This window comes from Microtus oregoni, unplaced genomic scaffold (assembly GCF_018167655.1).
Source record: "Microtus oregoni isolate MIOR12 unplaced genomic scaffold, Mior012 000004F_ref0000308, whole genome shotgun sequence".
Lineage (NCBI taxonomy): Eukaryota > Metazoa > Chordata > Mammalia > Rodentia > Cricetidae > Microtus > Microtus oregoni.
In genome coordinates, this window is record NW_024543063.1 from 25,830,189 (window position 1) to 26,118,546 (window position 288,358).

General features: G+C 46.0%; 2 protein-coding genes across 4 annotated transcripts; both read right to left on the reverse strand.

The window, feature by feature from the left end:
- Positions 1-29,031: 29,031 nt before the first annotated feature.
- On the reverse strand, positions 29,032-29,847 carry LOC121447249 (60S ribosomal protein L7a-like). The gene has a single exon (XM_041650401.1). The coding sequence runs from the start codon at positions 29,830-29,832 to the stop codon at positions 29,032-29,034; it is 801 nt and encodes a 266-aa protein (XP_041506335.1). The 5' UTR covers positions 29,833-29,847.
- A 6,443-nt stretch (positions 29,848-36,290) lies between these two features.
- Positions 36,291-173,701, reverse strand: Nrp1 (neuropilin 1). 3 transcript variants are annotated; one of them, XM_041649912.1, is made up of 18 exons: positions 173,274-173,690; positions 172,386-172,915; positions 168,677-168,851; positions 118,403-118,584; positions 114,424-114,651; positions 108,301-108,456; positions 106,007-106,173; positions 81,623-81,778; positions 80,013-80,157; positions 71,754-72,085; positions 64,547-64,691; positions 60,536-60,619; positions 53,769-53,828; positions 48,278-48,415; positions 43,816-44,087; positions 43,304-43,400; positions 41,008-41,058; positions 36,291-39,063 (listed from the first exon to the last, which is right to left on the reverse strand). In XM_041649912.1, the coding sequence occupies exons 2-18, from the start codon at positions 172,456-172,458 to the stop codon at positions 38,774-38,776; spliced, it is 2,751 nt and encodes a 916-aa protein (XP_041505846.1). In that variant the 5' UTR covers positions 172,459-172,915; positions 173,274-173,690; the 3' UTR covers positions 36,291-38,773. The 3 variants fall into 3 exon arrangements, with proteins under 3 accessions (XP_041505846.1, XP_041505845.1, XP_041505847.1); XM_041649911.1 differs by having other exon boundaries at positions 60,515-60,619; positions 173,274-173,687; XM_041649913.1 differs by lacking the exon at positions 41,008-41,058 and having other exon boundaries at positions 60,515-60,619; positions 173,274-173,701.
- Positions 173,702-288,358: the final 114,657 nt, after the last annotated feature.

A 288,358-nucleotide genomic window follows, 5' to 3' on the forward strand; every position in this document is an offset into this window, starting at 1 on the left:
AGAAGTGGGGAGGGGGGCGTTTCAGCTGAAAAAAAAAATGCCTCCATGAGCTCCAGCTGTAGGCAAGCCTGTAAGGTGTTTTCTTAATTTGTGTTTGTTGGAGAAGGGTCCAACCCATTGTGGGTGGTGCCACCCCTGGGGTGGGGGTTCTGGATTCTGTAAGAAAGCAGGCTGAGCAAGCTATGATGAGCAAGCCAATGAGCAACACTCCTTCATGGACTCTACACCAGCTCCTGTCTGTCTGAGATCCTGTCCCGATTTCCTTCAATGATAAACAGTGATGTGGGTGTAAGCCAAATAAACCCTTTCCTCCCCAGGTTACTTTGGGTCATGGTGCTTCATCATGGCAGGGATAATCCTAAGACTGTTACCAGTTTCTGGTTATGTGTTCTACATACTATGTGCAACCTTCCTAGTACCCTGGGATGGTGACTGTTAGCGTTGTCCTTTAGCACAGCCTGGGAGGCATTAAAGGTGTTCAGTGCAGGGTCCAAGGTCCACATGTAGCCCAGAATAACTAGGAATTATGAATGCAGACTGGCATGAAATTGAGAACTTACTCCAAACATGATACATTTTTTTAATAATCCAATTGTGCATTTCTTGAGTGTGATCTTTGTAGATGCCATTGTCACATCTCAATGCCAAAAGGGTCCGACCCTGTGAGAGCTACATCTTTCCTGTGATCAGCTGATATCCACACACCTTACATCATCCTGCGCTAGTTTCTGCGCCTACATCTGAGTTTATAAGGATTGCAACGCTGAGCTTGGAAGCACTGAAGAGAGACTGGCCAGGGGTTGGTAGGAGTTACTTTGGAGAGACAGAAGAAAGTCCTCTGGTGAGCCTTAACCTGGGAGACCCAGTCCTTCTGAGACTGCTGTGTGGGGCAGTCAGCCCTGTAGAAGCCACAGGTTCTGGGCCCCTGTGTCAGACTTCTTAGACAAGTTCATCCTCAATCGCCTTAGTGCGGTTCCTGAAGCCCCCAAGGAGATCCTGAAGATATGTAGTTCAGTTGGTGCAGTGCTTGCCCCAAATGGACAAATTCAGTCAATCCCCACGGCCATATAAACCTGGTGTGGTGGTTCAAACTTGTCGTCAAAGCCCTCAGAAGGCAAAGGCAGGAAGATTAGGAGTTCAAGGACATCTTTAGCTACACAGTGAGTTTGAAGGCAGCCTATTAAGATTATGTCTCAAAAACAAAACAAACAAACAAAGCAAACCACCAGAACCAATAGCAAAAACTCCAGAGAACTTCCAATGGAAGAAAATACGGTGTGTGTGGGTGGGTGGGTGGGGGGGGGAGAATAAAAGCTCTAGAATCCCGAACTGCAAGGGCCATCTGTAGGGTGACTGCCGAGGCTCAGAAACCCACACCAACGTCACCTGTGCATTGCTGCTTACCCAGAGGACAGGAAGCAGCTGAGCCCCTTGGTGTTGTCATCCCCGGCTTGTCCCTGATTGACGGGAAGTGTTTTCCTCCAAGTGTACACTTAGTGCGACTGAGAATCAATGGGGAGAGGGGCTCAGAAGTGCCCAGGCACTCATAAATATTTCATGCAGTTGAATCAAATGGAAAAGGCAAGGCTGTTGCTTTTTCAAATGGAAGTGGCAGAGACTTCATCCCATCTGAGATTAATAGGCACTCTGCCCAGCGATCAGAGCCTGGAGACAAAGGAAGGGAGCAGCCAAGACTGTGTAGCCCAGAAATGGAAGCTTCCAGACTGGAGGGGATGCTCAGTGTGAATGCCACAGGCCAAGGCACTGGCCAGGCTGCAAGTGGGTCTCCCTTTAGGCCTTTCCGGAAGGTAGCTAGCCTGAGGCATTATTCTGAAAGCCCCAGAAGAGTTGAGGTAGCACCTATGCTGAGAGGAGAAGTCAGGTGGGGGTGGCCTTGTTCTTCCTCCGTCAGGGGCCATCACTCTCTGGATCATTCCGCATGGCTGAGTAGATAGGCTGTTGGTAAGGCCTGACAGGGACAGATGTGCACCTTCTTGCTTTGGGAATTTCTTCCCATGTTTCTCAGCCTCTGAAGGCAAACACGAGGTGATTTTCCAAGCCATTTCCCTTGCTTGACCTACTTCCAAGAATGATGTCCCTCTCTCTCTCCTACCTGCCTATTCCAGGGATGTGAGACTATGGCCATATTTCTCTTTGAGATCGGAGCGTTATGAGAGAGTCAACTCAAAATTTATTGTCAGGGCGAGAGGTGGACTGGCCAGGCACTTTACCAAATGAACCAATTCCCCAGCCCCTTGCTCCTCAAGCCTCCTCCCTGGCCCTCAGGCAAGTGAAATATCTGGCTTTCTACCTCTCTTCATTCTGACCTTTGAGGAGGTCCTTTGCTGCCTTGGAACTCACTTCTTATTGGGTTGAAGAAGTAAGTTGGACAACAGTTTAAGAAGAGGCAATCAGAGAGAGATCTAGTTGAAATGATGACCCAGGCCTGGGACCCTCTCTAGATACTCTGTCAGCTCACAAAAAGGTGGCTCCTAGGGACTCCAAGGACCCACGCCATCAACCTCTGGTGATGTAAGTCATTCATCTATAATAGGATAGACTCCCCATCCATTCTCAAGGGATGTGTTATAGACTCCAGTGGGCACATAAGACATATCAGACCCCATGTTATCTGATTTTCTATTTATAGGCATGCCACTATGGTAAAGGTTTGATTCTGTATCATATTATATTTTCATGAACTTTCTTTTTCACCCAAGGAAGCACTCTATGGCTTGTTTTTTAGCAGGTGGAATTAGCAGCATCCTTGCCCTTTTCCTAAGGGTCACTGTTAAATAAAATCAGTGTTACAGGACACAAGAATTGCAGTAGCCTGACAGTTGACGTCATGACCAAAAAGAGCTACACAGTATGGAGACGCTGGGAGAGAGATGATTCTCATCACAGACAGGAAAGAATAGGTCCGTGTTGGTTTTCGTGATGCCCCCGAGAATGGTACACATCTTAAAACAAATGATTGTGGGCTAGTGATCAATGGCTCATGGGTAAAGGTGCTTGGTGCTGGGCCCGATGGCCCGAGTTTGATCCCTGGAACCCTTATGGAAGAAGGAGAGAATCAGCTCTATACCGATGCCATGGCAAGCTCCCCCTACCCCTACATAAATGAATAAGTGTAAAACAAACATACTGTCTAGAACGTTCCTGTTGATATTTTTATACTGCTTTTGTTTGGATCACTGTGTATGCGGATGGCGCCATATTTCTGTTTCTCCTGCCCATATCTCCTGTCACATAGCATACCATCCCAGAGGACATCTCAGACAATGCAGAGTGTGACCTCTGCCAGCTCCTGAGCCACACGGAAGCTGTGAAGAGGCTGTGGTGGTCCACAAAGGCCTGTCTGCTGAGGTCTGAGAGACCTTTGGATTTCTAGGGCATTTTGTTCCTTTCTAAAGCTAGAACAAGAATTTCCCTCTCTAAGCAAAAAGTTATTCAAGGGTATTGGGATTGAGTTTGCCATCCTTGGAAGGGACAAAATACAGTGTTTTCAATTACAATGTTTTCAATTATTTGTCAGCATTTCCCCCCTCGGTCTCTACATAGATCTTGAAATGGTCCTCTAATTTACTGTATGCATGTGTGCGTGCGTGTGTGTGTGCATGTGTGTATGTATGTATGTATGTGTGTGTACATGTGTGTATGTACGTATGTGTGTGTATGTATGTGTGTATGCATGTGTGTATGTGTATATGCGTGTGTCTGTGTGTGTCTGTCTGTATGTGTGTATGTATGTATGTATTGTGTATGTATGTGTATATGTATGTGTGTATGTATGTATGTATTGTGTATGTATGTGTATATGTATGTGTGTATGTATGTATTGTGTATATGTATGTGTGTGTATGTATGTGTGTGTGACTCATGCATGGATGGAGACCAGAGGTTGACATCAGACGCCTGCCTTAGTCATTCTCTACCTTATTTTAGGACATGGTCTCTCACTGGCCTAGAACTCACTGATTTGGCTAAAGCGATTGGCCAGTGATCTCTGGGGATCTATCTGTCTCCAGAGTGCTTGTTCTTTTATGTGGATGTCTCTGAGCTCGCATAGCAGACAGTTTACTGACCGACCCATCTCCCAGTTCTTCTCTAATACATTTTAAAAATATCTTCTAGGTCCACGACCCCTTCTTCCGGGAACCATTACAGTCTCGTCGCTTGACGGCACCAGTAATCCATCAGCTCTGAGCGCCCACGAGCTTCAGAGAGACTGACTCATCCCAGCCCCAGTGGACAGAACTGGAGGCTGCAGCCTGGTTCCAGGAGGAGCATCCTGAGGCTGGGTAAGTTTTTCAAAGCAGGCCTGGGATAAAGGCACGGCTTTTGTGATTAATCTCCATATGTGAAGCAAGCGATGGACCCAGCGTCTCCACAAGTCGCCACAACCAGAGATTCTTAGTTCTAAAGAGAATCTGAGATGCAAATCCCGTCAGGAGCATTTGCTGTCAGAAGTGTGACCTCATCCTCTTGGCCTCCTTCTATTGTCTTTAAGTCTGGAATCCCTGACAATGAGGCAGATTTCAGACACTGACATACAAAGCATCCAGAAGGCTTTAGACCATGGCATGTGTGTCTAGTGGAAGGATTAGAATGCTGTTCCTCTAGGGAGCAATAGGAGACTCACAGTCCCAAGCCTCTTCTGTAGGCTGGAACACTAAGAACTCCCAGGACTAGGGCCTCAGATAAAGCAGGTGCATTGAACCCTATGAAACTGGCAATAGCTAACTATGTCACTTACAAAAGAGGATGCTTTGTGTGGTTTGTCTAATGCGCCTTTTCATTATCTTTTCTCTTCCTCCCCCTCCTCTTTCTTTGTGAGAGTCTTGAGCTCCTAATCCTTCTACCTCTACCTCCTGAGTGATAGAATAACAGCTGTGCACACCACACCTGGATTATATGGTCCTGGAAATCAAAGACGGGGGTCTGTGCTTGTGAGACAAGCACTTTCCGTATTGAACTCCTGCCCCAGCCCTTGATCACAGGGACAAGGGACCCCACATGGGGTTTAGAATCAAGTCCTACTCATCATCCCAGGTATAGCTGATTAGTAACATTTATTTCTGTCACCGTCAGCAACATCTCAGACAGAAGCAATGTAAGAGAGGGAGGGTTTGTCTGGTGGAAGTCACAGAGAGATTTCAGTCTATCGTGGTGGGGTAGCCTGGCTCTGTCCTGATGGTAGAGTATGTTCTCATAGAACAGATCAGGAAGCAGAGAGAGAAGCCTGTAACCAGAGACTAGGGCAAACCTTCAAAGGCCACCGCTTGGTGATATAATCCTGTCCTCCCTCTACAGCTTTCAAAATAGCATCCCACGGTGGAGAGCGAGTGTTCCAAAGGTGAGCCTGGGAGGACGTGTCGGGAAGACGTGCCTGGGAGGACGTGTCTGATTCAACCATAAGCCAGTTTTAAGCCCTCGTGGTTTCTCCAGTCACAGTCAATCTGTTGTCTCCTGGAGTTTAGATGACAGTTTCTTAATGATATTTAATTATTACTGTTTCTGTTCACAAAGGGCCTGAAAGAGCTGAGCTCTCTGGAGATGGCCCCTGCCTCCACTTGTGCACGCCCCAGCTGCCCGCCCAGGGCTAGGACGCTCCTCGCTTGTTGTTCGGCTGTCTAATCTTGACGTGTTTACCGATGAAACAATAGCAGCAGCCACCACACCCGTTTCAGAATTTATGATGGAACTTTTATTTTTTGCTTAACGAGACTTTACAAAATAGCTCAGAAGTTGATCTTGTATATAGTATTAAAAATACTGACTGTCTTTTCAATCTTCTGAACTACTTAGCATTTACATGATAACCTGCTTTTTGTGTTGGTGTGAATTCAAGTGTCTCGTGTTCGTGCGTGCTTGTATGTGTGTGTGTGTATGTGTGTGTGTGTGCACACACACATGTGTAGAGGTCAGAGGTCAACGTCCATTGCAGTTCTTCCGTCACTGTCCACCTTAGTTTTTGAGACAGGCAGGTCTCAGACTGTCCTGGACTCACCAGCTAGGCTGGCTGGTCAGCAAGCCCCAGAGATCTGCCTGTCTCTGTCTCCCAGTGCTGGAACAACTAGCATGTACAGCATGCCTGGCCTCTGTGACATGAGTCCTGGATATTAAATCCAGGTTATTGCCAGCAAGGTGAGCACGGTACCGCGGACTGAGGTCCTCAGCCCCGAAGGGATCTTCAGAGCAGACGACTGGTCCTCCTCTTCTCACACTGAAGTTATCTAAAGTTTATCCTGCTGTGACCCCAGGGATGTGTGACAATGAGGAGCACCACATGGGGCACAGAGAGCGTCTGTGACCTAAACACATGCCGCTCAGTGGTACCAGTGTCTGCTGTACTTGGTAGGAAACGGAGGAACCAGGAAGCTTCAAGTGCACATGTGGAGGAGCACAGCCTCACCATTCTCTTTACTGTGTGCCTAGCTACAGCTGGCGCCTCTGAGGCTCCTCCAGCTGAGTGGAGACCAAGCCTACCCATCCCTCAGTTGCCCATTTCGTTTCCACCTCCACGTGGATTTCAAGCCTTCCATGTCTTCTTTGCTTGTTCCACCAAAGCTGCAGGGACTGCACTCCTGATTGCATGGTTGCCCTGCCGAAAACCCTCGCGTAAGACGTGCGAACCCTTGCCGCTCATGCTCTAGAACCCTGGCTCACTGTTTCTGCGCCTCTGCAGCCTGTCCTTTTGGCTCCTCTTGCTCTGTTTGTCCTGTTCCTTCTGAGTGGTAATGTTGGTTTAGCTCTGTCCTTCACTCAGCTGGGCTGGGTCACACGGCCCTGCCTGGTTCTCAGGGCGCACGATGTAGCAGAGGATAGGGCAAGACTTCCCTAGCAGTTGTTTCTTTCAGTTTCGGACCAAGTGTGTGTTCCTGGAGCAGTCTCTCTCTCTCTCTCTCTCTCTCTCTCTCTCTCTCTCTCTCTCTCTCTCTCTGTGTGTGTGTGTGTGTGTGTGTGAACTTGCACTTGTGTGCATGTGGGGGTCACAGGTTAACTTCAGGTGTTCCTCAGATGATATCTATCTTATTATTTTTTAAATTTTTTTCTCATCAGGTTGTGGTGGTGCACGCCTTTAATACCAGCACTCAGAAGGCAGAGGAAGGCAGATATCTGAGTTTGAGGGTTTGAGGCCAGCCTGGTCTACAAGCAAGTTCCAGGACAGCCAGATTTAAACAGTGAAAAACCCTGTCTTGAAAAACCAAAAAAATTCACGGGAGAGGGGAGGAAAGGAGGGGAACAGAGAAAAATGCATAGCTCAATAAAAACAATAACAAAAGAACCCCCCCCCCAATTTTTTCTTTTTCCGTGTGTGTGTGTGTATGTGTGTGCTCTATGTATGTGTGTTTTGATTTGCATATAAGGACATGCATTTTGTGGGCGTGGGTATGCATATGTGTGCATATGGACGTCCAAATGCGATGTCCAGGAAATTATTTCAATTACTCATTATTCACTGGGTCTTTAAATCAAACCTAGATCATGCCCATGGGGTAGCTTGCTTTACAGGTAGGCCACCACACTCACCTGGCGTTTACACGGGTTCTAGGGACCTGAACTCTGGTCTTCATGCAAGCCCTTTAACCACTATACCATCTTCCCAAACCTCACTTAAGTTTTTGAGACAGGGTCTCTTATTGTCCTGTAGTTCACCAGGCCAGGCTGGGCAGTGCCTCCTAGGGAATCCTCCTGTCTCTGCATCCATGACACTGGAACAACAGCTATGTGGCATCACGAGTGCCTTTTTCATGTGTGTTTTGAGGAATCAAACTCAGGTCCTTGTGCTTGTGTGTTAAAGTGCTTTACTGATGAAATTATCTCTCCAGCCCCAAGTCCAAGTTCTTGATATTCCAATTGTGCATTTTGACTATTTCCATCCATGATCATGAATTTATGGTGACGGAGGCCGGCACTGATCACTCTGGTATCACTGTCTGCTCCCCGCCGCGAAAATATACAAAGAAGAGAGGATGCCGTGCTGGCCACAGAGACCAGACCAGTCACAGCAAGTCTCAAAGGAAAACTCCAGGGACCAGATAGGAAAGGGATAAACTGTGAGGTGGACTTGCCCAGTGCGCCCCGGATGTGAACAAAGGCATAGGCTCACATCTTTGGGTGAGCGTCGCTCTCTAGGCTCAGTTTGGTTGGCTTCTTCCTGAGGGAGGCAGAGGGGCTTTGAAGCTTAGAGTTGCATTTGAGTGAAGTTTGACCCTTGGGTAAGATATCAAAAACCTAAGCCTGGGGCCTGGAGGTTGGAAGGAGTTATGAGTCAACCTACTCTTGGGAACTTAGTCATTTCAAGACCCCGAGGTGCCAGCTCGGCACCCAGTAAGAGTTTCCAGTCATTGAGCTCTAACAAACAGGAGGTGACAGTCATCTCTAGACGCTGCCTGGAGCCCCCTGCTTGGAGAGGCTGGAGATGCCTGTCCCTTTTACTTCTAACACTCCTGCCAGCTCACAGCACCCCAGGCTCAACGGTCCCCGTCCATTGAACTGCCCATGGGGATTTTTCTAAGGTGTATACACTTCAGAGCTTACAAACCGACACCAGACTAAAGCAGCCTGCTTGGAAGTCGCAGAACCTGGCTCTACTTGGTGGGGCTAACATCAGAGGAACCAGGTGAGTGATCAGTTAGGGAACTCTCAGGAGTGCTTGAGATTAGAGGAAGCTTATAGCAGAGCTGACTAGGCTCAGCCCAGCCCCGCAAGCTGTTTCATCACAATCAGGCAACCTCCTCTGCCTCCCGCTGACAGGGATGCAAGCATTATCATTGGAATTTTGGAATAAGAATGTTTCCCAAGCTAGGGAGACAGCTCAGTCTGTGATGTGTTTGCTGCACAAACATGAAGACTCGAATTTATATCCCCAGTAGAAATGCCCAGTGTGGTATTGTTCGCTTAAAATCCCAGTGCTGGGGAGTTGAAGACAGGGGAAACCCCAAGGCCAGCGAGCAGAGACTAATCACTGCAATGCGAGACGCTGTCTCAAAAGTCAAGGAAGATAGTCCCCGAGGAAGGAAACACCCATGAGCTCACATGTATGTACATGAATATACCCACATGTATGTATGAACACCCATGTATTCACTTGTATGAACGTTTATGTATGCACACATACATATATGTACATGAATATACCCACATGTATGTATGAACACCCATGTATTCACTTGTATGAACGTTTATGTATGCACACATACATACTCAGAGAGGGGAGGAGGAACAGCAGGAGGGGAAGGAGGAAGGGAAGAGGTTCAATTATCAGCCAGTGCTCTAGAACAGTTGAATCTGGGAGACGGTGGCAGCCAGGCAGCCTCTGAGCCTGGCTCAGAATGTGGCACAGCCGTTGTGGAAAAGCTCATGCTAGAGATTCAGTCACTGTTGCTGGGGTGTGGCAGCAAGGCAGGGCAAGGGAGGTCTGGCTCATTGATTCAGTCTAAACTCAAGTCTAGCCTTCCTTGGCAGACACAACTGTTCCCATTAAGACAGACTGAAACGAACCAACGCTGTTTCAGTGGAAGTGCCCAGCTGCGGAGTGCATTGTGTGCATGGACGGAGTTGGCAGAAGGTCTGGGAAGACGCGCTGTACAAGAGGGGGTCATGTGTAGCAAGATGGAGGCTTCAGACACGCTGTACAAGAGGGGTCATGTGTAGAGAGATGGAGGTTTCGGAGAAAGTCCACCAACATGAAGCAAAGCACTGACGCAACATGACAACCGACAGGTGTGTGGGCGGGGCCTGCTGTCTCCATGGAGACCGGAGGACACAGCAGGCTGACAACACAATGTGCAGCTTACTGAGAGAGTCAACCCAGGTGGATGTAGCCTCCCCTGCCTTCTACTAGCAATAAGTCAGAATTCAGGAATATGAATATATGAGTGTGTCTTAATCTTCTTTTTAGTTGGACAACACAAGATTTTAGCAAAGTGGCGAGAAAGACAGGAAAACGCTGGCTCAGCTTTCAACTATTGAGAGAGACACACCTATGTGTTCATTTAGTGTGTGGTGATGGTGGTGGTGGTGTGGGTGTGGGTGTGGGTGTGCGTGTGTGTTTAGGTGTACATGTGTAATATGTGTGGCGGCTGAAGTTGATGCCCAGGGGTTTTCTGTATTGTTCAATACCTGCACCTGTTTTTTGAGGCAGGGGAGCCTCTCTATGAAAGCTGGAAAGGTTTCTTTCACCAAACCTGGAACCTCCCCTTATTAGGTGAGAGTATCTCACCAGCATGCCCCAGGATCTCCCTGTCTCTGCCTCCCTAGTGCTGGGGTTACAGGAGCACGTTGCTGGATCTGGCCTTCTGACATGGATTCTGGGGGTGCAGAAGAGCAAACCCATCTGTTTCTGGAGGTTGGACAATAGGCAGTGTTCCCAGATGAAGACTGAAATTTTGATATTAACATTTATACACACACACACACACAGAGAGAGAGAGAAAGAGAGAGAGAGAGAGAGAGAGAGAGAGACAGACAGACAGACAGAGACAGACAGACACAGAGATAGATAGATAGATAGATGATAGATAGATAGATAGATAGATAGATAGATAGATAGAAAGAAGACTCCAGGGGAACTCTCATTTCCTGGGGTCCATTGTCTCCGTAGACTGTTAAATGATGGAAGGGACACACATATCTCTCTTTAGGACATCTTGCTCCTGCCATGATGATCAGAGTCTTTTAGCAGGGCGCTTCAAGGACAAGGCAGGTGCAAAGAGCTTTCCTACATCTGAAACCCCAAGCTGTTGGCGACTGGAAAAAGAAGAGGAGGGTGAAAAGGAGAAAGTGGCTTTTGGCACCTCTGAGTGTCCTCAGCAGGGCTCTGTCACTGGCACCAAAAAAGCCTCTAAGTCTCTAAGGTCAGCCTGAGAGACAGAGTCCACAGGGAGGAAGCTGCAGTAGAAGAGAATGGGAGGGTGGTGGAAAGGGAGGAAGAGCGGTGGTGGACAATGACAAGGAGGAGGAAGAGGAGGACAAAGAGGAGGAATAGCAGAGGAGGCAGCTTCTGGCAAAACCCAGGCCAGGTTTCTCCTGGAAAACAAATTTGGAAACACTATCTGACAAGATCTCCGTAGAAGGCATTAAGCCCAGAGGTTCCCACTGAGGAGAGGAGGCCAGGGCCAGGATGCCAGAGGCTCAGCAGGGGAAATCAAAATAGCACTCGCCAAAAGGCTCCTAAAGAGATAAGGGATCAGACTTGCCGGAAAGCCTGGGAAGATAGGGAGTCTCTAACATTTTTGAGTTCCACATGGAAAGAGGCCTTGTGCAGTCTCTTAAGAGCAAGCTGGGAAAACCTGAGTTCTACACCAGGGTCTCAAAGGAGGCGTTAAAAAAAACCCAAGAAATACAAATTCCCCCAAGGCCAGTTGAGGAAAATGGTTTGTGATCCAGTTCCAGGGCTGGCCACTCAGAACAAAGCCTGCAGAATCCTCTGGACCTCCTTAGTGGCTGCAGAGCAGGAAATTGTGAGGGGTGGGACCCCTGGAAGAGGAGACTGCTGGGCAGACACATTCTTAATGAAATTCAAAATCAAATGCAGGTGATTGCATTGCGGGTTTCTTCTTGGTGGTAGAGAGCTTGTATCTTAGATTGGATTTCAAATGTTCCACGGGAAGCTGCCATTTAGTTTTTTTAAAAAAATATAATAGCCTTTGTGTGTTCTGTATGTGCAATTAGGTAGAAGTTTCTAGGCAGCCCAGAGTGTTAGCAATGAGGGTACCAGCTAACCCGAAAGCTGCTGTGGCTGAGGGCAGTTTCTTGGTGCAAGTCATACTTCCAAAGCTAAGGTGGACTGCACCCTTGAAGTCTGGGTCAAAATTAACCCTTTCTTCCCTAAGTTTGTTTGTCAAGTGTTTTTGCCATAACAACAAGAATAACCAGGCCTTGCAGCCTGATGTGTGCTTGTCAGCAGTTTGGGGTGACGTAGGCTCTTTGGCACTGGTAAGATTGGGGCACCATTGTCTATACCATCCTCAGGAAGGGAGCACTCGGCTTTCCTCCGCTCTGCCTGTCACTGAAGTGCGAGCTAATGGGGGATGGATCTGGTCCCTCCAAATTGTGTATAAAATGGTCTTGCTCAAGCTTCATTGCTCTAGGCTGCCGGTGCAACAGGAATAGGTAGGGTCAGAGCCAGGGCCCTGGCAGCCCTTCCAAGCCAGGCTCACCCACTAGTCTTCAGTAAATCAATTGAGGACAAAATCACCAATGAAAAAGAAGAAATGGAGGTTATTAAGTGTAGCCTGATGAAGAAGAGAAATGGAGATTTAATGGTCCCCTGAGTCCACCTTCCAGGTCCTGCTGTGAGGTTTAGGTTTAAACACAGGGTCAGAGGTGTATAGAGCTAAGCAGTCCTGGTCAGCGTGGTCCTGTCAATCACTGACACACCCTTGTCTTAGCTCCAAGCTCTTTTGCAAGAGACAAGTTTTCCTGACAAGTTGTCCTAATTGCCTGAAATATCTTCCTGGAGACTAGCTCCTCTCTGTTTAGCACAAGGCTTCATTCTTTATCCTTTCTCTAGCCTGAGGTTCCTGAGGAAATTCCAGTTTCTGAGAGCCCATTGTTTGAACAGTCTGGAAGCTGAGGGGAACTGGCATAGTGTCTCTAGAATCGTTTCATTCCTGCCAAGACTTTACACGGGGACACCATGTCTGCTCGCTGATACTAGGGTCTTCACTGAAGCTATTGTCTTTCATTCCCCTTTGTCTTTGGCTAATGCTGCCTTGTCCCTGGGGTGCTAGGGAGAAGTGGCAGGCAAGGGTGGACTCTGATCCTCCCCTTGTCCAGGAGAAGCCATGTGTGAAGGGTTTCTCTTCTGAGCAGGAAGTGTGCCTGCCCACTGTAGGTGAGGACAGTAGACCAGGAAGCCACAGCTGGTACAGAGCAGACAGAACAGAACACTGGGAAGACTTGGGTCAAATCAGAAAAATCACTTTATTAGGCAGGGTCATGTTAGGTGCTAAGGAGAGTGGAGATGTTAATGGCCACTGTCTTCACATGGCAGAACTGTGCCTCCAACCCTGAAACTGTTTGATGTGGGTACCTTGGAGTGTGGTGATGTGCCACAGCATCGCCATCTTGTTCTTGTCCGCTTCTATTTTGTAGTGTCCGCAGGGCCTGGGGCAGGAGAGTATATGGAGAAGGGAGTTCCAGACTTTGAATACCTTAGGCTGGAATGGACACAGATTATTTTCAGTCACATGAATGTCCTGGTCAGTGTTGGTGATTAGAAAATCAACCCAAGGGTCTGGTATGCAGCCCAGTTGGTAGAGGGCTTGCCTAGCATACACAAATTGCTGGGTTCCATCCCCAGAACCTTATAAAGTTGAATATAGTGGTGCTTGTCTGCAATCCCACAGCTTAGGAGGTAGAGGCAAGTGAACCAGGAGTTAAGTTTAAGGTTGCCCTGGACTGTATATTGAGTTAGAGGTAATTCCAAGATGTATGAGATACAGTCTTAAAAAGAAAATACATAGCCTCCAATGTGGCTCTATAATAATATCAAAATTATTTCATCAGGAAATTTTCTATTCAAGGAAGGCTCAGGGTGCTAGCCTGCTTCTGCTCCAATGTGGTGTCTCTCATGTTGATCTTTAGGCTGGGGGCTAAATTTCGGGGGATGTGTTCCACATATCAGATGCTAATGTCTGCTAGTACATACCTGGTAGCTATAGCAGAAACACCCACCCTGGATTGACTGTGTCACAGGATGAATCCCATCCTGGGCCTGTGTTCCCAGGGAAGTGTCCCCAGAACACCGGGCAGGGGCTATGTCATCTTTCATGATGTGGTGTGGTAAATCCATGAACCATAGATTCACAGGGAGAGCACCCAAGCCCATTAGATGGTCCTAATCAGCATCATTGGTAAGAACTAGTCACTGGGATGCCACCTTGATGCAGAATACGCCATAAAATACAGCCCAAGCAAGGCAGTCATCACACGGTGACAGTGACAGTAAGAGAGCCTGTGACCTCTGCCACATGAGCTAGGGAGCACTTCGATCTAATAAACGGGCCAAGCAGAGATATCTGCACAGGCATTTGGTAAGGTACTGGCAGGAGAGCAAGCACCATGGTGACTTCATACTCCGGCTTTGTCTCACGTCAACAGGAATGCAGCAAGGTGCAAGTTCAGCCTGAGCGCTCCCTGCCCTAATTCATCCACGCTTCCTTCGGGCCCCTCAGACACAGACTTCTGATCTCGCAGGAAGACCCTGAGGAGATGAAAATAAGTGCCCAAGTACCCGCTGGTTCATTTACTGACCAAGCTGAGCAACCGTTTCCCATACACAGGCGTTGGACTGAGGGCTGGCGATGGCAGGAAGCAGGCAGCCAAAGGGGAGGAGGGTAGCTGTGCAGCTCGCTCTGCAGTCTGTGAGCATGCCGCCGCCCAGCAGAGACAAGTTTGGTGGGTGACAGGGAGTGACGCCTAGTCACAAGTGACTCCCAGAGTACTCGGTGACTGTGTCCATTAACCTAACTAAACCACCTAATTGGTTAGCCACATGCTTCCTGGGATGTGTCAATCAAAGACGAGGGTGTAGTGGTGGGCTCTTCTAGCAATATGCTCCCGGAGGTGGGTGGGGGTGGGTGTCGTTCTAGCAGCCTGGAGCGGCGCGTGTGTCTTGGAGTAGGAAGGCCAGTGAAAGGATTACGTGTGTGTCCTCTTGCCGCTAAATTGCATTTAATTGTACTCGGCATCCATTTAGGGTCCTGGCAGCTGAGCCGCGCGGTGTGTCAGCCAGACACTCCAGCAGCCCATGAAGTTACCCCAGGAGGGTTTCAGAGGGACACGCTCTGCATTTGTAACAAGTGGCATTTTGGCATCCAGGAAGCATCTTTCTTCAGAAGAGAGACAGACCATGAAAGAGATGTCAGGATCAGGAACGGAGAAAATCACTGGGTGCTTGCGGAAAAGCCTCTCCCCACCTACCCTTGAAAAGCAAAATTCTAGACTTTTTATCCTCCTTTCAGCTGTGGTGGTGGCACGAAGGCATGTTTTTCTAAATTGGCAGGGAGTGAGCGGTATTTGAACAAAGAGCACATCAAATACGGGACAACTTCATAGGAAGTGCTTCACAGACAGAACAAAGAACACAGACGTCCAGACTCTGGCTGGCTGGATCACTGGCAAGGGGAGAGGCCTTCCCTGGTCATCTGTGGATAATCTTTGCTCTTTTAGTGTTTTTAAGAAGTTGGAAGTCACTTTATATGGCATGTCTCATTTATGGTACACAAGGTGTAGCCACAGAATAAAAGACTTCAGCGACTTGGGAGGTGGTTGTTTGTGAAATGCTTGATATGAGAGCATGAGAACATGAGTTTGGGTTCCCAGAACACATGTAAAAAGCCAGGTCTTATGGGTTCCCTTGTAATGCTAATACTGGGGAAAATGACCCTCTCTATGGTGAGCTCTAGGCTCAGAGCAAATCCTGTCTCAAAACTAGGTGTAGAAAGAGAGGAATATGGTCCCCTTTAACATCTGGTTTCCACACACATATCTACACATGTGTATACATATATAAATTCCTATCCCCACTCTCCACACACAAGAGACTTAGAAAGTGTTCAAGGTCAGGGTTCTCATACAAAACTGTACAGTTCCTTTGGGAGTCCTCACTGTGGATAGCTTGAGGCATAAGCTGCCAAATCATTACTCAAAAAGTGCTTAGGGTTCCTCTAAATAGACTGAGGGATGAATGTGTATGTGTGTGATGTATGTAGTGTGTAAGTCTAGATAGGTGCAGTGTGTATGTGTGTGTGTGTGTTTGTGTGAGAGCAGGGAGAATGTCTTTGCGTGACTTTTAGTTTGGCTTGGAAGGAATTTCTTGAAGAGCATCCCCGATTTGTTTAAGCAATACCAAACTGAAAGAAGATGTCTGTGAACTAATGCTCCTTTTGCTTATTTGGTCATGAGAGTCTTCCCTTGCAGGGCTTTATTAATGGCACTGTAAATCATATTCATTAAAATGAGATCTCCAAAAGATGCTAAACTGTAGCAACATAGGAAATGCCAAGGAAGACAGGGAGCACTCCTGCTGGGAGCACTGAGGAGAACAGGGAGGGCAGGGAGGACAGGGAGGACAGGGAGAACTTCTGGAAACACTGAGGAGGATGGGGAGGACTTCTTCTGGGAGCATTGAGGAAGATGGGGAGCACTTCTGCTGGGAGCATTGAGGAAGATGGGGAGCACTTCTGCTGGGAGCACTGAGGAGGACAGGGAGCATTTCTCCTAGGGTTGAGTACACTGACCTTATGTCTCTCTTTCCCACTCAATGTGCAAGCAAAGGAGTAGAAAGGAACTAACCCCTCCGTGCCAGCGGAGGAAAACAGCAGACAAATGATTTCAAGAAGTTCCTGGGAAATGAAAGCCCCCCGCCAGGAAATGATTTAGGAAAGGGGAGGGAGCTGAACTAAGATTCCTGAAAAGGGATTTTTGTAGAGAGGATTATTGCCCATCAGAAGTTGGGCACAAGACATGGCTTCAAATTAATTGTATGGACATACATCAACGTGCACAGCAGTGACATTCACACGCAAAGGTAGAAACAAACCAAATTTCCACTGATAGAATTGGTAATACAGGGTGGTAGACACACCTGTGTGCCCTTAGAAACGATGCAAATGACTATGCATGCTGTAAACTGAATAAACCTTGCAAACAACAACTTCAAGTCAGTCAGATCCAAAGGAGAGCTGCATGGGTCCATTGACGTGAGATTCACAGAGGAGAGAGGTGTATGGACAGATTGCAGAGTGCTGGCTTAGGGAGGGGTGAGGGAGAAATGGGCATGTGCTCAATGGTACAGATTCCATTCACAGTGAAGAAAGGGGTTGGGGACAGCTGGTAATGAGGGTTGGGCAGCATTGTGAATGTATTTGGTGCTATTTCATAGCACACTTAAAAATGGTCCAGGAGGGCTGGAGAGGTGGCTCTACGGTTAAGAGCATTATGGTCTGTTCTTCCAAAGGTCCTGAGTTCAATTCCCAGCAACCACATGGTGGCTCACAACCATCTGTAATGAGGTCTGGTGCCCTCTTCTGGCCTGTAGGCATATACATAGACAGAATATTGTACACATAATAAATAAATAAATATTTTAAAAAAGAAAAAGTCTGTGTCACTTAAAAAAAAATGGTCCTGGGGACAAACAGCCTAAGAGTGTTACCATAATTTTAAAAAAAAGAAGAAGGGGGCTGTAGAGAAGGCTCGGTGGTTAAGAGCACTGGGGTTCTTCCAGAAGACCTGAGTTCAATTCCTAGCTCCCGTACAGCAGTTGGCAGCTGTCTGTAACTCCAGTTCTAGAAGATCTAACACCCTCTTCTGGCCTCCAGCAGCAATCAATACATGTACACGGTATACAGACAAACACCTAGGCTGAATGTCCATACACATGAAAGAAAAATAGAGATATCTTTAAAAAGAAAAGCAACTAACAAGAAAACAAGAAAACAATCACACAGACCAAAATAAGAATGTTTCTCCAACAACCTTTTAAACTTAAATTTTCTTTATTATTATTCGTATGTGTAGGGCGTGTATGTGCAGGGTGTCTATGTTCTGCGGCAGTATGTATGTGCAGGTCAGAGGACAGCTGGTACTCTCCTTCCACCGTGGGGGTTTCTGGGGTTTGGATTCATTCTATCAGACTTCAGAGACAAACACTGTCACCTATTGGGCTGTCTTGCCAGCCCTCTTCCCGTGTTTCATTAGCAACGTCAGGGGAGAAGTTGAAAGGATAGGTCATCAGAAGTATTTAAAAGCCTGGGCATGGTGGACACATCTATGAGTCTTGTGTGGCTGAAGGCTGAAGCAGAACAGTCAAGTTCAAGGCCAGCCTGGGCTTCACAGTGAGGCTTTATCTCAAGAAAGCCAAACAAGCAAAGGAATGCACAAGGCGTCCAGGGAGAAATGGGGAATGAGAAATAACAAAGAATGAGAGAGCCATAATGAAGGGACACGAGCCCACTCAACCATGTGGCAGGTCTTGCCCTTCTCCCCTCATCCCTCTGCCTTGCTAAACACCCTTGGATAGATTCCTGAAGCTAGCCACCGAGGTCTATTCCCTTATTTGGCTGCTTTCTCTTCCTAAGGCTGACTATCAAAGTCCAGCAAGCAGAAGTCCCCTTTGGTTCACCTAATTAAATTACCCAATTAAAACGAAACACCTCATGCTAACACAGCTTTCTTCTCCCTTTGCCTCTGTAAACAGCCATTTGTCTCTGTGCCACGTCTGTTTCCCCTTCTATGCGGAGGCAGTCCTTCGTCCTTCTGGGACAGATACCCCTTTCCACCTTTCCCTTGTCCCTTAGTGTCGTAGCTCATTCTAACACAGACCCCCACACACTCCTCCTTTTAAAAATTACAGCTGTGGGGTCATTTGCTGCTGTTTTTCACCCTGGGTCAGAAAGCAGTAACTTTAACTTCTCTTCCCCACTTAATAAAGAATCTCTCTGTGAAAACAGGTGTTGTTTGTGCCTGATCCGGGGTCTAGAAGGAGCCCCCACTGTTATGGGGGGGTGTCCTTCACCTCAGTGGGTGATCTGACTACCGGGAGGCCCAGAATCAGAAAGAGAAAGAAATAGAAGACAGAGTGTTCAGAATTACCAAAGGATCAATACAAGAAAAAAAAATTACGAGCCAAAGGGCACAGTCCTAAATTGAAAGGGCCCATAACATGCTCAGAACAACACACTGAAGACTAAAAAATGGTCAACACAGGAATAGTATTGTGGGCCCTGTGATATGAACAGCCCTGACAGGTTACCTAAGTCAGGTCACACAAAAGATGAAGAGAGAATAACACAGGATTTCTCAGTTGCAAGGCTGCAAGCCAGAAGACAAGGGGCAGGGCCTTCAATACGCCAAGGGAAGATGAGTCCCCACAGAAAAATCTTACCTTCAAGATTGTCAAGCCAGACAACACTAAGAACACACGCTTGGTCATCTTGTCTGCAATGATTTCCCTTGGGCTTCCTGGCTCCCTAAGGCCCCGTTGTTGGCCAGTCAGAATGAGGAAGAGTCTTCGCAACCAAACTCCTTTCTAAAAGTGCTTCTGATCATCAGAACTGGGTGAGGTTCCTACTGGCAGAGAGCAAATGGAATCTGGGGGACTTAGCTTTTTTTTTCTATGTCCCTACCAGGAGCCCCCCACATTATAGATTGGATCACTTCCTGTTTGCTAATTTCGTCTCATTTGACAAGATCATATTCTCTGTGAGGAAGTGGAAAAATCTGAATGTTTGCAAATGGCTTCATTTTATTCTTAATTTTGGAGGTAACTAATGAGAGAGAGAGAGAGAGAGAGAGAGAGAGAGAGAGAGAGAGAGACACCCAGGGCCATCAGTTACCCTCTGTTGTCTTCTATCAGTTAGTTGCTCCCTGAGGAATTTCTGTGGCCTGATTCCATTGTCCTGTGCAGGTGAGTTCCCTCTTAGTAAGGGAGCATGGTGGAAATCTACAAGCATTGAGACAAGGTTCTCAACCTGTGGGTCAATACCCCTTTCACAGAGGGTAAGACCATCAGAAAACACAGATATATACATTATGATTCTTAACAGTGGCAGAATTACAGTTATGAAGTAGCAACAAAAATAATTTTATGTTTGGTGGGGGGCGGGTTCACCACCACACGAGGAACTGTATTCAAGGGTCTCAGCATTAGCAAGGTTGAGAACCATTGTCCTAGGGCATTAGGTGAGATGGGCCAGAGGCTAACGGATATATTCCCCTGATTGCGAAAAGTCTTATTGACTGATTGGAAAAGGAGATGAAGCAACGGCAGGAGAACTGGCACCAGACCCGGCTCTGCTCTGTCAGCAGGACTAGGTGATGGAGGGTGGCTAGGAGAAGGGACAAGGAAGATGGGGCTCTACAATTAGGTCTGTTTTCTCTCTGCTCCCAAGAGACCACACCCAGGGAACGAACCTCTGTAAACAACTCAGTTTGTAAACATTAGCTGTTCCTACTGTTGCTCAGGAAGCAGATGACGTGAGTTTTTTCTCTTGCTGTTTTTGTTTTTCTGGTTTAAATATAGTTAAAATCTCTCCACTGGGTGTGGCGGCTCACACCCATCATCCTAGCACGAGTGAGGGAGAAGCAGAAGGATGGCGGTGAGGTGGAGACTGGTTTCTACTCAGTGAATCGCTGAGTAGCACGGGCTACCTGCAGAGTCTCAGGAACAGAACAAAACAGCCCAGGTAGGAGACCAGGAGAGATAGCCTGAGCAGAGGAGATGCTGGAAGCTGTGGCACCCCGAGTCCTTTCCTTGGGTTACCTCTCAGCCTGACACCCAGTAAATGTTAGTGGCATGAACAAGCGAAGGAAGGTTGAGTATCAATGCAGTCTGTGGATTTGTTTGGTTCTAGGACTGGGCAGAAAACAGTAACAACTATGAAAACCCAAACCAAAAGACAAAGCTAGTTCTTCAACAGGAACTGTTTTCAAACCTTGGCATGCACTTAGAGAAACTGCTTGTTCCATTTCCGGGACCAGTTTCCAAATAAGCTTATCAGGGTGGACAAGGAGTTTCACATTTCTCAAAGAGATTATATATATATGTGTGTGTGTGTGTGTGTGTGTGTGTGTGTGTTTGTGTTTTGCCTACATCTATGTGTGCTGTGTGCCTGCAGTGCCTTCAGTGAACAGAAGAGGGCACTAGAGCCCCAGAACTGCAGTTCGGGGCTCCATTGTAAGATGCCCTGTAGGTGTTGGGAACAGGAACTCTGGTTCTGTGCAAGATCTGGAGGTCTGGAGGGCTGAGCCATCCCTTCAGTCCCAGAATTTCAATTTTTTTCAAGTGAACATCCCATGTGATTGTAAGGCTGTGTACCTCCTTAGTAGCCGGGTTGCCTGCAAGGCTATGTTTTTATGTTTACTTGCGGTAAAGGTCACACCTAGGGCTTGCAACCATGGAGACCTTTTGTTTTCTTCCTAGCCCTAGTATGCTAGAAAAGATCCTTTTGTCTTCCTTTAAGATTTAGTTTGTAGTTAGGCAGTGGTGGAGCAAACGTACCTTTAATCCCAGCACCTGGGAAGCAGAGGCAGGCGTATCTCTGCGAGCTCAAGGCCAGCTTATAGAAGAATAGAATAAAAAAAGACACTCCCAAGAATGTGAGGAGGTTAGTGAGTTGAGAAAGGTGTGGGGTCCAAAGCTCTGGGCCAAGACGCTCATAACCTCTGTAGGCTATATATACATCACCTGCCTCTTCTGTATTGGAACACAGGCTTTCCTCAAACATTCTACATTTGATACATGAAGTCCAGGTGGGAAGGGTTTCCAGCCTTTCCCTGAAAACTGCCTTCTTTTATACACGAATCTTGTTTTGAGTTTTAATTCTATTTTTTAATGTGTGTGTGTGTGTGTGTGTGTGTGTGTGTGTGTGTATGCAAGTGAGTGCATGGAGGCCAGGAGAAGGCTTAGGCCCTCTGGAGTCAGAGCTACAGTTAGGATGAAGTATGTGACTTGAGTGACTGCCTCTTCCCCGCTGAGCCATCTTTCCAGCCCTGCAGCGTTAGTCTCCGCCTAGCTTTCTCCAGCTCTATTTTCTGGCCACGCCAGGCTCTGTGCAGGGTTCAGAGACATGGAAGGTTTAACCTCTCACTGGGCGCTGGAATCAGTTTTGGCAAAGTGCTTTCTGAACAACCATGCATTGCACCTGCCTTTGATCCAAAACCCATTTAAGAAACCCCGACATGGTGGTTCCATGCAATGCACACATACGATCTCAGCGCTAGGGAGGAGGAGGCATGTGGGTCTCTGGGGCTGCCTGGATAGCCACCCCAGCCTAGGGGCTCTATATCAGAACAACAGGGGGCTGGCGCCCGCAGAATGATACCTGAGGTTAACCTCCGGCCTGCACATGCACCCCCCACCCCTGCCACTGATAGGGATCACCTGGATAGGCATGTACCCTGTCCCATGGAGTAAGGGTTGTGGTAAGCAGTGAAAACTGGCTCTTGTGATTCTAGAACAGATAGCCTTTGTGTGTTGACATCAGTGAAACTCTCAGAGAAGATGCTTCCTCAGACCCAACACCATGAAACACTGGGACCGTTGGATTTGCTTGGGTAGGAATGAATGTCTCGTGTTTGCCTGAGGACCCGAGCCTCCTGGGTCACTTTGACATGGGGAAGTGGTTTTGGCTTCCAAAACCGGGGACGAGGGATCTGCGCAAGGCTTTTCACAGCTGACTTCACTTTGCCGTTTCCAAGGAAACGGAACTCTGAGTCCCTCCTTAGACCTACCTGCTGGCAATCAGGCTGTGACGTTCCTGGAAAACAGAAGCTTCTGATGGAACATGGCCAAAGCCTGTAAACATTCTGCCTCCCGGTGTCACCCCAAAATGATGGCTACCTCTGTCCTTCAGTGGCTACCGCCTTCTTTCCTCATGGCTACTTCTTTCCCAATGGCTCCCTGCGGCCCACTTTATTCTGCTTCCGCTCAATGGAACCGTTGCCCTGAACCAGTTTCCAAGCTGCCTCTGCTCTGTGTCAATGGCCAACATAGACGGTTCTCCTTCCTAGGTTCTGTGTGTGTGAGTACGTGTGTGTGTGAGTGTCTGTATGTGTGAGAGCGTGTGTATGTGTGTGTATATATATGTGTATGTCTGTGAGTGTGTGTATGTGTGTGTGAGTGTGTGTGATTCTGTGTATGTGTGTGAGTGTGAGTATGTGTGTATGTGTGTGTGAGTATGTGTGAGTGTGTGTGTGTGTGTGTGTGTGTGTATGAAAATGTGGAATTCACTTACTAGGTTAAGTTGGCTGGCTGCAGATCCTCAGAGATGCCCCTGTCTCTCCCTCCCCAGCTCTAGTATTCCAGGTAAGTGTTAACCACACTCAGTTTTTCACACAGGCTCAGGGATCTAACTCGAACCCTCTTGTTTGCAGGGCAAGTACTTTACAGACTGAACATTCTCCCGAGTTCCCTGGTTTCTCTTAAAAAGCCCTTTTCTCACTCCCAAGCTGGGTCACTGCTCGTCTGACTCTTGGGATGCCCTGCAGTGCCTGTGACTTCCAACATCATTTATGTAAACAAGTTGATAAATCTAATGTTTTGGATCAAAGATTTGTCAAATACAAGTTCTTCCCATTTGGTGGTTATCCTGGCATGTTTTACCAGTTACAAGTTGGCTCTGTAAAGCATTTACAGTGAAAGTCTCTGATTTCTGGGAGTCTCAATGTCTGTGTAGTAGAAACTCCGTCTTGGTTGGCTCAAGTCCTGAGGATGACTTCACGTAGTCAAACTCTTGGAAGAGACCCACCATCAGCTTCCAGAGTCAGGACAAGTTGGCCCTAGTGCATTCTTTCCCCCAACTCATCCACCCTTGAAAAACATCTTTTTGCTCCTTGGGTTTTCCTGAATTGTCTTTTTCTCACGGTGTACAGTTTCCCCTCCTTGAATCTGTGCAGAAATCGGGTACCTCACTGATGTAGAAGCCAGCTGTGTGGGATGTGCTGACCACAACAGAGACCTTCAGGCTTCAAGCAGTAACTGGCAAACAGCAAAGAGCTTAGCGCTTCAGAGACCAACCAATGAAGAAAGTGCCTGTCACCAGCTTCCTGGCTTTGCCTGGGGCATAGGCTGCCTGGTTTTAGCAGAGAAGAGAAATGCCTCCTCTTGGCTATCAGCCCTAGCTCATCTTGCCTTGGCCTGGACTTAATCTTACAAAGCTCTCAGCAACCTGACTTTGCTAGTTTCCAAAGCAAATTACCATTGTAGAATACCTATGAAGTAATTATAGATAATGGGCCACGGGCTGGCAGCTTCAAGTTCAGCCTTTTGACTGAGAAATGAATTCCCTATCTGCGACTACAAGACCTCATTATGTGCTGGACTGGCGAATTGATAATGAAAGACTTGAAATGTGTTTGATAGCAGAGAAACCTCTTTCTTAGCCTGCTTAGCCTCCAGAGTAGGGCGGAGGGGGGAGAAAAGAGGGGGCTGGAGACAGACATCTGAAGTTAATGCAAATTTCAAAGGAGATTACACTGGCTTCTTGTCATCCCCCAGGAACTCTGGGAATGCAGAAACCAAAGAAACAAAGATACAAACACGTAGTTGAGGCGGGAGGGATTTCAACTGATGGAGGAGAAAGAAAATGCCTTACCGTAGCTGGGGGAGGTTGGTCTTGTTTTTCTTTGAAAGCATAAGCTCTTTTGGCTAATGATATGGAGAAAATGGATCTCACACCACCAATATATTGCTCAACAAATGTACGTAGGCCATTGGAGATGCTGGAGGTGGCAGAACAGAAGACAGTTGTTTGCTTCTTTGTTCTTAGACCCAATCTGACCTAAACCTTTCTGCTAAGCTGTATTTTCTAGGTTCCCTAAACGACTTGCCCCAATCTATGCTAAACGCATGGAGAATATGGCTGGAGATTAGAGCATTCTAATGGGCATTGGGAAGAGGCCAGAATAGTCTCTATCTCTCACTGCTTGCTTTGGTTGGTGGCCCAGGGGTCCTGGTTTCAGTAGACCAGCTGTGGCATTTGGGGTTCCTCTAACAGGTTGAGCCAGATGTTTCTTCCAGCCTTGTGACCAGAGCAGCTTCCTGGTGTATCTCAAATTTGAGCCACCTCATTGCTGTTCTTTGACTCGTTAACTCTCAGTCCTTTGAGAGTGCCTAGTGTTTAGCACCACAGCTAGTACTAGTTACTAAGTTCCTCCCAACAACCAGACAAGCCTTCTGTGGTTGCCTAGATGTTGATACATTTAGAAAACAGGGAGTTCTAAAGTGACATGGTGCATCTTTGAGAGGTCTGTAAAAGTCTTGTGCAGGCATGGGTGGCAACCCTCCCTCACCTGCAGACACAGGTGGTAGCCCTCCCTCACCTGCAGACACAGGTGGCAACCCTCCCTCACCTGCAGACACAGGTGGTAGCCCTCCCTCACCTGCAGACACAGGTGACAACCCTCCCTCACCTGCAGACACAGGTGGTAGCCCTCCCTCACCTGCAGACACAGGTGGTAGCCCTCCCTCACCTGCAGACACAGGTGGTAGCCCTCCCTCACCTGCAGACACAGGTGGTAGCCCTCCCTCACCTGCAGACACAGGTGGTAGCCCTCCCTCACCTGCAGACACAGATGGTAGCCCTCCCTCACCTGCAGACACAGGTGGTAGTCTTCCCTCATCTGCAGATGCAAACTACTCTGTATTTTACTCACAGAGAGAAAAAAACGAATTGTCTACTGATTCTGGACACTTTATTCTCTGTGGGGATGACTACTCTTGTCAGAAACGCTTGAGGCAACTCCCCAGACAGATACAAAAATTTCTGAATTCTGTGGCATTTCTCTCACAGAGGACATTCAGGAAGTCCTGTTGAGGAAGAGACCTGCCCAAGGTGGGTGATACCTTCAGGACTTTCTCTTGTCAACAGCAGCCTTCTGACCCCAAGGGAAATGCCCTTGTGACCCCTACTGGCAGTGCTGCGTAAGCACCATAGAGTTCTTCAGAACAGACAGTAGCACACCCAGTACTGCCCTGATAGAACGGAAGCTTAAACAGGGACCATCGGCTCACCCTATCAAACAGGCTAGAAAAGCAAAAGCAAATAATCACCACGTATGTTCCATTGGCAGAACAACAAAGCATACACGGAGGGAGAAGACTGTTATCAATATTTAACTAGAAGATTAATGTACAGAGATGCACTACTGAGGACATGGAGGTGACCAGAGAGCCAGAAACGACTCCACAGTGACGCCCTGTCACAGCAGGGAGGAGGACAGGGCTGGCTGCATGTGGGGACTTAGGTTATGGGTGCCCAAGGTGATCAAGGTGATGAAGGAGAGGATGATGAGCAGTAATGACAGTCACTGCCTAGAGATTGTTGGAAGGGATCAGGACAAGCTGCAGGGTGGAGTCAAGGGGCTTGCCTAAGCTTCCTGAGCGTACAAGTCCCCTGTACTGCTGCCACATGAAGGCTGAGTGGGACTGCTCATGCCTAAACTGAAGTAGACGGCGTTCTGACGGCAGTGCTAGGGGAGACAGCTCCCCATCCCGTTGACCCCCCACCCCCAGTCTGTCTCTCTGTCTTTCTCTCTCTGTCTCTGTCTCTCTGTGGGAGCCCATGAGACAGCTACTACTAAATTTCTCTTCCTCTCCTTCTCCATCCCTCCACTTCCTTTTCCTTCCCCGTTTCCCTCCCTCTTTTGCTGAGGTCTTAGGAAGCTTCAGTGTGGATGAAGCAGAGGATGACCTTGAACTCCTGGTGCGACAGCCTCCTAAGAGCTGGGGTCATAGGCACGTGCTCCCACGCATGGCCCAAATTAATCTTTGATGTCAACCTTTGTGCTTCTGAAGGGTTTGGAGACCTGAAACTCGGCAGTCGATAGGTGCTTCTGCTGGGCATACCATCAGGATCCAGAGCAAGGGCATAATGACACCTCTGGGCACTCAGAGCCACTTCCTGGTGATTCCACAAGAATTCTTTGTATTAGCGTTTTTGATCCGTGACTCTATATATGATACACACACTCCATCTTCCAGCCTCGGGACAGGGAGTGGCTCCCAAGGTTAGTAGACTCATTGCTTGACTCTAAGCTGGAGTGGCTCCATGGATCACTATTGGTTGACTTCTGTGGGAACTTAGAGCATGATGAAAAAATTGGACCCATAATACGGTAACATTTCCTTTTATGACATCCCCTTCTCAGCTGCTGGTCTGAAAAACTGTCATGTGAGGGTCTTTCTAGAGCGAATTATAAACTGGTATGACTTTGTAGAGTACCGGTGACAGGTGAAGGAACAATGGCATTTTCAAGGTGACCTTTAAAGCCCCAAATCTGAAAACACAGTGGAGTCCAGGGAGTAAGATTGAGGCATGTTGTCCTTCACCTTGGGGCGAGCCCTCAGGGTCACTAGCCGCATGAGCCCCGAGGGAGACAGGGTGCTGGGTTTCTGTACCATCCACAAACACAGAGTGGCCCCCATGGACACATAGAGATTAAGCTGCTTCTAAATCTGAAGCTGTTGAGCTGTGGGGGTGATTTAGTAAGGGGTTGCTGCCTTCCTGCTATGAATATGGGTTAGTGCCTTTGCTCTGCTAAATATGAACATCTAGACACCACCTCACCTGGTCGTGGACTGAAAGGATTTCCCTGTTCTCCACATCCTCAGCGCTCAGGACTCATTCCTAGCACTAAGGTTTTTCAGGCTCTGATGCTAGTTTGAAAAACTGCATTGACAGTAACTAGTCTGAAAAAAACCTCTCTCTCTTTCTCTCTCTCTCTCTCTCTCTCTCTCCTCCCTCCCCTCCCTCCTTCCTTCCCTCCCTTCTTTCTTTTCTTTTTATTTTTTTCTCTCTGGTTTTCCAGACAGGGTTTCTTTGCGTAGCAGTGACTGTTCTGGAGTAGGAACTACTTCAGAAGTGAGTGTAGTGACTTCCTCTTCGGGAATTCTTTCTTTTCTAGATGCTTTCTCCAGGCATCTGAATTTTCTTCCTCCAACATCCTCCTGGCATGCTCCCTCTCTGAGTACTGTACTGGACCACCCCTGCCAATGCTCCGGTCAGCTAATGAGTTAATGTCCTGGTAACACAGCTGTTTCCAGGAAAAACAGAATCACAGAATCTAAACTTACAAAAATATCTTTGAATGTTTTAAGAAGGAAACTCATCTTACTTACTTAGGAATAAATATTCACTGAAATTTTGTTTTATAATTCTTCAATTTTTCTACCCTCTGGGCATAAGAAACCCTGGCCAATAGTTTCCCCTTCCCCCTTTTAAGTTCCTGCCTTGTGGTCTGTTCAAAATGGGGTCTGACTGATGGAATCTTCATTTTCATCATTCTTTGCCCTACAAGCCTCTCTCCTTTTCTCACGCGCTATGAGATAGTTAACATTGATTTTTTTCAGTGGATTTATGCTTTTATGGAGTTAACTTCAGCTCCTGTCATCTCACAAATGCCGGAGGCAAGGAATTACAAAACTGGCTGGCTGCTTAAAATGAGGGGAAAAGGGAAAATCGAGAGTCAAATAGGCAAAACTGCTGGATCAATAGTCTTGGGACATTTGCTTTCCCATCAGCCAGGGAGCAGCTTCTGTTCTGTTTTACTGTGAATGTTTTAAAGAACAGGAAAATAAGCTGAAAGGGCTCCTCAATATCCCCACTATTCTAATGGTAAAGGTGTAACTACAGGCTGACTAGCGGAAAGATAGATGGTTAATTTATTTTTACAGAATCGGGATTGTAGATGCAATTTTAATGAAAGCTATTAAGTTTAATTCCACTTAAAGATAATAAGAAAAAAACTGAAATAAAACAAAGGAAACAGTAAGCCTTCAAAACTGATTTTTTTCATGATTTTTATTTGCGTGTATTAATTGTACATAATAATTGCCTTCATTATGTACATTTCATTCTGTACATATGCCATGAATCTTAATTGTAATTTCTGCCCATTTCCTTGTCTCCCCTACCCCACCAACTTCAGATTTCTTTCCTCTTCCCAACCATCCTCTCCTATTTTCATGTCTTCATTCTTAATTTTATTTGCCAACTGAATGGGTTTCGCTAGGATTCCTTAAAAGAACATGAGGGAAAAGTTATTTACAGGAACAAGGTAAACCTGCGAGGGTCTACACTACCAAAGAAAATGTCTCTCCCTCCCCCAGCACCTAACTGCCTGTAGAGCCTCAGGGAGTGGTGGGGCCTTGTGAGCCCCTCTCTCCTCCATGACAGAACATTAAGTGTCTTTTCTTGCAGGTCATCTGAGTTGCCCAGAGTTCAAGAGTTCAATGGCACAGCAGTAGATTTTCCCCTAGACCCAAGAGCTATCTAGTCTCAGGTTTTTGACCACGTTAGTCAAGAAAACTAAATTTTCACTTGCAAGAGGTTATCAATTGGAGTTGGCATCAGGGTTAGGGATAGCGACATGTGCCATCTCTTGGATTAATTTTGGTTTGAAATCTACTTTTTCTGATATTAAAATAGCGATACTTGCTTATTTCTAGTTTCTATTTTCTTTTTTTTTTTTTTGGAAGTTTTATATTTATGTACAGAAAACTCAGCAGTACATTTAACCCAGTTTAGTGGCGAGTTCTTTGGCCTTTGCCTTTTCCAGCTTGGCAATTCGAGCCACAGATTTAGGACCCAGGACGTTGCCTCCCCAGTGGCGGCGGATCTCATCATATCTGTCGTTGTAATTGGTCCTAATAGCTTCCACCAGCTTGGCCAGAGCACCCTTGTCTTCCGAGTTAACCTGTGTGAAGGCAACAGTGGTGCATGTCTTCCTATGGACCAGCCGCCCCAGCCTGGCCTTTCCCTTGATGATGCAGTAGGGGACCCCCATCTTGCGACACAGAGCAGGCAGGAAGACCACCAGCTCAATGGGGTCTACGTCGTGGGCAATCACCACCAGCTGAGCCTTCTTGTTCTCTACCAAAGTGGTGACTGTATTGACGCCCGCTCGAAGGACAGGTGGTCTCTTAGTCGGGACATCCCCTTTGCCGGCAGCTTTCTTCTCAGCACGGGCCAGCAGCCTCTGCTTCTTTTCCTGCTTGGTCTCTGGCCTGTACTTGTGGGCATGCTTAAGCAACTGGGTAGCTGTTTGCCGGTCCAGGGCTTGGGTGAACTGGTTAATGGCTGGAGGAACTTTGAGCCGCTTATAGAGGATGGCCCTCTGCCGCTGCAGCCTAATGTAGCGGGGCCATTTGACGAAGCGCGTGAGATCTCTCTTGGGCTGGATGTCCTGCCCAATGCCGAAGTTCTTAGGCCTCTTCTCAAACAAAGGATTCACCACCTTCTTCGCCTCCTGCTTCTTCACGACGGCGGGGGCCGGGGCCACCTTCTTCCCCTTGGCCTTCTTTCCCTTGGGCATCTTGCCGGGCTGGAGGAGAGAGACTTCTATTTTCTTGAAATACCATTTTCCACCCTTTTACACTGAGGTGATATGATGTGGGAGTGTCATATATCAATCTGTTGATTTCATTGGTTAAGTAATAAACAAACTGCTTGGGCTCATAGCTTAGAACATAGGTGGGTGGAGTGAATAGAACAGAATGCTGGGAGGAAGAGGAAGTGAGCTCAGACTTGACAGCTCTCCTCTCAGGAGCAGACGCCTCAGCAGAGACGCCATCCTCTCCTCTCCTGGGCAGACAGAGGCAATTCAGCTCCGACCCCGGATGGACGTAGGCTAGAATCTTTCCCGGTAAGACCAGTGCTACAGTTTATTAGAGATGGGTTGATCAGAATGTCAGAATTAGCCAGTAAGGGCTAAAGCTAATGGGCCAAGCAGTGTTTAAATGAATACAGTTTGTGTGTTGTTATTTTGGGGCATAAGCTAGCCAGGCAGCCGGGGTGCCAGGGATGCAGCCCCGCCGCTCTTATTTCTACAGTGATACCTATCTTTGATGGTAAGGTGTTTCTCTTGGATGCAGCAGAAGGATGGGTCCTGCTTTCTAATCCAATCAGTTGATTTTTGTCTTTTCTTGTAGTAATAAGGGCGGCGGGGCTGCATCCCCAGCACCCCGGCTGCCTGGCTAGCTTATGCCCGAAATAACAACACACAAACTGTATTCATTTAATCACTGTGTGGCCCATTTCTATCTAGCCTCTTCTAGGCTAATTCTCACATATCAATTTAGCCCATTTTTAATCATCTGTGTAGCGCCCCTAGGTACGCTTACCGGGAAGATTCTAGCCTATGTCTACCTGGGCCGGAGCTTCATCGCGTGCCTGGGAGCTGGGAGCATGGCATCTCTCTGAGGCGTCTGCTCCTGAGAGGAGAGCTGTGGAGTCTGAGCTCACTTCCTCTTCCTCCCAGCATTCTGTTCTGTTTACTCCTCCCACCTATCTTCTAACCAATGAGGGCCAAGCAGTTTCTTTTTATTTAACCAATGACCTTCCTCCATCATTTTCTATTCAGGGATTCAGATCATTAATATTGAGAATTATAAATGAGCAGTGTTCATTGATCCCTGTACTTTGTTGTTAGGGTGTGCCCTGCCCCCACATGGATCTACAATTCTTGGATTTATCTTTTGTGTCTTCTTGGGAGGAGTTTTCAGAGAGAATTTTTCTTCCAGTGCCTTCTGTAGAGCTGGATTGATAGGTAGAAACTGTTTAAATTTAGCTTTATTTTGAGATGCTTTTTTTCCTCTATAGATTGAGCGTCATGATTTTGCTAGGTGTAGTAGTCAGTCTGGAATGGCCTCTGTGGTCCCTCAGAGTTTGTAGAACATCATTCCAGGCCCTTTTTCCTTTTATTTTTCCGCTGAAAATTTAGGTGAGCCTGCCTTTATAGGTGGCTTGACCTTTTTCCCTTGCAGGCTTTAATATCCATTTTTTTGTTTGTACACTAGTGTTTGGGCTATTATGTGTCATAGAGAATTTCTTTTCTAGTTCTGTCTATTTGGTATTCTGTATGCCTCTTGTACCTGGTCGGTTCCTCCATCTTTAGATTGGGGGAAAGTTTCTTCTATGATACTGCTGAAATATTCTCCATGCCTTTGCCTGGGTTTCTTCTCCTTTCTCTGTACTTACTATTTATAGGTTTGGTCTTTTCATAGCTTCCCAGATTTCCTGGAAGTTCTGTGCCGGGATCTTTTTAGGTTCATCATCATCATTGTTATTATTTTGATGGACCTATCTATTTTTTCTACATTGTCTTCAAGATCTGAAGTTCCTTCTTTCATCTTATAATCTGTTGGTAAGGTTTATCTCTGAGATTTTTGTTTGCCATCTTCCATGTTTTCATTTCTAGTTTTAGTTTTATTTGGGGCTTCTTTAGTGATGCTATTTTTATGTTCATATCTTGAAATGTTTTCATTATTTTGTTCAACTGTTTGTGTTTTCACAGACCTCCTTAAAGGATTTATTCACATCTTCTTTAAAGTCCATGAACATACTCGTAATTGCTATTTTGACATTCTTGTCTGGTGCTTCGCCTAAATTGCATTTCTCACAGCCTATTGCAAGAGGGTTGCTGGCTTCTGGGGGAGGCATATTATCTTGGCTGTCCATGTCTGTGCTTTTGTAATAGAATCTAGGTATCAAGAGTTATAATATTTGAGATGTTTCTTGGTATAGATATCTGCTCTTGTCTTTGTTGGGTAAGTGTTGCCATTCCTTGGTAGCTGTTGTCCACTCTGTGTCCTAGGCAAGTGTGACGGCTGTGGAGTCCCTGGTGGACAGTGCTTTTGCAGGTCAGTGTGTGACACAAAAGAATGGAAGGCTGAGAGGGCCAGTGAGTAAGGGCTAGGGGGAGCTGGGGTCCACCTCAGGAAAGGGGGTGGGTGGGAGGAGGGGCGTCTATAGGCAGCCTCCTGTATGACTAAGAGTAATTCAGGAAAGACCAGGGGACAGGAAGGACAGTAAAAGCTGCCTACTTGAGTCCCAGTTCAGTGTGGCCGCTAGGGCTCCCTCGTAGAAAGTGTTTCTGTGGATTGAAGTATGAAGCACTCTAAAGGAAGCTGGCGTGGAGTCTGGTTTCCTAGAGTTGCCTCTGGGATGGGAGCAGCATTCACTGGGGAGAGTTCTGAAGTTCAGCTGTGCTCATCCGGAGGCTCCATGGAGGAAGGAATGGCGATGGGCTAGAAGGGAAGGCTAGTAAGAAGGTGGGGGTGAGAAAGAGCTAGAAGGACCCTGGGTGTTCCCAGAGAGTGGGGGTGGGCTGGGAGAAAGGAATCCGGTAGTTAGGCTACAGTGAAAGTTAAGTCCAGGGAGACAGGAATGAAAGAACTAGGGTCCTCATCAAAGACCTAATCTAATTTTTGTTTTTGAGACAAGGCCTTGTGTATCTCATGCTGGCCTTGAACTTGGTATGTAACTGAAGACAGCTTTGAATTCTTGATCTTCCTGCACTCACTTCCCAGGTGCTAGGATCATAGGCATCGCTCACGTGGCTCAGTTTATGCAGTTCTGGGCAATCACACCCCAGAGCTCTTTCAACAGAGCTCAGGCCCCAGTCCTGCTTTTCTTTTTAACCTGTGGTTATCATAATTATCTCTTACCATCCCCTTTTATCAACAGTTCTATTTTCAGCACAATAGCAAAAATAGCTTGTTCCTAAGTTATTTGTTAAACCTGCAATACTGCTGGTCTGTCTCTTGAATTTATCTCAAGCCTATTTTTGTCACTTCCTCTTATTTTGTTGTCTAATTTTAAGTTTTTGCTTATCATGTGTGTCTTGATTTATGTGTTCTTTTAAAAAAGATTAATTAATTAATTTTTTATGTATGAGTGTTTTGCCTACACGTACTCATGTGCTCTATGTACATGCCCGGTGTTGGAGGAGTTCAGGAAAGGGAACTGGGCCTGGGGAACTGGAGTTGGAGTTAGTGGTGGCTGAGTCGACTATGATCCTCTGGAAGAGCTGTTTCTTTGCCAGTGTTTATCGCTGTGAAGAGACACTATGACCAAGGCAACTCTTATAAAAGAAAGGATTTAACTGGGACTCTCAGTTATCATCAAGGGGAGAGCGTGGCCGTGCACAAGCAGACAGGGTGCTGGAGAAGTGGCTGAGAGTTACATCCTGACCTGTAAGCTGAGAGAGACACTGGCCCTGGTGTGGAAAGGCCATGACAGGGGACTCGCCCCCATGACATACTTCCACCAGCAAGGCCACACCTCCTACTCCTCTGCTCCTTTTCAAATAGTGCCCCTCCTTGATGACTAAGCATCCAAACATAGGAGCCCATGGGGGCCGTTCTTATTCAAACCCCCACAAGCAGCAAGTATTCTAAACCACAGAGCCAGGTCTCCAACCCTAGCCTCCTTTTTCTTGACCACCCTGTTTTCTTACTTTCTCTGTTTGCTGACGCTTCCTGCCTAACATACAGGGGCTTTCTTGCCACTCTCTTCTTACTCATCTCCCTTGAAGTGTGAGGGAATGAGAAAGGTAAGGGGGGCAGCATCTTCAATGATGGGAAGGAAGCCTTTATTAGACTGCCTGGGCTCTGATCTTTCTTCTAAGATTCTGTAGGAAGCCTTTCACTTGGCAGCCATTCCGGTATCAGATGAGATTTTGAGCCGGGCCCTGAGACCTGGCAGTGATTTCGATGGCACAGAAGCTTACCTTTGTTTCTGTCTGATTGTTTGAACATGAGCCCTATGGGTTGGTGGCCCCTTTCTGGGGGCAGCTCCAGCCCCTGGCTGCCCTATAGTGTTGGTGTTCCTGTGCTCTTATCTAGGACTTATGGCTTTCTCAGCACTATTGCTATGCTCAGCTCTGCCTGCAGAACCAGTCAGCACAGTGCTTGCCTAGCATGCATGCAGTCCTGTGTGCCATCTTTAGCACTGTATCAATTTGGCATACACCTCTCATAACCCCAGAGGTAGAGGCAGGAGGGTCGGAAGTTCAAAGCTACATAATAAGTGTGAGGCTAGCCTGGGCTACATGAGCCCCCAGCTCAAAAACAAAGCAGAACAACGTAGAATAAATATAATTTATTTAGATTAATTCTGATAAACAGCTTGCTGGCATGCCCCATGTTTTCTGTGACTGCCCCTGAACATCAGTAGGATTTAACCTTAGTAAAAAGAGTATAGTTTTATCTCCTTTCTAGGTAAAGACCTGAAAACACACACAGCAGGGGACTTTCTGTATTCTTGGTTAAGTTCTGGGGGATGGTTTCAAGATCCAGGAAAGCAGGAAGTGGAGAAAGTTGACTCACTGCCCAGAGCAGCAGGGGTAGCAGCAGGGGTAGCAGCAGGGCAGCGAGATCCCGTGTCCGTTTCTGCCATTGGAGGTGGACAGAGAAGTAACCCCCTGCCTGCAGAGTGGGGGCTGGGTTCTAGCAGTTCTGTTTTGACAAGCTTTTTGTTTTGTTTTAATTTATTTTTATTGAGCTCTACATTTTTCTCTGCTCCCCTCCCTGCCTCTCCCCTCCTCTTCAGCCCTCTCCCAAGGTTCCCATGCTCCAAAACTCAGGAGATTTTGTCTTTTTCTACTCCCCATGTAGATTAGATCTATGCAAGTCTCTCTTAGTGTCCTCATTGTTGTCTAGGTTCTCTGGGATTGTGATTTGTAGGCTGGTTTTCTTTGCTTTATGTTTAAAAACCACTTATGGGTGAGTACATGTGATAATTGTCTTTCTGGGTCTGGGTTACCTCACTCAAAATGATGTTTTCTAGTTCCACCCATTTACCTTCAAAATTCAAGATGTCGTTTTTTTTTTCCTGCTGTGTAGAACTACATTGTGTAAATATACAACATTTTCCTTATCCATTCTTCAGTCAAGGAGCATTTAGGTTGTTTCCAGGTTCTGGATATGACAAACAATGATGCTATGAACATAGGTGAGCACATGTCCTTGTGGCATGGTTGAGCATCCTTTGGATATATACCCAAAAGTGGTATTGCTGGGTCTTGAGGAAGGTTGTTTCCTAATTTTCTGAGAAATCGCCACACTGACGTTCAAAGGGGCTGTACCAGCTTGCATTCCCACCAGCAATGCAGAAGTGTTCCCTTTTCCCCACAACCTCTCCAGCATAAGTTGTCATCAGTGTTTTTGATTTTGGTCATTCTTACAGGTATAAGATGGAATCTCAGAGTTGTTTTGATTTGCATTTCTCTGATGACTAAGGATGTTGAGCATTTCCTTAAGTGTGACAAGCTTTTTTTTTTAAATATTTATTTATTATGTATACAATATTCTGTCTGTGTATATGCCTGTAGGCCAGAAGAGGGCGCCAGACTCCATTACAAATGGTTGTGAGCTACCATGTGGTTGCTGGGAATTGAACTCAGGACCTTTGGAAGAGCAGTCCATGCTCTTAACCTCTGAGCCATCTCTCCAGCCCGTGACAAGCTTTTTAAAAGATTTATTTAACATGTTTTGGCTCAACATATTTTTTTGGTCGTGTGTGTGTGTGTGTGTGTGTGTGTGTGTGATTGGTCATTATTTTTTTCTATAGTTTTGGTCTCCAAAGGAATGGGCATTCCCCCAAGACTTACCAAACAGACAGTTGTAACATTATGCTCAGTTTCTCCTTTTCCTAAATGTAGTATATAATCAGTATATAAATTTACCTGCTTCCTACAGAATGAAGACTTGCCAATAGTAATCTGTCAGTATCACAAAGCCAACTTTACCACATGGATATCCAAGCCAATATAATTTGGGCGGGGGAAAAATGTCCACTTGGAGGCCAGTTCTGCCTCGCTCACCCCCAGAAAACCTGGTTTCGGATTCCCACTCTGGGAAGAGTCTCCTTGTTCTCTGTCCACTTTGAGCTTATTTTGAAGCTATAACTTAAACCTTGGCAGGTACCAGAAGGTAGACTGACCCCAACATCTTTAGCAAGAACAGAGCTAGTGGAATAACAGCCATCAGGTTTGGGATTTCTATGAAAATGTTTAATTCAACGGCTTCTTTGGAATGTGTAGTTTGGAGCTTAAGTTACAGTTCATTCTAAGTGGTTTTTTTTTTTTTTATGCTACTCAGAGAATACAAATGTCATTTCAAGTTAAGGCTTCGCTGTTCATTTTGAAAGAACAATTTACAAGTGTCATACATATCATCATAGAAAATAAAAATTTCTGTAAAAAAAATTTGCACAAAATTTTATGAGGGTACAAAACATGAAGCAATAATATACCAGAAAATGAGACATCTTACTACAGAAAGTCTTATAGATTTCAATAAAGAAAAAATATGTTATTTTACACCTTTAAAAATTACGAAACAATCTAAAACAATATAAACTGAACATTTTGTAACACTGCCTTTACAAATTAATAACTTTATAAACATATAACTTTTAAATATATTTATCAGTGCAAGGTACTTTAAAATTTAAAGTTGCAGTATCATTTTTCCTTGGCTGAGGACGAGGGTCAAGTCTGTTGCCTTAGTAACAAAGTCTCACTTAATGCTTTTTCCTCCCAGGATGATTGTAACAAGTGAATAGATGCCCCTGGGGATAGAAACATAGTGATCAATACTTTCCTGGAAAAAAGACATTCTCAATCTCACTAAACCAAAGTGAACAGACCATTCGTCCAGGAAGCAAACGTGATCTCCAAGAAACACAACTGAGACCTACAGCCACACAGGGAAGGAAGAATTCCGAGTTCTTACATTCAGCTCAGCAAGACACCAGCCAGAAGCTGCTTTGGGTTAAGATAGCTACCTCTTTGTGCTGTTGAGGGTTATGCCTTGCCAGCCTTTGCTTTATGAGCCATTGGAAGTTTCTAGAAGCATTCATTAAAATTTATTTTTTTCAGGGTTTCTGCTGAATGGCTTACTCTAAACATTGGTTTTGATTTTATGTACCCCTTCTGCCTGGTCTTAAATAGCCTTGCCTCAGGCATCAGGTTTATTGTTTATTTCTTAAATGAACGGTTCTTTCCATTCCCCTCCTCTAACTCAATAACAAAACAGGAAGGTTCTCAGGGGTCATTTCATATATCTGGATGTAAAATGTTTCATGTCCTTTAGACTTGGGGGTTATATTCACTGTTCCCTGTGGATCTCATCTGAAAGCCTGCTGGTATTCCTTTCTCTTTCAACTTACAACTTCCGCTAGACAAAAACATTCATATCAAACATCAGTCTAATCAGAATGGATGGGCACATGGCTTAAGGAAAAAAGATACTGTCACTTAAACCAGTTAACAAGAGATCCAAAGTTAGACTTTGGAGGACAAAGTTAGGAATTCCCCTTACTTAATTATCTTAAAACATAAAGTCTAGTAAAATGGTTCGCCATTGCCAGCTGGTTAAAGCTGCAAGGTTCATTCTGGTCAGTGGCAAATGCTTCGATTCTAAGAGAGAAAAAAGGAGGGAGGGAGAGAGAAAGAGCCAAGAGTTTACATCTGAAAATACATTCCGTAGGAAAGAACAACGAGAGAGAACATTGCAGCTTTATACAAAGGGTCAAGAGACACGACATTGAACTTCAGAAAAAAGCAGAACGATTAAGCCACGTTGCCAGGTCTTCGGAGCCCTTGCCTTCCCCGGGTCGGCGTAGCACACTAAAATATACTTTCTTCTTAGTCAGTGGGCCACCAGGTCTGATTGAAAAAGAAGGGTTTTCACCAGAAACAGAGTGGGTCATCCACGGGACACAAGGAACCAGTACAAACAAAAAGGCACTTGAGAGGACGAAGACTAGCCAGTGCCGAAGACTTTTGTGGTGGTCATCAGCGGGACACCCGGATGCCAGCAGTTTGGTGGCTGCATGTTATGGTATTCTGAATGGAGGTCACAAACACGAGATTCGGTACAACACTGTAAAACATCAAGAAAATCTGTCGGTATTGCTTGGTAAACAGAGCTGACACGCTATATGGGTACTGAGGCCACAGTACTTTGCGGACAAAATAGTCTAATTCTTTTCTCGCCCCTGCGCTCGCTACGGGTAGCGACGCAAAGGTGGATGTCGGCGTCCCCTGAAACGTAGTTATGCTAATATGCTCTGGGCACTGGGGTACAGGTCGCATGTCCATCCAAAGGGCCCACTGAACAATGCCTGGTGCCAGCATCTTGGATTTTGCAGTTTCCGAGAAGAATCCATCACAGGGTAAGAAGAGAGGAAAAAGCGGGGAAAGAGGATGAACCATGAAATCAGTCACACTTGGTCTCAACTGGCTTCTGATTATCCCAGTGAAACCAAGAGAAGAAAGCCGGCTGTATGTGATTCCGGTTGTTACCAGTCACCTGCTTGCGTCTGTAGGTGACGCTCATTGAAGCTCCTGAGAAAAGCCTGGCTTGGCGTCGTGGACGCCCTTCCCAGTGAAAGCAGAGCCGCAGAGTCCCCGCACCTCCGCCGTCCTCCCACCTCAGTCCTCCCACGCTCCCTCCAGCTCCGAGCCTTCATGCCTCTGAGTAATTACTCTGTGGGTTCAGTTTGTCCTTTTTCAACTTCACACCATCCACAAGTTCAAAGTTATAGTTCTCCAGGGCGGACAGGTTTCTTTCTGACATGCCGTTGTGCCAACAGGCGCAATACAGAACAACTCCACAGACTGCACCCAGGAGTACCCCCAGGGCACTCATGGCTATGATGGTGATGAGGATGGGGTCCAGGGTCTTTAGCACGTTGCCTGGCTTCCTGGAGATGTTCTTGTCACCTTCCCCTTCCCCTTCATATCCTGGGGTGCTCCCTAAGGAAGGAGACAAGATTAACTTGTGAACACTGAGTGGCCACATGTGAGTAGACAGAAAACCAGGAAAGAAAGGAAGGATCTAGGAGCTGTTGCATGTGGCAATGCATGAGGAGGGAGGAGAGGGTGCTGGAATTTGGAGGTTAGACACTGAGGTCACAACCTAGTTTAAATCACTGTAGAGTGACAGATATGTTTATACTTCTCATTCCAGAAAGTTAATTATGATAAGTCAGGGTTTCAAAAGCCCAGATTGGACCTGGATGACCTTGCATTGCCAATCCTCCTGCCTCCTTTCCCTTGATGTTGGGATTGTTGGTATGCACTGCTGCATCTAATACATATAAAGCTATAGATTAAACCCAAAGCTTTGTGCATTGTGGGTAAGCATTCTGGCAGCTGAGCTACAACCCTAGCCTCAGATGTGCAGGCATGAAGTTTTGTCAAATATTGGCCACACGGTTCTCTACTGCATTTGGCAGGTGGATCTAAACCTTCTTCTGTCTTCTGCCTGACCTTGCAGGCAGGCCCAGTACCATGCCCTATAGGATGTTGTTCTTAGTGTCCCCGTGGGTTTTCACACAGAAAGCCAGGAACACCCTTAAGCCCCAGACTATCTAGCAATACTGAGAGAGACACGTTTTTTCTTGAATAAACAAATCCCTACTGCTATCATGCAGAAAGGGCTGTGGCCCCGACTAAGAAACAGTGTCTGTGCTGTGCCAAATAGGGGCCATTTAATAAGCCGCGACTTCGCCACCCTGATGGCGTTGCTGGAGACAGTCACGCCGCTCTGCAAAGGAGTCACCAGGGATGTGTTTGCTTTAGAGTGGAACATGAGAAGTTATTAGCATGGGAGCTTTGAGCCTAATTACCTGGAGCTAGGAGCAGGACTGAAATGCTAATGGGCAGCTTGTGCGGTGTTTACTTAATGGTGCCCTGATCAACTGAGACTCCAATCAGTGAAAACTAAAAATATGAGATGCGAGTCCCTAAACACGGGAAAACAAGCCTTAGGGCATATTAATACTCTCTCCCTCGATGGAAGATTGTTTTGAAACAACTTCTAATAAACTTTACAGCTGTGTGGACCTGGTAATGTGTTAATATCTCCAGCAGCACAGAGCCGTGTTCACTGTTTCTGTCAGTCCGTGCTGTCTGTACAAATAGCCGGACGACATTTCCAATGACAATAGATGGCAATGGTGCTTTGCTGTCCCTGCTAGCAGTGAGCAGTGCTGGTCAGGCAGTTTGGAGACTGCTGGGACCTCGCTCTGATACTGTGTCTTACGTCTGAGCACAGAGGAGGTGCTAACTCAAACCGCACATTTTACTGCTAACCTAACACTCAAGGCTACCCCTAATTGGCTATGTTTCTCATGTATCAGTCCTGTTGTCTGTCAAACGGGAGGAAGCTTGCCCCGTGGGACCGCTTGGAGGGTCTAAAATCACGGGTCTCTACTGCTTGGCGGGTAAAGCAGTCCCTTAGTAAAGTCCATCATCAATGTCACCCCCAGACTGTAGTGCCAGGGGAATGAAACAGGACAAGATGCTCAGAGAAGCTGGGCTCTCAGCTTTCCTCAAGATCCTACCTGGGAGCCAAGAAACACAAGGATTTGTTGGCTTCAAATGACTACATGAATAGTTTGTACAACTTTCTTTTTTGTGGTTGTGTCTCAGTGAAAAAGCTCCGGCAGGGAGGGACTGGGTAGACTTCCTCCTGGGAGTGCAGCCTCACAGTGTCACCCCCAAGTCCCCAAGGCAGCTAAGGACATAGAGCACTCTGTGACAACGATCCCATCCTCACCCACTCACTCAGACACAGGGACTCATTTTGTCTACACTGCCTGGAAACACTGGTGTGTGAGGATTTCAGAGATGTTTATTTACAAACAACAAAAAACACAGGGAATTAAAACAGGCTGGTCAGTAAGATCAATTTACCTGCTTCACCAATTTTCATTTCTGTATTCTTTTTATCTAGGTCTGTTGGTTCTGACAAGGCAAAGAAAATGGAAAGAGAGGTTTAAATGGCCAATGAGATAAAACAGGTATGATACACACAAGCTGCACAGAAACCCTCCAACCCCTGTGCTGGGCTTCTGTAGGATTCAGATAGCACAGTGTCCCTTTCTATGACTCAGAAATGCTGGTAAGACCCAGCGAAGGGCAGAGGGACAGGTTTGGCATGCGAACTGTGGGAGATAGATGAAAACGAGAAACGCAGATGGGAACAGACCCCTCACTACGAGGCTGCGGTGTGCTGGTAGCTGCCTCCTGCTATTGGTGTGTACTAAAATGTCTTTTGAAATAGCACAATGACTCTCTGAGACAGGAAACGTCTTCCTGTACTTTATCGGAAATAGATAAAATAGCCAGGCGATGGTGATGCATGCTTTTAATCCCAGCACTTGGGAGGCAGAGGCAGGTGGATCTCTGTGAGTTCAAGGCCAGCCTGGTCTACAAGATCTAGTTCCAGGACAGCTAGGACTGTTACACAGGGAAACCCTGTCTCAAAAAACCAAAAAGAAATAAAATAAAAATCTATGAAAAAAATGGAGCCTTGGGATTTGGTACAGTCCTGAGTTCCCTCCTGTGTTCCTAAGTTTAAAATCTTATCTAAGATATCATAGGCAATTTAGTAAATTTGTGCAAATGAATGGCTCATATGTAGCTAATACTCACAGCCTCCATAACAAGATTGCTCAATAATATATATTTGTAAGTAATTGCATAATTATACACATATTCATGTGAAGACCAGAAGTTGGCATCAAGTGTCATTTCTCAATTTCTTTCGACTAATTTTTTGAGACATGCTCTTTCACTGAACCTGGAGTTCACTGATTCAGGTAGACTGGCTGGCCTATGTGCTCCAGGAATCTACCGGTCTCTGCCTATCCAATGCTGAGATTGCAGATGTGTTAGTACACATCTGTGCCTGGCTACTAGGGATCCCAGCTCAGGGGTTCCACTTGCTGTCTCAACCAGCCCTTTTGGAACCCTCTTTATTGGTCTATCTAAGTAGGCAAAAGCCATTAAAAGAAGAAACTTGCAAGACCAGCGTCCATCTAACTCACTGTACCACTTGGCACATTGCTTTGTATATAGTACAATGCCAGTTAGAACTATTGGCCTGAACTGAGTTTATTCCTTTGTTTTCATTCATGGCATTTGTTCTTCTATCCCTGGGACATCTCCTTCTCCATCTCGACTTGGGAGGGGAGTACAATATTACACACACTGTAATGGAACTATGCAAAATGCACATTTGAATTGCCAGATAGCCACAGAAAAGAATAATTTGAAAAGACAATGCCAGTTGAACTATTATTAAACTGTATCACTTTGTGATCCCGTTGGTTAGGGTGGCATCGAAGAGGCTTCCTTCTGTAGAATGAAGCCCTATCCACTGCTTTCCTTTGTATCAGTTTCTTCAATTAAGGGTATCAAATTATTGCCCCTTTAAGGATTACATATAGTCAATGTTTTATAGAATAAAAGACTTGTAAGTTTTTGACATGACCAGAAACCCATTGCAGCCAATAGACTTCCTTTGTTTTCAATTTGCCCAGCAGGCTTATTTCATTCTGTTATAATTAACAGCCTATTATGTAATGATATATAACAAAAGTTTCAGTGTAGCAAATGGAGCTTAAGACTAATCACTGTGCCATTACATCGTCATTAGTGATGCCATTTGTAATTACGGATCAAGAACTGGGGAATATGAATTGGCTTTCTCCGTCCGACTTTCGTCTGTGGATCAACCCTGTTAGGTAGATCTCTGCATCACCGATACCTGCCAAGTCACACCAGCCAGTGGCAGAGCCGGAAGCATCTGCTAATCTGTAATCCAGCCGCGAATGGTAGTGTCTGTGACACACTGACAAAGCAATCTTAATTAAATTCTCTGTTATCAACATGTTCGAAGGCCCACTGCTTTGTTTCCACACTCAGATATGGGAATGGTCCAGATGTCTGTGTGTTCTATTCTCCGTCAAAGCATTTCCATATGCCAGGCATGACTTCTGAGTTACAGTCTGTGGATCCTCGAGATGTCAATCAGGCATTCTAAGTGACTAGGCTACAGGAGGAAGTGAGTGAAGATAAACTGACCAGCTTTATGCCCTGCCTGCATTTGATTTCTGCTCAAAATGACAAGACAAACTCTGTCACCCGCTAAGAATCCTGCCAGGGCAAAGGCTTCGTCCATCCCTGCCCCACAACCCATCCTTACTTGTACAGTCCTCCTGAGAAATGTGGTTGTTGATACTGATGTCATCCACAGCGATCCCACCAAGGTTTCCTTTCCCGATCTCACCTTCAAAAATCACCTGAAAAAAAAAGTGAGGTGGTTTTCACAATATTTTAAAGCTCTGTCTTCAATGTCAACATTTACAAACTCCCTCTCCCAGTTGATGGTTCGGCATGAGCTCATGAGACTTCGTGTAAGTTAAACTCGTAAGATTGAGTATAGACACAGAACCGTTTTTTTCCTCCCTATCAGTGGCAGAGATAATTCAAACCCCTTCTCTCATTCATTTTTTCATAAAGGAAGGAAAGATTTAAATGACAGGGATGGTATCTGTGACATCTCAGAAATGAATCATAATGAAGATTTGTTTCCCTTTTCCCTGCTGTCATCTAAGAGACAGTGAGATGTGTCACCAAGACAAACATCACAGAGGCAACAGCGCAGGGTGGGGAAGTGTTCCCCACATCCCAGTGACCTAAAGCCCCAGTCCATACCTGATACAGTTTGAGAGACTTGTGCAGCAAGACACGCCCTTCCTTCCAGTGGTCTCCTTGGTGCCCGACCACCATCCAGACCTGCTGATCGTACTCCTCTGGCTTCTGGTAACGCAGCTTGACCCTCAGTGTACCCACGTGAGAGCCAGACATGTGATACCAGAAGGTCATACAGTGAGCAGAGCTCTGCGAATACACCACGGGGCTCACCAGCCGGGCTACTTTGCCCTTCTGATTTTCGTCAGCTTGGGAATAGATGAAGTTGCCATCTCCTGTTGAGACAAAACTCTGTGTCAGGGAGACCAGACAGGCCTACAGCTCTTTTCTCTCTTTCCTGTCAAGTCCTACCTACCAAGACATTTTCCTGGGCCGGGCACCAAGGAATGAGGCAACCAGGGGAAGGCATAAATGCAGTTCTTGGGAACCCCCAGGGCACTGGTGGCCTTGCTCTAAGAGGCATTGAGTAGACTTGTTTGGGTACTTCTTACCTGGACCTCGGTATCACAGGGAACCAGGCTATAGCTTACATCTGTCTTCTTACTATCAAAAGATAGACTCTAAGCACAGTCTGTCTCCAGACTTTGGAGGAAGTGACTTGGGAATGTTTCAGCACACCCACCTCAGACATGGAGAAGCCAGGGGACTACCTTGGGTTTTTGTCTTCAGGTGCTAACCAGACAGGCTGTCAACAGCGTACATCCCTACAAATAGGAGAGTTTGGGTGGCCTGCTTCATGCATGCCCACACCTTTTTTTTTTTTTTAAACATGGATTCTGGGGATTGAATTCATCCCCTCTGTTTATATGAGCCATTGCACCAATCCCTGAACATCTTTAAAAATATTCTTGTTTTCACTTTCGCTTTCGTTAATGGGCTATGGGTTTCTCAGGTGCACTCACGAGCTTGATTGTCACCTGAGACCCTGCTCCTGTCTGCTGTGCTTCTGGCCCGAGGAGAAGCAAGCGTGCATTTCTGACACTCATTTTGAACATGCCATTCGGCAATGGCAATGCTTGTGGCGCCATGAGCACTGGCTGCTGGCTTTGCTTTAATCACCCCCAGTGGGAGTGCTTGCTCTTGCTTCCACCTGGTCTGAACACACAACTCTTGGACGACCTTTCTGCTCTATGAATAGGAATCACAAACTCCCTCACCTCACCTGATGTAACTGGGGCTGTAAGGTGATGCTCAGGCCTCAGAGGGCAGTGGGGTGTTCCCTTCGCTGGCTCACAGGCTTGTAGACCTGCGAGGTACCTTTTCACTGTGCATGTGTGGGCATGTCCTCAGGCCTGGTTTCGGTGTAAGTGTCCCAGTAGGCAGTTCCCTTCTCTTACTGGGCAATCAGCCTGAGTTGCATGGATGCTCTTATTAAGCCAGTGAGTGGATCCACAAGGAATAGTGGATGTAGGTCACTGCTCCAGACATGGGTGACACACTAAGGGCATTGCTCGCTGCCTTTGTGGGGCGTGGCCTCTGAGTGCCTACTGACGCTGGTACTCCTGGGTTTCAATCACCTGCTGAGCTGTCGAGACCTGGGTGTCTCTTTGTGACAATGGCATTGCCTCTGTGAGCAGCAGTGAGAAGCTCAGGGAAAAGCACACATGGTCTGTGCCTGCCTCAGGATCCTTTGGGAAAAGACCACAGTGGGCAATGCCAAAGGGGAGGAAACAAAGATGATGGGACCCACGCTTCTGCCACCAGTCCAACTACTGCACATGAAGCCTTGGTCCCAACTACCCATGGGTATCATCTCTCAGAGAAAGTCCTCTGACCTCCTGAGTTGTGATTATGGTGAGTCTCTGTGTGGGCATGGGTACTTGTGTGTGTACGTGTGTGTGGAGGCCAGAAATGGATGCTGGGCATCCCCCCAAACCACTTCACCTTGTTTTAAGATGGTCTCTCAGTGAACCTTGCATCCCTGACTAGGTTAGACAGGCTGACCATCAGCCCCAAAGACCCTCTAGTCTCTACTTCTAACAGTGGAGTTAGGTGCACAAGGCCATGCCTGGGTACTAGAGATCTGAACTCAGGTCCTTATGTTTTCATGACAACCACTTTGCCAACTGACCCACCCCTCCAGGCCTCACTGGGTTCTCTTTTACCCTTACTGCCTGCCTTTGCCTTTCTACCCAAAACCAGCCACCAGACCCTCTTCCTTAGCATCCTGTGTACAAGGGAAAGAAGCTAGAATCGTTTATAAAGAGCTACACAGATCCATTCCTATAATCAGGAACACAAAGCCCAGTGGGGTTCCTTTATATTCAAAATTGGGCATTTTATCAAAGCAGCAATCATTTAGAAATACCTCAACATCCAATTTGCAAAGTTCCAAATATCATGATTATTGTTTTTGAGAAGGGGTTTCACTATGGCCTGGCCTTGAACTCTTGGTCCTCCTGCTGAGGACTGGGATTCCATTGAACATGAGTGTGTCTAGCTTCCTAATAATATTATTAAAAACTGTAGGGCTGGAGGGGGGGGGGAGGTAGCACGGTTCATACAATGTTTGTCCAGCACTCATGAAGCCCTGGGTTCATTCCCCAGCACCATATAAATCTGGGTGTGGTGGCTCTTGCCTATAACCCTAGCACTCCAAGGTAGAGGCAGGAGGATTAGAAGTTCAAGGTCATCATCAGTCACACAGAACTTAAGGCTAGCTTTGGCATGAGTGAGTTCCTGTCTCAAACAAGGAAAAGAAGAAAAAAAAAAGTGAGTATCTGTGAGTGCCTGAGAATGTGAGAGTTAGCAAGCAGGGGTGTTCTCATCTAGATTGTTCCTCGTTAACAAGTTCCTATGGCCTTTCCTACACCAGGCAAGCCCGCAGCGGGAGGCTCTTTCTAGTTAAGGCAGAGCCAGAGCCGGCTGCCAGTCAGTCTCAGCGGCTGGGAGAACAAAGGAGCCCCAGAGTCGGGAGGAGCCAGTCACTTGCAGACAGAGGAGCTGTGAACCCCAGAAATGTGCTCCTCTTCTGGGTTTCCAGTGCACCAAGTGGCGGTGCTTCCCTCTGAGACTCTTTATCAGACCCAGGTCGGGAACTGGGTCTTCATCTTCTCAATTAGCCCTCTCCTCCTCGGAGCCTTTTAGCTTTTGTCTCTGGCGAAGGCAGCTTTTCACCCGCTTTGGATGTCAGGTCCTACTGAGCCATTTTGCACCACTCTGCATCCATCTTTCCACGATTACTGCCTTCGTCTCGGCTAATTGCATTTAGTTAATCTGATGCCATTGTGTGTACAGTGCCATTTACAGTCAAAGTATTTTACGTTTTCTAAAGCCGCTTGTCTTAAGACTCAATGGCACGTGTCTCAGAATTGAGGGAGTCCAATTTTATCCAATTCCCCTGTCACTCTCATTAGGAAAGGAGGGAGCCGCGGCAGAAAGGGGCCTCTTCAGCTCACTCCGTGCCTCTATTCACCGTGGAAGAGTGAACAGCAGAATGGGAGAGGGGTGGGGTACCTTCTACCCAACTGGCAGTCCACAAGCCGACCTGGCACGTGAGAATTTAGGGGTTCTTCAGCACCCCAATTATTCAACTTAGGAATCTTTTGGTGGGTCGCTACTAAATACATTTCAGGAGTGGTGTGTGTGTGTGTGTGTGTGTGTGTGTGTGTAGGGAGTATGTCTGTGGAAGTGTGTGCCAGGATGCTGCTAGTTCTTTGTAAGAACCTCATGTACGGTGAAGATTAAAAACAACAACAATAACAACAATAAAACCAGGACAGTGTTAAGAAGGAACATACTGAATCATTCCTCTCCCAGCAATTCCTCATAAGAGGAAGATGAGGTGGAGAGGCAGAACATGAGGTGTAGAGGAAATGAGCTTGGTTGAGCGAAGTCTCCTGAATTGTTCGCCTTTTTATTCCGGGGAACAGAGGGGAAGCACCAGGATGGTGTTCAGTGCCTGGCCATGCGTTAGCACAGAATCTGGTATGCAGAGATGGCCGATGAGGTGTGCTTGTGCACAGAGTGCCCACCGGACAGTATTACTTCTTTTCTGGGCAGGGTCTCACATAGTTCATGCTGGCCTGGAACCCAGTATGTAGCCAAAACGACTTTGAATTTCTGATCCTCCTGTTTGTCCCTCATGAGTGCTAGGATTGCAGGCACATATTAAGCCACGCCTCCCCCACTCCTGAAAATGTCCTTCGTAACAGCAGAAAAAGTGTAATGAGCTTGAGTTCACCGAATGTGGCTGAAGTTGACCTTGGAAAAGTAAGTGTGGCTCTCCCACCCTTGCTCACTTTGTTGCCTTTTAGGGAAGCCAACCATTGGCCAGACTCGATCAGAATTCCTATTCTCACCCCCAGCTTCTCTCCACTAAGGAAAGAAACCTTGAGAGTTCCGGAAAACAGAAGTACGACTGGATGCTTCTAGCGTGTCTTACCGCCCATCCAGCTACAGGTGTCAGAAACCTTCCCTGGTAACCAAAGATGTGCCAAGCATGGGGCCATGGTGTCACCCTTACCTGTATGGTCCTGAATGGGCCCTGTCTTGCTGGTCAGCACACTCCACTTGAGCTGCGCGTGGCTGTCGTGTTCCCAGTGGCAGAATGTCTTGTGAGAGCCCCAGCCGAACTCGCAGTTAAATCCATAGGTTGGGAACTCTTCAGTGGGGAAGGACAGAGAGACACATGGGGAGAATTAACCACCAGGTTCAGGAAAGCCATTTATACTCTTGCAGGAAACATTTTTTTTAAATAATTTTATAACTATTCTAAATCTCTGAGTAACCCAAAAAATCCAGGATTGCCAAGAAACTAAGAGATACCTGAATGAACATGTCTGCAAAGTTGTATTTAGCATTGCCATTCTATTTGTGTCTGTGTGTCCATCTTGAGTAAGAATATGCATTTCCCAGTGAATCGGGTTTATGTAAGATTTCCAGGAAGGCTACTTTCCAAGGAATGTGCGTAGGGGACATCAGGGACATTTCCCCTGCTTTTGCAATAGTCAGTAGGAAAGGTAATCTGTTATCGAGGACAAACCATACAAGCTGGTCTCATCAATGAAAGCAATCTTGTAGACATTCCGAGCCTCCAAAGCTGGAATGTGACTTGAGAGGCTGCCTGGCCCTAAGACTTCCTTCTCATCACCCCAGCTGACGGCCCAATCCTGTGTCAGGGGGGAACAGCTGAAGCGGTTTTCTGTGATTATTTTCTTTCTTATGTGCTTTCTAGCAGGTCAGTTAATTTCAGAATAAATCTTTGGCTTTTTCAGTGAACTTCTAAATTTGCATATAAATGGTTCACTCCACTTAAAACCTCAACTCGAGGTCACATAAAGCCCAAACTCATTTAAACATTGACCCTTCAGAAATACTTTTTTAAACCTTCCAAATGCTTCCTTTGGAAGCTGAAGGCATTAAATGGGTTTGTAGGAAGGTGGCTGACCTCAGCGCTTCAGAACCCCGAAGTCTTTTATTTACTCAACCAGGTTCTCTGAAAGTGTCTTGAGTTTGGAAACACTGAAAGAAAAAATCGGTGATAGTACGGTTTTGTTTGGGGGAGAAATCAGCGGAGGCTACGAACAAGTCCAAAGATGAGATAATTGTGTGTGCCCTGTCCCCAGGCAGAGCAAGCCTGAGACCAGCGATCCACAAGATGGCAGTATTGAGTTGGACAGCGGCACATTGGGGCGTCTGCCCAACTGGAGTCTCAAACACTTGCCTACAATAAAGGAAAGCCTGCTATTATGGGCTGCCTTAGGTCAGGCGGAGACCTCATCTCCTCTTGAGCATTTCTTTAACTGGCCCAAGTGTTTAACACAAAGTCCTTCGGTAGCTCTTCCAGTGCCCCTCCCCCCACGGAACAATGGAGGGAGGGATTTTAATGGAAAGATTTATTAAATAGATAAGGATGATTTAATATGCCTGTTTTGGTTTCCAAGGAATTCTTTTCAAGTGCTAATGTCCGATTTTGGAAGGCACTCGCTATAAGAATAATCAGAAGTGGGCTGCAATTCCTTATAATAAGGAAGTAATGTGACCTCCCAAAAGGGGGGCAGAGCTGGTTCCAAAGGAAAAGTTGGCCACGTGATGTGTTTATTGTGTGTGTGCCCAGCTAGTGCAGAAGGGCAGCTTGCATGTCAAAGGAGAGGGGTTTCTCATGTGCAAGCTACTGAAGCATGCAGTGGGGCTTCCTAAGGCCCAAAAACCTCCCTCCTGAAGTTACTGCCCTTGGGCAGCAAAACCAACTTTGGCAGATGGCATGGTCAACGTCCTTGCCCTGGAATGTACTGTTGTGACATCTCATGGTGGACGAGCTCGGATGTTGATGAGGAAGTGTGAGGTTTGACTTTTCTACTTTACTCTGCTTCGGAAGATACAGAAAAAGGCAGAAAGCCTTCCTAGCACACATGGCTTTGGTTTCATCCACTTTGCTAACACATAAAATTTGCTCTCTGGTCCAGAAATCCACTGTGCATTATGCTAGCGAACATTCTGAAGACATCATAAAGCATATGAACTTGGCATTTTCACAAGGAGAAAGTTGTTCTTCATGCTAACCTTCTGCTCAGTAGATAATGGTCTACCTTTACTATCCGGTGGCCTGTCCTGTCCTAGAATTTAACTAGGGAAGCTATTTTTACATTGCATCGGACCCCGCTCCTGTCTCCTGGTCTCGTTTTGATGCCTTATGGTTATCTTGTTTATTTAAAAAGAATCAGTACATTTCAGGGGAACAGGGGATTGTGAAGTGTGTAGCTTGGTGCTGACAACTCAAGCCCAAATGAAAGGGTGGGTTCACATTAGAAGCAACAACAGACATGTGTAGAAGATAAAAGAAAGCTGCAGAGGACTAGAAAAGAAGGAGAAAAGGGGGAGGAAGGAAGATGAGCAAGTCAAGGGGAGGAAAGATGCAAAGACACAGGCACACTGACAGCTGAGCTTTTAAATTATTACCCATGCCCTGTAGTTGTGCACAATTCTCATTAAATTCAATAGCAACAATTGGACTAAATTCCTTCTTAAAAGTAGCAGGAAACAATATTCTGAACTTAAAACAAATTTATGGCCTCTGTGAGCCAGTGCCAGCTGCGCTGCCGAAACGATCTTGCCCGCAGTGGCGTCATTAGCACAGGATGCCAGCAAGGATTCATTTTCAAGTCAAGGCTTCTGTCTAGCGTGAGTGTTGCTTAGTCATCTCCTGGTCCGAAAGTCCACGCAAGTGAGGGACTGAAGCCCACACAATCCTAAGTCCCCAACTCACTGTGAGCTGCTGTGGGGATGTGGGAAGACCCTCAGAGGGAACAGCATTAAACAGGGGGGTCTTGACACTTTCTGTTCAAGTGTCAACGGGCTTTTATACGTCTGATGACAACCTAGGCAGTATATGAGTATTGCATTCCTGCTGAGTTTATTACTTGATAAAAATCCTCAAGATGAAGCCACCCCCCCCTCCGTGTGTGTGTAAATGTGCTCATGCATGTGTGTATGTTTGTGTGTTAGAGGTCAATCTCAAATGCCATTCCTCAGGTACCAATCACCTTGTTTCTTTTTCTTTCTTTCTTTTTTTTTTTTGTGCTAGGCTTCTAGTGGGGTGTGGAACTTGCCAGTAGGGCCTAGGCCTGCCAGCCAGCAGGTCACTAAGATGGTCCTGCCGCCATTTCCATGCATGCATGATATATATATATATATATATATATATATATATATATATATATATATATACACACACACACACACGCACCCTGTTTTCTATTGAATTTGCTTTACTCACTGAGATATCCCCTCAGCCCTTTCTCAGGCTGTCACTGCTCAGGAAAATTGAATTTTGATGAAGACTTGGGGGTCTGTCTGCTGCCACCGCCTGTGAAGCGTGGGAGGCTGGTAACGCATCCAGGTTTAGGCCTGGTCAACCTAACCTCGTTGGAAGCACATTCAGTCCCCATAAGACTATGCAGTGACCTAACCAGAAGGTTATAATGAACAGATATCTTCCAAATGTCACATAGTTCATGACCTTCCACTGAGGAGGTAGAGACCAGATTCGTAATCCAGGCAATGGAATAAATAGGCAGTCATATGTCCACTGTCCACCTCTACGATCAGATGGTGGTAACAAGTCCTACTGATTCACGCTCTGCACACCTGGCCTCTGACGTTGGCAGACCCTGAGAGAGGGCTGATGGGTCCCTGTTTGTAAGGCCGTCACAAGAATGACCCAGAGGTCCCATAGGAAGCAAACATGTTATCAAAACCACTCGTGGTCTGGCAACCATGACCTTTGTTTTCATTCTTTCCAAAGACACATATAGCTCTTCTGAGAGGCAGGAAGAGAGAAGAACGGAGCAAGTGAGCTCGCGACTGCCAGGCAATTCTAATCACTTCTAGCAAGAGAAGAAACCAGAAGAGCCGTTAAGACACGCATGGCATCATCAGAACTCTGCTCCCTCACTTTGTCCTCTTCCAAAGATAGCACATTGAGAGCCACAGCCCCACAGTCCCACTTCAGAGAAGCCCTCCTCAGGACATGCAGACCAGGGCTCCTGGTAAGAGTGAAATATTTGCAAAGAGACACTAGCACCCTTCCCTTTGCCATCAGACTATGGAAACAATGTTGGAATTTCCCCGTGCATCTTATGCTGGGAGGAGGAAGGCTCATGCCTGGGCCAGCCGAGGGGGAACCTTCTCTCTGGGAAGACTTCACACAGAGTTTCTGGCAGACCTCTTGCCCTCTATTCAAATATAAATTTCACATCAGAATCTCTAAGATGGAGTAGAGGGGCCACTGGACCTCTTTGCTCTTCCTCCTACTGTGTCTTTTTCTTCTTGTTGCTATCATCTGTTTGACTGACCTATTGAGGGCAGGTGGACACACCTAGCATCTGAGGACAGCTAGGGCCCAGGTTCAGAGCCTAGCGACATCCTAGGCTACAGCCCCCAAAGTCAAATTATAACCTGGAAAACAGCATTCAGGGGATTTAGCCTTTGGGATTCCTCTGCCTCATGCTGAGTGGTTTTAGGCTAGGTGGGAGCAGGTCAGCCTGAGCACCGGAAAACTGGGGGAAAGTTCCACAGAAGAAGTTTGCCTTGCAGTTTAATCAGGTCAGCGGTGACAGTGGCCTTTAAGGAAGCATGCTAATTAGGGCGATTTTTTTCTTGTCCTCTCTCAGGCGGTCAGTGCGGAGGAAACATGGCTACACACCACACGGTCCATTAATAAATGACCGCAGAGACCAAGGCTGAGTGAAGTTCAATAAAGGAAATGGAAGAATCTGGAAAGTTGACCCCTCTCACCTTCCTCCAATGATTAACTCTAAAGCATTTTAGAAAAAAAACAACTCCGGTTGCTTATACAAGTGCTTCCCTTCATGGGAGTCTGTGGGGAAGAAGGTCACGGAATACTAACAGAAAACAAAAGAGGGCAGCCTTTGATAACCTGCACCGCTGGGCGTGCAGAGTCCTTGGGTTTTCCTCTGAGCCAAGGATGAGGGGGCTGCTCCCAGAGTATTTCTCTGCCCAGGCACGGTGCAAACTTTGGCTTCCCGGGCACAGGAAACCGAGGTTTACCATGCCCGTCTCGTGGCACACCCTCTGTAAGCACCGTTGTAAAACTGCCAACTCTGTGGCAGGCGTAACAGACAAACTTTGCGCCTCTTGATTTTTCAGAACGGTGATGAAAATAAATAGTTAGGCTGTGGCTTGCGAGATTTCCTTCTTCTAGTTTGCAAACACAGGCCACATTAGAGCTGCGCGGCAATTAAACAAAGTATGTTGCTCAGTTTTCCGGGGGGTAGCTGGGACTTGTCACTCAGCAGTGACTGATGAAGGGAACCTCGTTCACTTGAGCCTACTGAGGACCAAAGGCATGTGGCTTTTATAGCTTTCCTTGGGACCGGAAGTCTGGGCATCTCTCCTAGACCATTAGAGCAACCGAAACCAGAAAGCTCAATGATGCTGTTTGGGACTGGGGTTGGAAGGGGTGCATGGAATGTAGACATCTTAGACTTTGGTACCTGATTGGATGGTGCTGTCTATAATGGTTGGCTTCTCTGTGGCCAGGACAGTGGTGCCTCCTGAAAAACAAGAGCAGTAGCCAAAATAAGAAAACAGAGGTGGCGTGGGTAATGTTACAACCTCACTTATTTGCACGTTCCCCACAGAAACTTCTCACTTTGCTTCCTGCCAGGATCAATCATATTTGACTGATACTCGGTCTACCACAATGTCTGATTCAAACAACATGACCACAAGATTGTTTCACTTTAATTTTCATGCACGTGTTGTGTATATTTATATGTGTGTGCAGATTCAGATTCACACGGGTAAGTGTGCAGGGGCCTGTGCACGTGGATGCCAGAGGACAACCCAAGGGGTCATGCTCAGAAATGTCACCTACCTCTTTGGAAACAGGATCACCCAAGTAGGCTGGGCTGCTTGCTTAGTAAGCCCCAGGGATTCACTCCCTTAACACTAGACTGTAAGCTTATTGCTACCATGTTCAGATTTTGGGGGGTCGGGGTGCTTTAAGGGCTGGTTTCAGGTCCTCAGGCTTGTAGTGAAGCCACTTACCAACTGAGCCATTGCCTTAGCTCTAATAGCATTACTTAAAAAAAAACCCTCACACATTTGTTTTTTAAACTTTTTAAAATCAATGGATAAGCATTGCCTCTTATCTATGGTGCATAATAGCGAATGCTCGTTTATACACACACACATACACACATATATACACTACAAGGAATAACTAAATTGGGCTAATTAACAAATGCATTGCTCTCTCTCTTCTCTCTCTCTCCTCTCTCTCTGCTTTCTCTCTCTCCTCTCTCTCTCTCCCCCCTCCCTCTCCCCTCCCTCATTTGTGGTGGTAGTGCAAACTCTCTTGTAGCAATTTTCAAGTGTGTCATAGATCCTGGCAGATTTCTTCATAAAGTATCCAGAAGTCACGGGGAGTCGGAGACTTTGTTCTAAGGCTGAATGTGACATTCAGCTTCAACCCCAAAAGGCCAGGGTCGCTAACCGCTAACCGTCCTTACTGACTGAAGTATTAAACTTGACGGACACCTTGAAGCTTCAGAGAGTTTCCAGCATTTGGGAAGTGTGTGCTCAGGGAAGTCACAAGGTCAGTCCCCGCCAGGTATTTTCAAAACCGAAGGCTTAAGGTGATGGCTGTGGTTCCCCCCTCTGTAATTCTTTCCTCTGTCATAGCTGCTCGTGTTTCCCCCAAGAATAAATATTCTGCGTAGAATACGGTTCGGAGAAGTGGTGGAAAGGTATGTGAAGGCAAAGGGGAAAAACATTTCTTCACAGTCCTGAGGGACCCGGGAACTGGACCACGATTACGCAAACACCATCAGCTTTGGTTCAGCCTGGGACTTTCTTGGAAACCTCTGTCAGGGGGATGGCTGTGTAACCTTTTGCAGACTTTTTTCTGTGTGTGTGCCTGTGTGGGTGGGGGTGCTTGCCTATCGGGATACACGCATATGTACACTTGTGTGTGCTGGTGCCCATGAACGTGTGTGCTCCAGTGTATAGAACCCAGAGGCTAATGTCAGATGTCCTTCCTGCCTTGGGTTATTGAGGTGGGCTCTGTCACTGAGATCCGGGACTTGCTGGTTAGGTTAGACTGGCTAGCCATCAAGTCCTAGGCATCCCCCTGTCTCTGCTTCCCCAATGCTGGGATCACAAGCACATACCACCGCTCATTCTTGTGTAGCAAGCACCTCACTAAGTCCTCCCAGCCCCCCTGCACAGTGTTCTCAGACTTGCCCCACCACGAGAATAACCCTGATCACTCATTACAGTTTCCTCTCTACTTAGCCCCTCTGGGACCTGGTGGGAACAGAATATCTGGGAGAAAAGGCCTTGAAATGAATCATTTCCCAGAGTTCTCAGATGAGTCTTTGACTCGCTGGGCCTGGGAAACAAGGGGTGTGCTGCTTTTGACTCAGAGTTTCAGAGCGCCATTCTCCGCTACCGTATTGCCACACAGGCTCTGGTTGCGGGAATGGACCTTCTGTGTTAGTGTGTACACACGTGTGTGTGTGTGTGTGTGTGTGTGTGTGTGTGCGTGCGTGATATAGTGTGGAAGCCAGAAGTCAACAGTGTGTGTCTTCTTCAATTGTTCTCCACTCTATTTTAAATTATGTGTATTTTAAACGCTGTGTGTCTGCGCGAGTGTGGTGTGATGCGTGTGTGCTTGTGGAGGCCAGAGGGCTTTGGATCCCCTAGAGCTGGCTTTAAAGACAGCTGTAAGCTGCCTGACATGGGTGCTGGGACCCAAACTTGTATTTTATACAAGTTCTTAACCACTGGGACCTCTTCAGACCTCTCCATCCTATTTCTGAGACAGAGCTTCTCGCTGGTCCTAGGGCTCACTGATTTGGCTGAGCTGACGGGCCAATGAGTCCAAGGGCTCCTGTCTCTGCCTGCCTTGCACAGGGATTGCTGGTCCACACTGCTACAGCTACACCTGACTTTTTACATGGATCTGAGAATCCAAGCTCAGGTCCTCAGGACTGTGTAAGCGCCTTGTCTAGCCCCTCAGGGCTAGAATTGACCTTTGTGCCAGGGTGTAAGCACTGGTCTACTCAGGGGAGAGGCATGGTGGGGTGGACAGAGACTTATTGCAGGGCGTTCTGCATGCAGTTCTAAGGGACTGCAGCTGTGCAGCTGTGCTCTGCTCAGCGGCCTCAGTTCACACAGACAGAGGCTTGTCCTTTCCTGCAGTTGCACAGACCAGAACTCACATTAGCTGCTGGTGTGCATTAGAAAACTGAAACATTTTATTTTTGGAACACGGAGCCCTTTCTGAACTAACCCTTTGCACTACCCTGTCGCACGCCCTGCGTGGAAATACTAAAGGAGGGTCACATGCGCATGGCCTCCATAGGCAGGTACTGGAACGGAGGGATGATGCACACCGAGAGGTAAGAGGGTGCATCTCTGATGGCAGGATTGAAGGGAGGCCAGAATGCATTAGGATACCGTCCCCGGTAGTCAGAGAGGACAGGGATTCAAGGTGAACACGCACTTTCATATCTGATACGCCTGATCAGTTTTGTTACAGGCTGGCAGCTGAATTCCACTGTGGGGGCCACACGGCTCAAGGTGAAATTCCACCTCCCGCTGCCTTTCAGAAGGGTTTGCAGTTCAGCGACTTCAGGGGTGAATCTTAACTCTGGTCAGAAAGCATAGATGCAGGTCTCTGATTCCTACTACAGGGCACAGCTTACCTGAATGTCAGCGTTATGTGGGTGATAGCGTTTGGCTGGAATATCTGTTTTTCTCAAAATCTAAACCTGTTACTCCAGGAGAAGGATGAAAACAGGTTCTGATTGTGCAGAGGAATAGGCACTGTTCAAGAGGGAATCAACCCTGTTTCCATATGCCTTGCTCTTGGAGTTCAAGTGAGAACCCCCACCCCTCCACCGGGGTTTACTATACCAGACACCCAAGGTTTATAGTTGTGGCCATAAATCCTGTCACAATTAGCCAAAGGGTAATGCAGCTAAATGCTGACTCTAGAGGGTTGGTGGTACTTGGGTCAGGTGAGCTCAGAATGTATGCATGCATGTGTGTGTGTATATATGCATGTGTGTGTTATACATGCAGAGAGTTACTTAGGTCTGGTGTGATCACAGGAGGCATGCATTTTGTATGTAGAAAGTTTCTTGGAGCAGGTGTGAGCTCAGAGGGCCAGTGTTTTACAGATGAGAGGTACTAGGGCTAGGTGTGGGCCGTTGGTCTCATGAATGTGATGTTATGTGAGCTCTGGCTTTTCCAAGAAAACAGTGACACACGCCTTCATGCACGCGCGCACACACATACGCATGCACATACACATACAAGCACTTTTAATTTCTACCAATTTAATATATTCAATATAACCAATGAAAATGAAATATGAGGATGAATATGATCATGTATTCTTGGTGGGCTGTGGGCCAGGCATGACCATGCCCTGAGGTCCTGCTAATGGGCATAGATTTTTAGAATTGTTGAGACATACTAGCCTAAGAAGATAACTGTTTTCTTTCATGCTGTGGTAACTTTAAAAAAAAAAATTAAGAAAGATTTTTTTTCCCCTCTACTAAAGAAGCCATTTCACCATTGTAGGTGAAACAAAACCTTGTCCTCTCAAGCTCTCAAGGGTTGTCACTGTTTCCATTCTGAATGACACATTTTCTGGGGTGCACGGCTTGTCTCAGACGCACTTTGCTCCAGGCAAACAGGCTGGCCCTATTCATTCAGAGGATCCAGTTTCAGTGGGCTCAGTCATGAACTAAATGTAAAAATGAGAAGGCTGTTTGTTCGGCTATGGGGAGTAAATCTGAACCTTTGTCTCTAATCGATATTAACTGGCTACCCTAGGGCCTGTCAGGATAAGAGCCCTCCACAGAGGGCAATTGAAAAGGGGGGGAGGGCTGTGATACTGGACCTCCTTTTCATGAGGGACTTCGCTGAAGTTCTGTTGGGGCCCATGGAACCCTGAGGCTTGGGGTGGCCTGCTTACAGGCAGCTCTGGGAAGGTTGAACTCTGTTTTCTATATTGGCCACAAAACTTTATGTTGCCTGACATTGATTGGACAAACTTTTTGTGGCTTATGGCTGCTTACGTATAAGACTTGCACTGACAGTCCACAGCCATGAGATAAGCGATTGTCTTTGAGATTTGGAGGGTGACCGTTTCAAGGAGGGCAGGGTAGGACTTAGATATAAAATTCTGGTTAGCTACATTTCTAAGCTGATTTTTTTCTTCTTCCTTTTAACCTTCATTTTACCCAGGAGCCTGGAGCTCTTCCCCTCTTACAGAGGAGAGATTTTTGAAGTAATTGGAAATGAACCAAGGGACATTCCCTAAATTTTTGCTCTAATGTGTTCAGCCCCATCAGCCTTGCAGTATTAGGAAATTACATGGTAACACCTTCAATTTTCCTCATGGAAGTTCATGATGGGGGCTCTGGGCCAGGCGCTTGGGAAGACAGTTAAGCAAAGTACTTGCTGCATAAGCCCGAGGACCCGGCTTTGATCCCCAGGACCCACCCACATAAGAAGTTAGGTCCATGAAGCCCCAAAGGAGAAGCAGAAGTGAAAGCGGGTGGGGGGGGGGCACAGATCCCACCCACCGGCCACCGACTAGCAGGCAGCCAGGCCCACAAGCATTTCTCCTTTGCCATAGCAACCTGTGCAAAAGACAACAGTCTGACCCTGCTGTTCTTGCTTTGGCCCCTACAGTTGAGCATGTTGCTTATTGATGGACCAGACCCCTTCCTGTGTCAGTACCCGCTTTTCTCTCTTTGGCCCAGAGGGGTTCCCACCATCTGTGTTCCTGAGAAGCAGTGAACAATGTAAGTTGGCCAGAGCAAAGCTGAATCCAGCCTCGCCTGTCATTCTATGGCCACTACACCCAAGCACAACTGTGTCAAAGTGTGTGTTCTGAGATGGATATCAGGTCTAGCCTGCCTTCTCAGTCCCCAAGCCAAAGGCAGCCACCAGAGCAGACCAGGTATCAACTGGCTGCCTGTCTTGCACACGACCTGCACACAACGCTATAGGAGCTCTCCGGACCTGGTGCTCCCGACCTGGTGCTCTCCAGACTGATCTGGTGCTCTCCCGACCTGGCGCCTCCCAGCATTTGTCATTATCGGCAACATTTCCAAGCGGGATTGTGCACGAAGGTGCAGCATGATGCTGCAGACCCCCAAACAAATGTGCCCAGGCTCCACCCACATGTGCTAAACCACATTTGTCTAGGAGGAAAGGGTTTGTGTCTTTATGGCCTGTGAATGTGCTTGTCTGTTTAAATTCAGTGCAAGTTGGTTTTTATATGGGATGCAATAAAAAAGAAAACAAAGCCAGGCTTTTTAAACACAAACTTAGGAGCGGAAGTACACATCTGTAACCCTAGTGTGGGGGAGACAGAGACAGGTAACTTCCTGGAACTCAGTGGTCAGCCGGTCTAGCCAAACAGGCTGGGGAGGGTCTCCTGATTTGGCGAGAAACTCTTGTCTCCAAAAATCAAAAGGAACAAATTGAAGAGGACATTTACTGTCAGTCTCTGGCATTCACAAGCACACACACGTGCACGCACAGACAAGTACATGCATATAGAACATAAAACAAACGTCATATTTTTCTGTCCCAGTTGGTCGTAAGGTCCTGAAACCTTTTGCAAAAATAGGGTGTGGATTTTAGCGTGCTGGCCAATTTTCAAGTGGGCAACCCCACTTCCCTGCTTGCTTAGTTTCCTCTGCCACTCTGAGCGGAAAGAAAGGGTTTCTTTATAGCTTGTGTGGTTTTGCATGGTGCAAGAGTAACACCAGATAGACCCTGAGGCACTGGCATATCCCATCTGATCATACATCAGCCAGGGCTGATGTGAAGCCACAGGTAATCCCACCTTAGTAAATTTCAATACAAAACAATTTTCAAATTCATAACTTAAAAGCTGCATTGAAATTAGAAGTCTAGTTTGGTCAATTTGTTGGATAAAGTCTCCACTTAAACAATTTTGTCCTCATTAGGAAAGGAAAGTGAACGCTTGGGAGAGTGCGGTTGGGCAGGGCTGGCACGACCGTAACAGTGGGGGGAGCGTGGCACAAGGAAACGAAGCCATGCGTGGGGTGGCAAGGGTTCATTCTTCGTTGGCCTGCCAGTACCCTGCCACCAACCACTATGAGCGACAAGCACACACACACACACAGAGGACCAGGACACAGACGGACAAGGCACGAGGATGGGATGAGGGTGGGCTCTGCACCTGTGAGCTGGAAGTCATCACCTGTGCCACTGTGGCAGTTGGCCTGGTCATCGTCACACTCGTCCACGGGGTTCCCGTTCGGTGTGGTTGGCCCAGCTGTCGGTGCTGAAACGAGACCCAAGGATTACTGCTCGCACTTCTGAGAAGCATTCTCGAGGCTTCAGCTATGCTAATGCTTGCGCAGTGAACTCCAGGGCATAGTTTGGAGTCTAGGGACATGGTCTGCCTCTCTCTTGAGAAGCCAAATACTCCTGGCTTTCACAGAACAGATGAGAGGCTGCTGGGCCTGCTGGGTAGATGTGGCTACGGGGGCAGTCAACACATAGTTATCTATATAATCATTTCTTTCCTGCAAACCTCTCGAGTCTCCCAGATATCTGTTCATGACCCTGGAGTCAAGAACCCCCATGGTAGAGATTAGACCATGTTTCTTTTTCTCCTAAGGCACTAAGAAGCCACGCCCACGGATTCTATCATGGTCTCGGGATTGACTGGCTTGCCGTTTATATCATTTTTTTTTCCCCTTCTGCACAAAGGAGCGTTAGCTCGCACTTGGCATGGCGGTGCTCTCTGTTCCCAGGCTACTCTGTTTCTCTTTCCGCAGTGCTCCACCTGGGGCCCTCTGTCCCAGCCAGATGTATCAGCTGGGCTGTCTCCTGCGGCCTGAGGTCAGCTACCTGGTCTGGTCTCCAGTGACACTGCATTCCATGCTTTCTGGGCCCCCTGATCTTTGAGTTTGTAGTTGAAGAGTAGCCAACATTAATCAAAGACTGTTTTTGAAGTCCTTTACATTTGGTTCAGTCCATTTTTTTTTCCAGCCTGTTACTCATTTTTGCAATCTGTTCAATATTTTACAGTTTGGGGGATTGTATTTCACATTACAGCACGAGAGATAAGGGTCAAGTCCCTTAATGTGGAAGAACCATACGAGATGCTGGGAGGAGTGGGGAGCGTAGGGGCTCCTCTCCAGCCCTGGCCAGGAGGGATGCGCCCTTTACAGTTGCTCTATTGGGAGGAACTCGACACTGTTACTGTGCCTAAGGAGTGGGGAGAGTTAAGAGACACGGAGAGACAGAGCTGGCTTCCCACTGGCCCAGAGCCCTGAACCTGACTAGCCAGAGATCACCATGCACAGATGAGATGTGCTGGGCATCCCCTGGACTTTGGGAAACTAGCAGGTTAGTGAGTTACTGGGATCTGCCCGTCTTTGCCTTCCCAAATATTTACCACTATGCCCAGCTTTCTTTTGCATGGATTCTGGAAGTTGAATCCCCAGGGCTTTATTCTTGAAAGGTGCCATTGACCCAGCCCTTATTACATTTTTTTCTTAGTAGCTAGTGTTTTTACACACACACACACACACACACACACACACACACACACACACACACTCGCCTGAACACACATTCATGCACACTCCCACTCACCTGACGTGCACATGCCCGTGGCTCTACTCACTGCCATCCCTGGGTAGGCAGAACTCCTGGCTATCGTATGGCTATTGTCCCTCAGAGAGAACAGTCCTTGATGACCCACTACTGTTAAGACTTCTATACTCTGCTCATTCTGCTGACTTTTCCTCATTTTAGTGATGCTTTCAAGGAGAGGCTTCATATTGGAAGTGGTCCATGATGGTGCCTAGCTTCCATTACAAAAAGTATGAAGTGATTCATTTTGATGCCTCAGTTTCCCTATTTGAAGTCTTCTGGGGATCTCTAACTGTTGTTCAAAAGAAGCTGGAGTACAAAATAGGATCAAGTCCTTCAGGTTGGACCAGACCTTGGCATCTCCCCAACAGCCCCTCAGATGCCACCAAGAAGCTTGGCTCTGGTGCTCATTTGGTTTAGCCTGAGAATGGGCCCCAGGTATAGAAAGGCTCCCTCTTGTCGTGGGCATTAAGAAGCAGTGGCGCTACTTTTCCCAGATGATTGCTCTTTACCCTGGTCCAGGGCAGTGCTTGTAGGTCCCCTATCTTACTTCCTCCGCAGAGGAAGCTGGCAAACTGCACAAGGCTCAATGTTTGCAACCCTGCATTCATCCCACCCTCGGAATCACAGTTCCTTCCAGGATCAGGGTGAGATCCTGCCTCCAGGTACCACCCTCTTCAGCACCCTGAATGAGCCCGTTTTACACTTGGTCGAGACTGCTAGCTGCTCCTTTGTTGTTTGCTTGGTTCATGACATGTGGTCTCTATTGTTCTGCGTCGATAGTGTAGGAAGACTAAGACCGCAGATATGGCAGCCATGACCAGGGGAAGGGTGGGAGACATGGCCTGATTTTGAATCTACATCGAAAAGTAGTTGTGAATTACTCTGCAGTGTGTTGATTGATAGCCTATAGCGCACACAGAAAATTCTATGGCATTTCATGTGCTCAGGAATGTAATTATGTTTGGGTAGCTCAGCACACACGTAATTTTGAAACCTGAGGAGGGTGATATTAAAAAGCCGTCTTCACAACAACTTTGAGCATGTGCTCAGTTGATTAACATCTGGGTACCAACAACAGCCACCCTAGGCAACCCAGAGGAGGACTCTATGGAGGTCGAGAAGCTGGTGTAAGGTTACTCATTTATACCCAGATCTAAGGCAGATGGGAATTCCATCACATCAAGCAACAAATGGTACAAGAACCAGCTCAAATCACTCAGCACCTCGTCCCTAGTAAGATCTTGGTTCTGAATTTGTCCTTCACGTGACCGTTATATAATAATCTGAGAAATGAGGGAATGTCCTTCAGCAGACCATAGTAGCATATACTTTATATGATACTTTATATATACATCATATATCATATGTATATGATCAAAGTATCATATACTCCCTCACAGGTCAAGCCTTCTTTCTTCCCAGGATGTCTTTACATCCTCTGTCAAATAGAGCAGGACACTAGACAATAGCACAGAGAGAAATTTATATGGGAAAGACTTCTAGACATACTTATTTTTATTTTAGTAATTTTTACTTTATTTGTTATTCGTGTGTGTGCGTGCACTCGTGAGACGCATGTATGTGCAGGTGACTGTATGAGCAACTGTGTGCATGTGGAGATCAGAGGTTGACTTCCATGTGCCAGTTCTCTCCTCTAGAGACGTTTCCAGGGATTGAATTTAGGTGTCAGTCTTGCATACCCAAAATGATTTTCCCTCTGCACCATCTTGGTGACCCCTCTACCCACACCTTCGAAAGCCAAAGGCTTTGGCCAGGGGTTTTGAGAAGTGGGCAGAGGGCGAGGCAGCATGGTAGGTAGAGGGCTTTACTCTACTGCAACAGAATTATTTCAGAACCTGGGAGAGACGGTGGAGGCAAGAAAACTGTGGGTGCAGTCAAAGACACTGCGTTATTTATTTTAACATGGCGGCATGTATCATAATCTCAGCTACTTGGGATGCTGAGACAGGAGGATCACAAACCTGAGGCCAATTTAGGCTATCGTGAGACCTGGATCTCAAAAATAAATAAGCAAAATGAATTTTTTCTTATGTATGCTTCACCTTAGTATTTTTGTGTGTGGATGCTCCTGTGTGCACAGGCACGCATGTGCACACATACATGTGGAAGGCAGAGGTCAACCTTGGCTTCTGTTCCTTAGATGCTCTCCACCTGGATTCTTGAGACGGGGTCTCTCACTGGCCTGGAAGGGATCTGCCTGTCTGCCTCTCCAGTGCTGGGAATACAGATGATGTGCCCCGCCATTCCCAGCTCCTTCTCTTAATGTGGATTCTGGGGATTGAACTCAGGCCTTCATGCTTTGTGTGACAAGCATTTTACCAAACAATTGAGCCATCACACACACACACACACACACACACACACACTTATTCAAGAGAGACAATCTCCAAAGAAAGAAAGCAGTGCAGGCTACTAAGGCAAGAGCTGAATGTTCTGTGGCCCAGGCAGTTCAGATCCAGATCTTGCTGCCTGCCAGGTATGGGGATACCGTTCACTCAGGGGAGAGGTGGCAGAGACATAAACACTCGAGAATGTCAATAGAAAGGGAGAAGGAAGAAGGGGCCCTGGGAACGGTAACTACCTTCCACTTCACAGCCCAGAAGCTCCATCCTCAGCCCGAGCCCACTGTGTGTGGCTCTCTCAGGGTAGATCCTGATGAACCGCGTGAAGAGAGGCGAAAACGTCCGGAGCTCGGGAGTGTCATAGTTGTTGTTGCCTTCGAATGACTGGGAAGCAAAAAGAAGACTGGTTATTAAAAGAAAACGTAATAAGGACAGGGTAGGTGGTTCAGGGGGTCAGATCCTTGTTGTTCAAGGGTAAGACGCTGGGTTCAATCCCCAGAATCCATATAAAAGAAAGCTGGGCATGGCGGTGTGCATTTATGACCCCACCAATGGGGAGGAAGAGACAGGAGATTCCTAGAACTCGCCGACCAGCCAGCCTTGTCTAATTGGCTAGGTCAGTGAGACTTGTCTCAAAACACAGGGTGGAAAGTGTCTGAGGAAGGACACCTGAGGTTGTCCTATGGCATCCACATTCATCCTTGTACACACAAACACACATATACCTACAAATGAACCATGTGAGTACACACACACACACACACACACACACACACACACTGAGTGTGCACTAAATGAAGGAGGAAGGTTAGCAGAAGGAAAGACTATGCACTAAGAATGTCCTCAGAGCCTCACAAGGAAAACACCTTCCTGAGCACCAGGGAGCTCCAGAACTGCCTATCTCTCTGTCTAGAAAAGGAGGACTTTAAGCACTTTAGGGGACAGAGAATGATTTATGAGTCCCGAGAAGTTAACACTTGTGCCATTACGTCTAGGTGGGGTCTGACCCCAGCCTGTGACATGACCTCCATCCTTTCCTGTTTGGTGCCATGCCTGGGACAGTACTCAGAGTGTCTGTTAGCTGGTGAGGGAAGTTCAGAGAGAACGTGTCTACATTTTCTGGGTCCTGTATGTCCTAAATTCCAAGGGGGCACATTTGGGAGTGGTATTTTCTGAACCTCTTAACTTGATTTAGGTCTCTCTCCCTCCCTCCCTCTCTGTTACACATGTATGTGTGATATACATGTGTTACATGTATGTGTCCAAGCACGTGGAGGTCAGAAGTCAGTGTTGGATGTCTTCCTTAATGGCTTCCCACATCAGTATCTGAGAGAGTCTCAATGAATCTGGATCTCACCAACTGGCTAGGCTGGCTCTCCAGCGATCCAGGGGATCTGAGAGAGTCTCTCACTGAATCTGGATCTCACCGATTGGCTAGGCTGGCTCTCCAGCGAGCCAGGGGATGCACTTGACTCCATTCTCCAGCTGCCATGAGGACCGAGGACATGGACTGGGGGATGTAACTTGGGACTTGCTTGCACAGTGAGCCCTTTACAAACTCAACCATCTCCCAAGCCCCCTGCATCAGGACTCTTAAAAGTGTCCTCACAGAGAAATGAGGACTGGACCCATCCCTTTAGAAATGGCCGGTATTTCTTTCATAAGCGAGAACAGGAAAAACAAATATAGTCTAAGAACTCATCAGCGTCATTTCTTGTTTTCTTCTCAGGGACCTTAAAGCACATGCTGCTGCTATAAGCAGCCAGGGATTTAATGGGAGGCTTTGAGACGATACATCCATCTGCCTTGCAGATGTGGCCCCGTATCACTTATTTGAGGTGCAGGAAGATAACGTACGAAGAGAACTAGCCGCCTCTTGGAGTTTATAATAGATACTGCGTTTCAGTAAACACTCCAGCTACCGGCTCTTAAATGAGAGGCTCCTGTTTTTGCTCAAACTTGGTCCTCTCGAAGATAATGAACTAAATCCCTGAAGAAGGGAGAATGAATTTCCTTCTGTGATGGTTGGGTTGGAAACAAGGCCTCCTGCGTGCTGGGGGAGGGCTCTGCCCCTAATCTGTAGTCTCAGCTCAGAGCTAGTTTAATGGAGCCCAAACACCATATTTCAAGACACTGGCTTAAACGGAAGAGTGAAAATCCTTTGCTTAAGGAGTACTACCAGCAGAACTCACTTACAGATCCAAGGTCATCTTACCTCAAGGGTCAATAGCAATTCCAGTTACTGGGGACATTGTGGTGGTTGTTTGAACTAGTGTGTATTGGTACCCATGCCCCCCTCTCTGTATCTGTGTGTGTTTACAGAGGCCAGAGGACGACTTCAGGTATTATTCCTTCAGGCATATTCTACTTCTTGCTTTGTTTTTGAACAACATCTGTGAGGGTACACAGATTAGCATCCTAATAGCACCTCTGTCTGCCCAGAGACCCTAGGGATCCCTTTGCCTCTGCCTCCCCAGCTGCTAGAACTACAGGCATACACTACCACAACAGAGTTTTCCATGCGGGTTGATCAAATTCAGGTCCTCACATTTGCAAGGTAAACACTTTGCCTCCTGGGTCATCTCTATAGCCTCAAAATCTGTTACATATGAGGAAACTGAGCCACAGAGCAGTCAAGGAACCTGCCCATGGCAGAGGCAGGATGCAAACCTTGACAGTCTCATGAGCACTCTCAGCCACGCCACTACGACGCTCCGGAAATCAAGTAACACAGTCTTCTCATTTTGTTTTTGCTTTTGAGGAAAGAGGGTCTTCCTGTGGTACCCAGGACTGACTACAGCTCCTGAACGGACATGATTCTCCTGCCTTGGCCTCCTGTGTAGCTAAGATGTCTTCCACACTCAGCTTCTATCCTCTTCACTAGGAGGAAAGAACACCAAGCTGCAGGAGATGTCTGTACCTCGGAAACACATCTGTATTCACTGATGTGCCTTTAACGTGAGGCAAACTGGTAACCAGACAGAGTGGCCAGACCGGCCGTTCCAGGCAGAGTGGGAGCTCAATGAATGGGCTCAGGATCCTAACACGGCAGAAGATGTGCGCATCCCATGGAGAACATGGCATGACTTAGCGAACATGTAGGAAGGGACAGACAGACAACTGAGAGTTCTGGGTTCTTGGAGTGAATTAATTGGCCTTTATGACTCAGAGAATCCAGTAGACATCTAACACGCTCACACCAGAGCTTAATTAATTAATCTCCTTTTTTAAGGAATGCATTTGCTATCTAGGTCCTGACTTTTGATAGATCTCCAAGCACTGTGAGTAATTGAGAATCTGACACACAGCATTGTTAGGCCCAATTAAGCTGTTGTCAGAGAGACGCTAATTGTAATGAAAACACTATTACTACACACACAAGTCCTGTCTATGTGATGAGGCTGGGGAGAGCATCAGAGGAAGCAGCCATGTCGCTGCAATCATGGAGCCCTTTCTTCATTTCAGCTTGAACAAAGAATGCGAATACTTCAAAAAGAGTTGTCGGGAGTGAGCTGGCAAAACACCGGTGGAAGCCACATGAACTGGGGTGAACTCAGATGCCAGAGTTAGCACCGGGGGCCCCAAACCACGAGGCCTTTGGCTCCTGCTAGTCCTGAGAAGTCTAGTTAATCTAGACCCTGACATGTAACCATCCTGGCAAGAAGGGAGTTAAAAGAGAGATGATCGTGCCCTTGCCTTGACTTTTGGACTATGGAGAAACGATGAACCCCCAGGAATTAGAATTTCCCTAGTAGGAAAAGGCTGGTGCTAGACACAGTGAAAGCTTGTCTCCCCAGGAGATTTTGCACAGTGCGGAGAACTTGCCAGACCCCTTGCAGCAGAGATGGGAGCTGAGACAAGAATAGGTCAGCGATGGGTGAGCCCAGCACCTGACCAGCACTGCTTAGTTATGCACACCGCTAGCCCTCTATGTAAACCTAAACCTCATGCCCAGGACCTGGAAGATAAACCTGGGGCCACTGGTAACTTCTTGTTCATCTTCCCAATGAAGCCACATGGGATAACTCTCCTTTCTCTGCCTTCCTCTGTCGTGTTTGATGGCCAAGACTAGCCTGCTGGGCTGCAAGGTCCAGGCTCTGATAGAACAGCTCTGGTGGAAGACAGACCTTGTCAATTGCATGGGTTTTTGGGTGGGAGTGAGGGAAGGACACAGGGGAGATTAATCCACCAAAGCATTGTTTTATCTTACAAATACCCTCATTTCACTTTTACATGAATGACGACTGACATCCTGAGCAGGCAGTCAGCATTTGGACCATGAAGTGGAATACGTTTCAAATACCTTTATATAATTTGAAAACATAGGCTGTCCGAAAGGGGTGATTTTTTACCAACTTCCATCTCTCCCTTAGTGATGTTATTTTAGAGGAAAGGCATGCTAAGAATCATAGACTAGGCTCAGTTTAAACAGTTTAGAAGCCTCCACGGTCTCAGGGGTCATAGGAAGATGACGGTGATGAGTATTTCAGGACTAAAGCCCAACGTGTTCCATCAGTCTCCGGTAGGAGACTGTTAAAGCCGAAACCCAGGCATTAGCTTCCTATGCAACTCTATGCTGGGTTTGCTGTGGCAGCTGACAGCTTCAGGCTCCATTGCCTTGAGGGCTAGATGACAGGAAGCATATGATGCTTCCTATCACACACATATGGCGACTTGTTTGCTCTCTCAGCACCTAGTGTGAAGAACGTGTCACAACAACACACCCTGCCTCGGCAGCAGCAGGAACGGGGCTGACTGGCTGCCTACTTGGGTTCTGGAATGAAGTCACACTTCATGCCACTCTTTGAAGTCACTGTAGAGGGGCTTCCAGTTTCTGGTGTGTTTCCCCCTTTTCCTTTCCCCAAATCCAGAAAGCAGGGACATAAAAAGGACAAGGGGACTGAGGACAACTGGGGTTGGTGTCACACACCTGCAATCCTCGTGCTGGGGAGACAAGGATGAGAGGATTCCTGGGGCTCCTTGGAGAGTAAGCCTAGCCTAATCGGTGAGTCCCAGGCTTGAGAGAGACCCTGCCCCAAAACAGAAGGTGGAGTGTGTCTGAGGAATGATGGATAAAGTGCTTTCCAGCTTCCACATGCTGGTGCACATAAGTGCATAGCACACTCGAGAACAGTCACACATATAAACATGCACACACACACACACACACACACACACACACAAACATAAATGAGAAAAGTAAAAGGGACATGAGAAAGAAGGAAGGTTATGAGCTGGGGCTGTTGGTCAACTCGTTGGTTGAGTGCTCGCCCAACATGCACTGGAACTAGGGTTTCACTCTTCAGTACTGCACACACCCAGCGTAATAGTGCACGCCCGTGATCCCAGCAAGAGGCCACCATCAGGTAGCTATCTAGTGAACTGGGGAGGCAGCCACAGTTGGAACCTCCATGAGACCCTGCCTCAGAAAAGAAAAATGAAGCCACACATAATGCTGAAATGCTTTAAAAATCACGAGTCGCCGGGCGGTGTTGGCGCACGCCTTTAATCCCAGCACTCGGGAGGCAGAGGCAGGCAGATCTCTGTGAGTTCGAGACCAGCCTGGTCTACAGAGCTAGTTCCAGGACAAGCTCCAAAGCCACAAAGAAACCCTGTCTCGAAAAAACCAAAAATAAATAAATAAATAAAAATAAAAAATAAAAAGCACGAGTCAATTCAGGGAGGGATGAGAGACACTCTTACGCTTTTCTTAGCAAGAACATTGGTTTAGTCAGTGGCCGGCAGTTCCGTCACTGATTTGCAGCCTTTTGGGGACAGGGTGTTAGCCTCAAAGCCACATATCTGAAGGGCCAGGATAGCTTTCTTTCTGAAAGACCTTGCCACACTGCTTGGAGAGGGAGAGGAAGATAGCCAATGGGCTGGAGTCTTCACCCGTGGGGCAACAGCTTTGGGTGGGTAGAGTTGGAAAAATCCAGGCCAAAGGCCAAATGTGTTGGTGTGAGAAGTGTCACCAGGGTATGTGAAAACCTGGGGGCGGGTCCTCATTTTCATCCCAAATCCACTTAGAGGACCACCCAAGTACACGCCTGGGACCCTTTCCAACTTGGTGTGGTCTGCTCAGAAAGTGTAAATAAACATAGCCAGAGCCCTGAGTGAAACCCAGTGACTAAAGCATATTTTTTAGGTTTACAAACTTCGAACCCATTCTGTGAATGCTGGGATATTTTAATATTGAGATTGCCTCCTTGTTTCATTAGATTAGCAAGAGGTGACTGAGTTTTAAGAGGTTCCAAATGCACAAGACTGTATCTAAGCATTATCCACGATAGCTGAAAGGCGGAGGCAGGCCAAGGAGCCATCAGTAGTAGCAAACGTCTAAATTAACGTGGTTATTCACATGGCAGAACACGATTCTACTCTCAAAAGAAAGGAAATTGGGACCCACGCTACTTCAGTGTTACACTAAGTGAAACAAACTAGCCGTGAAGCGACAGATACTCTACTATGGCTGTTAGAGGAGGCTCCCGAGTATCCAGACCCAGGGGCAGGGAGTAGGATCCTGATGCACCAGGGACTGATCAAGGGGAAGTGGAGAGCGATTTCTGCTAGGACATGAGGAGGGGCCTGGAGGATAGCTCAGTTGGCAAAGCACTTGTCATGCACGCATAAGGACCCAACTTTGGTCCTCAGAAGCCATGTAAGACGCTGAGTATAGTGGTGCACCCTTGTAGTCCTGGGCTTGGGAGGTGGAGATATGAGGATTGCTGGGGGTTATGGCCAAGTAGCTTAGACCCTGCCTCAAAAAACACAAAGTGGTTAGCTCCTGAGGAGCCACATTCAAGGTTGACCTCTGATCTCCACTTTCATGTGTGTGGTGCTTTAGGCATGCATGAACATGTGTGTGTGTATGACCATGCACGGGCACATACACACACACACACACACACACACACAGACAGACACACAGACACACACACAGACAGACAGACAGACACACACACACAGACACTCACACAGACACACAGACACACAGACACACACACAGACACAGACACACACACACAGAGACACACAGAGACACACAGAACACACACACACACAGACAGACACACACAGACACACACACAGACACTCACACAGACACACATACACACAGACACACACACACACACAGACACACAGACACACACAGACACACACACAGACACACACACACAGACACATAGAAACACACACAGACACACACACAGACACACAGACACACACACAGACACACACAGACACACACACAGACACACACAGGCACACACACAGACACACACACAGACACAGACACACACACATACACAGACACACACCCCAAAAACCCCGGGACACAATGAACGACTCTGCACTTCTATCATGGGCTGGAGAACTGACTTCCTGGTGAGCTGGTGGGCAGGCAGTGTCCCCAGACAGCGGCTGCTCCCCACCCCCGGGCCTCACCTTAGCCTTGCGCTTGCTGTCGTCCATGATTGTTTTCCAGTCAGAGCCATTGTTACTATAGGCGATCTTGAACTTCTTCATGAACACCTTGTTTTCTCGGTGCTTGCCACCCTGAATGATGACGCCCCTCACTATCTTCTCATCCCCTAAGTCCACCTGGAGCCACTCGTTCATGTACGGATGGGGGGAAGGCGGCAGTGCCCAGCCAGAGCGACTGGTCACCAGGCGGATGTTCTCTGGCATCCAGTTTCTGTCTCCTTGGTTGGACGCTGTGATCTGGGAGTCTGAGATCAGGCCAGATACCATGCCCAGCATTCCAGAGCAAGGGTAATCTAGAGGTGGAGGGAAACAGATGAGGTGAGACACCATGCTTAGAACACGCAACCTTGTATCCGTTTCTATGAAATCCTCAGACTTGAGGGAGCGGGGCCTTCTCTCCTGCAAACTCCCCTCTGTGTGCAGCCTTTGCCTACACTCCCATCCCCGCAAGGGAGCTCCTCATCCAAAGCAGCACATCCACCTCTGCCCCGCTATCTTCTCACTTCTCCTAAATTTAATGTAGAGCTAAGGCTGCACTTTCTTTTGTGCCTAGAAGTTGCTCTACTTTCAAGCTCATGGTGGGTTGGAGATACTTAAAGAAATAAACCCCCCAAATAAGAAATCACTGAAGCAACGTGAAGATGGTCAGGATGCAACAAAGGAAGACCCTGGCCTAGCATGAAGAAGACATGAGGTCCAGGGAGCTGAGTGTCCAATGGCAAGGATGGTACCATTTTATCCTTACCATCGACTGTCTTCAAGATCTCTACTTTTTTTTTTAAGATAGGTTCTAATTGACGTCATCTTGAAAAGAGTAGCTGAGGCTAAGGGTGACTTTGAACTTCCCCACTTAAGTGCTGGGATTACAGGTATGTGCCAGTATGTGCAGTGGACGTGCTCTTGTGGATTGAAGCCAGACTGTATTAACTGAGCTACGCTATCGGCCCTCCCCACCTTTTCTTGAGACAGAGTCTCACTGGGTAACTCTGGAGGGCCTGGCACCCTGTGTGTGCGACACATATGAATCTCACTTTGGTTTCCTATCAGCTACCTAATATATCCAGTTATTGACAATATATTCTAGTTAGCCAGTTCTTCCTCACACCCCATAGACTTCCCATTGCTGCATTTGGTCAAGACAGATAGTCTCCTCTCTCCTGACCTCAGAGGCATGGCCTATGCAAATGCCACGATGCAGCTAAGCGGCAGGGAAACTTTAACCTACTTGGGAGGACTCCCCTCCCGGGCATGTGATGGCCCAGGCAGGAAGTGGCTCTGAGCTGGGGCAGAGCTATGTTGTGTATAGAATTATGAGTCCTGTGATCACACACAGACTGTAAGATTCCCTAAGAGCAATGAAGTACATATAGACCTCGTTACATCTTCTGTAGTAGTCTGAGCTACAACAGGGGAGTATCCATCATTGATTGACTGATTGGCTGATTAATAAATAACTGACATCAGTTATCCTCCTTGCAAAAATCATACAGCTCAGTTAGGGATACACAGGAGTGGCAATCTCTTTTCCTTTGAAACAACTCCATTCTATGTGATGTGAAAAATTGTGATCTACAAGTGTAACCATCCTAAGTGATTCCAGTGAACTCCCGCTGACCTTGAGCGTGGGTCAGTCAGCTGTACACTTCCGACCACGCTCTGCTGTCATTCACACACCAGGGCTTGCAAGCTGGGCCTTGGACATCACACATCCCAGCTCCCCACTTGCACAGTCACTGAGACTAGCAAGGAGCAGCACTTCCTCCCCAGATGGAGGCCCAGCTTCCTCCCGCTCATTCTCTCTGCTAGATCCTTCCATCATCTTGCTCTGCCCACCATTCAAGCTGTGGAAAATATTGACTCATTTTCAAATATTATTTAACTAAGTCAATCTTTAATTGGACACATTTTTTTCTGGGATGCCTAATGATACTTGATCTGTATTTTTCTTGTATCGACAATCTTATTCACTCTTGGATAACTGCTTTTTCCTAGGTCAAGTTTTACACCTCCCTTCCTTCCTTTCTTCTTCCCTCCCTCTTTCCCTCTTTCCCTTTTTCCCTTTCTCCCTCTTTCCCTTCCTTCCTTTCAACTTTCTTTCTTTTTTTTTTTTTTTTGGACAAGATCTCTTGTTCCAGGCTGACCCTGAATTCACTGTGTAGCTGAGAATGACCTTGAACTCCTGACTCTTCAGTCCCTGCCTTCTAAGTACTAAGGTTTCCTGTGAGCACAGCTATGTGGCCTCGGCAGTGCTGGGTTCATAGCTCAGGGATTCCTACGTGCAGGGCAAACATACGAACGACCGAGTCACACACCAAGCCGGGTCTTAATTTTATTGAGGCTATGAAACAAGTCATATTTTTCTGTTTTCTGAGACTTGCTGAGCCTGTTTTTGTACACTGTCATTCTCAACAAATATTTGCTGAATGAATCAACGTATCTAACAGTCAGAAGCAGCTGTTGTTTCTCAGGATGACTTCCGGTAACTCAGCCTGGCTATCTGCTCTGGGCGGGATCGAGAAGTCAAGAACAAACTCAATGGGGATTTTTTTAAAAAAAAGATTTACAAAGCCCGTTTTTATCGAAGGAGTACGAAACTCACACCGAAGACAGAAGCCGCATTTCACGTCTGCAGCGCTCACAGCTGCCTGACTTTCGGCCAGCGTCTTTAACAAGGTGATGCTCAGCTGGCAGAGGCAGCCAGATGCCTCCATTTTAGAAAAACAAAATAAACTTGGATGCTGTAACCAGAGCAGAGCCCCTGCCAGAGGAATGCCCTTTCTTTTACACAGAGCTTCTGGGCAGTTTCTTTCCCCCAAACCTGGTGACACCCAGCCCACACTCAGCCAGCACTCAGAGTGTCCAGTCAGTCCCCGTCATGTCTCTGTGAATAGCTTCTCTGAAACACAGCACAGGGAACCTTGATTTGACCTTGACTGGAAACCTTAAGACTCATACTACGGTGTATGTGTGAGCACATGTCTGAGGGACATAGGACATTATCCTGTACTTTCCATGAGTTTTTTTGAGACAGGGCCTCTCACTGGCCTGGGGGTAGCTATAGTTAGGCTAGCCTGGCTGGTGAGAAAGCCCCTGGGAACCTCCTCTCCCCGCCATTCTGGCTCTGGATTACAATGCTACAGTCATGGCTTTTTGTGCGGGTTCTGGGGTTTGAGCTCAGGTCTACAGGTTTGCAAGGCAAACACTTTACTGGTTGTGTCATTTCCTCAGACTAGCCCATAACTCACTTTTAACGATGATGAGGAAACATTTATATTAGCAATTAACTCAAGGTTTGAAAGGGATGTTGGTGTCCAGCAGGGTTTCCTTGGCAGGAAGGCTCAGATGCACTTCTGCTGATATTGTTAGATTTAAGAAGCAAATAACAGAACAGGAACTAGGACATCCAACTGGACTGGCATTTCAGACAACAATGACTAATTCTTAGTGTATCCAAACTGCAATGGAAAAGATGGACACTGACAATTATCAGTTTTCAGCCACATCAAGATTAACTGGGGATTTGGTATTTTGCTTGGCCGCAGTTTTCTGAAAACCTTAAAATCAATCTTGGATAAAAGAGACAAGTGGATGATGTTATGAGGAGCGGTTTGATGCGGCAACCATTAGCAATATTAATTTGCTGTAAGATCGCTGTGCTTGACCTTAAAAGAGAAACAGAGCACATCCAGGCAATAAATAAGCTTTCAAAGAATAAGAGAGCAACAGTTAGGTGTGACAGTAGCTCTCCGTGGGCACCATCCAGGCTTCCCCTCATAGCCTGCGAAGTTTTCTAACGGGCTTGTGGTGTTTGGAAAGGTCACCTTCATCCGTGATTGACAGGAGCATATGATTATGGGGAACAGAACACCACTGAGCAGAGCCGAGGCTGGCATCTCACAACCCTGCCGAAGTCCCCCAATGCTATCTGCGCAATCTCTTCCTTTGCCAAAATGATACGGCCCTCTTTAGAGAAGCAAGGAAAATATTCCTCCTCGATCACCTGTAAGACAGAAGATACCACCCTAGTGTGTCTCTTTCTGGGGAACACACCACTGTATTCTCTGGAGCTCTGGGATAGCTGTATTTCTAAAGAATTCCTGAATGTGAATCCCAGGTTCAAACTTCGGACTCTGGAGGCTTTGGAAGTCAAGGAAGTGATGCATTATGTCCTAAATTTATTATTATTATTTTAAATTATTTTTTAATAATGATCTTTTCTCATTTTACATACCTACCCCAGTTTCTACTTCCTGCTCTACTCCCGCTTCTCCCACCTTCCTCCCCACTCCCTATCCAGTCTTCAGCAAGGGTAAAGCTTCCTGTGGGGAGTCAACAAAGTCTGTCATATATCACTTTGAGGCAGGACCAAGGCTCTCCCTATATTTAGGCTGAGCAAGGTATCCCTCCAAAGAGAATGGGCTCCAAAAAGCCAGTTCAAACACTAGGGATAAATCTTGGTCTTAGTGGTCCCGCAGACTGCCCAAGTCACATAACTGTCACCCACATTCAGAGGGCCTAGCTTGGTCCTATGCAGGTTCCTCTGCTATCAGTTCAGAGTCAGTGAGCTCTCCATAGCTCAGGTCAGCTGTTTCAGTGGATTTCCCCATCACGGTCTTGACCCCTTTGCTCGTATTATTGCTCCTCCCTCTCTTGGACTGGTCTCCGGAAGATTGGCCCAGTGCTTAGCTGTGAATCTCTGCATCTGCATCTGGATGAAGGTTCTATGATGACAATTAAGGTAGTCATCAATCTGATTATAGGGCAAGGCCAGTCCAGGCAACCTCTCCACTATTGCTTCGGGGCTTAGTTTGGGTCATCCTTGTGGATTCCTGAGAATTTCCCTGGTGCCAGGTTTCACACCAGCCTCACAGTGGCTCCCTCAGTCAAGATATCTCTTCCCTTGCTCTCTCTCTCTGTCCTTCCTCCATCTCGACCATCCTGTTCCTCATGTTCTCCTCCTCCCTCCCTGTGTCCTAAATTTTTAAATTTTGCTAGTTTCTTTAAACAATCAGATTAGGTTTAAACTTGTCTACTCATAAAGAGGGATGGAAATTCAAGATTGCTTGTTTGTCAGAAGGCATGGGAAGTGGAACGCCTTCATCCAGAAAACACCGCGGAACACTTGTGGTGCTCCAGGCCTACAGGGTGGAGGGAATTAGAGTGAGCAGGCTCTGCTCTTCTGCATCGTCTAGTCCAACAGGACACGGCTGACCTACTCTTTCATCTTCAGAGGACCAGGCTTAAAAAGAAGGAAGTGCACGTGATTGACTGGGGGCACTTTAAGCCAAAAACATTATAATTATCCTTTCATTTAATCCTCATCACAGATCATTAAGGTATCTTACAGACCAGGATGTGTACATCTGAGATGCAAAACGTCTCATTTGCAGTCAGGCATTCACTGAGTGGACAGTTCTGAGCCAGGCATGGCCTTTCTGGCTGTGTGACCATCATGGTCACATGCCTACCTCCTCCACAAACCAGCCAAGGTCAGTTTCTGGGAAATGACAGTCATTTCACCAGAGAAAAAACAAAAAACAAAACCCAACTGTATTCTTAAAATAGCAAAATAGACTGCGTTTAAAAATATTAGAAAAGCTACTCTATATTGTTTAAATAAACAGGTCATTGAACTATTTTTTTTAAACCAATAAATTATTTTCTTTTTTGTTCACATTCCTGGAACTACCTCTTGGGATGTCCTTATGAAAATAAAAAGGATAATTTGAGTTCAAATAAATATTTTATTTAACCAAAAGGACATAACATAAATCTTAAGAGACTGGACAGTCAGAGTTCAGAGTTCAGACTAATTTGGAGTCTTTATGAAGCTTGCTTCTATATAAAATTCTGGTGCAGTGACATGAAATAAGGCTGCAGAAATGGAGCAGAAATTCCCACCCAGACCTCATGTGGCCTTGTTCCTCTGAATTTATGGGTAGACTCCTAAATTGATAATGCTCTAAAGTCCCCTAGAACTTTCTGTTCTTTAACTAAAACCAAAAATAAAAGCAAGGTTACTGTGAGTGTCCAGCGTCCGTCCCTCTCCCTAATGCCCTCCACCCAATTCCCGCCTCCAAGGCCTTGAACTTTCTAAGTCTTGAATCTTCACATGAAAAACAAGTCTGTGTTCACCGTGGAAACAAATAAATCTGGGTCTGATGTCAGGCCTGCCTCGGTTTTACATTTCCTAATGGACTTTTCCGTGGATCTTCTCATGAGCTAGCTTCTCGACACAGCCCCTGCACTGACGGGAAAGTCCTAGGGGAGGACTCTCCTTCAAAAGTCAGTTTTCCTTCCTTCTTTAGAAACAGTCAAACTCAGCAGACAAAGCATAAAAGAATCGAGAAATGAGATGTTCTAACTGCGAACACCGACGGAACACAGTGGTTAATCAGAGACTGGAAGTTTGTTCCTTAGGGATTCAGTCACCGACTCTGTGTTTCAATCTTTGAAGAAAGGCTTACTTTTATTTTATGAGTGTTTGTCCTCATGTATGTATCACACCATAGGAATGCCTGGTGTCCACAGAGGCCAGAGGAAGACATGGGATCCCCTGGAACTGGGGTTACAGACAGTTGTGAGCAGTCATGTGAGTGCTGGGAACTGAACCTGGGTTCTCTGGAAGAGCAGTAGGTGCTATTAATCACTGGGCCATTTCTCCAATTCCCATGTTTTTCAATTTTTAAGATATGAAGATTACATGTGTGCTGATGTTGCTTTTAAATGAAAGCTCTTTAACATATCTACTTACACGGGAAAGAGTTGGAACATGGCTGCTGTTACGTCAAAACACAGGATCACCCAATACTACAAACCATTACAGAAGCCTTGGGCCCAGCGACTCACGGCCAGGCACACCTTGACTTCCGGTCACCTAGCCCGACCCTCTCCCAGACATTTAGCAAGAGCAAGTGTATCTCATCGTTTTCATCCTTCTTGTTTCAATTTAACAGACTTCTCAAGTCCTGTTTGAAGAACAAACTAAACACCCAGAGATGTTCACAGCTTGATGGCTACTTTTCAAATACCCGGTTAGGAATTGGTAATGCAGTTACTGGGGTAGAGTGCTTGCCTACCATGTGTGAGGACAGATCCGATCTCCCATACCACCAGGGGAGAGCACACATGCAGGCGATGAACAGAGGCAGCATCCATGGAGGAGCTGCCTGGGTGTTTAGAGAGCGAAAGCCGCCCTTGTCAGAAGTCAGACTCCTTCAGCACAGCTGGGGAAGCCATCTCCCTGTCTCAGAGAGCAAGCCCGTCTGGAGCCTTCCAGGGCACAGCTACTTACTAGGACCCAGTAGTAACAGTCCAGCTGCCCACCCAACAAGCCGAGGGCAAGGCGCAAGAGCTGCCTTCTCAGAGCGTGCACTTGGGGGAAAGCAGGGTCACTTGGCACACTTGGCTACATGCTCACGTCCATCTCCCGACCTGCCGTGAGGAGTAGCCCGTGCGCACTCAGAACTGTGGCTGCTCCCTACGGAGAAAAAACCAGGCCTGGAAACTCCAAGTAAATCACCCCCAGATGACAAATGTGTTAGGGTGTAACCCGGATTCAGACGTGAGCACATCCAATGTCCAGGCTCTTGTGGTTTGAAGGTGAAATATCCCCTACAGGCTCATGTCTTTGAACATTCATCTATAGTTTTTGGAACTTTTGGGGAAAGTTGTGATATTTTTAGGAGGTAGTACCTCACCGGATGAAGTGAGCGACTGGGGGTGTTTTTTTTTGTTGTTGTTGTTTTTTGTTTGTTTGTTTGTTTTCCTGAGGCTTTGTGCAACAGCCCTGGATGTCCTGGAACTCACTCTGTAGAACAGGCTGGCTTTGAACTCACAGAGATCTTCCTGCCTCAGCCTCCCGAGTGCTGGGATTGACACCACCACCTGGCTGACCTTGAGGTTTTATTTCTCATCCCAGTTCTTGTTTCTTCTCTGCTTCCTAACTTGGTTGTAACATAATCAGCTGCCTCCCACCCCAGCCACCACACCTTCCTGCCGTGGACTGTGTCCACTTGAACTGCAAGCCAACAACCCCTTCTTTCCTTAAGCTTCTCCTTGTTGGGTATTTTGTCATGCTAACGAGAAGAGTAACTAATACAGACCCTAACTACAAAATAAATACAGACAGATTGCCTTCATAGATGCACATGTGAACACATTCTCCTTGAATGGAAAACTGCATTCATTCAGAGGGACAACTTCCATGCAGGCACTCACCGGTTAGCTTGCAGCCATAGACTTCAAATCTCATCGATATACCAGTTTCCCAGGATGCAGGTTTGATCCGGACAAATCGAGTTATCAGTGGTTTGGGGAAAACTCCTAAGACGACATCTGTGGGGTTAGTGTTTCCTTGAAAGATCTAGATGGGGGAGAGAGGGTGTTGACAAACGAACTGTGAGGGAAACAAATCCCAGAAACTTTCCGCAAATGCCTGGGGGCCCCGTTCAAGGTTGGTGTGCCCCAAGCAACCTGACGTGTTGTTTTCCCAAACGACTGTAATGGAAAAGAACCCTGCCCAATGTAGAAAGCCGCCCCCATCACAAGGATGGCAGTCATCTTTAAAGGTGAGAAGAGGTTAGCATCACCGGAGGTGAGCTGAGAACATGTGAACCAAACTAGCCTCCTTGCATTGTGTGTGTGTGTGCATGTGTGTAGAACAGGGAACAACCTCAGACGTCGTTTCTCAGAAAGTGCCAACACATCTTTTTGTTGTTGTTGTTGTTGTTTTTGTTTGTTTTTATGAGGAAGGCTCTCTCTCTAGCCTATCAATGAGTCTTAGGAATCCTCCTGTTTCCACTGCCCAGGGCTGGGGTGGCAAGCACATCCCACACCACTCCCTGCCTTAAAACAAAACCACACAATTATTTATATACTATGTGTAGGTACATGCCATGGCACATGTGTGGAACTTGTAAAAGCTGGTTTTCTACTTCTACCGTGTACATTGTAGGAATGAAGTTTGGGTTGTCAGGCTTACTGTGAGCACATTTATTCACCCTCTGAGCCTCTCTCTGGCATGTGTATGCACGCATGCTTATATATTTAGAACCTGGGTTCTGGGGATGGAACTCAGGCTCTTGTGCTTGTGTGTAAGCATTTGCAGACCATCTCCCCAGCCCCTCAGGCTTTTGATTTTGCGTAACATCAAATATAAATTCCCAAAAACCATTTGATTAATAAATCAGAGCAAGTACGACTTCGAAGAAGTAGGCTGACCGAGGAAAAGATCTCAGCTCCTAAATGACAGAGCGCAGGACCGATGCTCTGACGCTGGACTCGGCTAGCCCACAGGGCGAAGCTGCCAGTGAGGGGGTAGTCTGCTCCCTGAGTGATCTGAAGGAACACGTGGAAAAACCCACGGTTCTCCTGCTCTTACAAGCCACAGCCAATGCATTGTAAACGAGCTTGAGAGAACCACGGACAGATGAAAAGGGCACTAGATGAAGACACACGAGGGAAAACCCAAATAAACGAAGCCAGCCAACCACCAGGAACTCCTAAGGTGGGCAGTGTTAGGCTGTGCACTGTCTTTCCCCAGGGGGCCGAAGGTGATTCTCAAGTCTGTCCTTTAATTTGGCTGGTGCTGTCTGCTGTCTTTTTTAGTAACATCTGTGTGATTTCCTCTTGGCCTTTGGATCTGGGAACACGAGACCCTTTGGTCAGATTTAAACCCCTAATTGCGCTTTTCATTTTAAATCAATTCAAAAAATAAACCAGGCCTGACAGAAAAATCCCCGCACAAACAAATAAAAATTGATCAGGCATGGGAAAGGCTTCGGTGGGGGACGAGGGAGGGAGGAGGGAGGGGCAGGAGCCGAACTCACAATGGCCTTATTTCCCTCTTTCAGGGTGATCCAGTCCTCCCCGTTGGAGCTGATGTCTACTCTGTAAGTCTTGACGTAATATTTCTTCTTGGTTTCCTTGGAGATGGCACCCTGTGTGCCCACAGCCGTGACGAATTGCAGGAAGCCCAAGTCCACCTGCAAGAAAATGATGCATGGGGTCAGTCAGCTTCCCCAACACGCATGGCTGTGACCTAAGCAGCTTATCCTGCAAGCTCTGCACAGGGTTTTCATCCATCCGATATGATGTCAGTGACTCTTATCTTCTCACCCACCCATAGAGCAGCGATTCTCAACTTTCCTGATGCTGCAACCCTTAAATACAGATCCTCACACTGTGGTGACCCCCAATCATAAAATTATTTTCGTTAATACTTCACAACTGTGATTTTGCTACTGACACGAATCATAAGTCACATAAATGCTTTTGGAGATAAAGGTTTGTCAAAGGGGTCGCAACCTACAGGTTGAGAACCAGTGCCCTAAAGGAAGGTAAAGGATATCAGACTGTCATTTGGAGACTTATGCCTGTTGCATAGGCCAGCGTGGCTGTCAGCTTGCGTCAGAGAAACGTCTTCCTGCAGTAGGTTCCTAAGGCACACAGAACGGGTAAAAGGGCTGAGAATAAAGGAGTGCTCAGCTCTGAACAGGGTATCTGCAGCACCGGTGACGTCACAGACTGTGTGGAAAGACTGTGAGAGCCGAAGGAAGGGGTGGAGCATTGTGCCATGCTGTCTTCCAGGTGTGACACGCCTGTTGTGCTCACAAACGTATAATCACTGGGTTTACCTGCATAAGACATCATAGGATTGGGCCTGTCCATATTCCTCACCCCCGACTGGAGAACCTATCAGTGAGTGAGGTGATGTAACCATTGGCAAACTGCCCATGCTCCTGTAAGCAACCTTCCTTCAATAAAATCCATTGGTACACACACAAACACACACACTCACATGCACACACACGTGGGGCGGGGAGGCAAAGGCAGTAAGGGGACTAGAATATGAGAAAGGAGAATTCTCACTGTTGCAGCCAAGATCACCTGATTTCTGGTGCAAAGAAGGAACCTGGGTTCATGTCAATATATCTTTCAAGACATTTAACACACTTCCCAAAGTATATCGTATATGATGCTTTACAGAGATTCAAGACAGACAAGACAGATGTGCACACTGGCTACTGGAGAGTCCTGAACTAGGGCTTTCATCTGACCCAGATGATCCCTTGTCCCAACTCTGCAGCATCCCATGCCCTGCTATTGAGATGCAGCCAGGATGGGCACTGAAGTGTGTGCCCTAGTGGTGCTGTGGTTCTAGGAACGGATGCAGAGAGAGAGAGTCTGGAGTGGTCCAGCGAGGAGAAGAGCAGGGAGGTCTTGGCTTCACACAAAGCTCTTCCTGTTGCTTGCTCACGGATGGCCTTGCTGTAAGCAGCTAGGTTGGGAGGGAGATGAGACTCAGGGCATCATGGGAAGGAAAAACACAAAGCAGGGCTTACGGGCTCTTCTTTGTCAGTCTCCAGTGTCCCAACAAGAGAGTCTCACTTTGTGTCTTGCTTGCTGATCTCATGCCCTAGAGGGTGGTGGGGGACTTCTGGGTAGTGACAAATTTTGCTTTGTCATGTGTTCCCACCTTGATTGGTTAGCTGTCAATAGTCCCCAAAGCAATAGGACATTTGGTCATGAACTGGAATCCCTAAACGCCTCCGCCTCGTGTGTGTGTGTGTGTGTGTGTGTGTGTGTGTGCGTGTTCATGTAAATTCAGGTACACATGTATGTGCACGCATGTGGAGGTCAGAAGTCGAGCCTTAGGAGCTATGAATCCTTGTTTTGGAGATGGGGTCTCTTCCTGGGAGCTAGGCTCACTGATTTGGGCAGGCTGGCCAGTCAGGGAGTTCCGGGGCATCCTCCGTGCCTGCCTCTGCAACTCTGGAATCATAAGTCAGTGCTAGCACACACAGCTTTTTCACACGGGATCTGGGGGTTGAGTCCAGGTCCTCCAGTTTGCATGAGAAGCCCTTTCTTGACTGAGTCACGCTCCCCGCTCAGGAAGACCTTTCTTGCTTCTGACTTCCTGCCTTTTCATATTCCCCACAGATATTTTCAGTATAATCAAGTCCGCTTTCCTTGAGCTCTTTTCATTGTCATCATTAATAATTACATATAATTTAAAAATAAAGCTCAGGATTAGTCTGTACACGTTGAGTATGTTCAGCGCCCTTTCGTTAATGTGTTTGACTTTCCCTGGAAAGCTGATTCTCTTTGTTGTGTGGCCTGGATGTTACAGAAAGAAATATCCATAAAGAAAGGATACACAGACAAAGCATTTTTTTTTAAATAGGACTCAGAGAGGAATTACCTAGTACACCTGGTTTGCATTGACCAGGTATTTCAGCAGTACACGAGGAGCTAATGGAACACCATTTTCCTCAAAACAGAGAAAAACAACAAAGCAGAGCAAAACCCCACCCCTCCCTCGGCTTCTGAATGCAGCGACTTGACAGCCCAATTTCCAGAAAACACCATTTCAATTAGCCCTGCAGTACCTGTGAGCCCAGGGCTCCTGTGGAATGTGGGTGGGAGGGCCTTCCTCCAAAGGCTGCCTCCTCCCTCTCCCAGAAAAACCTTTCCTCTGATGCCCTGGGAGGAGTTAAAACATGGAGGTATAGGAAAAGGAGCAGGCTGGGAGGACACTGAAGTTCCATAGCCCAGTAGCTTTCCCTGCAAGGGCCCAGAAAGACGACCGCATTTCCCTGGTGTAACCTTGATGCTCCGTATTGACGTTGTCACCAAATTTGAGAGAAAGAGAGGGAAAAAAAAAGAATCAAAAACATAATCTTTTTCTTTTTGTGGGGTGGGGTGGGTATTATAAGATGGTTATAAGCCTGGAGCTTGCTTTGTAGACCAGGATGTCTAGAATTTCAACTCACAGAGATCTGCCTGCTTCTGCTTCCTGGGTACTGAGATTAAAGGCATTTTTTTTTTTTTGATACAGGGTCTCATAAAACTCAGCTTGACTGGAACTTGCTATTTAGTCAACTGTAACACCCGATTTTGTGTTACACCCTCAGTATAGTTCGCACGCCACTGTACCTAACAAGAGTCGAGCAAGGGCCTGGAGATTGAAAAGAACACACGGAGAGACCAGGGTCATTCGAAAGGAGATCAGCCGAATGCCCTGCCCGTTTATTCAGCGTTGGGGGAGTCCTTATCTACCTAACTGCAGCACAAGGATCTCCGCCCAGGCAGGTGGGAAATTACCATATTAACAATGGAGTAAATGCCCTGCAGCTAACCACCAGGCGGGGCAGGGATAGCACAGAAACACACAGGAAGCTTAGTTAGCTGATCATAAACTGTCCCCTCGAATGCACCCCAGGAATAAGGGAGACCAGGGCCCTACAGTCAACTATGACCTTGAACTTCTAAAGTCTCTCACAATCTGCTTCCACCTCCCTAGTGCTGGGCTTACAGGCGTGTGGTACCACACCCGACTCTTTGTTATTGGAAGGAATCCAGGCCTTGGTGCACGCTAGGCACACATCCTACCAGCAGAGCTGTGTCCCAACCCCAGAGCAAAATTTCAATAGAAATTAATAGTGTAGATGAACAATGGCGGTCACTTCAGTTTTTCACTCAACAGTACCTATTTTGATGGCTGTCATCAGGAATCCTTCTCAGAAAAGAAGCAGGGAGCGTCTAGCAAAAACTCCACTTTTCTTGTCCCCTGTGAACACAGGTCTACAAAAGCAGAGACTGCTCATGCTTCTAATATTTGGCAAGTAAAATAAAAAATGGCAAATTAAACTGAATTTCAGGTGAAAAGAAAAAACACTACACTAATTCAAAAACTTAAAAAGAAGAAAAACAATTTCCTGCAAAATCTGGGCTTTCAGAAAATGCACACCTGCAAGCTAATGGGCTCTAGACGCCGGAGAAAGGTTTCAAGGGTTTCAAAGGCTCTCAGAACACTAAAGGCTTTACTGGCCATCCACTGAGTTATGCGAGAATCACGCACGTCCACTTGTAAGCAGAAAGGTCCTTAAAACCTGGACGTCCAAGCAAGCACAGCACAGCACTGTTGAAACAAACTCTTCCTGTCACAGGGACAAGAGGCTCTTCAGTCTGGGAATGATTAAACTCTCAAGGGTCCAACTGAGGCTTGAGTTGATTTGACATCACTTTAGAACTCCATGCCCTGGATGTACTTTCAGACAGACAGACAGACGCAGCATCTCCTGTAGCCTGGTTTCCTTCGAACTCACTGTGAAGCCAAGACTGATCTGAAACTTTTGATTCTCCTGCCCCCACCTCCCCAGTACTGGGATCATAAGCACGCCACCATACCTGAGTTAAGGGACGCTGGGGATGGTACCCAGGGCTTTGTGATACTAGGCCACCTCTCTACCAGCTCAGACATGTCCCAGCAACAGGTTTATAAAGCACTGACAGAGAGCCAGTTACTAGGCAGGGAAGCCATGGTCACCTAGAACCTTCCCAGGTGCAGGGGATCAGTGACTTTCAGGAAGGAGCCTGGGGCAAAGACAAGCAATTCCTCTGTAAGGAAAATGCCCCTAGAACACAAGTCTCAGTCACCCCGTAAAAGAAGTGGCATTCTCTTCCTCCATAGCAAGGAAACGCAGCAGCAACTGCCTGGATAACTGCATTAAATTTCCCGCTGGGTTTAAATTCTGTGGCTCCTCTTATTGGCCACACTGGGATATTTGAAATTCTGCGTCATTTTTCTTCCTAACATGACAGCCGCTGGGCTGACTAAAAATGGATGGACTCTAGACTAGGTCTAAAGCAGATGCTACCTAGATCCCTGATGAGCTCTGCCTCCCTCCCTTGAGCTGTGGACTCAGGGTTAGCAACTGGGGTGTGGGTGGTCTCTGTCCACTAACTCATTCTCTCTAAGAGCTTAGGGGGGATTCTGTGTAACTGGAAAGTGCCATGGAAAGTCTGGGAGGAGAGGGACAGTTGGCCTCATCAACACCTTGTTTGGACCACGGCATCTGTGTCAGGCTTAACGCCCTGGGGACTTATCAGTGTAGGCCACCCCAGAATGGGCCACTTAGCATAAATGTCATTTTGAGATGAAGGCAACTGAGAATCAGCAACAGAATCAAGAAAAAGTCTCTGTGGGACCTCTCCCGCCTAAGAGTAGGTCGAGTAGGTCATGTATCTGTCTGGTGTGGCAAGGGTGTGAAAGTCTTCCTTGCTCTGTGCCACCAGTAATCGACACTGGGGTGAGCGCTTGCGCAAACCTGCCCAGAAAAACCCGATTTTCCACCGATTGCCCTGCATGGGTGCTCTGGTTGCTAGTGACTAGTCACAGGCTATCGGCCCTAGAAGCCAAAATACCCTTATATATGTATGTATGTATGCATGCATGCATGTATGTATTAGAGATAGGGTTTCTCTGTTTAACAGTCTTTGCTGGAACTCACTTTGTAGTGAACTAGAATGAATAGCAACTGTGTGGCAACTTCGAACATGACCTCAGGAAGAGCAAGCTGGCAAATAGAGTAAGAAGCAGGCAAGGGAAGATGCAACAATGTTATCAGAGAACTGGAAGGGGAGGGGGAGGGGAGACATTTCACAGCTTGTGATGTGTAGCAAAGACTCAGTAGGAATCTGCAATTACATAGGAGGAGAAAGAATGGTGGTTTTTTGGGGGGAGTGGGGGCAGAAAGAGCAGAATTGACCATGAAGAACTGAAAGGATAAAATAGCAGGCACCAAGCAGCCAGCTATGCTTCTCCCACTACGGCAGACACGCGTATCTGAGATGCATGGACTCTACGGAACACTCAGTTTTCCCAACCGGAAGGCAGTAGTCAGCAGCCGTGGAGACGACCTGGAACCTCCAGATCTATCACTACTCAAGTCTATGCTGTGCTTTCACCAACCTTGAGACCCAGGCACAGGAATGGTGCCCGTAAGACAAATGGCAGGAAGGGTGGGGAAGCCAGGACTGATCAGGGCAGTGCTCCACAGGGAGCACTCTGTGCTCTGGAGGACTCCTTTCCTGAGCTTTACTCTCTTTCCCCATAAAGATCCAGGCTCCCTGTACTCAAGCAGCTTTGCCTCACGCACTGTCTTCTGAGTTTTAGATGACCGTCCTTACTTCCCAGCGGTCTGAGTTTTGATTGGAGGAGGTATGAGTTTTCACTTCTGAGTTTGGGGACTTCTGGGATGAAGGGTGAGTGGCGGGGAGGGATGCAGAGTGGGGGTTGGCACATGTGTGCGAGCGCACATCAAATGCATTCTCTCAGCTCATTGAGTGAGTCCCACTGGGGGTGTGACACACATCCACATCTGGAAAGCATCCAATGGTATGTATGCTCTCTTCAGAAGTCCCTGGGACTCCTTTGGAGTTCTTTCTAGTGGCTGCTTCCCGAGCCGGTTTGCACAGCTCGGTGAACATCAGTGACTCCACAAGGCACCCTGTTTCCAGCACTGGTATAAGGCATTAGATTGTCTATCCGTGTCATATTTTCACACACAGAAAAGAAAACCTCTAGCTTGTCATTTTAGGCATGGGGTAGGGAGCATGGTGGGTCCTACCTCCAGGGGACTCCAGCAGGCGCTGGGTCCCCTGACCTCTTCCTTGTTCTTTCTTTTCAGGGATCTACCAGAATAAACCCTTTAAGGCCAAAGGCATTGTCTTGGCAATAACAGGAAACACATTCCCCAGATAAAGAGAAGCAAGGAAAAGCCCACATTTGACTGAGAATCACCGGAGGACGAAGCAGCGTGTCTCAGCATTGTATAGTAAATCACACAGCTCGCAGCCTCCGAGCCGTGAAATGCAGGCCCCTGCCTGCCATGATTGTGCACAACCGGCCATCGGTAATGGAATGTGGAAAACCTCGTTTCCAAAATGAAAATCTGCCTTGCTCAATAAAATACTGCCCCGTGAGTGAGCATTGGCAAGGGAGCATTTATCAGCTTTTAGTGCTCCCCTGGCAGGGGAGCACAACAAACAGCCTGAGAAAATAACGGACAAAGAGCTGGGGTCTGATTAAAAACCGGAAAGTCTGCTTGCAAGGGGAAGACCATGGCGGCTTTCCTTCAGAACATCTCTGATGACTCAGGGCTGTTTAATTCATCAGTTGATACTAGAGCTAAAGAAAATATTTTAAAGTAATTGTCTCATTTCCTTAGATAAAACACATGTTTTCTGACCTAGCCAGGCATGTAGACCTCAGCTATTCTAGGCTGAGTGGGGCTAATTCACAGCATCTGACCATTGTCTGCCTGAAACTCAGGGTCTCTGACTTCTTAGAGATGTTAATCAGAACACAACCACCCAAGGTTAATAATATAATCCTCTAATGGTTAATAACATAATTCTCTACCTATATTATTTTGTCATGATTATTGTGCTACATAGAAAGAAATGCTGGAAAGTAAAATTGTTCTTTTTAATAGAAAATCTGCATGGCAGCCTTTGTATTTATAGGGTATTTCATTTAAGGATTAAATTTAAATGCAATACCTCCTTCGAAACTCCAGTCAAACCAGAAAAGTTTTATGGTCAAATAACGTGGGAAGCAAAGTGACATGTCCCCTTGTCCAGAGTCACTCTGTGTGGCTCGTGACACCCCATGCTGCTCCCCAAGTTCTGAGGCAGCAAAAATATGATCCAACAGTTCTTCTTTGAAATTAATCATTCTGCGCAGTTATAGGAAATATGAGACCATCTGTGGCCAGCTTGCTGGTTATTTTATACTGTCCTCCAGGGCTACTGGAAGAGTTTACTTTGAATATTATTATATGGTGGAAAAAAAAAGTTGATGGTGATGAATTATTTTTTTCAAGCGCAAGACAGGAAGAACCCAGGCTCCCTGGTTGTCTAGTTGTTGGGTCTTCTGACCATAGGTACATTAAGAGAAAACCAACTTCTGGTTTCAGCTGCACCTGATTCCCGGAAAGTTCTCCACTCTCAGGTTAACCTCTTTTGTGCAAACCAGAAGCAACTAATTTAAAAAGACATTTTAAATTCTGGGGTAGTGGCCCCACTGGGTTCAGTGAGGACAATGACGTCTCCGGTCATCCTTAAAACTGCCTAGAAACAAGGAAACGCTCTGTGAGCCTTGCTGAGGGAGCCAGAGCTAAGCTGCAGAAGCTCAGCCGCGGGCTCCACAGTCTCAGCGATGCTCAGATGCCGAGGTGACAACGAACCACGGGACCAAAGGACGCCTCGTGTACAGATAAGGCCCTTCCAAACACTTGTATGACTCTCAGAAGCGCAGAAGCAAATACAGAAGCATGGCCTGTCACACAGGACGGGGGCAGAGTGAAGTCAAAGCGGACACTGAGAGCAGTGGGGCGTCACAGAGTTCAGAGAAGGGGACAGCACTGTGGATGGAATAGAAAGGGCTTTATTGCAAAGGTCAAGCGATGCATTCAACTGGGCCTCCCAGGATGGGAGAGACTCTGGCTGAGGAAGTGGCCAGGGCTGAGGAAAGAGACAAAAGGAACAGCAAAGTCTCATCCAGTGGCCTACAGGATTCTGTTTCATACCTCTTGGCAGAATTTACTCAGAGAACAAGAGTGACTTTTCTCTATTGACCCCCCCCCCACACTACACACACACACACACACACACACACACACACACTGCACAAAGACACCACATACATGCATACACACACTGCACAAAGACACCACATACATGCACATATATGCACCTTGGTAACACACATGTCATAAACACAGACACACACACATCACATGCACTCTCCCATCAACAAAGACATATAACATAATCACACCCATCACTCAAGAGAGACACACTAGATATATACCACACACACGTACACACATGCATCATACACTACTACACTATACACCAAGATACACACCGGACATAACCACATCACACCACATTATACTACATACCATGCACATGCTACACACACACACACACACACACACACACAAACACTATATACATACACAGACCACAGAGACACACATATACTACATACCATGCACATGCTACACACACTCACACACACACACACACACAGAGAAACACTATATACATACACAGACCACAGAGACACACATATACTACATATACACACATCCTCCTTTGTGAGTCTTTGTGCAATGCAAGAATCAAGGTCATGAAGCATCTGGTAGTGACAGAGGCAGGGGCAACCTCATTATGACTTAACTCCAAGTTCAGCACCATACACTGTACTGTTGAGTCCCTTTCCCCACCTCTGGGACACCAGCATTCCCAGGAAGGAGAGAAGTACTCCCTGTGTGAGTCGCTGGCTTCTCTTGGGCCAGCAATACTCTCCTCCATCCTGCATGAAGGTTTATGCCTGCTCTAGAAACTAAACACTTGTGAGTCCACAGCACACTGGTGTGGCAACTTTCCCAGGGTTCCCCCTGCTGTCTAGATCCCACCCTGACTCCTCAAACACCAAGGGCAGTTCTCTGAGTGTCCACAGCAGCTTGAACCTCTACTAGGCATGCTGTTTTGCAGGGAAGTCAGGGGCTGGCAATTATTCATTAACAATGCAAGAAGTGTTTGCTCTGTCTAAGTGTTTGGTGTGTGGGTTAAAAGGAAGGGAAGGTTACAAGATTTTGTTCTGCATTAAGAAGGGAAAACACCAAGTAAACAATAAATCTCCATACAAAGTGTATAGGCTGCTCTGAGCTGCTCAGCAGATTGTGGGCTTAGGAAAACTAAGGGGTTCTGGCTGGCATGAGGTGGCCGAAGCAGAGATCCAGGAAGTGTCTGTGTAGCTTTGACATAGAAGAACAGCCTGGCTAAGCAAGTCAGTTTGCTGATTCCATTCAAGCTTTAGCTTCTCTCTCTCTCTCTCTCTCCCTCTCTCTCTCCAACAGAAAACACTTAGTTTTTTTTTCCCTCACAGCTATTATGAGGTTTAGATAATGCACACTCATAAACACATAAAAAAATGTGAGGATATTTTTCCTTAGTCATTTTGTAAGTGTGTGTGTGTGTGTGTGTGTGTGTGTGTGAGAGAGAGAGAGAGAGAGAGAGAGAGAGAGAGAGAGAGAGAGAGCGCCTTCTTCAGTTTTAATTCACTACTCCCATATATTCCTAATCCTTAGGAGATGGGGCACCAATGTTCCTTGTGTTTAAATTCACTGCTGTTTTAAGTCCAGCGTGGTTGGCAAGATCTGAAACTCCTTTCTTCCAAACAAAAGCCAACCGCGTGATATTAAAGTCAACATGAAAGTGGCTGAGCCACTAACCGCCCTCTGTGAGGAGGAATGCTACCACTCGTATCCTCTTATTTCACACTGTGAATATTGTAACTCGTCATAAACTTTCCAGTCCTTCTGAAAGACCGTCACTTAAAGCTGCAGTGCCAGTGAGTCTTGTTGGTTGGGTCCAGCCTGTATGAAGTGGTCCTTGTTACCTACTTCTCAAATGATCTCTCATGAACTCAGCCTTTCTTCTTCTGGAAGTTGCCTCAAAGGCGGCAAGAATAAATAACACTTCTGCTATATCTTACACAATCTTAAAGACATCACCCTGCCTGCCCCAACTTCTGTTCAGAAGTGAAGACAAGTGTGACAGCCTATGGTGTTTAAGTATGAACTGACTACCTGTCTGAGACCTGGGGATCCCTCAGGTCTTTCCTGTAGTTTGGTAAAAGTAACATTAAATTCTCTGCACCATTGCAAGTTGTAATGTTTGCTAATTTGCAAACTGTATGGAGTTATCATTGGGGGAGGGGGCTAGAAAAAAACAGGCAAACTTCAGGCAGAAACATAGCTAAGCTGGATTAAAGGTGCACTGAAGGACAGACAGACAGACAGACAGACACACACACACACCTTTCTAGTTTCTTGGCAGTTTAAAAAGATTTCAAACTAAAAGAATCAAGAAAATATTAAATACAGGGAAGGAATATTTCTATTTAAAATGTTGTTCTGGAGTTAGGAGGGGATGGCTTAGTCAAGTAGAGTGTGTGCTGTGCAAACATGAGGACCCAAGCTCAACTGCCAAAGCCCACAGAAAAAGCTGGTGCAACGGCACACACACTGATCATCTCAGCACAGGGAAGGCAGAGACAGAGGATCCTGCAGTTCGCTCGTCAGCCGGTCTAACCTCTCCCGTGAGTTCTAGGTCTGTGAGACACCCTGTTGTGGAATATTATTTTAAGATGTGTTACATTCATTTGTTGCTGTGGGATATTTGTTTAATGATGCAAAGATGTGTTGCATTCTTTCACGCTGCATTTGTTTAACTCTGTGAAGCTGGGTTACTTTGCTTGCCTACAACACCCGATTGGTCTAATAAAGAGCTGAACGGCCAATTGCAGGGCAGGAGAAAGGATAGGCAGGGCTGATGGGCAGAGAGACTAAATAGAAGGAGAAATCTGGGAAGATCAAGGAGAAGAAAAGAAGGAGAAAAGAAGAAGAAGAGAAGACACGAGAGGGTCAGCCACCCAGGTACACGGCCAGCCACGGAGTAAGAGGTAAAGAAACGTACGTATAGAATAGAGAAAGATAAAAGTCCGGAGGCAAAAGATAGACAGGATAATGTAAGAAAAGCTGCCTAGAAATAAACCAAGCTAACGTTGGGCATTTGTAAGTAACAGTAACACATCTCCTTGTGATTTATTTGTGAGCTGGGTGACGGGCCCTCCAAAGAGAAAAAGAGCCGAAAGAGTAAGCACACAACTACAACAACCTGTCTCACATATAAGACGAGCAGCTCCTGAGGGGTGACACCCAAGGTTGTCCTCTGGTCTCTACATGTGTGCACAGTCAGGTACACATCTGTCTGAACACATATGTACTGCCCCTCTGCCAACACAAGCGGTTGCTCGATTCTGCGCATGCGCGTCTTTTGGCTGCAGGGGGGTGATTCTTATGGGGTTCCACAGCCAATCATGCCTTTAATTTCTCCTTTGCCTAAAATGTTGGTTTCCAAAACAAATTGGGGGTGTGGTGTTGGTGGTACGGAAACTAAAGGCTTGCAGATGGGAGTGGTGGCCTCCATCAGTCACTGGCCCTATATAGCCTGACAGCTTCCTTTCACATAGTGTTTCGGGCATTTCTCAGTGATGTACGCTGGCCTCTCCCGATAACGAGAGTTTCATGTGCTGATGGAGAGGTTGTGAGTTCAGGTGTCGGGAAAACTCTTCCGTTTGACATAAAACATCCCGCCAGGAGCTGACAGGATTGCTGAACCTGAGGTTATAATGAATGTAGCCCAGAGACAAGACTGAGGGAAAGATCAGGCTGCTTGGTGCCAACTGTCACAAATTCTGCGCTGTCTCTGGAGGGAAGGCCCTCATTCTGGTTTTTGTTTGTTTGGTTGCCTGGGGCGGGGTTTGTCTACATAGCTCTGTCTGTCTTCATAGTTGAGGCTTCTGCCTCGAGAGTCCAGCACTAATGGCGTGGTCACTACTCTCGGCCCCATTGTTTTGAAGACACATAAAGGAGACTGTTACTACATTTCCCTGTTGGGGAAAGCTTACCAGTCCGTTGGTATACTGATTCTTTCCCTCGGAGTCATTTCTGAAGGGGATGGTTTTCCAAATCACACTTTCAAAGAATGACTAAGGCTTGTGATTAGAACTCGTAGTGGCTGAGCTGAACAACACACAGACTGTGGCAGGAGAAAGAGAGCCCACTGGGACCTCACCCAGAAGAAAGAGACAGCGATGGCAACAGAAAGCACTCTGAGGAGCACAAGCCTCCTTCACAATCCAGAAGCAACAGCTCACACAACAGTAAATTATTTCCATGTTTTGAGAATAACCCAGATGCTAATTTCTAGTGTTTGAGCCTGGGTCATACAATGAGGAAAATATGTCTGGCTGACAACTTGCAAAACCGCAGGACACAAGCACAGACGTCATAGAGCAGTTTGTGCTCTTTGCCCCTCTCCTACCTCCGCTGGGAATCCTCTAACATGCCAGAAACCGTGGCTGGCATTCATCCATGGGAGCCATTCTGGTGTGTGCGCACACATGCATGCACACTCGTGTCTGTGTGTGTAGGTTTGAAGTTAACCATCAGGTGTCTCTTCCAGTCTCTTCACCTTGTTTTTGAGACACTGTCTTTTCCCTGATCTGTTTCCCTCAGCTATTTGACTCAGCTGGCAGGTCAATTAGACCCAGAAACCTTCCTGTCTCCTCCCCATCACAGAGATCCTACTAGGTCCACACTGTCGCTCTGACTTTTTCTGTGGGCCTTAGGAATCAAACTCTGTTCCTCCTGCTTGTGTGGAAAACTGTCTACTGGCTGAGTTACGCATAGTTGGACACATCTGCTTTAGTTTTGGCAAAGGGTAAGAGTTACCTGTCGGATGCAGGTGGCCGGGCCGCAATGGGTGTAAACACATGAGGGGTGGAGGAAGTCCTTCTTGGCAGACACAGAGCTAAAATGCTTGGGAATGCTTCAGAGAGCTTCCCCCTTCCCATAGGACTTTGCAGGCTTTCTGATCGGGGAGAATTCAATTACATGGTGGTTATACTCTGAGATGCAAAGTTAAGGGATTACAGCACACCACTTCACATGGTTTTAATTAAAACGCTAGGCATTAAAAAGAAATGGAAAGATGATTCTTAATCTGTATGAATTATGTTTGATAAAAGACCTTAACTGAGATGAATCTAAAATGAGAAACACAAATATCCTAAATCTAGACATTTCATAGGAAGTGATGTAGAAAGAAGACTTTTATGTAAACCATTCTAGAAAGCGAGCGAAGTTTCTGTGCTGTGGAGGCTGGGAAGTACAGCTGAGTTTCCAGGTGGAAGTACGCATTAGCGCCTCACACTCCCTCCCAGATACAGAACATCCAGGCAGAAGTCTTGAAAAATGATCGTCATGGTTATTGCACTAAATGAGATTCGTCTACTTAGCAGCCAGCTGATATTAGAGAAAACATACTAAGCACACGGAAAAGTACCGGCTGCTTTCCTCCTCTTTTGTCTGTGTCATATGTACATGTGTATGTGTGTTTTGTATGTGTGAGTGTCATAATTTTTAACATTTGATAACTGCTAAATAAATTATTTCATGTAGTGTGGATGCCTTCTAAACAAATAATGACACCATTATATCATTGGAAATATGATAAACTGTAGAAAAATATGATATTTACACTATGAAAATGTTGTTGATTGAGATTAGTAGCAATGACTAATCTGGATTTTTAAAAAATGCTTGAAAAAATTAAGCTAAAAGGTGATGGTTAATACTGTCAACTTGACAGAATCTAGAATCACCTAGGAGAGAGAGATCTGAGAATGTCTGTGAGGGAGTGTCTAGACCAGCTAGACTCAGGGAGGAAGGCCGCAATGAGGGGGTCTCCAACAAGCCCAAGCACTGCAAATGCAAGCAGACTTTTCCCTCCTTCTCCCTTGCTAAACTGTTAGATCACCTTCCCAAAGCAAGCCCCCAGGGTCTATTCCCTTATTTGACCACTGCCTCACTCCCTAGACAACACAACAAGGTCCAGCAATCAAGAATCTTTAGCAGGCTGCTGCCTAACCCGTCCAGTCAGGACCTACCAACTGATCCTAACATAGACTCTCCCCTTTTCGTCTCCTTAAAGACTCACTCCTGCAGAAACATCTGCTGTCTGTCCTGGCCCAAGCCAGAGGCTGCCCCTCCCCCTTCTGAGCCTCAGAGAGGAGGGTGATGTTCAGAGAGTGAGCTGCCTCCTCTCTGCTTCCTGACTGTGGATCCGACAGGACAACCAGATGCCTCCTGTTCCCGTTGTCATCCCATTCCCGTCATGAGGAATTGGACCCCCAAACTGTAAGCCAAAACGAAACTTCTTCCTTAAGATGCTTACATCAGGCTGTATCACAGGAATGAGAAAAGCAACTGATTTAACAGAGTCAGGAGCTTCCACTACGCAGGTTTCCTTAGTCTGGACTTTCTGGGAAATGTTTAAATAGCCACCAACTTTGGCTCACTGCATGTATACTTATTTTGTTAAAATCAGGAGCTTAAGAAGATATTTATTCTTTTTCCTATAAGCTCCACGTTTCTTAATACAGCAAAAGGATTCATCATGATTTCACATTTCTTGTGATTTTCGAACTTCTTCTCAATTATCCTGAGTATTTCGCAGTAGAAATTTGGTATTTAATTCCCAGAGCCTCTCACACTGAAGGCTCTGCCTAAGTCTTTGCTCCCGTAATTGGAGCCTGCATACCTAGCTGGGTCTGGTCTTTCTCAGGTCTGAGGTGGGATTTACCAGTGTCTACAGTATGTAAACACTTGGAGTCTAGAAGGCAGAGACAACCAAAATGTCTTTATTCAGGAGGCTGGTGCATGGTGTGGCTTTCTCCTTTATCCTTCTGAGTAGTCTTTTAGCTTATAGATGCTCAGAACAAAAATGACTTTCTGTTTAAGGAGAGACGGAGCCTGGGTGTTGGCCAGACTTGAAGGTGCGAGCAGGCTGTGGCAGTAGGTAAACCCCAGCCTCGCAGACATTCCCATCAGAGATGTATGTGCCTTGTCACTTAAGGGCTGGATGTCCCTAGGAGCAGAGCAGCTCCGGAGAACCAAGGGAAACAGTCCCACCACATAACACAGAGTCTCAGCATGAGCACCTCAGCTTCGTGGTGGAGGCGGCCCTAACAATTACTTGATCTGAGGAAAAAAACTTCCTTAATGGAACAAAATTAGCCACACGCTGCCTCACGCCATTATCAATTGCGTTTAAAATGAGTTCCAGCTATGCTCCACATATTTATATTTTCATCTTTAGGCAAGCTCAGGGCACCAGCGGATCGAGTACATTTATTTTTAATAGAATCATGGAATCTTAAATGCTTGAAAGGCCCCGAGAAGCTGTCTTATCCAATCACCTACCCCCTGAAGAACAGTATCGATAGCCCTCTCAGGCTTGCTAAAAGAATGAAAGGGTTTATTTATCCTCTATGCTAGATCTATAAAATGTAGTTGGAAGTTTAAGCATTAGAATTGCAAGAAAAATAAAACTTTGCTGCAGCGACGGCTTTGTTCTCCTGACACAAAGCAATTAGAAGCATGTCATCAATGCATTTTTAACCCCTTGAGGCAGACAGAGCTGATAAAAACAAAATGCAAGTCACATGCACAAGCACATGTGTGATTATTCTCAGTCATAATGTGTGCAATTAGTCTCAAATGCCTACTCTCGTCAACTGCTGGAAATACAAAAGCATAATGCATTTTATTACTGTTGGGATATACAGAGCATTTTAAAATTTAATCTACTTTTCTCTCTTTATTGGAACCTAGAGTTGAATGAGACTAGATTGCCGAGGGAGGGGAGGGAAGGGGTAAAGAAAGGAAATAGCCCAAGTGCGCGTGGATACAGGAACATGAATTTGTATGTGCATGTGTGTTTGTGTATACTCACACATGGGCATGCAGTTTGTATACATGCATGTTTGTGTGTGCATACATACAGACACATGCATTTATGTGTACAGATGTGTTTATGTATGCTCATCCATGTCCATGTATTTTGTATACATACATGTCTGTATGTGCTTGTATATAAGGGTTGGGTGTGTACATAGTTGTGTATACATACACTCTCTCAAGCGTCAGTCTTGTTTCAGGTCAGCAACCCAAACTGCCCTTTTAATGTTGATCGAGATCCTTGTGTTGGTGTGGGTCTTCTGGTGCACTAACCAAGAGCTATGAGGTCCCGCATCTCCATTCAAATCTGAGCCTGGATGCCAGGGTGCAGACCTTGCTCTCATCACTAGAGGTGTCTGTGGATATTGCTAGAACTAGGGGTTCTCCCAGTTTTAAAGGACATATTTGCTTTTTTTCCTGAGGTTTCCAAACTACAATATGAAAGTTATTTAAGGCTCAAGAGTGGGCGTGTTATATCACATGCAGCATAAACGTAGCCGTTGCTCCTAAATGTGGACATTAACACACTCTGTAAAAGGTGCAATTATTACCACTGGGACAGAAATCAACAAACCTCACCAAAGGAATTTCCTAAAACTGCTATCATAAAACCTGCGAGCGTTATGGATTTCATTAACATTTTACTCCCGGAGGGTTCCCAATTGTATAATAACAGAAGTTCTTTAAATTTTCAGTACCGCAGACAGGAACAGCCTTTTCACCCAAAACAGATGTGAAAGCATCAGCCTTCCCTTTCCATTGGTCCACAGATTTGGTGTTGGCTGGTAACCAGGAACACTTAGTGGGCTGTCAGTTAGGTCATAGATATAAAGATGTAATATTATGAAATAATAAATTAATAAATAATAGACAGCCTCGGTAATGTCTGTTCCCTCCTCTGGAATACGTTGGAACTTAAAAGACAACAACAATAAACTTGTGACTGGCATCCTTCAGGACATCTAAAATACGTCTGTGTGCGACACTTCCTAAACGAGCTAATTTCATTCTCATTTTGCCCAGATCTTGTTGCTCACAAGTGATAATTTCATCCTGTGTTTTTGTTCCCCAGGGTCATCCTTATCTCTGTGCATTTCGAGTGTGATTGTCTAGTGGTCTAAAATAGCATCTGTATTTATTCAGTTAAAACAGTTCACTTTTAAAACCTAAAAATAGAGAAACTCAAGATAAGCAAGCAGGGAAGCAGTGATATGATTTTTCTGGGTAAACAAATACATCTGTATCTTTGGAAAACAAAAGAACCAGATTCCAGTTCAAAGAGCAGCATCAAGGAGGTTAAGAAGCACCAAAAATCCAGTAGCAAATCATTTGTTGTTCAAGAAGCCTGACCCATCTGATGATGCAAAGCTGGAGTCTGGGGCACTCTAAGCGTCCTCTTGATGGTCATTTTTGGCTGGGTGTTAAAAAATCAAACATCGACACAAATATCTTTTGGTAGTAGGAACTATTGTGTGGGAAGGCACATGGGCATCTTGTGTGTACACCAGGGGCACTGTTCCAAACCTGTAAGTCACAGAGCAGACCCTATGCCCTTTCTCTACCTACCCCTTCCAGCTTGAGCCCCCTCCACACTAAGAGGCTTCTCCACACTTTGTCCAGTGCTGCGTCACAGTTATAGTTTCTACAATGTTGAGCCTGGTTAATAGACGGTCTACAAACCAACAGTTAAGCAGGGCCTGCTGGGACTCAGAGTGCCGCTGCTCCCACATCCCCTTCAGATGGATACAGCCCTCTACAGAGCTCACTAAGAGCTGAGCAGGAACAAGGGTGTCCATGTTCTGATTTACTGAAAATCTTGGGACTTTGGGCCTGAATAAACAGGGATAATGATGCTAACACCTACTCTGGTCCTACACTTCAAGTTGAGGTGTCCTAGGAAGGAGAGACAAAAAAATCTTTTTCAGTATGTAACTGTGAATGTGGCTTAACAACAAGACACCGTCATCACAATAAGGAGAAGGCAGAGCTAAGAGCAAAGCCTTGTGCCCAGCTTTTGGGTGTTGAGAGTGAAGGGTTGTGCCCAGCCTTTCAGCGCAGTTCTCCATGAACCACCCTGGGTCTTTCCACGCTATTTGCAAACGTTATTCATGCTTTCTAGGGAGTGTTGACATGAAAAGGTCATTAGCAGAACCATTTGTCTGATTTCGAAAACAGAGTTAAGTGGTCAACTTGACCAAAGTTATTTAAACCATTCTGGTAACTCCTACATGGTGAAGGAGTCAAAGTGTTGAAACAATTATGTTACATGGGTTCCTGTTTCCCCTCAACCAGATCCACCCTAGACCCCTGAGACCCTGGATTTAACGCATCTCTAGTTATGACCTTCAAAGGACCTGTAACAGGAAAGTCCAAAGTCGAGACAACTCCAGGAAAGGTGGCTCAGGGAACAGAATCCTCCATAACAATGTTCTGGAGGGAACCCCGCCTAGGTATCAGACCTGAGCAAAACGTGGGTCTGTGAGGGAAGCGCCAAGGCTCTCCTGGGGGGATATTTTAAAGTAAATTATATACCTCCCAGGTGAACATTTCGAGTACCAATAATAGTTGTAACACACACACACACACACACACACACACACACACTGAACAGAACACCTGTAATTTCCCTAAATTGGCTAAGAATAAAGTTTACAAGCATCATTCCACATTTGGGGAACCCGGTGAGCTATTTCTGTCAGTTCTCTCGTTACAGATTTATAAAGTATCATTTTATTGTAATTTCAGCAATTTGCTAATGATCGGAATGAGTTAACGCACCCCCTAGAGAGCCTGGTTTATAAACACAGCGTGTTTACAGTCAGAATAACCCTGCTGTATACACATTCTGGATTAGTCGATTTGGCAGATGGAAGCGATCAAGAGGAAGGCATTCCAGACTGTAAGCCCAAAGGATGCTGGCGACTTTGTGGAAACTCAGAGATGGTTTCCTAGGGGGTACCTGCTTCACACGCGCAAGAGGGGAGCAAACGCTGTCTAAAAATTGTTAATACTAACGGCAGCCCACAGCTTTAAGACAAATCACTGCAGTTTCTAACTTCCAACCTGGGGATACTCTAAAGGTTACAGGCAAACCTTCAAATCAAACACTCTTGGAACTGAATAAGCAAGCACTTTGTTTTCTATCTAAAGGGTGATTAAAATGTATATTAGTGTTGATTACCAGAGAAAACATTATTTTATTTCATGTGGTCCTTGAAAGAAGTCCAACTTGTTTTCTCTTTGCTCTTAAATGCAGTGTGCAGTGTGTGCGTGTGTGTGTGTGTGTATCTGTGTGTCTGTGTATGCATCTAGAGGCCAGAGATGAGACATGAGTCTACCTCTTTTTCGAGACATGACCTTCACTGGTCTGGAGCTCTTCAAATGGGCTAGACTGGTAAACTAGCAAGCTCCGGGGTCCTCCTATTTCCTCCATCCCAATGCTGGGACTAAAGTCTGCCACCATTATAGAAGGCTCTTTTACAGAAGGTCAGGGTGGAATCAGGACCTCATGCTGGCACAGCTATCTGCCCAGCTCCAGTTCCATGCTTCTGGTTATTCTCTGGTTCTAATCTCATCACATTATAACTGCTTTCCCAGAAGCCTTCTCCAGCACGAGGCTAACTTACCAAACAAACAGAACGTGGTTAAGCTGCCAACTGCATTCTGTTCCTCTGGAGTGCACACAGGCATAAATAGCCTACTACAAAATTTCTTTTTCCACCAAAGACAATGCCCTCCCATTTGGTGAAGAGCAAGGTTTCAGTCTGAGTTGGTTTATCAAATAATTCTATTTCTGAAGTCACTGGGGGTGGGGCGGGGTGAGGTGGGGGTGGTAACAGATTAGTCCCTGGTGCCATTTTTATTTATCTGGGATCAGCAGAGTTCATCTTCCACCCAGCCTCGTGTCTCTTGCAGTAGCTTTTCTTTTTTTGTCTCCTGGCATTTTAATCAGGGAAAGTCACAGTTGTTTTGAGGAAAATGCTCCCAAGAGCTTTAATTAAAGCTGGAAGGATAAATCTGTTTACAGTGTGGTGAACACCATCATTAATAAAACATTGGAATAATTAACAAATTAAATTCTGCTTTTGTGTGAATGGCTACAGTTAGGATCTATGAGACCATGTCTCTTGAACAAATGCAACATGATATGGACTTTGTGTGGAAGAAAAGGAAAACACAGGCTGTGTTTTTTTGGGATGCCTAGTTCCATAGGCTGGTGGAGCTTCAGTGGCTCATTTCCATGAGTCTACGGTCGGGCTATAATGATGTGTACAAAAATAAGGATTTTGATGGCATCACAGACATACTGAGTCTATGATTGCTTAATTAGAAACAAAGAAAAAAGGATTATGTTGATATAAGTAAGCCTAAAAGACAGACTACAGAATGGAATACTCTGGGAAAAAATGAACCAATTTTACATTGTGTTCAACTGTGACCACGCACAAGAACTTTTTTGTGAAGTGGCCTTGTGAGCAGGATGTGGCCATTCAAGAACCTTCCAGCCGGGACTTCCCTTCATGTTTCTTCTTAGCAGGCCGCTCCTTGCCTTGTTTTGAAGCTTCCTGGCAGACCAGCGATCTCACAGGAAACACTAGTGTGGACGCTCATATCCAGGGCTAACGATGTATTGTTGTTGTGTTTTTTTATATGTTACTTGGTAATTTCCTAGAGAAAACAATGGGCACGAAGGGCTGTTCCTGGCTTTAAGGAAAGGCCATTTCCAATGCTGTTTTATTAATCTAACACATGCAAGTATTTGTTCTCGTTGTTGCTACAGCAACGTGTTTTGTGGGGCGTATTTCATGCAAAATGGGATAAAGCTGAAAAATCAAGACAAATGTCATCTGCATAATCATGTGCATAAAAATAGAAGCCTACGTGCGTGCCGCTGTACGTGTGATGCGGCGTGATTAGCAGCGCCTGCCTTGGCCCTTCGTCTGAATTACGCTGTACTTGTCGGTTAATTTATAAAACATCCATCTGATGAAAACAACAAGCCAACCACGTCCAAGGAGCTCAAGACAAGTTGGAAGCACATGAAATTCTTCATAATTAGTGATGAGTGGATGATAACCGCTCCTACCACGAGCACAGACGTAAGTGTGTAAATGAGCTCTGAGTGCCCAAGGAAAAGGACAGTTTCACTTCAATGTAAACAAGAAGCTAAGCTTCCATGACAGTCACCTTTGGCAGACACCGAGGGGTGAGGTCCCTACACATGGCCAGTGTGAGTGTCTTCAGCTAGAGGGAAAGGACAGGACAGAATCTGGGGTTCCTGAGACACACACGCATCTGAAGTCAAAATGAACCAAAAAGCCACCACACTTGACAACGTGCAGAAGCAAGAGGAGCTGGGGAGCCTAACAGGTTCTGTTTCCAAGTCCAGGGTGCCGCCTGTGACGGACACGTAATCATCTTCCTCAGCCTCAGTGTCCCTGGTTTGGAAACAGAAGAGTTTAAGGTCCTTCCCATGATTAGGGGATTAGGTCAAATCTGTCTGCTGTTAGAAGGGGATGTGGCTCATTGGCAAGGGGTTTGCCTAGCATTTAGGAGGCCTTGAGTTCCACCTCCAGCCCCAAATAAAACCAGACGTTTTGATCCCTGTCTGCAATTCTGGCACGGGGGGGGGGGGGGGGATCAGAAGTTCAAGGTCATCCTCTGTTACTTACTTAGTGAGTTCAAGGCCATCTTGGGCTATAGGAGTTCCTTCCTCAAAAAGAAAAGTGTCCAGGACACCTCAGAAGCAAACAAAATGGGGAACAGCTCACGAGAGGCACCGTAGCTGGTGCATCCACCTCCGCAGAGATAGGCTGAGTGGGACCAGGTGACAAGGCACTGTCCATGAGAAGTGAATTGCTGCACAGGAATTTCAACAGCTGGGGTAACTGTCTCTGGTCTGCTTCCTCTGCTGCCTTGCCGATAGGGATATTTCAGATAACAGCCACCCCTTGATCAGCTTGATATGTAAAGGCATGAGCCTTTGGCCAGCCTGGGGGTGGAGGAATATGAACAGCAACAAACCTTTTGTGTGTGTTTGGGGGAGGCTGCCATGTTTCTCCTGACCATACCACTCCATGAGGGAAAGGGTTGGATGGCATTTTTCCGCAGCTATCTCAGATTGCATCTACTAAAAATGACGTGAGGTCCTGTCCCTATGACAAGCGCTTCAGGAGTGCCCATTTGCTCTCCATGTTTCTGCCAATGAGGAACTGGTTCGTGCAGAAGAATTGCTACTATGGCAGTTTCAGAACCCCCTGCAGGACCACAGGGGCCCCATTACTGAGTAAGGTCCACGTTACCCAGAATAGAAATGCATTATCATGCAGACATGCTTAGCACTGCAAAAATGCAAGCTTCCCCCGGAGCTGCGTCTGTCATTCACAAGGAGCTGCTTGTGGGTTTGGAGACATGGAAAGACAAGCTACCATGAGCAAATTAATTTCACCTCTGGCTTCATCTAAAGCAGGCTTCAGCAATCCCGAGTGAGGCCTCATCTTTTCCCACCCTCCCTACGTGACTCAGGGTTATCATTCAGAGGCTAGCGTGGGTTCAGTCTCCCGTAATGGGCCCTTTCACTTTAAGTGTATGCTAAACTAATATTGACTTTTGCAAAGTAAAACAGAATCCTGTATTTGTGCTCAAATGACTGAAACAGCAATGGACATGGGAAATGATAAACCATCCCAGCTTTCTTCTTGCATAGAGACTCTCTGGAGTTAGTCATTTTTAAATATCAGGCAATAAATGGAAGCCTCTTAGGCCAACTGATTTGCAATTACACAGAATATGCACATACACATGCTTCATTAAACAATGGTGCAGACCCCATGAGCCCAAGCACAGGACCTTGGGTGGTGGCGAGATGGTTAATCGTGATTGCCAGTGTGATAGGATCTAGAATCACAAAGGAAACAAATCTTTGAAACTGACTGTAAGGGATCTTCTAACTTAGGTTCACTGAGGTGAGAAGACACACCCTAAAAGCAGACAACTGGTCTGAGGTCCTGGAATGCGTAAAAGGGAGAAAGTGAGCTGAGAACGAGCATTCCTCTTTCTTTGTGACCTGATACAATGTGACCAGCTGACCCTTGCACAGGCTGCCACATCTTCCTTGCCATGATGAGCTGTATCACCTGCAGCTGAGCCAAAACACACCCTTTCTCCCTTAAGTTGCGTCTGCCAGATATTTTCTTGCAACAAGAAGCTGTATTAACAATATGGGTGGGAACATTCAGAAGTCAAGGCTGTACGAGGTTGGGTACTCAGACTGGAAAGCAGAACAGAAGACCTGGGGGATAAGAACCATGCGGCTGCAGTAAGGATCTAGTAAAAGCAGTAGCAACAAAATCACTAATGAAGATAAACACGAGGATTCTTCCATACTCATGCACGAATACAAGTTAGCAAATGCCCTCAATTAGCTACACAGAACATGTGTATTTTGCATGCTCTACTCCAATCAAACTGAAAACCCAATATATTTTTGTTTTATTTTGTTTTTGAGACAGAGCTTCTCTGCAAATCTCTGGTTGTCCTGGAACTCACTCTGTAGATAAGGCCGGCCTTGATCTCACAGAGATCCACCTTCCTCTGCCTCCCTGAGTGCTGGGAGGCAAAGATCTCAAACACACCCTACTGACAGAATTCCTATATTCCAACAAAGAAATAGAACTGTAGCAATATAGGAAACGAATGTGTAGCTGTTGGCGGAAAAAACCTTACCTTCTAGTTGTGATGGAAGTGAGGTATCCACTCTAACTCTGGAAAGAACTGTGGGAAGGACTTGAGAAGAAAAGAAGGTTTCTGGGGGCCACCCGCGGCTACCCTGCTACTCTGTGTGCATGAGTGTGACCATTTTCATGGGTTGAATCTTGTTCAGGCTCTTTCCTGTGGTTGTCATAGAACCCGTTTCTGTTTTACAATCTTTCCAGATGCCTCATATAGGTCTCCCAGCCCAACCATTGCCAGCTTTGTGCCACCTACCTGGATCCACTCCCGATAGGAGTCCTGCCCTGGAGTCCACCCGTTCTCGGGGTAGTTGAGGCGGGAGCGCTCTACAGACCAGTTGTTGCCGTACTGTGAGGATGCAGAGATCTGGTCCGAATGAATCTCTCCGGATTCCATGCCCAGAGGCTCCATACACTTGAAATCTGCAGACAAATTATGAAGGGCAGAAGACACGTTTTAAATTTAGTGTGGCAAACTAAAGAGTTCACTCACGGCATAAGGCATAGGGAGATGGCTCAGTAATGGTTAGGACCTGCATCTGATCCTAGGCACCCACGTAAAAGGCAGCTGGGCCTGTGATATCAACACTGCTAGTCAGAATCCTGGGGCTTGCTGGCCAGCCAGTCCAACCAGTCCATAATCCCGATTCACTGAGAGGCTCTGTCTCAAAACATATGGTAGACAGTGACTGAGCACATAGCCTGATGTCAATGTCAGGTTTACACACACACACACACACACACACACACACACACACACACACACAGAGAGAGAGAGAGAGAGAGATAGAGAGAGAGATAGAGATAGAGAGACAGAGACAGAGAGATGAGAAAACAGAGTTTATTAACAAAGTCTGACAAAATATGCAACATGGGAGGATTGGAACATGGCACTTATAATTATGTTATCCTGAATGGAGATATTTAAGAATACGATTATGAACGTCAGCACAGCTATTATTAACTCTCCTGTGTGGGCTAAGGTTGACAAATGCTCTTTGAGGTGAAGGGATGTGGTCTGGTTGGTAGAGTACAGGAGAGGAACCACAGAGGTGGCCAGCTAGCACTCCGTCATCTGGTGTGGTGTGCGCACCGCCGGCAATCCCAGCATCCTGGGGGTGGAGGCAGGACCAGGAGTTCACGGTCATCCTCACCTACATACTGAGCTGAAGGTCGGCCGGGGATCCACGACACCACGTGTCAAAATAAAATAAATTAGAGATAAAAAAGAAACCTTTTCCTTAGATTGAAAAACATGGTGTTTGTTGTATCAGTGGGAAGCTGAGCTGACCAATAGGTTCAACTCACGGAAATTTCACATTATTTTAAGATTCGTGTCCTAACAGATGAGGTTTTAACTAGCCAAAAAAAGTGCAGAGGTTTTGAATTTCATTTGCCTTTTCATTTCCAGTCAGATTTGGGGCAGAAGATGTCAGAAGCCCTAGCAGAACTCTGAAACACGCAGTCCTCACCCAGGGCTCCTTCCCAAGCTACTATGCAGGGCAGCAAAACCAGGTTTTTCTTTGTCTGACCTTCAAAAGCACCCTTAGCCACACGAACTTCAGGTAGTATTTCTTTTTTTTTGTTGTTGTTGTTTTTGTTTTATTTTTCTGTTGTGCAGAGGGGTTGTAATACTGGGAACTGAATCTAGGGACTCCTGAATTGCAGGCGAGTATTCTACCACTGAGCTATTTCCCCTGCCCTGAGCACTTTTAATAAGATCTTTAAAAAATACCTTGCTCTCTTTGTTGGGAAGGTATGTGAGACAAACAGAAATATTCTCCTTTTCCAGGCTGGGTCTCAGGCTTAGCAGGTTTACTGCTTGCCTAGCACGGACCAAGCCCGGGGTTCAATCCTAACATTGCATATCTGGATAAGGTGCTGCACACTTGTAACCCCAGCACTTGGGAGTTAGCGGCAGGAGACTTAAGAGTTAAAGGTCATCCTTGACCGGGCCAGCGTGGTGCACATGAGATTCTGTCTTCAAAGAAAAATTAGAGCTGGTTAGATGGCTCAGCAGGTAAAAACCTTTGCCACCAGAATCCACACGGTGGAAGGACAGAACTACTATCTATAAGCTGTTGTCTATCTGTCTGTCTGTCTGTCTCTGTTTCTCTCTCACACACGCAAACACAGAGTCCCCCATGGTCTCCCACGGCCAACAGTCCTTGTGTGTGACTGATTTGTGTATCAGCTACCCATGGCTGGTTCTGCCAGGAACTGCCCTTTGTGGTTCCTGACACCTGAACCATGGAGGTGCCAGGGAAGCCCCCAGGTGACCTCTCTCATTGTTCCCAGGCCATGTTCAGTCATTTTCCACTTCCCTAACTGTGGAGGCTCACATAATTTTATGGAGGAAGTACACCAAATGATATTTTTCCAACCGACACTCACACACAAAAAGCTTTTTTTTTTCTTTCTTCACAGAAAAACAAACAGTGGGCACCGCCGTTCACAGAACATCTCTCTAGCGTTTTGTGCGGCTGCAGGTGTAGGAGAAATAATGGGCTGTGCTTACTACGGGGCTTTGTGAGATGGGCACGCACTGACCTTCAGAGACGCTGCTCTGTAGCACGCTGTAGTTGGCCGAGAAGCCTTCCTTTGCTATTGCGCTGTCGGTGTAGAAGACCATGGAGAGAATGCCTGAGGAAGAGCGGATCCGACCCGGTGTTTTCTGCCCGCAGTAGCGCCCGATGTGAGGGCCGACTGGAAAAGTAGAGACACAGAGAATGTCAGATTGTCTTTTCTCCTACAGAAGATGCAAAAATTCCCATTTATAAGCACAAGCCTCAGCAGGACACAAGACTGCTGTAGCCTCGCGTGAGTCTCTCCTGGTTAATCGGTGAACAGTGCAGATGCTGGATGAACCTGTGGAGAGGATTTGGAAGGGAGCTCAAACTGGCACACACAGTCATAAACATACCCTCCAATCAGCACGGCTGTTCTCGGGAATCAATGCCACTAAGACCAGAGTTCACATTCCCAGTGCCTACAAGAAAAACAGGGAGGCTGTGGCATCACGGCCCAGCTGTAAGCCCAGAACTCAGAATGGAGATCTCAAAGACAGGCTGGTGAGTGAGCTCTGTAGTCCATGAGAGCTCTTGCCTCAGAAAATAGAGAGGAAAGCAACAGAGGAAGACACCCAATATCTTCACATGAGAACACATGTTATATACATATATACTCACATGATACATACATATACATGTAAAAAATGAAACAAAGGCAAAAGGGGTGGCTCCTGAGAAATGGTACCTGAGGTTGCAGACACATACAGAGAGAGAGAGAGAGAGAGAGAGAGAGAGAGAGAGAGAGAGATCTTTCTTTAATAGTAAAGAATGTCATTTCGACCAAGCTGTTTCTAAAGCTCAGCTAGGCAAGTTCCAGGATGTCTAATTTCTTCTTTCCCCAGTGGAGAGCCTGGGGGAGACATAATGTCCCAGGAAGCATCCAAACCACACAACCCAGGTTTCCTTCCTTATTCTGTTACACAGCCCTGGATGCTAAGCCACCCACATCACACACTTAGACAAAATCTTTGACAAAACACTTCTCAGGGCTGAGTCCACTGACTTATAGACAGTTCTAACCATTCAAGACTTAGAGACTACAAACACTGATATTTTATATAAGTTATTATATAACTCACAAGTTATATAAGTTATTATAAGTTACCGTCAAAATGAATGGATGTGTTTTCTAAATTCTGACTGTGTTTAACTCTTCCAAACCCAAGAATGGGGATTGTACTACACTATGTTTAATGACCATGAAACAGCCTACAGCAACCATTTGTACCCAGTAGAGGTATGTCTGCCCCAGGCCACGAACGGCCCAGAACACTGATTAATTTGTGTTAAAGTCAAATTCTAATTTGGGTCACGTAGCTGTGCCTTTGCTGAAGGGTTTTAACCCAACCCTGAGGATGAGCCACACAGGGCAGAAGCCCCTTGCAGTCGCAGGTCCTCTCCACAGATCTGCTCAGATCAACGAGACAGAAAAGCAGTCATTTTCTCCCTAGCATTTTTATCGCACATATGGTAAGGACAGACCAGACGGCTTGGATTTTGAGGGACAGACCCCACCACCACCACCACCACCAGAAAACCACTGTTCTGTGCACTTCAGTTGAGACTCACAGCTCCGCCTAAGAATCTCAGGTGGTAGCCTTTCCCTGCTTCCTGGGGTGGAGGGACAGGTCTTCAAAAGGGTCATGAGTCTCCAAGGATCAAGCATGTAACTGGTACCTTTGGGGGTAAGGTGATCCAAATATCATTGCAAAAGTGAATTCCACAAGAGTTGGTCTTCTCAAAGCCCCTAAGAACCACTGACTTTCTAGTGGGAGCCAATCTGAACACTTTGTATGTTAGAGTACGTAGATCCTTGGCTGACAGGTTTTCAGTTTCACCGGTTTGACCTCTTAAACTAACCAACCAAACAAACACATAGTTCAGTTTATTTCTGTTGCCCTTTGAGAAAGGTTTAATGTGCATGCTAGAATGGCCTCAACCTCACTGTGTAGCTGACAATGACCTTGACCTTCCAATCTTTCTGCTTCTACCGTTAGAATTACAGGTGTGTCCCACTATGCCTGGTATATGCAGTGGGGATTGAACCCGGGGCTTCCTTAGCCCTGGTTTATCATGAGGTAAGCAAATCTACCTACTGAACTCAATGCCCAGCTTTGACACAATACTCTTTGCACATGTGAATTCGGGGCTTTGTGTATGCTAGGTAAGCACTCTGCCCACTAAGCCTCAGCTCCCAGTCCACTATGCATTGCCCTGGTTATCCAGTTATTTGGAGTGTTCAAAGTCATCAACCAGGCTGAATTCAAAGACCGTTCTCTCTGCTTTCGCCCTGTCACTGGAAACACAGAATGTGGCATGTGACGTGGTCTACCGTGAAGGAAACACAGGGGCATTCTGGGATGGAGACTGATAATGATCCTGGAAAGGGCATCAAACCGGTCAGTAGCTTCGAACGTTGCAAAGAGAATTTCGTTACATCTGCTTCAGAAAATGGAACTCTCATTGTTCCCACTTCTTTTCAGCTTAATCTTGGCCTGGATTTCTTCTCCAAGTGCTAGCTCTGTGCCAGGCTTTCTTCATTCTGGATGGGAGGTCCTGCCGCCAATTCAACGCCTCTTTTCCTGGCCAAGGAGCTCTAGGTTGTCCATAATGTATGCCCCAAAACCATCTTGCTGGAGCCAAGAACTCAGTTCTTCCCTTGCCTGGGATAAGAATCCCATTTTGGTCTGCAGTTATAAATGGGAGGCTTAGCATCCATTCATCCTCTCCTCATGGTTCCCTCTCATTGAAATTCCGCTAGTGTGCTTTCATAATCTTTTACTTTAGTTTGTGGGCAAACTTTGACAATCCTAATCCTTGAGGTTGTTCCTTGATCACCACAGCCCCTGACCTTCCCGCTCAACACTGGCGAGGGAAGCAGCAGTACCCATGGAGGCACTGACAGCCATCTTCCCCCTCCCCTATCACCCCATTCCTTGGGGAGGGTGGTAAGGGGGGGAGTCTCTTTGAAAGAGGAAACAGAAGAGAACTTGTCTAATGCAGACTCATAATTTAGAGAGTCTCCATGACTCACTGGTTTATAATGTTGGAGGCATGCTGGGTAAATCTGCCTTCTGTCTTTTAGAACATTGCCCCCAGACAGATCCCTGTACGTTCCCTTAGGAGCCCTCAAGATACGAGAGTGTAAGGCTCTGGCGACAATAATACAAAGAGGTATTGAATTTTCGTGAACAACAGGGGGACCTCAGCTTCACAAGCTAATGCAATATTGATCTGAGCCGGGAGGACAAGCCGCTCTCATGCACAACGCCTGGGCTCAGAGTCGCATTCGCACAGGGCTGCTGGTTTCTTCTCTCTGGAATTGTAGACCCAAAGGCCAAAGAGACGGCTGAAAATCATCACCAAACCCAGAAGTATAATGCAAAAAGTGAATCGCTGAGGACTTTTGGAAGGGGGATTTATAAGCTTTGAACAACAGCACCCTAGTCCTGTCAAGTTGGATGTGAAGGTGAGGGGATGTCTGTCCTTCTTAGTAAAGAGCACCCCCACTCCACTGTTCTTTCTAATAATCCCAGCCCTGCCTCAGAATGAAGATAATGTGGTCTTCTGCCTTCTGAAATATATACAAAAGCAAAATGTAATGATTTTTTTTTGAGACAGTCTGGTACTTGCTGTGTTGTCTAGGTTAACCTTGAACTCACAGTAATCTTACTTAAGCCTTCCAAGCGCTGGGATTACAGGCATATACTGCCATGCTGGCGAAAGAGGTACTTTTAGTGAGAGATCTTTAATGAATCAGAAAGCAATCATTTCATAGGCACTAGACAGGCCAGTTAACTTTTCATAAATTAATAAGCCTATTGGTAGAGAGTCTCTAGTGCACATTGGCACACTTTTTTCTATCCATGTGCTCCTACTAGGCTACTTTATATGTCCAAGTAAATAAAGACATCAACACTGATCCAGCTCTTAAGGAGCCCATTCCTGACCCTGCTGATGGGCTCTGCAATGTCTCTCTTCCCAGCTCAGACAGAACACTGGCACACCAGCAGTGTGAGTGCATCATCCCTAAGCTCCACAGTCCAGTCCACACACATGTAGTATCCCTCTGCAGAGGTAGGCTTGGCACTCTGCACCAATCCCTTCAGAATTCATAACTCCACGCGAGCCTCTGGAGAGCCAAGAGATGGAGATGTGTGACTTACAACCTACACGCCGTGAATTCAGAGTTTCAGAGCCAACTGCTTTTCTTCAAAGTCAATTTGTGTCAATGGGCAGCTTTCAATTACTTAGTCATTTAATTCGATGCTTGTGGTAAGATGGAGCATAAAGTCATGCGATGGCTAAAAGCCTTCTGAACCTTTTGGATGTTGTTTCAGGGAAATACCAGCTACTACATCTATTGGCACATGACCCGAGAGTGTTGAGCTACAGTGACAACGATGTTTCTAGTGTCACCAGCAAAAGCCCCAGGAGGGTCAGTTCCCATTTACTTCCAAAGAGAAAGCTATAACCACACAGTTGTGCTGGTGTTGACTGGATGAGGCCAGGCAACTATGAACAAATATACAAAGCGTTTGTGTTGGGGATATGGCTTGGGTGATTTAGTGCTTGTCTAGTGTGCCCAGAGCCATGGGTTCAAGCCCCAGCATGGCAAAAACCAGGTGCGGCAATGCATGCCTGGGACCCCAGTACCAGAGAGATAGAGACAGGAGGACCAGGATTTCCTAGCCATCCTCAGCTACATAGTAAGTTAGACACCAACTGGCACTACGTGAGAGCCCTGTCTCAAGAAGAAAACAAAACAATAACTTCTTCGTATTCCAAAGCCACTGCTCTCTAGGAAGGAGTCAACTTTGCCACAGTTCAAACCACAGGTGCAGAAGACTGGTAACTCTTCCATTGTTCTTCGTTTGAACACGGTGATTTTCTAGGACCAGAAAATTGCCACCTTAAGAAACCCTTGACACTAATAACAATGCGCCTCTTTCTAAAAAAGTCTTCTAAATAAGTTGGCTGATGGGACCTCCTCCTCCGATGCCATTTTTTAAATGAAAGTACTAGAAAGGAAGGCTGCAAATTTGGCTTGTGAACAAATAAACCCGTTATTACACATCCCAGCTATTGCTACCACATTATTATAATACCGTTTTCCTAATTATCAGATTGAGTGCTTGGAAATCAAACAGCGCTGTGTTTGGGAAAATCTCATTATCTAATGAAAGAGTTCCTGTAGGATCATTATAGCCTTCTTCATAAGTTAAAAGAGAAAGAACAGATCAAACTAATGTTAACTCGTTCATTTACTAAACCACAGTCCAAAGCTTCTCTAACACCAACAGTTTTCTCTGCTGATTACTGACAAAATGACTGGAATTTCAATGTCTTTTTCAAGCACTATAAGCGGTTACCTTCATATTCTATCTGCTCTTCACTTACAATGAATTTGGCTTAAGAACACTGCCGTACCATTTTAATGGTGGCTGTACATCTTCAGCTGCCAGCCATTGGGCCCTTCTGGGCTGTCCTTTCAAATACATGCAGTCTTAGCAGGAACTGGGCTAAGTACAATCAATGTTAGCAACACGGGCGGTTGCAGCAAGTTCTTTATCTTCCTCCCGTTGCTCAGACTCTTCATGGAGATTTTTGTATTCACTTTCTAGTTCTCCCAAAAAGTTCACAGATGTCCACACGCTGCTTCCCCACCTTCCTCAAACCCATGCTCAAACGGTTTTGTCCTACTGTGGTCTGGCGTGACCATCCCATTTAGAATTTCAACTCCTCTTCCTGATAGTGCTGTCCCTTAATTCTGCTCCACTCTCCTTCTCTCGCCTCTAAAATGAAAGATTTGATGTAAATAACGTTTTAATGAACAGAAATGAAGAGATCAGGAAAACTGTTGATAGCAGGCTATCACGGAAATCACTCAAGACCTTGAACTTTCTTTCACGGCCTCCACTGCCTATGTACATAGTGAAGGAGTTGGGACGGCCTTTTTAATCACAGAAATCCCACCCCTGCCCTTCATGTTTTCTTTTCCTTTGTCATCTTTGTCTATTGTAAAGAAATGATGTGTGCATTATGACATTTATAAAAGATTCCTCCTTTTTGAAGGATTTTCCCAGCTGTTCTTAAACGTTACCTTCAGGGAATCCATCCCAGATCTCCAGTCGGTCATAGCGACAGAACATTCCTCCTGGAGGGTTTGAGTCTTGCTCCAGGTCAAAACTTTCAAACTCCAGGATAATCTCAGCCATCTTCGGCGCAAAGATGATGTAGGTGCACTCCAAGCTGTTGGGGTACTTTTCAGGGAACCCGGGGGACTTTATCACTCCACTGGGAGCTGTATAGTTCTGAGAACATTCGGGACCTGTGAGCAAGAGAAAAAAGGAACACAATGGGAATGTCTTAGAAGCACAAGGGGAACGGGGAGAAGGCAGAAGGTTTCCAGGAAAAGGCTGCCATCCTCACCACCATCGTTGCCAGTTCACTGCTCGGCCATTCCCTAACGTCGACCTACATGGTAAGTCAGGCTAAGGTTTACTGTGCTCACGGTAGTTTCGCATTTGTGTAGAGCAACTGAAAAGCATCTGCTGTTACAGGCAAAAAAAAAAAAAATTGGGGGGGGACACAAATATAAAATCATGTGGGAACAATGAGTAAGTAACCTGCAGAAATCTCGACAGAGCCCTAGAGAAATAATTACAGCCCCTTCAAGCTCAGATCTTTAAATCTCGAGGCTGACAGCCGTTTATTGGTGAAATAGAACATTTACAGAGGCGAGGGAGAGCATTCAGCCTAGAGAGTTTGGGTTTCAGATTCCCCTGGCAGTGAGTCGGTCACTCTGCCAGATGTGACCTCTGTCTCTTTGACAAACTGAATGTGAAAGGTAATTCGTACATGGACCCCGGGTGACTTGACTTACTCTGAGCGGTGTTGACACAGGTGCGTGTCAACGTGTGGCAGTTAGTGAGGGCACCATAAACTGCGATTACAGCCCCGATGCGAGGCGTCACCTGATATCAACGCTGACACTATCACCTTCTGCCAAGACTCAGCTGCGGCACAGTATACCATTCTAAAGCTGCTCGTTCACAGGCGTGTGTGCAGAAGGTGCATATTTACAACGTGTGATTTTAATGGCTGTTCAGGGTTATCAAGACTTTGCAAACTGTGCTGATTTGTGATCGCAAAACAAGAGGAGGTGGGCATGCGTCACAGGCTGACCTTGCAGCTGTGTGAATGAGCAAGACTTCAGTTCAAGCCATCCTGCACCAAACAGGGCAGGGTAGTCTATGCAGCCGAAAAGCCAACTTTCCCTTGTGGCCACCACTGCTCTGATCTTCAAGTAGCCATACTTAAAGAAAGCAGAGAAAATGGGACACACCTTCCCCTTTAAAGATCTATTGATTTTATTTTTATGGTCATAAGTGTTTGCCTGCATATATGTGTGCACCACAGGAGTACCTGGGCCTTCAAAGGCTGAGTTAGCCTGGAATTAGAGTTAAGGATGACTGTGAGTTACCATATGAATACCGAAGACCCAATTTGAATCCTCTGTAAGAGCAAAAAGTGCTCTTAAGAACTGGGCCATCTCTTCAGCCTGGAAAACAGGGTCTTTTGAATCTCAGGATTGAATCTGAGAACATCCAAGTCACCTTCTCTTTGTCTGGCTGTGGCTCTCAGGCTGCTGTAGGAACTCCAAGAGTTGATGAAATAAGGTGACAAGTCAAGACTGTTCCTTGGCTCTGGGTGTGCACATGCACATGTCTCTGTGTGCAAGTGAATATGCATGCAGGGGCCAGAGGATGGCCTTTGCTGAGACAAGGCCTCTGACTTCCACCCAGAGCTCTCCTGGGGCTCACAGATTAGCTAGTCCGACTGACCAATGACCTGAATCTGTCTCCCCAGGCACATCCCGTCACACCCAGCATCTTACTTGGGTGTTGGGGATCAAATTCACATCATCATACTTGTAGGGTGAGTACTGTTCTGAACTGAGTAGCTTTCTGAAGTGCCCGATGACTTGAAGTAACTCCTTAGACAGATAGGCTTATTGACACTTAGGTCTCCATGTAGCTGAGGATGACATTGAACTTCTTGTCATCTTGGCCTCATCTTTCAAGGGCCGTGTGTGTGTGCTCAACCAGCGGAGCCACACTCCCAGCCCCAGAGGGATGGCTTTCATTGTTGTCGTTTTTTAACCGTTGCCTTTTTTATTATTATATAAGTTTGCCCCAATTGCAAAAAATGCCTCCTCCAAAGGGGATGGACAGTGGCCAGAGAGGGCTCAGGAACTGGCAGGAGCTCCCAGGGCTGAACAGGAGTGAGGCCAGCACCAGAGGGAGGAGTTGCATGGAGGACTGTGCTGTAAACACAAATCTGGAGGTGTACCGATCTCCGGCTATGACCGGAAGATGACAAGTATCTAGCACGGCTACAAGAAGGCACCTCTGAATGTTCATGGCCAAAGGGAAGGGCAATTGTCATAGCTAAGGTGTTTGCTTGGCGTTCCAGTTAGATAGGGTTCCCCGTGTGCCAAGAGTTTAAACTCCTTTTAGCTGAGGATGACGGTGAGATTCTGCTACTCCTGCCTTCACCGATCACCACACCTAGTTTGTTTGGTGTTGGGGTGGAGTCCAGGAGTTCAGGGTAGGTGGGCACTCAAGCAATTGAGTAATACCCCTCCCTGACCCAGCTTAAATATATAGACCCTTAATTACACAGTCTCTCCCAAGCTTCACTGTTCAGTCCCTGACACTGCGGTCCATAGAAACTCCCTGACCTCCTTGAGCAGTAGAGCCAGGGACCCAGGTCAACAAACAGGACAAAGGAAGTATGGCAGGCTGGAGGCTGGAGGTGTGAGTGTCCCAGGGAAGTTCCTTTAGGTGAACGCTGGGCGAGTGGTCCAAAGTTCCAACAGCAGGGAGCACAGACATAAGGGAAAATAGGGGCAATGGGGAGAGATTCTGGGTGGTCCCGGGAGGAGCAAAAAGGTTCTAAGGCTACCAGGGAGGACAGTCCTGTCCTTAGCTCCTGGGATTTGAGTGGTGAATTCTCATAATCATAACCCAGTGCCTGAACACTTCAAAGCCAGCATCTAAAAAATTAATTTCCTGGTTGCATTAAACTATGATCGATATAATCCACATGTTTTTTTAAGAAACGTCTGAAGTTGCTGAGCCCTGAAATAAGTGCTGAGTTTTCAAAAGATCAGTCATCCACTAGTTCTGTGCCATCAGATGACTGCTGAGGGAAAGTGTGGGTTTATGCATTAATTTTGTGAATATTTCTATGCAGAATATATGTGCAGAAATGGAAAAATGTTTTTTTTATTTTTGCATTTCTCAAATAGAAGCAACCTTGTTAGGAAATGAAACAAATTTTACACACAGAAATTTGAAGCTACTAAGAGAAACATTGGTAGATGTAATATGTGGGTGTACAGTATGCATATATACACAGACATTCTGTGTACTGTAGACAGTGTATGCACAGAGGACAACCTGGGTGTGGGCCTAGAAAAAGTTGGGTTAACTAGGAGTGCTTCCTGAGTGGGTAGAGAGCTTGCCTGGCCTGCATGAAGTCGGGAGTTCCATCCCCACCAGGGTATAAACTGTGTGCGGCCACACACTTGTGACCCTCCTACCTAGAAGGAGGGAGCAGGACAGAGTTCAAGGTCATTCTCAGCCTCACAGTAAGCTGTAGACCAATTTGAGTTAGAGTCCTTGGAGGGGGCCAGAGAGAGATGGAGAAGAAGAGAGAATATATTAAACTCCAGTAGCACTCTAATTTATTTCTGGAAAAGATAAGAATCAATACAAGAATTCAATGTGATGCACTGAATTTAAATAGCCAACAATGGTGTCACACATTAGGGTAACACTATTTTTTTTTAAATTTCTGAGTATTCTTTATCCATTTTAAACATACTTCTGCCATACCATGGATATATTTTCTTTATTGAAAATATTTCCCAACATTTCTATAAGGGAAATGTTAAATGCTTTATGAAAGGATAAAGTCATGACCTCATCTTTTTTTGTCACGTGATCTTTTGGGAAATCAGACAACCCTAAAGACTAATTTAGTTCACTCTTGTTCTTATGGAAGTCACTTACCCCGCTTGAAGATTTCATAGCGGATGGAAAAGCCTGCCCCGTGCGTCTCGTAGTCAGAGACAAATCTGATGAAGAGGAAGGGCCCTGAGGACACCACGGGAGAAGGTGCGATCTTCCCACAGAACTTGCCCCACGGGCGGCCGTTTTCGTTGTCTCCATCAATCACCTCCACGTAGTCATACCTTGCAAACAAGAAAGGGAGGTACTGTGAGGTGGAGAACAAGGTCCTCTCGACTTCAAAATTTGGGAAACTTCACATCTGGTATAGTCTGTCAAGGGAAAAAATGCACCATCTGCATTTAGCGCTGCTCCGTGTGGAGGGAAGAGACACAGAGGGAGAGGCAATAATTAAAATGGACCGCCTTGCCTGTGCACACCATCAACAGTACAGAACCATTAAGAATAATGGTGTCCATTATACTTGCAGACAATGTCAGTTAAAGCAACCAATTAGCAAGAAAAAGCAAACTCTCTGAAGCACAATTCTCTATTATTAAGTAGTGTGGCTTTGTCTGTGGTAGGGGTGTCCCGCGCATAATGCGGGGCATTCTTTTCAAACTGCGAGGTTCTCTTATGAATTCGGAATGTCTCCTTGGCTGGAGTGCCCCGTGAACAATACTTTGATTTCTGTGAGCGACCTTCTAAACATATGGCCACGGAATAATAAACAGATTCTTCACTATTTAACGCCATTCTGTCCTACTCCAGTCTTCTGAGAAAGGACTCTCTCTTTAGCCGCATTCAGTGGCTGAGACGGAATACCTCCCCAGCCTACGCTTGTGCCGCAAAGCATGGTTTAAAGTCTGGAAGAAGAGGGGAGGGGAGGGTTGTAAGACTGGAAAGCAACCTTGTTTATACCCGGCAGACAGAATCTTTAAAGGGAAAAGAATTAACACAACTGTGAAATTATCAAGGGAAACTCAGACCTCATATCATACTGACGGGACCGATGGTGAGGGGGTCACAGTGGGTGAACGTGTGCTTGGAGCGTAAGGATCTTTAAAAGGCAGAAAACCACCAGCAGCAGACACTAGGTGTCCTGGAGCAGAACGAGGTTTCCATTGGTCTGTTGTTGTATTGCTTAGTGTTTTGTTTCTGTCTTCCTTCCTTCCTTCCTTCTTTAAAACTTGAGCAGCTGTATGTGTGCGCGTGTGCACATGTTTGTGTGCTCGTGTGTGTCTGTATGTTCGTGTAGGGGTGTGCATGTGTGTGTGTGTGTGTGTAGGTCAGAGGTCAGGCTGGGCTGACTGGGCAGTGAACGAGCCCTAGGGCCCCTCATCTTCACCTTCCAGCGTGAGTGGTTACAGCTGCACACTGCCACGCCCAGCTTTGTATGTGGTTCCTGGGGATTAAAACTCAGGACTTCGCGCTTGTGCAGCGATTGTTGTGCCTAATAAACCATCTCCCCAGCCCTTCCATTCCGTTTATTTACCAAGCCACCCAGGAGACCGGCAAACCTGACTTATCTTCATTTTTTTCCCCCTAGAATTCACACAAAAACCATTGCAACCCATTTATTTTAAACCTTAACTTGCTGCGATATATTCATTTCAGGCCCAGCTAAAATATGGCAGTCACGTAAACTGTATTTGGCAATTTAAAAGAAATCAAGTGGGGGAAATTTTCATGATGACCATTGGTCATTAACCAAACTGCCAGGGCCCATGACTTATGTCTACGGAAAACCCAGGAGACAGTCGCCAGGATGATGTCACTGTTTAGAGTGGTCAGCTCATGGCTCTCTAAATTAAAGATGACATTACCTCATCAGTTAAAATTGTCTGCCAGCTCTGTGTATATCGAGAAAAAAAAATAAAGCTGGCATTGACGGAGCTAAGCATTAGCATATGTGAATTATTATTATTATATTATATATGTCCAACCATCATTTCCCTTGTGGGGTCTGTTATTTCCAGTAGTAATCACGGGGCCAGCTAACACCTCCCATATCACTGACCCTTTGTGAAATGTGGAAATGCATTGAGAAATTGTCCCTTTCAATCTCATCCCTGGCAGAGATCCTTTATATTTAAAAGATAAAGGGGAGGGGAGCAGACAAGAGAGGAGGAGAAAAATATATTTAAAACCCTCACACCAACTTTCAGAAGTACCAGAGGAAGAACGTGTCTGGACCCACCACAGCCTCCCCTACCCTGCTTTATGGAGTGATGTCTTTCATGTACTGCAGGCTCTGCCCCGCGCTTTCTTCTAATCTAACTGTGATTTGAACTGCTTGCTGTGTGTTTGGTCTGGCCACCGCACCCCCCAGCTTTGCAATATAAGCTTTCACTCCAATCTTGACACGGCATGAATACTAAGTGACTAAATCCTGGTGCGCGCTGCCTTCCAGGCACAAATAAGAGAGGTGGGTCAGGCACTGTGAGGGAGGAAGGCCCCTTCTGCGGGACGGGCTTTCTCCCAGGTATCAGAGTGCTGGGCAGACTGCTGCCAGAGAATCTCAAGGGAGGGGGAGGAGGGAGCTAGTATTTTAATTCATATATTCTCTGATAGTAAATACCAGGCCCTCCCCTTGGCAACCGCATAAGCTATTTTTAAAAGTGAGAGGGGTGTAAATTAGAATCCCTTCCCAGCAAGAGATAAGCCATAGACAGTGCCAATGTTAGGAAATTGAGTTATTCAGGGATACTGTAGTCACATTTGGGTGCTGGAAGGCTGCTAACATTTCAGCACTCCCTGCAAAGTACTATCCAATCAGGCCCCAAGGAACACAGGGAATAGGCTTTCTCAAACACATTCAGGAGAGTGGATCCTGCCCAAGCTGTAAGAGAAGTGTCACTGAAGGGGTAAAGAGGAAGCAGCTGGCATCTCCCTCTGGAGCTGACACCGGTCCCACTCCCCACCATTCTCCCGTCAGACACCATGCCCAGAATGCAGCTGGTGGGCCAGCTTCCTTCCCTGGAACACCAAGGCGACTCACTCAGCCCTCACTGGCCCTGTGCCCAGGATCCCAAGTTTGCAAATTTTGACATTCCCTCCCACCACCACCCCCTTCCCAACCCCAACCCAAAAGGCTGTGCATTGCTCTGCTGCTGCTGCCTGCCAGGGAGGCGCACACCCTGGCTTAGAATGTCAGGATCCTCAGCTGAGGCACCGGCCCTGCAGAGTGAGAGAGAAGGGGGCACCTGTTTGGCTCCAGCAGCTTGGGGAGACTTGAAAACTTATACCTGAGGAATCTAATTAATTCAGGAAGCCACAGTAGAAACTCTACCAGTACAAGTTGACGCCTCCTGTTGGGGGTGGGTGGGATGCATGCTCCAAGTAACTACGGAAGGGGTCACCCTTCCAGGTGGGGATTCAGGAAATGGCCCCATTCTGTCCTCCATGTTCACAATGTCGACATGGCTCCTTGATCATTGCAAAGAAAATGTAAACTTCCTAGGGAATGTAAACTTAGCATGGATTTTAAAATGATTCAGAAGGCAGCCAACACTTTTGGGTGGCATTCTTCAGCTAGAGTCAGAGTCTTTGTTGTGTGATGGAGGTGGCTGAGCAGATGCGTACTTCCTGGAAGGCAACATGGACATCCACGTGGCCTTCTGCACTTAAAACGGGTCGTCCCTCAGTGACTTGGAATCAAGCCCTTCAGGAGCCTCTGACCTTTGCCTGCATTAATTCCCAACCTCACCCCACCTGATGAAAGAGCTCTAATCTTGACAGTCATCCAGGAGAGTGATAAAACAATAAAGAGTTCCTTCTTAAGAATTCCTGTAGCCTTCAGGAGCAGAGGTTGACTGATCTCAGAGTTCGAGGCTATCCTGGTCTATAGGGCCAGTTCCAGGATAGCCAGGATTGTACAGAGAAACTCTGTCATGAAAGAGGGAGGAAGGAAGGAAGGAAGGCAGGAAGGAAGGAAGGAAGGAAGGAAGGAAGGAAGAAAAAGAAAGACCACGGGATTATTTTTCTTTCCTTTTGAAAGGCCTGGATTATGATTTTAGGAAAACGGTCAAGTAGAACAAACAGTGCCCAGGGAATGAGAAACACAGCGGCTCACTGCAGAGTGGCTCCAGACTCAGATGTGTGTGGTGGTGAACAGATGAGGAATAAGCTTCACTTGAGCCCGGTTTTCTCAGGAAAGCACAGATGATCCATAATACTGTGGTAGAGACACTAACAGAAGAAAAGCCAGCCCTCTATAGGATGTTTCCTGAGACTGCCCAGACGCCATCTCCCTCCACCTGGCTTCCACACATCCTGGAGCCAATAGGAAGGAGCAGTCTCAGTGTGGATGTCTTTCTGATCCTTCAAGAGGCTCTCCCCCTCATCCCTACCATGGCACAAGTGCAATCACAATGGGGAAATCTGGTCCCCAACATCACCCCTTCCCAACTGTGAAGGAAACATGTCTAGCTCTGGGTACACATTGATCTCTGGGCTGGGAGATGGCTCATTCATGGCAGAGTTTGTGGAAGACATGGGTCCGATTCTTAGCACCCATATGGTGTCAAAACCAACTGTAACCCCGGGTCTAGGAAATCCCGCAGGCATGCATGTGGTAACAGGCAAAACATTCATATATATATATATATATATATATATATATATATATATATATATTCCTTATATATCTTTCTCTCTCTCTCTCTCTCTCTCTCTCTATATATATATATATATATATATATATATATATATTACATTCTCAGACACTCAGACATTCAACTTCTAAAGTGAAAAGGTTATGCTGGTTTACAGCTTTGGAGGTTTCAGTTGGAGGTGGCCCTTCTTCAGCTTTGCAGCCTGTGGAGAGACTGCATCGCAGCAGAGAACCTGGAGACCCTAGGCAGGGTGTCCTGAACTGGCTAAGGATGGGAAAAGTGATCTGAGCATCTACAAGCATGTGTTCACTCATTCATTGCTCTCTGCACCTGACTAGGGATGTAATGTGACCACTGTTCTCAAGCCTTGCCCCTGTGACTACAGAGTGCTGCCGCCCACAGTGAGTGGTCTTTCTTTCCTCTTCAAGGAACATAATCAAGATAATTCCATGTAGATATAACCACAGCTCAGCCTGATCTAGACAATCCCGCATTGGAATTCCTTCCCAAGTGATTCTGGATTGTGTCATGTTGACAGAATTAATATTGCCACTCCATGATATTATAATAATATTAAAATATCTGGGCTGGAGAGATGGCTCAGCAGTTAAGAACACTTGTTGATCTTGCAAAGAATCAGGGTTTGGTTCCTAGCACAAACATGGTACCTTCCAACCATCTGTAACTCCAGATCCAGGAAATCTGATGCCTTCCTCTGGCTTCTGATGGCATCAAACACTCATGGTCCACATGCAGTTATGAGTGGGGATTCCTGGAAAGAAGCTATGTCTACAGAGGCTGATGGACTTATTAAAACTTCAATGACTATGGGAAGCTTGGAAGTTTGCAGTTCCAGAGCCTAATTCTAATTTGTGTTGGTCTTTCTTTAGTTCACTAAACAGCCATTTACTTGCTCTTACCTGTCTCTGTGACTGATCCAATACCCTGACTATAGATACAACAGCAATAACAACAAAAAACTGCTGAAATATATTAACAAACTTAAGGAAACCCTAATTTTCCACCAACCGACAGGCTAAAGTCATCAGATAACATCTGGGAGGTATATCAGGGATTTCCCTGCTGTGCTATAACTGCCCCTTACTGTTTCCAACGTAGTTTGAAAGTCCCTTGATTTATGACCTTATTTTTCTGTTACTATAAAACTGTGTCCATATTGGAATATGCATTTGGGGTAACCTAAGTCCACGCTTTGGGGCCATGGCTACTCAAATTTGGCTCATAATAAACCATTTCTTCTCCCCCTAGAGTTGGGGGCTGTAGTTACTGTGTAGACACAAGCAAAACACTCATCTATATGAAATAAAAATAGTAATAAATCTAAAGCATTTTTAAAAGAAATGAGCGGCTGAGAACAGCACCTGCTGTTGCCCTCTAGTCTCCAGAACATACGCACACATTTGCGTGTGCGCACACACACATACACACACACATACACACACAAATATCCATTGAAGAAAATATTAATGAGAAAACGTCCTAAATTAAGAAAGGCATTGATGGACCAGTAGGGTTTCAATGGTCACAAATGGTCAAGAGGAAAAGGTGGCCAGGCACGCCTATAAGAAACAGGGTCTAGTTCTTGTTGAAGAAGCAGAAACGACCAGCTAAGTGGCTGAAAGGAGCCTACATGGCCAGCTTGAGAGTCAACTGTGGGTCAGCCCTGGCGGGGAAGCTACAGTTGGCACCCAAGTTGAGTGCAAAATGACATGGCTGGATCGTTTCTCAGAGTGACACAGGATGAAAAGCAAGGTGTGGATAGAGCTGCTGTACCCAGTGGGGTGGGGCTTTGTGGTGGGGCAGCGATTTGGGGGACACTTCTGTGAGTCACCCCCCACCAGTGCTCTCCAAGCATGCTCAACAAACTGATTGGTTCACTAAACCAGACTTGGGTGGAATCCTTACTTTGGTCTTTGATAGAGAAGCCTTATGTTGGATGAATGGATGTTTCTTAACATCTCCTCGGTAAAAGCACAGAATCCCTAGCTAGCACATGCCCTGACCCATCCTCAAACCAGCTCCTGGAATCCTTTTCCACTTCAGATTCCTCTCACGCTTGCTTTGAGACCCTTCTGGAAATCCCAAGGTGCCTGTCAGGTTCACCACTCTTTGTCTGAAAGAGACAAGAACTGAGTCCAGGGCAAGGGCAAAAGAAGGAAGGGTGTGGCCATAGAAGTGACGTCAACGAGAAGTGACGTCAACGAGATGTATGTGCTGTGGGTTCAGGATCCCTTCCGGGGCTCCTTATTCCAGAGACTATGGAAGCAGGCAAGCTGACCGAGCCAGGGTTTCCAGAGGGACAAACACAGCAACTCTAAGATTGTTGTGGCATATGTCTAAGGTGGAAATATGATGATAATTAGCCCAAAAACAAGAATCGGGGGTTGAGGATGCAGATCAGTTGGCAGACTGTGTAGCACGCACGGAGCTCTGGGTCCCATCAAAGCTTGGGGTAGGTGCACAAACCTGGCTGCGGCAGTGGATCACTGTAAGTGCCACTGAGGAGTTTGATGCCGCTTTGCTCTACGAAGAGTTAGAGACTATCCAGGACGACACAGCAAGGTCCTGTTTCAAAAACCCCAAAGATTCCAGACACGTGGTATAGAACAACGACCAAATTTATATGTTTAATAGGAAATACTTGGACTTTAAGCTTCTGTCTGTGTGGAATTTCACATCATAATTAAGATTTATTTGCAACCTAGATTGAAAATAAATAAAAGAGACCTTTACACGAGAAAATGCTTTTAGGATTAACTTAGATGCCACAATGCCTGCATTTTGGAGGGGCAGTCAGGCACACACCTCTCTTGGAGCAAGCATACTACAGAAGGAGCAGCATCTCCCGGCGTCAGACTCAGAGAGTTTGTTCTAGAAAGTTCACATGATTTTAATTACAATACATTTACCTCCCAAGGAAAACAGCCACCTGGAAGACGTTAGCGTTTGTAACTCATTTCCCTCCCACTCCATGGGACAGTTTTACTTCTTGCCAGCTTTCCACTGTTCTCCAGGAGAGGCTGGAGAGGGAGAGACAGACACACAGACAGGGACACAAAGAGAATAGCAGAGACAGAGACCGACTTTCCCAAACTCCTCACAGGGGATTTGGAAAACTAAGTTACGCCAAGGGGAAGGGTTGAGAGGAGCACGTGAGCACTGACTTCCTCTTATTTACAACCTTACGTATTTGTTTATTTTTATATTTGTTTATTTAGTGTGTTGTTTGTGCTCACTGTTGTGTGTGTGTGTGTGTGTGTGTGTGTGCGTGCGCACGTGTGTGTAAGAGAAGTTGGTTCTCTCCTTTTGTTATGTGGGATCTGAGCATCAAATTCAGGTCATGAGACTTTTGCAACAAAGGCCTTTACCCGCTGAGCCATCTTGCAAGCACTGTGCTTGCGTTTTGAGACAAGGTCTCCTGGAGTTCAGGCCAAGCACTGTGTAGCAAGTATGACTGCATTTCCGATCATCCGACCTCTGCTTCAGGAGTGCTGGGGTTACAGGTGGACTCCGCCACCTCCAGTTTATGCGGGGCCGGGCTTCGTGCATGCCAGGCAGGTGCTCTGCCAACTGAGTCACCGCTCTAGCCCCTTATACCTCTAAGGCTTTTTAAACACATACAATACTGTCCTGTCCTGCTCAGCTTTCCAATCCAAAGATAGAGATTAAAGCGAACTGAGTTTGTTTTAACAAAGTCCAGTGGAGCCAAGCTGGAGCAGCAAGCGTCTTTCTCTGAGGCTGAGGCCCCATCTCTACCATCTTGATGGATAAGAGCTTTGTCTACAAGGAATGACTATTGCTACAGTCTGTATCTGGAGTGTACCCCCAAATATCCATGGGCTAAAGCTTTAGCTTCCACCTCAGCAGTATTTGGAGGTGTAGAACCTTTGAAGAGTGGGACCTCGCAGGAGGTTTTTATGTCAATTCGTGGTAAGGCATGCCTTTGGAAGGTATACAAGACCTTTCTGTTTCCTTCCAAGGCATGAGTTGTCTAACTCCACCACACACCCCTGCCAAGGTGGCTGCCTCTTGACAGGTCAAAGAAACAGAACCTTCCATAATGCTTCTCAAACCGTGAGCCAAAAGACACCCTGCTTTCCAAGTGTGTAGACACACCTGTGTGGGAAGAAGGTTCGGATAGGTAAGCACGCATGTGGGAGGCCAGAGCATAACCACAGGAGTCATCTCTCAGATGTCCATCTCCTCGACTGGCCTTATCAAACAGGCTGGGTTAGCTGGCCAGAGACTCCAGGATCCCCCTGCCTCTGCTTCCCCAGCCCTGGAAACAGTGTGAGCTGTTAACATGGGTTCTGAGGTTGGAACCTCAGTCCTCACTCTTGAGTAGCAAGCACTTTACAGGCAGAGCCATCTCCCCGGTCCCAACCTGTGCTCTTTAGAAGGCCATGGTGGTCAGGTATTTGTTCCAAAGGAAGAAACCCAAGCAACACAGTCATCATCCCCAAATCCCTGGGGACAGTTGCCTGCCATTAGCTGGAACTGTGTCTTCCTCACTCTGACATGAAGTGTTGTTCATGGTGTGCTGGACAGGTACTGATGTGTCTCTGCGAGTCTCCGATGCTCATTTATAAAATGGGCAGACTGGGAGTTAACTTGGAGAGCTAGAAAACTAAACAAAATATATACAATGTTCCCTTTCCAAGAGACGTGGGGCTATGAAGTGAGCAGTATAAGGAGGCCATAAACACAGAGAAAAGTGCATGGATGAAGGGTGTCATTGATTTCATTTATTTGGTTTCTGTTTGTTTGCTTGTTTTGAGACAGGGGCTCATTTACTCCAGGATGGCCCCAAACTTGCCATCTAGCTGAAGTTCAGATCCGCCCATGTCTATCACCTGCAGGCTGCAATTGCTGGTGCACACCACTGCATGAGATTTGCTGGGACAGAGATTTCTTTTCTCCCACGTGTACCCTCAGTGCAAAGCAGGCTGTGGTTTTTGTAGCTTAGAAAATGTAGTTTTGCGAATGCCCAGGAAACGTATTGAGTGTGACATGACAGATTCACAGAGTGTGATCAGACCCCGACGTCTAGAAAACTGCCCACAGTGACGGTAGTTCCGCCTCAGTGCCAGGAATAAGTCAGTAAAAGCCAGAATCAGTAGTGGAGTAAGCAGGCACAGTGCACACACGCCATATAAAGTTTCTTTTTCTTTAAATCACTAAACTTGAAGCAGGGAAGTATAAAAACTAGGGTAGCACCTGAAACGCCCATTGGTTTGAGGCTATGCACATGCACACCCTCTAGTAACAAAGCATGTGGCCATCGAGTTCTGTGACCTGCAGGCACTGTGCTCTCCTCCCCAAACAATGCTCCTTTCTACCTTAGAACCCTTACCCCCACCTACATTGGACCACACTCTTTGGACAATGGTATACATTTCCCATCCTCAGTAATACTCAAATGCAGACAGTTTCTGTTCAAGTCTAGTCCAAATCTATCTGGGTCTGAAGAATAGATGGACTGATTCAGCGTGAACTAGTTTGGGTACAATAAGACAAACCGAAGAATTCCCTATTTAGCATCTCATGTCTATGCATGAGTGGGCGTGCACTGTGGGCAGGGACATGGACAGTAGAGAAATGACTCTATGATCACAGGAATTAAAACAGAGAACCACCCAGACTCTCATCCCTTAGTAACCACGCCTTCTTTATGAAGCCCATAGAAGGAAGCCCTGAGCAGTGACCAGGTGCTTGGGTATCTTTGCTTGTGTGGCCTGCTGCCAATCTTGACACTGCTCCTCTTTGAAATCTGTACTATCCTTTTGCTCCAAATAGAGTTGTCTTGATTCTGTGGTGAATATGTGCTATGTCTTATTTTCAGTTCTCGGTGTGAGAGGCCAAGGACCTGGAAGCACTCAGCCCAGACTCTGACCACTGGTAACAAGTCCACTAAGTGTTTTCATTGATGTGCCTGGAGTGACTTAATGATCTGCAGTTGGATTCCTGCTATTAGCACAAAAAGCTCCCTGCAAGGGGATGGGTGGGAACCCTGGGGAGCAGCCTCCAGGTCTGGAAAGCAGTGCTTCCTGTTTACAGTATCAGACAATTCCTAATCCTCAATTTTCTCTTTAATTCTGTAGAAAGAAGAAATAAAGCCATAATTCTTTTATAATTCTTTTTTTCAGGCTTCAGGACCCAACGTGCTAATTTTAAGAGCTTAAAAAAAACCCTGATTAATTAGTAATTATTCACTGGGGATCAAGAGAATTTGCTAATCAGAGCTGCAGGAACTACAGTTGGCAAATACTTGCATCTTTGAGGTTTTTTTTTTTTCTCCCCTAATAATTGCCCTGCAACCTTTTCAGTGCCAAATAGGTGGGATTATTCTTTTCGGGGTAAAGTCCCTCAAACAGCTAGCCATCTTTTCTAAGAAAGTAGAGAGCAAAAGAAAAAGGGCAGTGGTGGGGGAGGGTGGGGGGGCAGGAGGTGGGAGTGGAGGAGCGGAAGGTGGGGGTGGGGAGAATAGAAAGGGACTGACACAGATTAGAAGCCTCTCTGAGTGACACTCCTGGGTGGAAGAGGGCTCAGAAGGCGAAATGATTGCATCCAAAGCACCAAAGACCTGAGTCCAAACCCCACGTGAAAAAGCTGGCAGGATGGTGCATGCTTGTAATCCCAGCACTGGGGAGGCAGAGATGGAAGAATCCTGTCAGCCAGTGGAGCTTAACCAGTAAGGTCCAGGCCAGTGAGAGACCCTGGGTCAAAGTAAGGGATGTCTCTCTGTGTGTGTACGTGTGTAGAGAGGAGTGCCTGAAGAACACACACACACACACACACACACACACACACACAGAGAGAGAGAGAGAGAGAGAGAGAGAGAGAGAGAGAGAGAGGAGAGTTTTGTGTTAAGCAGACACCACTCTGAAGCTAACTTACAGTCTAAGTCTTAGAGTAAGGAAACCCCAGCCCAGAACAAAATCTGGGTCTAATGAGCCTCTGGCCTCAGAGTGAAGCCCCAAGGGCAGCAGGTCAAACTGGACAGAGTTCCTCTGCTTTATCCCTGGTGTTCAGCAGAAGGATCCCAGTGCTGGGGGGAGACCCGAGCGTCTGCTCCTGCGCCGTGTCTCGTGCCCAGACTCTGTAGTCAGATGGTTTATCGGTAACACAGTGTTGTACCATCAGATGCCACCTAGGCATGTATTCTACACACACCACAGTCAACTCCTCATGCAGTAAATAACTCAGCGAATGACAACATCCTGTCATCTAGAGTCTCCATGACAACCTGCCAACCAGTGAGCGGCAAAGTCCCGGGGCTCTCCCCGTGCTTAGCAGCTCAGTCACTGCTTTGCAAGAATAAAGATGTGAGTCTGAGAACCAGAACTCAGATAAAAAGCAGTCCTGGTGTTGCTTGCAATGCCAAGGCCATGGAGGCAGAGACAAGAGGATCCCTGGGAAACACTGGTCAAACAATCAAACTTTCTGAGAGACCCTGTCTCAAAGGAGGTGACCGGGATTCCTGAGGATGACAACGAATGTTGTCTGCTAGCCTCCACACCTGTGCACACGTGTACACACACACATACACACACACCTGTACACACACATCTGTACACACACACACACAAACCTCACTATATCTCACTGGTTCTTGCGTGCTTTTTTTTTCTTTTCACCTACTTCCTTTGCCAACTAATGAATTTATAAATTCAAGTCCTTAATTATCTTGGATTGGGAACAACCTTAGGGGAGAAGAAGAGATTTGGATATCTCTAGGTGGCATTGTGATTGATAAAGGCACGAGGAAGTAATTGTGTGTTCAGGAGAAAAATAAGCATTGGCCTTAACCTCACTAGTCTACAAAGAGCAGGACATTCACTGTTCGGGGTGAGTTTAACCATCTGGCTACATAAAAGGCCATCGCTTTGAGAGAGGTTCTGTGATCTCAGCACAGATGTGGTTCAGCCAAGAGAACACAGAACCCCACGCTCCCAGCCAAGGGGCTCCCCAGATTCCAATGACTTTCATGACCAGCTTCACAGAAAGGAAAAGGAACACGTTCAAGCCAGTTAAAATCAAACGGCATAAAGTTATGTTTTTACCCCACTTCTTCCCAGCGCCGCAGGCTAGCACGGTAAAGGTGCACAGTTCCCTGCCCATCGCAACACAGGTTCATCTGTGCAAACAAGACAGTAGTGACAAATCAGGGGACCCTGAGTTCCTTCTTTGCAGGAACACATACTCTATTACATAAGCAGATTTCCTTTATTTAAAACAAGGCCAGGCATGGTGGTGCCCTGGCAATCATCCCGCATCTCCCTTACTCTGCATTGTCTACTCTTTCAGTAGCTATGTTCTCAGAATTCCACACAGCAGCCACATTGACCCTGAGATTACATCCCAAGCTGTGGCCACTACATGTTTACTTCTTCATAGTGAGGTGCTTTCTGTTTGTTGTTGTTGTTGTTGATGTGTATGTGTGTGTGTATGTGTTGTATGTATGTATTTGTGTGTTGTGTGTATGTGTGTGTTGTGTGTATATGTGTGTGTTGTGTGTGCTGTATGTGTGTGTATGTGTTGTATGTATGTATTTGTGTGTTGTGTGTATGTGTGTGTTGTGTGTGTATGTGTGTGTGGTGTGTGTATGTATATATGTGTATATGTGTGTTTGTTGTATGCGTGTTGTGTGTGTATGTGTGTTGTGAGAAGAGAAGCATTTGCCTGTCAGAGTCATTGGCTGGCACCTAAGGTAAAGGAAAGAAACAGCAAAGGAACAGCCCTCAGCTGCTCAGAGGGTGCTGACCATCGCAGAATGATGGGTTCAGAATCGCTTCACGTTCTAGGTTCTCCCACATCTTCTCCCTGTGTCCCATACCATCCAGTTTCTGTCTTTTCCACTGACTCTCCCTGGGCAATCTAGAGACTCTCATAGCAGGAATGAAGACTTTCCCAACGTGCTGCAGAGTGAGGACCCAGGAAGTGCCACAGTGCATGGCTGAGGCGGGTCCTGTTCGCCACACACTGGCTCAGGAGCCTGGCCGTTTTCCTCAAGCAGTTTCCACGTCTAATTTCGGGGTTGGCTTTCTGAAGTTGAAGAGTCTCACTTGTTCCCTTGATTTTCTTTTCTTTTACAAGCCAGGCATGCTAGCCAAGAACTCTGAATTCCCGATGAAGAGGGTTCCTGTGCTCATAACTATTTAATGTGCATGTTGAGTTTCCTTTTATGTAACTATGTAGTATCAAGCCAAACCCAATGGCTCCTATAACATTTCTTTCTGTGTGTAACACAGTAGATTATTACTGTGCTGTGAAAATGTCATTGATTCAAGATACCTTCCTTAATGACCCAGATTGCAATAATTCTCCCCTCAGACATGGGCAAAATACCCATTTTCACTAATTAGACACACTTATGACCTTCATAAAAATTTAACCTTTAAATAGCCTGTTGTAAATTTGAAGTCATATGGTCTTCATATCAATTACTTCCTAAGGAATTCCCCCTAATTATGCCCTGACGAAGGCACACTCAGAAACACAGGTTAGCAGTTCAAAGGCTCCAAAGCAGAAGTGATGCAGGATTCGGTAGTCATTAAAAATAATAACCTCAGCTTAATATTTTTCTAATTTTTCTCCTTTAAAATCCAGGGTCTTCAAAAATACTTTTTCCTTAATGGGTGACAGATATGTTAAACACAAGCCGTGCAAATGTAAGAGCAGCAAGCCTGTTGATCTCGGGAATGGGAAATGCTCTGGACGAATGGAAGGAGGCTATTAGCAGAAGCTTTGATTTTTAGTTCCATTATACTTTGCAATTAAAAAGTAAGGGTTTCTTCATCTGTATGGCTAGGTGAGGGTGTGTGTGTGCATGCATGTGTCTGTGTGTGCCTCTCTCTCTCTCTCTCTCTCTCTCTCTCTCTCTCTCTCCCTACCCCTCACCCCCTGCTTTCAGTGGAGAACATACCAGTAGGTCCTGTCTATGTAGCATTTACTCCTGAAAAGCTGAGTGTGCTCTTATGCCGGCCATTATTTTCTAAGCTGGAAGGGGTAAGCAGGTTGTATCCTGTTACACAGGAGAATATTCTTAGGGCAGCTGTGTCCACAGCACTGTGGGAGCAGCTGGGCGATGTGATTAAACCCCAGACTTCACAGGCAGTCATTCACAGTTAGCAGCGAGCTGACCCAACTAACTCCCACGTTCCCTGCCCAGAGTCTCACACAGGTGCGGGATGGAAGGCACGGCACAGGTGCCGTCTAATGTGCTGTTGCCTTGCGCTTGGGTCTGGGCCCTGACGAGGAAGCGAGCTGACAACAGTAAGGGTGCTGTGAAACTCTAAGTTACATGGGGTGTGCACCAAGCGATTGCTGACACACTTAACATAAGGGCCCGTCCTTCCACAACAAACTGTCTGTGCAACGCTGCTACTGTGAAGCTGCATTTCCTGCTGACGTTGCGGTCATCCTTGTTTGCATAAGTATTCTCAAGAGTGCTCACTCAAGGATACAATGGCTGACGTACACACCCCTCACAATATACCCTGCCCTTCAGTGGCACACATACTATGTAAGCTTGCCACACAATTTACTAGAATTAATTTTCAGGTACTGCCATATCTTACTTACTTCTGGGATGAAAACATATTCTTACTGGGTCTGGCGAGAAGGCCTGAAATCCCAGCTACTGAGGAGGCTGAGGCAAGAGGGTCACAAGTTCAAGCCCAGCCTGGGATACAAAGTTAATCCAAGGCCAGCCCTGGAAACTCAATGAGACCCTACTTCCAAAGAAAGAGTAAAAAGAGGACGAGGGATGTAGCTCAGTGGTAGAGTTCTTCCCAGGGTGTGAAACCCTGTGTTTATCCCCGGGACTGCAGAACAGGAGAAAGCATAGACACCTGTAGGTAGGATCTATGTCTGTTGACCTTGGATTTCTCTGTAAATCAAATACTCAGGGGCTAGAATACTGTTTCCTTGGAAATGTGTTTATACATAGTGAGGATAAAATGAATCTACAAAAATAACCAGAGCAGAGGTCACAGAACCCTGACAGAAAACTCTCTTACTCTCTACGTTATGACACGTAAGCTGATTCTTCTGGATTGCTCTGTAAGCAGTTGTGGTGGAGAACTCCTCACGCCCCTTATGCCTTCAGCACCCTTTCCCCCTCCAATCGCATAAATCACTTTGGGGAAAACGCCAAGGCACACTGTGTGTGCTGTTCTTGTTCCAATTACACAAAACCTTATTAAAACAGCCATCATGACAACAACATCTCGTCAGAAGAGCATTGTCAAATACTTAGGGGCATAGTCTCAGCTAGACGCTCTGGGATTTGGGTGCTGGGTGTCTATTAGTGATAATGGGCATTACGTCTGCAAATCCCCAGGGGATCGTGTCAGCTCTACCTGTTCCGCTCTCCACAGGTGGAATGATGCTCTAATGAGGCCCATGTCTGCACGATTTCTACTTAGAAAATAAACGGGTCAGATCCCACTTCCCTGTGAGTCCCTCGCTGCATTGTGACAAGGGTGATGCGGACGCCTAATTGCCTGTTGCAAGAACTGGGGCTCATTGTGTTTTAGAGAAATCTGGTCTGCACGGAGTCTCAGTGCGCCTGCCCTAAGAGTGTGTTAGAAACACGAACAAATGGTGAGCTTTGCCTAATGAAGCTGTTAATTATTTTCCCCTTCATGCTTTCTCCTTGCATTACCACTTTCCTCTGCTTCCTCCAATTAGGCCACGCGCATCAAATGGTTTCCGTTGCTTGATCTCCCTCCTTCGTCTTCTCCAACGCACAACACAACCACCCATTCCCTTTCCTTTGCTGTGCGAGAATATAAACCCACCGCCATTCAGACTTGAGGTCAGTCTGTGCGGACGCCAACATTTTCCAACTACTTATTCCATCACCCCGACTCCCTGAAAGCTTAAGGAGAACCACACACCTGCTCTTTTAATCTTGGCCTCTTGAACAGCACAGAGATGTAAATTACAGGTCTTATCGATTCATCACTCCCTTTAGTACACAATGTCTATTAAATAGAGGAGGATTCAGGCAATCATTTTGCAGGTCTAGGATGACAATGCTATCGGAAAATACCTAAATGCGCATCTATTTGTGTATTCCAGAGAATAAATACAAAAGATGATAGCAAGCTTATCTGCCCAGAGAAAGTTTATTCTCAAAACATTAAAGATTCCAAACTCGTACTCCTGGCTGTCCAAACCGCGGCAGTTGGAGTTCGTTTTAAAAGCTCTGCTGTCTCCATGGGCCACCAAGACGCAAGAGGACGACTGGCCCCAGTTCATCAAAGCCAGCGGTTGACAAGTGATTAACTTCGGTTGTCCCATGATTAGCTCCAGCCGTGGGGTCACAACCCTGCCTGTCGCTAAGCGACACCTAACTCCGAAGGAAAGGTAAGGCAACTGGAAGGCACCGTTTCTAAAGACCAACTCCGTGCAGCTGCCATAGACCCTGAATTCAATGCCCGGCTTCTCAGAGGAGTCCAATTTTCAGCTTTTGTTAAATTAGTTTCAGATCAGTCAATACTTGTTTAAAAACATGTCATAAGTCTCCGTGGCTGGTGCATGCTTCAATTACCTCTGATTATTGCATCAAGATTCACAAACGAGATACCAAAGTCACTCCTACTTACCGGCAAATGCTATTGAAACAAACTGAAATTCAATTTCGGGGCAGACTGCAATAACCCGTCAAAACATTCAAGCGGAGAGGAAGTTGGCCCTGAGGTGTGCTGGACCATTGTTAAATGCAAGACAGCATCTCACCCAATAATTTAAACATGGTCTTGTGGCCTGACATTTTTAATGCTTTCTTGATCTCTTTCTTCTGGCCCTCTGTGCTTTTCTCTACTGTGGGGGGCAGGACATGGTGGGCTATAGATTAAATACCAAGCCTTATCCTGCCAAAAGCACTTTAGGAAGGGGAAAATGACTGCACTCTTGTAAAGAGTCTCACTGTAGGTGTCCATTCAAAGTAACCTTTATTTGTTTTTTTCTTTTTTTAAGGTGCTTGGATTTTAGACACATACCAATCTATAGAACTACCAAGTTCAGATTTCTAGCTCTTATCTGGGAAGTCAGCCTCGACCACATCCATAGGTTAACCTGGCATGTTGTCAGTGCAAATTAGGATCCTAAATTTAAGTAACACAATCTGGTACAAACAATTTATTTAACCTGCAGGGTCTCTGTGCTAGGCAGCCAGTTAACTAACACAATCTGGCCCTCACATTGCTTCAGCTGCACGATCTCTGTGCTACGCACCCCCACGACTACTTGTACTTAAAGCCTCTGGAAGAAACCAGGGGGTTAAGGACTTCTATGCTTGTCACACTGTGACTCAGAAACAAACACGATTTCTCCTGTTATCCTCAAGGCAAGAATGGAGCAAGCCACTGTAGCGCGGAGAGGAGACTCTCCCAGACAACTATGAGGAGCAGCAACCAAACTGCCCTTCAGATAGAAAGGTGCTGTGGAAACTCAGCCAAGAAATTACCGGGGACACAGAAAGTTATCACCAAAAAAACCACATGGACTCAAAGAGGGGACACGCTTGCTTTTATGCTTGCTTTACTAAGGTAACAATGAGTTTCCCAAAGCAGAAAGCCTTAGGGAGAAGTTGGAAGAGTCCTAGACCTTGAAATGAACTTGAAAACGATCTGCTTCTGTATGTATGTTTGCAAAGGTGAAAACTGAGCTCCAGAAGTTTCAGCCTCAAAATGTTCTACAGTGATAGCACGTGTTAGGTAACAATGCCAAGCCACTGTGCTGTTAGGTATCCTTCCTTGTCCTTAAAGAACAGAATTCTACTTTGTTAAGGTATGTATGAGGGTGTTTCTCTCTTCTCTCTCTCCTTTCCCTCTCTCGTTTGTCTCCTTCCTCTTTTTAGACAAGGTCTTCTGTAGCTCCGGATGGCCTTGAAATAACTTACTGAGTACCTCAGGCTGACTTTGAGCCTCCAGATCCTCTTGTCTACATACCCTGTGGGATCTGATCACAGGTTGAGACATTTCACCAGGTTTATATGGTGCTGTGATGCAACCAACACTTTTGAATGCTATGACACACGTCCAACAATCCCAAGAGATCTTTATCTTTCTAGCATATTTTGAATAGAAGACAAAGGATTTTGGAAATCATCATTCAAAACAATGTGCACTCTCCAACATTACTAGTAGTATGAACTGTGTTTAACCCTAAATCAACGTAGAGAGCAAAAGAAGCTCTTTGCACATGAGGCCCTGTGCCGGCTTTGACTCTGAGTGTCAGGGTGGAGGGGGAGGCAGGCAAGGGAGGGAAGCAACATTTTGGTGGGAGTTGTGGCATCATTGTTACAACCTACTTCAGCTGGATAAAGGAGCTAGAGCGACCTGTGTCTCCCCTGCTTTAAAACCCATCAAAGGCTTTCTCCAGCCTTCCTAAGGATTTTTGTATTTCATATGCCCTACTGTTAGAAGACTTTAGTAGACAGTTCAATCTCTCTTTATTTAATATACGTATGCACCACATATTATTACCACATAATCTATTTTATACTGGAAAAGATTTTTCATTTCCTTCAGAAGAAGTAAGACATGTTTCTGACATATTAACTCTCGCACGGTAACCCAGGAGGGATTTCTTTCCAGGCTTTTCCTTCGGTGGAATGTTTTAGGCCCTGCAATCTTGAACACCATCAGTCAATACACGTCTTAGCTTGTGGGACAGAGGAAAACACAGATGGACGGTATTGCTTTGGATTTTATGACCAACCCATTTGTACCACTGCCATTTTACAACGGGAGAGGGACCTGCTAATCATGGATCCAGTCACGCACCATTAGTTCTAACCTTGAGAAAGTCCTGTGAACGGGAGCCACAGAGGGGACTTCTAAGGCCTGGACGCTAGCGCTAGCGATAAGGAAAGAGAAACTTCGGCCAGTGAGACAGTCGCTATATAAACCTGACAACCAGAGTTAAAGCCTCAAAGTACTTGCCCAGTGTGCACAAGACCCTTGGCTGGATCCCTGCCCACATCACAGAGGACAGAGAACTGGCTCCTGAAACTTGGCTTCTGACCTCTGTTTGCCCCCCCCACCCCATGGCACATGTACGCCCCAGTGCACACATTCATGCATTTGTGTGCACAAGCACACACAGAGAATAATAAATTAAATTATACTCAATTTAAAAAGCCTCAGCTGTTATATGACCAATATAGTCACATGGCCAACATTATACTACACTCAGTATCGGACCTGGTTGATGACTTCTGGGCTTCTATCAAAAGATTTGCCTTCAACTTTCAGTAAAGAGGGGAGAAAACAGAAAACATGTTTGCTGTTTCTGAAGGAAGGGTGCTAGCCATCTGATTAAAGCATACAGGGAATGTGGAAGTGGCTCAGTCTGCAAAGTGCTTACTTTGGGACTAAGTGCTACACTTAGGGACCCAAGAGTAAGCCCCAGAGCTCATGTAAAACACTAGACATGGTGATGTACTCGCAATCCCAGCACCGGGGAAGGAGAAAGTAGAGGACTTCCGGGACTCACTGTCCTGTTCATTGTCAGTCTCCTTGATGAGCTCCAGACAAGTAAGAGACCCTGCTTAAAACCTCCAAGCAGAATGAGGAGTGGCAACCAAGATTGACCATTGGCCTCAGTGAGCACAGTCATACGTGCACACCCTACACATACTGCAGCCCCTTAATATGTAGCTCTGTCATATAATGGAAAACGGAGCTCTTACCCAGAAGGACAAGTGTACCGTAATCCTCACATGGAACCTGGAGAAACCAGTTTCAGGACAAGGGCTTGTCTACTATGCCTGAGGCCCTAGGATGGATCTCCTGTCCATACAACTTGAGAATAGAATAGTGTGGGCGAGGGAATAGGCTGGAGGTGAGGGATGGCGGACGATGCAGAAAGGCCACTCAGTGCGTGCTGAGATGTAGTCAGTAAAGAGCCGGGAGCTGTTGTGTGAATGGGAGGGTGACCATCTGAAACAGCAAGGTACCGTGTATGCCCAAAAGACAGGACGAAGTAAAAAAAAAAAGCCAACGCTAAGGAGATGGCTCAGTAGGTTCAGCGCTTGCTGTACGAGCAAGGGGAACCAGTTTCGGATCCACAGACTGATCCAAAAGTGATGCTCAGAATGTAGACCTGAAAGCCCAGCACCGGATGGGCAGGGAGACGAGCAGCCTTGTGGTTAACTAGTCAGCCAGTCCGGCCTACTTAGGAAGTTTCAGGTTCAGTGAGAGAATTTTCTAGGAAGACACTGATGTTGACCTCTGGCCTCCACATTCACATACCTGAACGCACCCATGCAGACACACACATACCACATCAAAGAGAAGTGATAAATATTTGATGTTGGAGATGAAAAATGTTTAATCTGTATAGTACGCACACATGTTAAAAACTGCATGGTACCCGATTAGCAGGTACAATGTCTATGTTTGTTGGTCTCTGTTAAACATAGTAAATAAAAGCTGTGCCGTCGTTAAGACATTGTAGAGGTAGAACTTTCGCGAAGCAGTGTGAATGGATTTCAATGTGCTTTACTGTTTCTCATTGTCATTGCTCTAGAATCCAATCTGAGAAAACCCAAAGAAATCACCACTGTCACCACATATGAGAAAATTTACCCAAGTGGAGCTTGGGGCCTTACAATCTAGGCCCCCCACCCCAGCTCAGACATCAGAGATTTAAGTCAGGCTCCACCCACCCGTGGGAGACAGACACTGATCCCTCGCCCCCCTCCCCTCTGGCCTTTGGTTTCCCATTTGTGGCCTGGCTGGATTGCTCCGCTCCAGGGTCCTCTCCACTAACAACCCATGGAAAGTCATGTCGAGCTCTCCCGTTTGGCTCTGCCCTTTCTGCAGAGAGCCTCCAATTTGCCCGCCACCATCTGCAGCGTGTTAGCGTTGGGCCGTGGATCTCAGCCAGGCATTCTTCAAGTGTCCCCACAGTTGTAATGGAATTGGAAATGCTTAGGTTTTCATCTTGATAACGGCCTCCTAAAGCCATCACTGTAAACACATTATGGATCTGCTCTGGAGGAATGCTGCCGTGTCTTTTGTGTTTACGAGGCAGTGACTGCCAAGAGAAGGCCATAGGAAGGCATAGCATATGCGAAGATGGAGTCCCTGTGGTTCAAGCAGAGAGGAGTGGAGGGAGGAGTGAGCCGCCACTTGGGTCACTAGAGTGACAGGAAACTGAACCCAAATAAGTCATCATTCATCCTCTGGCACTATGCCCAAGGTATTGTGATGAATGTAATCTTAGATAAAAAATAAGGACGGAAGAACTTTTCATTGATGGCTTGCTCCCAAGATATTGTATTTGGAGGGTTCAATATTAAAATAGTTGTCCTATCAGTAGCTAAAATGAATCAAATACACAAACCTAAGCCCCCATCAGTAAAAGGATAATGGCTGAAGAGTTGTTCAATGTACGTAAAGTCACCCCAGAGCACAGTTTCTGCAAGATGCAGTCATCCAGTGGTGTGGCATGATCCGAGTAGGTGGGACTGGCAGGTATGGAGGGTTAGCCTGGGGTTGGCAGATTGGGTGGATGAAAATGGGATCAGGGGTTAGGTAGGGTTCATACAGGACCAGTTGTTAGGTTGGGCTAGCTTGAGATTGGTGAGTTAGGTTGGGACTGTATGGGTTTGGTGTTTTCTCTGGGTTAGTTCAGGTAGTCTGTTATTGTGGATTACAATAAAACTGAATTTCAGTAATAAATATCCTTGACAGTGCTTTCCTTGACAAGGGAGAGAACATGCCAAATGTCTGCGAGGCATTTCTTCTCTTCCTACTTTGTCTGCAGTGATCCCACCCGGGAGGGGACCAATATCAGGCAGGAAGATCTACACGAAAGTGGAAGGCCTCCTGATCTTCCGACTTAATTGCTTGGATACCCCAGATCCCTTCCTAATGACTTAGTTTAGATGGAATTAGGAAAAGGCCATTTTCACTATAGTCCTTCTGGTCCCACCCAGTGTTGCCTAAAACCAGCCAGAGCTCTCAGAACCGGTGTGTTGCTACAGATGTCTGTTCCCCTGAAAGGCTCTCTGGATTCACACAAGGCACTTGAAAGGATCTACCCTGGACCAGAACAATTGGGCTGTGGCACTGGGGCCTCTCATCTTGGAGTTCTTGGGATGAGAAGGGAAAGGTTGTTGACACCCACACACCACTGGGTTTTGCACTGAGGAAAATTTGGCCAAAGTTAGGGAGTTCTTAGAAGGCATTGAACCACCATAGTTGCCCATTTAAGAGTAGCCTGTCATTTAAACAAAGAAAATAGCTTTTCATTCAGCACTTCACACACTCTACATAGTGGTTATAAGGAAGAACGTGGCTATACTATAAACGCTATAAACCTAGGTCCCTCTTCCCAGTGTCATGTAACTTATGACAATCTAGGAAGGCTGTTAGCCTGAGTAAGCACAGCAGCACACTTCTGAGGGTAAGTTAAGTGCCTCACTGGATCCTGGGAAGCAGTTTCTCCAGTTCCTACAACCCACAAGCTGTGAACTTCTCATTTTCCCTAGACTTTGTGGTGGTTTGAATGAAAACCATCTCCCATTGACTCTGGCATCTGAATGCTCCGGATCCATTTGGTGATGCGGTTTGGTGATGTGGTGCATGCAGCCTTGCTGGAGGAAGTGCATCACTGAGGGGTGGGCTTTGAGGGTTCATGACCTTGCCCCACTTTCAGATCGCTCTCTCTGCTTGGTGTTTGAGGTTGAAAATGAGATTGCTCAGCTTCCTGTTCCCAGCTACATGTTGCCCTCCTCCACAACTTCCATTATGGCGTCTTCTTCTAGAAACAAAAGCTAATCCAAGCTCTTCTGGAAGTTGCCTTGGCTATGGTGTTTTGGCACAGCCTCAGAAAAGTAACGAATACAAAGGTAGACGTGGAGATTAATTCTGGCACATTCTTTGGGGCTTGTGAATTTTATTCTCTGCTTCTTGTTAGGTGTCCCAAGAAACTGACATTTCCTTCAAACCTTGGGGCCTAAGGGTCAAGATTTGCTGCCCATACCCTGGCAATTTGCTGGGCTCTTGCACTGGGTTTGTCTCCATGGGGGACCCAGGTGCCCTGATCTTTGTGATCACTGGGTATTGTAGTCACCTGGGACAAGTCCTCATGCCCCTAGGGTCCTGCACCTTTGGTGATTATTGGGGTATTGTAGTCACCTGGGACATGTCCTCATGCCCTAGGGTCCTGCACCTTTGGTGATTATTGGGGTATTGTCCTCATGCCCCTAGGAAATCATTGTCTTCTGACCTAAAAAATTTTCTTCAGAGTTCTGCTCTCAGGAAATAGGAGGAATGTTTTCTGTTGATCACAGGAACCAACTATTTGCAGTGAAAACACCCAGCTCTCCTGTCCTCTTGCCCAAGTTAACACCAAGAACACACACCCATATCCTTGCAAGGCCTTGAGATGCACAGACACTTTTTCAGTTGGTGAAAGGGTGCTTCTCAGTCAGCATCATTCTTACCCCAAGAGCAGCCTCTGGAAGCCTCACTAGACTTCCTTCTCCCCTGGATGAGTGGAGACTCCGTGCAGACTAGTCTCCGCAGCACTGGGACTCATCACCCAGGCTGCTGCAGCCTCAGGGACATGAAGAACGGGTTGTACACAGCCAGCTCCCAGGCTTCCGCTCCTCAGACCCGCTCTGGAGCCTGAGAAACACCTCATGAATTTTCAGCTTGAAGCTGAAGGGTCCATTTGATGTCCTAACAGTATATAATGCCTAAGCTTCCAACAGCCCCATGCATTTTTGTTTTCCTTTTCTTTTCGTTTTTTGGTCTTATTCCCTGGGAAGAACCACAGAAGGATTGGTTCTGCAGACAGGGTTTTTAATCCGCATTTTGCTGGCTGGGCATTGTACCCACCACAGAGGGGGTTTGGCATGAGCAGGCCCTTCCTTTGAGCTCTTGGTTTTCTGTGGTGAGTTCTGTTTTCTTAGGCAGATCTTTGAATAGTTTTAGTGTCCTTCCCTTCCCTCAAAGATCGAGATCATCCCTAAGCGCTTGAGGATTAGCACTTCCATTTATTTGCAGCGCACCAGGCACATTGTAGACTCCGTGTAGATGTTCCAGGTCTGAGTTGGTATGTAGCCAGAATCTGCATCTCCCATTCTTCCCACTAAGTAGAATAACTGTCCACCACAGCGTTACCACTACGACTGACATCTGCTATTCACTGGACAGTTAAGGGTGCCAGGACCTCCCTAGGCACTTCTGCTGAACGATCCCATCTTTTTAAATGTGTATTTATGATTTGTTTTTATTTTTGGGTAGTGTTGTTTTTGCTGCATGTATGTCTGTGCTCCATATGCATGCCTGGTGCCTGTCAGAAGAGAGGTCGGAGCCCCTAAGACTGGAGTAACGGACCTTGTGAGCTGCCTTGTGGGTGCTAGTAATCAAAAGTGGGTCCTCTTGGAGAGCAGCCAGAGCTTGTAACCAAAGATCCATCTCTTCAGCCCCGAATAATCTCATTTTATATTCCTGTCACCTCACAGGCCGGGTTCTACTATTTTTAGCACTGCTTTGAAAGTAGTGAGTCTCTGAGATGTTCCACCGCCCGCAGTTTCGGCAGGAGTGCCTGGTGGGTCAGGTTCTGAAAACCATGCCAGGATCTAGTTGAACCCGCACCGCCCTCTCCTCAGAGCAGTGACCACTTGCCCTGAAGAGCCAGATCCTCCCAGCTAGGACTTCTTTTGTCCAGAGCAATAGGTGTAACAAGCCACTGTCAGGACAGACTGCGGCAGGGTCCTCCGTCCATTCTGTTTACCAGAAACATCTCTAACCCTTGTCCAAGAGCCGCCCCAAGATTCCATCCACAATGTCCAAGACAGAGATGATTTTATTTCATATTCTCCCTCCCTCCCTCTCCCTCTTCTTCCCCATCCTGCATACAAACACGCATGTGTGTGCCTGTAAGTGTAGGTGTCATTTCTCAGGAACCACCCACCTGGCTTTTTGAGACAGGGTCTCTAACTGAGCTGGAGTTCACTGAATAATTTAGGCTGGCTGACCAACCAACCCCAGAGATCCTCTTGACTCCGCATCCTGAATGTTGAGATTAAAAATGTGCACCACTGTGCTGGGCTTTCTTATCTGGGTTCTGGAACAAACTCAGATCTCAGGCTTGTACACAAAGCACTTTACTGACCTAGCTACCTTCGTAGCCCCAAGTTTTACAAAGTTGCTATGGGCAACTGATTCTCAGAGGTACATCCTAGTAGCTGTAGACTCAATGAAGTATTTGCAGCCCCTCTGTTTGTCCTCCTCCATACTCTGACTTATTAAATGCTCGCTATGTCTATTAAATAGAAGCCTCTTTGACAGCTTGATTCAGGACTGTGAGAAAGTCTTGGTCCCCGGCTTGGTGCTATGGGGAGACACTGGAATCTTTAAGACTTTGGGTCAAGGAGATCCCCAGAGGGGGCTCTAGATCTTCAAGGGGTTAGAGGGACCTCAGTACCCTCTTTGAATTTCTAGCCGTGAGATGAACCATTTGTTTCTGTATATTTCTCCTTATGTCAAGCCTAAAGAAATAAGGCCAAGTGACTGTTATTCAAAACTGTGAGTAGAAATAACCCTCTCTTTCCCACATACCAATTATCTTGGTTATTTACTACAGTCTGGGGAAACTGACAGACAGACAGACACATGTAATTAACTCAGGATGCTGCCACTGCGCTTAGCCTCCTGGGTTGAGTACGATGTGACTGCCCCATTCTCTCCTATATGTGAGCAGATCAAAGCCTAAAGCAACAGATCATTTTCATGGGACAAACAGGAAGGTGCCGTTACTCGCACAGGAAAAGGTTCACCCCGGTCCTTACCTGAACTGTGTCTGTGTAGGGATGCGTGTGTGTGGGACCAGTGTTTTCAGGGCTGTGCAAGCGGGACAAGCAGCAGTTTCACGGTTGGGCATCTGGGGGATATGAGTCCCCATGGCCTGAAAGCTTTTGTTTTGCTGCTTTGCCTTTAACACTACAGTCTGGATCTCCCTGCAGTCCAAAATTAGGGAGGTTATGTGGGATCTGATGACTTACGGAGTAGGATTTCTATAAAATACATGCATTGACAACAGAGACTAAAAAGTTATAGCCTCCCAAATGCCATATGTGAGCAACCTGTGAACCATCTAAAATTATCACCTGCAGGGGACAGGGTCACAGAGTATCACCTGCCAAGCAGGGTCTGGGGTCTGGGGTCTGGAAGACAGATGGGGATGTCTGCTCTAACATGATTTCCTCCACATTGAGCCAGCTGGTGATGACTCTGTCCTCTCTAGTCAGCCTGGTACTGTGACGGTAGAGCAGTCATGCTCATTTCTACATGGGAGCACAGTCGATGCTGACCCTGCAGTGTGGATAGAGACCCGGAGGTGCAGCTCAGCCATGAGCCATGTCAGTATGGGTGGGTGGGGGTGTTGCTCAGTGGTGGGCATGTGTTGAGCATGCATGATGCACTGGTATAACCCCTAGCACCTCAAAATAAAGTCCTACAGAGAGTAGAAAGGTTTCCCCAGGCTTTGTTTCCCATAAAAAAAAAGGAAAGAAGGAAGATGCATATACATACATATATGTGGGCATCTCTCTCTCTCTCTCTCTCTCTCTCTCTCTCATCTATCTATCTCTGTATGTATGTATATGTGTATCTCTGTATGTGTGTATCTCTGTATGTATGTATCTGTCTATTTACATATCTCCTTATGCATGTATGTATGTATGTATCTATCTTATCTATCTATCTATCTATCTATCTATCAATCTATATGAGGGCAGGAGAAAAAATAACCAGTTGCATTTTTGTTGGTCCTCTAAAATAGACCCAGCAGAAAGTTTCCATACAGAAAGAACATCTGAATTTCTCTAAGTGGCAATGTGGTGATGCAGGCAGTCTCTTGATGAAGAGATGGCCTAGTGGCTTCTGACAGCAAAACCACTGAAACCTTACATTTTCTAATGCTGTTATCCTTTCTCTGCCCAGACAGAACAAGCCTTCCGATTAGACTTTTAATCACGAAGTCCTTCTAACCTGCTCCTTCCTGCCTTCTCAGTTCCTTCCTGGGTTCTTCCTGTTTGGACTCTTGGCATAAGAGCTGAGGCTCCTGACCTGCCTTGGGCCAAGTTTTCAAAGCCCCCCTCAAGTCTGTAAACAGGAAAGGTTTCCTCTGAAACTGAGGTCCCTCCTTGGTCCTCAGATGGCCGCGGGATAAGGACTTCCCATTGCCTGCCACGAGAGCCTTCCAGTTTAGGTTCAGTAGAGGGCATGATCACAGGGATGCGGGGCAGAGGGCACAGGCCAACTACAGGCTATGGGAGGAGTGGGTGTGGTGTTGGATTCAGGAGGTGGAACCTAGAGAAACACAGATCTCCTAGGGGTGGCTCAGGTTGTGGGTCCAACCTGGCTCAGAGCTACAGTTACAGGAGGCAAACAGACCAGACTTCAGCTCAGCCAGAGGGGAGACCCTAGATATGCAGGGGTGCTCTGGTACCCTGAGGATCACAAGTCTGGAGATAAAGACCACCTTTGTCCCCATTATTAGCAAGCATCCTATTTAAGGAAACGGGCCTAGCTAATGATAAGCCACACCCATTTGTTCATAAGATGGAACTGATTATGTGTGTTTGCTGTGTTGCCTCGGCTGTCTTATAGTCACAGCTCATATTCTAAAAGTTGGAGGATACCTTTGTCCAAGGCATCTAACCTCTCCTCTGTGATTTCATTAGACTCTATCTCATCCATGCAAAACTATTTTTATTTTTAAAGGCAAAATCTCCTGTAGCTCAGACTGGCTTTGAATTTGCTGTGTAGCAGAGATTTTGGGTGTGCGCCACCACACCAGGTGTATGTGGTCCTGGGAATGGAACCGGGCTTTCTACACACTAGGTGAACATTCTGCTCATCCTGACTCCCTGTTCTTCATTTCTTTCTGATGGCTCACCTGTCAAGGAGGTTGGCCCTTAGGTTGATCAGAGGAAGCCAACAAAGTCTTTTAGCCTTTTTATAAATTGGGAGACTAAATCAGAACGGGGTGGTGGGCAAAACAAATTTAAAAAGCTCTTTCTTATAAAGGATTTTATCTAGGAAATAATCCTTTTCTTAAAAAAAATATTTAACAAGAAAAAGAGGTACTTTGATACTTTGTGTTTATGTGTGTGTGCAGGCTGGAGATGGAACTGGGGCCTCACGCGTGCTCTACAAATGCTCTGCCACTGAGCTATATCAGAGCCCGTAATTCTTTATTGCATCCGTACTTGGGGACCGTAGATGGCACCGAAGAGGCTGGTATTGTGTGGCCCATAAGGAAGAGGCTTTCAGGATGGTACCAGGTACACGGAGATGAGAAATTTAAAAGAGCAGCTTTTTTTCCCCCCTCCACATCTTGAGAGTCTTTTCTCTCCAAGATATGATGGAGAGACTCGACCAAGTCACAGGAGGAAGTACTTCCTGTGTAGACCATGGTTGTTCTGGGGGAACAACTAAATGCAATTTGGTTCATACATAAACAAAGGCCCGAATGGCTGAGAGCAACTGAAACACATTATAGTAATTAGTTTAGGAGTTGACCCAAGACATGTTCTCATTAAAATTCTTTCTATTTTTGGTTTCCATTTCGTCATCTTCCCCCCTGATTTACTTTATTTGACTGGAACCCCTGCCCCAGAAGGACCATGCCTCTCCCGGGGGATGGAGGAGAGAGAGAGAGAGAGGGGGGGGGGGGGAGGAAATTGACAGGAGCAGGAGAGCACCCCAGCTTGCCTCCCATGAGCTCTCTCAGCATCTCTGCATCTCTGCCCGCTCTCTAAGACCCTGGACCGTCTCCATTCACTCATTCACTCCCTTATTCCCATGAGTTCTTCACTGACTATGCTCTTCCGTACCCATGGCCCTGAAACTCAAGTGCACATTCCCTACCCCTGAGCAGCCAGCTCAGTGACATTATCCCGTTCAAGCTTTGGGATAAACTGGTTCTTTCACGATGTGCTCTGGGCAAAGAGATGAAAGCAGCTTCAAGCCAGGCAGAGGCCACATGACTGGCAGTCCAGCATTGGCTCGATCCTGTCTATTCACATTCCAGTTCCTTCTGGGTGGGAGTCCTGGAGCATGTGTGTCTCTCCTCTTCCAGGGTCCTTGGCTGGGGGCTCAAAAGCATCTAGAAAGATGCTCAGTGCTGTTTTCAGGTTGCCCATCCACCAGCAGAGTTGAAACATTAGGAGAAAAACCATGTGCTCCCGGTCCAAGCAAGGGACAGTGAAATACAAGAGCATCAGCAAAACCAGATGGATTCAAGCAAGCGAGCAAACCAGCTTTTTGTAACTTCAGAGCACTTTACGCTAGAACAATGTATGCCCTGACAGTGTGTCCTGCTGCCTCAGACGGTGGCCCACTCTGCAGCCAACAAGGAGAATGAGCACCCACAATTTCAGTGATCTGCTGGGAACTCCATTTAGGATTTAGGTAGGTTCTAGCTAGCTGAGATATATCTGAACAAACATACACCATCTAGCATTTAAAACTTTCTTTCCCAGGTTTGGGTGTGGCTTAGTTGGTAGAGTGCTTGTCTGATGTGCTTGAAGATCTGGCTTCCATCCCCAGTACCAAATAAACCAGGAACAGTGGTGCCTGCCTCTAATCCTAGAATTTAGGAGGTGGAGATAGACAGAAAGATAAGAAGTTCAAGCTTATCTTTGGTGACATGAGAAGTTCAAGGCAGCCTGGTATACACGTGATCTTGTCTCAAAAAAAAAAAAATCCTGTCCCTTTCATAAAGTAATGCATGATAGAACTGAGGGAAATCTCTAACAAAAATTATGGCTTGTTCTTCAGTGCCACCCTATCCTTGAGGGTGGCACAGGAAAAGTTTTAATTCCTCCAATGACAGGTGTCACTAACTGCAAAGGGGGAAGGTGCACCTAGAGTAACAGACCAGACATCTACTATCCTGGACAAACAAGAGGCATGAAGCGGCGAAGCTGACCGGGAGTAAGGAAGGAAAGAAGGTTCACACTCTGGGTTCTGGAGAAACACATGCTCCCTGTGCGAGCCACGTCTTCAGCAAGCCATTGGCTGTCCAAACTGCAGTTTCTTTATCTCCAAATAAAGAGGCCAGAGTGCAGATGTGCGGTTATCTTCTCTGTCAGCTGTCAAACAGTATATGGGCATTTATGAACCCAGCCTGTTTAAAAACGTGTGTAACACTTGAGGCTTTGAGGGTGGGGACCCAATCTGAAGCATTTTCACCAAAAGTTGTTTCTAACAGAAATTTAATTTCACCCTCTCCCTCATACACACGGGAAACTGTTGTTTATATTAATTTACAAAGGTTAAATCCATTCTTTCCCAAGTCTTTGTGGCTTGCTTGGGTTCCGCTTGCCAACAGAGTTCTATTATTGGCAGGGAGCTGCCCACATCCAGCACACATTGTTTCTCCAGCATGAATAAAATCTTGCTGGCCTCAATGCAATGTTTACTGAGGCGGCTGCCTTTGCATTCTGGGGTCAGAAGTGTGGGTAGGGGTGGAGCACCTCTGCAAGAGCCAACAGTCAATAGAAGCAGCTTTCTCTGGCCTCTGTTTCCTCACAGGGGTCCTGGAATCAATGCTGCTTCCGAAGCAACAGGAGAACAAGGGAGGTGGCAGGCGGCCACTAACCCACTGACATAATATAGGAAATGTATTTTATGCCTGTGGCCAGTTTAAACGTTTCCTTCAGGGACAATGGTCAGGTACTGACAGCACAATGGTGTTGTGTAAGAAATAATGCTTCGCCGGGAGGTGGTGGCACACTCCTTTAATCCCAGCACTCGTGAGGCAGACGCAGGTGGATCTCTGTGAGTTCGAGACCAGCCTGGTCTACAGAGCGAGTTCCAGGACAGGCTCCAAAGCTACAGAGAAAGCCTGTCTGTAAAAACCAAAAACCAAACCAAAACAAAACAAAAACAAACAAAAAAAACCTTCTTTGTGTACTACTATGTGTGCATGTGATTCACGTATGTACATGCATCCATGTGTGTGGTATATGTGTGCATACATGTATGTGCATGTTTGTGGTTTATGTGTGTAGGTGTAAATGTGTGTATGTGTGCCTAAGTGGTGAGGCCCAGAGATTCTCTTGCCTCCCCAGCCCTGAACTTACACGTACTACATTCAACTTTACCTCAATCCCAACCCAGTTCTTCAGACTTGCAAAAAAAAAAAAATGCAATTTCTCTATGAAATCATTTCACCAGGTCTGTGAAAACCTGTTTTGTAGCGTTGGCGAGTATGGAGCATATTACATAGGTAAGGGTGGTCTCCTACCTGCGGGGATCCTCCTGCTTCTGCCTCCTGAGTGCAGCGCCATGCTAGGCTTGTGTTTGGCAGTTTTGCTAAAGGCAATCCATAGAGGGATCTGAGCTGCTCTAGAGGGTCACCTGAGTAAAGCAATTGTCTCCTCACTCCTGGGAAACACAGTTTCTGCCCAGGAGGTTTCATGAGAACAAAGTGCTTTCTCAGAATCCTTTCCTTCCCAGCTTCCAGCTTTGTAGTCCCGGAGGGTGTAGAAAACATGGCGTTCCTGAGTGATCAGGGCTTCACCTGAACTACCACAGGATAATATTCACTTGCATACATAGTTGACGCTACTTTGGTTGGAGCTGGGCTGGACTTATCCAGACAGGACACTAAGATAGGACACGAGGCAGAGCAGCAGCTGCCTGCCAGAGGGACAGAGTAAGGCTCTGTGGACTCCTCCATACAATGAACCGTCAGGCCAATTCACAGCTTTCTTGCTTAGTTTCCAATCACCGTCAACAAAAGCATCCTTCCTGCCCTGCACTAAACCGGGCCTCAGGGTCCCAAGAGGGCCGTCTTCCTACATGGCGCACCACGAGGCAGGACCTGGTTCTCTATGGCCACAAATGCTGACGTTCTCACAAAACAGCACAAGTTTCAAGTAAGCAAGGAGGCAGCAACTAGAACCCTGCAAACCACACCTGGAGACAGCCTGTCCTCTGCAAAGTTTTATTGCAGCCGGGCCAAGCTGATTCTCATTGCAGTGGAGGATCTGAGCGTCTGTCCCATCAGCAAAGCCCACAGTATCGGAATCAGACTCATTTCAGAAAGTCTGCTAATGTCTGCTTTGCAATATCAGCTGATGCCATAAGAACCTGTGGATGTCTCTGAAAATGCGCATGAGCTTCGATAGAAAGTCTCCATGAATTACCCTCTCAAACAAGGGCTTTTAGAGTCTTGATTCCCATTCTTCGGTTCAGCAACCGTACTTGAGAAATCGCTTCTAATGCAATTCTAAAACACACAGGGATTTAGCATTCACAAGTTCATTCCGCCATCATTTACAGTTATTTATACTTTTTGAATAATTGAAAGCACTCTAAATATCTCAAGAAGTTTAAATAAAAAAGTCATCATTTTGAAGGGATAATGATTGAATATTTAGAGTCTAATATAATGTTTAACATTCAATTTTAAGGGAAAACAGTACAGGAAAAGCTGTCTATAAAGAGCAGTACCAGTTTTTTTTTTTAACATTTTGAAACATGTACATATCTCTAATGCAGAGTTCACTAAAGAGAGACACAACACACCAAAATAAAAGAGCTGTTATATTTAGCACAGGGCTATGGGTGATTTATTTTCCTGTATTTTAAAATATTTACTTAAAGGAAAATATGCAACACATTTCCATCATACTTAAAGGACATCTTAAGTATACATACTTAAAGGATGTATGTACACACATCTCCAAAAAAGGCTTACTGTGTAAAATGAGATGGATTTGGCCAGAGCACACAGGAATTTTCTCATTTAAAAGTTCTTAAAAGATCCTAATTTTTTAAAAAAATACACTCATACCAAGTTTTTATTTATTTATACCTCTTTGTGGGTATGTTGATGAGCATCCAAGTGCACATATACACATGTGCTTGTGCCATGTAGCTCCCTTGAGATAGGGCTTCTCACTGTCCTGGAGCTCACTGGCTCTACGGTGAGGGCCTCTCACTGTCCTGGAGCTCACTGGCTCTACGGTGAGGGCCTCTCACTGGCCTGGAGCTCACTGGCTCCATGGTGAGGTTGTCTGGCCAGTGGTCCCAGAGACCCTCCTCCCAGTGCTAATGTAGTAAGTGTGTGTGGCACACTAGATTTTCACCTGGGTTCTGAGGCTTGAACACAGGTCCTCACGATTGCAAGACCAACACACTGTACCAACCGAGCCTGCTCCTCAGCCTACACTCTGAATTTAAAAAGAAAAGCAGAGAATTCTATAAAAAACAGGAAGATGGTACCAAGACTATAAATGAACCCACGTGAAATCCTGCCCACTGGCTTTCAGTTCCCCACTAAGGGACAAGGCCTTCCCCGGGCACACCCCAGGCTGGAGAGTGAAGGTGTTGGCTGAACCAGTTATGGCAGCAAGGAGAGGAACTGAAGTGAAACCAGCCAGTGTGGGCTGGAGGTGGGGGGCAGGCATACACTGGCCCTGCACAGGAGTGGGGTTCTGTAAACTAGAGTACAGAGGGTTAGAACAGGACAAAGGGCTTGTGGCTCCAGAACACCGGCAACCAGGGACTGGGCAGACCCTCCACCAAACACACGCCTCGGGCAAATGGTTGTCATACCCATCTTGTGTAGAACCTGTACCTTCCCTGTCACCTGCAGGTGGAGATAAGGAGGAAGAGCAAGCTGGACGGCACGGTGGGCACACAGGGAGGGATCTGGAGGTGGCAGAACTGAACGGCAGCTCACTGTGTCTCTCTACATAGCAATGCCGTGAAGGCAGGGATGGGTCCTATTCTGGTGTGTGCTCTATCGGTACAACACTAACTGGTGAAGGTAGTCAATAAACTGAGTTAGTGAGAGAGTGAGTGAGACACCAGGCTACAGGCGAAGTTTGCAAGGGAAGAAACTTGGTGTCCAAAGACACAACGTTTGGGGGTAAAAATGCCTGAATTGCCTTCAGCTTCCAAGCTCTCATGTCCAGGACTTATGATCATACCTGACTTTTTTTCTAGGTGTACACCTTGAGGAATGCTAAGCAGTGGTCACGTGCTCACTCTCCATCTTAGGCTCATATAACGTTCACCGCATAAACCACGCCCAAGACAGTACGGAGAAGAGACACAAGGACTCTCCTTCTCCAGGCTTGCTTTGGGAAAGAGGGGGCAAACGAGAAAATAGGATTGGCAACTCTTATCTTTCTTTATCCTGGGGTTTATAAATACAAGGTTTCCCTCAATCAACACTGGGAATAACCTAGGTAACTTTTAATGTCAGTTCATCATTGGTCATTTGATTTAATGAAAACCTGTCTCAGAAGGACCACAAAGAGGAGAAATGTACTACCATCAGGCACCTTTTCCATCTGCATCCTGCATCTCCAGTTTTCTACCAGCTGTGGAACTGTTAGCAGGGATCTTCCGTCTTGCTTGGGAGCGTGTTTGTTTAAATTGCTCAGATGTGCCTAGTCAGATGCCTAAGGATGCACTTAGGAGGGACTGGGTTTTAATCACACCCCTGTCCTACTCAGCCTTCAGCAAAACAACTTATCTTTGTGTGTTTGGGTTTTTTTTTTTATTTTTAAAATGGGCCTAGTACAAATAAACAATTTCCCCAGGATGTGTGAATTAACTGGTGGTTACAAAGAGCTTCGGAATGCACTATCAATGCTAAGTCAAATTATGAAATTGCACCTTTGCAAAAATGCTATTGTGGGAATAAATGAATCTGAACATTATATTTACAGTGTGATTCGCCTCTGAAATAGAATATTCATAATGGGCCTCTGCGGGCGACAACCAAGTGCCATCTTACCTCCCGTTGATAGACCACAATCTCGGGAAATTGTTTTCACAATGGCATCTGAATAAGCCCCTTAATTTGAGTCTGTTTTACAAATAGATACACGGCTTATTACATAGGCGCTGCCTCAGAGACTCTAAGAGTGAGGTGGGATTCATTAACAAAATCCCTGTTGCCATTCCTTTGTGTTTTTTTTTCCAGTGTAATTTCTACTCTTTACAATCTAATTTCAATGTTTTGTTGAATGAAAAGATAAGGTAAAAGCTACCTTTGTGATAGTGATGGAATTGGAGTTCAGGTTAATACCAGAGCTATCAACTGCGCATTATGTTAAATTACACCTCACATTCGGCTGGCAATGCACACCGCTCATTGTGATGAGGAGTCTCCGCCGCCTGTGGATGGCGTGTTCCTCGAAGCAGAATATGTGAGCCCATTCCCCGTTCTCAAGAATCTCTTAGAAGTGGTAAGAATTAGTAAAATACACTCAAAAGTCTAAAACCAGGCAACTGCCAGGTATGAATTAGGGTTAAAAAGTGTTGTGAGATGTGTGTTAAATTACACCCCAGTCTCCAGGGCAGATCCCATATACTCATGATGTCAAGGCTTGGGGAAAGCAAGGGCCTCCTACGTGAAGCCAAGGGGGCTGATAAAGCTGTGTGCCTACTCCTTTCCTATCCCAGGAACCAGATATCTAGAAACAGAAGACCCGCAGTGTTTATCTCATTCAGGTTGAGGGAGTCCTAGAACTCAGTCACTGTATACTCTCAACAGCCTCCTTGGAGGCCACACCACTAACTAGTCGAGTTTCTCAAGAGAATGGCAGACGTATCTGGCACAGAAACAGCGCAAAATAGAAGAGGGTTTGGTAGGTCATGTGTCCCAGGCTGCTCTGGCTTCTGTCTCCATGGAAATGGAAGCCCAGCATAGGCCTCTCTTACGTAGCTGTGGATGTGCAGGGGTATGAGGACATTGATGCTGAGTGTATCTGGGCTTTTGTTTGCTTGTTCATTTCTTTGTTGTAGTCATTAATCCCAGAAATATCTGAAGCTATCCCAGGTGGAGACACCAAAGAGCTAGTGAGACAGACAGAAACTTTCTGGAGTCACAGGGACATCTCTCTCTTGTAGGTGGAACTGTGTGCCTGCCTGTTGCCGCCCTGCTACAGAAAGGCTGAGGTATTCCACACCCAGGTGTGGCAGACAGACCTGCACTTGGGAGCTGGCAGCTGGAGAACCAAAGTCAAGGTTATCATAGGCATCACTCCAGGTATGAGGCTATCTTAAGCCACAGGAGACTCTTTCTTAAAAGAAAGGATGAGAGATGAACCCAGGATGAGGTGAATGCCTCACTCTCTCTCTACCTTAGGAAACACCTGCACAGCCACTTTAGGGCTAGCTTAGACTCTGCTCCTCAGGGTACTTCTTTACCCAGAATGCAGGACTTCCGTTCTACTGGGTGGTGTGAGCCAGTGGATTTGGGCCTGTGTGCCGTGAATGCAGCAGGAGGCTACGTTCTCTGACAGAGATGTTTGCCTGCAGCGAATCCAGCTGCGAGCTGGAGCAGACGCCCTCAATTATTTGTGTTCAATTTATACAAAGGTGGTTTGGATGCGAGCCCAGACACGAGCCCATAACACGCAGGATGACTGAAAGGCACAGGCAGGCAACAAGGCAAAAGAGAACTCTGTTGTTTCTAAGTGAGCAAGCAGGAGGCAAGTGCTTTGCGGAGGCTGAGGCAGGAGTGCAACAGACATAGGAGTGGAATTTGAACGGTGACAGAAAGGGAGCAGAAAAAGGATGGAAGAGATTGTAGCAATGAGACTCAGAGACACTTAAACTGGCACATCTTGGGGGGTGAGAAGAGATCACAAGATGTCCTAGAGATTCAGATTTGGGGGAAAAGGGATGAAGAAACAAGATAAAGAGAAAATATCAGCTTGATGAGAAAAAAGTGTGATAATTCAGCTATGGAAACGAAGTCTACCAGGCAGGCGTCATCCAGAAGACGCTGCAAAATTGGAGTCTAACAATCAGGTGAGATCTGAGGCTGGGCAAAAGATCAGATGTTCCCTAGGTCGGATGTCTGAGATTAAAGAGGTTCTTCACAGAGGATGGAGATGCGCGGGAGAAGGCCCAGCCACACCAGGGTAGTGACGCAGAGAAGCAGAAGCTGTGAAAGACGGGGAGGAGATGATCGCATTGATGGTGAACAAAGAAATTCGGCCCATCAGCTGAGAAGATGGCTCAGAGAGTCAAGTGTTGGCTTTGACAGCAGGAAGACTTGAGTTGGAGCCCACCATTCGTGTGAGAAATTCAGCATCATTCTAGTGCCAAGGATGTGGAAGCAGATGGGTCCCCGGGCTCCCTGACCAATCAGCCCAGCCTGGTAACTAGGCTCCAAGTTCAGCAAGAGACCCTGACTCCAAAACCAAAGTGCAGGAAGAAGGACATCAGAAGACGACTTTGACCTCCCATATACAAGTACATACTTGTTTGGCTGACCTATCCAGTGGTGAGAGTGGAGTGTTGAATCCAATTTAAAAAAAAAATGGAGTATAGACCTAAACAGAGAACTTTCGACAGAGGAATCTAAAATGGCTGAAAGACATTTAAGGAAATGCCAACATCCTTAGCCACCAGAGAAATGCAAATCTAAACAACTCTGAGATTCCATCTTACACCTGTAAGAATGGCCAACATCAAAAACACTGATGACAACTTATGCTGGAGATGTTGTGGGGAAAAGGGAACACTTCTGTATTGCTGGTGGGAATGCAAGCTGGTACAGTCCTTTTGGATATCAGTGTGGTGATTTCTCAGAAAATTAGGAGACAACCTTCTTCAAGACCCAATAATACCACTTTTGGGTATATATCCAAAGGAAGCTCAATCATGCCACAAGGACATGTGCTCAACTATGTTCACAGCATCATTGTTTGTCATAACCAGAACCTGGAAACACCCTAAATGCCCCCACCCCCCACTGAAGAATGGATAAGGAAAATGTGGTACATTTACACAATGGAGTACTACACAGCAGAAAAAATAATGACATCTTGAAATTTGCAGGCAAATGTATGGAACTAGAAAACATCATATTGAGTGAGGTAACCCACACCCAGAAAGACAATTATCACATGTACTCACTCATAAGTGGTTTTTAAACATAAAGCAAAGAAAATCAGCCTACAAATCACAATCCCAGAGAACCTAGACAACAATGAGAACCCTATGAGAGACATACATGGATCTAATCTACATGGCAAGTAGAAAAAGACAAGATCTCTTGAGTAAATTGAGAGGCAGGGAGGGGAGCAGAGAAAATGTATAGCTCAATAAAATCAATTAAAAAAAAGACCAAAAAAGTGCAAATATGTGAACCCACATACATGTGAACCCTAACACATGTGAAGAGCTCTCTCCAGATGCACTTAACATAAATTAGGACCATGTAATGACCAAAAGTCTGAAGGGTCATGGAGGGTGGCATTTGAGTCAGCAGAGACCAGGATGGAGCCTTGGCTTGCAGCTGGCGCACACACAGCTTCAGGCAGTGAGAAGAAAGAGAGAGGCCAGAGCAGGACAGAGTGCAGGTTACAATGGTGACAGGACCCAAGGTGGAGTTCTTCTTCTCAAGGACAAGAAAGTTCTACAGAATCCCTCTGACCCACAGAGCCCGCAGGGTTCCCACAGCAAATTCCTTCAGCTGGGCTCTCAGGCACACCTGAGTCAGATGCAACAAAGAGCCCTTTCCAAGGGTTTCGAATGTAATTCATGTCCTCAGCTGCTGTTCAAAATGGAGATCTGGGGACAATAGACGGGAAATGGCCACCCCTCTATTACCATTCCAGGGCCTCCCAAGCTCTTCCAAGATTGTCAGTCACCAATGGGAAATCTGACAAAGCCAGAAATGTAGGAGGGAGACGGCAAAGTTAAAGGACTCGGGCAGGTAAAAAAGAAGGGAAGGGATGAATGGGTGAGTACTTGTCTGTTTCAAATACTCATTTCCCCAGTCGCCCTTCCCTGAGAATGTATGGTATAAAATGCATGGGACCACTACTGGTCACACTGGTTGAAATGACTTGTCTTTCCGGCAAAACGGCTCCAGGCTCACTCTCTGAATGGGCCGGCAGATTTCCAAGCCCTCAGGGCAGCAGGACTAGAAGTACACACGCTTTTATTATCAATTGTGTGATAACAAGATAGCATCTTCCCGGAGGCTCACCAGGGGCTCCACCCATCTGATGTTTAGAGACCTACTGGAGCTCAATCACCTTTACAAGACCAGAGAGAAACATTCTCGGCCGTCTCGATGCCGGCATGCACGATTTTGGAAATATTTGTGTCTCCTCCTAAGGATACGGATGTTATTGTTTACAGTCTGAACTTATTTTAAGGCACAAAACCTGCGGATGCACTTCCTGCTCGAGTCATACCTAGGCTTTATTTAACATGGGTCTTGTATCCAGAAGCCTACCTCATCAGCATTGTGTTCCTGAGACAGGGGAGGAAGGAAGGCTGCACAGTTCCAGAAGCAAAGGGGCCTCGGGGAAGCTCACTGAACCTCACATACACAAGAAAAGGCACGAAAGTAGAAGTTACGTGGGAACTAGTTGGGAAGATAATGATGGTCCACCTGAGAAAATACATGTAAGCATGGAAACGTCATACTGAAACCCATTACTGTACATAATCAAGATATGACGATGATAAAATGACTGGGGCTTGATGACTCAGCAGCTAAAGGGGCTTGCTGGGAAGCACCAGGACCCAGAGTTAATGCTTGCAACACACATGGTGGTCAGAGAGAACCAGGTCTCAAAGGTGATCCTCCAGCCTTCACGCTCATGCCGTGACACACGTGCACACACATACAAACAAGTGCAGTACCAGATGTAAAGATGGAGAAAGCTGTGTTTACGTGGTGTTCCCAGACCTCACGGTAGGCGACCTCGCCCACTGTTTCATCTTCCCACATGCGCTGGCTGATACTGTCAAAGCGGCCTTACTAACTGCGATAATCACACGGCTCCTGGATAATTGGGACCCAACCCATATGAACCATCTCCTGTCTCACAGATGGGAATGAGTGGCAGAGGGGCAATTATAACCCTTGGCCTCAATTCTCACCAAAGCCCTTCCTCACGGGGAACTGCCAACACAGTCCCCTGGCAATCAGGAATCCCCAGCTCTCAGTAATGAACCCGCGCACGATCAGCCGTGAGGTGAGGAAGCTAAGGACGGACACAGAGACATGTTTTGAGGACTGAACCAACACGTTCTCCATGTTGCTCGATGCAGCCCAGAGTCCTGAACAAAGAACTTGACATTGGGAAAAAGCCACCCCAGGGGAGATAAACACTAACCAAACAGTTGGAAAGAGACACCTCATTGAAGAGTCAGACCAGATATACAAAGCAACAGTGAGCCAGAGAGCCCAGACTGTTCAGTTAACTGGGATTTGTCATTTTTTAATTGGTTACCATTTTTCCCAAAGAGTGAACCCCTCTAGAAATTAAAACTTTTATTTCTTCTAATTATCTTTCCTATAACCATATAAGAAATGAATTAGCCATTAAATAGGAAATTAATGTCCACTTCCTCAACTTCTCTAAGGACAAACATCACCAACCCTTTATCAAGACCATGCGAGCACAGTTGCCATGGTAGGGGAGCTCTCTTTGCGGCTGCCTTATCTTTGTCCCAAGAGTCTGTTCTTTGTTCCATTTAAAATGGGGGAACTTCATGCTTTTGAAAGTTTTAGACTTATTTTTCCAAGACTAAATCTTGGTTTACATCAGGTTTCCATGGTAGCTCGGTGTTGCTCTGTTTATCGGACTGTTTATGGGAGAGTCAGAGGGGATCTTGCAAAGCTGCCTGGGAATGACTGGCTTTGGCCATCTCTGCCTGGTCTACAGAAACCTCTTGTAGGATGAGACATGATGAAGGAACTGGAAGCTCTCCCGTGACAGGCCAGCCCGTCACCAAAGCCACAGGAAACACCTCTGTCCTGATTTGGCTGCTTGTTCAAAGTATCTATCCAGATAACAACAAAAGATTTTGCAGGGTCTGTTTTTCCTCAGAAAACACTCCCCCGTCTGTCATAGGAAGCAAATGCCTGGGCAAGCATTTCCCCTTAAACCCTTCCAGAGCCACAGTGGCAAACATAAGTGTAAAACACAGAGAACGGTGGGCTATGAGGAGCTCCCCTGACATCTGCCTGAGATTAAGCAAATGCGTAGTATTTAGAAGAGAATGTGACCCTCTTACTTGGGGTCTAGGACCATGCGCACAGCACAGCTGGTACCTGGAACACCCATTTAACCACCAACAGTATCTGCTCAGACCACGACTGCCCTGGCTACTAGGTTTGGGCAAAAATTAGAGTAACTTGTGCTTTGTGTTCAGAAACCACCAACTGAGGGCACCAGAATTTAGACACCTACATCACGATTTTCATTCCAAACTCGGCAGTCACTTTACACAGAGTAGGAAATCCAATCGGCTCTCTGTAGGATCCATAAGTGCTTACTTAGTGGAAAAGCTCGATCTTTTCTCAGAATTTTGGGGTTTATACTTAAGCACTTGTGGGAGATGGTTCAGGGAAGGAAATGGCTGGCAACAGAAGTCAGTCAGAGGGTACAGCCCAAAGGTGCCTTCTGCCGCAACCATGCCAGCTTTCTGGAGTCACGGGGCACGTGGGCATTTAATTTACACTTCTTCAACTTTAGGTTTGGTGGCATTTAAAATGTGTGAGAGAAAGGAGCAAGATCCCCCACTCTGAGCATACAGCACCCCGAGGGTACATACTACGTACTCAGGAGGTAGTTATGAGAAAACCAGAGCAGCCAAGTTGCTCTTTCCAAGCACGCGGTGGTTACTTAAGCTAAAGGAGAGGGCTGGGGAGCTGGCTCAGGCGGGAAACTGCACAGCGTAAACGTGAGGACCTGCATTTGGATCCCAGCACCTGTGCTAAAAAGCCCAGTATGGCTGATGGGGTGGGTAGAAGCAAGCGGGGTCCCATATGCGCATGCACACACATACAAATTAATTAATTCAAGGGGGATAAAAGCCATGTTGAGCAAATAGGAGTCAGTAAACACATATCAAGCCTGGATGGAAGAGAGCATGTTGTAAGGTGAACATTTCTTTGGTAGACATGAATGTTTTTAAGCAATTGAGTTGACAGGAGCCAAGAGATGATTCGTGGTTTGTTTGCCTCTGTTTGTCTGCAGAATGTACGCACTGTGAACAGACAGACTGCTTTCTGGGCTCTCTGTGAATTGTCTGCAATGTTTCAGCCATACGACAGTATTAACTGACCTAGATGCTAGACACAGGCCATCTGAACATAGACCAGCTGGGTGCCTGTTCCTGTGAAGAGCTGGAACAGCTAAGTCACTGCCTGTCACATTCAGGGCTATTGACAAACATCCAGTTAAAAAGGCACTTGGAACCTGATCCGAACACAAGTCTCTCTCCTCTCCTCTCCTCTCCTCTCCTCTCCTCTCCTCTTCTCTCTCCTCCCTCCCTCACCCCCCCCCCCCCCGCCTCCTCTCTGACCTAATTATCAGCCTTGGTGAACAGGCAGCTGTAGTTAGAAAAGTTTATAAGTTTATCTTCGATTCTTCCTGTGCACATGTGCATATGTGTCTAGTTGCTGAGGCGTGTCAGCAAATGTGCCCCTCTCAAAGGCAATGACGGGCAGGACAGAACCGAGAACACATATGAGGCTGGAGGCACATGTCTGCCCTGGTCCCTTCTTAGGATCCCGTGTCCCAAAGAGAACTCTGGTGGGGAACACCACACACTTGTTGATTCGGGGGAACACAATGTCAAGTAGTCCACTCCTTTAGCTTCTAATGGAAGTGTGTGTGTGTGTGTGTGTACGCACGCATATATGTGTGTCTGTATATATATGTACATTAATACATGAAGATCAGAGCTTTGACTTTGAGTCTTTTCCTCAATTTGTTCTCTAACTTATCTATCTATCTATCTATCTATCTATCTATCTATCTATCTGGTTTCGTGTGTGTATCTATGTGTGTGTATGTGTATATGTTTGAGGTAGCTGTGCGTGCCCATGAGTACAAGCAGAACCCAGAAGAGGCTGTCTGACATTTTGCTCTGTCATTCTTCATCTTATTCCTCTGAGGTAGGTGCTCAATTGGCTATGGTGACTGGCTAGTGGGCTCCAAGAATCTGCTAGTCTCTCCCTCCGCAGGGCTAGGGTTCGCAAGGGCATGCCTCCATGTTTGGTGTCTTTACCTAGATTTGGGAAAATGAATTCAGGTCCTGAAGTTTGTGGAGCAAGCACCTCCTCCACTGAGCCATCTCTCCTTCTCAATCGCTGCTTCTTTTAAGTTACACAAGTATCCAACACACTCAAAACACAGCACTGTCAAGTTTTGTTATGCTATACTAAACATAACAAAAAATCCTTTTATTAAATACCCCGGGCCCTGTTCAGATTAAATCAGTGGTAATGGGGAAAAGAAAATCAAAGGGAAGAAAGCAGCAAGTTACCTGCCTGAGTGGTACTTGTAGTGTTGCAGGTCCTGGCCTACAGTACCCACGATGGTTCATTTCTACTTTCTCTAGAGCTGTTTATTTAAACTGAGCGTGGTGGTATCCCCTTCACATGGCCCAGAGAGTGCTCCTAAGAGTCACCCAAGATCAAAATTAGAAGTGATAAGATGATCCATTAAAACAACGGGGGAGGAGCTGGGAAGACCACTCATTGGGTACAGTGCGTACTGTACAAACATGAGGCCTTGACTTTAATTCCCACCATCCATGTGACAAGCTGGTGCCATAATCTCAGTGCTGGGGAGGATGAGAAAGGAGGGGACCTGGAGTCCATTGGGCAGCCAGTCTAATCAAGCAGGTGAGCTCTAGATACAGTAAGAGATTGGGGAGAAGTGCCTGAGGAAGTCAGCCAAAGTATTCATCCTGCTTCAGCACGAACATACACACATGAGCATGTGTGCCTCCTCCAGCCTCACAACAAACACGGGAAGAATTTTCTGAATTTTCTTTGCATAGGAAGCAGATTATCAGGTATCTGTTATCATATTAAGTAAAGAAAAGGTATTTCTATAGTAGAAGATAAGACATAAGCTGAGTTTTCAGCAGAATGGGACTCCTTATCTGAAGGGGAGGAGTGTGCCCGTGTATGTGTGTGTCTCTGCGTATTTGTGCATATCTGTATGTGTGTCTGTGTGTGTGTCCTCGTGTGTGTGTGTGTATGTGTGTGTGTGTGTGCCACACATGCATGGATATCTATCTCTACTGCAAATATTTCACAGGATCTACTCAGAGTACAGATAGATGAAAGCTTCTAACAAAGCTTTAGTTCTCTTAGACTTTGAAACTTGAAAAAATGGAATCACATGAGTTTAAAAGAGCAGCTCCCCTCAAGGGCAGAGGGAGTGACTGATGACAGATATCACGGAATTCTGGAACTAGAACTGCTTCTCTCTGGTCTGGGGACCTTCCAAGTTTTTATTAACTGACACACTTAAGTTATGCACTTTTATAATAATATATTATCTTTTAACTAAAAGCATATATGCTCCTATATTTCATATTGAAAATGGAAAAATATTTTGGCTTAAGGTCCCCACTGTTTTTGTATAAAATAAAAACTTTTGTTTTAACATGAGGGATGCTGAAAAGTAAAAGACTAGGTGGAGGGGCTTGTCTTGGATATACTCTTCATTTCACAAACACACACACAAACCTACTTACACTTACTTACACACATACAACACACACACTAAACACATACCCAGAACACACACACACACACACATACATACATGCACACACACACACACACGTATATATGCATAAACAGTACCTCTGGGAATATAGTTTCTAATATAACATTCAAAAATCAAAACCGATGCAAAAATTCATGCTGAGAAAAAGAAAAGAAGAAAGGATAAAACCAGAAAATATTATTCAGGGAAATTAATAAATGACTAAATCATCACTGTAAAATTATGAAGTTTAATTTGCAGTGATAATCAGATTTAAGAAACTAAGGGCAGATTAAGTTTTAATAAATGAGTTTGTATTCTTTAAAAGTGAATCAGGTCAGCAGTGTTTCAAAGCTCGTAAACATTTAGGGAAACTTAAAAGTAGCAATAAGGAAACACGGCATGATTTAGTCTCCCAATCTCTCCATGATTTGACTCTCATCTCTATTTAATTATAATTTCACCATGATTCAAATGGAGTCACAGGAGCAAAAGGCTGCTTTAGCTCCATGGCATTGAGAGACATACCCACCCTGGGTGGTTCCAAGAAGATGGCCTAAGAAGTTAGAGAGCGAAAAGCATCCTTGCTGAGTTAAGAAACTGAGTGCGGCTAGGATCTCGTCCAGAACAAACCCTCTGCTGGCCTCTTTCCCCAGCTCTACCCTCGCAGGCTTTTCTTCTACAGCTTCACATTCATTTTCTTAATGTTTTTAAGCCAATGTCTCTGAAATTTTTATGGCTCCCCAGATAAAGACATCCGATCTGAATGTAACCACACACCTCTCGGCTCGGCAGTATTTGTCACAAGCCATTATAAATTATCATGCTGATAGCCTGCATTGCTGGGAAGCCGAAGAAAGTTTCATAAATCCTAACTACTTCGTCAATGGCATCCTTGTTTATTATACAGAAATAAAGTTTTATGAGACTCAAGATGTCTGCCTGTACCACTGAAGGAAGCCTTGGAGCAGGAGCTCCGAGCGGTTCAACGTTTCCAGGGCACAGCGGAGATTTCGTCCTCCGACCTTCTTAGCTGCTCTACTTGCTTTAATGCCTCCTAAGCATGTGGGATTCGGCCCGTGTGAAAGGCACAAAGTCACCGACCCTGCCATCTCAATACCTTCTCCTCTCCGAACATCTCGGGTTGTCTCTCTGTCAACAAAAGGACATCCAGCTGAAAACCTGAGCCCCTGTTATCCTGCAAGACAGGTGCTCTGCTGCCTGTTCATTGACTGATTTACACCACACCTTGTTCAATAAAAGAGTGGAAGGGGTCATATTACCACGGTTTCCATGAGTGTGTGGACTGAACCCAATTGAACGGCAGCATCCACCTAGACTGCTGCATGTTGAAAAATCCTCAGCAATCATTTCCACATTCGTCTCCCCCAAGGACCCCCACCCCCGTTCTAGCCACTTGAGAACCTAACCGTACTGTGAAAAGTCCACAGTTGACTTATGAGCTAGGTCAGTCTCAGCCCTGTTCGCACGGAAAGCTCATGATTATATCCTGAACTGTCAGAGTTATATGGTGGCTTTTACATAATTGCAAACAACAATGAAAATTTAAATATAGATTTTTCCCTGCTGAACTAGTTGACTGTTCTAATTATGCATCCAGCCCGCCACCCCAGGAAAGAGAATTGCTTCCTTGGATCTCAAAGATGTTTCTCCTCAGTGACTGCTGCAAGAAAATGATTTCTTGCTGGCTTTCTGAGGGTGAAAGTTGGCAGTACAAAGAGTGGTGATTTCAAGGAAAAAAATGCAGGTGGTATTTATATGAGAATCAACCCATTACAGGATCAATAAATTTAGTTTGACATGTTTACTTTCATATTTTGAAATGTTCTAACAATAACCAAATTGTTGATATCACATTCATGATGAAAAGGTATTGGTGGAGAGCCTTTAGCTTCTCAGTGATTTCACATTTGCACCCTTATTTAATCAGTAACCTAATAGCACAGGATAACACGCCATATTGCTGTCATTAACCTTACACTACAGCCAACAAGGGAGAAGCATTAAGTATCTCAACTAAGGGGAACATGAACAACTACTGGCTTTTTGTTTTCTTAGACAAGGTCTCAGGCAACCCACGCTGGTCTCAAGCCTGCTGTGTAGCTGAGTGGGACCTGGAAGTCCTGATTCTCCTTATGAACTATTTCATAAACAACCTCATACAATCAGAAGATGAAACAACAAAAGCTGTTTTTAAAAAATCCTGTGTGTTCTGCCTTCTTGGGGGAACTCTGAGCACCTGTAGATGCTGAAGCTGTGATTCTGAGCACGTCTACATGAACAACCCTAATTGTCACCCTCAACAGTGACCAGAAGCCAAGTAAGATCTGGAAAGAGGTTTCTCTTTCGGGGTGTTTTTAAAGACGTTCTCCCTGTAACATTTTGGAGTTTTTCATTGTGAAAAGGGCCATTCAGCTGCCCTCCAGAATATGGTACAGAGGCACTTCCCATGAGCAGAATCTCTCTGCATTCACTAGAGAGAATAATCAGTTTTTAGATGCTGGTGGCCATGGAGCCTGAGGTGTGACAATCAAGAGATCACTTTATTCTGCAAGAAACAAATACAAACCCCATAAACAAGCCTCCTCATGTCTCACCACCATATAACCCTTATGGAAACAATCTTTTTCTTTTTAAGTTGTGGGTATAGTATACGTGTGTGTATTTGTGTGTCCATGTGTATGTGTGTGTGTCCATGTGTATGTGTATGTGCGTGCCTTCCTGGGTCCCACAGTGAATGTAGGAGGCCTGATGAGAACTTTTAGCAGTAGGTTTCTCCTTCTACCATGAGGCTCCGCAAGGATTGAACTCAATCACTTGGGCTTGATTGACAGCAAAGGCTCTCACCTACTGAGCCATCTTGCCAGCCCCTTATTATTTATTTTTTTAAGGAAGGAAATGAACTAAAAAGGTAGTCCTCCAATGCTGTCATATCCTACCCTGTATCATGACAAATAGCAGTATAAAGTTTCTCACACATCATTTTCTCCTATCAATTTCTTGAGATAGCCTGTGTGCTAATGTGTTTGTTAGTGTTCATGTTTTCGTGTGTGTAAAAGCACTATCTATACATAAAAGTTTATCAATTGGCTCTCCCCCCAACTGCTACTGCAGGTTGTGCTGGACTCCGCACACACCAACTCTCAGACCCACTGGTGAGTGCACACCCTACACATTGCCGCTGCATCACCTGAGGAGTTGGAAACTGTCCAAGGTGGAACACGCAAGACATGGAAAGGAGCAAAATCACAAATCAGGACCTGACTTGCTCCTTCCCCAGAAGCAGCTGAACATTTGCTACCATGCCATCTTTGGTGACTAGTGATTTCTCAGAGATCTTTAACTTTTACGCATCTACATGGTCACGATTTCCTGGTCAGAAATCTGCAAAGGTAAGTTTATTGAAATCTAAGAACACTTCTTTTTGGAAGGAATCATGCATTACCAGAGTTCCTTGAAAAAACTTCTACACCAGTTTAAACAATGTCAAGATGCAAGAACAAATACAATACATGCTATCCAAGTTGTCAACAGTATTAACAATCACCATAAAGAATCCTAACAAGCTGGGGTATGGCTGGGTTTTAGGGTGCTTGCCTAACATGCATGAAGCCCTAGGACTGATCCCCAGAACTTCCAAACAACAACAACAACACAATACTAATTCCCCATTTTCTAGAAAGCACTGGAATTCTATTGATTGTACAAAAGACTAAAATGCAACCCAAGGCTGAGACTTGGTTAAGCTGGAATCAGAGTAATTTCATTGCACCATTAAGCATGCCAGCTATCCACAAATGCATCTCTGTCTGCGGATTTCTGCTAATCCGCTGGGCACTAACATGCTGAGTAAAGTAGACACCTTGATGCCCTGACAAAAGCTGGTTGCCACCACGCCATAAAACCAACAGGTTGTTGAGTCCTTCGCACAGGTGGGAAGGTTTTCACACCACTCTGTTCTGCCAGCAGAATAGCGTTGACCTCTGTACATGTCTGCAACACGCTTAAGTCCAAAGCAAGGAGAAGAATGGGCCTGCTTCTTCATGAAGATTAATTAATATTCAAGTCCAAATCGGAGACTGCCCTCTTTACAGTACTTCATAATAGGATCAGGTAGGCAAGACACCAAGAGGTGTGTCTGGACACGGAATGGGATGAGGGATGAAGACCTCAGTGGCCCACCTCACACAGGGCACAAGCAGAAATTCTACACCACATGCCAGGACTTCCCCGTGAAGAGGGTAGGCACTATGTAGAAGATCTCTCTAGTCAAATATTGCAACAATGAAGCGACATAGATCAATGTTTAGTAACTTCAAGTTGACGGAGACAGCCAGGAAAGGCAGATGAATTCAAACCTGATATACACCTAGGTTCCCACTGGGTTTGTGCAATTTTTTTTTACCAGTTTCATAAACCTTTCCACAACCTAGTATTAAAAATTCTTGTTTAAACTCAGCATGGTGGCAAATGTCTATAATCCCAGTACTTGAGAGGCAGAGGAATATGTATCTCTAAGTTCGAAGCCATCTTAGGCCATTTAGGGCTACACAGTGAGACCCTGCCACAAACAAATGAACAAACACTAACAATAATACCAAGCCATCGTCTAATCCACTTTGTATATTTTATTTCTACCCCATGACAACTTGCTTTTTTTTCCATGTCAAACTCAATACAATCTTTGGAATCAATGCTGGGGGGTAACCCTTGCCACTTAGCTAAATTCCCCAGTAGTGAGAAACATAGTTCTAAAATCATTAAATGAGCCACAGATTTGTTTAAAAAACACCCAACTTCACCATCTGCAGATAATGTATACTGGTGACCCACAATATTTAAGAAAACACAAGCTTTTTCTCAAAACCCGTTCCAGAAAGAACTACGCATCATACATTTCTTAACAAGAGAGTTCCCAAACCAAAAATGTCAACAAAAAGAGGACAAGCTATCATACATTTACATATTGGGAGAACTCAGACTCTTGTTACTTCATTTCCACGCCATTGACATTTGATCTGATCTAGGCTGCGATCCATTCACGTTCTCACACCCACCGCGCAGGGACACTCATGACCACTAGATGGTGCTGTGGCGCCCTGTTCAAACTCCACTTACTTGCACTCTCTGTCCTCCAGATCAAAGTGCGGGTTGAAGTTGATCATGATTCTTTGGTAGGGCTCCGGAGCTTGAATCAGCCATGCACACTTCTCACTTGGGTGGTAAGAATGCGGGTAACCGGGAGACGTAAGGTACCCCGGGTTTTCAATTTTTATAGTCCCGCCACATTTTTCTGCAACAAAAAGAACATTTTAGCCGATCTTTTCTCCCTTACAACCAGTGGAGTCTTCTAGCTTTACATATGCATTGACAATTAGCGAACGTTCTGTCAGGGAAGGGAAACCCCAAAGGGTCTCCACAAGTCATTCGTGTGATGCTGAACACGAAGACACAACACCAGGGAACACTCTTTAATCTCCAGAAGTGTGGCTTCTACAGAAAGCCTACTGAGATTTGAGATGCTTTTCCACCCCCTACCCAGTTCCTTCCAAAGAAAGAGGTCTTCTAGCATTAAAAACATTAAATCCCCTCAATTGATGTTAACACAGCCCCCTGGGAGCCCCTGCTAGACTTAATTATCTTCCGAGAAGTATAATCACATTAAAGAACAGTTCTAAGTGGAAGGTGACTAGAAGACGCTGTGCCACTCCTTGCAAGTGGCCTTTTGATGATAAGCCTGGTCCGTGTCATTGACCCGTGGGGACTGTCTTCCAGGTCTTTGATTGGCCTGTGGCCTACCCTCCTTTTGTTGTTCTATCTGCCTGTAAATCTGAGTGGTTCTGAGTTATCTCCGCTTTTGAGACTCAAATCAACAGAGAACAAAGTGGAGCTGGTGAGGCAGAAAGAACTGGCTTCACTTATCCAAGTTGCTCAGCCTTGGCGACCAGATCAAAGCCACGGGGCAGAAAGAAAAATAAATAGCCACACATGGCATTAGTTCTAATTACTAGATGTTAGGGGAAGCCCTGGCCACGGAGGTCTGGGTATCACATATGGTGAGCTACATTTTTACACCCCTGGAAAGAGAAACTATCTACTTTTGAGCCTTTACTGAAAAAACAAACCACCACAACAAAAACCCAAACGCTGAAGTGACTATCAGGCAGATAAGCCAGACGCTGGGCTGGTTTACAATTCACCATAGATGGCTACTGTCACTTTTTATTATGGGTTTCATACAGGAGAGCCTCAGCCTGTAAATGCCACCCCATTTATTGATGCTTAATTTGGGGCAATAAAAATTTGGTGCATAAACTATGTAATAAAAACAGGTATGAAGCATTGAAATATATAAGTCTATCAATCACAAACATCCAGTAATGGTATATATAGATTTTAATATTACATCTAATAGATTCCCCGTGGAAAGAGAATGGCATTCTTTGCTCTCAGCATGAATTTATAAATCTAGGGAATTTTATTACAGGAAAACCAGGTCAAATGGAAATGAAAGATGAAGTGCACATCAAAAATGCATAAAGCTACATGCATTACAGAAGTCATTTCCCATAAATTAAAAAGAAGACAATATAAATTATGTTGATTTCTCCAATTGCTAGCTGTTTCTGGCTGTTTCTTAGGTCGAAGGGGCTGGCCTTACAGATTCTCTTCCCATTGGCTTTTTAAAGGCTTTAGGTCTGCAAGAAAGATGGATGTTGCAACCAACACCCAGAATCTCAGCTAATGATGCCAGCCAGCTCAGCGGTGTGATTTGGTGGAGGTTCTGGCATTATTTTATTTGTGCAGAAATCTTAGAGACTGCCCCCCCCCGCCCCCAGCTCATTAAGTCCCTCGAGCTCTGTGTAGCCACCATGGCATCTGCTACGGGAGTGAAATAAAGCAGTCGCCAGACAGTCACTTCAGAAGACAGAGAGGTGGGGTTGGTACCACACCAGAGCACTTTAATCTGTGACTTCTGAGAAAGTGACAGTGTAATAAGATAATGTGGACTGCTGGACTCCCACACTCTGTTCAGTCTCTCTAACACTTGATTAGGAGGGAGCAATTCCTAATGACTCTGGACCATTAGTCCTAAATAAGGTTAATGAATTAATTTAGTAGACACTTACTGGGAGGAGGTGGCTATGGCTTTAAGAGGACCACAGGCTTATGGAGGCATGTGCTGGCACTGGTCACCTCAAGCATAGCAACAGGGTTTTAGCTGACTGGAGCCCAGATTCTCAACATTCCCCAGATTTCTGTTAAGGAAATTAAAAAGTGTGTGTGTGTGTGTGTGTGTGTGTGTGTGTGTGTGTGTGTTGTTCTGAACCATACAAATCTTAATGTTCTTCATATTGGCTATCACAACCACTCTTTGAGTACCCCAGCATGGCTTTAACCCAGGGGTTCTTGATCTGTGGGTCGCCCCCCCTCGACAAACCTCTATTTCCAAAAGTATTTACATTATGATTCATAACGGTAACAAAATGACAGTTATGAAGTAGCAATGAAAGTAATTTTATGGTGGAGGGGAGGTCACCGCAGCATGGGGAACTGTACTACAGGGCTGCAGCCATCAGGAAGGTTGAGAATCACTGCTCTAACCTCAGGAGTTGAGAAGGATACATGCTTTGAGGTCTAAACATTTGAGTTCTTTTGCTTAGAGGAAAATGATATTTTGTCCCCTGCCAGAATACATAAGCAGTCCACCAACTCAGGTTCATTAACAAATTGAACTCCACATTCATGATTTTTTGAGTGTTTGGCTTTCCTGCCAGAGTATATAGAAAGATGCCGCCAACTCGGCTTCATTAATAAACTGAATTCCAGCTGCATTCACAAAATGTTTGCCCATCTTTTGAGAGCTGTTTGGTACCTGTTGGGAGAGATCTATCTCTGAAATCACAAAACCTGGGGAACGCGCATTAAGGAGATTAACTTCTACCATAAAGGATTGATTTAAAAAAAAAACTCTTCCTGGTAGAGCCCTCCTCTTATTAAAACAATACACCACAATAAGTAGTAGATGCACTTTTCTCCTAATTGCTTTGATTGAAATCTAAGCCAGACAAAAGTAAATACTTGGCCATTAGTTAATAATAATGTTGAAGATTTACTGTTTGGATCAGCTCTAGCCTGGCCTTCAGCACCTTTGTACCAGACCCCGTTTTAAACACACTCTAGGTTCCAAGGCACTGTTTATACCTAGGACTGACTGCCTTTCATTACTTAACAGAGTGGTTTTTAAAGCCAACTGGGTTAGGGATTCTCAGATATGCTGCCGCCCTACACTGAATAGATCCAAGCCCTTTATTGACAGCGTGACTTTCATTCATACTCTAGACGGATCACGGATGGTTTGTAAAGGCGGGGAAGGGAGTCCTGGCGGCCGCCAAGACTGACCACTATCTGTCGGTGCCCACCAGAGGAAACCGAGCAGGGGAGTTGTGAGGAGAACCAGGAAGTCCTCCCGGTGAAGTGTTCATTAACTCTCAGCAGCCATCAGATTTTTTGAAAGGGAGTCTCATTTAATTGCCTCTGGGAGGAAACATTATTAAGATAATTGGTGTGCTGATCTGGGAAGGTAGGGAGCTCTGCCGCGAAACTGGCAGGAGAAGCCCACAGCCAGTAACCCACTGGAGCTGGGTGCTGTGGGCTTGCGGTCTTCCTGACCCAGAGGCCCTGACTTCTCTGTTCCTCGTGCAGGCAAGTTTCCTGCGCCCGGCAACTGTGCGCGCGTCCCGCGACCGGGGCGGGAAGCCTACCGCCTGAGGGGACCCGGCAGCCCCGGACCCTCCGGTCGCTCACACCTCAGCCTGTCACTTACCGCTGCGGAAAGCGCCAGCAGGGGCGAGGGCAAGGACGAGCACCGCGCACAGCAACGGCAGCCCCCTCTCCATCCTCCTTCGCCGAGCCAGTCCCAAGGCAGCTGCGGGAGAACACGATTGCGCGGACGAAAGCCCAGCAAACCGAAATCGTAACAATCCGAAACGCTCTTAAGTCCTCCTAAGAGCCATAAAATCCTTAGCGGGTCTTGGCGGGGAAGGCTAGCGGCGAGGCAATGCCTGAATCCGCGAGAAGCGCGTCTCTTTTTGTGTCTCAAGTCGCCTGCATCCTGTCATTTAGCTCCGATTTCCTCTCCCTTTTCCCACACTTGTTCCTCTTCCAGGAGCCACTGCCCGGGCCATGTCTCAGGAAGAAGAAGAAGGAGGAGAAAAAAAGAGGGGAGGAGTTGCGAAGAGGAGGGGAGAGGGCGGGCGACACACCAAAGCCAATTTCTAGAGGGAAAAAAAAATCCCGCTTGATTCTGGACGGGTTGGAGCCGAGGAGCTGGCGCCCAGAGGAGGTCCGGGTTGTCTGCGGGAAGGAGAGAGAGCAATGAAAAGATGAGCGGGAGAGCGAGGACTTACTCGACTGGCACCCGCCTCCCTCTCCGACCTCCCCCTCCCTCCCAGAGCCCTTCCCTCGCTTCCTCCCGCCCCCTCCCCGCACAGCTCCGCCAGCGATTGCCTGGCTGGAGACTCAGACACTCAAGTTTCCCTAGGCGTGCTTTCCCGGTGCGTTGGCTAGGCTCCCCCCACCCCATACCCTACGGTGCTCTCAGCGGGAAGAAGGGCGCAGAGGGCGCAGGTTGTCAGCGCCCAGGGCGCAAGGACGCGTGTATGTCAGAAGGGGCAAGGCGAGCGGTACCAGCCCCAGGGTCCAGATAGTCTACCTCGGCGTGCTTCTCTGCACCCCACGACTGAGCTAGGCTGCTTCAGCAGGCGAGGATCCCGGAGCCAAGGAGTTCTGAGAGCCCGGGGTTAGCGGCTACTTCACGGAACTCCAAATCCCCAGGCACCCGCACCCCGGGTTGTGAGGATCGCTGAGCTAGTCCCCAGTTCCACTTCCCAGATGCCAGCCTGAGGCTTGGGGCGGGAAGCAGCCGGACGCTTTGGGACTCTAGGAGTGGAATTGTAGACGAGGAGAAGAAAGCCTGGCTGCTGTGGGAGACGCGCCGCTGAGCCCAGAGAGCTGCGACCGTGTCTCTGCCACGTAAAGCATAGGCAGACCTTCTGGGAGCACGGAACCTGGCTGCAGCCGAGTAAGGCCTCCTCGCCTTGCGCAAAGGCGCGAGGGTGGGTGCCCCCCCGCCCCCTGCAGGCTGCATTGTTCCCTGAGATTTGATGCCCTCTCCTTTGGGGTTAATGAACCAGGAGGATGGGTGGTGGCGCGCCTTTCAGCTAGGGGGCAGCCGTCAACAGACACTGACCAGCCACGTAGAAACCTAGGTGCTCCAGGAATTCTGAACCCGGGGTCGAGGGGCCCATTTCTTCGCATCCCAAGGAAGGTACAAGACTGGCAAGAACCGGGCATGGGGGGACTGGATGGTTTTGGCATGGGTCTCCTAGTGCTAGCTTTAGATTGCAGGAAATTGTGCCTACTGGCCCTCCAGCCCACACGAGGAGGTGAGTCCTGGGCATCTGCCGGGTGCTCCCCCCATCCCCCATCTCGTCTGGTTCCCTCCTCCAGGGCTTTCCGAGAACTGCAGCAGGTGGTGTTTGGTGTATGAATAGCAAGGACAACCCAGGGACTTAAACTGGTTGCTGCCCCTGATCAAGCACTTAACCGGGCTCGTCGCCCTCCGAAGGAGCTGGTGAAGAAGGTGAAAAGGTCATAAGCCTTCTGGGAAGTGACATTTATAGACTCACTGCCACCACAGAGAACGACTCCTACCTGGCGCAAGGGCTGGCAAAGATTTAGGAATGTTGGCAAGGAGACTTTGGTCAAAGGTTTTGGCTGATAAACTAGGGTCAGTCGGGGAGAAAGGACGCCCAGGACACTGGCGTTTCAGGCCAGGACTCTGCCCTGAGTGTCTGGGCTGGGCACTGGACTGAAGCTTGGGCGAAGCGCGGAGCTGCAGCTTGGGCTCCCGTGCTGGATTCAGCCTTCTTTCCGGCCCTGGTGACCCGGCTCCGCCTACAGCGCAACCTCTCCCCTCCACCCTTTCCCCACGGCACCTCCATACACACACCCTGCCCCCCCTGCCCCCTCCCCCGGGCATAGCGAGCCAGCTCTGTCCCGAAGCGCCTCCGTTGGTCGCCACTGGCTTCCTCCTGGGCTCTCAGACCCATTGGAGGCTCGGGTGGGTTGGGCGCGCCGCGAGTCCGGGAGTCAAACGCCTGGATCCTGCGGAAGGGGCAGTCGCGGGGCGCTAGGCCCTCTGCAGGCAGTCTAGGCGTCAGCCGCGCCCAGGGCAGAGCCCGGGAACTACAGCGGCCTGGGACAGCCCTGGCGCCCTGCCACCGGGAGCGCGTGTCCCCGCCTCCCTACGCCAGGCGCCGGGTGCATCCCTGCCAATTCCAACTGGGATGCCGAGTGAGCCTCAGACTCTGGGCGACCCCGAGCCACTTTAGCCCTGGAGTCAAGGGCCGGGCGCCGCTCAGGACGACAGAGAAGGGAAAACCAGTCGAAGCTATGGCGATACAGATCCTTATCCCTATCCAAAGAAGACAGCCACTGCCTGGCTTGTCCAAGCAGAGCGGTATTTAAGCAGTCTGCCCCGGATCGGGTGAGCTAGGGGGCACAAACGGGACACTTGAGCGGCCAATGTTTTGGGGAAACAGCTTGTAAACCTCCTACCCCCACCCCTGCTGCAAGTGCGTTTCCCAGAGCCCAGACCCACAACTGGTGCGCCCTGAGAGGGACAGTTTCCACACCCAGAAGCCAGGAGGAGGAAGAGCTTCCGAAGCTTGGAGTCTGCTGAAGGACCCCTGGTTTTCTGGCTCAGCCACCAAGGACTCTTGACAGCCTTTCTCCCACCGCTAAGGCATGCCCTACGCACTTTAGGGGAGACAGACTTAAACTCTGTCTCTGATTTTCCAGGGCCACGCTTATCTGAGGCTTTCCTAGACGCCTTGTTTTCCATAGTTGGTACTGCGAAATGAAGCCGAGCCGCCCTAATTAATAATTAGCAGCTAGTTCGTTGGTATACTGCTAACCGTTCTGGCTAACAGCCTTTCCCTGTGCACTGAGTGGAGAAGGGCCGGTTCAGATATCTGCAATTCTCCACCCAGGGAGACAGACCGGCTTTATAGGAGCCCAAGTGTGAGACAGAGGAAGAATTTGGCAGTATTCCTAGCTTGATTTTTTTTTTTTTGTCTTATGCACACATCCCTCTTCTTGGTATCACAGATCTGTCGAGGAGATAGGGCCTGCTTCCACATATGGGGTGGTTTATCTGTCTGCTGCCCTAACAGAGTGCAGGACAGAGGCTGTCGGTCAGGACCACCTCAGGGGCCCAGGAGGCCTGTTTGAGCAGGGCAGATCTTGGCCTCCCCAGTAAGAACTAGCTGGGTGGAAATGCCCTGTTCATTTCACCAAGCCCTATCAATTTGCCAGAAATAAGAGAGTCATTGCTCCCAGAAGACCTCTGGAGCCACCTGGTACTTCAGGTTGGTACAATATAATCCCAGTGTAGCTCAAAACCAAATCAAGTTCATTAGATTGTGCATTATGCTATTTTAAAAGTCAAACCTATGGATATAGAAAAACAATCAAGTGTTCTTAGGTGCTAACCAACATCTGCCATGCAGGAAGAGAAACTTGGAAGGGATTGGAAATTACAATTTATAACCACATGTGGTGGTCTGGGGTTCTAACCTCAGCACTCTGGAATAGCAGCTGGAGGACACAGATTTTCAAGGCCAGAGTGAGCTGGGAGTCAGCCTGGGTTCCATGAGACACTGTCTTCAAAAAATAAGAAAGAAACTTCTAAAAACCATTCCCTTTGGGGCAGGAAAGATGGCTTAGTGGTAAAAGGGAAGGTTTTTCCTTTTCAGAGGACCCAGGTTCACAAGCTCACTTCCCCCCACCCACATTGAGTAGCTCAGGATCACCTAGCCCTACAGTTCCCAGGGATTCAACACTGCCTTCCAAACTCTGCAGGAACGTGCACTCATGTGCATATAGCCACACATATGTACACACAATTAGAATTTAAAGTTATAAAAATGAAACAATTCCCTTAGAATGAGGCTTTTATGAAACAAATGTTCTGCAAAAGCTGTCTTCTGGGGCTCCGGCTATAGTCAGTGTCTGAATATGAAGTGGCAAAAGAAAATGGACGACTTGAATCTTCACTTTTGTTTCTTTCTAGAGTTACTTAAGTTTTAGTATGTGTAGGTATGTCTCTGTGCATGGGTATGTATATGTGAGTGCAGTTGCCCATAGACCAGAGGAATCAGATGCCCTGAAGCTGAAATTACGGGTGGTTGTTAGCTGCCGAGTGTGGATGCTGGGAACTGAACGCAGGTCCTCTGGAAAGCAGTAAGTGCATCAGGTGCCACCCCTCTAGCCCTAGTTTCTGTTTCTCTAAATACAGGGGAAGAGAAAGCTTCCTAAAATTGCAGGATAAAGTTTTAAAGCATGTGTGTGTTTGAGATATGCCTTCTCCCTGACACAGGGGGTCAGCGCTAAACTCGGGTCCTACGGGTAGAGCCTCTACTTTTGTAGAGTCTGGGGTTAGATTTTGAAAACTGTGTTTAGCTTGAAACAGTAGCCGGAGGTTAATCTACCTTCCGTGACCTACTTTTTGGGGCAGGGGTTGAAATTGAGAGAATGTCTAAGCAAGTCACCAACATACTGTTACTACAGGGTGCACAGCACACCGCCTGGCTGAATTCTCTCTGAACTGGGGAGACAAAACCAAACAGAACAAACAAACAAACGAACACTGACAGAAATACCCAACAAGCAAATTAAAAACATCATTAGACAGAATAAACTCAAAATTTCTTTGTCTTTGCAATTCAATTTGGGCAATCAAAACAGGGGAATGGCTACTCACTTAAAATCTAACCATAGTTCCATGGGAGTAGAAAATAAAAATATAAAGAATGCTGAAAGATCAATAAAGTCATTATTAAAACAGCCAGCCAGGAGCTCAAAACTGGGCCGCTGATGCAGTTCAGCTTGTAGATGTTGTAGGACATTACTTTAACTATGTAAAGGTGTGATGCATTTGTTTTACTTTGCCTGCCTAAGGCACCTGATTGGTCTAATAAAAAAGCTGAACAGCCAATAGTTAGGCAGAGGAGGGACAGGTGGGGCTGGCAGGCAGAGAAAATAAGTAGGAAGAGGAATCTAGGCTCAAGAGAAGAAAATGATAAGAGAATGCCAGGGAAAGCCAGGGGTCAGCCAGCCAGACAGACACAGAAGAAACAGGAAAAGTAGGGCATACAAAATGAAAGAAAGATAGAAAGCCCCAAGGCTTTTATGTAAAAGAAGAGAAACAGGTTAAAATAAGTTATAAGAGCTAGTGGGATAAGCATAAAGTAAGAATGAGCATTCATAGCTAGTAATAAGTCTCTGTGTCTTTATTTGGGAGCTGGTTGGCCCAAAAGAAAGCCTGCTACAGGCAGAGTGTTTTCCTAGCATGCAAGCATTGGGTTCAATCCCAGTACCACACAAAAATTACGCAGGGCAGTGTCTACCTGCAATCCTGGCCCTCTGGATTTGAAGGCTGGAGGATCAGGAGTTCAAGGTCATCCTTGTCTATGGAAGTTTGCAGCCAGTCTGGGCTATCTGATATGCTGTCAAGAGGAAGAAAAAGAAAGAAGCCTTCAAAATGCAGTTAAGAATTGTTTAATTTATTCTAGAACAACAGTTTTCTTTTATATATGTTTTTTATTCTACCACTCCGGCAGTTGCATGGGAAATGAGTGATGTGTGGAATAAGGGAAGAAGTAAGGTGAGCTTTGATGTACTGCACTGGAACACTCAGTGGGAAGGAAGGGGGAGCAAGAAGTGCAGTTAGAGTGTGAAGCTAACAGGATGGACAGGTTGCTATGGCAACAGAGAAGCAGGTGCTGTCAAGAATGACCCAGCAGGACTCAATCCTCCATAACTATAGGGGTCTTACTGGCCACACAAGCGTGGACACTGAAGAAGGCTGTCTTGGAAGAAAGTTGGACTTTGGCTAGTTTCAGGGTTTGTCCCTTTGAGGCAATCAGATAAATTTACAGTCCAAAGCAGTTGCTTGGCTTCATGGCTGGGAGTGTGATGGGTCACCAAAGTGCAGGTGACAACAGCAAGGTGGCAGGGAGGATGGCATTGTGAAGGGAACAGAGGAGGAGGCCATAAGCAGAAGTTTTGGAAATCTGGATTATTTGTTTTGGGGGTGAGGTTAGGGAATGCACACTTGTGTGTTCCCACCTTATTTGGGGGGAATCTCACTGGCATGGAGCTGGCTGGTTAGCTTAGGTGGGCCAGTCAGTGAGCTTTAGGGATACCGAGATGGGGACCAGAGAGCCTACTATTCGCCCTTGCTCTGTCGGTGACTTTTATAAAAATTCACATTTGGGATTGGAACACATAAGAATATTTTCCCAGAACACTGTGCTGGTTTTTCATACAACAGTATGCTTAACTCATGATGTACAGTAATACCAGTAATACAGAATTAATGGTTTTGTTTCAACTTTCATGACTCAAGAAGGATTCTCAGTAAGTGTCTTGTTCTATAAAACAATTTTTTCCTGCCATTATTTACAACAAATAAATAAATGTGTCTGTTGCTATGCAGGGAATATTCCCCTCACCTCATAGCCACATAGCTCTTCAACAATAATAATGTCTTTCTTTCCTCTACCTCCATTCTTCTTCGTTCATTACCCTCCTAAAGACAGCTCAGGAATTTAAGATGTTAGACTTTACATGTGCCATGCAGTTTCGTTTGGGTGAGTCTGTGAAACCACCAGAGCACAGCTTCAGTTTGTGAAGCCTCCACTCAGCATCATCACTGAGCTATTTTTTTTTCTCAGAGATATGTGTGGCTTTTAAAAATTGCCATGCAATTTCTTATCATGATAGTTCAGTCAAGCCAGCTGGCGGACTATCATCGGCCACTCTTGCATCTTTTCCCATTTGTTTTGTTAGGTCATTAGGGTGTCACGGCACCTTCCTTCCTTTGTGAGAAGTGATGCATTAATACTTGTGGGTTGGTTTCCAGCCACAAAATGCCCCATCTTGAGGGACTTGTTGTAATGACACACCAAGGCATAGGTGACATGAAGCAGCCATGTGGAAGAGCAGGCTTCCTAGAGGCTCATATTTTCAGAACACTCTGGCCTGCTAGTGGAACAGGTTAGCTTTAGAGGCCTGTGAGCTACCCCACACTGCAGCAGGAACTGGCTCTGTGGACCAAAAGAAATTCTTTGGGAAGGGCTCCCCCTGCTTTTTCTTGTCTTTTTTCTCCCAGAGACAGTTTGACTTGCAGAAACCAGAAAGAATAGACCTGCAAAAGTGGGGGCAACACAGCTGAAACTCACAGGGAACAAGGAAAGTGCCATGGACACCCTGAAGATGAGGAGGTAGCCCAGTCAGTCTGCTTTACTAAACAGCGTGCGCCTGAATTGTCCTGGACGCTAAGCCTATAGCTAGGAGACCAGACTGTATCCCCATTGGCAATAAATAACTAAAGGTTACTTCTGGGGTCTCAGAAATGAAAGGGGAAGAAAGAAAGGAAAGGAAACATGCCATGAAGAAAAAGGCGGGGGCAGGACCAGGCTTTTCATTTGCATCCTCAGAATTCAAAGCATCACTGTCGCCTAAGGACCTTGTTTCTCCCTCGTGTCGCAGTGGAGAAACTGAGGCGCTTTGCGAGCTCAGAGGTGACAGAGTTATAAAGGAATTCTGCACCAAGTTTGATAGAGCAAATGAGATGTCTCAGATTGGGGTTTTTATCTTAAAAGTTAACGAAATTAATTTTGTATAATGAAATAAGGCCAAATAATATGATTTATTCTTTAACTACTCAAAGGCGTTCACATTGCTGTGTGTATTACAGGTTTAATGGCTCCACTGAGCCCACAGAGTGTTGTTCCATCTAGACAGCCTTACAGGTACCTTACTCCTTGTAGTTCCTTTTTCTGAATTTTTAAACCCATTTGTGACTTTTTTGCATGAAAATATGTGGGCTGTGTACAGGTGTGTGTGTCTCTGTGTTTGTGCACATGCACACACATACTGATAACAGAATTCTTCTTTGATCTATCTCCCCTTTAGATATTGCTGTAGGGTCTCTCACTTGAACCCAGCGCTTACTGATAAAGTTAGTCTACGTACCTAAGCAGTTTGCACCAGGGATTCCCTCTCTCTGCCGTTCACATCCAGGGATTAGAGATAGGTTCCCACACAGCTACATCAGTTCTATGAGTACTGGGGATCTGAACTCTGGTCTTTACAATCAATGGCAAGCTCTTTTTCTGCTATCCTTCCTTTCTGCCATTCCTTCCTCAATTGGCAAACCATATCTGACAACAGTGAGGGCAAAATATACTCTTCCCTTCTTAAACGGCTTCTTGCCACGTGTCTGATCACAGTAACAAGAAAACTAACACAATACTCAGATTTAATCCAGACTCAGATTGATCCATCCCCACACAGATCTTAAGTTATTTGTAAAAGCAAAGTCTGACCTTGCTGCCTTTCAAGATGCTTTGGACCTTGGCTTGACGATGATTGCTCTGGGGTTCAGAACAGTTGTCCACGTAGGGGGACACATGCTGACAGCTGTGTGTTTGACATTAGTCTTAATCATGTTGAGTATGTATCTTTTACTGTGTAGATACAAGACAGTAACTCTCATTTAACATTTAAGAGGAAGCATCTTGTAAATTCCAGGATACTGGGCGAGAGCAGTAATCGGGATTTGTTGTTGCGTCTTAAGAACTGCAACCTTGAAGGCTGGGGAGATGACTCTGTGGATGTCCTTGCTGTATAAACATGAGGATTGGAACTCGATCTTCAGAACCCACTGTGGTGTGGTCTGAATGAGAATGAATGCTACAGACCCATATGTTTGAATGCTTAGTCACCAGGAAGTGCAATTGTTTGGGAAGGATTAGAAGGATTAGGAGGTGTGGCCTTGTTGGAGAAGTTGTGTCATTGGGGATGGGCTTTGAAGTTTCAAAAGTCCACACCAGGTCCAGTGTCTCTTTCTCTGCCCACTGCCTGTGGATTAAGATGTAGAGGTTCCAGACACTGCTTCAGCACCATGCCTGTCTGCTTCACACCATGATAACCATGGACTAACCCTCCAAGACTGTAGGAAAACCCCTAATTAAATGCTTTCTTCTGTAAGGGTTGCCTTGGTGTTTCTTTACATCAATAGGACAGTAACTAAGACACCCATATTTTTAAAAGTCAGGCTTTGGGGCACATGCTTATAATCCCAGTGCTAGAGAGGTAAAGACAGGCAGGTCCATGGGGCTTGTTCACCAGTCAGCATAAACTAGCCAAGTTCCCGGACAGTGAGAAACTGTCTCCAAAATCAAGGTGAACAGCTCCTGAGGAACGGCACATGAATTAGTACTCTGGCTGCTGCATACCACATGCATGCGTGTACACACACATGTGTACACACACAAAGTCACAAACAAATGCAAGTACAAGCTAGTCTGGCTCCACCAGAAAAGTGAATTCATGGCTGTGACCAGGCAGCTAAGGCACAGATCTGACTTCATGCAGAGATGGAACTGGAACTAAAGAGCAAATAGATGCCAGCCAGTGGGAGGTCACCTGCATTTCCATCTGGTGGCTCGATTCTTGGGCATGCTCCAAGCAAGACATGTTTGCAGCTGCTCTGAGCAGGAGACTCAGGCGTTCCTGATGACAGGGGAGTGGTTTCCGGTGGGCTTGCAGCTGAGAGTTAGGGTGTGGTCATTAGTCAAGGAGGCCCTATATAAGCTGCAAGCATAGGAAAACAAGTTGTTTACTCCGGCAGGCAGGGAGTCACAGGAAATTCAGGGTCTGGGGGTCCACAGTCCCCAAAAGCTATGAATCATGTAGGAAAGGTTTTAAAGGTAAAGAACTTTCTAGAATGGTGTTGCAAAAATTCTGAATCACGACGGCAGTACAGACTGGGATTCAGACTATTCTACTAGGCTCAGGAATTGTAAACAACGTTTGAGGGAAAAATGAAGAGTGGGGATATTTCCATGTAGACACTGCCTGGGAAGCATTTATGAAATAGTAAGCTTAACAGTATAGTCTTCACAGGAGTGAGGCTGGTGAACTCCAGGGCAAAGGTTATCACATATTAGCATCATACAAGGAAAGGCTTGGAATGACCTGTTATTTTGGAAATCCCATATGATCTGGTTTATTGACTATGTCTAGAGTCTTGCAACAAAAGAAGCACTCCACAGCTTCGAACTCTATTAAAACAGACACAGACACACCTGCCAGCTTGTCCCTTTACGAGGTGTGACCTCAGGCTGGTGAGATGGCATCGTCAATAAAGGCACCTGAAGCCGAATCTGGTGAACTGAGTTCAATCTCTGGAATCCTCAGCAGAAGGAATGAGCCAACACTCATGAGCTGCCCCCTGACTGCCACATACTAGTCATGGATGTGGATGTCCACGCGTGTACACATGCTCACACTAAATTCAATTAAATTAAAAATTAGAAAAAAATCCTCCCACAAATAAAAGGCAACCTTTTTGGAAAGTTTTAAAGTACATATTTCAATGAGAGGTGGGAGAAGTGACAGAAACAGAGAGAGGGGACGCTAATGACAGTCGACCCCCCACCCATGAGCACTGCTTGGGTCACACACCACTCCCTGGTTGGTATTGCTGCAGTTCTGAACACGTTCTTGTTCTCTCCTCTAAATTGGTCTCGAGGTGTCTCTATCTCTTGGTTCTGATGATGGGTGTTCAAGGATGGGCAGAGGCACATTCATTCTTGTGAACAGCCTGGTGTCCCTGTTCTGACTCATGGGCATGCATCCCTCTCATGGGGATCCTACTTGTTATGTAGCCTGCATTCAGTTTATTCCTACCACGACAGGCAGGAGGATCCTGAGCAAGACGGAAGCTGTGGTCAGGGGTGTCAGTGTGGTGACCCACAGCGGGCATCTCAGTAGTACATACGGACTAACAGAAGCCGAGATCCTATGGAGCTGACAGAAAGAATAAGACCTGTTACCATCAGAAGCCTCAAAAGGCTGCTGCTTCAGCCTGAAACTGTGTGGGGATCACTGCTAGCCTTGCACTCCCAGGCTTCGGGGATAGAATTTGGTGATCTCTCAGAATCTTCGAAGCAGCCACGCTGAAGGACTCTCTTGGTTTGTGAGCGGTTTGGACAGTAGGTTTGCCACCACCCTGGGCTGGAGGCTAGGAATACAAGGGGGTCCCGCTGGGACCGTGCATGAATGGCTGTCATGATACCGGCTGCTCTCTACTCCTGGGGCTTAGAATTGACTCAGCATGTTCTGAACTATTTGTGGCCCTAACACCAACCACAGCGTGCTGATAGACGGTGTCTTCTGTCTGCACATGCTTTCAGCTTTCAGTGTGGAAAAGCGATAACAGAACAGAACTGGGAACAGCTCAGACCGCAGAAGAAAACAGCAAAGGGGTCACAGAGCACACACGGACCCTCGCACCCAAATGCTTCTCTGCTGGGTTCTCTTAGCTATGAAGCAAGTCGGTATTCTCCTTCAGTGGGGAACACAAGACTTTATTTCATGAAGGGTCTTTGGGAATTACATAAATTAAATGTATGTGTGTGCATGTACATGTGTGTGTGTGTGAGTGTGTGTGTGTGTGTTTGTGTGTGCGTGTCAAAGGACTACTTCACATGCTATTTCTCAGATCTTATACTTTGGGTTTTTGGGACAAGGTCTCTCATCGACATAGTGATCAGCAAGTAGATTAAGCAGGCGGGCTGGTGAGCCCCAGGGATGCCCCCCGCCCCATCCCAGCTTCTGTCTCACTGGTGCTGGAAATATATGCTGGGAATACAAACACATAGCAACAAACCCTCCCATGATTCTGGGGATTGAAGTCAGGGCCTCATGTTTAAATATCAAGCACTGAGTCATTTCCTCTAAGTTAAATACTCAGGGAAGGATTTACACAGCCAACGTGGGTGAAGGCAAGACTCTTCCTATTGGTTTCTCTAATGGAGTGCGGCTGTGTCTGCCCTCCTGGATCCCTTGTCATTGTTAAACGTGCAGGTATGCTTTCTCCAACGGAAGGAAGAGTGACACCTGGTCACCTGGTATGCTGGAGTAAAAGTGACCCAACAACCTGAAGATCCTTCGCTATTCTATTAGGAACCAACCTCGAGGGAATTCCTCCCAATCCTGAGACTTGTGTAGCCCCTAATCCTGAACTTTTTCTTTCAGTGAATAGAACTTGTCCTTATAGAGAAGGCTCTTGGACTTTGTGTTCTCCATCAAAAGAAACCATTTTTATGCTTATCACAATGTCTTCCTCTCTAGGCCCTAGCCTTGAGCACTACTGACTGGGGAACAGTGAGAATTATCCCATGGAGACTCCCCCCCACAAATGTTTTCCTGTGTTTAGATGTGTAGGAAGAATAAACCCAGGGTCAGACTCTGGAGGTTTGGTCCAGTCTGACTGACTAAGTCCAACTGTACCCCATTATCATTCTCATCTCTTCGAGGTTCATCTCATTGTTGGTACTGATATCTGCAGGGACCCCCCACCCCAACAAATCATATTCCTACTGCTTCATTACCAGGTCTCCTCTGAGGGGCAGGGAGGGAACTCTGATCACGTAGAAAACCAACAGTAGCACAGTCAGGTGGTGGACCTCCTGTTCTGACACCTCCAGCTTCCCTGCAGGAATGGAGCTGTCTCTCTTGTCTTGAGAGTTTCATGGCTGAGGTAACATGCTAAGTTGTTCCAGTTTCCCATGTGGAGAGCATCATGCTCTGATAGACGGCTCTGGCAATTTCCCATTCACGGAAATACTGGGCCAACTCACACTGATCTAGCTGTGGCCAGAGCACCATCTTCAGTCTTACAAAGTTCAGAGGGTTTTATGGCTAACATGACAAGATTCCTGAGCCACATGCTGGCCCCATTCAGAGGGGATTCTGAGCCAAGCAGGGCCCTCAATCTAACTCAAGATGCATTTGCTGCCATCTTGAAAGTCACATATATTAGCAAGCAATGTCCTCAGAAAACAAGATAAATAAAAAATGTTTTGTACAAGTTCCTAAAAACTTAACCGTGTTCTCCTGGGGCTATGACTATTCTGGTTTAATTTTTTTTTTTATTCCTTCAGACTTCCATTATCCCTGGGAGAATTTTTTATTCCTTCAGACTTCTATTCCATTATCCCTGGGAGAACCTGTGGAAAATCAGTTTCTGAAAATGGGTGATGAGGAGATGGGGCCATAATTGAAGGTCACATCTATGGAGGAAGAGGTAGGCACTTTGGCTAATGGGAAAGTCCCCCAGAGCGATGCCCTGCTGTTTGGCATCTATTGTCATCTTCCTAACTCCACAACCAGGTCCCTTCCCTTCCTGATGACTCCCTACATTTGAAGGGAGAGGGAAGAGTCTCCAAGGGCATCTGTAATGAGTCACAAACACTGCCACAGTGCCAAGTCCAAGCTTGCAGCTTCCAGGTCCCCGGGTGTCCAGTCCTGTTCAGCACACAGTTGTAACCTTGGCCGTGTCCCTTTCACTTCCGGCACTCAGTGCAAGCCTTGTCTACTCATTCTGCACTCTTTTTTCTTTTTTCTAGGGCTTTTATTTTAAAAAGAAGGACAGCTGTGGTGATGTTCATTTGTGGCTTGCTTGCTTTTTCCTTTCTCTTTGGTTATTATGACCATGTAATGCTGACACACTTTTTTCACCTAAAGCAGGGAAGATGTTTTTAGTACAACAGCTCTATTTTCTGAACCAGGGGAGGGACTGCTTAGACTATGCAGTAAGCTCTTGGGACAGCATTATTAACTGGTACTTTCCACCTAAAAGTTCCATTTTTTTTTTTGGTCAATGAGTCTTTTATTTCTGTCATTATAACTATTAAATGCACATTATCAATATTTTAATTTCTCTTCTTTCCCTGGTGACTATTATCAATTATGTAATTGATAATAGTCTATCAAGCTCTAACAACTTGCTTGGAGTGATTTCTTTGATTCATTTTATTCTCATTTTTGTGTTACTGGGGATTGAACGCATAGTCTTGTACATGATAGGCCAGCACTTTGCCACAGAATTAAATCTCCACATCTGCTTTTACTTTCTTATTTTTTATTTTGAGACAGCTCAGGCTGGCCTCGAACTCATCTTAAACTTTTAACACCTGTGTCTTAGTCCTCAAAGCAGCTATCCCACCAGGCCTGGCCTTGTTTCAGGGTTGATGTGGGATTTCCCTCTGTATGCTATGACTACCATTGATTAATAAAGACCTGCTTTGAGCCTATGGTATGGTAGAACAGACCTAGGTGGAGAAAGTTAGGCTGAATGCCTATATAACACAAGACTTGGCTGCACATTTTCGGCACTGCCTATACCGGGCTCAACTTTCCATGGCATTTCATTGGGAAAATGTCCCACAAAATTTTGCACCGGCCGATATGATAAAGCCAATTCTCAGCAGAGCTGTCCTCCCAGGTGACTCTAGTTTGTGTCAAGATGATAAGAATTAACCAGCCCGGGATGGCACCCAGGGATCTGCATATGCTGGGAAGGTACACTATCAACTGTACTCCACTCCCAGACTGAGTTCAGAAAGTTGTAGGAGGAGCAAAGGAGGCAAGTTGATATTGTAGCAGAAAAAGGCTAGAAAAATAGTGATTATGGCCTCATAGGACTGCCAAGGGTTGGCCTGAGAACGAGGCTCGGAATTGATAGCTTGCTCAGTGTCCTGACAGTGTGCCAAGTATTCAACAGGAGGAACGCTCATTGGGTATGTGGGTGTGGAGGGGTGCAGAGTAAGCTGGTATCTTCAGCCAGGCTGAGTAGCACTGGGGACCAGAGGAGGACAAAGAGTAACCACATGATTTTTAATTGTACATGGCTCATTCAGACATTAGGGCCTGTCCTCTTCATTGAAAGCAAAGAAATGGCTAAACAGCCACTTGTGTCATTGTGATGAGATCACAGCCTGGTCTTGTCGCATCGTTTTTCTCTTGAAACATGGGCATTTCTTTCTCTTCAAGTTGTGTTCTAGTGTTTCCACTGCGGGTTATGTGCAACGCGCTATTTTTAACTTGTCAAGAGTAGTCTTGCAGGATTATTGTCATTATCCTACCCTCTTCTTTTCTTGACTCAAAAATATTTTCTCCACTTGCATTTAGCCTTAAGAAATAGAACAATAATGCATTTGAGTGCAGAGTCAATTGCTGTGTGACCCCGGTAGTTTTTGTTTCAGAATTGTGTTGTGCTATTTATAATATAAAATAGCCATTGTTTGAAGGCAAAATGATCATTTCAAAGTACTTCTAACAATCTAGCAAATATTTAAGATCGCTCACTCACAACCCTGCTATAATTTTGCACATGTCTTCTTAGTACTGACAATTGTTTTTATAAAGCCTTCTTGATTGCTCCTCTTGTCTTGTTTCTGAATGTTGTGGTCCAGAAATATTTAGACAGCTTTCTGGATGGCTACTGTCTCCTCAAGACCAGGACAGAGACTAGCTCCTTTCCCCAATACCAACTTGTACATCCTGTATATCCAGGACAGAGTTTAGAAGACCTGGGCCATGCGATCAATCAGCCAGTTGGAGAATTGCTCTGGCCTTTCTCCTCCTCCCCGCTCCCCTTTTGTTTAAATCAGAAATTCTGGCATAGCACCTTCCAGCTGTGCCACAGAGGGCCACAGGCCTGCTGGTGCTTGCTTCTGTCTATTTTTGTCCGCTTCCAAATCAGAGGCCTAGAAGGACCTTCAGAAACTGTGGCCTTCATGCTCGACTTCAGAGGGACATGCATCGACCGCGGTCTAAAAGGCTTGCCAGTGGAAAGCACTTCAAAAACAGCCAACAAATATTTGTGATTACTACGTGCATGCAATCGCTTCCAAAGAACGTGGGAAACTCTATCATGCACACCCCCAGGAATTTTCTGTGCTACCGAGAGAGACGTACAGATGCACACAAAGCTGCCATCCCAGAGCCTTGAATGTAGAGCATGTTTGAAGGTTGAATGTCTAGACCATCACAAATATGCCCCCAACTGTGTGTGTGTGCATGTGTGTGCATGCGTATGTACGTGTGTGCATACAAAGGGCCGAGAACAATCTCAGATATCATCCTTCCTATACAGTCCCCCTTTTCAAGACAAGGTTTCTAATTGGCCAAATAGGCTAGAATGACTGGCCAGGAAGCTCTGAGGATCTTCCTGCCTCTGTCTCTCCAGTGCTGGGAGTATAAGAGCAGACTGGCACACCTGACATTTTACTTGCTTTTTGGGGGATGTGGGGAGGGGATTTTGTTGATAACTCTCTGCTTCCAAAGCAAGCCCTTCACTGACTAAGCTGTCTCCCTAGCCAGCAAACACACCCTCTTGACATCCTTGCCTCTTGGCCCTGCAGTTTGCTGCTGGAAAATTCTAATTGTAACACACTCCTCCAAGGTCTAAATTCTAAAGTACCCAATGCAAGATCGTTATGTCTCTAAAGGTTAAATGACTGTTTTACAAATAGCCTGGATACAAATCCCACCACTTATTAATGTAATATTTTTTTTGCTTTTCAATTTCACACTTGTAAAATGGAAAGATAATAGCATGTACCAAAGGGCTAGGAGAGTTATGGGTTGAATTTTCAGGCTAGTGCCTGAGATACGAAAAACTCACATAGTCATAAATGCTATTTGCCCAAGAGTCTTTTACATATCTGATGGAACATTAATGTCCCCTCTCATTTGCTTCGTTCTGCTTGTTCTTGTCCAGGTAACTTCATCATTGTGTGATTAATGACAAAATCATTTAACTATTGATCACAGAATAAAATATCAGAACCCACTCAGCTTCTTTTTGTGAGGTTTTAACATCATTCTCACTCCAAACATGGCATAAATGGAAGGGGGGCTTGGTCATGTCCCAAATAACTCATGTTGGCAAGAATGTTTCACCCAAAGACATGGACAAAACATGGCACCAATCCCAGTGTGGAAAACAGACAGATAAATAGCCTTCTAGTCTCTGGCTAAGTGTGAAGGGCTAATTACAAATCATCTCACATGGAGAAAATAAAGAAAAACCCTTTAGTTGAAATGGAAGCAGCAAAAAGATAAACTGATCCCCAAGGGAACGGAGAATTTAGAAACCAAAAGAGAACTAAAAATCTTCCCAAGCCGCAGCTGCTGCTTTCTACGTCTAGAGAAGACACGGTGCCTCGTGGTGGTGCCTCGTGGTGGTGCCTCGTGGTGTGTGTGACCTGGGGGCTGAGCGTCTTAGAGACCTGGAGACTGAACTCAGGTCACTGGGGTCCTATGTCCATTTTACTCATAGTGGTTTTTCAAGCCTCAACTTTGTGCAGCTTCCAGTTTTGTGAAATGCTTGAGTTCTTCCCTAATGGAAACCATCACTCCATACCCTGTCAGTGTGCAAGCCTAACACTGGTCACGAGTGAAGTCCTGGTGTTAGCATAAGCATCTTTTCAGAGCACGCCTGGTTTTTCCCCACTGGAAAGTTCTGTGTAGATGAGTCCGTGTGGCCATCCACACAGTAACGTGGTTCTAGTCAGTTATTCTGTGACAGAGACTGTCATCTCTTCAGCTGTCTGTATATACTGGAGACAGGGCCAACTGGTGATAAATAAACTTTATAAAGTTTATGTCAATTTACCAATGGGAAACCTGAAGTCCAGTGATCCTCAAGGTGACTTGGAAGTCCAAATGTACACACCTTTAATCTGATAGACATTAAATGGTATCTCTAGAAAGGCTATAGAGAGCCCTGTGTAAGATAGGGTTTCTAGATAAGTTTTAAAATGTGATTTTTTTTATGTGTATGAGTGTTTGGCTCTCTTGTACGTCTGTGTACACCATGTGTGTGTCTAGTGCTTGTGGAGATAAGAGATACCGGGTCTCTTCAAACTAGAGTTACAGATGGTTGTGAGCTGCCATGTGGGTGTTGGGAATAGAACCTAGGTCCTTCGGAAGAGCAAGCAGTGCTCTTAACCACCAAGTCATCTCCAGCTCTCCAGCTGAGCCTGTGGTGAGGGCGAATGAGAACAGGCACAACAGAGCTTCTTGCTTCTGACTTAGTGTGAAGGGAATTGTGTCAAGTGTCAACAAACCACTTGAGGCATAAGTGTGTGAGATCTGACAGTGAACAGATGAGAAAGTGTCCCTGCGGAAGAGCAGTGAGATTGTAGTGTACACAGGAAGCCTCACAAATGCCCAAGACAAGGATTTCTCCCTTTGCCTGGTGAGCAGTGACTCCTTGAGGTCCTGGTAGCATGCTCTAGAGTGTCAGGGAAGTCTCTCTGGCCATGGAGTGGAATGGGTTGTGTCCCAAAAAGGACGGACTCAAGACTCACGGGTGCCTTCAAAATCATCTCAGAATGATTGGGCAACGTTTCTTCCAGGAATTGTTTCTCTGTCTCCAGTCGATACATAACAAGGAATAGGGGAAAACCAAAACCAAAATCCAACAACAAGAAGCCAGCAAGTACTGTATCTTTGTTGTTGTTGTTGTTGTTGTTGTTTGAAGTGGCTGTAGAAGGAGTATGAGCAGTTGTGATTTTGTTTTCACATCTGTATTTATTCGCTTTGCCTACATATGTCTGACCTTTCTGTGTGCAAAGCATCTGGCCTCCGTGGATGTTCTTCCTCTGTCTAATCACCTCTGCTGTCAGGTCTTTCCTCTTCCCATACTGTGCTCTGCACTTTGATCCTGTAACCCCACCTGAGGTGGTTTTCCTAAACACCTCAGGTTCCTGACTGAGCTCTGCGCCATCCTGAGTGTTGGCATCGCTCACGCCCAGGTCCTTGTATCCACTGTGACATCCCGATGAACTTCAGGCCCACATTTTCATCTCATCGGCCCACATACAGTTCAAACCCCAGGTTTTCTGCTCCTTCATGGCCTCTGCTTTTCTTCTTGGCCTCTTCATTTCATTCCTGCTTCCCCAGAATTAGATGAGAGCTGGGAACCTGGAGGCTTCTGTATCTTCCTGGTTCTCTTGACCTGTCCTCCCCTTCCACTACCCGCCCACCCCATTATCTACTGTAAACAATGGCAGTTTGACTCAACCCCTATCAGAGGTTGCTCCCACTGCAGGGTAAACACGCTTCTTCTGGACTCATACGCCTGCTCCTCCTCGCTGCTCTGCCCTTGTGTGGCTTGCTCACACCCCACCCTCACCCTGCAGACACTCTGCAGTGTCTCCCCAGACCCCCCTACCCCCACCCTGTGCTGTAGTTCTCTTCCCTTGAGGTTCTGGTGACTGGCGTGGTTTCACTTCCTTTATGAACCCGCAGATCCTTAAGGATGGAAGCCTTTATCTTACTCATCTTTGTCTCCTAGGGCCTACCAAGGATCGTATAAAAGTTGTTAAATTGCACAAAGAAATAATGGAAAAGTTTACCTGGGGGGCTTTTTCTTTCTGATCAGATCACTTTAATCATCGGAAGGATGGAAGGCTTCGAGGAGGAGGGCTTTATAATGAACATCTACTTAGCACCGCTCGGTGCTCAGTGTGGTTTCCGTATTCTCTCATTTGATCCTCACAGGGCCTTTCTAGGGTTAGTATTATTACCCCACTTCCATATGAGCATAATGAAGTTCAGAGTCTGGGTGTCTGACTCACTCTGTAGAGTTCAGGTCTCAGAATTCAGTGAAAAGTAGGACGAGGATTCAAATTAACTTGATGCTACCCTCCGGCCATCAATGTCGTTAGTGACTCAGTTTGAAGCGGCTTGAGTGATATGGGGGAAAGCTACAGAAACACGCAGTTTTCTCATTCAAAATTCTTGTGACTCTGAGTGTGTGCATGTGTATGCGCATGTGTGTGCGTGTGTGTGATCTCAATGCAGAGATCAGCATTGAGGGTTGTTTCCCAGGCATTGTCCCTTGTTCCCTTTGAGACCAGATCTCTCATTGTCTTGGTTCTCATCCAGGAGGGTAGGTTAGCTGGCTAGCAAACCCCAGGGAGCCTCCTGCCTCAACTCCACCTTCCAGTGCTGGGATTATAAGCATGCCCACTATGTTTGGCTTTTGTTGTTGTTTTTAACATGGTTTCTGAGGATCAGACCCAGGTCCTGGTGCTTGCAAGGCAAGTGTTTACTGACTAAGCTGACTCCTGTCCCTGATAGCATTGTTTTCAGAGCTAATTAGATCTGGTTCTCCAGGCTAGAGCTTCACCGGCCTCCACACTGAGAATGCTGCTCAATGCTGCTCTTCGTTGCTTTCATTTCTGCCTGGGTGTTGCAAGAGCCGGACGTGTGTGTGTGTGTGTGTGTGTGTGTGTGTGTGTGTGTGTGAGCATCTTTCTGTCACTGCTCATGCTCTCCCACCTACGATGCTTTGTCAAGAATTCACTTGAAATGTTAATGAGCTTATGAGTCTGATGTAATTAAATGTCTAGTTTTCTTACACTTTCAGAATAATGACATTCTGGAAATGTGTTTCCCCACCCATTTCCGGTGCTAGAAATGGAACCCAGGGCCCTGTGTATGATGAACACCAGCTCTCCCACTGAGATGTTTCCGGCCCTCAAATTTTAATTTTTCATGGATTGTTATCGTAGACACTGGTCTTTAGAGACTCAGAAATCTAGAAAATTCTCTAACAAGAAATATATTCACTTCAGCCAATGAAAGAGAATAAAAAGAAGTGGGGGCCTTTATCAGGCCATGGAAGCATTGATAAAACTTGACGATGGCCGTGACTGACAGCCTGAGGAGTCATTCAGAGCAAGTTTCTTGTCTTCATCTAACCCAAATGTTCACTCTGGTGAGTCTTCCCCCTATACTTGAAGAGTTTGGTTAGCTGTAGTCTTGGTCTTGGCAGAATCTTGGTCGCGTTGCTTTCTGGACGGGGTCCAGCATCCCCCAGTTTTCTGTCACTCTCTGGGCCAGTGTGTACAGTGCAGAAATCACATAGCCACACAAGGGAGTATAATGTGTAGCTCCTAGCACACGCAGTTCCTTGCTTTGGTTACTGACTTAGGGCAAGGGTGGGAGAGAACAGTTCTAAACCCGACTGAGGTCTAACTACTGGTGGGTCATTCCTACAACGTTAAACCCTAGGATGCGGGCAGACCTCAGAGGTGGTGCTCCCTCGGAAAACATCTCCCACCCACAGAGGCAATACCATGTTCTCCACATACTCTTACAAAGGGTTACTCTCGTTCTCAGGGATTGTGATTTAAACTCCAGCACCAGCTTTTGTTCCAGAAATGGGGGTTGGGGCGTGGGGGAGCCTTAGAAACCATATGTGATATTCAGAGAAATAGTACCTAAACAGGATGCCTATTGTTTGAACACCACATGGATTCCTTCCAATGGGAGTGCACGCAGCCCCCGGAGGAGAGAAAGGATAGAAATAGAGTTGTTTTGTTTTAAGGAGTCAAATGGCATGGCTGAGGAGATGGGTGAATGACTAAAGTACTTGCATCCCGACTGTGAAGACCCGATTTCAGATCCCCCGTGTAAAACACCAGACATGAGGACGCAGGTTTGTAATGCTAGCACTGGGGAGGCAGAGACAAGGGGACCCTGAGGGCTGTCAGCCACCAGCCTAGCCTAGCGGATGAGCTCGGGGTGCAGTGAGAGGCTCTGACTCAAAGAATACCATGGGAAGTGAGTGAGGAAGACATGGCATTGAACTCTGCTTTCCACATTACAGGCTTACACACATGCATGTGTACACACACACACACACACACACACACCCCATGACTAGGACAGAGAGGATTATTGGATTATGCTCCTTTTGCAATCCCCAAATTCAAACTACCCCATCACCTCAATGTTTTGGCCACTCCTTTGGAAGTCAAATCCACCTGGGTCAGACTTTGTTTGACAAAGGCTTCTGACCCGTCTGACTTGCTGCACATCTGTCAATAGTCTTCATTTATCTCACTTAGTGTGAGAACCATGTGCCGCTATAGGAACACTTGTGTGCTGACTCTCGTGAGGGTATCTTATAACACATAGCATATATATCATGTTTGGAAAGTCCTGGTTGCTGACTCCATCTGAATAAAGAAGGTTTGGGTGAGCAATCACGCCACATACTGGGGTGACTTTGCTTTTGTCTAGAGCCCCAGAACCTTCTTGGTGTCTCAGGTGCTGCCTCTCTGGTTTTATCGTGACCTTCCAGCTGTCTATCATAGTGGACATTTTCTCCTCTTCTCTTCCTCTTCTCCTCCCATCCTCCTCCTCCTCTATACCTCCTAATTATTTCTTCTGACATCTTTCACCGAGAGCTCATATTCTGTGAGGTGGGGTGCCCCGCTGTACCTCCTTTCACTGATCCATCCACCCCCCTCCTTGACTCAGGCAAGACTTTACCTTACAGACCCACCATGCATTGATAGCATCCATTAATGGCTGATGATGGCTCCAGAACTTCCGTGTCAATGCAGGCTTGGTACCAAAGTTCTTAGATGTTCCAGTCTCTCCTGCAGAACAATATAGTGTTTATTCGTGATTTATACACCCTCGTGTGTGTTTTCAATCATCTCTAGAAGTGACAGTGAGCACAAGGTAAACACTGAGCAAAGAGTGGCCAGGCTGTACTGTTTAAAGAACAGAGACACGAAAAAAACCTGTGCACATTCAGTACGGACATGCCCATCAGAGACCTAACTATCTCAGGCTGGGATAGAGGTCCATTCCCTCGCTAAGCAGCCAGCATGTTTTACCTGCGCCCATAATGCCCAGCACATCTTGTGTGCAGCCCTGCTCTTCCATAGTTGATTCTCCACGGAGCCTTGACTGCAATGCTTAAGCAGGGGTTTGCTCATCTTGGTCTTGCCTAATATTTCTGGGTTACTCTTATGCATGCAAAGCAATTCCGCTCTTTGCCTTGGTCCACCAGACTCTACAGATTCAGGTTCTGTGTCCCCATCCTTCTTTCCCACCCTTTGCCATAGGGGTACATTCAACCACACTGTGAACCCCGAGTTTGCATTTGCATTGATTAAATAAGATTAACCTTGGGTCAGGAGGTGGAGTTAGCAACATGACGACAGAGAGTAATCACAGAGCATCAGAAGGCATCTAGGAGAGATAGACACAGGAAGTAATAGGGTGGGGTTTGGAGTGGTTTCTGGTTTGGTGAAGTGGAAACACGGGTCTTTCAGAGATGCCAGCCCAGGCAGGAGAGAAGGTTAGCTAGTTGACCTAGCCTCTCTGAGCTTCAGGTTTTCACCCCAGCCTTGGAATCTCGAATCTTATTTATAAATAGAACAATAGAGACTTGGTTAAAGCTACTTTTAGGGGCAGTGACAGAGCCAGTGCCCGAGGGAATAGAATTCAAACCAGGTCTCGGCCTGAGTCGCCGGGTGGATGTTATAGGAGCAGGCTGGTAACTGTGGAGTTGCCATTTCTGACTGAAATATTAAATAAAACACAGCCACTGTGCTGAAAGTAAAACAGCAAACTTTGAAGAAGTCACACTGGCTACAGCCTCTTCACACTTATCAAACGTGTGGCCTAGCAGGGCTTTGGAATGAATGTATGGGACCCTCTGCAAGGTCTCTACCCTGTGGGGCTTCTTCACCATATTGGGGCAGGGGTGGGGCTTGAATTCACCCTCCACTCATTCGGTTGCTACTTCCAGGGAGACAGAAGTTAGAGTTCTTGTCTTAGCTTCTGTCTACGAATATTTGACTGGGCTTTGTGTATTTTCTACACCTGGCGCAAACCCTTCCGCTCCGTTCTTCTCCCCCTGCCAACCTCAAAGTGTAAGATTCCTCCACTTGCCTGGACTATTACCGTCTTCTCGCAGCCGCCTCTCACCTCTCGGTTTGTTTCTGTCATCTGTGCACCAGTGATGATCTGACTACCATCCTTAGACACCCTGATGTGATCTCCTAGTCTCTGAGTTTCTGTTTAACTGCATCATTTAACACATTTGTATCCTTTTAGTTCCTTAAACATCTCATACTCCTTTGTTACTGGGCACAAACAGTCTCCTTTTGATTATGAAACAACTTTACTTCTTTCATTTTCTTCGGCTCTGGCTCATCTTCCAGGTGTTAGCCTAGAAACCGTCCTGCCCTATCCCACTCCGACGGACACCACAGTTGCCTCTTCCTGCACCTCATGCTGGAGCAGGCTGTGCTTTCCTTCCAAAATCCCTGCAGCAGCGGCATCTCACTCGCTGGCCCTCAATGCCCATCTTTCTTCCTTCATCTGTGCAGCTAGAGTTTAGTGTAAAATGGCTCTAGGGCCAGACCGTCTTGAATACAAGTATCAGTTCCCCTTTTTTTCCTTCACTGCATGAAATTGAGAAGACCATTTAGACTTCCTCAATGTAAAATTAAGCTAATTATAGCCTCCACCATATAGATTTGCTTTGAGTTTTAAATGAGTTAATAAACACAAAGCACTTAGTACAGTGCTTGGCAGATAAACACTCAATAAAGCATCTTGAATGTCACAGTACTGAGGGCTGGGATTACACTGTCTCGTTCATCCTGGCACATGCAATAACTATCTGTTGAGTATGTAAATAGTATTCTCCATGAATCAATTAAAGTCAAGAGTAGCCTTATTAAACACCCTTGTTTGCTCTGGACTCTTAATCTAGAGATTAATAAAACACAGTTTTCACAATGGAGGTTTATCTGCTCATCAGAAGGGCAGAGCAATAGTCATGATAGCCTGTGTGCAGGGACTTGTCCTTGGAGCATGGTCCATGACTTGCGCTGCGATCTCAGGCTTCTCTGTCCCAGGGCTGAAAGAATGGAAGCTCTGGAGCAAAGAGAGGGCCTAGCAGATAGAGTGGCAGCAGAGCTTCACTCGAAGGATAGGAGGGATTTCCGCAGAACAACATGGAATCTTTCAGTCAAAGATATAATAAAGGCATGGTATGTGTGTGTGTGTGTGTGTGTGTGTGTGTGTGTGTGTATGATTCAACATGCTCAGAATGGGCCGGCCAAGTGCTGGTGGACAGCTGTGGACATGGTTACTTCCACTGTTCCTGAGAATTCTTAGAGACTGCCGGCGAATTCCATACAGTCACATGAAGTAGTAAGGGGCGGCGGGGCTGTGTCCCCAGCACCGCGGCCGCCTGCCCGGCTAGCTTATGCCCCGAAATAATTACACGGACACTGTATTCTTTTAATCACTGCTTGGCCCATTCTCTTCTAGGCTAATTCTCACATATTAATTTATCCCATTTCTAATCATCTGTGTGTAGCACCCCAAGGTGCGCTTAGCGGGGAGATTCTAGTCTAGTCCATCCTGGGTCGGAGCTTCATCCCGGGAGCGGGGCATGGCGTCTCTCTCAGGCGTCTGCTCCCGAGAGGACAGCGGTCGAGTCTCTGACCTCACTTCCTCTTCCTCCCAGCGTTTTGTTCTGTTTACTCCACCCACAGGGCCAAGCAGTTTCTTTATTGACCAATGACCTTCCTCCATCAGTCACATACTTAGAGTCCTGCAGCAGAGCTGGCAGCTCCTGCAGCGTCCCCTCCAACCAAGAGCCATTTTGGGTCAGTCCTGCTGTTGGCAGATTCTGAAGCTTTCCTCACTCTCCACTCTTTCCATCTGAGAAAATTGTATGGATGCCCAAGTAGGTAGGTATAAAAAAAGATAAACCAAATATGCCCAATAAGTCATAAAGAAATTTATTTTAAGCCTGTCTTTGACCTGTATGTACTTTCATCATTTACTAAAGATGAAAGCACATTTGCATACTAACAAGATAGATGTGCTTGTTTATATTTAGGTAAAGAATTAAATTTTGGTGGAGTATTGATACTGAAGGCCACAGAGCATCTTCATTTCTGGAGTTAATCGCCACTAATTCTGTAATCAGCAATGCTGAGAACATCGCTTCACATAAAAAAAATGTAGTACACCTGGCCTTGTGTAACAGTTTTCCTGAGACTGAAACATTCTATTCTGCAGGGCAGCTCCTTAAGCAGGAAAGGAAAGGACTCAAAATAGGTTCAGGAAGTTCCCCAAACTGACCAGATTCATTAGGCTTCTCCCAGAGCAAACAAAGCAAGGTGAGACTAGAGGAAGAGAGCTGGGAAAAAAGCAGGGAGACCAGTCTGGCTGCCTGGAAGAGGTTTAGACCAGCTGAAGAACCTGGAAAGGATGCTGCCCTACCTGCTGAGCTGCCTGCAGGTGTGCAGGGTGCTCCAGGTTCCCAGCTTTTTCTGAGCTGAGCTGTCACTCATGCTGGGGTGGACTTTGGTGATGCAATTATCTTTGAGCTGTCTCTGCTCCTGTAGTAACCCCTCACCCACATTCCTGTGAGTAACTCCACTAGAACTCATTGGCTCACCAAGCTGGCCCTTGGTGACACTCATAGTTTGGTCTGTTGTGAGATCCCTATCTGGGGTGAATAGACGTGTGTGTTGTATCTCCTCATGAAGTTTCATCATACAGGAAGTTGCAGACATATGTTTTAGGACCATTCAGTAATTGGTAGAAATTCTGTTCTAATCCCAAGCTAAAACTCATTGAATTTTTTAAGAAATGAAGCTCAGGTCAGCCAAACAAACAACAATTTTTGAAAATGCATTTTTACTAAAGTGTGTATTTGTGTGAGGGTTCCAGGGAGGAGAGGAAGAAGACAGGGAAGGAGGGAGAAGGGAGAGATGGAAAGAGGGACGGAGGAAGGAAGGGAGAGGTGGGTATGTATGCCATGACCATGGAGGTCAGAGAACCATTTGGTGAAGTCAGTTCTCTCCTTCCATTTTCACATGGGTTCCAGGCATTGCACTCAGGTCAGTAGGCTTGGGGCAAGGCATCTTGCTGACCCCTGACCCCAAGCAGCACTTTTAAATCAAGTATTCTGACAAAGCAAGTCAAAACTATACTAATTTTATACTTATGTATGCTGAAAAAATGATTGTAGGAAAAAAATCAAAAGTTTGTGTTTTCTGTGATTAAACTGTTGTTTTTAGAATACAAACTTTTTTGAGTATATGTACAGTAAGGACATTTAAGCATTTCAGATCTGAGCTGAGCTGTTTCGGGGAGTGTTTGATGCCGTTGTGTGGTGTGACCGCATGCCCGGTGCAAGGCACAGGAGCTGTGTGTTCAGAACAAAGACACAGTGGTGTTGTGTATTGCAATCTGGTTGAACACTGCCAGGATCACCTCAGATTAATTACATGCTTGGTTTTGAATTAATCTCTGGTTGTCAAGTACTCAACAGCCTTCTGCGGCTACTGGTGTTTTTATGACTCCCACAGTCAGCTCCACAGCCTATGTGGCTTAAGGGTTTTTAACTTTGATGAAGAAAATTGTTTTCACTGTGTCTTCCAAATGTTGTAAGTCACGTACGGTGTCCCAGGACACAAATGGAGGCAGAGACAAAGCCATTCAAGTTTTTCTCTCAGCACCACTGTGATCAAACCTTGATTCCATGAGCAAGGATGTGCAGCCTCCCCCTCAAGCGAGCAAGTGTATCAGCAGGGATACCAAGGATGTGCAGCCTCAACAGAAGTGAGTAAGTATCCCCCTCAAGTGAGCAAGTGTGTCAGCAAGGATACCAAAAAGGACAGTTGTGACTTGGCCAAACATCACTGGCTTCAATCTTTATAAAGTTTATTTTATCCATGTATTGGAACTGAACAGGAGGTCATTGATTCAACATGGAATATCATGTTGTAATCTAAGTCACTGAGAATCAGATGATAAACTGCATATTAATTTTCAGCTGATGTACAAGTCAGATACAGAAGTTCTTATTCTGCTCCTAGAGCCTCAAATGCTTAGAAACAGAAACAGAGAGAAATACAGTATTAATCATATCTAGTTGGCTTTCATCTTATACAAATGTGTTATTTGGAAAGAGCTTGTAAAATAGCAGCCATGAGAATTTAACAATTATAAAATGAAGCCCCTTTTTTTAAGCGTCAGAATGCAGGAATTCTAAATACTAGCTACTCAGCAGCCAGAACCTGATGACATCACATGCAATTAAAGTTTAATCTATACTTTAACATACATCAGTTCCCACATCACATTCGGTATCATTTTAAAATTTATTACTAAACCATTCTTTTTGTCTTACATAATTAAAGTAAATCAAGCAGTATATGTCACATAAAATGATGAGGGAAAGAGAAACCTTTTTAGAGATAGAATAGATATTTTAAATGATTATGCTATGAATTTTGTAATATGATCTCAAATAGTGCATTGATCTAAAAATGTAAAACCCTTTTAAACTTACTTCATCTCATACCGTGAGAAACATTAAGGGACATGATTTGTAAGATTATCATGAGCCATAAGAGGCTGGAAAAAGCTGTACCTGAACCCAGAGTACAAGGGACTGAAAGGAGGCAGAGGTCAAAGATTGACTGGACTGGAAAGGTAATGACCAGAATGAGTCTTAAGAGCTTCATGATGTGGAGATTTAAAAACTTTATATATATTTTGCATGCTGCATACACATCTGTACATATTCATGTGTGCACATTTGTGTGCGTATCCGTGTGGAGGCCCATGGTCAACTTTGAAGGATCCTCAACAGCTGTGCCTCTTTTGTTTGTTGAAGCAGGGCCTCTCACTAGTCTGAAGCTGCCCCCATAGGCTAGACTGGCTAGCCAGTGAATTCCCCAGATCTGCCTGTCTGTGTCTCCCTGTGCTGGGATTGTAAGTGCCACCATACAGGGCTTTTTAACATCAGACTCAGGGGCTCATGCTTGCACAGTAAACCCTTCACTGACTGAGTCATTGCCTCAGTCAAATTATTTTGCATTTCTAACTGACCTGTATTATTTTTTCACATAAACAGGGGTCTGTGTGACAAGGCCAGCACATGCACAGAGCCAAGTGACATGGCCATCTCCTCGCTGTTTCTCTCTGGCTATAACCTCTAAGCAATTTTCTTGTGTATGTATCTTCATGAGCTTCAGGGTAGGATATGTGAGCCATGGTTACTCCATAAGAAAGGTCACTGCACCTCTTCTTCTTGGCTAGAGATCATAGCCTTGCTCCTCTGACCACCATTACCCTCAGTTACCTTCCCAAAGGTCCTTTCTCCAAAGTGGCATTATTAGAAGGCTTGGCCTTATTGGAGTAGGTGTGGCTTTGTTATAAATGTTTTTCTTTATAAGAGTTGCTGTGGTCATGGTATCTCTTCACAGCAATAAAACCTTAACTAAGACATGGTTACAACAGGGATCATAGCTGGACACAGTTTAGCCCCTAATAACCCCTTTTATCTGTATGCTTCTATGTTCTCTTTTCTTGCATATACCTATTATGGCCATTTTTTTTTTGAGACTAGGTCTCACTGTAGCCAGGCTGAACTGGAATCTCCTATGTAGCTCAAGCTGTCCTAGACCTCACAATGCAACCAAGAAGGCCTTTGACCTATGGCAATCTTCTTGCCTCTGCTTCCGGACTGCTAAGAGCACAGACATATACATGTGTATCGTTTTAAATGTGGTTGTGATAACTGATGCTGTAGGCTGCAGGGCTGAAGCAGCTGTCATGCTTTCTGGTGGTTCTGCAGACTAGAGTTCTGGGATGGGTTGCAGGGTGACTGGCTCTCACTTCTCCTGCAGAAGCAGCCTTCTGCGTGCATCCTCAGAGGGCAGAGGAAGTGAGCTCCCTATCGGTCACTACATGAGGACATGAATCTTAGCAAGGGGACCCCATCCTCACCATCTGCTGATCTTTCAAAGGTGGGGCTCTCATTCCCACTCTCGGGGGCTTTTACAGAGAACAATATTTATTTTTAGTTTTTATTTATTTTTTTGTAATATAAGAGATTTCGAGACTAAAACCTAGGTATACACATAAAATTCATGTGTGTTTCACCTTATACACACATCCTGACTGTACTTTTAGTGGATACTTCATACATGTATGTGTGTGTCCACATGTATTTGCCAGTGTGTGTGTACATTGGTGTGTATGCATGTGGAGGCCAGAGGTTGACATTGGCAGGCTTCCTTATTTGCTCTCCAGTTTATATTTTTAAGAGTTTTAAAGTATTTTTATTTATGTATTTATTCATTTATTTGTTTCTGTGTGTATGTGGATGCACACGTATGTGGCAAGCCATGTGTATGGAGGTCAGAGGAGCACTTGTAGAAATTGGTTCTCCTTCTACTATGTGGGTTCCAGGGATCAAACTCAGGCGTGGCGACAAATGCCTTTACCTACTGAGCCATTTTGTAAGCCCACCCCCTGATTTTTTGAAATGGGGTCTTTCATTGACCTGCATATCCCTGCAGTATCATCGGCTGAACTGGCTGTCTGGGAGCCTCAAACATTCTCCCATCTCAACCTCCTCACCACGGGGATTACAAGTGCTCATCACGCCATCCCATTTATACCGAGTGTTTGGGATTGGCCTCAGCTCATCACTGTGCTGACTGGGTTATCTCTCAGCCAGAAGCCTACATTTCAGTAGTGACATGCTGTCATAGATAGATGGCCATGTTGTTTATTGGTAGGACTGTGGAAGGATTCTGGAGTTTTGGAAACTTGGAAGATGAGAATGTTGAAAGAGACATAGGCAGCAGAGACAGATTTTGAAGCTTTGGATGAAAATGAAGACTCTATGGGGGCTGTGTGATATTTTTGATTAAGAATCCGTGGGACGGAAACCTTCTATTTTTCACTGGGAAAATAGATGCTTGTTAATGGTGTCTGAACACTCAGCTGTGATTAAAAGACCAGCATCACTGAGGTAAATCTTCTGGGGAGTATTTCCTCAGGGTCAGCACACAGAAGCTGTGGTCCAGAGGGAGCCAAGGCTGCATCTCAGACTGGAAGCTGGCCATGGTAATGTGGAAGAGCTCACATGGTAGTTGTGTGGGTGGTGTGGAAGCTGCAGTGTTGGCGAGGTTATGAGGAGAAGCCAAGACTTGGCACTGTGCGGCAAGGTCAGAGTCTCACAAAAGAGGCCAACAGAGGCCATGGTTGAAGGGGTGCAGTAGAGACCAAGGATATTGGAGATGCCAGGACTGTGGGATGTCTTCCAAGGACAGGTGAAGAGCGAGGTTGGACCCAGCCTAGGAGACAAGCTGTGTGTTGTGGGGAATGACAGAGCTGGAGAGACTGAAGGCATATTCGAGGTTTTCAGAGTCAGATCATAAGTGAGTCTCAGATATCAGACACTTGAGTTTTTTATACAGCTCAGCTTTTGCTTTGGATTTATTTTATTCTAACATTTTTTTAATAGTCATCCACAACTAAGAGACTGTGGGCTTTAAAAGAGACTTTGGACTCTTAAAGTGTTAAACATGCTAAAGATGGCAGGAATTTAAAATACTGAACTATATATTATGATATTAAAATAAGATGTTGGGAACAGATAAAAAAGGAAAAATTACAGTTTAAAGTGACATGTTTGCATGTCAAAGCTGGCAAGGGACGGGATGTCACAGTTAGCCTTAGCTGTCAGCCCGACACAGCTATGAAAAGTGCACCTAACTGAGGATTAGCTGTGACTCTTACGGCTTATGTGAGTGTCCACAGCACATTCTCTTGATCGATAATTACCGTATGGGTAGTCCCATCCCTAAGTAGGCAGGCTTTGGATATATAAAAGAGGTAAGCAGAAAGTGATCCTGGGAGCAAGCTAGTCAGTGCGTTCCTCCAAGGTTTCTGTTTCAAATCATGCATAAATTTCTGGCCTTGACTCGACGGGTTGTAACCTGCATGATTAAAACAAAACAAAACCGATCTTCTCAAAGTTGCTTTGGCCATGGTGTCTACTACAGAAACAGAGAAAGCAAAGTCGCACCCATGAAATGTAAGGTCATATATGAATACTGGTGGCCACAGAGTCAGAAGGTATGGATCTCCTGCAACTGGAGTTGCTGTCAATTGTGAGTTGGCACTTGACACAGGGGGTAGTAACAGAACTCCAGCCCTGTGCCAGGAGACTAGCTCATCCTAGTGCTCTTAACCATGGGGCCTTGTCCCCAGCCCACATGACCACCTGCGTCTGATGTCACACGAAGGCTAGCTATCAAGATAAAACATGATTTAAAAGAGAATTCTATGCTAAGCATGGTGGCATATGCCTATATTCTCAATACCTGAGAGACAGAGGTAGGAGGAACAAGAGTTTCCAGCCACCCTGAGCTCCATAGCAAGACCCCAACTCAGACAAACAACAAGAACAAGAATTCTAATAAACCCTTCCCTTGGTGCTGGTTGTGTCTGTGAAGTTCAACACTACTGCTGATACCAAGTTATATCTAAGTAGACCCAGCTTTGGGCACTGGAGAATGCTGCCTTTTGTCACCTGTAGGTAAATCCTGTCCTGTGTCCCCTTTGTCCTTGTTCTCAAGGGCTTCCAGAATCAAAGCTCCTTTCGTGGTTTATTAGTTTTTTGTTTTGTTTTGTTTTTTTATAAAAGAATTTAAAAACAAACTTTGGAGGAAGCGTGGGACCATCTTATCAGAGTTTGAGGGAAAAACAATGGGTAAGAACTCTAACTCCCAGCAGCTGGTGAGGTGGAGGTGAAGAGGAAAAAAACCACATCTTTTGAGTTAAAGTCTATAAGCAAATGCCATGGGGAGAGGGGTACTTCAGACAAAGAGCCAGAGTGCCCAGAATGAGGAGAGGTAGGCTTAGGATGTGGGCTGGGATTCAAAGAGGCAGAATGGGAGCAAAGGGGGAAAATAATGGTTTTTGTATGTTTGTTTGTTTGTTTTGGTAGCTTAGAAAAGTGGCCAGGCTTAGCAGGGAAGATCTGTAAGCAACTAAACTGAAGGAGCGGCTCCTGGGCAAACAAGTCATTACCCCAACAAAGGATGATTCTCCACCTACTTCTGTAACATGGCTTTGGCTGTATTAATTTTGTGAGAGGTGGCTTCCTGGCCAGGCGATTAACTCTTAAGAGAGAGACAACAGTACACACTGCTTTAGGAAGTTTAGATGATCAAGTCTTCCTCCGGGGTCAGAGATAGAAGCATTCTCCCTTAGTGGGTGTCAGCAAAGCCCTGGCTCCTCCATCTCTCCCATGTCATGCAGTCCTTTAAAGTCTAGTTGGGGGCAGCTGTGACACTTCCTCTTTCTTAAAATGAACATATTTCCAGAGAAAGGTCCAAAGCTGATCATGAAGGAAGGGTCCATGCTCACTGACTTCTAAGCCTACTACTGCCTCGCTTAGCGACCTAACACTAGCATTGAAAACACAGACAGGCCATATTTTTATATTGATCCCATGTTTTGATGATTGATAGAGTTTTGGTAGCAACCAGTGCACAGAAAGGAATCGTTATATTGCCCTTTACGGAAAGGAACAACATTTAGGATTTCTAAAGATTGGCAATAAGGGAGCCTAAAGACAAAATGTTGTGCCTGAGAGAAAATAAAGATTTTTGCAAAAGAAACATAAAGAAGAAGGCCAACAAAATGACTCAAAAAGTGGGTGAAAGGGCTTTCTGTAGAGCCTGGTACCTGAGTTCAATTCTTGGAGCCGATGTAAAGATGGAAGGAGAGAATTAACTCTGAAGTTGTTCCATCATCTCTGCCTTGCACTGTGGCATGAATATGTCCCTCCTGTCCATCATGCGCGCGCACACACACATACACACACACACACACACACACACACACACACACACCACTCTCTCTCACACACACACACACCACTCAAAATAATTTTTAAAAACTTTTAAAGATGTATGCCTGTGATGTGATAAAAAAAATATCCTCACAAAAGCAAAAGGGGAAACTCGTGTCAACCTGACAATCGAACATATCACTTTAAATCATAACTTCCATCCATTGTCCTCACAGGCTCATGACATGTCACCATGTAGAATACACTCAGTGAAACTTTTAAAGTCCCCATAATTTTAACATGTCCAATACTTTAAAAGTCTTAAGCCCCTTAACTTTGACCTTCTATAGATAGAATCAATGCAAGTACTTCCAACACATAATTGCACATAGTAAATATTCTTATCCAAAATGGAAGAATAGGAGCATCTAAGGAATAAGACAAAGCAAAAGGGAAATCCAGGAGAGAAAAGACAAACTCCAGTTCCATGTTCTCCTGGGGCTCCTGATGAGACTGGCTGGGCTCCAAAGGACTTGATAAATCCACCCATCCGCCTTGATCACCACCGCCTTCATACACACCCTGTGTCTAGCTCTCTCTATTCTCTGCCTGCAGCTCTTCTTGGCAGACATCCTATGGTCATGGTATCTTGAAATTCCTGGAGTCTTCATTGCAAGCTCGACGTCATCTTCACAGTGTTGCACTGTGGTCTCCCAAGGCCTCCTCTGTGAGATTCTGACACTGTGACAGATGTTGTGACCTCGGTTACTCTCTGAAACTGTGCATCAAGACCCCATGACCACCTGAGTCTTGTAAGTTTCATGTGTCCAAAACTAGGACCATATGGGGAATGCTTCAAAGTTCTGCTGCGAGCTCAGGATGCTGCCTGACTGCCTTGGCCCAGGGCTGTACCACCTTCTGTGTGTGACCCTGAGGAGTTCTCTCCTAGGCAGTGGCTTTTGAGAAGCAGGCAACCCCCTCACAGTTGCACGTTCAGTTCAAGCTTTCAGATCCACCCATGTCTTATAGCTGGAGCCTGTGATGGGTGGTATCCTGCGCTACCCTGTCCTGTGTCATGGAGATCTTGCATTTTGTGATCTGTAGGTCTGCCCTTTTCACATGTTCCAAAAGTTCATAGGTGCTGTGGAGGCTGGGGTGGACTATCTCACAGCCCTGGTCCTGGACCTGGGTGGTAGCTGGGTTGGTGAACTTGCCAGCTTTCCCTGACAGTCACTGTGGGCAGAGGGGGGCTCTCAGCATTGCTTGGCTCACTGCTCATCCAATGAGCCTGCAGTAAGGGGCGGGGCCAGTTCTCAGGTTCTCTGGTGCCCAGGCCCCACCAACTCATATGCCAGGTTTACAGTTTTGCCCAGGAGAGGTGCAGGACCCTCTCTGCAGTTGCTGCAGGGGGTATACATGGGTGAGGGTGGAGGTATGGTGGGGGGTTGGTCAACTCCAGTGTGCTGTCCAGGCTGGGTGCAGGGCTCACTCTCCTTACGCCTTATGTTTTATCGCTGTTACAGACAGTCTGTGTTTCAATCTCTTTACATTCTTTTTTATATGAAATATTGAGGCTACCGAGCCAGGACAGGAAGACCGCTAAAACTTTGCGAGCATGAGGAGAAAGAGGAGCCCCTCATCCCTGGTCCGATGAAAGGGTCTCACCAGCCGAGGGCTGAGAATTCCTGTGCAATTAAAACATTTACTAAGGAGGCTGCCAACAGCTTTTTACAGGGAGAAAAATGTTAAAATTCCACTGAACTCTGCTTGAGGCCTATGCAGTTTTCAAGTATGGCTTAATATTTTCACAGGTATTTCCTGGGAATCTTATAAACAAGACTTAGACCACTGTTTACAGGGAAAATATTATCTTCCTTTCTTTGTTAACTCTGTCACCCTGGGTTTTACCTCATCAGCTGTGATCTTATCCAGTGCATAGGAACCACTGTGGGTTCTCACTCCCTTGACTATTCAGAACCCATCAAAAACAGGACATATAGCTACTGTAAAGACACTTAGTGGGACTCTTCTTTGAGAGACCCACACCCATTTTCTTGGGTGTGCCTTATGTTTTCCCCAAAAGCGCAGGTGCCTCTCCTTTTCTTAACCCTCCTACTTAAAAATGGCTGTTTTGTCCCTCCTGGTCAGAAATTTCTTTCTGCAGCCAAGCCAAGACTCCAGCTTCACCTAAGTTGGGTCCCTAAAAGATTAAAGCACATTTTCATCAGGCCATTGGCAGCGGCAATGAGTTGTGTCTGTAGCCTGCAGCTGCTGTCAACACCACTTTTAAAATATTTATTTCTCATGTAGACCTAAATGAGCAGGGGGGACAAAGGTAGAGGGTGTTTTAAAATAATAATTAGTTAATTAATTTTGCATCTTTCTTCTTTGAATTGTTTTAATAAAATACATGTCTTTGGGGCAAAGGCAGGGAGTATTGTGGGATGGGAAGAGAGAGGGAAGGGGAGGGAAAAGAAGAGAAAAGATGATGGACAGGAAAATAAACTAAGAAAAGGAGGAAGGTGGAGCTAGGAGGAGAGGAGTGAAGGAGGGGAGCAGGAGGAGAGGAGGAACAGGAGCAGGAGGAAGGGGAGGAGGAGAAGGTGTAGGAGCAGGAGGGACAGATGAAGCCTGTTGACACCCCAAGCCTGTGCAGCTACATGTCTTTGCAGCATTTCCTATTTTGGCTTGGCAAAGTATGCTGATTATAGAATTTCTTAAAAGGTCATTTGGTAAAGTGAAATAAATGACTTGGAAAAAAATAATTCTAAAGGGAAATTGTTATGAACAATTAAATCATAATAATCATAATTTAAACCACTTTGCAATTAGTCTTCTTATGAACATCTACAACTCCAAAGTGATCTTTACAAAAATGAATCTTGGCAACCAATTAGTGCTGGGTCTAGTCTAATTTAATTGATTTTTTTTTGAGAGCAGAAAATGCTGAGGAAGTTTCCTAGAAAGGACCACCATTTAAAATACTCCTATGCAATAATATTGTTTTGAAAAGCACATGACATAGGATTTTATTACAAATTAAAAATATTGTGCCTATTTCCTTCTTAGTCAATACATTACTATAACGTAGAGGTGTCTGTGATGTCTGTGCAAATTAAATCTGTATAATGATGCTTATTATTTTCATTTATTAACAAAAGCCATTTCTGGTGACTATTGCTAACTCTGTTTAGAAACAAAACATCACCACCTGTGTTTTAATGATTATATTTGATGCAAAATTTTACATGAAATGCAGCAACATCCTCTTTCATTCCATATGTGTTATCTCGTGTAGCCCAAAACAGTTGGGAACTCTTTGTAGCCAAGAACGACCTTGGACTCCTGATTCCCTTCTCTCCTCCTTCCAGAGTGCGGGGTTACAGGTGTGAACACTCCAGTTAGCTTGAAAGACTCTGAGGACAGAATCCAGGGCTTGTCCAGGCTAGGTAACTCTATCAACTGCAGCACATCCCCAACTATTTAAATTTAACTTTATAAGCCACATAGTCAGGATGAAATTGTAGCAACCCTGAGTATTAACTGATATTTACTAAGTCTCCCAACCCCCTACAAAGCTAAGAAATCAATTTCACGAGTAGCTCATGGGATGTCTTGCCTATGGAAGCAGGCTTCTCTGTGTTTATGCACATTGTGCTGATGATTCAGATTTACTTCACAAAATCAGCCCCTGACATAAAATATCCTTTAGTGCAGATTCCCTTACGATTTATCAAAAGCAAGACAAAACATTAAAACCGGTCATATACCTTGTGACTTGCTTCACACGCCTTTGGGGGAGATGGCTGATGTGGTAAGAACGTGTAAGGAAAGACTAAAGTTAGTCGCTAACGGCAGAGTGTAATTTTAAAATACCAACAATAGCTAGATTCTCTCAACGTGGCACCTGCGATCCGGAGGTTGGATCTCAGACTAGGAAGCAGAAACTAAACACTCCAAAATGCTTTGGCCCAGCTCCCAACGACTTGCTATTAGAACTGAAACAGAGACTCAGCTAAAAAATCTTGGGTAGACTCTTGCAAACTGCAGAAAGCAAAGGAAACATTTGCTGTCCTACCTCTCGGGCTTCTTTCAATAGGAGGAAAAAAGTGGGAGACTCAAAAAAAAAGAAGGAAGGAGCTTGTCTTGTCTTAGGGTTTCTATTGCTGTGAAGAGACACTGTGACCACAGCAACTCTTATAAAGGAAAACCTTTAATTGGGCCTGGCTTACAGTTCAGAGGTTTAGTTCATTACTCATCACGGTAGGAAGCATGGCAGCGTGCGCGTAGACATGGTGAGGGAGAAGTAGCCAAGAGAGAGTTCTACATCTGCATCCACAGGAAGCAGGAAGAGAATTCAACACTGGGACTGGCTTGAACATCTGAGACTGCAAAGCCCATTTCCTGTGTCACACTAACTCCAACGAAACCACACCTACTCTAACAAGGCCACACCTCCTAATAGTACCACTCCCTGTGAGTCTATGGGGCCCGTTTTCTTTCAAACCATCACAGAGTTAGATGGGAAGAGGGAAAGAGAAGAAATCCCAGAGAACTGAGAGCCTACACAGAGATGGTGCACTGAGGTCCTCAGTGAAATCAGCCAATCACCTCCTAGCCATTCTGTCCTTGCTCTCTTCTCTTTCCCCTCCCAGGACACAGCCCACAGTCCTGCCCAGCCCCATTCTTGTCCCACCCACCTCCCATTCCAACCCTGCCCACTCTCCTGATTGGCCCCGCCCATGCCCCGCCCACCTATGTACCGTTCCCTCTACCTCAGGTTCAGTGTCCAGGACTTTCACAGGGCTAAAGGCAGAATTAGGCCTTTACCAGATCTCAATGAAGCCGAGTGAAGGTTTTGAGAGGGCTATCTGGACTTGTTTTTCTCTGTTCCCAAGTGGGAAACCTGCTGTTGTTTCAAAAGCTTCGCCAAGTCAACGGAAACAAAGCAATGTCCAACCCCTCCCTCCTCCTGTAAGGTGCCTGGGGCCCACACTCTTCCTAAGCCAGAACGTGTCTCATGCTATTGTCTAGAAGAGTTGGTTAAAGAGCCAAAGATACACACTTTCCTGACTACTCAAGTGAACATAGACACTCTCTAAAAAGAAATTTAAATAATATATAATTTCTCAAAATAACCACTAATGGATTTGGTATATTCTTTTTGAGTTATTCTAAAATGGATATACATACATACATTTTGTATCTCCAAATGTACTTGTACATATCACTCTGTGGCTTCTCAGATGTGATGGTCCAATTTAGACTTCTATGTTGATACATAGAGATAGATCATCTTGCTGTTTGAAAGCCTGCATGCTGTGTGTCCATATAATTTAGTTTAGTCTTTTTTTAAAAAATGGATATTTAGGCAGTTTTTCTTGATTTCTTTAGCAGATATCTGCATATGTATCATGTCAGGTTTTTGCCGTAGAATGAATTCTTAAAATTGAATACTTGGGTGAAATGTATTGATTACTTGACTTTTTTTTTTTTTTAAAAAATAAGATTTCATGAAGCCTAGATTGGCCTGAAATTGGCTTTGTGAACAAGAATAATCTTGAATCCTTGATCTTTCTGCCTCTATCTCCCAAGTGCTGGGATTACAGGTGTGTCTCACCATATGGAACAATATTTACCTCTCTCACCATGGTGGTGTGACTGAGATTGCCCTCCATTGGCTCCATACATTTGAATGCTGGGTCTCCAGTTGGTGGTACTGTTTGGTAAGGAAAAGCTGGCACAAAGCAGATCATGTTGGAGGAAGTGTGTCACTGTGGGTGGGCTTTGAGAACCGATGGCATTCCAATTAGCTCTCTGTTACTTCTCCAGCACCATGACTGCTTGTCTGCTCCCCACCATGATGATTATGGACTGATCCTCTGAAACAGTAAGCAACTCTCAGCAAATGCTTTCTTTTATAAGTTTCCGTGGTCATGGTGCCTCTTTCCAGCAACAGAAAAGTAACTAAGACACTGTCTTTGAGCTTGCAGAGATCCTCCTGCCTCCACCTCTCCCGTGCTGGGATTACAGGCTGTCCCAGGTGTTTACTAGTGTGATAAACATCATGACAGAACCAACTCCGGGAGGAAAGGGCTTATTATGTCTTATACTTTGAGGTAACAGTCCGCCACTGAAGGAAATCAGAGTAGAAACTCAAGGAGGGCAGGAACCTGGAGGCAAGAACGGAAACATAAACCATAGAGAAGTGCACTTACAGGTTTGTTCTCCAAGACTTGCTCAGCCTGTTTTGTTTTACAAACCAAGATCACCTGCTCAGGGATGGCCCAGCCCACTGTGGGCTGGGCTCCCCAGCATCAATATTGATTAAGAAAATGCACCACAGGCTTGCCCTCATGCCAGTCTGATACCGGCTTTTTCTTAACTGAGATTTCTTCTTCCAGATGACTTGACAAAAACAACGAAACACAAACCACAGTCTTCACCAGTACATAGGCATGATTCTCTGTACCCACAAACTAGAAGAAGGTTCATGGAGGCTCATTCCTGTAGACTCAGGTTCAAACTCATGGGTTAGAATGTCAGCCCATTTGCAAAATGTCCGTAGCTTTCCATAGTGAGTAGGGTCCCATCTGTCATTCCTCAGTGGTGCCCCAACCTACAGTATCTTCAAGTATCTTCAAGATGTATTGTCAGAATAAACCGACCTTTAAAGTTTGCTGTAGAGACTAGTCACATAGTTCCTGGAATGAAGTTCCATTTTACAACAGTTCAGAGAACTCCTTCCATGTGCTTAGCAACTGGCAAATGTTTACTTTAAGGGTCACCTCTCTCTATGGGTTCCAGTGCATGTGTGCACACACATGCGTGTGTGGAGGCCAGAGGTCACCTTGGGTGTCATGCCTCAGGAGCCTTCACTTTGATTTTGAGACAGGACTCTGACCAGGACCCGAGGCTCACGAATTCAGCTAGGCTGGTTGGAGGGTGAGCCCCGGGGATCCTCCCATCTCCACTGCTCTCGTGATGGGATGATAAGCACTTACCATCACACCCAGGTTTGTTATGTGGGTGCCGGGGAAGACCTCAAGTACTTACAGTAAGCAGTGATTGGCTGAGCAATCTCCCCAGCACTGTTTATCTTGGGGGGTTGCCCTCTGAGGAGGCGAGTTTGTGTTATGGCTAACTTGTACCTGTAGTCTTCTGAGCTCACAGCGGCCTGAGAGTTCTTCCGCCACACCTCTTTTGCAGACAAACCCCACTGCAATTCAGAGACTTGGTAAACTCGCTCCAGGCCACCCAATGAGTTGGATACACTCCACTGCCGCTCTTAAGCAGGTCACCCCAGGTCACAGGCTGAGCAGACTGTCCCCGAGGGCAGAAGGCACAGGAATATGGTGTTTGCTATCTGCAGAGTATAGCTCACGTCTACCCTCAGTTAGACATTCCATTTCAAGCTTTGGCCCCTCACCTTTCTGTTGACCCCACCCCAATATCAGTCTAACCAGGGAGAGGTACTTCCACCCTGCTGCAATGGGTGCAGGATGCTGCTTTGTCTCTCTATCCATCCTCACCCCTCCATCAGCAGCAGGGATTTTCTGGGCTCTACCATGTCTAGAGACTCCTTCATCCTTCAAGGCCCGAGGCCACTGGTATACAGGGAAGACATTTTTCTAATGTGGTGGGTGGGATGGCAGGTTTATAACTGTAATTATGCCCTACAGAAATAGCGGCTGCTGAATGGTGTATTGTTCTTCATACACTGGTCCTGTGATTGTGTGCTCAGCCATCATCCATCATTCATCACTGGCTCTTAGGTGTCACACTCATGTGGATTGGGTGGGCCCAGGGGTGGATGGGTGTCAGGCACTTCTGATGGGGCACATTGTTGGCCTGCTCGAGACCTGGTTCAGCTTACTTACCCAAGTCACATTCCTGTCCCCACAGACGACTCTTCCATGTTGGAGGCTTTGTTCCACAAAGATCCTGCTGGGACTTGGCTAGCCAAGCACTTGGAACAGTTGTGTGTTGAGATCTGCAACTAAGCACTGTCAAGTAATATCGGCAATCTCTAGAAGGGTCTGGTGGGCAGAGGTTACAGCTTAGAGGAGGTGATTTAAGCCCAAGTTATCCAGAGGTTCTGTGCGGAGAACTTTCATTTCCAGACATGCACAACCACGAGAGGAAAAGCTGGAAGGCCACCACGATTCCTCTTATAATAAAAGTCTGCCTGGCACGCTCAGGATGGTTCTCTATGGAATACAAAACTGTTCATTCATTCAGGGTCATTCATCTCATAGGTATTCCTCTTACAAGCATAAAAATCTAGCTCCAGGTTGGGATCTAAAAGAAGTGAAAGGCCACTAAGGAAAAGACAAAGCCGGGAAGAGAAGGGAGGGCGTGAGGAGCGAGAACTGAGCAGGTCGCCAGTGCTTCCAGCACTGAGGAGAAAGGAAGAGATTTCTGACCACCCTCTTCTCGCGGCTCTGCATGCCAAGGCTTCCTCTCACGTTTCTTACTTCAGATTCAAATTAAGTTTTCTGTTTATTTTGAGACAGGGTCTCATGCAGTCAAGCAAGGCCTCAGATTGGCTGTGGAGCCAAGGATGAGCTTTCTCTTCTAATCCTCCTGTTTCCACCTCCCTAGTGCTGAGATTATGGGCGCGTGCCACCACGCACAGTTCACGTGGTGCCAGGGATCAAACCTGGGACTCTTGAATGCTAAACAGGCACTCAGCTTTTCTCTCTTGTTATCATCTATTAGGCTGTGTTCAAGATATGCAGGTGTTATCAAGGGCAATGGGGAAAAAAAGAGTTAACGACTCCTAGCTCTCAGTACAGAGTACTCAAACAGGATGACTAGGGGATCCACTCAGCAGTCACAAGTCTTGTTTCCCAGATTCTCTCCCAGGTCCCGAGATTCCTATTTTAGTTGTTCAAAGGATTAAGGGAGAGAGGCTTGTCATAAATTCCATTTCAATTCTGCCAATTTTCCTTTTGAAAACTTGAACCAGATCTTTAAAAGGTTTGATTACATCTTAATCTTATTTGGCGAGCGGGAAGACACTCTAATACTGAACTTCTGAAGCTGCACCAAGGGACGGCGTTCCTGTCCAAGCCCGCGGTGTCACTGTCTCACTTACCTCATCGCCGATGTGCTCGTGAGCTCATCTATATTCCGGAGTGAAAAGGCGCAGGATGGCGGTCACAAGGGTCTAAATCTGTTGCTGCTATAGCCGAGAAGTTCTCACGGCCTGGCTTTGCTGGTCCCGCTAAGAGGGGCTCACAGTGGGGATCTGGAGTGTGGTGAGAACACACTCTGCAGTGTCTCAATCATGCATCTCTCTCCATCTCTTTTCCCGGGGAGGAGTGAGGTCTTTTTATATCCAGATTGGGGTGTTGACTTCTTAACAGAATGGTGCAGATGCCCGGTATGGATAAGTATCCAGCCTTGTACTGGAACAGAAAGGGAAGGAAAGGAGGCTTGCAATCCCCTCCTCCTTCCTTAGCCTCCGAAGTGCTGGGATTCTATTTGTGTGTGGCCACCACATCTGGCTGATAGAAGCCCTCCTTATGTGCTTTTGGTACAGATCACTGTTTCAAGCACAGCCAATTTGTGTGTGAGTGTTTGCATCTGTATGTATATGGGTGTGTTCATGGGTATGCAGGTGCATGTGTGCTATGCTGAGTGTGCATGTGTGTATGTGAGCATTGTGTGCTCACCTCTGTGGGCTGGGAGTTTCGGGGCACTTTCCTGTATCTGTCTCCCACCTTGCTGTAGGAGCAATAGGATTACAGAGGACTACCATACCAGGTCTACACAGGCTCTGGGGAGCACCCCTTGCATAGCATGTGCCTGACCCAGAACCCTGCTCTATATTTTTTAAGACAAAATCTCTCAATGGTATAGTATAGAGTTAGCCAGATAGGCTAAGAAGCTTGCCCATCAAGACCCAGAAATCTTGTCCTTCGTCTTTGTGTTGGGATTGTAGGTACAAAGCATCAAGCCCAGCTTTTTTGTTTGTTTGTTTGTTTTGTTTTTTAGCTTGGGTTCTGAGGATCACCTCGCATCCTGGGTTTCCAAGGCAATCATTTTACCTGCTGGGCCTCTTGCCAGCCTCACAGTTAGTGCTTGGACCAAGAATTGGAGTTGGCTTTCTTCAGTCTCGTGTTCTTCTGTGTTAAATACAGCTCTCAAGTCAGCTGTCAATCTTCTCAAGCAGCATTCCTTTTCCAGGTCCTCTGAACCATTTGTCCTGGTATTGGACGGTAAGAGACCCCCCCTCCCTTCTGCCATGGACACTGCCTAGTTATCACAATGATTATAGGGTTGCGATCACAAGGGTGGTGAGCAGTATATTCACCATTTTATCTTGATTGGTTCTTAAATACTGAGAAATGCTTTTTTATGAATAAAATAGATACATTCAAAACAGAAAAAAAATCAACATTTCATTGATGGTCACAAGCCCTGGAGTTGCCCGTGTGTCCTATGCAGGGTGAGGGCATTGGCATCATTCTGTCCTTTGTCTTTTCTTCACGTACTTGGCCAATTCTCCAGGCTCTGTGCCTGTTAACTGCCCTGGTATGGTGAGACAGCACTGGGCAGGGCTTCAGCACCCACAGGGAGTGGATTTGATCCTTCAGGGCAGTCCCTGCTTACTTTCAGAATAACTGAGTTTTAGTGAATCCAACTTTTATGATCTAGCGAGTCCTTCATACAAGCCAGTTGGAGAAACACCTATAATTTATGCTTCGCAGACCTTCTGTCTACGTTCTAAAATTTTATTTGAAGCGCCTACACAGATCTGAATGAACAGAAAACCAAGTTCAATTTTTTTTTTCTCGCTCTTGAACACAACAAACCAGGCATGGATATTTTTAAATGTTTAGGAGTGTAATAATTTTATTTCATTCCTTAATCCCTATTTCTCTTAAGTTAAAATATAAGATTTAATCTGCCGAATTATAAGTGTATTTTGTGCTAGTTTGATGCTATATCAGGATAATAAGCAGAGACTCTAAGGGGAAATCATTTAATGATGCTGAGCTTAAATGTGGTTGAACTGAAGTTTAGTTGCATAATTTTTAGTCATAATTGACCAGATGTGGTCAGCTTTTTTGAGTTATTAGGATACCTCCTTCTTTATTCTGTAGCTTGAAACTCCCCATGTATGTAGCCAAGGATGTTGACCTTGGACCTTCTGAACCTCCTGCATCTATCCCCAGATTCTAGGATGATAGGCATAGGCTGCCAGTTTATGAGGCACTAGGGCTGGAACTCTGGAGTCGTGAATACTAAGGAAGCACTCTACCATCTGCGTTACATCCCCAGCTCTTGATGCAGCCTCTCTGGTAAATGAAGTCCAACAAAAATAAAAGCTTAGATGGGAGACTTGGGTTTGAATTCCAGCCTCAGTGCTCCCTGAAAGCTGGGGGGCAGTGATTAGCTTTCCACCACTGTGAAAAATACCCAAAGCAAACTCACCAGAAGGGAAAGTTTGCAGTGGCATGTGCTTTCCTAGGGTTCATCCCAGTTTTTCAGCTCTGTTGTTTTGAACCTGCCCGGTGAGGCAGGATACAAGGCAGGGAGCATGCACCAGAGACCTGTTTACTTAATTCTTGGGAGTCAGGAAGAAAGAGGAAGAGGAGAAGCTGGGTTCCCAGAGGCTCCTTCAAGGGTACTTTTCCAGTAACCTCATTTCCTCCCTGGGGTTTTCACCTTCTCAAGGCTCCACACAGGCTGGGACCCAAACCATCAACACATGGTCCTTTTAGACACATGTGAAATCCACAATAGCACCCAATAAGAAGGCTTGCCACTACTGAAGATTTTCTCCCTCCACTAGAGACCTTTGTGTCTCTGTGGTTCCCATTCCGGCACAAGTTCTTGGCACTCCAGAGGAAGTGATGAGGAGGGGAAAGAAGAAAAAAGAAAAGAAAGGCTCCATGTTGGGGCATGATCACATGCATGTGAAGGTCATGTGTGCATGTACATATGGAGGTCAGAACTACTCACCATTTTGTTGATAGAGGTTTCTGTCCCGCCTGGTCATGCAGTCCCAAAGAAACACACAGAGACCTTCATTAATTATAAACTGGTTGACTTATTAGCTCAGGTTTCTTATTAGTTAACTCTTCCAACTTAACCCATAATTCTTGTTTGTGTTAGCCACGTGGCTTGGCACCTTTTATCAGCAAGGCATTCTCTCATCTTGAGTCCTCTGTATCTGGGTAATGACTGCAGACTGAGCCTTTCCTCTTCCCAGAATTCTCCTTCTTGTGGCCTCGCCCATACTTCCTGCCAGGCTGCTGGCCAATCAGCGCTTTATTAAACCAATACAATCTTTACAGGGTAAAAGACCATTGCCCCACAGCATTCAGTGATGAATTTTCCAGTCCCACTCACTTGTGTCTATGTATGCATGCATGTATGTGAGTACTTGCGCATACATCAGAAGTTGGTGCTGGGAGTCTTTCTCAATCTCTAACCTATTTGTTTTATTGTTTTTGTTGAGCTATGCATTTTTCCCACCCCCTTCCTTCCTCCCTTTTCCCTTCTATCCTCCTCTTGCCCTTCACACTCTCAATTTACACAAGAGCTCTTGTCATTTTCTCCTTCTTAAGTGGATCCATGCATGTCTTAGGGTCCTCTGTAGGTTCTCTTCTATGTTATTTTTTTTTTTTTTGAGATAGGCTCTCTCACTAAACCTGGAGCTTGCCAATCCAGCTAGCCTGGATAGCCAGCATTCTCCAAAAATTGCCTTGCCTCTGTCTGCCTACCCACTGGTGTGTGTGTGGGAGGCAGGCTACGAACATATGCTGTGACCATGCCTGGCTTTTTCTTTGGAAGCTAAGGATCTGCACCAAGATTCCCAGCTTGGAAAACACTTTACCCAGGCAATTTTATCTCCAGACCTCTCTGGCCTGTGGGCTAGGCTGTGAGGTCATTTAGCCCCAGGGGTCTGCCTATTTGCCTTCCCAGAACTTCGATAAGAAGAACATGTGATTGCATTTGGCTTTAAAAATGGGCTCTAGAGACTGAACTTAGGTTGTTTGAGTTACTTTTCTATTTCTGTGATTAAACACCATGACCAAGGCCACTTATAAAAGAAAACCTCTAACTGAGCTCACAGTTTCGGAAGATTAGAGTCCCTGATGGTGGATCAAAGAATGGTAGCAGGAACGGCCGAGCACTCGCATCTTGATCCAAGGGTAGAAGGCACAAAGCACACTGGGAAGGACTAGTCTTTTAAAACCTCAAAGCCCACCCCCAGTGATCCACCTCTTCCAACAAGGTTACACCTTCCAATCCTTTGTAAACATTTCCACTGATGGGAACCAAGTATTGAAACATTTGAACCCCTGCGGTCCTTCTCACTCAGGTCACCACGCAGGTCCTTATCACGTGGAAGCAATGAAGCAAAATTTCTACTGACTGAGCTTTCTTCTCAGTCCACACTTTAAACATATGCTTCAAAATCATCTTTTATTTAAGATAGCCTTTCTCAATGCATCTTGAGATTGCAGTGTTTTGAAAACATCATGAACTTTTGAGATCTTTAAAAACAACAGCTGCCTGTATCTAAATCCATTACCTCAGATTTTTCATGATCTGAGGTGTTTATTGAACCTCGTTGAGTTTCAATTTCCTCATCTTTCAGTCAAACAAGGATAACTATCTTTAAGCAGTAGTGCAAAGGAACAATGGAAATTGGATTGAAAAATGACTCTGTTGATAAAATTCTTGCCTTGTAATTTTGAGGACCTGAGTTTGAGCCTTGGAACCCCGCCCCCAGAGACCAGGTGTGGTGGAGAATGCCCATTATCCCTGTCTGTGCTGGGAAGGATAGTTGGGGCTTGCTAACCAGCCACTCCCATCTATCAAGTGAGTGAAAGGTCAGTAGAGGCCTTGTCTCAAAAAAAAAGCAGATGACTCCTGGGGAATGACGCTTGAAGTTGTTCTCTGGCCTCCGCAGACATATGCACACACAGAGAAAACAACAACAGTCATCAGCTGAATGAGCAAATGCCACTGTGCCCATCTGTCTGGAAATGCTTTCGTCGGTGTGGAAATGATGCTCGTGGCCTCTTTGGATGGCAGAGAGGTACCTGGACTTTGAATAGCCTGTCACAAAGTGTGTAAGACCCTCAAAGACACTGCATGGAATTCACACACACAGAAGGGAGAGGCTGTAGCTCCCTGCATTCAGAGTGTTAGCAGCTGACACCCGGTGAGACAGCTTCATCTTGGTCTTTTCAAACTCAGCTACAAAAAGACTGAGAATAGAGCCTGGGTGTGAGGATGGGGTCCCAGATATTCTTAGACCTTCGACACAGACACTGCATTTCTCTGCGTTATTAGAAGAGTTTCCATGTTAAGATACCAAGGGAAATAAACATCTTTGTTTACATCGACTGGCCTAAGCCAATGAGGAAAGAGATGTAGGAATACAGAAGGAAGCAGAGGGACAAGCCTGGCTCACCCAGCCACCCTGCCCCACTGTCTGCTGATAGAGGGGGTAGGATGAGATCTTCACCTTCTACTTGTCTACCCAAACATGGCATGAATGCAAATTGTTGAACGAGATCCCTAACTATGATTGTTTGCTCCTGAGGCACAGAACTAGCACAGAGAAAGCATCCACGTCACAGTGCACAAGTGGCTCAGGCTGAGCAGGTGGTATAGACCTGTGGGGCCACACCGTGACACCACATCTTGTGAGGACAATGACTGGAGCACAGCGGCTGTGAAATCTCAGACAGACGCGAGCCGTTCATCAGGTTCCTGCAAGACGGAGACGGGTGAAATGCGCAGCAAGCAGAGACGGCACCCTGACTGTCCTGGAGGACCCACAGTAAAGTCACAGGCCGAGGAAACCCCAAGGCCCTTGCAGAATGAAGGGCACGAAAATTAGTTTATCTGGAGGCAGGCTCAAGGAAGAGAGTGGATGAGGCTGCATCACTGAGCACTAAGTGACAGCTGACGCCACCTGTCACACTGAAGAAAAGGGATGTATGCCACAATACCAAGTCCGGGGGCTAGCCTGTGGAGTCAGACAAGCTTTTCTGTCCTCTTAGAAGATGCCTCTTTCTCCAAAACATATCGAATTTAGGTGTAATAGGGTCTATGGTGACATTTTCAACTCCTGCTTGTGGCCTACCTCCAACTAATTCCTAACGGGCTGGAAAATGGATACTATAGGAAGTAGCATACATGGGTTGCACAGAATATCTTTTAAGTCATCCTATCCTAAGCTTATTCTTGTGGGTGTGCATGCTTGTGTGCATGCGGATTCATGTGTGTGCGCACATGTGTGTGTGCATGTGCGTGTGGAAGCCAGAGGAATTGACAAGGAAGACTAGGCTGGCTGGTCCGCAAGGCCTAAGAACCACCTGTCTCTGTCTCCTTTTCACACATCACTGTGCCTGACCATGTCACGTGGGCACTGGGGATCTGAACTCAGGTCCTCACGTTGCAAAGGAAGTGACTGAGCCACACCCCAAGCTTTTATTTCTTGTTTTAAGAGAGCAGCAAATGGTTGCGGTTACTCTCCTCACGTCAGGACACAGACTCACTTCGCTTCATGCAGGGCCTGTCCTTTATCATTGAAAGTCTCTTTACACCCAGTGCCTACTCATTACCTTCGTTCCAGTGTGTGTGATGCAATTTGTTTTTATGCATTAACGAAGAATGAGTAGTATTTTGCACGCATATTTTTAATTTGTGGAAAAGATATTGTTTGCCTTCTCCTTGCTTCTTTTCCCACTGAGGACTGCGTCTTTTCAAAGTCTCATCCATAATTTTATGGATGCTTCTAACTTATTGCTTCTAAATCCCACTTCTGCCCTTTTAATTGCAAATATTAATTTCCTCAAGCAAGGGGCAGACTTTGGAAGCATCATTCATAAAAATTAATTGATTAGCAGAACGAAAGCAGCATGCTTAAGAAAACGTTGGTTGAGCACTTACTACACGTCCAAAGCTAGAACTACTAAAATAACTAACGTTGAGACGTAAGCGTGGGAGACTTCCAGCAGGAGATGATTGACACATGCCATGCAGCATAGACTGGAGATTTATGAGTAGTGATGGAACGGGCAAGAGTGAGGGGAAGGCACACAGAGTGGCACTTCCTGTTTCCTCTGGAGCCACTGAGCAAGATGGTGAGCTACAGTGCAAAGGAAATGCCTCCCTGGGTTCTGTAGAGCACAAAGGAGGAATGTCCTGAGGGCTAGACAGAAGGGTGTCCTGGGAAATAGGGCCTGCCCTCACAGAGTCCTGCACAAAGCTCTCACCACCCAGTGTTACCATCGCTGTCATCTTGACTGGATAGCAAAGCAAGAATGGTGGTGCATGTTTGGCGGGCAGAACCTGGAGGGTTGTTTCAAGTTCACAGCCAGCCTGGGCTACACGGTGAGACTTTGTCTCATAAAAAACAGTAGCAACAAAAACTAACAAACAGAACACAGGGAAACACACGTATCTGTGAACACACATCCATGAACACACACTCACACACACATGCACATGCACAACAAAACAAAAACCAACAGCAACAAAATAAAAACCATCAATGAACCAAACAAAAACAAAAGCCAAACTCAGTGACTGGATTTGACATCACCTATAAGATGGGAACACATCTCTGGGTGTGTCTTAAGGCGTTTCCAGAAGGAAATTTCAGGTTAAGTGGTCACAGTGACACAGTTTCATCTAGGATACTCTCCCACTTCCTGAGCCATGACTGACTGTGTAAGGGCAGACCACCCACCACCCATCCCCCACCACCCACCACTTACCACCCACCACCAAGACAACTTCAGCCAGAATCCCAGCATTCCGTACAGTGTGTTTAACCACAAATTAGTGAAGTCCACTACTATTCTTCAGAGTCAATGTAGGAGACCCACACGGCCAGGTTTGCTCTGTGCTGGCCGAGCCAAAGGAGGGACTGCAGCCACCTCCAGGGAAAGAGCAATGACTGCTTGGTTGAGTCTCTTGAGCTTTGTCCCAGCTGCTGCACAATAAAACTTCTCTTGGGGAGACCAAAAACACACAATTACTCACCCCAGATAGGGCGTCCACAGCAGACCAGAGTTTAGTCAGTGAACCAGTAAGTCTTATTGGAGTGACTTACAACAGCAGAAATGGCCCAAAGATGCTGTGGAACAATGGTCTTGTACCTTGTAAAGGTTTGACAGTTGTATTGGTTTAATAAAACACTGATTGGCCAATAGCCAGGCAGGAAGTATAGATGGGGCCACCAGAACAGAATTCTGGGAAGAGGAAAGGCTCAGTCTGCAGTTGTCACCTGGACACAGAGGACACGAGATGAGAGAATGCCTTGCTGATAAAAGGTACCAAGCCACGTGGCTAACACAGACAAGAATAATGGGTTAATGTTAGATGTAAGAGTTAGTTAATAAGGAAGCCTGAGCTGATCGGCCAACCAGATTATAATTAATGTAGGCCTCTGTGCATTTCTGGGACTGAACGATTTTGGGACCGGGTGGGACAGAAACCTCTGTCAGCACAAAGGCAGTTCCATCAACAAGGCACGCCCCAGCATGGGTGACAGTTCACAAAAGCAGGGACCCTGGAGGACCCTGCAGGCAGCTCAGCAGCTTGGAGACTGTCCTTTTTAAGTGACTAATGTCTCGCAGGCAGCTCTGCTGGTTTCTGCCTCTCCCAGGCAGCTAGTTTTGTCCCAGAGTCTTTTTTTGCAGCTCAGCTCCATGGGTCCCAGAGGGACTCTCAGCTTCTGTTGCTTCCTCTGGCAAGAGTTCTAGTGAATCTGGTTGGTTTTAGGGACTTCCTGAAGCTATTTTGAGTTGTATTACCTTCCTGCATAAGGAGCTTTCTTGCAGGGTGGACCATTTCAATCTCAGTGGAAACGGCTACACATCCGTTGCATGAGCTGGACTTTGCTTCCTGCCTAGAGTTGCCTGAGGCTTTAACGAATCTTGACTATCCATCTCCCTTATTGGGAAGGATGTCTTCCTACCTAATGGTGTTTGAGCAACGCATGCATTCTTCAGTACACAGACCTGCGAGCCCGTGGTTGGTTTGCACAGCGGTAATTTGTTTGATATTGACAAATGTTAAATATGCATGTGGGGGTTAAGGGACCATCTGCAGGAAGGTTCAGGGAGACCTAGGGACTGATTAGAGACGGGGCACAAAACTGACTAAATTAGGTTGCAGTGAGAGATCAAACATTAAAGTATTAAAGTACTTGCCTGTAGGCATTAGGACTTTGAGTTGATGCCCCAGCACCCACAGGAAACTGACTGCGTGTGAGGCCATTTCTGTAACACCAACGCTGGGAGGCACAGAAAGATGGAGTCTTGGGTTTCAGTGGCCAGACAGCCTGCTCCATGGAGCTTCAGGTCAGTGAAAGAATGTCTTGAAAAGAAAACACGGGCTGACCCCTCTGGCTTACACACACACACACACACACACACACACACACACACAGAGAGAGAGAGAGAGAGAGAGAGAGAGAGAGAGAGAGAGAGAGACATACACACAAATAGAAAGCAGTTGACTAAATCCTTTGTTGTAGCTAAGGAAAAAGGTTTATTTTGGCCAGTTTGAGAGATTCAGCTCATGACCGGTTATCTACGAGTTCCTGGGCCTGCAGTTAGACAAGTCGAAGTTACAGCCCATCCTGGAAGGGAAGCCTGGGTGTCAGGAAGTGAGGTGGCTGATCCCATGGCTCCTGCAGCCAGGAAGCACCGATGGATGGATGCTGGTATCCAGTTCCCTTTCTCCTCATTTCTTTGCTTTGGGCCCCACAGCACAGGAAGGTGCTGCCACATTCGGGGTGTGTCTTTCCCTCTTAGTTAAACAGCTCTGGAAACAGATATGGCTGGAACGTTTCTTTCTGTGGTTTTCCTAAATCTCATCAAGTTGACAAATGGGATGCACCGTCTCTTTAGGCTATACTCTACCACTGAGCTAAACACTCAGCCTGAAAAGAGTCTTAAAATTAAAAGGTGATGCTGGCAATGCTGTAAAACACAGTGAAGATAACACACAGGAAACATGTCAACAGCCTCGTATCTCCTTCCATGTTAGAGATGTTTGCAGTGTCTTCAACGTGCCCCCACCGCTCTGCGACAGTAACGCAGATGCCATGCCCCGGGGAAAGTTGCTTTATCTGATCATCAGCGAAGAGGCATCCACACTCCCTGAGTATATTTTTATTAATCAGATGAAGGAGATCCCCATGCTAAAGTTGTCTTCATACGCTGCTAAAATTAGAAGGCGCTAATCTTGACATCTGCAGCTCCAGGGAGGAGTGTTTGAAGACGGGATGTCTGGGAAGGACACGGGCTGGAGCTCGTTCTCCACGCATCCTCGCCGCGTCCCAGCTCATTTGGTCCTGGTGTTGTGAGCGATTGTAAATTCTGGGGTTTCCCATGTGTGCCATTGTTTTCGCGATCTTGTGCTTAGCTAAAAATGCTTCTCATAGCAATGCCGAGCCTGGTGATGCGTGGTGCGTTTGGAAAGAGAATAAAGGACAAATTCTGCTGCCCGCCTGTGCAGCAGGCCTCACCAACTAATTAAATCCATAGTGCTTTCTGGCCTTATGGAGACTTCGTGCAATCCAGTCTGGAATCCTGTCACATCCAGAAGATCTGTTGCTGTCCAGGTTTCCATGGCAGCTAAATTTTTTTTTCCTTTTTTGTGAAATTATCCTCAGCCCTTGGCGTCAGTTAGCCACATAAGTGGGTGTATTATCAGCTTAATGAAGGGACCCTTTCTGCGGGCGTCTTCCTGTGCTGTCAGGTAAGTGGCTCACCACATGCTGCGGTGTGTTCCGTATTCTCGGGATCCATCTGGAGATGTCTCACAGAGCTGGGTGCTTGCGTGCCAGAGAACTCCCTGCTACCTCTGAAGAAGGAGCACCTCCTCTTTGCTCTCACGTGGTACCTATCACAACACCCTGTCCAGCCCGTCCCTGGCTCCACACACAAGGGGCAGCCGTGTGGTCATCTGTACCTGATGTCTGTACGGCGCTTCGTCTCTCACATCCACAGCTACAACATAACATTCTCTGGGATGACTATCAAACTCTCATGATAAACGTGTGTATTCAGTTCCAAAGGAGCCGCGGCTACAGCTGTCCCTACACACGCCACCCCTGCTGTAGGCTGTTTATGGTTTTTCTTTATAATGTTCTTCTTCACATGGACCCCAGGAAGAAACCAGTAATCTGTTCTCTGCTTCTAAGGCACTTCTCTACCTTGCATTTCCCGGTGAGGCGAGGTCACCAGTGCTGTCTGGACACCATGCAATGGCCGCCAGGAGTTCTGCACCATGCCAGCTTAAGTCTCCACTCCGTGTGCAAGCTCCTAGCATCTAACTCCAGCCCATGGCAACTTTACTCTTCAAGATTAGAGGCCATAATTCCTGCCAGAGATACTCACCTTTGGGGAAAATTGTGTGTGTGTGTGTGTGTTTTGTGTGTGGCGGTGGGCCTTGAGGTCAATGTTGGGTATCTCCCCTCTTCCCTCATTAATCTTCACCTTGTTTTTTTTTTTTTTTTTTTTCATACAAGGACTCTCCATGAACCTGGAGCATATCAACCTGGCTAGGCTGGAGGCCAATAGCTCCAGGGACCCCTGTCTCCTTTCACTAGTTCTGGAATTACTCCAGTGTGCGTCCAGTTTTATGTGGGTGTTGGGATTCTTGTACAGTTAGTACTTTGCTGACTGAGCCATCTCAAGACTTAGTTACCAAAAAGCCATTTTTATGGAGCCTAAAATATGTCAGGTGATCCTTTAACCAAAAGAAACACAAACACACACACACACACACACACGCACACACACACACACACACACACACACACACCTAATGTAGGAATGTGAGGGCCATAGTTTTTTGATTAGCTTTAACTCACACACACCAGACACAACTGTGATTTACTAAGGAAGTCTTTTTAGTTAAATGATTTCTTTTCCTCCTCCCTAAACCACATCCCTAGCCGAGTTCTGTGGCCCGGGTTGAACTTTCTGCAATTGCATCGAACAGCGGAGGTGGAAGAAGCACTGTGAAGTTTACTCCATCTCTGAATTTGCAGTTTTGTAGCAAAACAATATAAACCTGCAAGATGAGAAAGGCTAAAAATCAAAGGAGGGAAACCCGACCACAAAGAGAGGACACCCACCAGCTCTCTCCTCTGTTCCAGGTGAAACGCAAGAAGCTAGCAGGGCAGGGAATAGTGTAACAGCGGTACACTCTCCCAGAAATGGCCCCTGTGTGCGTCCGTGTGCATCCCACTTTTTTCCTGTCCCAGGTATTTCTTTCCTGTCACTGCTTCTGGTCTGCAGGTCAGGAGGAAGGTGGTGGACCGCGTAGTTTTTTTTTATGCATTGACTTCAACACACTAGATATACAAAGTGAAGGACAAGCTGAGAAGACTTAAATATGTCTGTTTGATTATTCCATTTGTCATGTTCTGGTTGTAAGTGAAGGCTTGGGAGCGCCCTTGTTTCCGTATGCCAGGTGTCCGGGCTCAGGCACATCTATGAGCCAGGCTTCTCCCAAAGTCACTCCTGTTATCCATCCCAGTTGTCTATAAATAGCATTCCTTTGAGGATTGTTGAAATAATTTGTTGCTATAATTATAGTGACATTTCTAGCATGCTATAATCATATAAAATGGCACAAATAAAGGGATGCTATTTTTGACTAATTTATTTTTTCCCCCGATTCCATTTGCGTTTCGTGCGATGGAAGAAAAGGTTAGAACCATACTCGTTTTGAGAAGGAGCCATGCTTGGATGGAAGAGAAGAAGGGCACAGAAAATCAAGAGAACGTCCCTAAAAAGAGAGGGAGCTGGAGACTTTGAAGTTGACACGGTTTTAGCAGAAAGGAACACAAAGTATGAGGTAAAGTCGCTGAAGTCCAATTTCCCAAAAACAAGAGAAGCAAAGACTTGTGATGACAGTGTTCCTGCCGCTGGCCACGCAACGAAAATCATTTAGATTTGTCATGGGCTTTTCCATTTTCAACGACAGGATGCTAGCTGGGAGTGACGAACGAACGTCTGCAAAGAAACATCCGAGATGGCTGTGCTGTGAGACTCTCTGGAATGTCTGTTCTGAGTTGACAGGAGCCCCACTGTTTTCACACATCCGGCCGGTGCCAGTTTCACCATGAGTGGACGGCACCAGCTGGTGTGCAACAGCCCGGCTTGTGGACCCTGCCAAGCTGACCATTGCTTTCAAACCTCTCCTCGGGTTGCCAAGGGTGGGGCTGGGGCTGTAACTCGGTTTTCAGCATGCTCAAAGCCCTGGGTTTGAGGCCCAGCGTGGCGTAAATGGGGTGTATTCATGTCTGTCTGTAATCCGGGTTTGCAATTGGGCGACGATGGCAGGAGGATCAGAAGTTCAGGTCATCTGTTGAGTTTGAGACCAACCTGGGTGGCATGAGAATCTGTCCAGAAACAAACAAAAAATGTGCTAAAGGGTAGGAGACGCACGGGGTCCACACAAGCCATTCTAGCTGGTAACATTAAGAGTGTCAGGGAGTTTATTCTGGGTGCAGTTCCTCGTTCTTCAAAGTGCTCAGGGCTGGGGTCTACTCTTAGGATTGGGCCAATAACAGCAGCATCAGTGTGGATTGGTACTGTGACAGTTTTCTCAGCTCTGCTCAGGGCTAACTTGTTACACAATTTGGTGTGTTCTTTTCCCGATGACTGTATAGCCCCAAAGGTGGAGGTCTTGCCTAAATGTAGCATTTCTACCTTGCAGTTTCTTGGCCAAGCCAAATATGGAGCAAACTGAATGAATTGGGGGTGAGACAGGAGGACTTTAGGTGAATCTGGCATTGTGGTTTGCAGCTTTTGTAAGCTTATGCAAGATTTCTACTTTTTGGAACCTCAAGTTCTTCCCTCCCTCCCGCCCCCTCCTTCTCCTCCTCCTTCTCCACCTCTCTCTCTCTCTCTCTCTCTCTCTCTCTCTCTCTCTTTAACTACAAAATGTTTGGTTTGACCTGGAAGCTGTTAAAGGCCCCCAGTTCTAGGCAACATAAACAGAGTATCAAACAGGGCTCCTCCGTTCAGCTCCCTGGGCCTGAGACCTGATGGCTTAATCTCATCGTGTGGTGTAATGTTCCCTGGATACAGTGGTGTAGATCAGAAGTAGACCCTGGAGTCTCCCCATAACGAGCCCTTTGTTTCTGCTTGTCCTGTGCTATCAGACACGAGGACCTGCCAATCAGAATCTGCTTGTGTACGCTGTGATTTGTTGGCTTGGGGAGAGGGGAGCCAGGTTGAGGTGGCTAGAATGGGTGGAAAGGCATTTATATAGCCAAGTAGAAAGAACAAATGGAAAGTTCTGGAAATTCCCAGTCCACGTTGAAGAAAGACACCCCTGGCCTTGAGTTCCAGAGGTAGCTTGTATTCTAGGAGTAAGTAAACTTTCTTTCCCTCCTCTTCTGGATGAGGCACAGGTTTAATTAATTTTCTTATTTGCAGTGAAAAGCCCAGGTAATATATACAACTGTTGTCAATAATTAGACTTTTGTTTTAAGAGGGTCTCATTATCCCAGCTTGGTGGACAACTCACCATAGAGCCGAAGATGACCTTGATTGCCCAACCCCAACCCCACTCGGCTTTTACCTCTGGAGTACTGGGACCAGTCCTAGACTGCCTCTCTTGTTTTTCGTGGAACTGGGACCCAGGGCCTTGCACAGGCTAGGCAGCTACTCCCCTGCTGGACTACTCTGTGAATAATTAAATGACTGGAATTTTCTAGTTCACATTCCCAGAAACCCCAGGCAGTGTTCACTAGCCCCTCTCCCAGGACCAAACTAAAGCAGTCTTTGTGCTTCTCCCCAGGGGAACCCCAGAAAGCTGGACAGATGGACAGCCTCTGGGCGAGAGAGCAGACAATCCACTCATACACACTTGTGCTGGCCAGGTTGGCCCCAGCTGCTCTCGACTGCCGCTGTGGTCCAAGGACACGAAGGCTCAGTCCTTCCTGCACCTGTCCCAGACTCCCCGACTGGAGAAATGTCACCTCTCCGATGGACATCAGTGCTAACCCGTCTACTCTGGGGCTCCTCTGAGCTGTCCGGTCCTTCTTGTCACGCACATCCTGACTTCACATTTCCTTTCTTGATCTCATTGAGAAATGAGAAATTGGGTTACCAGCTACCTAATTCCATTTGCTCATTATTCCTCAGAAATCCGAGTCCTGGGAAGGGAGTGTAATGGGAGAAGTCTGAAGACAGGGAGGCTATGGTGGCCGTGCCATTTTGAATAAATTTCCGTTCCTCCTGATTTGCAAATCTAGAAGCAAACCGCCAGGATTTTCTGGGGTATCGTCGCATTCCCAGAAGGGAAGTATCAATGTCTCAAGTCCTACCAGGCATGCTCTTGGCAGCAGTGGTGTGGGCTTGCTCACACATGGATTTTCTCTTGGTTTTGTGGTGCATGCCTTACAGTTTCAATTAAATGAACATTAAACAAGAGGCACCCTACAGGTGGATGAGGGGATGGGAGGCACTCGGACCTTTAACCTGGAAAACTTGGAGTCCGTAGGCCTTCGTTTTGTACTCAAGCAGCACCTCTGATTTCTACATTCTCTTTCTATGTCCTGTGTCCATTATCAGCATCATGAGTAGGGGCTTTTTGTTTTGTTTTTAACATTGTTTGCTCTTCATCCATATGTCCAGAAGATTTTTTTTCTTTTTGGTCAATCTCAGTTTTCATGTAATCTTGCGAGGGATTGGATCTCCCCCTGCCTCGTGTGTGTGTGTGTGTGTGTGTGTGTGTGTGTGTGTGTGTGAAAGAGAGAGAGAGAGAAAATTTATTTGTTCAGTCTGCCTGTATGCACGTGTGCATGTGTATATATGTATGTGTGCACCTGTGTGTCTGTGTGTGCCTGCACATAGAGGTTAGATGTCATCATTTTTCAGAGGGGTTTCTCCTTTGTTTTTCTTTGCAACAGTGTCTCTCACTATTCTGTGGCTAGTGTTATGTCAACTTGACACAAGCTGAAGTTATCAGCGAGGAGGGAACCTCAGTTAGGAAAATGCTTCCATAACATTGGGCTATAGGCAAGCCTGCAGGACGTTTTCTTAATTAGTGATTGATGGGGGAGGGCTCAGCCCTTTGTGGTGGTGCCACCCTTGGGCTGGTAGTTGGAGGTTCTGTAAGAAAGCAGACTGAGCAAGCTGTGAGTACGGTACCAGCCTGTAAGCAGCATCCTCCAGGGCCTCTGCATCAGCTTCTGCCTCCAGGTTCCTGCCCTGCTTGAGTTCCTGTCCTGACTTCCTTCAGTGATGGACCATGAAAGTGAAAGTGTAAGCCTATTAAGCCCTTTCCTCCCCAATGAGTCACGGGGTGTTCATCATAGCAGCTCAAGCTAAGGTACTCTCCTAAAGCTTGCTGAGTAGGCTAGGCTGGCTGACCAGCCCACCTCAGAAAACCTCCTGTTCTTGCCTCCCAGTGCTGGCTAGGTTTACAGATCCATGTCCCAACACCTGACATTTTAGTGGGCTCCGGGGCTCAAACTCAAGTTCTCAATTTGCAAGGGAGCACTTTCCTGACTGAGTTATATCCTCAGTTGAAGTTTCTTTTAAACTAACTTTCTCCTATAGTTGCCCCCACCACCTTGCTCTATGACTGACTTTCCCTGCCCCACAGGCAGAGGAGCCAGGCTGAGTGGCTGAGTGGTTGTCAGGACTCTTGAGGGGAATGTGAGGATTCCACAAGGTTGTTTTGTATTGATGATTTTGTTTTGTTTTTGTAGTGTGGGAGTTGAACCCAGGGCCTTCTGCATAGGAGGCAAACAATCAATAAGCCACCACTCTGGCCTGATATTGCTGAATTCACGCAGCCTACTCCTTCTTGGTGGACTGATGTGGAACATGGTCGTGCCAGGCTTTCTGGGCACGCCTGCCTGAAGGGCTAGAGAGAGGGGACAGGGGTCAGGGTTGGGGAAGCGCCCAGGAAAGGTGCAGTAATCTGCAATGTGTATGTGTGTGGGGATTCGCTTATCTCTGGTACAAGCATTGGGCAGGCTGTTATGAACAACATCACAGAAGACATTAGCAAACCACAGCTCTGGGTGCACTGTGACTTTCCTCTGCCTCTTTACTCGTCTCTAGCCATCCTTGCCAACCGCTTCCTCAAGCCCCCTTCCTGCGAGCTGATGTCACCCCATGGAGAGACGGAAAATAATGCACTCATGTGCACGGGACTCTTGGTTTGCTAAGACAAAATTAAAGATCACCCAGGTTCAAGCAGAGTCGCGGTGACAAGCACTGCCACCATGGCTAGGAGAGCGCTCTTGAAAACGAGCCAAAAACAACAGGTCATCAGATTTCTACGGTTCTCAGAATGGAGGATTTTATGATCTACTAAGGAGCAGTCTGATGAAATCCAAGACTTGTGCTTCGGGTGAAAATGCCATTTTGTTTTTTTTTTGTTAAAATCTTTAAACTTTCTTCTTAGGCTTTCGTTTTCAATTCAAAGCGCATTTCTTTGAACCTATAGTCTCCACTAATTTGCTTCTTTCATAACACAGAAACCGTGACATCTGCCCTTGAAGTGGCCGTTCTTTGTGCACTGGGTGATCTTGGCCGGGTATCTCTTCCTAACGTTTGCTAGAGCTTTTGGGGACAGATGCATTTAGTCTTGGCAGTCATTGAGTCTTTCTGTCCTTTGCAATTTCAGCTTGTCTGGAGTTGGCAGGAAGGAGAGGGCGTCACTGTACTGTTGAATACAGAATTTGGCCTCTCTTACTGTGTGTGTGTGTGTGTGTGTGTGTGTGTGTGTGTGTGCGTGTGTGCGTGTGTGTGTGGCGGGAGGAACCACTATTTGGAGTGACTATGCAAACAGCTGGAGAACACTCCAAGTCCTTCTGGCATGGCAAGGATGACTTCTGACTTAGTGGCGGGCAGTCTGCTGGCAGGGTTCCTTGCTTCAAGCACCTTCCTGGCGTCCTTAAAGGAAATATTTCCTCCTCCTCCTCTTCCTTCTCCTGCTTCTCCTCCTGTTCCTCCTGTTCCTCCTGCTCTTTTTGTTTTTGTAAGTGCAGCAGATAAAACCCAGGGTCTTGCAGCATGCTAGGCAATTGTTCTACCACTGAGTTCCCCCCTCAGCCCTGATTCTCCTTTTGAGTTACTGTGTAAATGTTGTGCTAATGTTACAAACTAAGCCCCTTTCTTTGCCATGCTCTTTGCCAGTAAGTAAAGCAATGGGTCTGAGAAAAGAGCTTGTTTGTCACCTGGTTATATTAGGCAGAGTTCTCTAGAGGTACAGAATTGATGGATGAATATTATTACAAACACGATTTATTAGATCGGCTTATACAATATAGCCAGCCGTGATCTGCACACTGAGGAGACTGAGAACTTGGTAGTTGCTTACCTTAACTCACTAGGTAAGATGTCTCAACAGTCCCAGTCTGTCCCTGAAGAACTGGGGAGCTGCTGGTCGTCAGTCCCTGTCGGGAGGTTGAAGAAGCTGGTTCTGATGCTAGGGAAGGAAGACAGCAACAGAGCACACACTCTCACGAGCAAAGAGCATGGGCAAGCTGGGAGAGCAGTGGTTTTTCCCTCCAACCTCTTGGTACGTGGGCCTCTGACCCACTCTGCAAGACAGCCTTTCTCGTGTCCAGAGAATATGCTCACAGATCTGCCTAGACAGCTTCCTCTTAGTTGATCTCAGATCCACTAAGGTTCCACTGAGGTGAACCATTACGTTGGGCTAGGGTCAGGGCTGGAACCTGGGGTCCTTTCTGAGGACAGGGATTGGTGGTGTATATGAGAGGAGCAAAATGGATTCAGGCATGGGGGAAAGGTGATCAGGTTGGGCCCTGCCGGCAGTATGTGCTGGTGTGATCCATCTCCACTGCTCTTTTATAGAAAGTACTTTCAGAAAATGACCATGTCTTTGGATGAGTTTGAAGTCTCCGTAAAGGTCAAATAGACCATCCCTGCTGTCCTTTAATCCTATGGAAAGTGAGCTGTCATTGTCACAAATCAGAGGTATTATCAACAACAAAGCTAGTTGGGGATGAATGACACTCAGTTTTGGGACCTCCAAAATAACTGATCTTGAAGGTCAACTAAAAATGAGCCAGGCCTGTTGACAGAGTTGTTCAGGAAGCTGAGGAAAAAGGACTGCAAGTTCAATGCCTGGCCAGTCAACTTAGTAAGACTCTCAAAATTAAAAACAACAACAACAACAACAACAACGAGGGGTTGGAAAGATGGCTCAGCTGGAAAAACACTTGTACAAACATAAAGTCCAGAGCTTGGATCCCCAGAACCCACAAAAAAGCTGTGTGCATAGGGTGTTCCTCTTGTAATTCCATGCGAGAGCCAGGTGGGTTCAGTGTGTAGCAGGGGAGCCGGACACCATGTATAAGGTGATAGAGAGAGACACTCAGCATGAGCGTTCCCTTAGGTCCTTTCATACATGTGCTCCCACACACATGTAAATAGGCACATGTATGCACATATAAAGAGGGAAAGGGGGAGAGAGAGAAAGCAAGCAAAAGAGAGAGAGAACAGAGACTGTTGCTCAGTACAGAGCATGTACCTAGCATGATTGACTAGATCCTATCTTCAGTACATGAAAAAAAAATAAAGACATAAATAAAGATGAAAATAACTAAATTCAAGAACCCGAGAGCCAGAGGAAGGGCAGGGTTTCCCAGCTGTCCCGGTTTTACCAGACTACAGTGGGATGGGAGGGGGACAGTCACACCACTGCCTGGCTTACTGGCCTGGTGTCACTACAGAAGCAGTTTAACCAAACAGCCTTCCTCTACTGTGGCACAACACCAAGAGGAAGAGAGGGCCACCAACAGAGGGATGCCTCCAGAGGTCACAAGTGTGGTGACCACCCACAGAGCAGCAAGGAGGAGAGGAGGCTCAGCAGGACTGGGGGGGGGGGGGGGCGGCGGCGGTGCTAGGCTTGGGACAGAAGTGTGGAGGTGGGGAAGACTGAAACCCTCTGAACAGCAGTGTGGGGGGTGCTAGGCTTGGGACAGGAGTGTGGAGGTGGGGAAGACTGAAACCCTCTGAACAGCAGTGTGGGGGGTGGGGGGTGCTAGGCTTGGGACAGGAGTGTGGAGGTGTAGAGTGGGGGGTTGCTAGGCTTGGGGAAAAGTGAAGATGGGGGACCACCGGGCTTGGGTCCTGAGAGGAGGCTGGGCAGGCTGGTATCCTTGGGGAGTTAGGGCTTCTGTGTCCTGTGCCGTAGCCTGTATGGGAAAATGCCTAGATGTTTGTAGGTCCTCTGCTCCATGTTTTACCTATGGCAAGCAGTGACTGGGCACATTGGGGTAGCAGGAGGACGCAAGGTCTGGAGACATGGTGTTTTCTTCTAGGAGCACAAAGCCAATGACCCTGTTCAGACTTCTGTGTGTGTGCGTGTGTGTATGTGTGTGTGCGCGCTTGTGCTTGTATGTACACGTGTGTGTCTGTGCATGTACATATGAATGCATGAGCATGTGTATGCGCGTGATATCTATGTCTGTGTGTGCATGCTTGTGCATCTGTGGTTTATGTCTCTGTGTGTATGTGTACACGTGGAGTCATGAAGTTTATCTGTGTCTGTGTGTGCATGCTTGTGCATGTGTGGTTTATGTCTCTGTGTGTATGTGTACACGGGTAGCCATAAACTGTATCCCTGCTCTTACAGCTTTTTTTTTTAATCAAAAAACAATTCTGGGGCTTGGGAACAGTCGCAGTTGGTAAAATCTGTTCTGCACTACATAAGTGGTCAATCTCTGGAAACCACTGGGAAAGACACCCAGGGTGGCAGTGTGTACTTATAGCATAAGGACTGTGGAACTGGAAACAGGCAGTTCCTTAGGGTTCACTGACTAGCTAGTCTAGATGACCCAGTGAGATCCAGGTTCAAGTGAGACACCTTGTTTCAAAAAGCTAAGTATGTGGTACTTGACAAAAGACACACACACACACACACACACACACACACACACACACACACAGCCAAAAGCCCCCAAGCCGAGAAAACCAACCTCCAAACCGCCAGCTCTGTTTATCTTCTCAGTTAAACCCGTGTAAGTGCACAGACATCACATGAACTAGTGCAAACAAGCCCAGGTCACGGGGATCCATCTTGGTCTTCACACTCTTTGTTAGCTGACATTAATGAGGAAGAAGGGAGGTTCAGGTACCTGCTTAACCCCCACAGGTCAGCCAAGGGGTCAGGCAGGATGCTAACCTCAGTCATACTTGATTTAGTGAGGGAAAGAAAAGCCGACCCCTTTCTGCGGTGTTAAATAATGATAATATATGCTCTAAAAACTCATTACAACCATAATCATGAATAGCTAGTGATTTAGAATTTGAGTTAAATAGTTAGGCTGCTACATTTGTGCTCTTTGGTGTTTGAATATAATTATTTGAGGATTAAATTGAGAGACATCGATCAGTCTCAGGAATAAATATCAGGCTTGCTTGCAAAGCCCAAATTGGAAGGGAGAAATGAGAGTTTGCAGAGAAGGTGTCTGTTGTCTGAATGAATGAATAAGAAGCAGATACTCCACACCTAATTACAGAAAGACTCCAGGAAAGGAACTGATTACGGCTTTAAAGAAGACACCTGAGTAATAGAAGATGATTTTAGGAAATGGTTTTGCTTTTGTTTCATCTCTAATGGACTCTAAGGTTGGAGAAGGGATTTATTAAGGGGGCAAAAATGATAACTATAATTATATCATTTAGCAATCTCAGTTTAGACAAGAGCAGGCAGTAGGATGGGTTCCCTGGGATACATGGAGTATGGAGGCCCGCTTAAACGCTATTTCACAAGGCACTTACATATTAGACTCACACAAACCCATTACATGATCCTTGCTAGTCGATAGTCAAGTCCCCAGAAGTTCCTATCGTACCTGGAAAAACAATGGAGTTGATAACAAAAGCTCAATGAGCCAGTATCCCATCACACTGTAGTGAGGATAACCTTGGATCAATTGCACTGGGTATAGTTAAACCTCCAGATCAGTTGACTGTACATATCTTTGGAAAAAAGAAAATCCCTTCAGTTAATTTTTTTTTTGCTGTGTAAATCTGTTTCAAGTGGGCTTACTCTAGACCCTAGAGTACAGTTTTAATGTGCTTTTGTTGAGGATTTCATGACATGCAAGTTCAGAGGACTTTTGCCTGAAAGTGCTAGCTGTTATCCCTATGTAAAGCAAGGTGAACGGAAAGACTCACACAAAGGTGTTCTGTAGCTCCCACTGCAATCAAACTGGAGAAGGCAAGTCTGTGAAGCCAGGGGAACGGCATGCAAGGGCGTGTTCAAAGGCCTTTGGGCTCCCAGTCAGCATGAGTCTGATAGGGTGGGGGTATAGGGAAGGTTCTGCTGGGCTCTCTCAATCCTCAGAGACCCCCAAAGACAATGAGAATTCAAACCAGCAAATAGTTTCATAACACACAAGAGAGATTCCAATCCGTGTGTGCTTACGATTTCGTAAACCAGCGATGCAGGCCAGAATGGTGTTTTGTAACATTATGGAGCAATGTATCACACAAATTACCCCTGGGCTCTGGCCAAGTGGAGCTTTTAGGAAACCAATGGATCTCCTGCCCTTTTCCCATATTGAGCTCACATCCTCCTTGCCTGCACCTACCCAGAGGGAACGACCATCTTACCCAAAATATTATCATAAAGCAGAGATGGAGCTTAGGATAGATTCAGCAGAATGGGGGCAAGGGGCTGGTGCCTACAGCCTTCTCTCTGCCACAGGTGCTCCCCAGCACTGACTGGCCTCTGAGGCCCTAGGCTGGACTGGCAAACTATATTCCAAAGGAGTAGTGGGACATGATTCAGAAGATAAACCTATGAAAGCAGCACCTGGGGCTCTGACTGGGGGCACAAAACTGTGCTGAGGATTCAGGAGTGGTTTGGGTGTGATTGGGAGACACAGTGAAACCTGGTTTGTGTGGATGCTTGTCACACGGCATGTAAAGGTGCATCAAATGGCAACCTCAGTATTCCTCAGGTGCTGCCCAGCTTGTGTTTTGAGACAAGTTCTCTGATTGGTCTGATTAGATAGGGCGGGCTTGCTAGCAAGCCCCAGCACTGGAATTAAAAGTGCGTTTCACCACTCCTGGCCTTTCTATGTGGGTTCTAGGGGTCAAATTCAGGTCCTCATCTTGTACCTCAAGCATTTGATCAACTGAGCCATCCGACTATCTCGAGGTGTTTTTTCTCTCTGTCACTTCTCCAGAGTCCTTAGCTCCTGTCAAGAGCTGACCCAGTGAGTCTTCCCACCCTTTATTCTTCATCTCTCCCTTCCAGCAATTCCACCTCCACACCCTTGCATACATGTTCTCCCAAACTTCCCCATGCTGGTGTGCACAATCTACTCATTGTCCCCCATACTGCAGCATTGCTTGAAATGATAAGTCAAGATCTCTAAGACCTGGGCAGTGCCTTCAATTATGTTATAGTCTCTTTAAAGCAATAAAAATAACAGTCAGCTGCAAATGGAAGCTTACCCAACTTGTAAGAGTAAACACAAAATTTTGGGGAGGAGAGGGTATGACCTGGGCCAGTAAGGCGTACTCAGGTAATGTGGTATTTTAGTATCTTGAGGGAGGAACAATGTCAGAGAGGGAGCCCAGAAAGGGACAGGGCTGAGGTTGACAGGAACAATGACAGCCAACAGGATCAGGGACAGACACAGAGGGACTTGGCAGAGGCTCCCATGGCCAGAGCAGGGAGCCATTCTGTGCTGGACCAAGCATTGGCAGGTGGGTGGGCATGGTTAACTATAATAACTAGGGAAAGAGCTTGGAGTGTTGAGATATTTAGGATGCGTTTGTGGAGCTAGTGTCAAGTAGAAAGTAGAGACCAACAGGGTCCAAGAACCCAGTGAAGTTTGGGAAAAGAGAGCATGGGAGTGATTCTTTAGAATCTTCCGTGGTACAGGTGTAGGGGCTTAAGTGACTTACTCAGTGAAGGCATAGGAGAGCAGTATGCAAATCAGGACTTCCTGGGATGTAAGTTTGGTGATGGACAAGAGAACAGAGGCCTTGGAGACAAAGTAACGGGGCCTAAGTCTCAGATCCGACACTGGTGTTTTTTTCTTGTGTGTATGTCTGTGTGTATGTGTGTGTGTGTGTGTGTGTGTGTATGTGTGGTGTGTGCTGTGGAGCAGTGGTCTTTTATCCTGTTACTTATATTATTTTAAATAAAATGCCGATTGGCCAGTACCCACACAGGAAGGAAGTATAAGCGGGGCGACGGCAACCAGGCAGGAAGTAGAGGTGTGGCAACAAGAATTATGGGAAGAGGAAAATCTCAATCTGCAGTAGTTACCCAGAGAGAGGAAGCCAGACACAGAGCAAGCAAGATGTGATTGCTTCGCCGAAAAAGGTAGCAAGCCACGTGGCTAACACAGAGAAGCCTGAGCCAATCAGTTTATAATTAATGTAGACCTCTGTGTGTTTTCTTTGGGATTGAACGACTGCAGGACAGGGTAGGACAGAAACCTCGGTCAACACATGTATGTGTGTTTGTGCACATATGTATGTGTGTGTGCATGCATGGCTCATTTAGCAACAGACAGTTTGCCCACCTGAATGAGATGGTGTTACAGAAACAGAGCATGAGGCAAGCTCGAAGACTGTACAGAAAGCAGGGCTTAACGACAGTGTGGAAGGGGGAGGCAGGCTACAGGAATGACAATGGTAGGCCTTTTTGTCATTTTCTGAGTCCCCCATCTAATGTTCCCTCTCCCCAGGATTCCTCAGAAGCAAGTATCTGTTAATCTAGGATCTGGTCTTTGCCTGCACACGATGTTCTAGGACAGGCTTCTAACTTGTCATTTGGAGCTGACTGGATCCCCAGGCAGTAAGAGAGAAAGCAATGATCCTTTACCTGCCACTCCCACTGTATTCAGACAAACCCTGACAGAACTGAGAAATGAACACTGGAACAAATCTCCACCACTGAGATGCACTCTCAGTCCTCCCTTTACCAGTGCTTCATTTCCATCATTTCAGGATTTCAGATATTTCCTGGGAATGGAGTCATGGCACATGTAAACCGTGCTGTGAGCCTTTTGCATTCTGAACCGTCCCCTGGCAATCCAACAGAGCTGGTATGTGCCCCAACAGGGTCAAGGTATTTTTCATTGTTGGACAGTAGCTCACCATGCACACACAGCAGAGTTCACTCAACATCCACCCTCTGAAGGGCGTTTGCTCACAGGTGTAGAGTTAGAACCGAAGCCCCAGCAAACACTTGGGTGCAGGTTTTCATGCAGACCTGACTTTTGATTTCTCCAGAGTAAATGTCCAGGAGTATTACTGCTGGATCTTAACATAAGCATGTGTTTAGTTTTATAATAAACCATAATATTTTTTCCCATAGTGACTGTGCCATTTCCCACTTCCACGGAACAGGAAAGTCCCTCAGCATTCTTGGCCAGCCTGGGGTAAATGTGCGTATGTAATTCAGCTACTCCCACAGCTGCGTGGAGATGAAGAGTGTGGTTTTAAGCAGCAACTTGACTAGTTTTGTATCAACTTAACACAAGCTTCAGTCATCTGAAAGGAGGGAATCTCAACCGAGAGAAAATGCCTCCATAAGACCCAGCTGTAGACAAGTCAGGAAGGCGTTTTCTTAATTAGTGATTGATGGGGCAGGCCCAGGCCATTGTGGGTGGGGCCTGCCTGGGCTGGTGGTCCTGCGTCCTATAAGAAAGCAGGCAGAGCAAGCCAGTAAACGGCACCCTCCATGGCCTTTGCATCAGCTCCTGTCCAGGTCCCTGCTCTGTTTGAGTTCCTGTTCTGATTTCCTTCACTGATGAGCAGCGATATGGATGTATAAACCACGTAAACCCTTTCCTCCCCAACTTGCCTGTGGTCAATGGCGCTTTGTTGCAGCAATAGTAACTCCATTTAGACCAAGACAGGCAGTGTCTTAGTGCATTCCCTGATGCTGTGATAAATCACCATGATCAAGACAACTTATAGGAAAAAATGGTTTATTGGCTTATGCTTACAGGGTGTTAGTCTATAATGGTGGCACAGCTTGGTTGCAGACATGTGGCAGGCACAGCCGCTGGAACAGGAAGCTGAAAGCTGAGAGTTCACATCTTGAGCCACAAGCATGAAGCAGAGATGGTGGGAGCACATGCATGCAATGGGAAGAGGCCTTGACACCTCAAAGTCCAACCCTAGTGACATGTGTTTCACCAAATCCCCAATGACCAACAATGGGGCGGGCATCATTCCTCACAGGAGCCCTCTGCACCAAGTGTCTGCTGGCTTTTTCCCTTCGTTTTAAACTTATTATTACAATCTAGCATATTTTTACTTCTGCTTGTAAAGTTAGCTGTGCTCACACTCAAAATGTAGCCAAGGATGACTTCAGTCCCCTCCTTTGATGATTTCTGGTCCCCTTCTTTCACCTCCCAAATGCTGGTATGACAGTCATTTGCCACCATGTGTGGTTTATGCAGTGCTGGGGACTGACAAAGCCATAGACTTGGGCAGGTCTCTAACTGGAAAATCTGCAGGACAGAGAGGTTATCCTAGATTTACCACTGGTGGTTTTCAAGCACTGAATTCAAGACAGACAACAGCCCATGCACCTTTAGGAACCCCCAACCTCCACCTCAGCTTCTCTATCCACCACTAGCACAAGATCAAACTTTAGCATTCACAGTGTAGGAGAGTAAGGGAAATGACTGAAGACTTGCTAGAAATGTCTTTACTTTCTTGACACTAACTTGATAAAACCCTTCTCTATAGACTCATCTCCAGGGTAAGCCCTTGAAGGAACTGTTAAATAATTGTTATTTAGTGTTGTGAAGCAAAAGCAACCATGTGACTATATACCAGAAACTTAGTAACAATTCTTCTGGAAGAATGAGCACACAGATTTTTCTAATGATATTTTTTTAGAAAGTATCCCACAGAACAACAAAAAAATGGGTTGCAATAGATACCAAATTCAGAAGTCAACTTTCAGTCATGAACAAATGATTAGACAGAGCTAAAATATGTATGATTCCCTAAAATATGGATGATTCCATAGAGTACCTCCAGATGAGAATCAAAACAATAAACAATTGATCATTCATATTGTGTGGTAGTTTGAAAGAAATGCCCCTCATAGGGAGTGTCACTCTTAGGAGGTGTGGCTTTGTTAGAGTAGGTATAGACATTTTGGAGAAAGTGTGTCACTGTGGAGGTGGGCTTTGAGGTCTCACATATGCTTGAGCCATGCCCAGTGGATACAGTTCACTTCCTGTTGATTGCAGATCAATATGTAGAACTCTTAGCTCTTCTCTAGCATCATGTCTGCCTGCATGCCAAGTCCTGCCATGATGATAATGGACTGAACTCCTAAAACTGTAAGCCACCCCAATTAAATGTTTTCCTTTATAAAATCTGAGGTAGTCATGGTATCTCTTCATAGAAACAGAAGCATGAACTAAGGCATATTGCTTCACCTTTTTGTAAATGGTTAATTTGCTGTGGGACAATGATCTTGTACCCTGTAAAGATCTGTCAGTTATTGCTTTAATAAAATGCTGATTGATCAGTAGCCAGGCAGGAAACATAGACGGGGCAACCAGAACAGAAGAATTCTGGGAAGAGGAAAGGCTGAGTCTGCAGTTGTCACCCAGACGCAGAGGAAGCAAGGTGAGAATGCCTCACTGATAAAAGATACCAAGCCATGGTGAACACAGACAAGAATTATGGGTTAATGTAAGATGTAAGAGTTAAATAATAAGAAAGCATGAGCTGATAGGTCAACCAGTTTATAATTAATGGAGGTCTCTGTGTGTTTCTTTGGGACTGAATGACCAGGCAGAACAGAAATCTCTGTCAACAGTTAGTTGATTAAAGTAAAGACAAAGTTAAGAAATTCAAGTACCCCTCATGAATCAGAGACTGAAATTTAGCTTGTGAGTTGTAGGTTACTTTAAGAGCTCACAGGAAAGTTCTGGGCTGTTTCCCCTGGGTTCATAATTTCTGGATTTGGGGACTCTGATAGTTACTTGTCTTGCAGGTGTAACAAGAATACCTGACAAAAGCTCACAGTTTGGGGGTACAGTCAATCCTGTGCAGAAGGTGTGGTGCAGGCCTAGGAGGTACTATGGGGTGTCCATCAGCAGTCAGGAAGCAGAGAGAGGTGGATGCCGAAGCTCAGCTTGCTTTCTCCTTTTCATGCAGTCCCAGCCCCCAGTCTATGGGAGGGTACCAGCTACACCTTAGGATGCCTGACTTCAGGGCTTCCCCAGTCTGTGTCATCTTATATTAGGAGGTGAATACACAAGTTTTCTGTCATATGCATTATTTCCAGTTGCTGCTGTCACAGACTTGGAGACTTAAAACAAGGTACCTTGTTTTTTCCTATTTCTAGAAGTCACACTGTATTTTTATTGGACTGAACCAAGGTGCTCCCAGAGCTAGTCCACTTGCAGGCTCTGACAACAGAAGCTATCTTCACCTGTTCCCTGTCTGGTGGCTGACAGTAACCCTTGGCTTGTGACCCCTTTGTCTATCTTCAGAAAGCTTCTCTCCAGCCTTTGCTTTCATCCCTATTTCATTAGGCCCTCTGTAGTCAAATCTCCCTCTGTCTCCTTCTTACAACATTGTCACCTACGGATCTCACACCCCAGAACTCTGCAATATAGTCACCAAAACATCAGGCAAAGCCCTCATGATATTTAAAGCCACTTTAATTGTGTGTTGGGTTGCGATCATAATTATCATTGGCAGGATGTAGCTGCATCCATCTGTGGGGAACCTTGGGTCAGCCTTCCTCTGCATGTAAAGGTTTAAGGTTGCTGTGCTAGGATGGAGACCTCTCTCCCAACTCAGGACAACACCCATTAGGAGAATTCTAGTCAGCCACTCAGAACAGATTTTATTCAAGTTTTTCTCCAGTCCATGCATGACTGATAAAACAAAGAACAGCCCCAGAGGGGGAACAAAAGAGCACTTTACCTTATCTGTCCTTACAAAGGGTGGAAGCCTTTAAAATTTAGATAAATAAAATATATGCCCAGCACCAAAGTCTCAGGAGGCAGATGAGACACTGAAATACAAAAATAACCAGAAAGGCCAGGCAGGAAGCAGACAAAGACTGTGCTCCACCATTGCTGTGTACTCTCCCCAACCTTCAGGTCCAGGGGCTGAGAGGATGGGGGACGGGGACACTGAGAGGGAGGACTGAGCATTTCTTGGATGTGAAGATTGTAACACTTGCTAATCTAACTGGCCCAAAGTAGCAAGTCCTAGAGTCTTGTGCCTGGTAATGGCATCAGCTGTGACCCTGCCTGACAGTCCCTGTCTCATGTTAGGCTGAAGGACGAGGAAAACTCTTAAATTCACCACATAGGCATCTGGAAGGCTACTCATGCAGCAAGGATATGTTGAAGATCTAAGCATCTATCGCCATACTAGGGACAGAATTACAAACAAGACAAGAAGAAAACAAGCAGAACTTTCCACGAAGGGTTGTGGGATGCACTCACACTCGCTCATTGCAGCCCAAACAACAGAGGCTCATCGCATTGCCTGGTGGGTCTGTGTCCCAAGAGTCCATTGCTTTTTGGTTACGTACCAACTGAACAGTCTTCACAAGTGTTCTAGCTTGTTTTCCTGTTGTTGTGACCAAAACCATGATCAAAACCAACTTGGGGAGAACAGTTTTCTGGGTGTTGCATGACAAAACTTTTCCTGGGCAGATGCCATACCTACATGATGACTCACCCCAAATAGGATGCCCAACACATACCAAAGTATGGATAACACCTAAGTTCAACTTGGTGAACCAGAGGTTACTTACAGGAGTCTGGGTGAGGGGTCACTTATAGGAACAAAAACAACTCAAAGACAGCCGCATCACCAAGGTTCACCCCAATATGGGTGACAGCTCACAAAACTGGTAAACTGGAGCACACTTCACAGCCTGTAGGCAGACCAACGGTCTGAAGGGGGTCCTTTCCAACTGACTCAGTTGGTCTAAACTTCCTCACGGCAGCAGGTCTGGTTTCAGAGTCTTCTTTGAAGGTGGGCTTGCCTGCAAATCTTCTTTGCAGCTCAGATTATCAGACAGGTACTTTTTACCTGGCAGCTCTGCCCAGTTAGTCTTGGAGGGACTGTCAGCTTCTACTGCTTACTCTGGTAGGGAGGGGCCTAGTGAATCTGGTCAGTTTCATGGACTTTCTAAAGCTATTTTGAATTGTTTATCTTCCTGCTTAAGGTGCCTCCCTGCAGGATAGAATGTTTCAATCTCAGAGGAAACTGTTACACAACACCTAGTTTCTACATTCCTACACACAGTTGATCACGGAAGGAAGCCCATGCCGGAATTCCAGCTGGGCAGGAACCTGGAGGTAGGAACTGAAGCAGAGGTGGTAGAGGAATGGGGCACAGTGATGTGCTTTTCATGGCTTGTTCAAACTGCTTTCTTATACAGCCCAGGGCCACCTGCCTGGGGGCAGCACTGCCTACAGAGGGCTGGGCCCTCGTGCATGAATCGTTAATCAATAAGGTTCCCCACAGATTTGGCACAGGTCAGTCTGATGGAGGTATTGCTTTTCAGTCAAGGTTCCCCTTCCCAGATGTCCCTGGATTATACCACATTGACAAAAAACTGAAGAGTACTGCCAGTAACAAGAATCTGTCTGCTGACCAATTCCACATATATATGTTCAAGATAAGATTGAAGAAAATAGAATTGTTGGAGCATAGAGCAAAAACGAATACATAACAATTTTGAAAGCCACGGTCTGTCCACGGTCTGGGTTGCATGGATAGATTACACAGAGCCCATGTTTTTCAGGCCCTGCAGGACATCTTCTCATCTATAAAGGGAGCAAACATCATGAACGAGACCATTAAGTAAATCAGAGAGCTAAGTCACAGACACTGAACAAAGCATTTTATGAATAAGTGCTTAGCAGTGATGCATGATGTGTTTAGATTCTCTGAAACCTCCCAAACTTGAAAATACTCCTTATAAAATGCTATTTCTATCTTTAAAAAATAAATCAGTAAGATACAATGGAAAAGCACAATGATGTCATTTAAAATTTAAAATCTGTAAGCACATAACTAAACACCGAATGATTGTTATCCTCAGCTTTCTTGTCCCTGAGAGAAAATACCTGACAAAAGCAATTTAAGGAAGGAGGGGTTTATTTTGGCTGAGTCACAGTTCAAGGGTACAGTCCTTAGTGGGGGCAAGAGCATGGGAGCAGTAGTGGGAGGCAGCTGGTCACATTGTATCTGCTGTGGGGAAAGCTTAGCCAGAGGCTGCAGGAGTGGGAAGCAGTTGGTCACATTGTATCTGCTGTGGGGAAGCACAGTGCAGAGAGTGAATGAGGCAATTGTAACATTGTATCTGCTGTGGGGAAGCACAGTTCAGACAGTGAAGGAGGCAATTGTAACATTGTATCTGCTGTGGGGAAAGCGCAGCCAGAGGCAGCAGGAATGAGAAGCAGCTGGTCACATTGTGTCTGCTGTGGGGAAGCTGATGGAGAAGATTGCTGGTGCTCAGCCTATTTAGGAAGATTCTCCATTTCAGTTAACCTCATCCAGAAAGCCATTCCCAGAGATGCCCCAAGGTTTGTCTCCTACAAGGCTCTAGATCTTCCAGATCTCAAAGATGAAGAATAAATCGAACATTCCATAAGAGGTCATTTATACACGAACTGCAGCTAAACGCACAGCTGAAGGACAATAATCGGCACTGTGATTTTAAAACAAACCAAGAGTAGGACCAAAGGGAGGAAGGCATCGGGATATAGTTCATTTGATAGAGCGCTAGCACAAAGACCTGGCCTAGATCACTATCAGCGCATAAACCACACCTGTAATCCCAGCACTCAGGAGGTGGAGGAAGGGATTCAAAGTCATCTTTGGCATCAGGGAGTTTGAGACAGCATGGACTGTCTATCTCAAAAGCTAGCAAAAGCACAAACTAAATAACATATAAACTAACAGCACATTAAAAGTTAAGACTATTCTGCAGGGAGCAATGACTGCAGTAGATATTTAAAGAGATTATAACAGCAAATTTGATTAAGAGATAAAACCATTTTTTTTTTTTTACTATGAAGTCATTTTAAAAAATCTAAGAATTCAAGGAAGACACACTGGGAAAGAAGAGGAGCTGAAGCAGAGGTGGTAGAGGAATGGGGCACAGTGATGTGCTTTTCATGGCTTGTTCAAACTGCTTTCTTATACAGCCCAGGGCCACCTGCCTGGGGGCAGCACTGCCTACAGAGGGCTGGGCCCTCGTGCATGAATCGTTAATCAATAAGGTTCCCCACAGATTTGGCACAGGTCAATCTGATGGAGGTATTGCTTTTCAGTCAAGGTTCCCCTTCCACAAAGTGGCTTGGCTGTGACGCTGAACACTACTTCATACACGGGGTGAAAAGCGGTGCGCCAGCACACTGCAGACAGCTGATGGGTCCCCACATAACTCACCACAAAGTGGCCTGGCTTTAAAAAGCACGAGGATGTTAGAAATGTTGTGGCATGGCCATGTCACAGGTAGAGGGCTGACACAGAGCACTTGGCAAATCAAAGACCAGTAGTTCTCTGCACAGGAGGACAGGAAGAGTGGTCAGTGGCCAGCAGGCAGAGCGTCCAGTATACTGAGGTTCTTAGTTGTTGTTTGTTTGCTTGCTTTTGCGAGGCAAGGTCTCCTGTGTAGCCCAGCCCTCAGACTCTCCGGGACTGGGATTTCATGGTTCTAGTTTCTTTCTGCTGCTGTGACAAACCCCAGGACTCAAAGCAGCTGAGGGGAGGAGAGGGTTTATGTGGCTTATATGTCCAGGCTACAGTTCCTCATTGAGAGAACAGGGAATCAAGCAGGAACTGGAAGCAGAAACCAGGGATGAAGGAACACTCTCCCAATGGGCTCACTCAGGGTCACACTGAACTGTGACCTATGAGTGAATCCCCTATGCAGGGATGGGGTGACCCACAGTGAACTGAGTCATCCTGCATCTCCTAATAATCGAGATAATTCCCCACAGACATCTCCACAGTATCATTGGAGCTAGCCAGTTTCTCAGACAGTCCTAGGTCAGTGGTTCTCAACCTTCCTAATGCTGTGACCCTTTCATGTAGTTCCTCATGTGGTGGTGACCCCCAAACATAAGATTATGTTTGTTGCTACTTCGTAACTGTCATTTTGCTACTGTTATAAGGAGTGGAGACCCACAGGTTGAGAACCACTGCCCTAATTGTGTCATTGTGACTAGGTGACAAGGACATAGGTGTACACTACCTGCTGCTGACTCTGGTTCTGATTGAGTTTGAGATAATACAGGGCTCATTGTCAGTCTGATATGGGAAACCATGTAGTCTCCCTGTCTGTCTTGCTGTCTTCTCTTGGCCTGTGGTCCTCTCATGCTCTGGGAAAACAGGTTCTCATCTACTCTCACATACAGACGCAGAAGTACAAAGATGGACCAGGAGAGAAAACAGTGAGTTCCCACAGCCCATAGCTTCCCAGAACATTCTGGCATCTGTATGGGTAAACATAGAGCATAGTTCAAGCTCTTGATGGAGTTGATGCTGTGTACATCTACTGTGAAATCATCATCAGAGAATTTTAAAAATTTGTTCTAAATACATTTTTGTTATGCAGTTGGCTATTTTCAGTCTCTCTGTCCAGCCCAGAAGTGGCATTGTTGTGGAATATTTAACTATGTAAAGATGTGTTACATTTGTTTGTGCTGCATTTGTTTAATTGTGTAAAAAGCTGTTGCATTTTTTTTAACCTTGCCTTTACTAATTGGTCTTAATAAAAAGCTGGACAGTCAAGAGCTAGGTGTGAGAGGGATAGGCAGTGCTAGTATATAGAGAGAATAAATAGGAGAGGATATGTAGGCATAAGAGGAGGAAGAACAACAGAGAAAAGAGGAAAGAATGAGGAATACACCCTGCACAAGAAGCCAGGCAGCTGCCAGCCAGCAGACACAAAAAGTAGTGAAAGTAAGATATACAGAAAGGAGGTGAAAAGGCCCGAGGCAGATGGTAGAGAAAGAGAAACTGATTAAGTTAAAACAGCTAGAAAGAAATGAGCATAAGCTAGGCTGAGCATTTATAGCTAATAGTCAGTGTCATGATTTGGAAGCCGATTTGTGGACTAACAGAAGTCCGGTACACAATATTTTAGATGGATGAGACATGTTGTGCTCCTTGAAGTCTGTCATGATAGTGGCCTCCTACACCTCTGCATACTTTCTGCCTTCCTACGAATCAGGGAGGAGCATGAGCCTCGTCTGAGTGGATCTTTACAGCGAAGATCAGGAGCAGCTGTAACAATCCCAGAACCATGTGAGGAGTGAAAGAGAAGACTGCAAAGGGGTCCGTGGAGGTAGTCTGGACCCTGGGAAGAAAATTCTGGAAGTGTGCTGACACCAACATGATGGAGAATGGTGCTAGGATTAGGATGAACCTTCCATCCCCAGAGACTTCATGAGAGAGTAGCTACTGCTGGGCTCCAGGCAGGAAGGAGGGAGAAGACCTAGGAAGCATGGGAACCAATTGGCTTCAGAGGTTGGAGGGTCGGTTGCAGGCAGAGGGAAGTGTTCACTGCTCAGCGGAGAATCTGGGTGGGAGGGAAGAGAACACGGAAGCTCCATGTGGAGTGAGAGGGCCAGTCTGGAGGTGGCTGAGGGCTGTTCTGTCACCAGGAGGAAGCTCATTCTCAGGGACAGTGGCTGCCCACACTGGCATGCTGCGAGTGGGAACTCGGTCGTGACTCACCAGCATTTCAGTTGTGATTCAGACTCCACAGTTGAGAGAAGATGAAATAAACATTGGACATGGGGCGGCTTCTGCCTCACTCAGAGGCTGAGGTGGTGGATGACTTGGCAGCCCCCTGGTAAGTGGGCTGAGGAGAGGAGCAGAGTGCAGTTGGGTGAGCCTTCCTACTGAAGGTGTGACATGGTTGCAGAAGCAGCCCCCCCCCCCACGCTACGGATTACCGAAAGGATGTGGGGGCAGAACAACCAGGAATGTGAATGACGCCAGCCGCAGCTTTCAGCTAAACCACTTAGGGAAAGTCAAGTGTCCCCATAGGCAGGCTGCAGAGCTGTGTACCTACATCTTTTGATTTGGGGGAACACCTTGGCTATTTCCTCAGACTCCTATGGAACTTTGTAACCCAAAGGGCAGGAAAGCTGTATCTGAGTAAGAAGAGAGCAGACACACAAGGAAGGGGCTGGAGACAAGGAGCCACTGAGATGGACCTTCCTGGGACAAAGCTCCCCTCCAGTGGGACTTTCAGGTTCCAGACAGGATGGGCTCTCCAGTGATTCCACAAGAGGTGGCCCGGTGGAGAAAGCACTTTTCTAGCAAGCACAAGGATGAGTTTGATCTCCAGAGTCTGCAGAAAAAGCACAGGCGTGGTAGGCCATGGTTACCTAGTAGTGGTGGTGCACCTGGGGCAAAGGGTGAGGAGGGGGTTAGAGACAAGAAGGTCCCTGAGGCTCACTGGCCAGCTAGCCTAACCTACATGGTGAGCTCCAGGGCATTGAGAGATCAGATCCTGTCTCAAAAACAACAACAACAAAAGGTGAACAGTGTTTGATGAATAACACCCAAGGCTGTCCTCTGATCTCCACACACCTAAGAACATACAAAGACATACAACTGTCACCCAGGAAGTCTCAGGGATTCCTACCATCTGCAGGAAATATAATGCTCTTTCTGAAAATGATTGTGTCTGATTTAGGTAACATGTGAAAGTGTAAAGCTAAGGCTCACCTCAGGAGCTAGCTCTGCTCCCATGGCGGGATTATCAGGAGCTAGTTCTGCTCCCACGAGGGGATTACCAGGAGCTAGCTCTGCTCCCATGGCAAGGGTTACCTTTTTCTTCTTGGTTCAGGCAGGATTTGCAGGAGCATCACAGCAAATCCTGAAATTCTTCACTCACAGAGCACCAGCATTACACTAAGCATGGTTCTAGAAGGCTGGGGACAGCAAAGACTGTTAGCTGTATAGAGGTAGGCATGATTTAAATGGACTCAAAGAGGTAGGCAAGAGATCCACTTGCCAGACAGAAGCTGAGGATGGAGCTGGTCCACAAGATTCAGAGCCACTGTAGGAGTTCACCTGCACAGAGGCTGAAGAGGGGAAGGAGAGACATGCCTGTGCGAACAGCATCATCACTGTGAGCTGCACCACAGCTAAGTCCTCGGTGGAGGGTGGACTCAAAGGAAGAGTGGGGGATCATGGTGCACATCTGGATGCCCCTTCTCAAACATTCCAATGCCCGAAGGCCTAGGACTTCTCAGAAACAGAAATAATTGCACTTTGAATTGTGGCCAGAAAACCCAGATTCTACTGGAACCTTCCTCATATTGGGTAGGGTGTAGAGAATAGAGTGCAGATCATCTTTGCTAGAAGTGGCTCCAAACGTCAGCTCTGACTTCTCCTGTGCAAAGCAAGGGCTCATAGATGAATATAGGGTGGATGGACACCTCAATTGTGCAGAGGGAAACTTAAAGAGTACACCACCATGTCCTGGGGTGCAGAGGAAGAGCTCATTTTAGTGACAGGTGACGTTCCACGTCTTGAGTGGCTTCTGATACAGAAGGAAACCACGATACATTTCTACTGATAATAAATTGATACAAGAAAGATGCTTATAAAAGATGGATGAAGCAAATCTCATAGAAAAAGTGGAGATGATGCCAGTGTAAATGTCATCCATGCAGCCAGTATGCACGAGGCAATATTGGAGTAGCAGTAAAGTGACTTGCTGTGCACTTGATAGTAATGTTGTGACTTCTTGGGCATTTTCTTTAGCAGCACAAGCATTGACATTATGTTTACACACACACACACACACACACACACACACACACACACACACAGACGTATGCCCAAGCTTAGACACACACAGGCATACACATCCACTGGCATGCAGATACACCCACATGCTGGCACACAGACACATAGATACACAAACACACAGAGACACTGGCACACACAGGGAGATGCACAGAAGTGCACACAGATGCAGTGGCACACATGTGCAGGAGCACAGTTATGCACAGACTCACAGACATATGCACACATGTGCACACAGGCACACACAGCTGCTACAGCACAGGCTAAAGTAAGCAAATGTCTTTATTAGACTGCTCTGTGCTGACGGTCTCATTTACTTTTGAGTAGCCATAAAGAGTGGCCTCTCCAATAAGGTCAATTTTGCTTACACTCAAAGGCAAATGAAGAATGAGAATAGCATAAGGTTCTATAATAAGACTGTGGTGATGAGACTTGGAGCTGCGGAAAGCAGCTCGGGGAGCAGCAGTGAAGCTTCCAGAATGGCACATGGGAGACTCCAAACTGTACAGCAGAAGAAAGTGTGCTAGCAGGGGTTGAACCAGCTCAGCAGAACAGAGCAGAGTCCTGAGTAAGGACTTCTGAAAACTAGGGGATGTCTTCTGTCCACAGGGGGTTTGTGGAATGGGTTTGTGATACCCACTCCAGAATGAGCACAGTGCTGGATGGTCAGAAGCATGGAGTCTAATGAGGGAAAATAGCACATAAGATGAATACATGTGCCTCTGCACTGCCAGTGGGGGCCAGAACACCCTGCACACTGAGTGCAAAACCAATAAAAGCACCTGACAGAAAAAGGCATCTCTCTTCAGAGCTGTGTTAGTGTGCAGGTTGCTATGAAAGCTTGTTCATACAAATGAAAATCAGAAGGATACATATTATAGATAATGTACTTTGTAACAGATGCTATTAGCATTTTAGTATCAGTTGGGTTTAAAGGAAATAATAATGGGCTGAATTTCTTACATTCATTAGCTAATTTAGCTGACTGCAGATTCCTGGGGGAAAATCAGGAATCTTCAAGTCCACAATAAGACACAGCAGCTAAAGGGGAGGTAGAGAGGCATCCAAAAAATTGTGAAGCCCTACCTAGATGACTGAATGGGAAGAGGGGTGGCAAAGGTGGGTGTTTCTCAAGCACAGATGAAGAAGGTGGTACAGGTTGGTCCGCATTAGTTTTCTTGCTGCTGTGACCAAGCATGCTGCAAAAACAACATCAAGGAGAAAGAATTGGTTCAGAGTTTGAGGACTATGGTCCACCACAAAGTGAAGGCATGGGACCTGCAGACCCACAATAGCAAGACTGGAACTCCTGAAGTTTTTACAAATCTTCCAAGTGAGAGCCACCTCTTGGGGGACTTTTCATATTCAAACCGCAAAGTGTTTAACATGAACTTAACACAATATAATAGTACAAGATTTGAAGTACAATTATTAAAAACTCAAGGTCAGAAATTGGGGTTCAAACTGAAGATCCAAAACACAAAACAGCCAGTCCCCGGCTCTTACCTCAACTTCAATATAAAGTGGCAATCCTGCCTCCCAGAATCTAAGAATGAGGCTGTGTGTTGAAAACTGTCTCCCTCCCATTTTATATTCCTTTAGGGCTGGGATTAAAGACATGCATTTCCTGGTTTCTATAGCAACTAGTGTGTCTACTAGGATTGAAGGTGTGTGTCATTGTGGTTACTGAGATTAAAGTTGTGTGTTACCTTAACCTGGTCAGTAAGTCTGACCAGTGGGATTGTTTTACTCTCAAATCTTCAGGCAGTCTTTATTTATTAAGATACAATTGAAATGCCACTACACTTCCCCCTTTGTCTAAAATAAAAAAGAAGACTAAAACTAATATAAGAAAACTATATATAATAAGTACAATGACTATATACAATATATACAGGCAATAAATACATCAACAATGTCTAGTCCACTTGCATTTGACAAATTCAGAGAAATATTTCATATCTATCCTATCTGGGTGAGTCCAAAGTCTTATATGTGATTTACTTTCTATCATAACTTGCTTTCTGTGTCTGGTAACCTCTAACTATAGCCATCTAATCTTCAACTCCCACAGAGACCCAAGAAGGAAATAATATTTACTGAGTAAGCTGGAAGTGCAAGCAAGTGACTTCAAAAAAAAATGTGAATAACAACAGAAACAGCTGACTGCCTGAACAGTCTCCCAAAGTTCCTCTGCAATATTGGGACATCCATTTTCAGCCTATAGACCTAGCATGTTCAACAGACTCATCTGTGAAGCAGGATATTTTGTGTCCTGCTTGTCTAATTAGGTCAGCATAATGTCATGAGTTGAAGCAGAGGCATTTTCTTGCCCAGTGGCTTACTTTTGCCACAGAGAAAGTAAACTCCATGTGCAATTTCTCTGAAGTAGATTAGTGCTACCAGAAGAAGACATATCTCATTGTCATTAAAAAAAAAAAGAAGAAGAACCTAGGTTATTAAAACATCTTAAAATGCCATATTTTGTAGATCTATGAAGTGTTTGAAGATGACCTGTTTATCTAAATGTTATCTTTGACCTTGTAAACATACCTAATGTGACTACAAGTTTGATTACACTGGGTGATTAACTACTAACCTATATTTCTTTATTAACCTAAACTGTTGGTAATAATAATTTTCAAGGCCTAGAAATTTGCATTACATTGTTAAATGAGTTGTATAGATACAATCCCTTGAACAAGAATAGAAATATATGTACAGTATGTTTTAGCAAAATTAATCTCAAATTTATATCAAGATACAAAAGTAAAACCAATGTAAAACATTTAAAACTAATAGTTGCTTTTTAAAAGTACATTTAATAATCTACCTTTTCATCTTATCATGTCTATAGCCTCCCTTTTTTCTTTTCAGAGTAGATTCAATAATCTGCCTTTCTATCTTATCATATTTATATTCCCTTTTTTCTTTTCCTTTTCCCTTTTCTTTCTCCCTTTCCCTCCCCTCTTTTCTTTTCTCTTTCTTTCTTTCTTTCTTTCTTTTGGTTTTTAGAGACAGGGTTTCTCAGTAGCTATGGACCCCATCCTGGAACTTGCTCTGTAGACCAGGCTGACCTTGAACTCACAAAGATTTGCCTTCTTCACCTCCTGGGATTAAAGGTGCATGCCACAACCACCTGCCCCCCCCTTTTTAAAACAAGATCCTTGAATCTAATCTCCTTTGTTTAGCTTTTTTGAACTGACCATTATCCATAACAACTTGTAACCAACACATTAAACAAAAATAAACAGCCATAATCCATTTTTTTGGGGAATGTGGGCATAGTTTTGTAGGCTACTTTCTGCTGATTTGGTGTGCTGATAATCTTATGGGAACCCCAAAAAATTTAGGATTATGGCCAAGTCTTTACTGGAGTATTCTGTGAGGCATGATCATTTCAACCAGCAATTTTGAGGCTGTTCTGGATGTAGAGCTCAGACGTAACTGCAACAAATATACTCTGAAACATTGGATGATCTGGGCCATCTGTTCCCATTAGAGATTTTTCTCCGTCGATCAACCCTTATTTTTCTTAACCACTAATGAATCCACAGATTCTCATTTCCTGTGGAAACAAAGAAATACCTCTCCTACAAAGTAACATATCTTTGACTTAAATTTTGAAGTCAAGGCATTTTCAAAATATATATGTTGAATTAATCCAGCAGCATTAATAATCAAATGGCTTTTAGCAGCTATTGCTCCTTCCTCAGCAGTCAAACTGTTCAAAGACAACACAATAGCATACAGTATCCAGATTCTCTGTTTATTTTCCTTCTATACATGGAAGCTAAGCCAGGGTGGATGGAAGCTGGGAGCCTTAGTTTTTCTCCCGAACCCAGGTAGTTAGGTTTGGGTTCCGGTTCCTAGAGCTGAAATTCCAATCTCAGCCCTGGCCTGGGATGGTGGCTAAAAAGCCTCAGGCAAATGGCTTTTTCATAAATTTGTGCCACAAAAGTTGGGTGCCAAATGAAGCATGAGTAATAAAAACTCAGGGTCAGAAATTAGGGTTCAACCTGAAGATCCAAAAAGCAAAACAGCCAGGCACTGGCTCTTACTTTGACCTCAGTCTGAAATGGTGATCCTAACTCTCAGAATCTCAGAATGGGGCTATGTGTGTTGAGAGCAGTCTCCCCTCACCCCCACCCCCATTTTATATTTCTCTCTAAGGCTGGGATTAAAGGCGCACACCACTGGGATTAAAGGCATGCACCACCTGATTTCTATGGCAACTAGTGTGGCTATTAAAATTAAAGATGCCTGTCATTGTGGCTTCCGGGATTAAAGGTGCATGTTACCATAATCTGGTCTGCAAGGCTGACCAGTGGGACTGTTTTACTCTCAGATCTTCATGCAGTCTTTATTTATTAAAATACAATTGAAATACTACTACAGAGGCTGAGAAAAAAAATAAAATGAAAATGAGCTAGAAAGGAAATTCGTTGGCAAACTGGGAATAATAGACCAGAATGAGGGAAAGGAGCCACAGAGAGTCTAAGATTTCCAGAGCGCCGGGGTCCAGTTCCCATTCAAGAAGGAGAATTTCACACCCCCAGGCCCCAGCCAGCCCCTCTCCCTCTCCCTTTCCCTCTCCCGCTCCAGACCCCATGTCCACAGCAATCCGGGCGAGCACGTCTCCACAGCCAGCGTCAGCATACTTCACTCTCACCACACGGAGAAATGAAATGCACTTGTAATTGGCTTTCTAATAACACTAATTAGCTCAGGCCTTTGTGATCCATGAAGAGAAGAGGGAGCTTCTATCTTCCCATCACACTGCTGGGGCCACCGTGGCAGAGCCACACGCTGCTGACTGCTGTCTTAGAGGAGACGCGAAATTACCGCAGTGAAAAATCTCACTTCATTCTGCTACTACATATTCAAACCCAAGGGGTCCTACAGTGAAAGGGACTGCAGCGGAGTACTCAGGGGCCCCCCAGAAAGAAGGGCTAGGGGGTTTATCAGGATGGGCACTTTCTAGAAGGACATGGAGCTGTGATAGTTGGACAGCCTTAGCCATTTTTGTCTTTGTACTAATGGCACCAGAGAGAAAGCCAATGAGTCTACATTTGTCTGAATCCGGAATATCTCTAAGAGTCCTGTGGCTGGATCACCCCTTGAGAGATGGTGGTGGGAAAAGAAGATACCTAGCTTCTAGCTGTTGGGGGTGCACTCTTAAAGGGCACAGGGGACCTTAGCCTCTTTTCTTGTTCATTTCCTATTGCTCATACAGGAAGCTCCTTTGCTCTCCACACTTTCCAGGCCAGTGCTGGAGCATGGGGACAAAGTGGTGAGGAATAGAAACTACAAAACTCCTGGAGTCACAAGTAGTTATCCCTGAGCACAATGCCAATAAAAAAAAAAAAAAGCCCTTCCACAGTGTCACAGAGACGACTAAGGAGAAGGGAGTTTTGACCAGAAGAATCAGGGACTTTCGTGGAACCCAGAAGGATCTCCCACCAGAACCACTACTACACACATCACAGAGGAGGGACCCAGACACAAGGAAGAGAATTCAAAGAGCAGGCTGCAAGGCTCACTGTTCTTAAGGCAGGCAGCCAGCCAGTTCCCTAAACATTAGCCAGATCAGTTCCCAGGTCTCAGGTCCTGTCGTAAAATAAACAGAAAGACCCTTCACAGTTTCCACAGCATGAATACACCCTGTGAAGCTGCTGAGACAGGTTTTTTCTGCTCCTGCCTTTACCTGAGTTAGGAAATGGCCCATGTTATCCCCTCAGCAGTTTCCAGAACACAGCATTTCCTTAAGGCTATTCTCGGGCATCCCACTTCCCATTTCCTGTCTAAGGTCAGGAAATGTTCTTAAAGAAATAGCAGCAATCACATCTCATGACTTGTATTTCAAAACAACCCATGTTTAGAAATCATTCGCTATACAGCAGGAAAATAAATCTTTGTTGTGTATAAGGAAACCATTCCTGAAGAGGAGAAGATGGTGTATGTGTGTGTGTATGTGTGTGTGTGTATGTGTATATGTATATATATATAGTGTAATATTAATTTTTATATTAAAAGAAGGTCCTGTAAATATTGTTAGATGATTGAGAAGGGAGAAGCCAATCTGGAAATCTAAAGGAAAAATAACCCCCATGGATAAGACACATCTGTGGTTTGGGAGCACGAGAAACTGAGAAAATAAGACATTTTGTTAGTCAAGACTTAGGCTCCCAGGAGTGAAGAGATAAGCAAGAGAGCTGGGAGTGGAGGTAAGGTTCTCCCAGCTTCAGCAGGAAATGACTCCAGGCTAAACCAGAGACACTGTGGGAAGTGAGAAAGAAAAACGCTCGATTTGTGCTATCGCCATTCAGGAAGTGGTGTGGGAGCCCCTTGGGAATGAGCAGGGACTAAGGAGGAAATGGAGTAATGGATGATTGCTGCTCCTGAGTCTGGGAAGAGGGGAGGTGTTACTGACAGCTGAGAAGGGATAGGAGGTGTCTTACAGAGGAAGTAAACAGGGTTCACGTTTAGGTTGTTTGATATAGGCTTGGGTTGTTTGTTTGAAGATAAATAATTAAAAGTGAGGCTTTGGTGGAGGCTGCCTCTAGGAAACAGGAGGAGGAGGGGAAGCTACGGGAGGAGTGAGTCCTTTTACTCCTCAGCCCAGAAGAAACCCCTTTAGCGCATCCTCCACACTGGGTCTTCTATCTGCGTGATGTTCAGTGCAGTTGGCTGGTTCATGAAGCTCGGAGCATCTGCTGATTCTAAATTTACAGAATGAGGTGCTGGGAGTGTGGCTCAGTGGGTAGAGTGTGTGCAGGAAGCCCTGGGCTCCACCCCAGCAACCCAGCAAAGTGCCAGCATGGTGGCGAATGCTTGTGATTGCCACACTCAGAAGGCAGAGGCTGCATGATCACATGTTCAGTTACTGTTGGCTACATGCTGAGTTCCAGGCCACCTGGGGCATGCGAAACCCAGTCGAAAAATTGTTTTGGGTTTTGAAAGAAGAAATCTTTGTAATTCGGGAGAATATGAGGAGGGAAGAGAGGCGAAGGGCAAATGGCAGAATCCTGTGTTAAAGGAAACACGGCTTCATGAAAATACCTTTCTAGCTTTCCTGGCTGGCAGAGTGGACAAGAGTGGTTCTGAATGTACAGAGGAAAGTCTCAGCTGAGGAGAGCCAGTAAACACATGCTATAGAAGATGCTAGAAGCTTCTGGGGAAAAGGCAAGGTCTCCTCTAGTAAAACCTGAAGAAGGGGCAGCCCACACTTCCCCAGGGAAACAGAAGCAGCTAAAACCGGAAGCACCACTTGAAGGATCCCCGCGGGGGAGGGGGGGGGTCTGTGGAGTGGGGCAGGTGAATTGCATTATAGCTAAGAGACAGGCAACCTGGAAGAGAATGTGCTGGATGGCTTCAAGAGGCCAGGGTTCCCAAGACTGGTGCTAAGGTGGTGTGCGATTTTGTGAGTCAAGACAATCAATTTGCAGGACGAGGAGATTGCCCAGTTGGTTAAGCAGCTTGCCTTGCAAGCCTGAGGATCTTAATTTGATCTTCAGCACCCACGTACAAAGCTGGCCATGGTGGCACATGCTTTTCACAACAGCAGTTGGGAGGCAGAGGCAGATGGGCACCTGAGGCTCACTGGCCAGTCAGTCTATCCTGCCTGGTGAATCCTAGGTCAGTGAGAGACCTATCTTAAAAACCCAGGGTGGGCAGTGTGTATGGAACAGCATCTGAGGTTGACTTCTGGCCTACACACACACACACACACACACACACACACACACACCCCACAGAGGCAGAGGCAGGCATATGAGAACGAGAGAGAGAGAGAGAGAGAGAGAGAGAGAGAGAGAGAACCCTGCCAGAGATGGCATCCCTGGGAACCCACAGGGAGGAAGTTGTTCTCTGACCTCCATAAGTGCACACTGGTGTGCCCCCAACACAACATGCACACACATACACACAATACAAAATAAGTTAGCAGATAACTATAATAAAGAAAAGTGTCTTGTGGAACTTATGGGCAGGTGTGTATGTCTGGTCTTAGCAGGTGCTGCAGAACTTGACATTGGGGCAGAGACAGGGTTTGAAGATCACCAGGCCAGCTCTGCCAGCCTCTGTTAACTCCCCTTAGATACACCCACATACAAATGCACAGGCACACACACACACAGGGGCATACGTGGAGAAAAACGTTAAGGAGATTGTCTGTAGGTGCCAATTTCTCAAGTAGCATCCATGTTCTACTTTGAAGCTTTTATAATTACTTAAAATTTTCATTCCTCTATAATGGAAAAAAAACCTTCACTTTTAATTCGTTGAAGGAGCCAGATAACCTTGAAAATTAAGTCAAATGAAAGTGTAAGCCCTCTTAATACACAAATATTTAAGAAGCTAATCCTTTAAAAATCTTTTTAATGCAGTTCCAGGAGAGGTGTGGTGTGCCAGGATGGAAGGACTTTAAGATATTACAATCTGGACACACTAAAGCCCAGTGTGTTTTGATGTTCAGTGTCCCCCCCCCCCCACTATACTTAAGCATGGGTCTGGGGCAGAGAAAGTATTTGGTAGGGGCCTGCTGGCTGGTGTGGAATCACGAGTGGGGTTAAAGTGTGCAGGCGTATCCTGGGTGGTGAGAAAAGTCAGGAAAACACTGAAAACCCCAGTGAGTGCTCACGGAGCCTGTCTCCATGACAACATCCTGCCCAAGGTCTCTGTGTGGCACCTTTTTGGGTACAAGAACCTTCTGTCTTTTCTGGGGGCTTACTCAATTTTAAACTGCCTTATCTAGATGGGCCATAAGCCATCAGAATGATCCAGAAAATTTAGTGTTGTTTGTGTGTGTGTGCGAGCATGCATGCATAAGTATGAGCAAGCGTGCCTGCATAAGTGTGCGTATGGAGGTCACGGGGCAGATCCAGATGCTGGGACTCACCAGTGAGTCACTTTGGTTTTGTTTTGCTTTTTCAGGCATAATCTTTTATTGGCTAAGATCTCACTGAGTAGGATGGGCTGGCTGTCCAGCAAGCCCCAGCATCGCCTGTCACTGCCTCTCCAGGAGCAGGATTGCAGGAGCAAACCACTGTGCTCAGCTTTTTAGTTTTCTGTGTGACAAGGAATGAAACTGGGTGTCACTGTCCTTCTTCAACAGCACTTTACTGACTGAGCCACCTCTCCACTGCCATGTTCAATTTGTTTTTGTTTGTTTTTTGAGATGATGAGGTAAGGCTTCGCTGTGGAACCCAAGCTGGCCTGGAACTTACTATGTGTTCCAGGGTGGGTCAGACCACAGACATGGGTCTACCTGCCTCTCTCTCCCAAGAGCTGGCATGAAAGACATGCACCACTATGTTGAAGTGATCAACATTTTAAACCAGAGCTCTGTGAGTGACTCAGCTCACTTTGAGATTTTGGATAAACACCTAAGTCCTTTATGGAGTGGGTGTTTGGAGTTCTGTAGAACATGTGGCTGTCTTGGTTAGGGTTTCTATTGCTGTGAAGAAAAACCATGACCATGGCAACTCTTATAAGGGAAAACATTTAACTGGAGCTGGCCTACAGTTCGGAGGTTTAGTTCATGATTGTCGTGGGGGAAACATGATGGCATGCAGACAGGCAGGGTGCTGGAGAGGTAGCTGAGCGGCCTATGTCCCAGTCCTCAGGCAGCAGGCAGAGAGAGACCATTTGAAACCTCAAAGCCCACCCCCAGTGACACACTTTCTCTAACAAAATCACACCTCCTAATAGTGCCACTCCCTAGGGACTAAACATTTTAAACATGACTTTATGGAGGGAGCATTCGTATTCAAATCACCACAGCGGCTTTACTTATAGCTGCCTGTCTGTGTTGTCTTGGTTGGCCAGCCTCCCACCACTCTCCCTGGACTCAGGCCACAGTACAATGGGGCCGCCTGATGGTTTGGATTGGGGTGTGTGGAAACTGGAGTCAGAAGTCATCTGGGTAGGTGCCCTTTCTAGTTGGCGATCATCATGTCCCACTACTTCAGAGTGGGAAAGAAGTCACAGGACGTGGCCCAGAGGCAGACGTGGAGAATGTTCTCTTCCCCTAGAGAATTCAAAAGGGACTGTTTACCCAACCCTACCTCTCTGGCTGGGATCCTTTGAGTTGAAGCCAATGGGACAGCACTGTCTCCTGTTGGTGGGGGGCGGGGAGGCATGCTCCACATATCACGGCACTAGAGAAAGGTGGACTTTGATCTCCGAGCCAGAGTTAGAGTTTCCTATCTGGATGTTTTCTCTGCATTTGGGTGTGTGGTTTGTCCTGCTCATTTCCACAGCACTAATGTTCCTTTTGGCTGTGTGGGTGCTCTTCCTGATTCATTCCCAGCCTGGCCTCTCTCTGGAAGAGTTTCTTCTTTTGCTTACAATAGCTGACACCTGCCTTGGAGTTGCGCTAATGGGGAACGGAAGTGCACTTGGCCAGGTTTCCATGGCTTTCTGAGAATCCCCATCACTCCCTTACAAACAGCCCACATTTTCAGTCCGTTTCTCTTGGTTTTGTTTATGCCTCGCCAAGCTAGAAAATTTCATATGCCACTCCGTTCCTCAGAACAGCCGATACTAGGGTGGACTTTAAACAACCCATACAGGGAATTCAGGAGCCTGGGATCCCCGGGCTCAGTTGGTCTTTTGCCATCACCAGAACAAAAGCATGGCATCTGCTTGCCTTGCCTCACGAGGTGTGATCCTGACCTCGCTGTGAGCCTTATTATGGGCTGGGTTTTCATTCAACGCTGTACACGCACAATAGAGTGAATCTATTTAAGAGTCCCGGTCCCTCTGGAGGCACGGCTCTCCTCTGACATGCACAAAAAGGGCTTGCAGGCAGCAGACCGACAGGTAGTAATTTTAATAGCCACTAATGTGAATTAATAATTCTAATAACCTTCTTTCAGATGCGCTATCAGGACGTGGGAGAGGGTTGCCATGGCTTCTGTGTTTTATTGCCCACAGCTGTGCAAACTCATCTTGGCCCACACAGCTCCTTCTTAGCCTCTCCTTTCACTGGCTTCCCTGAGCTCAGGCCTGTGTGGATTTAACAACAGCAACAACAAAGAAAACTTAGAAGTTGGGTTTTTTTGGACTCGAGCAAGCAGCATTTTTAGTGACAGCCGGGAAGGGACATTTAGAATGAGGGAGCTAGATCGTTGAGCTCCGGGTCCAGTTTACAATCTGTCCGTGGTTCCGAAGCACCTTCTTCTCCTAATGAACTATTAGGGTTATTGTTCCCCACAGAACTCCAGAGAGCACACTTGTGAAGTATTCACTCCAGAAAACAGGGGTTTAAGTTCTAGAAAGTCTTTATTAGCTGACTGGAGACTATATTGGGTGTTTGGGACCAAGCACAGTTCTGAGCCCTTCTCAGGGTGAGCTTTGAAACACAGAAACCATATCCTGGGTTGATGCACCTCAGTTAACAAGAACAGTTAGCCAGAAGTGTAGTTACAGAAGCCCACGAGCAAGGTCAGTACATTTAAGGACTTTCCTAGAACCGTGGCCTTTGATGGACCAAGTCTTTGTTTCCATTTTTGCAGCTGTTGCTGTCTAGGTCCTGGGTTCCAAGGCCTGGTGGCACTTCCATCATGACATCGCTTTTGCTAAGATCTGGGGGTCTGTGACACACTAATGTACCATCCATCTCAGGCCCATAGCTCACCACAGCAGTGCCTGTGGGGCTAGGTGAGCCTCCCATGCTTCCTGGTATCATTCACACACATTGAAACCCTTTAAACCTCATTGCATTCCTGTGTGGTCATATTAGTGGCTATTCCTCCTAGGAGAGGTTGGGGGTGGGGCTTGCCTCTGGGCAAGGCCACAGAGGAAGTATTCCCAGATAACTTCCTAGGTGTCTTGAAAGGCTGTGCATCCAGACCACCGGAACACTTGCTACAGGAGCTATGAGCACTGGCCCACCACTGAGCTTGGAAACCTGGAGGCTCCTGACAGTTAATCCTGTCAGCTTGATATGATTTAGAGTCACTGAGGACACAAGTCTCTGGGCATGCCTGTGAGGGATAGTGTAGATTAATTGTGTGGGAAGAAGCGTGCTGAATATGGGCCATCCCACTCCCTGGGCTAGAGTTCCAACGTGCTGAGCCCAGGCATGCTTTCTGACTGGGATATAACACGCCTTTCCTTGCCATGATGAACTGGATCCCCGAACTGAGCCAAAACAAACCTTCCTTTCCTTACGATGCTCTCATCAGGTGTCTCGTCACACTAACAAAAACAGGAATGAATACAGCTCTACCGAACACTGCGGAGACCAAACACTGCAGGGCCGGGACTCCAGTCAGTCACTCTTTCCTTTTGTCACCCTTGAAGTTCATGCCAAGCGGTGCTACCCTGGCGAGAGCCTCCCCATGCCTCAGCTCGGGTGATGGAGAAGCAGAAGCAAGACGAGCTCTGTCTGAACTCCTCATCCTAATTCACAATGTGATTACATGGAGATGCCTTTACAGTGTTTTATCACCTGCTGATAGACATAAAACCAGACCACAGAATTTGATATTAACCAGCGTCGCACTGTGGGTAGAGGCTTGTGATTCCAGACCAGACCTCGGTGACACCAGATTGTAAGATCAACTTGCCACAAAATTATAAGCGCCAGAAGCGAAGTCTATAAATAGTGTTATAAAAACACGAGGAACGAGTATTTTTCATTCCGTCCGTGGCCACTGATGTGGACTGCCAATCCCAAACACAGAAAAGCTGTGGACAGCATGCGGTGATCTTTAATTAAAGTATATTTTCTAAGCCCACCCCTGTGTTCCCACCAAATCGTCATGTGTCTGATTTGAAAAGTAGCCAGCTCATTGACTTTAACTTTCATCTGAACCCATATGGCAATCTGGAGCTCGCTGCAGAAGCACCGAGTTCTGTTCGGGGCTGAGTTGCTCCATTCGAAGCCAATCGTGGGAATGGCTTACGAGCTTCCTGCCTGGGTTGCCATTTAAATGTTACCTCCTGGATCCTGAGCAATAAGAAAGTTTGGGGCTTTTGAGAAGTCTCTAAACTTCTACCGTTGCCCACGTAGGTCTTAAACCAGTAGAAGACATAGGTCTGAAGGGCGGGCATCCTGCCACGTCTCACAAAGCTGTCCCTGTGATCACATTCATGCAGAAGGCTGCTATCCAGTGACTGCCAGCCCTCACCCGCCCATGTGTTCTCCTTTCTGTGCTGCATAGGCCTGTTAAGAAAAGGAGATCTGGGCTGGGGACAACTCCGTCAGTAAAGCACTTACTTAGCAAGTGGAGGACCTGGATTCCGATGGCCGCCATGTTCGTTTGGTAGGATATATGCGTAATCCCAGCAATGGTGGGTCTGGAGATGGAGACTGGGGATGCCTGGAGGGTATGTAGCGGCTCATCTAGCCTACTTGGTGGGGTTCCAGGCCAATGAGAGAACTTTGGTTCAGACAGAAAAGGGTGGAAGGTGCCTGAGGACTGATACCCAAGGCCATCCTTTCCTCTCACCACCACACTCAAGAGCACATGAGCTTGTGTGCACTTCCGTATGTGTGTGTCCATTTCACACGCAAGCACAACCCCTCCTCCCCCACAAAAGACAAAAGAAAGAGCTCTACCGTCACGTTCTTGCATCAGTTTGGAGAAATTTTGGATGAAATGCAGATAATTCAATAAACCCCTGAAACTTCATTGGACCCGAACTCTAGGCAATGTGTCCCTGCACTGTGATAATTCTTATAGGCAGAATGAGAATTTTACATGAATGCCATTTTCTGGGAACAAATTGACTAACTTTGGGAAGCTTTCTTTATAATGAGAGGTCTCTCTGCAAGGTCACAGGTGACCGAATCGCGTATGCAATTAGCCACTAACTGCATCATGAAGCCTTGGGGAATAAAGGCCTTTCCTCGAGAAGCAGTCTTATTTATTAATAGTTAATTATAATTTCTCTTATCAGCTTCTCAGTGGATTTGCTATCTACAAAGAAAGACTGGGGAGAATTTTTTTTAAAGGCTATCTGAAAAGCAGACAGCCCACCAGGTAACCCAGCCCTATTAGCAGGAGCATCCCCGAGTGTCAGCTGGGGTCACCTAGCAGATGTGTTTTTTTCCACTGTATTTGCATAGTGCTTCAGTTGGAGGACACCCAGGTGAATTGCACCGCCGTTCGGAGCTGCCACTCAAGCTGAGTCCCGTGGAAACCGCAGATGGGAGCTTTGTGTCACTTCGTGGCTTTAACACACCAGCCAGCTTCCTGGAATCCCCAAGTTCTCCACTCTGCCTTCAAGGAGGTTAGTTCTATTTGATCTAAGGAGAGTAACTGGTGATACACGCACACACGGGTTTCTCTCCAGCATGGCGGGTCTGTGACAGCAGCGAGTGATGCACCATTGGGACGGAACCTGGTTGTAGAGATATAAAGCCATGGTCTGCATCTAGGGAATCTGACAGAATGGCTGCCTTTATACGGTTAGGAGCTATGTGTAAATACTTTCTCACAGACCCTTCTGGATTGCATGGTGCATGATCTTCACATAAGAAAAAAACCCTATAATATGTGTGTATGTATATATGCATGTATATGTATGTATGTATGTATGTATATGTGTGTATGCATGCATGTATGTGTATGTACGTATATGTGTGTATGCATGTATGTATATGTGTGTATGCGTGTATGTATATGTGTGTATGTATGTATATGTATGTATATGTGTGTGTGTGTGCATGTGTATGTATGTATGTATGTATTATTTATGGCTGAGGAGACGTTTCAGTTGGAACAGTACTTACCTCGCAAGCACAAGGATGTGAGTTCAATTCCCGCAGAATCCAAAGCAAAAGCCAAGTATGATATGATATGCCTATAACCTCAGCTCTTGGGATGTGGACACAGGTAGATCCCTGTGACTCACTAAGCAGCCAGTGCTAGAGTCCTTGGTGAGCCCCAGATTAGTGAGAGACCTGCCATAAACAGATAGAAACATGGACAGTTGCTGGTGAATGGCAGCCCATCCTCTGGTCTCCACATGAATGTACACATGTGCACCACGCAAACAACCACGCACATACATGCATGGTTCAAAAGAAAAATATAGAGCATGACATTAAATATCACCACCCTAATTTTCATCTGTCTTCTCCGTGGAATCTGTATAATTTTGTGTGGGGTATAAAAGTATATAATCGCTTTTGACAAATACAGATACACACATTTCCCCACCAGCAATAAGTGGATTAGATGATATTTCAGATCGAGGCAAGCCTAATTGAATTACTCCTGACGTGACTGGCCTCTGCTGCTGGTCTCTCTTTGAACTTCACAGCCTGTTAGAGCCAACGAGAGCAAAGTGTGCTGATGTTTCCTCACGTCAGAACTTCTCCTGAGCCCTCCCATCCCTGCGCGAATGCGCTTGCATCAGCCATGGCCATCAGAGCTTGGTGTTTTCTGTGTGTGGCTTTCATGTCTCTCCTGGTTCAAATGAACATCAAGTCCAGGAACTACATCAGATCACCGCAAGGAATGATTTCTCAAATTACATTTGAAGGTTTCCACATTTACTTTATAAGAAAAAAAATTAAAGCCAAAGCCTCTTTTAAGATAAGAATGGAAATGCAGACTCCTGTCTTCCTAAAGTCCGTCCAGCCCAAGGAGCACATTTCCTTTTAGGAGACACACAGTGAGGACTGTCTTTGCACATCGCCTTCTACAAGTCATCCTTGATCTTCGTGAGATGTCTCTGTGGCAAACACTGAAGGGAGACTTTTTTTTGCCATTTGTGAAAAGGCAATGTTTATGTTACACATTTTTTTAAAAAAGGTTGAATATATTATGCTGTTTTTTAAAATGATATTTTACAGAATGATAGCAGATGTGTCTTCATTTGAGGAAGTATAAAGTGGAAAAGTTGTAAGTCACATGGACAGCTAGAACAAAAGGTTTTCTTCTTTGTCTTTTCTTCACCCCTTAGAAGACACTTTCAGTAAAATGTATAAAGCTTCTCTCTTCTACCTCCTCTCTTTCCCTCATCCCCTCTCCCCCTGCCAGCTCTCTTCCCTCCGTCTCTTTCTCTCCCCTCTATCCTCTGGCTCTCTCTTTATCTCCTCCATCTTTTTCTTTATCTCCCCCCTCTCTCTATCTCCTCCCTTTCTCTGTCCTCCCTCTATCTCTCCCTTCTCTTTCCTCCCTCCTGCTCTCTCTTCTCCCTCTCTCTCCTCATCTTTATTTATCTCCTCCCTCTTTCTCTCTCTTCTCTCTCTCCTTCCTCTATTTCTCCCCCTCTCTCCTCCCTCCCACTCTCTCATCTCCCTCTCCTCTCCTTCTCTCTCTACTCTCCCTCTCTCCCTCTCCTCCCCTATCATCTCTCTCCTTTTTCTTTCTCCCGCCCCCCAATATGTTGCTGAAGATGACTTTGAACATCTTCCTTTTCCTCCTCTGGAGGGCTGGGATCACAGGTTACATGTACCGTCTGTGTAGCAGTGGGTACTAAACCCAGATCATTGTGTGTGGCAAACAAGAACTCTTGAGCTGCACCTTGACTCAGAGCTTCCATCTTTTATATACTCTAAAGAAGCCCTTCGGTGAAAATACTGACTTGATACTTTTATTCAGCGAGACATCCACATTCAATGCAGTGGTTGGTTAGCACAGGTGGTGGTGCTGTTTTATACTTTTGGCTTTTGGGGGGACCTGCTACCCAGCTCCCAAGTAAATCACACACGGAGGCTTATTCTTAGTTATGAATGCTCGGCCTTAGCTTGGCTTGTTTCTAGCCAGCTTTCATTAGCTTAAATTAGCCCATCGACCTTTTGCCTCTGGGCTTTTTCCTTTTCTTCTCTGTATTTTACTTTGACTTGTACTCTGTGGATGGCTGGCTGGGTGACTGGGTGGCTGATTAGGTGGCTGGGTGCTGAGTGACTGGGTGGCTGGCTGGGTGGCTGGGTGGTTAGGTGGCTGGGTGGCTGGCCCCTGACATCCTCCTCTCCTTGTTCTCTCTCTTGTTCCTCTTCCTGGGTTCTCCTTCTGTTTACTCTCTCTGCCTGCCAGCCCTGCCTGGCCTTGCTCCTGCCGTGCTATCGGCCATTCAGCTCTTTATTAGGACCATCAGGTGTTTAAGAGAGGCAAAGAATCACAGCTTCATAAAGTTAAACAAATGCAGCATAAACAAAAGTCACACACCTTAAAATAATATTACCCAACGCACAAAAGATCTCAATAAATACCTGAATTAATTTGTATGGTCTACGAATTAGTGGGCTGGGGTATTTGGCACTCTTTTGATTATAATAACAAACACAAAGTAAAAGCTTCTAAAATAGTCTTTTGATTTTGTAGCTTTACCTCAATATCTGGTTAAATGCATACCGTTAGCTTTTGTATGCAGCCTGCAGTTATTCCGATCACCCATATCACTTGGAATCCATGAGTGTTGATGGCTTTGGCCACATTATTAGGTGTGAGGTCTTCTACGGTCCTGCTTCTCTAATGCCATGTTTTCCTATTGTCTTGAAAAGGTCTTTTCATCACACACACACACACACACACACACACACACACGCACCTTTGATGAGACTATCTAGTTTTTATTTCAGTTCTCAAATCCAAAATCAAGGCATCTGATACAGGATAAAGGCTGGCTTGAGAAAGGCGGGCTTCTTTTGATTTTGGGGTGTTTCTTGGTGTTATCCTGTCTGATCATCTTAAAGAAGTGGCACATTCTCTGAGTTAAGTTGCAGGAAAGTAATTCCCTCTGTCTCTGTGGCTCTTTTGGGCTTGTGGTCTCAGAAACCCACAATTCTTTGCATTGCTGTGGTGGCCAGGATAAATAACAGTTGTTATGATGTGGTGGAGTTGAGTCAACATGTTTAAATGTTTTTGTTTTTTTCAATAGCTTCGTGTTCATCCATGAATAAAGTGGATTTTATAGCAGAAGTAATTACTCTTTCTTGTTCTAATTAAAACCTTGACAAATGAGCAAAACTGCAGCCATTCTACCTCTCAAAATATTGTTGTCTTTACGAGAAACAAAACTTCAATTAATTACCTTTGTATTATACACTTTCCAAAAATCTGTGTCTTCAATATTCCTTTCCCCATCACGTTATTTCTGTAAGCTTAAATTCCATCACTCCTCAGCTTCTCTCTCTCTCTCTCTCTCTCTCTCTCTCTTTCTCTCTCTCTCTCTTGTCTCACATGCTCCCGGTTGTTAGTTCATTGCTCCATTTTTCCTCTCATCCAGGGAGCCTGATCTGGCTGTACCTCCTTCCTCTCTCCTTCCAAAAAGCAACCAAAAACATCTTTGTTCATTGCATCAGTCCCTGCAGGAATCCCCCTAGAAGGAAACAGGAAAGCTGCCCTGTGGTGTCTAAAGGGTAACTGTCAAGGTTGTGAGCACAAGAGTTTGAGAAAAAAACAGCTAGTTTTTGTGCATTACCCATACTGGGGCAGGGGGTATCTGAAAGCCGTGTGCATACACCTTCTGGAACCTTCTCATGTGCGTCTGTGCATGTGTGTGTTCATGTGCACTCGTGTGCATGTATCGAGGCCAGAACTCAACCTCAGGTGTTATTGCTTGGGATCATCTACTTTTTCCTTGAGATGGGATCTCTCAGTAGCCCAGAACTCCCTATGCAGACTAGACTAGCTGTCCAGTGAGCTCTAATGCGCCTCCTGTCTTTATCCTCCCTTGCACTAGGATTACAAACACACACAGCCATGCCTGGTTTCTTATGTGGGTGGTGCAGATGGCTCTCAGGTCCTCATTCCTGGGAACTTGACCAACTAAATTGTGCCTCCAGCTTTAGAATATATTGGCTTGCTTTCCGTTGCTCTTTTTCTCCCCTGTTGACCGGTGTGATCAGTAACAGCTGCCTCCTAGCCCACTCTGCCTTGGGTGTCCTCAGATCACAGGGTGAGGGACACAAGAGTTCCTTCTGTGAACCCAGGGACTTCCTAACCACAAACTCTCACCAGAGGAGCTCCCTGGGCAAAAGCCAGGCGCTTATGAAGTCAGCTTTGGTCTCACCTCTGTGGCTGTCCCCTGCCTTTCTCTGCTTTGTTTCATACCGCCAACACGACCAGAGCTGGCTTCACCCAAACGTACCTCTGGGACATTCACACCATATGGCAGTTCTGAGAATGTTACCCTACGCTTTAGGGTATTTTTTCCCCCACCGCTTACACAAATTGTAAATTATTATCCATAAAATAATGGTAAAAGAGACAAGGGCAGGGAGAGGCTCTGCTGTAAAGCCTCCATTAGCAAATGAGATTGGCTTTCCCATTCATGTGAAAAGTTCAAGGAGGCAATCTTGTTAAACAGCCATTTTGCATAAAGAAATAATATGCCGTAATGGACCTTTTCAAATGACTTTGATGTTTTTCAGAACAATTTATTAATGGCCGTTCTTTGGAGAAATAAGAGATGAAGTCTCACTAGAGAATAAAACTGTGGTTTGGGGCAGTTGGTGGTCATGGCTCAGTAGATTCCAGAGCTGCATGCCAGGCTCTCCCCTGCCCACCCTCCCAGGGTATCTCAGGAGCACAGTTCCAATCTAGCTTCTGCTCCGTGTGCACACAACAGGTGTGTGAGAGGCAGCCTTGTCTCTACAGTCCGGGCCCTTCCTCATGCCACACCACTTGCTTCCGAAGCTTGAAAATATGGGAGACAGAGGATGGGAGGAGAGGGACAGAGTAGTGCCCCAAGTTTGCAAGACGATTTCATATGCTCGCCTATCGGAAGTAAGTGATTTGGTTTTCTGTCTTGTCCTGTCCGCGTCTCTCCGCGTGTATTGAACCCATCTGAACAAAGTCTACCTCACTCTATCTTGGTGTTAGCAGACAGATGCCTGGTTCAGATTATCTGCTCTCCCGCCCATCTCTCCTTTCCATGAAGTGAGATGGCATCCCCACACTGCTGGTTCTCTGTGTTTTAAGGAGGCTCCTAGGATGTTAGCTTTATGGGTCATCACGGGAAGGCTGCTTTTCTTTCCAAACAAAATTAGGAAACCCCCCAAAATAGAGCTAAACAGTTTGGTCACCTATTGAGTAGTCTTGCAATGTATCTATTCATCTGTGAGTCTTCTCTAGCATTGTGTGACATGCTTCCCTTCCCAAGCTTTCGTCCCTTCTGGAAAGCCATGTCCTTCCCTGGCATACTTGTGTACTGAAAGTACATAATTAAAGCCTCAGGAATGACAGAGCCATTTTCTCCCTCAAGCTGCAGTAGTTGGTGCAATTCAAGGTGGTCTGAGAACCAGAAAACAGACAGGACCATGAAGCTTGCAGATGATTCTAGAAGCTTTTTTCTTAGTAGCTTGGATGAAGCTGTGGCCATGGCAAGAATGAAGATATTCTAAGGAGACATTTGTGCCCTGCCCCCTTGGTTGTCTATTGAGACAATGAACCCCAAGTGGTTGGAATTTCTCCCGAAACCTCACACTGGGAGAAGGAAAAGACCAATCCAGGGGGAATTGTCTTCCAAAAGAGATGTCACTCAGTTCTGACAACTTGTCAGACCCCAGTGCAGGACAGACTGGAGCTGAGACAATGACGGGTCAGTGGTGGGCAGGACCACAGTTTGACCAGGATTCTTTAGCTTTGCACGCCTATTGGCCGTCTATTGAAGCCCATACCTCATCTCAGGACCCTAAGGATGGGTTTGGGGGTGGGGTTGGGCTTCTTTGTTCATTTATTAATGTGATCACATTAAATTCATTTCCCTTTTCATTTAGTTATTACTCAAAAACAGATTGGCCGATTGAGGATGGGCAGCTAAGCCTTGTTTGTCAGGGCCACGGGGCTCAAGCTCTGGCGCTAATAACTCCCCTCATGGTATTGGAAAGGTACGTGGAGAAGACACCAGAGAGTTTCCCACCAGCATCCAGCATGAGTTGGAATTTCAGAGTCAGCATCCATGCAACGACTAGCTGAGATCAACGGTGGTGTAGATGAACCTTCCCCAAGCTGCAAGCAAGCCTGAGGACCCAGGCTGCAGCTCATTGCGGCCAGTGAGAGACCAAGTCCATGCCAGTTACTGTAGGAGTAAGAGTTTTAGGCCACCGATTACTAAAAAAGATTGGTTAATTTTTCTTCATTTTAATCAGTTTGCATATGACCTTCCACCAAATTTTCAAAATGGGAAGCCCTGAATATTCTTGAAAAACCAAAACCCGCCCTTGGGCATGGACACCTCCAGCTTCTAGAATGATCCGTTACACCACCATAATCATTCACACAGATTTTGGTCTCTACTTAACAATGAGAACAGCATCTCTGTGGGATTTGATAATATAATTTCAACTGAGAATAGAAATTCTACACAGTTTGAAGAGCAGCAGACTATCTGTCTCAGGATAAGAGAACACAATCTGGTTATAAAGAAAAGAACACGCTGAGTGTGGCGGCACATACTTGTAACTCCAGCGCTCGGGAGGTGGACACGAGAGGTTCAGAGCTGGCCTTCATCACAGAGGTGAATACAAGGCTAGCGTGAGCTTTGTAAGGGTTTGTCTTTAAAAAGAAAAAGAAGAAAAGAAGAGAAAAGAAAAAAGGAAGGGAGGAAGGAAGGAAAAGGGGAGGAAGAAAAGAAGGAAGGAAGGAAGGAAGGAAAGAAACAGAGAAAAATAAAAAGAGAAAGGATGTCCAAAGGTTAAATGGCATTTCTTGCAGAAATATTTCTGGGGAATGAGATAGAGAACATGTTGTAGTGTGGGAAGAAGTAAAACACATAGTCTCTCTGGTCCTTTATCCCCAGGTGATAAGAAGAATAAATAGTGAGGTATCTGTTTTCAATAGCAGAAGCCAAGTAAGGATACAGATTGCTACAGAAGCTGCATTCCCGTGTGCCCACATGGGGGATATTAGTTCCAATAGAGCGGAAGGAGAAAATTAAGAAAGTTAGCTTGAAGAAAATGCCAACCCAATTGGCCCCCAGGAATAGGAAATAAAATAGGGTTTTTAATAGGTGGAGAGAGTGAATAAGAGCATTCAAGAAAAGACCATAAAATAGGTTTGGGCTTAAGAAAAGAGGGAATGGATTCGGGGCACAGTAACCCACTTGTGGAACATCCAATAGAGCATGTCCAGTAGGAACTGAAACCCAAATTGAATATCCAAATGATTTTTGCTTGTACTAAGCAGAGTTTGGTTTTGATAACTCATATCAAATATAGCATAATTAGGCTACAAGACTAAAAGAGCAGAATCTCCACTTCCCCTCTTTGTTCTCAGCAGCAAGCCTGACACAGAAGGAATGTTCCCTCCGGGATAAGCCTGATCACCTCTCGTATAAACAACCTCGAGAACTCCAGGAGTCTAAGCCCAGGACTCCAGATAACAGAAGATGAAAAGCAGCCAGGCAGAGAGCAACCAGACCTCCAATCCCTCTGATAAGATCCCGCAGCCCCTCTGAAGCGCCTACTGATGTTTACAGTCTGAACAGCTGGCCACATTCTCCTTGAGTTTGTTAGTGACTTCGTGTTAATTATTCTCTTTCAAATCGCAATGATCTTAAGTCTTTCTCGAAACCTCCCAAGTACCTTTAAGTTTTTTTTTTCATAGGTCCTTTCTCTTTGTCATTCTTGTCTTGCTTTTCTGGACCTGGTCTAGAGTTTTCTGTGTCTCTCTAGAAGCAGAGACCCTGTTTTGACAGAGTGCATTCATGCAGGATCTAAGCCAGGATGGGTAGGTTAAAGATGTAGCTTTCACATCCCATACTCTGGGAATACAGGGAGGTGGAATGTTTGCTATCTGATGCTAGGACCACATCTGTCTTGTCTGTCGTAATGTCCAGAGTGGAGATGTCTTACTTGGATGGATAGCTCTCTAAACCTCCTGCTAAGTCCTAGAATTTTGGAGCGATTGGTTTTCACTAGGGTTGCACTGGGACAAATATCCAATACAATATATCCAATAGAGTTTTCACATTTGAACGACACAACAGATGCAGGCTTGAGGCTGGCTTCTTTTGATGGAGCAACAAGAGGTGCCTGCACGTTGTCGTGGAGAACCTTAGAAAAGTCTGCACAGCAGCTCCTAACTCTGCCATTCTTTCTCTACTGTGCAAATGGAAGGCTTGGACGTGGGGATTTGTTTACCGGGTGAATTGTGTATGATAAACTCAGCAAATCTAATCTAAATGTAAGCAAATACTGATGGGACTTGTCTCTCAAACAAATGCTTTGCCTCCAGGTTACTGAAATAACAAAAGAAAAATAATGCAATTTAATTATATTGTAGTAGCTGAAATTTAGCCACAGCCACTACATTTGAATTAGGAGGCTGTGACCCAGAGGACTGGGGGAGATGTTTGTCCTTGTTTTGTGGGGGTGTTCACTGGCTGATAGGAGGTGCCTGGTGGACCGCTTGCCCAGCCTCTGCCGCACAATTGGAAGGGTCATCTTCCCACCCTCATGAGCCCAGTCTCTTTGGGTCCCCAGATAGAGACGCCCAACCCTCTCTTTCTCCCTTCCTGCCTCTTTCCTTCCCTCCCATCCTCTCCTTTCTTCTTACTGTTCCTTTGACTGAGGTTCTCACTGCCTCAGACTCCTCCTCTTCCTGCCTCTGCTGCACAAGGACTGGGATGTGAAACACTGCATAGTATGCGTGGCAAGATGCTGCCTCTTAGGTCCTGACACCGTGCGCTTTGAACACAGAGACCTGGACACTGCTCAGCTCCCCTGCTCCCTCCTCTCTCCTCAGCAGGCCCAGTGTTCTGAAGTTCATGACAATGGACCTTGCTACCCATGCATTTCCTTTGTTCTTTGTGGAAGATTCTATTTTGCTAGAAAAACCTTGTTTTATTGGAAGCTGAAAAAAAAGTAACTTGGACATGATGGCAGCATAAACCTATAATCCCCATACTAAGGAGGTGGAGGCAGGAGGATCAGAAATTGGAAGGTCATTCCTGATACATAGCAAATTTGAAGCTACTTAAGACCCTGTTTCAAAAAATAAGAAAACAAACAATATATATATATATATATATGTATATATATATATGTATATACATACACATACAATAGCTAAACAATCAAGATTGAGTAATTGTCTACTAGCTGAGGAGGCCCTAGTGGATGTGTGCCTCTTCTATTAGCTCTCACAACTGACTATGGGAATTAACTGGAAACACCCATGCTTGGGGATGGTGATGCTACAGGAGTGAACCGCTGTGCCAGTCTAAGCCTCCAGCTCGTGGAGTGGTAGGAATCAGAGATTGCACTGAGCCAGTCAGCAAATTATATTCCAAGTATTCCCTTTGGAATCAATTAGGGGCTATCTTTAACAAATTAATCCTTTTGTTTCATCATTAGAAAGGAATACATAAACAGGATATTTAGGCAATGAAATATTTTTCATTCAAATTAATTACAGCAAATTAGGCGGAGAATCTGTAATAAATGGCAAAGTTGGATACCTTGTGAACCTATTAAAATGAAAGCTTCCTCGTCGCCTTTTAATTATTCATTTTCATTCCCTAAAATTGTAACTTAATAGTTTATCGGCATGTGATAATTTTAAGTGTAGCGGGCTACCACTCTGTGATCCGCACAACTGGAAACCGCCCACCGCACTTCAGCAAAGCAATGCTGTGATAACTCTGTTTTTGCCAGTTCTTATGAAAAACAAAGACAAAACTTTGTTCTTGAGTTAAACCGCTAATTATAAGAACTTCTAGGTCAGGAGCATCCTTCTAAAAGGCTCTATAAATAGGGATTATTACACTAAATAAACCAGTCAATTATACCTAAGCTTTCCATTTAAACAAAGCAAGTAATTTATTACTGTCATCTGACTTGGTGAGATTTTCCCTTGTTTCTTTCCCTGGAAGCAAATCTTGATTTTTTTTCTTCCCCCACGACAAAAGGTGAAAACAAGGAGATCGGCGTCCTGCGTGATTTCTCGGCTGCCTCCTCCACAGCGAGACCTCTGTGGGGGCTCCACTCTCGCCTCATCTTCCCCTTGGCTTTCTCCAATCAGCCCTCTCTTTCTGTCGTCCTTTGAAACTGCTCTTCAGATTGTTCACCTCGCCTTTTCTTACCTGACAGTCATTTCCAAAACACTTGAACTTCCAGAGCTTCGCACAATACTATCTGCTCCTCTTCCTGCCTCCTGCTCGTCCCTTTGCTGTACCAGTTGCTTCCTTTCTCCTTGATTCTGTTCAGTAACCAGCTCATCATTCCAGGGTCCTTCTCCTCCACACCTGGGCTCCCTCCCCAGGTAATTGTCCAAGTCCCTTTGCTGCTGATATCATCTATATGATAATGAATCCCAAATCCATTACTTCTGTCCTGACCTCCACTGGCTGCTTGACTTCCACATTTACATCACTCATAGACCCTCAACCTGGTATAGAATGTGTGTGTGCATGCGTGTGTGTGTGTGTGCGCGCGCATACATGTGCGTGCGTGTGTTTGCCAAAGAACCCAGATACTGTTACCTAGATGCCATCCACCTTGGTTGCCTTTATAGATAAGATCTCTCACTGGCCTAAAACGCAGCAAGCAGGCAAGGCTAGTGTCCAGCCAGCCAGTCTCAGGAATCCACTTGTTCCCACCTCCTGGCTCTGGGATTACAAACTCAGGCCTTAGTGGTCCCTGGATTCTGCTTCTGTTTCCTGCAGTTCATCATTTTCACAGAAAACACTAAACCAGTTTCAGCAGTGTTCCAAAATCTCCCTAGATTCCTTCGTAGAGAGAGTGAAACCCAAAAAACCCAAACTAGAACTTGTCTTTGAAGGTCATCTGGCCATGCCCACTTACTGAACTCATCTTAGACCTCTGTCATCTTCTCAGAAGTCAACATGCGTGCCCAGGGCTCCCTTAACCCCCTCTTGTGAGTGAGGGTGGTGTGGGGCCAATGAGCCTCAGGGATCTGTGACAAACACCTCTTATGTGGCTGAGATATGAGACTTTATTTCTACAGCACACATAACCTAAGTGGGTCCTGGGGTCATCCATGAAATGCGTGTTTCTTGGGGATGTTGTATACCTCAGACACGACTTTGGGGGTAGCTGATGTGAGTGAGGGTTTTCAGAGTCTCTTCTTTCATGGGGTTTGCATTCTAATAAAAGAGCACAAAGTAATAAAAAGAAAGCAAATATAAGACACATTTAGACAGCAGAGAGAAACAGGGCCTGTGCTATCCTAGCACACCCCCCGAGCTCAAGATGAGACAGGCCGGAGGTTAAGAGATGTTTCCAGGATGTGCATGAAGTTCAAGTCCTTTGCAAGAGAGGTGATAAATGGAATAACAGGCAGCCAAGACATGTTTTCTAAATGGGCTTACCTGAGTGTACAAATGTGTGCAGGTAGGTGGATGTAAGTAAGCATGCAGGTATACATATACATACATGTATGAGCTTACACACGGAGGTCATGTAACTTGTTTTCTGAGGCAGGGTCTCTCAGTGGGACTTGGAGCTTGGGACTAGGCAGGTCAGAAAGTCCAAGGGATCTGCTTGTCTCTGTCTTCCCAGTGCTTGCTACCATGCCCAGCTGTGGTTTTGTTTTCATGTGGATCTCACAGAGATTGAACTCTGTGTCCTCATGCTACACAGCAAGTACTTTGCCAGGGAACCCATCTCCATGACCCCTAATGAGTAATTTTGATATGGTGGATTTTATTCACAAAATATATACCATTCAAATACCATTTAGAATTAGAAAAGAGTTTCATTTATTTCTAGAATCACGAGTCAATATTATAACAGTAATGAAGGAGACTCCCCCCCCCACATACACAGCTGGGGTTCCCTCCTGGACCCCAGATTAGGCACAAGCCACATACAAACACCTGTTTTTACAGAGAGATCATTTATTAAATGGGGAAGAAAAGTTAAAGTGGCTACTTTCTGACTTAGGCAGAAAAACAGCAGCAAATGACCTTGTTGACATGGGTTTCTGTCCCATCCGCTCCCGCAGCCCTTCAGTCCCAAAGAAGCACACAGAGGTCTACATTAATCATAAACTGGTTGGCCTATCAGCTCAGGCTTTCTTATTAACTTTTACATCTTACAGTAACACATAATTCTTGTCTGTGTTAGCCATGTGGCTTGGTACCTTTTATCAGCGAGGCATCCTCATTTTGCTTCCTCTGTGTCTGGGTGACAACTACAGACAGAGTCTTTCCTCTTCCCAGAATTCTCCTGTTCTTGATGCCCCACCTATACTTCCTGCCTGGTCACCCTGCCTATAGTTCCTACCTGGCTACTGGCCAATCAGCATTTTATTAAACTAATACAAGATCATTGTCCCACATGACCTTGCAGGTGTAATTTTTAAGAAGAGAAAAAAAAATGGAGGTCTGTGTTAGAATTGGCTAGGATGTGGTGGTATGTTTTCATGAGGCATGCTAATGCTGGGCTTTAATACTTTGATAGCTGGACTTTAGTCAGCCTCAGGAGGAGGAGGTGGCCAAATAAGGGAACAGGCCTTGGTGGCTAGCTTTAGGAATGTAATCTAACAGTTTTTAGCAAGGCAGAGGGAATGGGGGAGAAGGGCAAGGCCTGCCAGAGCCAAACTCACCACACTCAAGCCTGCCAGAATCCCTTCAAGCAGACCTTCAGAGGTTACACATCGGTCACTGCACAGAAGGGCAAGTGCCGCACATGGCGGCCCCCAGTCTGTGCTCTATGCGCTAGACCCCAGTTAGCAAGCTTTGGGCAAGGGGCTGGAGGTTGCGAATACACACATAGAGACAGACCGACACACAGACCTTTAAACACTGGTACCAAAAGCCCCTCTTTAATAGCACGATGGAGGCTTAAATATACTGCAGTCAATGGCCAACAGGTGAAAATTGCATCCTCTGATCCTCTAAGCTAGGCACAGCTTCTAGTAACTTTAATTAGAAGGTTCTAGGAGGGAAGAGCAGCTGAAGGCCTGGACTCATTAGTCCCAACAGCCAAGGAGACCTCTGTGGCCATCTAATAAAGGCCCATAGCACACGCTGGGCTGGACACCCTTCTTCTGTCCACCTGTCAGGACTAGACTTGTGTCCAGGAATTCCTTCCCCCTCTTCTCCTGGGCTGGGTCTGGCAACAACCACTTGGTCTGGCTCCCGCCCACAGAACTTCTGTTGTGTTTCCCTCTGCAGATGTGGCCTGCCTGGTGGGTAGGAAGGGAAGACACTGTGTTTCTGCCTGGTTCCCTGCAGGGTATGTGGTGGGGGCATGTTCGCTTTTGCTAGTGTCTGAGGTCACGATGGAACTGGGCTATCTCACTGGCACCAGGTAAACTGCAGGACCAGGAGCTATTCCTCCGTCTTTGAGTTTTCCAAGAGATGATGGCTAAACATTCTCACAGATAAAGTATGATGGAAATAGAAAACACTATCCTGAGTGAGGTAAGCCAGACACAAAAAGAGGAACATGGGATGTACTCACTCATATTTGGTTTCTAGCCATAAATAAAGGACATTGAGCCTATAATTCATGTTCCTAGAGAAGCTAAATAAGGTGAATCCAAAGACAAACACATAGGCATCCTCAGGAATATTAACCTTCATCAGGCGATGAAAGGAGACAGAGGCAGAGACCCACACGGGAGCACCGGACAGAAATCTCAAGGTCCAAATCAGGAGCAGAAGGAGACGGAGCACGAGCAAGGAACTCAGGACCACGAGGGGTGCACCCACACACTAAGACAATGGGGATGGATGTTCTATTGGGATCTCACCAAGGCCAGCTGGCCTAGGTCTGAAAAAGCATGGGATAAATCCGGACTAGCTGAACATAGCGGACAATGAGGAATACTGAGAATTCAAGAACAATTGCAGTGGGTTTTTGATCCTACTGCACGTACTGGCTTTGTGGGAGCCTAGGCAGTTTGAATGCTCACCTTACGAGACCTGGATAGAGGTGGGCAGTCCTTGGGCTTCCCACAGGTCAGGGAACCCTGACTGCTCTTCGAGCAGATGAGGGAGGGGGACTTGATCGGGGGAGGGGGAGGGAAATGGGAAGCGGTTGTGGGGACGAGGCAGAAATCCTTAATAAATAAATAAATTTAAAAAATAAAAAAAAAAGAAAACTCACTCAGAGGATAATAAGTGTATTTTGGTGGGAGAGGGCAATGGGAAAAAAATCTATACATTAAATAATAATATACACCGAGGAAACTCAAGCCAAAGAAAACATCTGCGCTTCAAATATAAACGGGGCATCAGCTTTGGAGGAGCCGGAGGCGCATGGCCCCTACTCAGGTATTCGGTAGCCACCTTCCAGGGGGGAGATGGAGTTACAGACGGTGAAAGCAGGAGTTTAGATGGATATTTTTAAGTCTAGATGAGGTTTCTTTAAATGTGGGGGTGACATCAGGATTCTACAGCTGTAGATGTTCTTCCCACAAGCGTTTGTGTTCTGAAAGAACTTCAAAGAATGCTTAGTTCACAGACTAGGGAAGTAAACCAAGAAGAAAGCACTGAGCTGGGATGGACTGCTGGGCACTTACACACAGGCGTTTCAAGAACATTAGGATCTACTGTAGATCCTGCAGAACTGGAAGGACTGGAGAGGGTGAAACCAAGGTCTGGTCCCAACAACAGGCACAGAGACATTTACGAAGAAAAGGAAACTCTTGGAGGACATAAAATGCACAAACAAACCAAGAGTCATTGCAGACTGTAAAAGGGAACAACAGCATTGTAAATGTACCAACTGCCCCCAATTATTAAATGTATTAAATATTGTTCTCATGACAAGGGGAGAGATTAGATGAACTTTTTAGAATTCATGGACTGGTAATATGGGTCAATGGGTGAATACACTTGTCATGAGGAGAGCCTGGTGACCTGAGCTCAGCCCATAGAACCCATGGTGGAAAGAAAGCACCAGCTCCCAAAAGCTGTCCTCTGGTCTCCTGTCCATGGGTACCATGGCACACATGTACCCATGCTCAAATGCATCATACACACAGCAAAATCATAACAAAACAAGACGTAAATAAACCAAATCTGCACTGGGGTCGGAGTGCAGCTCACTTGGCACAGTGTTTGCCTCAGCTGAAAAAAAGCCCTGGGTTGACTTCTAAACCTTATAGAACAGGGTATGGTGACACACACATGTAATCACGGCATTTGGGAGGCGGCAGCAGGATATAAAACGTGTAAAAATCATCCTTAGCTATATAGTGAGTTCAAGACTGGCTTGGGCTACATGAGACACTGTCCTAAAGGAATGAGTGAAAACTGCATAAAGCTGAAGAGTATTCTTAGAAGAAAGACCCACACAGGTCACACTCTCACAGATATTAAGATGCATGTCAAATTCATCATGTCAAGGTGACTTGTGCTGGGAAATGAGCAGACAATTTGAACAGCGGCTCAGAAAAAGCCATATATCTAGAAGCCTGATATTTGCCAGTAGAGTGATATTAAATCAGTAGGAAATATCAAGTTGGAAACCAATTGTGCTGGCAAATTATTTCAGCATTTGTACAAACATCAGATTTGTTCCTTGCCTCATACCGTATTGTGTCCCCTGCCAGACAACTAAGCAAATTCCACACGATTAAAAGTTTAAGCACAAAGACCAAACATGTATGTCTCTTAGAGAACAATGTATGGTTATCTCGTGACACTATGTGGAGGATAAGGTTCACTAACATGAAAAATTACAAGTAAATATGAAAAAAACTATTACATCAAAGTCACGGATAACAGATCATTAGAAGAGGATACCCATGAATATCACTGCCAAGGAGTAAACATATTTAAGAGCATTTCCTTATAACAATTAAAAAAAAAAAACAGGCCGGGCAGTGGTGGCGCACGCCTTTAATCCCAGCACTCGGGAGGCAGAGGCAGGCGGATCTCTGGGAGTTCGAGGCCAGCCTGGTCTACAAGAGCTAGTCTGGAATAGGCACCAAAGCTACAGAGAAACCCTGTCTCAAAAAAAACAGAAACAAAAAACCAAAAACCAAAAAAAAAGACAGGTGAATCAAACCGGAGTGGAGAAGTTAATGGCTGGGAAGAAGCAGAGATGCAGACGGCACACACGAGACTGAGGAAAATGTAGACGCCGCCAAACAGAGCTCAAGAGCTACAGCAAAGCAGACTTCGGCCAAGGTATGGGAGTGGTGTTCAAAGTCTGCATCACTTTGGAGAACAACTGGAAGATGCTTTGTTAATTTGAAGGAGCCAGTGAATTGCACCTTAGAGAGTTCGTCCTAAGTGTGGACCCCCTCAATCCAGAGCTTTTCACCAGATGTTGCTGTAATGTTGCTGAAGGTTATGGGTGTGGGAGGAGAGTTCTTTTATTAATAACTGTTGATAGTTACGTGAGTTAATTTCCATTCTGTTGTAGCAAAACACCCGACAAAAATCCGTTTAAGGAAGGCCAGGCTTATTTTGACTCACAGTTTGAGGGTGGAGTCCATTGTGGAGAGGAGTTTGTGGGAGCCTGAGAGAGGCAGCTGGACACATGACCTCCAGTCAGGAAGCGGAGAGAAATGGGGGCTACAGCTCAGTTCATTTCCTCTCTTGTACGCAGTCCCAGACCCTAGTCAGTGCGATGGTACTGCCTACGTTCAGGGCGGGTCTTCTCACCACAGCTAACCTAAGCCAGATAAGTTCTCAAGACACATCCAGAGGTTTGTCTCTTCGGTGACTCTAGACCCTGTCAAGTTGACAGTCAATATTCATCATCACAATGTATCAATTTTATGAATAGACACAGGAGACCTGAAAATGATGTAATATGGTATAGGAAAAAGGAGTGGATCACCAAGGATAAAGTTTAGAAGATACAAAATTAAGTAACATGTGTTAATACACACATATGCCAATGCACACATGTTAATATAGGATATATGTTAATACACATGTGGGCTAACACATGTATGGTAATGCATATATATATTAATGCATACATATATGTTAATGTGCACACAAATAGTGGAAAGTGGGGGATGAGAGGAGTTGAATGAAGCCACAGTGCAGCTGGAAAGGCAGTGACATGGGACGCCTCTGAGGACGGAGAGCACATGAATGTACTATAATAGATCAATGAACATGAGCAGCCGGAGGAATCACACCAGCCTGCAGTGACCTTGAGGAGATGAATTCTGTGGATGACTGAGACCCACAACAGAAACAGGTTGACACGTGATTCTTGAAGAAGGGTGGCCTGGGAGTGGCAGTAGGCACCGACAGACTGGTGATTAACATTGGACAGACAGATCCAGGAAGTCTTGAGAGGCTGTGACAACCGCTTTGGGTGTTTTGGAATCTGTTTGAGATAAAATACTGCAAGACACGGTATTAGGATTTGAAGCAGAAATTAGTGATTTGTGTCCTCAAAAGGTCATTCCAGCTTATGTCTGAGGCAGGATCACAGGGAGCCCAGACTAGCTTCAGACTCACTACAAAGCCAAGATGACCTTGAATTCCCCATCCTCCTGCCTCTCACCTCTGAACTGCTAAGATTACAGATGTGCACCATCACATCTGGTGTTGAGGTACTAGGGGTCAAACACACAACCTTACACATGCTAGGCAGACACTCTCCTAACTGAGCCATATCCCCAACCTCTCAGGTCAGGTTTAGAGGAGACAATGCACAGTGAGTTTCAGGAGCAAAATCAGGGAGAGATACAGCTCAAACATAGGTAGGTAAATCACTTGGAGCACTTAATCATAGGCAGAAACTCTCCGTGGAAGCAGAGACTGGAACAAGAAGAAGCAGGCACTCTGAAGGAAAGGAAGTCTGACCCAGGAACAAGTGCCCCTCCACCATAAACAAGAGCCCACATTCAGGTTAGCTGTTCTGTGCAAAGATGGACTCTAGCCAAGAGATATCATGGGCAGGGAAACAGAGAATAGACCCTCAGAAAAGAGGCAGAAACAAACCCAAATGGAAGTCAAAATTTTCTGGATATCAACGTCAGCCTGCCATACACACGGACTCTTTATCTTTTGAAACAATTATTCAAATTTTATTGTAACTTTATTTGAAACATTTGATCTCTCTCTCTCTCTCTCTCTCTCTCTCTCTCTCTCTCTCTGTCTGGTTTGGTTTAGTTTGAGACAGGGTCTGATGCATTCCAGACTGGCCTGCTGAAACTTCTTATGAATATGAGGATGATTTTGAACTTCAAATCTTCCCAGCTGAACCTTGTGGGGGCAGGGATTACAGGTGTGAGCCATTACATCTGGCTTAAACACTAATATTTACCTTGAGTAAGAAATGTGATCCAAAGGTCGCTGATTCTTTAGGTTCTTTTTTCTTCAATTTTTGGTTCTGCAAGTCTTAATCTAACTTAATAGTTGTCAGTGTTTTTCTTGTTGTTGCACTAAGTTTGACAAAAGCAAAGGGAAGAAGGGGTATTATTTGAGCTCAATTTAAGGCACAGGACATCACAGCGGCGAAGTCAAGACAGCAGGAGTGTTAGGTGGCTGGTCACAGAATGTGCACTGTATGTGCACAGTATGTGCACAGTCAGAGGAAGAGAACAACGGAAGCTTGTGTGTCAGTGCTCCTCTTATCTTCTCCACTCATACAGTTCAGAGTCCTGGGCTCAAGGAACAGTTCTACCTACAACGGGTCTCCCTACGTTAGTTCATCAAGATAACCCCCCACAGCCATACCCAGAGTTCCCTCTCTCAGATGATTCTGGATTCTGCTGATTTGGCAACCCATGCTGACCATCGCAGCGGTATACATAGTTACTCCTTTTCTTTAGGAGTGCGTGTGTTACACACGGGGCTATGCACGCGTATCACCTTGTCTACTGATTGTCTCAATTCTTGTATGTCTAGAATGGCATTGGCCAGCCTGGTTCTGTACCGTAGATTGCTTAATTTTCCCTCCGCTATGTCTTACCTATATTTTCTTCATTTGCAAATAGCAGTTATGTGTCAAATCTACTAAGTCGGCTGATGCCACAAGAAAAAAAACCGAAAGTGAGCAAAGCATCACATTCCAGTGTTGGTGTGTGCTCCACTAACCTCCTAGGCTCTCCAACCACTTGTGCAACTTGAATTACAGATAGAAACAAGCTTACCAAGTCTTTCCTCTAGTTTTTTGCTAGATTCAAAGTACTTGCAAACACAATTTTATCTTTTGAACAATCTTAAAACAGATGAGAAATGATGGAGGAAGGTCATTGGCTAATAAAGGAACTGCCTTGGCCCATTTTATTGGTTAGAACATAGGTGGGAGGAGTAAACAGAACAGAACGCTGGGAGGAAGAGGAAGTGAGCTCAGACTCCACAGCTCTCCTCTCGGGAGCAGACGCCTCAGAGAGAGAGATGCCATGCTCCCGACTCCTGGGCAGACACACGCGATGAAGCAAGCTGCCAGGTTAGACATGCTGAACCTTTTCCGGTAAGACCGGTGCTCACAGATTATTAGAGATGGGTTGATCGGGATGTGAGAATTAGCCTGTAAGGGCTAGAGCTAAAGGGCTAAGCAGTGTTTAAATGAATACAGTTTGTGTGTTGTTATTTCGGAGCATAAGCTAGCCAGGAGGCTGGGGTGCTGGGGATGCAGTCCCGCCACTCTTATTACTACAGAGAAATGATCTGTTTCTTATTATTTATAAGAATATGAGTTTAGGTGACTTATTGATAACAACAAACAAAAAAGAAATTAAGTCAACATTAAATTGTAGTAAAAAAAAAATAATTGTGTAGGGCTAGGGCCTTGGGATGTGACTCAGTAAGTGGAGCCCCCCTTCCAACCCCAGCACTGCATAAAATGGTTATAGTGCCACATGCCTGGAATCCCTGCACCATGGAGCGGAGGCAGGAAGACTGGGACTCCAAGACCATTTCCGGATATTTAGTAACTTGGAAGCTAGCAGTGGTTTATTACCTAGTGTTATTGTTTTCTTTGTGTCTTGCTGTACAATGTTTAAAGCAGTTAAATAACTGTCTAAAAGTCATTAATTTATGTCAACAGGTGTGGCAGAGGCCCCACTATGAAAGGATAAAGAATTGGATGGCTTATACCATGTGGTCTGAGGAGCACACACTCTTTCCTGCCATCTGACAGAACACTGGCTGGGTGAAGATGGCCACTCTTCCCTACCCCTTTAAGTCATCCCTCTGTATGCAGGTCCCATAACTTTGAATGATAGCTTCGTGTTCATTTATGGGTAGGATTATGATTAAAACACAATTAATCTCTGATAATGCCCTGTCTACACTGCTTACTAAATCAGAACTTCCGAGAGCGCTCCACTTTTATTTAATTTCTGCCGTAAATCCACATGAGTCACCGCTGTGATGCTGGCTTGACTTTTTCTTTATAAGACTTTGAGTCATTGTGTGGCTCTGATACAGATCCTGCCCAGTGTTTCAGTGCTCAGCTCCAACTTGATCAATGGTGGGGCCATACTCAACATATTTGGAGCATACTTAAAAGACAACTTTCACACAACGTGGGCAGCTCCTTACCCTGAAACCTGTGGACCAGGCACTTCTCTTTCTCTCATTCAAATTATCTTCAAAATATTCACCAAAGTTTTTTTTCTTTCATGTAAATTCATGTGAATCCATCTATGTGTGCGTGTGCGCGCGCGCGCGCGCGTGTGTGTGTGTGTGTGTGTGTGTGTGTGTGTATATCACCTTATCTTTCAGGGACAGATGGTTAAGTCATTGAGATTCCCTTCAGAAGATCTCCTGAATTGTAGGTGAGTTTACTCCAGTGTTCCAAATGATAGAAGTCACATATAAATTGACCTAGAGTTATTTTGAGTATTATGGTGCATTTGATCACTAGCGAGTCTGGAAATACTAAATTGACCACGTCAGAAGTTGGGCTTACACTGCACGCACGGTCTTGCTACAGTTTCTATGCAGACAATTTTACCATCACTGGGTGGCCTTGATCAAAATGAGAGAAGTGCTTCAGGACATTCAGAATCAATAAGATACTCACTCGACTTGAGTTAAATAAAGTCATCAATGAGGATGGTTAAGAAGCCCCATCCTAGCAGTCTGAACATCTTTAGTGTGGAGTTATCAACAGTGGATGTGAGTATCCAGCGAATTACCCTTTCCGCTGCTGCAGCTTGAGTTAAGTCAGGAGCGAGTTACTCCCTGTTTGGCTGTTGTGGTGTTGCTGCTGCTGCACTGATCCACAGCGAGCCATGAAAAGCAGGCATGATTCCCACTGCATCCAGCAGGGCCTCCCACACGCACATGCTCTACATATGGACCACACAGCCCACATTGGGCCACAGAAAGCTGTTGGCCACGGCTGCCATCATCTGGTGTGTGCAGTCTTCTTGCTCATCTATGGGCAGTGTGTGGATCAGTGGTTAATGGCTAAGTTTGATCATCAGTTTGTCCAAATGTTCCCAGTGGCAAGCCGAGTTTGCAGGCAATAGTGAAATTTTAGCTAAGCTCTTAAACTAACTCATTCAACACAGCTGTGTGGGATGAATTTACACAAGCTCAGCAGTGCTAGTGATCAGAGAGGAACCCCGAGTTCGGAAGTGAGTGCCGTGTTGTGCACGTATGTCACTAACATGTAACCATGCTCTTACCACCACTGTACAATGTGCTTTAGTATGAAGTTCAGAGTGGCACTGGAACAAATGTCAGGCAGAGTTATAGAAATTTTTCTATGGCCTTGTT

What these genes read in the sequence shown, in the direction of transcription:
- LOC121447249 (XM_041650401.1), bottom strand. Translation starts at nt 29,832, where the DNA reads ATGCCCAAGGGAAAGAAGGCCAAGGGGAAGAAGGTGGCCCCGGCCCCC.
- Nrp1 (XM_041649911.1), bottom strand. Translation starts at nt 172,458, where the DNA reads ATGGAGAGGGGGCTGCCGTTGCTGTGCGCGGTGCTCGTCCTTGCCCTC. An exon ending in ACAGAGCAGCGTCTCTGAAG is followed by an intron (nt 106,174 to 108,300) that starts GTCAGTGCGTGC and finishes ATTTGTCTGCAG; the next exon opens with ATTTCAAGTGTATGGAGCCT. An exon ending in CTATGGCTGCAAGCTAACCG is followed by an intron (nt 72,086 to 80,012) that starts GTGAGTGCCTGC and finishes CTCCACCTCTAG; the next exon opens with ATTACCCTTGCTCTGGAATG.